This window comes from Anabrus simplex, chromosome 2 (assembly GCF_040414725.1).
Source record: "Anabrus simplex isolate iqAnaSimp1 chromosome 2, ASM4041472v1, whole genome shotgun sequence".
NCBI lineage: Eukaryota > Metazoa > Arthropoda > Insecta > Orthoptera > Tettigoniidae > Anabrus > Anabrus simplex.
The window spans coordinates 106547178-106835535 of NC_090266.1; positions in this window are offsets into that span (position 1 = coordinate 106547178).

A 288358-nucleotide genomic window follows, 5' to 3' on the forward strand; every position below is an offset into this window, starting at 1 on the left:
TGATTTTCCGTTGTTTTCTATTTTCACTCCAAATGCTGTAACTTAATAAAGGCTATGACCGCTACCTTCCTGATCCTAGCCCTTCCCCACCTTTCCGTCGCTGAAAACCTTTGATGAGTTAGTGCGAGGTTAAAGAAGTAAAAATAATCTTTTTAATTCCCTTCACATCCATAGAGATGGTATTTTAAGTGGGCAGTTAACAAAGACCATAAATTCACATGCGAAACGGGCGGAAGAGGTACGAAAGATACTGAAGTAGTATCATTATCCTGACGTTGAAACTTGATGTCATTAGCATCTCTTTTAAGGTTTCCGGAAACTTGTGATAAAATTATGAAGTATTTTCAAGATATGCAACTAACATGTAAAGTAGCAAGTTTTCAATGCTGACAAACAATACAGCCATACCGATGATAAGATGTAAAAGTAAATGATAACGTTATCAATAAATACATTTATTGTTAATATTTATCGCGCTGTCAGATATTTCGTAGCAGCCTTATATACACAATTACATAATAAATAGAACTTACTGGAACGTAGATATGAAACGCATTCTTAAAATGCAACTATTGTACACGTATTATAATCGTGATGCTTTTTGTTGTACAGGATGAGTCTCTCCTGCATGGCAAAATACAGAGAGGTGACTGGGGCGCTGATAAGGAAGATAGTAAGCCAACAATTATGATCCAGTATACTATTATTGTTTGTTATTTACAGTTTATCAAAGTTGCTGAAGAACGCGCAACGTGTTGCAAAACCCCTAGCAAACAAAACGGGTCTACTGAACGCGCCGACGGAAGTCTCTTCGAGCAACTGCTCTGGCGATTTTCTAGCCCTGACCTGCTTAGACTCTGTTTCACGACGTGCACGCGTCTACAGTCTACCCGCAGATTGCAGTACGAAAAAGTCTCGTACACACACACACACACACACACATACTTACGCTCAAACTGTGTTTGTTATCGCTGCTACTAAGGACCGGCAGTTGCTCTAATTTAATCAGATGCATGCCTGGTTGCAGCATATAGTAATATTAAAAGCACGATAGTGTATTGGAATATCCATCTTAGCTATGTAATGTTCCTTGTCACCTCCCAAAAGACCTCCTTGCCTTTTTTACCATACAGATAAGATTTACGAAGAAGACTACTTCCTGACTTACCAAAAAAGTAACAGATTTGTACCGTTGTCATTCAGAGAAACAAATCCGTAGCAACATTTGATAATATCGAGTTGTTCCTCTGGTAATTCATTCGCTGGCGAGTAGAACGACGTCTTTCAATTGAATAAAGGTTCTTCGATGATTGGAGATCTTCTGCAGTTTGAAAATACCAGAGTTCCTTGTTTTTAAAGGCACTTGTACCTAATCATTTCCGCTCTGACTTTCTCGTCATTTTCTTCGATCTCATTTATCGGACTCGTGCTTTCATCACTGTTCTTCAAAATGTTGTGGGTCTTCAAAGACCACATCGACCGAACATCCTCCCAGATGTCGATGTCACTTTAGCACTTCTCCGCAATAGACTTGAAAACGTACTCGTACTGTCCTTGATGTCCTCCTTGATTATGTTTTCCATTCTTCAATTGAGAATAAATCACTAGCTTTGGAAGGCATACTTTAGGCATGTGGTCGACGAGGCCTGCCTATCAGAGTTGACCCTTGGTAATCATGGGCTATATGATTGTTGGTCTAAATCACTACTAATTTAGGCACGCCTGAACTAGTAAATCAGAGTCACGTAAAATATCAAACAGATTCTAAAGATAACATTCACACTCATTGGAGGAGATTTATAGACTCCACCAATTGCTTCGAAATTCCCCACGGTGTGTGACTCGGAGTCAGGGACACAATTCCACCTCCATACCTGTCCCTCTTCGCTTTTCATTACTTTGCGCGGCGAGGATGTTTCCTAGCCAATCACAACTTTATAGGACAGGTGTCATTAATTTTTTGGTACAAATTACGAAAAAACGTTTGAATCTCAGTCTCTACCGTTTATGTATGGTCAACGTAAGTGTGACATTACTAGCCATCACACGGTGGAGGAGTGGACCAAATGACACCTAATAGAATATCGAACCTATTCAGATAACGGCTGTTGACAATAGTGGGGAAGGCTTCCCGCCCATCACAAATTTAAAGGACTGATGTCTATAATTTTTTGCTACAAATGACAAGGAAACCTATTGTATTGCTCATGAAATATTGAGCTTGTCAGTCAAATTGCATGTTACGTGAAGGGAGGAGCTAGAAAGAAGAACAAGTAATACGACGTCAAAATTACGGTTGTTGTAATTTTGAACCATTTGACACAATAAATGCATAAAGGGCAAGTTGATTAATAAACTAAAGATGAAGGATATTCATATATTTCTGCATCTTCTTTTACACAATATTAAAACTAGCACATGTTTGCCAATATACAAACTTGAATTGTTCTTTTCCTTTAAATTGTTCATGTTTTCGTGAGTCAACAATCGTCTTAAAATCAGGTGTAAGTGAAAGTGTTAAATATAGGCAAACACACCTTACCAAATTTCCATCATAGTGCGCACTCATCTTCATCTCTGTTGCCAGCAAAGGCTGTCTCGCTTGCACCAACTCCTTACCCAGCAATCCTTTCCCCACGCCTTGTCGACTCGACTCTATTTCACAATGCGTCCGCACATGAGTAAACTTGTGCTGATTTACACACTGTGAAGCGATTTGGACGCGAAGCAGGCCATTTATCCTCCCTTTATTCCTCACCTAAGTAAGAGATATAACGCAGTTGATCATACAAGAGAAGTAAGGGATATGCTCTTTGGTGTAGGTGGGACATCTCTTCCGTGGACATGGAAGAAGTTGCAAAGGCCGGCCTTTTGTGACCTGCAGAACAAAGAAAATCAGGGAAAAGTTAAGAGATTCTGTTCATATTGTGCATAACAATTTATATGGGCGTCAGTGCATCTTTCGTAAAGTGTACTTTTCATGATCCAAAAATCGCGGGTTCGATCCTGGCTGACTTAATCAATACTTGAAGAACGGTCATGAATTCTGGAACTCCATGCCGTTGTCGTTGGCATGTTAAAGATCTCCGGTGGCGCATTCAGTGTCACCCGACAAAATTATCTCAACCGTAGTATCCGTTCGGTAGTATTCTACTTTTATTTCTAGATAGCAGCTCCATCAGAATGTCAAAATTGGTTGGCAGGTCACCTGGACGGCACTTCTTCCAAAAATCTGCAAAAGAGTTGCTGAAAAAAAAGGATGAATTTGTAAGTCCGACTCCTTGGCTAAAAGGTCAGCGTAGCGGCGTTCGTTTCGGAGGTTTCGAGCTTCAATTCCTCATCGAGCTGTGGATTTAAGCCACGTCTCATTAATTCGTCGGGCTCTGTATATAAGTGCTTCTGTTCTTAACTGGAGATATGTCGGGGACAGCACAAACATCTAGTTCCCGAAACAAGGTTTACGATTAATATCTTCTGACCTGCTGGGGAATACAACTCGGGGCGCTGGGAACCGAAGGCCAAGACCCCGACCACGCAGCCATGGAGCTGGACACCATTCGTATTCATACAACACCTGAGAGTACTTACCACTAGAGAGGCATGCAATAGTGAGTACTTCCTTCCACATATGCCAAGAAGGAAGCCATTTTTTCTATGTCGACTAACTTAAGTTAACTTTTTTACGTTTTTCAATCTGTTGAAACACGACTTATAGCACTTAGCAAACTGTAACATGCCTGGAAGAACACGCTTATTAATAAGTGTCAAGGAAAAAGTTATATTCTCTCCCCATAGCTTTGGCGTCATGAAGGGCATCCGGAAGTAAAAATTGACCTAATTCACGTGCAGCGCTGACTCTAAATAATTGGAAATAAGCCAGGAATAATAGAGGAAGGTATCAATTTGTTAGTTTTGTCATGTATTTGATTATAGATTATGTTCCTCTTATGCTTCTATGTATCTTTTGCAGTCATTCTGGACATTCATGGTTGCATTTTATGTAAGACAGACATCATTCTCTTTCGGATAAACAGAATAAATTTAGTAATTTGCAAAGATCCAAAACTCTTCTCCAGAGGATTTTTACTAATTCTCCTATTATCAGCGTTGAGACTGCCGGTAGCCTTGGAATACTTCCCATAACCAGATAATACAAACCTGAAACAGTCAATAAAGAGCTCATGGCCCAAGTATTAACCACGTCCAGGGTTTCTAAATCAATATATCAACCACAAGTTTTGTTCAACATATTGTATTTACTTATTAATATTGCTGGAAACATCGGTAATTTTAATTAGGGATATTCAGTGTTTAGAAGTAATTACTTTATTGTTTGATGCACTGCAGATTGTTACCGTATCTTTTTAATGTAATTAGTGAACTAATTAGATTTCCATATCCAGTTGATTTCAATATTAATATCGTACCGCAAGCATCCAGTTATTATATTAAATCGGTCGGATACATAAACATGTGCAGTAGCCAAACTAGCCTTGCGTAGAAATTACAGCACAGTTACACACTTACGAATAGTATTTAATTCTGATCGGTTTCAGCAGAGGAAAGTTATTTCAAGGTGATTTTATTTGTACCGCTCAAGCCTCCTGCCTTCTGCACGTTTATGTTTCCCGAAGAATGACCAGTAACTGGATAATCAATCGTGTTGTCCAGCTCAGCCCAATAAATCACTCACTGGGGCGATATAAACAACGGATTCAATTATTGTGCCATTTGATCAGTGTTATATTCACGAGCGTTTAAACTCGTGTGATCTAAACGCGATTTACTGAAATATCACCTATCTCACGCACATTTATCGGACATGTGATCAGAATATTTCGGTTAATTGCTATTTGAAACCACATAAATGCAAGCAAATGAATTACGTGGCAGAACAAACTGAACTAGCTTCTCATAGTAGGTTTCACTAGTCAGGTTCAAGGCGTGGCATTTAATGTTTGATGGTTAAATTGGCTTTGCAGAGCTATAAATACTCGGGTTACGAACGCCTGCACTAGGGGTCATATATTTAAGAATGATCCCTTCCTTGCAGACGCCGGGGCGCCGGAATTTTGTCCAGTAAGAGTTCCTCTATATGCCCTATATATTGGGATTAGCACTTGTTATGAACTGTAACCAGTTTTACGGATAGATACCCTCCCCAACTTTAACCCTATCTGGAGGAATGTACTCACTATTTCAAGTTTCCGTGATTATTAGTGGTGTGCTGCTTTGTATGTAGATGAAGACAAGTGTATGAGAACGAACACAAATACCCAGCCCCTGAGCCAAACGAATTAATAATATGAGTTAAAATCCCTGGCCCGACCAGGAATCGAACCCGAGGCCCTCTGAACCGAAGACCAGTACGCTGACCATACAATCAAGTAGTCGAACAAAGATAAGAAGATAATAATAATAATAATAATAATAATAATAATAATAATAATAATAATAATAATAAAACGAAGGGCGTGATATCGGAATGGTACTGTCACTGGTTTCGTACCTAAGTGGTCACGGTTCGATTTCTGGCCAAGGCATGTGGGATTTTTGGTTCAGTTTCAACGTAGAACAGGAGACTCTGTTGCTAAGATGACGATACCAACAGTCACATCAAAAATAGGTAAGAGAATCATCAGAAATGAGTCGGTAAAGTGAATGTAAAATGAATGTAAATTGACGATGGATGTACTCTGTGGCAAACATATAGAGGATGTCAAAATTCTAGTCGCAAATACTGTACATGACTACGTAGATGAACACTTCATTCACTTAGGATTGTTGACTGAATGCTGAACGGCATATTACTCTATAACGAAAATGAATATCGTCGTTGTTACAGCAAAATATCGTATCTCCCAATGCTCTTCTTATCCATTATTTTCTGTAAGACTGGTCACGCCTCCCAGCCACATATGGATATATAGTCCATCAGAACTAGTTTCGTTGTGTTCATTTTCCTATGGTTGCCCGCAAAGGAAACTGAACCTTACCGTACCGCGCTGTAGGAATGTTTGATTGCATGTCGTATTTACACATTCCTGCAGTATAGTGTATTTAAGGTTCATTTTCCTTTACGTCTTAGCGTAGGAAAAGGAACACAACGAAAACTGTTCTGATGGACTGCATATCATATGTGTCTGGGAGGCGTGACCAGTCCTAAGGAGAATAATGGATAGGAAGTGTTCGCGGAACGACGATTGGGAGATACGAGGTTATGGTATAATAGAGACGATATTCAAGATGTAGAAAGTACAGAAGGCTTATCCCTGGAGCCATTTATTTTCTATTTCCAGGCATTGGCTGGGCTGAGTAGCTCGGATGATAGAGCTCTGGCCTTCTGAGCCCAATTTGGCAAGTTCAATCCTGGCTCAGGCCGGTGGTATTAGAAGGTGCTCAAATACGTCAGCCTAGTGTTGGTATATTTACGGAAACGTCAAAGAACTCCTGCGGGACAAAATTCCGGCAAACCAGCATATGTAAATATGAGGAACTGTGAACGTTGCCGGTTAGTCTTGATGGTTCATAATGAGTCGGTGATTCCTATCTGCCTTTGACGGTATATTAACGAAGTCTAATTGGCACCGTCCCCTTCCCCGTGTTGTTGCCTTTTCTTTCAACTAGCACTGCTCACAAAGTTACATTTTTTTGCTAGTGGCTTTACGTCGCACCGACACAGATTGGTCTTATGGCGACGATGGGGTAGGAAAGGCTTCGGAGTGGGAAGAAAGCGGCCGTGGCCTTAATTTTGGTACAGCCTCCAGCATTTGCCTGGTGTGAAAATGGGAAACCACGGAAGATCATCTTCAGGGGATTCGAACTCACTATCTCCCGGTGCAAACTCACAACCGCGCGCCCCTAATCGCACGGCCAACTCGCCCGGTCACAGAGTTACAGAAAATGTTATTTTTCAGTTTAGTTTCTGTGACAGAATCAAAGGTAAAATAATAAAATTAAAAAAGAGATATTAATATCATATAATCTTTTAAAATTTATGAGTCCGATTATTAATATTATAATTAGGCTATTGTTTCTAATTTTTTAATAGCTTGTGGCCTCCGGAGAGGCTTGATGCAGGTCTTTCGAGTTGACGTCTTACAGGCGACCTGAGCGTCCTGTGATGATGGGGCCCTATGTATGTTGAATTCTATTGCTGAAGAAGACACACATCCAGCCCCCGAGCCATCGCAATGAATCAATCAGCGTTAAAATCCCGGACCCGACCGGGAATTGAACCCGGGAGCCATAGGACAAGAGGCCAGCCCACTATCCATTTAGCCATGGAGCCAGCCATTATTGCTGTTATTATTGCCTTTCTTTGTTTATTTGAAATGTATTGGATTAAATAATAAAACAAAAATGCAGTAAAATAACAGTATCGTTAAAATACAGCACTAATACATTTCTAACCAGTAAAAGTCTTTTATCTTCAATGTCTTCTTATGAAAAACGGTTTATTTCAACCTTTTAACATGATTTTTATTTTTAATGTTACATTTCTTAATGTTCTTATAAATCACCAATGAATAGTCTACCCTCTTGTGTATCCTATCTTAATATGGACATGATATGGGCTTTTGAGCTTATGCCGTGTCAAGAAAATAAGATGAAATTCTTTACGTTTCGCAGAGAACTTTGCTCTGCGTCATCAGAAGAAAATCTCGACTGTCCACGAGAAAGGCTTCTCAAACAATGAGGTATTTGAATTTAGACGTTGTAATAGAAGTAGAAACGGTACGTTCATTCGTCACCAGACGGCTTCCCGGACGCCGTACAGCGCTAGCGTTCGAAGCGGAAGCTGACGGAACCATCAGAATCAGTCTAAAATGGTCACGTAACGTAACATATGTACGCACATATGAGGGTATGATATTGACAAAAGCCTGGGATGAAACATCTGGCGATGAGGAACGTACGCGTTTGGAAAACACCGATAGTGAAGAGATACGGAAGGGAACTACCTAAGTAAATCCTTAATGGCTGGCAACCAGGTATTACTTAATTGATAGCCAGTGTCCCTGTTGAAACAGCTTCCCATATAATCCTGGACGTGTAGTGTCTAGTGTGGGTAAGAGCTCGAGCATCTTGGAACGTGACACCATGACCGGACAATATAGCGTGCTCAGCTATTGCTGATTTGTCTGGCTGGTTGAGACGAATATAACATTCATGTTCCTTGATAAGAATACTAACGGACCGGCACGTTTCGCCAATGTATACCATACCGCAAGTACAGGGAATTTCGTATACACCAGAATGTAAAATTGGGGACAATTTGTATGTCCTCGGTTTTACCCAGACTGTGAGTAATTTTAGTGACGGTGCCAAACACGGTTTTTATATTGTCCAAGGTCCTCCACAAACACAGGTATTACTTAATTGATAGCCAGTGTCTCTGTTGAAACTTTTAGGATTTCTACGTATTTCCACAGCTTCCCGTAGGCTATAATCGAACAATAGAATCATGATTTTCACACGAACCTGTTTCAGTAAGTTTCTCTATATCGACGATCTGCATGGCATCTACCATTTAAGTCGGTATTGTTTAGAAGATTATCCTTCCTCATTATCTGGACTTCCTCAAAGTTCTGTAAAATCTTATCCTAACCGTCGTTATCAAGAAACCAGCTCCTATCACTGCTTACATCATTCATATCATTCACCTTCCCATTATCAATTTGCTTTACGTTACACCGAGATAGCTCTTATAGCAACGGTACGATAGGAAACGGATAGGACTGGGAAGGAAGCGACCATGGCGTTATTTTAGGTACAGCCCCGGCATTTGCGTAGTGAGAAAATGGAAAACCACCGAAAACCATCTTCTGGGCTGCTGAGAGTGGGGATCGAACCCACTATTTCCTGAATGCAAACTGACAGCTATATGACCCAGACCGCGCAGCCACTCGCTTGATAGTAGTACACTTTCTTTAGCTTGGCTGAGTGGCTCAGACTGTTGAGGCTTCTGAGCCCAACTTGTTAGGTTCGATCCTCGTTCAGTCCGGTGGTATTTGAAGGTGTTTAAATACGTCAGCCTCGTGTCGGTATATTTACTGGCACGTAAATGAATTCCTGCCAGACAAAATTCTATCACCTCAACGTCTCCTATAACCGTCAAATCTAGTTGGTGGAGCGTAAAAAACCAAACATTATTATTAACATTTTCTTTACATGTTAGCATCTAAGAAATTACATAAGACTTCAATAATGTACCGGCAGGAGTGATAATATAATCTGCTTAATACTGGATGTATTCCCTCAAGTGTGATAAAATATGCTAATGTTATGAGCCATCAAACGTACTGGATACGAATGTAGAACAGAGCAGAACTTCCTGTGCAGGCGCGACGGAGTTTCCCGAAGATCTATTACGGAACACATTAATGCTTCATTTTACGACGTAGGATGCGGATTATAGCTTAGCATAAAGCTGATGTCTCCTCCGCTCTGAAGGGTGGACGGAAACCCTCAACGACGTAGCAGGAGGCGTCGTTACTGAACTAAGTGACCAAGTGAGGTAAATGTTACGACGTGGCCGCTTCAAGGATAGGAAATGATGGATTACGAAATATAATAAATAGACGACTCCCTAAGATTACGACAGAGTAAAAGATATCATAACTTCTACGCAACTAGAATATTAATAACCGAGCTCGATAGCTGCAGTCGCCTAAGTGTGGCCAGTATCCAGTATTCGGGAGACAGTAGGTTCGAACCCCACTGTCGAGAGCCCCGAAAATGGTTTTCCGTGGTTTCCCATTTTCACACCAGGCAAATGCTGGGGCTGTACCTTAATTAAGGCCACGGCCGCTCCCTTCCCACTCCTAGGCCCTTCCCGTCCCATCGTCGCCATAAGACCTATCTGTGTCGGTGCGACGTAAAGCAAATAGAACAAAAAATTAAAAAAAGAATATTAATACTTGACGAAAATGAAAATCCACAGCCAGTTTCCAGTCATTCGATCGGGTCAGGAATGGAATGAATCAAGACCCCATCTAGCAGCGACGACAGGATATGTGCCGGCTGCCGAAGCCTGTCGCACTCCTCTGGGGCAATGATTAATGACTGACAGTTTAAATGAAATGATATTATAGAGTGTTGCTGGAATGAAAGTTGATAGGGAAACGCGGAGTATCCGGAGAAAAAACTGTCCCACATTCGCATTGCCCAGGGCAAATCTCACACGGATTTGAACCACGGAACCTGGCGGTGACAAGCCGGCGCGCTGCCTCCTGAACCACGGAGGCTCATTACTTGTCGATATCTTAAGTAAAACATTCGTTAAGTTAAGCCGATTTACTGAAGAAAACATACCTTTTCAGTTGTTCACTTGCGTATAGAGTACCGTACAGCATTTTAAAAAATGCACGCAAAGTCACCGTCATGCAGTCTATGGACGCACTTCGAGGAATGGCTTCCACTATCTATATCCGCAGCACTATGCTGGATGGAGTAGTCGGCGTTTATTCTGGTACCTCATTTCTAGTGTAGGCCAGCGCCTCAACCGTCTGTGACACTCAGCCCGGCACAGACTGAACCCTGCAAGTATCCGTGAATGAAGCACAATAATAATGTTATTGGCTTTCTTCCCCCACTACTAATGTTACTGTTTAGGGAAACCCCGCGGTGCCGTAATTTCATCCGGTGGGAGTTCTTTCGTTGCTGGTAAATCTACCCAGGTACTGACAACTGGCTTGCGTATTATTTCAGCACTAATAATAATTAATAAAAATTTCGTGTGGCAATTTCTAGCCGGGTACAGCCCTTGTAAGGCAGACCCTCCGGTGAGGGTGGGCGGCATCTGCCATGTGTAGGTAACTGCGTGTTATAGTGGTGGAGAATAGTGTTATGTGCGGTGTGTGAGTTGCAGGGATGTTGGAGACAGCACAAACACCCAGCCTCTGGGCCATTGGAATTAACCAATGAAGGTTAAAATCCCCGACCCGGCCGGGAATCGAAACGGGGACCCTCGGAACCGAAGGCCAGTACGCTGACCATTCACCCAAGGAGTCGCACATTTCAGCACTTAAAAATCACAACGGGTTGAGGCAAGAGCGAACCCGCCAACTTCTGTTCAAATGGCCAGTACTCTACCGTGTCGGCCACGCAGCCCGACCCGTGAATTACGTAAGCTCCTCTGTTATTATTATACGTTAGCAACTAGTAATCTGATTGAAGTTATGAATTTCGAATCTAAACATTGTCTCAATGAGGTATTCTCTTTTTCTATAACCTGCAATAGCTGAGTCCATCACTCGATCTATCTGTCCTATCTTGGAACTCAGTATCAAGCTTGTTCATGCACACCGCCTAATGTCCTCATTGCGAACACAGTACTATCTTGTCATTGCTCGCTGTTGTTCGTAGCAATCATCTTTCTTGCTTCTTTCATCTACACTAATTTCGTCTTATGCATACCATATCTTAAGTCCAGCAATTCTTAACTTCTGTACATTAAAGTCGGGATGAAGTCAGGGTGAAGTAAGGATTAATTTGTCTGCGAATTCACTACAGTAGTTTTGTTTCTCGTTCATTAGATTCGTTTTGGAGAAAACAAATCCTGCTTTCTTGTTACGGTACACCACTTTCAAATGAGAATTTTCTACTTAGTATTCAATTATATTAGTTTTCTTTCTAACTGACATCAAATCGTTCCAGAAGGTATTGATTTTCGTATTCCTTTCGAAGTAAGTCGTATTAGATTACAAAATTTCAGCTTCACGACTTCGGTTTAAGCAGTGCTGGTCCAACAATTTCTTAGAACACAGTTTGCTTGTGCATATGATGTTTGGCCATTGTTATGTTGAAAAGGTACGGGTGGTATTATCGGCATATAATACTATATCTCTAAGTATGAGACTTGCCATAGGACCATGCTCGCAGTAAAAAAATGAGTCACAGGATTGGCAAATTCTCTGGTATCAGTAACATCCAACAAGGATGGATCTGCTAGTTACATATATCCCTTGGGATCAGACGAGACAATTAGAATATTGTTCTACATTAAGCTTAACATTTGAGGATATTCCATCAATAATGATAAATTGTTGTTTTAGTCATTTCATGCGAAATGTGGTTTGTGAACAAAAAATGTAAATAATGGATAAACAGCAGTATACTGAAGTTGTTTCCACTTCTCTGATTTTACTTAATCTATTTATGCTCAGTGTTACATACCTGCATTATTCACAGTTCAGAAATATTCTTCTAGTGTATGAGTGCTGGTTATGACAGCTGTTTAGGATAGTACTTAATTCGTTGCCATCGTATTAAATGATAGCTCTAAAATCACAATCATTTTATGTCCTTTTATGTATGAACATCCCTAGGAAAGCTGCTACACTTTTCACTAGACTAAAAGAAATCTATGCTTTCGCCACAATGATGTCACTAGGTTTATCACCGAACTGTACCTACATTTTCCTTGTTAGCCGATTATATAATTCCCTACTGGACGAATGAAGAGTATTTTATTCTTCGTAGATGACAATGAATCTTAAATTTTTGAAGAAGTTATGTAAGGAAAGTACTGCACGGTTTTTTCTCGAACGAAGGGGATGGCAATATCGTCGGTGAAGAAACAATACCACGTATGTCACAATGCTTTCTCCATCCATTATTTTCCTTAAGACTGGTCCCGCCTCCCAACCATATATGCATTCTATCAGAACAAATAAGCATGATGGAGGCATCAAGAAATTTCGTGCGTTCAAAGAAATTATATTTGCCGTAAGATAACCACAAGGACAGAGGATGAAAATGAAAATGAAAACCTACAACCTGTTTTCCAGTCAATGACCGGGTCAGGGATGGGATGAATGAAGCCCCTAACTTGCGGTAAGGATATGAATTATGCCGGCTGCTCGCACTTCTCTGGGGCAATGATTAATGAATGACAGATAAAATGAAATGATAGTGGAGAGTGTTGCTGGAATGAAAGACGACAGGGAAAACCGGAGTACCAGAAGAAAATCCAGTCCCGCCTCTGCTTTGTCCAGCACAAATCTCACATGGAGTGACCGGGAATTGAACCACGGCATCCAGCGGTGAGAGGCCGGCGCGCTGCCGCCTGAGCCACGGAGGCTCATAGGACACAGGATAAGGTCGGTATATTTTAACAGAGGATATCATCGCAAAAGAGTCACAATGATCATGTTCATTTGCTTATGCGAAGTTTTAATGGAAAATTATCCTTAAATACTGTAAACCGTATGAATGCGTAAATGCGTCACGCAAACACACATTCCTGTACGGTAAGGTTCATTTTCCTTTACACATTTCACATGAAAATGAACACAACGAAAATTATTCTGATGTACTGCATATTCATACGTTGCTGAGAGGCATGGCCGATCGTAAGGAAAATAATGGGTAACAAGAGCATTGTGACATACGAGGTTTTGTTTCTTCAACGACGGCATCATCTTAGTTAAAATATACCGACTTTATCCTGTGTCCTCGTGGTTACCTTACGGCAAATATAATTTCACTGAACGCACGAAATTGCTTGCAGCCTCCATCATGTTTATTTTGTCATTTGAAATATCGCCAGCACAAGTCGACACATTTCCGCCGAATGATAAAACCGTGTATTTGTGTGCAGGAATGTTTAAATATTTATAAAGTGAGGTAACTGTATTTAATTGGCCGGCGTCCTGCGGGCACAGTTTACCTGCGGCGTGAGTAAACATGTAACATTTATGTATGTGTGGACCTCAATTCCAGGTATTGATGGACGGGATGTGAGATAGCGCAGTTGCTTGGAGTGGGATCTCACGGTGTTACTTTATGGAAAGCTTTTATTTGAATACGGTGTCCGGCTCCATGGCTAAATGGTTAGCGTGCTGGCCTTTGGCCACAGGGGCCCCGGGTTCGATTCCCGGCAGGGTCGGAAATTTTAACCATCATTGGTTAATTTCGCTGGCAAGGGGGCTGGGTGTATGTGTTGTCTTCATCATCATTTCATCCACATCACGACGCGCAGGTTGCCTACGGGAGTCAATTCAAAAGACCTGCACCTGGCGAGCCGAACATGTCCTCGGACACTCCCGGCACTAAAAGCCATACGCCATTTCAATTTCATTTGAATACGGTATCTTCAAAATATCCTCGTCATTACAGGTCATTCAGAATAAACACAATGACATATTTTCTGCGCTTTAGTATTTATTAAGGTACGGAATTTTTAAACTAGACAACGTTTTAATATTAGAGATTGCAGGAAGGGCAGGGACTCGATTCCCGTCAGAAAGTCGGGCAGTTTAGGAACGAGATATCTACTTCAAGAGTGCTGTATGATCCTAGGGTTCACATGAGTTAATAAAAATGAATACCAGATTAACTCCTGGGGCAAAAGTTGGCCAGCCAAAGAGCTCTTACTGCCGAGGTTACCAGTACCTAGTGGAAGACTTTATTCTTCACTCATCAAAGGATCTTCATAGCCTGTACGGAGGAGGCTTTTTCACTTCGTGAAGAAATGCATCACTTCTATTCTTGTTGAAGAGTTCATCGTTGGATTTCCTCATTAAAATGTTAAGAACGTTGACACCTGCCGGCGCCGTGGTGTAGGGGTAGCGTGCCTGCCTCTCGCCCGGAGGCCCCGGGTTTGATTCCCGGTCTGGTCAGGGACTTTTCTCTCGACCTGAGGGCTGGTTCGAGGCCCACTCAGCCTACGTGATTAGAATTGAGGAGCTATCTGACGGTGAGATGGCGGCCCAGTCCTCGAAAGCCCGGAATAACGACCGAGAGGATGCGTCGTGCTGACCACACGACCCCTCGTAATCCGCAGGCCTTCGGGCTGAGCAGCGGTCGCTGAGCAGGCCAAATCCCTTTCAAGGGGCGTAAGTGCCGTGGGTTTTTGGGAGTTGACACCTAAGCAGTGTAGGGACAGTAGATTGACAATAGTGGAAGAAATTATTAGAAGTTATCAGCCCATAAACTAGTTTGATGCAGCCCTCAATGACACCCTATACTGCGCCAAACTTTTCATCTCAGCGTAACAACTTCTACCCTTATTTGTTTGTCATATTCATACCATGGCCTACCTATATCATTTTTACCGACTACACTTCCCAAAAAAGCTAACTGTTCCGATGACCTTCGATGTTAGGCCCCTTAAAACAACAAGCATCATCAAAAAACTAACTGAACAAGACCAGTGTGTCTTAAGTTCTGCCCTAACATCTTGTATATTCTTCTGGTCAAATTTCACGAAATCCTTCTCCTCTCACCAATTCGATTCAGTATCTCTTCATTTGTGATTAGTTCTACCCATCTCACCGTTAGCATTGTTCAGTAACACTACATTTCAAAAGCTCCTATTTTCTTCCTTTCTGAGCTAGTTATCGTCCATATTTCCCTTCCATTACATTTCCATTTCCAGACGAAAGTCTTCAGAAACGTCTTTTTCATTCCTATATCAATGTTCGTAGTGAGCAAATTTTTTTTCTTAAGAAAACCCTTCCTTGCTTTTGCTAGTGTCCATTTTATGACCTCGTTGCTTCTGCCATGATTAGTTATCGTAGTACCCAAGTAACTATATTCATCTACATCCTTTAAGACTTCATTTTTCCTAATCTGGTATTTTTTTCATCACCATACTACATTCGACTACACTCCATTGCCTCTGTTTTGGATTTTGTTTATTTTCATCTTGTATTCCTTCTCCAAGAGTGTGTCCATACAATTCAGCAATTTCTCCAGATCTTCTGCAGCTTGTTTGGGATTTTAGGCTAGGGAATTACAAACCAGACTGCATTATAGACTGCATTCTCATTAATAATGTATTCGTGTCTTAAGAAAGTTTACAAAAGACATACAGAAGGAAATTTGAACCATAACGTAGGGGCGGGTAGTGTTTGAATTTCAATAATAAACATGGCCTCCATCGACATCCGGCAGGGCTGGTACTCGCCGTGACATACCACAGATCAACTTGTCCAGGTCATCTTGGGGAAGTGATCCCACTCTTCGACGGCGGCCTCGAAGACATATTGGTGGGTTATGGGAGGGTGCGGACGCTGAGCAATAGTGCGCTGTGGCATGTCCCACGCATTTGAGATATAATTCAGTTCCGGCGACATCGCAGGCCATTGCATTCGGGCAATGTCGTGCTCCTACATTAACGTTCGTTCTTCCCCCGCTCGATGTGATTTTGCGTTGTCAAAAAGAATGAATTCATCGCCGATTTCATAACTGAATTGACGCACAGTTGATCGCAGCACCGCACGGATATAATGCTCGCCCGTCATTGAGCCGTCAAAAGTCACAAGCAGTGTTCGCCGTCCCAGCATTATCCCACTCGAAAATATGACTGACCCTCCTTTGAATGAGTGTACATCTTGAACATGCTGTAGCCTGGCATCATATCCCCTAAAACTCCAAGTACTTGGGCGATGCCTGTCGGAGTGAAAGGGGATCCTGATTTCGTCCATGAATAAAACAAAACGCCACTCTGCACGTTCTCATTCACGGTGTGCTTGGGTCCAACTCTGACAAGCATCGATGTGGCAGTGAAGGAGGAGAACACCACGGAGGGGCTTCCTTGTGTGCAAGGTCCTCACATGCAAACAATTTCTGATGGTTTGGGTGGACACTTGCTCAACTGAAGCCCGTCGCAGGTCAGCCCGGAGCATAGTGGTGCTAGCCTTCACGCGATTTGTAATGCTTATGACAACAAAGCGGTCTTGAGCTGCTTCTCAGGAGTGATGACGAACTGTCCTCGGACGACGCGATATTTAATGTGTCTCATGATACCTCTTCCATACTCGGGGCACTTCATTTTGGTTGGCTCCAAGTCTGTTTGTAACTGCTCTCTGAATTAGGCCGTCCTCGTTCAGTGCGACAATGCGTGCCCGGTTAAACAGTGAAATTAATCACCTATAGAGCATCCAGAGTTAAGAAAAGACTACAGGCCTTATGGGCCTGCTGCCTTCCACTGTTGCCATACTCGCTCACTCACCGCGGCTCGGACACTGCTTGTGAAATACAGTGATGACATAAAATTATACATCGCTTGGTAAAGCTGTTGCAAGACTAATAATAATATAAATGCCAGATTATCTCCAGTCATTAATGAAATTACAGTCATGAAATTTCGTTTTGCCATAACGTTTCTAAGGATAATAGCCCACTGACTGTAACATTCGAAATAGAGTAAGAGTTTGAACATGCAGGGATGCGGACAACATGCATGTCCAGAAACCGAAATGATTGTCTTGTTTCTTATATCTGAGAAAGTTTCATGATCGTTGTTGCTTTACGGGAGCCCCCAGAAACATTTTATTATTAAGGCAAATACTGTGGGGTTACAACACAGGAAGCTGACGGCGAGATATCTCTATCTCGGTGATGTATCCTTCAGGTCATTTCAGATAAATTTACTCGTAAGTGACAACAGATGCAAGGGCTTCATGTTTATCACAAAATACGATAACTTAAATATTCCTCTGCAACATAAAATACAGAATGCTGAATGACCTATTCGTATGATTTCTTTAAATCAGGTAGTTCGGGGTTGCTGTTTACGGAAGTGATGATTGTGTTCAGAGTTGGCGGTTCATCTCAAAAACAGAATTCATGAACAGTGCGCTGTATTCCACTTCTGACAAAATCATCGTATTTAATGAGTCTGGAATTACTGCGAATTGACTTTTTCCTTTCCCGCTTCTTGCTGGGACTCTGGAGTGGCCCTTCGCTGGCTTCCTTCCTTATTTTGAAGACGGAAGACCTCGAAATTCCTAAAACCTTCACGGCTTTATCTACTACCCAGTCAATACTTCGTCCTGGATGCTTTGTTTTCAAATATGAAAATGAATTAAGCACCATTTGCCGTTCCTTTCTCCTGACAAATTCACTACTTCTCCTTTTCACATGTTCAGCTATAATTTAAATGTATTACTCGCTGATCGATTATATAAAATACTAAACAGACAAAAACAATACACGATACACACAACCAAAAGCAATGCAATACACGGAAAATGAAACACAATATACTGTATTTATAACAAAACACTATGCGCCCCAGGAAGACGATCACTTCACTCTGCCTAATATCTCCCTTACATAAGCAATCACTGTAATGAGTGACACACACAAAAAGGGAAACATGCCGCGCTGACTTCACCAATGATGATTCGCAGTGGTTAAGCTGAGTTATTACACGTGTTGACTACTGTACACACTTCCGCACTACACGCTGAAATGTGGCGCGCAATGCGACAAGCATGGCCGGCTGTTCCGTGTACTGAACCGCATATACGATATTTAAAAGGATAAACTCAAATATATCAAAATGATTTTACGTCTTCTTCAGTATTGTATGGCACAACCAATGCTTGTTTCATAAGAAAAATTATACATTTTGATAGGAATTAATTATAATTTTTATGTACATGTAGAACTAAAGTGGGTAACACCAATAGAAGTAAAAGCCCATAAGGCCTGTAGTCTTTTCTTAACGCTGGACGCTCTATAGGCATGTTGACGTGAGTTACAACATGCATCAAATGAGACCAGGCCGGAACAAGGGTAGCCTGGTATCATATCCCTCAAAACTCCAAGTGCTCGGGCGATGACTGTCGGAGTGGAAGGGGATCCTTCCTCCGTAGACAGCCGAAAAAGGGGAAGACGATTGGTTGCTGGAAAGTACACAAGCACGCGGATGTTTCAAAACGATACACTACGAAACGTCATGAATGGCAGTGTAGGAGCCTCAAAACAAGGCTATTATCTATGGCTTTCTTTTAAAACCTCGTATGTGCCAATATTTTCCTACCCATTATATTCCTTAAGACTGGTCACGCCTCCCAACCATATATTTATAAGCACTCCATCAAAATAATTTTCGTTGTGTTCATTTTCCTATGCAAGTATGCAAAGGGAATTCGACCTTATCTTACCATTTGTAGGGATGTTGTTTGCATGGAGAATTTACGCTCTCCTTCAGTTTAATGTACTTAAGGTTCATTTTTCTTTACTTAGTGGCATAGGAAAATGAACACAACGAAAGTTGTTCTGATGGACTGCATATAAATATGTGGCTTGGAGGCGTGTCCGGTCTTAAGGAATATAATGGGTAGAAAAAGCATTGGGACATACCAGGTTTTAAAAGAAAACCGTCGATATGTTTATTATCCATACTAATGTACTCGACATTAAACAAAACATTTTCTTCAAGTGTCAATTAAATAAGAGTAAACTATGTTTTAAGCATTACGTAATTCTGTTTCAATCATAATACCGAACGTTTAGTGTTATTCCGTTGACGGTCCAAAACTCGAAATATCTCCTTCACCATTTGCTCCTAAATCACGACAGGAAAATATACAGATTTTCAGTAAGAATGTTTAATGCTCCGCAATATAATATGCGTTTGTAAGGAAATATAATCTGGCCAAACGACGTGAGTGATCATATCATTCGACATAGTAACATAATGTGAAATATTGTTTTCTTGAGGAGAAGAGTTTGTTTTTCCATGTGGATGAAGATGGAATAATTTTAGACATGCTGAGCCAAAATAAAATGGTCGGCTGGCTGCTATACTGTAGCTCATGGCTCATGCCATCATATCTGCAACGACCCCCAGTCCACCATCTTATTGATTTCAATGACACTCATTTGGAAGTTAACTGCCATAAGGAGAAGTAATCCAGTTAATTCATTATCGACACGTGTGACCTTGGCACGTGCGGCCACAACCATAGTGGAGCGCCAGATGTCCCAAAAGTACATCCAATTGCAGTTACGCCCTACGGCATAGTTAAGCCTCATATTTGGACATTAGAGTAAAATGAATTCTTATAGATATTTGGCAAACAAAGTTTGAAATTATAAAGTGAGAATTTCGAAATACAGATTTACACGTGTCGGAGAAATGAGAGACCCTGGACGCGTAAACTCACCAAAGTAAAAAGTGCAGCAGAAGTGTCATTTTTAGGACAGTAATTGGGCCGAGATCAGGAAAGAGAGTCCATATTTGGAATCGCTACGGTCTTATCAATGACTGGATATCTTGTAGAGTCATAGGATGGAATTTTGGAATAGTCATTTTCATGGATTCTTGCGTCAATGTTTTAGCGGGAAGTTGAGTCTCTAGTCACCAAGCACGAACGTATCTATCGTACACATATTTGCTAGGGGCGGTACGGAGTGGACGTGTCACAAATGCTCCGATTTCCAGAACATGAAAGCCTCATTCTGTTGACCGACATGGAATACCCATTAACAAAGCCTACATCATATTTTACTTGACAACTGCCGCCAAAATTCATCGAGGGGAACAACACTATTTCAGTATCACTTACCCTCAATCGGGTCACCAGATGAGAAACTAGGGAAACAAACCACGTGTAACAATCCCAACAATACAAATTCCTCAGGTCCCTACCATTATATTCAATATTACCCTTTAGGACAACGGTAACATCAACATCATAACCCTAAAACAAATTCTTCACAATATCACACCATCGTGACAAGACAAAGCACACTATTTCTGGCTCTCTCCCTCGATGACTGCTCACACTTCACTCGATTGATCTTCTGCATGACCGGTGCGGCTACTCTTGTATCGTCGATCTCGGCTTTAAAAATTATTATTATTATAGTCATCATTAAAAATTTAAAATTATAAAATTTTAAAACTTAAAATTTTCGTTAAGTCGCACAACTTCCATCCAACGACGAAACATTTTTCCATTCCCAATTAATATTTAATGAACGAAAGGTCTCCCAACTACACTGGCGGAAAAAATCCAAAAACCAAGAAGGGGATGTGCTAGATTAACGAACGTTGGTAGCCGTGTTTATACATGTGAAAGAACACGTTGATTCAAATTTCCCGCAAATCGCATTAGCGTGGCGCTAGTAGCGGCTACATGACGTTGCACATTAGGTTTGTCTTAAATACGGGAAGAACTGTGCGAGAGCGTTAGTTACCCGTGAGATCGGTCGGAGTGTTTGACAGTGGGTCAGGAATTCCTTTACAACAACGAAGAGGCCAGTATCAACAGCTCACTGCGGTTGAACGAGGCGGTGTAATGGGGACACTTGAAGGTGGATTTTCCTTCCGCGCTATTGCAGAACGACTTTGCAGGAATGTATCCACTGTGCATGCGTGCTGACAGCAGTGGTCACGAGAAAGTACGCACGCTAGAAGACCAGGCTCCGGACGTCCCCGTGGCATCACCGAGAGGGAGGACCGCCGTATCCGGCGTATGGCTGTGGAGCAGCGGACTGCATCTGCAGCAGCAATTCCAGCGGCAGTTGGCACCACAGTGACGCAACGAACTGTTCGAAATAGGTTATTTGAAGGACAGCTCCGAGCCAGACACCCTGCGGCGTGCATTCCAAATACCCCAAACCACCGCCGCCTGCGACATCAGTGGTGTCAAGCGAGAGCTCATTGGAGGATGGAGTGGAGAACCGTTGTGTTTTCCACTGAAAGCCGGTTCTGCCTTGGTGCCAGTGATGGTAGTATGTTGGTTAGAAGGAGGCCAGGTGAGAGCTCCTGCATTTCACCTGTCTCCGGCGTCAACACGCTGGACCTACACTGGGAATTCTGGTCTGGTGAGCAATTTTCTATGACAGCAGGAGCACTATCGTGATTATCCCACACACCCTGACTGCAGATGTGTACGTCCGTCTGGTGATTCTACCTGTTGTGCTGCCATTTACGAACAGCATTCCCCGGGGTGTTTTCCAACAGAATTATGCACGCCCCCAATCCGCTGTTGTAACCCAACGTGCTGTAGAGGGTGTCGACATGTTACCTTGGCCTGCTCGATCCCCCGATCTGTCCCCAGTCGAACATGTATGGGACATTATTGAAAGACAACTCCAGCGTCATCCACAATTGGCATTAACCATCCTGTATTGACCGACCAAGTGCAATAGGCATGGAACTCCATCCCACAAACTGACCTCCCGCACCTGTACGACACAATGCATGCACGTGTGCATGCCTGCATTCAACAGTCAGGCGATTACACCGGTTATTAATGGACCAGCAAGGTACATTTGCGATGGATTTTCTCGCCCGGATATTAATCTGTTGTCTTGTACCTTTAAACAATTAAATATGTTATTTCGACGAATATATTGCCAACATTTCCGTATTCTGCATTCCTTATTTCATAGTGTTCGGATATTTTTCCCCGCCAGTGTAATATCCAATGAAAGAAAGAGTTTCCCCCTTCGCAGGTTAGAGCTTACAAACGGTTACAATAAAATCTACAAAGAGAGCATCGGAAATACAGTGGCATAACCCGCTAAAATATGATAATCAACGCAAAATAAAATTTATCCCCACGCTTTTCGCAAGCTATCTGATTTACTATTTACACCCACAGAAGCGGCGGTTAGGAGGGGGGGGGGTGCGTTTGCCCCCATACTTTGTCGAGAAGAAAGTACACTTTTATTCCATTTTAGCCAGCTGAAACTAGGAATGATTTTAAAAAATTGTACAAGCCATGTTGTCTTATCAGCTAAATTTTTCCTTTATTTTCTTTAATTATTAAAAAATTACTAGCAGAAATATGCTCAAAATGTCGTTTGTCACGTCTAACGTCTATACGTTTTTTGCGCAGGGCTGAGTGGCTCAGATTGAGGGCTGCCCTTTTGACCCCAACTAGGCAGGTTCAGTCCTAGCTCAGTCCGGTGGTATTTGTAGGTGCTCAAATACGTCAGCTTCGTGTCGGCAGATTTACTGGCACGTAAAAGAACTCCTATGGGACAATATTCCGGCACCACGGCGTCTCCGAAAACCGTCACGAAGTAGTTAATGGGAAGTAAAACCAATAATATTATTTATTATTATTTTACCAAGATTATGGACACTGATGTATGATTCACCCTCTTGTCACGCGCATTCGTCAGTCTGGCATCTCTTTATTGTCTTTTAGTTTCTTAGTCAAATACAAAATGGTTTGTTAAATGTATAATCACTCCGTACTTCTATTTAATTGTAATACATGTATAATATGGTTCCTTTGGTGAAAGTTTTATTGCACAGTATTCAATCAAAATATCAAAAACATTAATTTTACGCACTTAAGTTCATAAACTGTCAACATTTATCTCTCTGTCGAAATTTCCTCAGAGAGCATCACAAAACTTACCATTTTGTATTTTTCGTCCATTTTTTATACCACTGCCCCCCCCCCCGACCACTATGTCCCACAAACGCGGGCACTTTTTGTTTTCTGTACATTTCATGGGCCCCCTCACTTCTAATTCCCAGTCCCCGCTACTGTACACCCATACATCTATTTTACATTGTAAAAGAAAAACAAGGGTTCCGTCAGTCTCAGAAACCCTTAAAATGGTAAGCATCACATGTCTAAGTAAATTTTTAATTAAGTTAATTTCGTATGGCTATTTCTAGCCGGGTGCAGCCGTTGCAAGTCATACCCTCCGAAGAGAGTTGGCGGTATCTCCCATGTGTAGTTAACTGCATGTTATTGTCGTGGATGATAGTGTTAAGTGTGGTGTGTGAGTTGGAGGGATGTTGGGGACAGCACAAGCACCGAGCCCCCGAGCCATTGGAATTAACCAATGAAGGTTAAATTCCCAGAACCGGCCGGGAATCGAACCCGGGACCCTCTGAACCGAAGACCAGTACTCTGACCATTCAGCCAACGACTTGGACTCGATGTAAAATGAAACATAGATTTACAAACCTTCATCTCTAGACCCTAGCCATGGCCCATCTACCCGGCTGGTACATGTCCAGCCGGTCACGCCTCCCAGTCACGTACGGATATGCTGTCAATCAGAACAACTACGTTGTGCTCATTTTCCTATGCTCAAGAGTAAGGAAAAATAAACCTTATCGTACCATACTGCAGTGATGTTTGCATTGCGTAATTAAGCATTCCTATGGTAATATTCATATAGGTTCATTTCCATTTATGCACCAGCATTGTTACATACGGGGTGATGCATCTTCACCGACGATATATTATCGTGCTCTTTTGTACATATAAATAGGGTTTTTTGAAATGGAACCATCTTGCCACGCCCCCTTTGCAATGTGTCAAATTGTGGACTGCACATTTCTCCTTTGTAAGCGAGGAATTCCTCTTTTCTATTATTCCATGACGCACGCTGGGCACATGAACACTTTGACCCAGTCTCGGATGTTGATTTTCAATTATTTCCCGCGCTCTGCGATGTTTATTTACTTTTTGTGTACACGTGGTTCGCTGAGTTACAATATTCACTCCTATAGTACCTCGTATTGTTTGTTTAAAATGCCACGTGTAGAGAAATTCAACTCAAAGCGAAAGAAAATGTAAATCCACAGCCTGTTTCCTGTCATTCGACCGGGTCAGCAACTGAATGAATGGAGTCCCCCATCTAGCGGCGTGGATAGGAATTGTGCCGGCTGCCGAAGCCTGTCGCACTCCTCTGGGGCAATGATTAATGAATGACAGATGAAATTAAATGATATTGGAGAGTGTTGCTGGAATGAAAAAGACAGTGAAAACCCGAGTACCCGGAGGAAAAACTGTCCTACCTCCGCTTCGTCCAGCACAAATCTCACACCGAGTGACCGGGATTTGAACCACGGAACCCAGCGGTGAAAGGTCGGCGCGCTGCCGTCTGAGCCGCGTAGGCTTTCAAAGCGGAAGATCCATGGTAATCAACATAGAGTATCGTTGCAAGAACGTGTAATTGAAAATAACATTGATGAAGTGCTTGATTTGGATAAGATTAACCTCCCCTTCCCCACCTCAAGTGCATCTAAACGCAAGCCCGCGAGAGTTCAGCTATTAATGTAAATAGGCTTAGTAGTTTAAATAGTGAGAACAGTGGTAGTGGCAGTAGTAATTATACTACCGAGCTCGATAGCTGCAGTCGCTTAAGTGCGGCCAGTATCCAGTATTCGGGAGATAGTAGGTTCGAACCCCACTGTCGGCAGCCCTGAAGATGGTTTTCCGTGGTTTCCCATTTTCACACCAGGCAAATGCTGGGGCTTTACTTTAATTAAGGTCACGGACGCTTCGTTCCCACTCCTAGACCTTTCATGTCCCATTGCCGCCATAAGACCTATCTGTGTCGGTGCGACGTAAAGCAACTACCAAAAAAAAGAAAAGAAAAAACAAACGAAAGGTAATTATACTATTGCAGATTTTAATTCTCTGACAAGCACAATCAACAGTATTGCTAGGTCGTCTCTCTGATAAGTGGTGAGTGAATTCCCTCATCAATTTGTAAAGTATTTTCGTGTATAATTGATATTTCGTCAGCTTAGGTATATTTATCTCCCGACGTATCTGTAATTTTCCAGGAAGGTACACACCAACATACTCTCTGTAATATGCCTAAAATTAAATCAATTTATCAGCAAATATCTCAATATATCGTCACTGCCGGGACAAAACCTCAAATGTGAAATATTTTAGCTTAGAACTTTGGCCGGTAAGGTTCTGTCATCTAAGGTGCAATATTGTGTGAACGTTGTCAAGGCATTCTCGCTCTTCATAATGTATGTGCTGCGGGTCAGTATATCTCCAAAAATATTATCACATAGGAGGTTTTGTCCCGGCAACGACGATATAATGTGTTTTAACAAAAAAGATTCATCAATATTTAGTATGAAAAATGTAAAAGTAATTTTCAATTATTTATGAGTGTAGGTAACCAAAACTAATCCAGACGAAATGATGAACATATGATAATGTAAATATAAACAAATAATGGCAGCCTCTAAAGAAACCTGGTGCAGGTCTACCGAGTTGACACCGTACAGGTGACCTGTGCGTCTATGAGGGTGGGCCCTAGCTATGATGAGTTCTAATGATGAAGACGGCACGCACATCCAACCCCCGGGCGATAGGAATTAACTAATCAAGGTTAAGATCCCAACCCTGCCTGGAATCAAACCCAGGATCCACTGGGCCAAAGGCTAGCACGCTAAACATTTTGCCATGGAGCCGGACATGAAGTTTTCTTCACACACGAGCATACGAAAATTAACATAACGAAACTTGTTCTGACTGACCTCGTATACGTATCCATATGTGGCTGGGAGGCGTGATCAGTCTTGAGGAAAATAATGGATACGCGTTGTTGTTCCCGCAGCGGCGATGTGTTCTAGAAGAACAAAACAGCGGTATGTAGTAGGTTATAGTTTCATGATGTTGAATTTGCAAGAAATAACGATGGTCTAGTTCTAATACCACGCATCTGACAATGCTTCCCCTATCCATTATTATTATTATTATTATTATTATTATTATTATTATTATTATTATTATTATTATTATTATTATTATTTTGCTTAATGTCGCACCGTCAAAGATAGGCCTTATGGCGACGGTGGGATAGGGAAGACCTAGGAGTGGGAAGGAAGCAGCCGTGGCCTTAATTAAGGTACAGCCCCTGCATTTGCCTGGTGTGAAAATGGGAAACCACGGAAAACCATCTTCAGGGCTACCGACAGTGGGATTCGAATCCACTATCTCCCGGATGCAAGCTCACAGCTGTGCGACTCTAACCCCACGGCCAACTCGCCCGGTCCATTATTTTCTTGAAGACTGGTCACACTTCCCGGCCTCATATAGATAAGCAGTCTCTTAGAACAATTTTGTTGTGTTTATTTTTCTATGCCAGTGTGTAAAGGTGAATGAAAATAACTGTTAACTCCAGGCTTCTCTCAGCACTTTGACATTTTATACAATTTTATGAGAGATTGTTTTAGTTTAACGGTACAGTTTGTGCTGTAGTTTATTACGTAAACTGGTATTTGACGGGATAAACACTTTGGAATTTGATATATTACCACAAACATGGCAGAACGTTATTTATTTTGAAACATGCCGGGCTCGTCAATAAATTGTCGTTATTGTTGCCACTCTGTGCCATGATTCATGCAGAGCTTACACACATAATAGGTATAGGCACCATACGGGCGCTGAGGGCTGAACAGCACAGTCGTACGCTCCAGGCGAGAAAATAATGTTCTAATAACTGGGTGATGTCTCGTTAAGACATATCTGATTATTTAGCTGTAGGAAAGAGATAGGTTTGCCCTGCTCCATTGATTTTGATTCCACTATGGACTTCTTAATTTGTTGATTAACTCAGTCGTTAATTATAGTTGATTGATGATCTGATCAATGAGCCAGGGTAGCTGACTGCACTGGATTTCATTATCGTTCTAAACGGTAACGAACCATCGACTTTGTTACCGATTGGAAAATTTCGTTTGGTGAAAAATTGTGTGCAGCTGAATGAAGCCGACTCTGGAAAAAGTACGCTATAAATACTGACCCACGTATATTTTTAAAAGTACCGGTATCACTGAACTTTCAGTGGTTGGGAAGTAATTCGGTAGACCTACGAGGGTCTGTTACAACATGTTATCTTTATTTCCTTCATCATTTTGGTGTTAGTGTTTCGGGTTTACATGGCATCTGACGAAATATTTTAATAACGTTTTTAATAACTGTCCGCCTCTGTAGTGCAGTGGTCACCGTGGTTAGCTTCCACCCCCAGAGGTCCGGGTTCGATTCCCGGCTCAGCTACGACATTTTTGAAAAATGGTATGAGGGCTGGAACTGGGTCCACTCAGCCTCGGGAGGTCAACTGAGTAGAGGGGGCTTCGATTCCCCCCTCATCCATCCTCGAGGTGGTTTTCCGTGGTTTCCGACTTATCCTCAAGGCAAATGCCGCGGTGGTACCTAACTTAAGGCAACGACCGCTTCCTTCCCTCTCCCTTGTCTATCCCCTCCAATCTTCCCATTCCCTCAAGGGCCCTGTTAAGCATAGTAGGTCAGGCCACCTGGGTGAGATACTGGTCCTCATCCCCAGTTGTATCCACGACCCAAAGTCTTAGGCTTCAAGACACTGCGCAGGAGGTGGCATAGGTAGGCTCCCTCGCTGAGTGCAAGGGAAAAACCAACCCTGGAGGGTAAGCAGGTTAAGAAGGAGGAAAGAAAAAAAGTAATTAATAACTAATAACACCATCTTAAGGAAAATTTACTTTCAAGCAAACATACAGTATACTCATTTTTAGAAAAGGAAAAACATTGGGTAAAACTGTTTTTATATCTCAGAGCATATAAAAAGAATGTTGGCTGAAAGTATGGTACCCTTGTAGTATATGAAAAACTAGCGAATGTACCCGTGCTTCGCTACGGTATTCTACATTGTATTCGAATATCGAAGTAAATAGTGTACATGCAGTAAATAAGACTGTTTCAAAATTGCATGTCTCTTAGCGTTATCCGAGAAAGAGCACGGGGAGGTCCCCGTACGTTGTTTCCAATGTAAAGTGTTTGTTATGGATTTGTGATATAACGGCAGGCTCACTTGCCTACTGCCATTCACAATCGAGTTGGGAAATTTACATTATAATTGCAGGCCCCATTGCCTACTACGCGGACAGAATCGATTTGGGGAGTTTTCGTTAAAATGGCAGCCCCCCTTTCCTACTTCCAGACAGATTACAGTTGAGGAGTTTCTATTATAATGGTAGGCAATTACCCTACTATCACTCGAAATTGAGTTGTGCAGTTATCATTATAATGCCAGGCCCATTTTCCTACTGCCAGCCAGCTTACTGCCAGTCACACCAAGTTGGTGAGTTTCCATCAAAATAGCAGGCCACTATGCCTAATGCCAGTCACATTTTAGATGAGGACATTTCTTTATAATGGCGAGCACCCTTGTCTACTGCCAAACAGAATCGGGTAGGGGAGTTTTAAACAAAACTGCATGCTCACTTGCCTTCTGCAAGTCAAATCGAGAAGGGAACTATTCATTACAATTGTAGGCCTTCCTTACTAATGACAGTTACACAGGAGTTGGAGAAGGAACCCTTTCATACTGCTAGTCAAAGTCGGTGTGGGGAGTACTGATTACAATAGCAGACCCACCCTTTCTCGATCGCTAAAAATCGACATCAGTGAATATACACAAATCGACATACGAAAGCATATGCGTGTTTACAATATTGAAGACCTTCATTTACAGATTAACTGCTACTAAACGTACGTCATATCGACAAAGGATTATACCATAAGACACGCCGGATTTAGTGGCCTAAATGGCTGGTCCTATGATATGTCATCTATTCTTGGGTCAGATTGAGTTAGAAACGTGGAACAGGGTAAAGAATTTGTAAGATTATCTCACATTACATTACTTTTCGGATAATTATGTGACAGCTACATACATATTTGGCTCACATATGGCTACTGGGTGGGCCAATTTTCGTGAAGAGTTTGATGATTCTGTATTTCATCTAAGTAATTGAAAGTATGAATTATGCATGTGAAAATTCCAAATTGACTTAACATCGATTAATAGCGAAAAATCAAACGTAAAAGGGATACAGATACGGCAAAAAGTCATAAGACCAAGGTTGTAGATCATTCCAAATAGAACGGAGATTGTGCAATCCGTTATGTGATAGGAATTTCCGAAGGTCTGCACCATCATTAAAACTGCCTGCATATTTCGATATTCTTCGGGGATAACAAGTGAAAAATTTAATGATCTAGGATGTTTTCCGTTCGTTACAGGCTAAAACGTATAATTTTGTCAAATTTCAATTATCTTCTTTTTCTTCTGGCAGATTATGCCGCAATGTGGATTTTGGGCGAGGCGGGTAAAAATTTGGACTTTCAGGAAACTAAACCCAAAATTATGGAGATGGTCATTATTAACCCTTAAACAGAAAGCTGTACGAAAATTTCGCCAAAATAGTCAGTGTAGAGGCACACAGTCCTTACGATTTGATTTATATAGATAAGGAATCTGCTCCATGTAAAACACCTTTTGGGCTATGTCCGCTGGATTTAACCTGCAAAAGTGACCATTCATGATATCTCCCTTATTAATCCTCCTGACGAAAAAATGCACATGAAAAAAAAGGTTTAGAGGCGAAATTCCATCACGTATGGTCGATTTCCAGTCAGGTTGGTCTTGTTCTGTATATATTATAAAGAGTAAAATCACCTTTTGTGTTCCCTATAAACCGCCAGTCCATTCCGGAACATGAAATGTTATTTACGTTTAAAACCTACCTTTGGACAGGTGGATGCTAAATATAAATTTTGGTTCGAATGTCTTCAGTAGTTTTCAAGTTGTAAGGAATACGCTTTACACGCACCCGCTCGTGAGTTAAGTCCGATGGGACTTGTACAGAAAAACGGTCCGTGAATGATATCTCCCTTATTAACCCTCGTATCGAAATAATGCACATGAGAAAAAAGGTTTAGAAATTAATTTCTACCAAGGTAGGTAGATTTCCATTAAGTTTGGTTGTGTATATTTTGTGGAGTGCAAAATCACTGCTTCAGTTTCGTATAAACCCCCAGTCAGTTCAGGGATTTAGAAACAATATTTGCCCTAAAACCTATCAAGGACAGGTGTATTCTAAATATGAGTCTTGGTGGAAATACATCCAGTAGTTTGTAGCACTCGCGTACATTCGGCGTAATTAAGGAAGAAATATACCGGGCGAGTTGGCCGTGCGCGTAGAGGCGCGCGGCTGTGAGCTTGCATCCGGGAGATCCCACTATCGGCAGCCCTGAAATGGTTTTCCGTGGTTTCCCATTTTCACACCAGCAAATGCTGGGGCTGTACCTTAATTAAGGCCACGGCCGCTTCCTTCAAACTCCTAGGCCTTTCCTATCCCATCGTCGCCATAAGACCTATCTGTGTCGGTGCGACGTAAAGCCCATAGCAAAGAAAAGGAAGAAATAATACAGTTAAGAATGTTGAAAGTAATAGAAAATGCATTATAACTGTGGACAGCCGGATAACGACAAATATGTAAATGCCAAGTGAATGCTAGTGTGAGTTATGGATATAATAAAGCGGTAACAGAGGAGAAATTTAGGTCCAGTGATTCTTAGGTAAACAAATAATAAGAAGATGACTAATGGTGTTATTACTTAATCTATTCGAGGGCGGTTATAACATCCAACGATATTCCGCCAATATCCCGCAGATAGGCCGATTGACGCCTCTCTTGCCTTCTACCCAAGGAACAACCACGAATTTAAAAGCATGATGAGGAAAATGGCAATACGTTACTTCCCTGCTGGCATGCAGTCAGAGACGTTGCCATGGTAACCTGTAGGTTCGTTGTCGGTCTGTCGGTCACTCAATGCAGAGCATGATACCAGCGGAAAATTGTACATTTCTCCGTCATGTGATGAGTAAGGTAAATTATGAGCATAACGAAAGTTGTTTATAATGAAGAGACGTTTAACGAAGTTTACAGAAAATCAATAGTATAAGAGAAAATGGAGGAAAACCATTCTGGTTTTCGTATAAACCCCCGGTCTATTCAAAGGTTTTAAAATAATATGCGTATCGAAACCTTCCCCGGGATGAGTATACTCTAAATATGAAGTTTGGTTGAGATCTATCCAGCCGTTTCGACGTGATGGTGGAACAGACAAACAGACAGACAAACAGACAAACAAACAGACACGAAACGTAAAAACCACCGATTCGGTCTTGAGTTGGCCTAAAACGGATAAATATCTGAAAAATTGGCAAAACAAAAGAAATTACAGACAGCGGATCCCCTACAATTTTATTTATATAGATAGGCCTCAAAAAACTTGTAACTGGCGAAGTTAGGGTGCATATGTTTCCCAAGTTTACCACCTACGTATATGTTTGTAAGTCGAAATATATTTTACTTACAATAGCATATTGTCGGTGCGACGTAAAGCCACTAGCAAAAAAAACGCATCTTCTTCTTTTGCTACTTCTTCTTCTACCGTTCTTCGCACACTTGTGGGGTCGCGGGTACGATCTGCGTCGCACATGTGGATGTGGCCATGTTTTACGGCCGGGTGCCCTTCCTGACGCCAACCCTATATGGAGGGATGTAATCACTAAAGTGTGTTGTCTGAATATGAAGAGGAAAATTTTGAGGCAAACACAATCACCCAGTCTTCAAGCCAGAAGAAATAATCAAACGTGAATAAAATACCCGACCCGGCCAGGAATTGAACGCGGACCCTCTGAACTGAAGGCCTCAACGCTGATCATTAAGCCAATGTGTACTAACAATAGAATAATTATGAAACATATGTTTACTCTATAAGAAGGGCATCGTCGTCGTCGCCATAAGACATCTGTGTCGGTGCGACGTAAAGCAAAGAGCAAAAAAAGGCATCGTACAGTCCGACTTCTTGGCTGAATGGTCAGCATTGAGGCCTTTGGTTCAGAGGGTTCCGGGTTTGATTCCCGCCGGGTCGGGGCTTTAAATCACGTCTGATTAATTCTTCCGACTCGGGGACTGGATGTTTGTGTTTGTCACAACACTTCCCTCTTCATATTCAGACAACACACTACACTACTAACCATCACAGGATCACGCTATAGTGATTACATCATTCCATAAGGTTGGCGTCAGGAAGGGCATGCGGCCCTAAAACATGGCCAAATCCATATGTGCGCCACAGTTTTCACCCGCGACTCTACAAATATGGGAAAAGTGGTAGTAGAAGAAGAAGAAGAAAGGCAACCTACAAACAGTAGACACAAAAGGCATTGACACAATTAACACTTGAATGGCACAGGGAAAAATGTGTAGATGTATTTTTTATTTCGCATACGATTAATTTAAAGTTTGAAATCCATCTGTAATCGAAGTTATTGACGGCTACAAACATCCATTTTGTAGTAGAAGGTGTAACTTTCTTACCACACACAGACATCATTAATAATAACTACATGAATTGAATTGAGTTGCAATAGCAAACTGCAAAGGTGAAAAAGAAAATTATGTTGTGAATGTTGAAAAACACAATAAAAACGTTGTGTCAATAACAATTTTTTTTTCGTATTCACAGTGCAGTTCAGTCATGATTAACATTATTGCTGTAAAACTTTGTTTGGAAACCAATAATGCACTGCATTTCCGGCTGTCTGTTACTTATTCACTGTGTGGTAAGGTTTTAAAATAATATTTAGCACCACCACCACCACCAGATAAGTTTTCCAACACCATGCAGAATGAATTTCAGCTTCATGTTCATCCTTTCTAAAAAGCCGATTGGCTACAGGGCACAGTATAATCAATCTTGCTAAGTGTATGATATGTTCATTATATGATTTTAACCAGTTAAAGTAGTAAATCATTCTAATCCTGCCATAATCAGATTTTCACGGCAATTTAGTCTCTAGTTGTTGCAATTGTCAACAGTCTCATGAGTGTGAAGCCCTAGCCATTTAGTTGCTTCACTAACTTTGCCAGGAGAAGGGGTTTTCTTTGAGGTTACCTGAATAGGTTGTGCATTCCCTCATGTGGCTCATTTGTAGTTTGTAGGAAAACTCACAGCTTACACCAAAACAAACAAAAATGGAAAACTCCTATCAAATCAATTAGCTGTAGGAAAACATGGACAAATTATTAATAACAAACAGTAGGAAAATGACTATCACTTGTCGCATTACACTGCAAGCCAACAAACAAAGCGAATTATTATCACACAGTACTACCAAGTAATGAATACGTAATTGATCAATGAACAAACAAATATATGGCTTTAAGAAACAATACCGCTTATCTGACAATATTCTTTCTATTAAAGAAAACATTTGATAGAAATTTTTAAAGAAAACATTTGATAGAAATTTTTACAATTTTTTTCTACGTCGCACGGACACAGATAGGTCTTATGGCGACAATGGGATAGGAAAGGCCTAGGAGTGGGAAGGGAGCGGCCGTGGCCTTAATTAAGATAGCCCTAGCATTTTCCTGGTGCGAAAATGGGAAAACACGGAAAAACATATTCAGGACTGCCGACAGTGGTTTTCGAACCCACTATCTCCCGGATGTAAGCTCACAGCTGCGCGCCCCTAACCACATGGTCAAAAGTTGACAGTGGGTTCAAAACCCACTGTTGGCCGCACTGAAGACGCTTTTCCGTTTTTTCCCCATTTTCGCACCAGGCAAATGCTGTGACTGTACCTTAATTAAGGCCACGGCCGCTTCCTTCCCATTCCTAGGTCTTTCCTATCCAATTGTCGCTATAAAACCTATCTGCGTCGGTGCGGCGTAGAACAAATTGCGAAGAAAACTTTCTGTCATATGTTTTCTTTAAATCTGGTTACGTCTCCGAGCCTCATATGGATAAGCAGGCCATTGGAACAATTTTCGTTGTGTTAATTTTCCTCTGCTGGTGTGTAAAGGAACCTTACGCTACCGAACTGTAGGAACGAATGACCGCATGACGTACTTGCGCACTCCTACAGTATAATGTATTTAAGGTTCATTGTCCTTTTTAATGACCACTATGCAGTAATGTTTTAATTTGGCTTAAGTGGAGTTTGACGTGGACTTTTAAGTGTCATGATGTACCGTACCCAGGGGTAATAACCCTATAGGACGATGCCTCCATTCCTGTATAAACATCCGACTAACTCAGGTTTGGACAGAGAAGTTGGTTGGTTGTCGAAGGGCAAGTCTAAATGTCGATGTTTATCACTTAATTGTAAGTATATGACAGGAATAATGGAGGTTTAACTCGAATGAGAAACAATAATACGGGGTAGGATGAGTTTATTTCATAAAATAACCCCGAATCATATTAACACAAATGGAATTCCAATGAGAAAGACATGAGTACAAAATTGTCAAAGAAATAAAATTGACAAAATTAAATGAACAATAAAACGTGAATTACGCAATCAATTAAATACAAAAAAGAAAATTCAAACACAACATTAAATATTTGTGAACTTTAAAATGACTTCACATCATTGTCCAATGTTCACGTTCATACTCGTATTCGAATGCGTATACGTATTTGATTTGTATGGAGTAAAAATATTTTAATCATCACCACTATACGGATTGAAATTCGAGAGAGTTGCCGCAGAAATTAACATAAAATAAAATTAAGACGCAATGGGAGATATGAACTATGAAAAATACTAGTGGCATTTACCTACGCGATATATTTACAATGATCACAACATAATTAAAGTATCTCAAATATTTACATCGGATTAGGAAAGGGAAAACTTATATACTACCGTACGCTGACTCGACGTGAATCGCGGTTCACGAAAAGGATCTAGTAAGAACTAGATTGACTACAAACATTCACTCAGCACTCGGGCTGTTCCTCGTTAAACAACAAGACAACATATCAAAACAACATGAAATTGCACAAAACCATCCTGTAAGAGAAAACAAATAATATCCTTTAATAAACACGTAGAAAGCAACGGGAAACATTTAGTTCCTCTGCTGCATTTGCGCACCCGAAAGTGCGTTCAACTGTCACCTATTTCTTGCTGTGCTGTGGGCTAAAAAGCAATGTTAAAAACCCAATACTGCACTGAGGACTGGTCACTGTTCGGCAAGATGTATTACCGAAACGACATCTCATTTCACAATGTGTATATAAACACGGCTGATAAGTAAACCTGTAAGGCGAGCTCGTATTTCCTCAACTGCTCGGAAATTCACATACAATCGTACGTCTTGCTAGCATGCTATTATAATTCAACACACACATCATATTCACTGGCCTGACATTTATTTCCCGTCAATTCTGATTCTCAATAATCTCTCAGAATACAATCGCAGGCCTATTCTCGCTGCACACAATTCTTATAACGTCATCAGGCATGCAATCGGCCTGCATAACCAAATTCACATTTCAGCATGCATTAAATTCTCTTGTATGTCTCATAATCTCCTCAGCCTCTCTCATTATAAATCCGGGTTTGATTCCCACTCAAATCATTGTACGAAACAGTTTCCAACCCACATTGGAAGAATCCTTTTCTAGTCAACGTCGCGATGCAGCTCCACACGGGTCACAGCTCCTCAAATAAGAATGCGTCATGCAATCGACTGTTACTAACCTTTCTAAATGGAAAAATGGAATTTACGCTCAACGCCGCAAGTGTTTAACTCGGAAAGTGGATGATCTTGTCAATCTACTCCTCCTATCTCTAACATACAAGAATATTGGAATAATCCTAAGCTAAGTAAGATGCATAATGACACAAAAACAAAATAAATCCTAACAACTCAATCAATATCCCATCTAAATAATCGTAAAGTAAAGGAAAAATAGAGAAAACATGCATTCCCCTCCTATCCATATTTACAGCATTACAAATGTAAAATAAACACATGCTGTCCGGCAAAAATTACATTGAAGAAAATCCCTACACTGATCTTCTCTAGTATTAAACATAATTCATATAACATGCCATTTAACTTTAGAAAGATCTTTGACAACTCCCTGGACATCGGCAGCGGCTCACATCCCCGCACCGGAATTAGGTCACTCGATTTTCATCACGGATTTAACACATGGAAACAATCTTCTTTCTTCTATGGGCGGTGCCATCTTCTTAATGAAAGTTCTTGTACACTGCAACACAGAATACTTCAAGTAAATACCTCTTCACCGCTCTATGTGCACGTGCCGAATAAACCCTTGTTAGCTGTGAATTAAGCCAACATTAATCTGACAGAACAAACACACGTAAAATTAAGAACACACATGTTTAGGGTTAACACAGTTAGTTAGAACGGCTCGCGGTTCGCTGCGAAGGTCCTCGCGATACGCGACCGACCCGAAAAAACAATGCAGCTGAGCGTCTCTCCTTAACTCACAAGTCTGCGGCTGATATTACCGTCTATTACTTTAGAGTAAAACTTTGCGTCATAATGTAATCGGCAATTTATCCCTGCACCAGTTTACTTAGCAAAATTCACAACTAAATGTACTGTTTTCCGGTAGAAAATACCATACACTGTTATATGTCAACCCACGTGGCAACATTTGCGCACAAATATAAGAGCAGTATAGAACGACGTTCACTCCCGGCGACTCACGCAATCAGAATGACGCTCCCAATGATTGGGACGTTTAAGAAGCTTAGCTAACGCCGTTGTCGCTAGGAGATTCCCGTATATTCAAAGAATCAACCAAACAGCGTGCTTGTTATTCACAATGACTTTTGTATAAATTAAAATTAATATAAAACACCCTCCTGATGACTTAAAAATGACTCAGATATTTTCTCTAGCGTATTCCTAATTATTTTTTACTTTCCGACCTGTGGAAATCCATCAACTAACAGAACTGACTCCACTATATCGGTGTATTCTTCACGCACATATCCATGTTGGTCAATCTGGCATTTTAATTCCGCGCGGTCCAGACTTCATATTGGCCACACTCTCACTTCCTAATTGACTGAATGCTCCTCTTGGCCAACGTCTTCTACACGTGCTGAAATGTGTTAACTTCTGGTAACGCTGAACCTTTCCCATGGTCACAGGCCAGCATCGCGCAATATACAGCTACTTTATGTCTCCAAGGACTTCCGGTCTCAACTGCCCTGCAATCTACTACTTTTACAATGCCTGACTGAAATTCATTTCAATATACTTATTTAATATGGAAAATATATATCTGATTGTCTCTTATGGGTCTTCAGGATAGGGCTCAACCATCTCCTACTCTGAGAGAAAATGAATACAGCGTATTTTTCTCATCATTTACTGTCATCTGGAAATGTGGAGTCTCTTTCATTTAATGCTATTTGCCATCTCGCAGGCTCACATTCTCCTCCAATAGCCGTTTATTATCTTGACGGTGTCCCCGTTTCTACCATCAAGGTAATTTGCCCCACACTAGTCAGCCGATCCCAGGCGTGCTCAGTCCGAACAATGAAAAATAATGCCCAAAAATACATACCCCCTGGATCTTGATGGGGAACATATCATTTAATACGGACACGGTGAGGTCAATTAAAACTACAAATAAAGCAAGGCGAAGCATGGCGTCAGTTTTGGAGGAAAATCTGTTTATTAAAATAAACAAGATAAATATTTAAAAAATAGCTAAAGTACAAAGCAATCCAGATTTACATGACCCAGATTGTTGTTTTTTTCAGCTGGATAAAGTCCCTCTTGAGAATAAAAATATATTACAAATTTTCAGTGTATGCCGACACACATACTTAACATATCCAATCAAATCTTGAACTTTCATTGATTTTAACACATGGGCTTGCGTGCTCGCACCACGCTCCTGGCTTTACTTTTTGTTAACACTTTTAACTGTAGATGAGTACGTTCCCCATTTCTGCACACTTGACATTGTAGTGTGGTCCGTAACCTTAAGAAAAGACGTGATCTAATGCGCAAAAGGGAGGACAAAACTAACCTAACTGTACAATATATAACACGCTGAGTGGTAAAACATCCTACGCACAAATCATAAACATCTCGAGCCGTGAGCAACCTCATGAGCACTACAAACAATGTGGATCGGAACCACACATATCAAAAACATGTAAATGGCAATATATATATTCAAAGAAACAAAAACATGATATATTTTCCAGGGTTCACCAAGGAAAGCATGCGGCATTCACGCAACTCGCATCCACTCAAAGCCTTAACGAAAATAAAAGGAAACATAATTACACGTTAAACAACACTTCCTATTCAACACAGGTTCCTGAAAAATAATTACATGATACAAAATCAAGAAAAAATGACAGAGTAGGCTTTACATTTCAACACCTATTTCAACGTTGTATCCTGGAAGAGATTACAGGACACAAGTATTCCTCAGCGCGGTTATATCGTAAAAGAAAATCCGGAACAAACGTCGCGATATAAAACTGTCGTCAACTGCAACAACCGTAGTGACGTGGACAGAAACAATAAACTCACGAAGTATAGGCCGCTCAAATTAAACTCTCCTAGGTAGAGAAACATATCCCCCTCGCCAACACACGGTGGAATGACTCAGGGCCTGTACTACGACAGCCGGATAAAAGTGCGGTATAAATTTATTTGACAGTTTGGACATTTATCTGGAAGTTCGGTTGAAACCGCGTACTACGACTTTCGTTTATGTGCAATCTGGGAAAATATTCTCGAGTATAGCTATGCCGAAGTTGGAGAGGCTGTTAACGCTCTTATCTGGGACTTAGCTCTTATCGGGGACGCTACTGTAAAGAATCAAGATGGCTATTCATGAAGATGAATCTACATCTGCATGATGCTGTGCGAAATTAAGTTGTTACAATGTAATTTATGTATATATTTATAAAATATGTCATGCTTCTTGTCTAGCTATCACAGAATTCTCAAAAATTTCCCAAGCTAGTAAGTTGTTGCTACTGAGTATATCAGTAGTACACAAGCAGTCAAGCGAAAGCTTCATCTGTAGCCGTGGTCGTTAGGGCATCAAAGTTTGTTGTTAAACAGTTGTTCGTGGGTTCGAGTCCCAATAGTCTTAACGTCTTTTTACCTTGTAAGTGGTAGTCGGTAGGGTACTAGAGGTGACAGTACACATTTCCTAATCATTAAAATGCGTGTCAAAAGCGTGGGTTCTATTCCTAATCTATCCGCGAAGCACATATGGAGTAAAGGTATACGACGTTGTTCATGGCGATTCGTCCGTCGAATGAGAATGTTCATCATCATCATCATCTGTTTACCCTCCAGGTTCGGTTTTTCCCTCGGACTTGGCGAGGGATCCCACCTCTACCGCCTCAAGGGCAGTGTCCGGGAGCTTCAGACTCTTGGTCGGGGGATACAACTGGGGAGTATGACCAGTACCTCGCCCAGGCGGCCTCACCTGCTATGCTGAACAGGGGCCTTGTGGAGGGATGGGAAGATTGGAAGGGATAGGCAAGGAAGAGGGAAGGAAGCGGCCGTGGCCTTAAGTTAGGTACCATCCCGGCATTCGCCTGGAGGAGAAGTGGGAAACCACGGAAAACCACTTCGAGGATGGCTGAGGTGGGAATCGAACCCCCCTCTACTCAGTTGACCTCCCGAGGCTGAGTGGACCCCGTTCCAGCCCTCGTACCACTTTTCAAATTTCGTGGCAGAGCCGGGAATCGAACCCGGGCCTCCGGGGGTGGCAGCTAATCACGCTAACCACTACACCACAGAGGCGGACCGAATGAGAATGTTAAGGAGGTTATATTTCTTTTACTTCATAACAACTTGCTACAAAAGTATTTACGCTAAAGTGAGATAAATGCTTGCCAGTTACTATTCTCACATTGTATTGAAAAGAAAGAAACTAACTACTTATTCAATGAGCAAATAATAAATTGAATTAATAATAAAATTAATGATCCCACGCTGCATCAGTGGCATTACTTACGAATATAAACTTTACTTTCGTCGTAACGCGCAACCTCATAAATAGTACTAGACAAAACAGATACATAACCTGAATCTTAACTTTTGCGTCCAGGTTACATTTTCAGTCTTTTTATTTTCTATAACAGTTCAGTTTCGTTATACAGTTAATTAATTTTAACATTTCTTCGTATGTGTATATTTCAGTCCTAATTCTGTTTTTGACCTGGACGTCCACATTATAGCTTAATAAGAGTCTGATATTGGATTCTAGTAATACAATTTCAAAAGGAATTGAGCTAAACAAACGAAAACACCTGGGAACACGTATGCCTCCGCGCTAAATTTCACTATATTTTCAGTAACCTTATTACCAACCCAATAAAAATGTTACTACATCTTCCGCATTACAATACCGTCGTTAAAATCCGTTGGTAGTACGCAAGAAAATATTTAACTTCTAGTTTGCAAAACTGCAGCCTACGTATCTGGCTGTTTATCTGACAGTCGTAGTACAGGCCCTCAAAGTGGAGATCCACGTCTCCCAAAATAAAGCAGCAATACCAAAACCACAGGGTCCAACCCTTTACACACGCTGCTCAACAGTCTACCCGAGGCAAGTCACACAATCAAGAAAATGCAGTCCTTTCAAATGAGGAACGCGTCCTCTTACTCAAAATCACACAAAATAATATCTCATGTCCTAAAGTTGCGTAAAACTGAAGAAAATGAAGGACGTCGTCTAACATTCGTTCGCATGAAAGAAACACGAACGCGCTGGTCACAAATCAAAGCACTCGTGCACATGAATAATAAAGTGGCCAACTCTGTAATAAATATGATAAACTGAAACTAAGAAATTGCCACATTGACAATCGATCATGTCTGAACATCGGAAAGTTACTGAAATACCTCAATCCTACATCGCGTGAAACTCATATAGATAATAATAATAAAAAATTAATAATAACATTTTTTACAGGAATGTTATTCTAATAGCTGGAACTCGAAATACGAAACAACGTTCCTGGAACTCGTGAATCAATAACAAATTTACAACCTAGATATATAAAATAGTCGTGAAGACGACGCTAACAACTTCGTGGATCCACACTCCACCGTCTTACACACTCTCATTCACACATCATGCAATAAATCCCAGAAAATCTGACGGCATGTTTCCGTACAATTTGAGCTCCCATTAATAATACTTTAATCTAGTCCTTCCTGGTTTTAATTTGAATCCTTATTTACACTTACAACTAAGCCCTGAGACGTACCCTGCGTCTCAAATATCGAAACAAAACAAATCAATATATATATATCCGGCTAAAATATGAAACTGACTCGTAAAGAAATGACGCTAACCACTCAGCTAAATAAATCAGAATATAATGTAAGAAAGCAAGCTGCGACCTCATGCAAACGGTCCACATTTGTTACAATTATATTTACATTATCAAGCTTCCTATCATTTACTTTAAATAGGACGTAGTCCTTCCAAACAAAGCTACATCTACTGGAATTAAATATCAAGTTAACCTATCCCCTTTTGCAATATTAAACACGTTCACACTCACATAATTACATTAAAACTCTGCACTCATCTGTTTTGTTGACTTATGGCCTCTCGTCCTCAGGAGACAGCCGAACCCATCCTGTTTTTAGCCAGTCATATCGATGATGATGCTGCCTTCAGGAAAGACTTGGATCAGTCCTCTTGTCTCCATCGAGGGGTAGAAAGGTGATGTATTTTCTGTTGCTGCTTCTGCTCCCGGATGTCGTCTAAAACATTCCCTCGTTCACGATGTAGAAAGTAGGTCAATATCAACCTGCCGGTTACTAGAAACTACAGCCGGGGTGTAAATTCCACTGACAGTGAAACCAGCGGAACCGCTCCTCTTATCTACTCCCGTAACTAGGTCAAATATCTCCCCTTTTATAAACGGCTGGACTGGGAATTTTAAAGTTTATGCCCTCCGAAAACTATTTACACAGGCAGGCTACTCTGCATTTTGAAATGATTAAATGGAACAGTTCTCTCCCTTTGGTAATTGCCAGTTAAATGCCATTCTCCCAGTATTAGAAAACTTGAGTATATCAAATACAGACTGAGCGTCTTCCAACAAAATCTTACGAGTCCCCACGCGATCACTCGCGTAAATAACAACTTCTTCTTATGATGTTACCTGCACAAAATCTCGCAGAATAATATGGGTAAGTAATTGATGCGGTCATCGTTTCTATTAACTCGTCCTCGAAGTCGCCGTCGAATCCTCGATTGGGGTCACCTTCTCCCTAGACCAATGCCTAGCCATATCGACGGTGGCTCTATCGTTTCATTGGCTCGACGCATCGCGTACCTAACACTTACTTCAAACATCTCTTATAAGCGACCCTAGCCTCTCGCCCGGGCATCCGAAATGTTCTCCGTTGGAATTCTATTGTTCCCTTGTTCGGCTTTGTGTGCGTCATGTCGAAATTCCACCTTCCAAACTTAGCTGGTGAGCAAACAAACCAGAGTTCCATTTGATCTTCGTGGTATCTCATTTTCAACTGGGCATGGTTCCTGTCTCCTCCAGTGCGGCCTTCTGCTTCCGCTTGAATTTCTCAGCTAATAATAGAATCCGGCGTCCTTCCTTGAGACGTGCATTTTCTTCCAGTGCCTGCTTGCACCATAGTTGTAGTTGCCTTCGTAACTTCTCGTTGTCCTCACATGCTTCACACTTAGGATTTGTCTCATGCACTTCCTGGTCGAGACGTGCACGTTTACTTGGCTCTGGTCCACAAGCGTTGACCTCTCTGATTTCTTCGTCCGCTTCTTCTTCTGCTTCTGCTGCTTCTTCTCCTTCGAGCTTAGCATTGGTAGCTTCACAGGCCAAGGTCCTTCGGGGCTGTTGTACCATGTGTCCTGGTATTATTAGTACAGTAGTAGTATTGTCGTTGTTAGGTTTCATAACTGAGTGGTCACGTCGTAGACTTCGATTCGGAGTGTTCCGGGTTGATTTTCCGGTTGGGTAAGGGATTTTAGTCGAATTTGTTTTATTTTCTCCCACTCGGAGACTGGCCATTTGTTTCTGCTTTCAAATACGCACAACACACCACAATGCTAATAATCACAGAAATACGCAATAGTGAATATATGACTCCACACAGAGTTGGTAGGGGCTGCTTGGCCGAGGCGGTAAAGGCGTGCTCGGTTCGTCCGGAAGGACGTGGGTTCGAATCCCCGTCAGGAAGTCGTAAAATTTAAGAAACGAGATTTCCACTTCCGGAGGTGCATATGGCCCTGAGGTTCACTAAGCCTACTCCAAAAATGAGTACCAGGTTAATTCCTGGGGGCAAAGGCGGCCGGGCGTAGAGCTAACCACTCTACCCCATCACGTGCCGAGGTTAACAATGGTGGAAGCCTTTACCTTCCAGGGCCTTCATGGCCTGTACGGAGGTGACTTTGCTTTTTTTTTACATTGAGTTGGTATCATGATGGGCATCCGCCTGTCCTCATGTGTAAGACAGTGACCTTTAACCCCACCAAGGTGTAGAAGATGTAGATTATTATTATTATTATTATTATTATTATTATTATTATTATTATTATTATTATTATTATTCCTTCTTTCTTTCTTAACTGTTTACCTCCAGGGTTGGTTTTTCCCTCGGACTCAGCCACCTCTACCGCCTCAAAGGCACTGTCCTGGAGCACGAGACTTTGGGTTTGGGATAAAACCGGGGAGGAGGACCAGTGCCTCCCCTAGGCAGCCCCACCTGCTATGCTGAACAGTGTGTCGTGTGGGGGATGGGGAGATTGGGAGATTGTAGGGGTTGCACAAGACAGACAGGAACATTCAATGATATTTACACCAGAGGAGCGTGGAAGGTCCGAAAATTTACAATATTTGGGGAGAAGAACTCCCATCTCGAAAGAGTTAGTCAACGACTTCTGACACGCAGGTCTCCTAAAATGTAATTTAGAAAGAGTATCCTAGTCTTTACATTATCTGAGGAAAGTACACATCAGGGAAAGAAGCCATGGCCTCTAGAACACATACATTGATGGGTCTCGAACCCTGGAGACTTCATTAATTACAGTTCTCTGAATCACAGACACTTGAAGCAGCAAAAGCATTCAACTTTAATAAGCTCCTAAGTTAATACCTCCGCTAACCTCGAAAAAGCATCGAAAGATCCCTAAGAATAGAGAGGCATAAGCCCCACACTACAGGGCCACGAAAAGAAGAGGGAAAAAAAGAAAGGTTTCACCCGAAAGGCCGAGAACAAAATGGGGATGGAGGCTGAAACACCAAGTGACCCAAAGTTTAAGTTCAACAGTAAACACCGAAGTGGGCATAAGACCCGATGTCATAGAGGCTAAGGGATACTATAAGCTGATTACTGAAAGAAAATGTTAACGGCCGAAAACAGGTCGATCAATTTAGAAAGACTGAAAACTTATTCACTCAAAAAGATTCATTTAGAATAAGGAAAACAAGGGTAAACACTCGTGCCGCCTTACATCTTACATCTTACAGAATCCCCGTTAGGGGAGAAAATTTGAAGTCCGAGGACTGCCTAGATAAACCTACATTATGTTCAAGTCGAAATAGAAAACCCCACATTAAAGGTAAAAGAATCGCCGTACGATCTGACATTTACCCGCTAAAGGAGAACGCTGGAATATTCCCTGTCTTCGTACGCAGCAAGTTTCACATAGTACACACGGTTAGAAGTCTGCCATACCTTCATTTATTGCCGATTAGTCACACTAGACCCCGCTCCATCAATCTCCCGAAGGTGATCTTTTCGCACAAGTAGAACACTCAGTAATACACTGCTGTAAGACACGTGTTCAAAAATCTGACACCTTTTATAGGGGGCTGACAGGTGGTTCTAGATGAAATTAAGTAATGTCAAACTTGATAGACTGATGTGATTTTGATATCTTTGGAGGATCACTTCAATCACAGTAGTGAAATAATAAATAAACAGTTGAAAATTGATTTACCGAGTGTGTTAGGGGCGAGCAGGTTTGAGCTTTCATTTGGGAGACAGTTGGTTCGAACCCTACTGTCAGCAGCCCTGCAAATTATTTTCTGTGGTTTCCTATTTTCACACCAAGCAAATTTATTAATTAATTGATTCATTAACTTATTAAGGCCACGGCCGCTACCGTCTCAGTCCTACCCCTTTCCTACCGCATCGTTGCTATAAGACCTATCTGCGTCGGTGCGACGTAAAGAAATTTGTAAAAAAGTAAAAAGTTGTTTAAGTTGCCCAGCTTTAAAATACAAACATTCTCGATAATGTTCAAGTTTCTGAACACGTGTAGCACTTGCATTTTGGTGCCAGGGACATCTGGTCCCAAAAGATAAAACTTCTGCAATATATGATATTTCAATGAGTCGAGAATAAATAACACTAGTGTTGGAGATCGGCCGTAGTTTAAATAGAAAGGGGGCTTAACTAATTGTTCAATTCTTATTCTTATTCTTATTCTTATTCTTATTCTTATTCTTATTCTTATTCTTATTCTTATTCTTATTCTTATTCTTATTCTTAATATCAACTGAAGGAATAATTTGACACAAGTAATGATCTAACACCCTATTTCAGCGTAATTGAAAAAATAAATACTTTGGAAGTGTGGATGTTTGCGATAAATTTATTATGGCTCTGTCGTCACTCGAAGCTTTAATGTTTTCTCTGATCGATTAAATAGTGCGCCATAAGTTCGTAAAACTGTCATAGCTCTCATATAAAAGATTTCTCATATCAGCGTCCTCATAAAACCTTCTCTTACAGCCCACGTCACTCGATGGATTTCAGGGAATAGCTGCAAGCAAGCTTAGAGATTGCCACAGTAGCACTTTCTGGCGAAAAATTTGAAATTGTTATGAATATCAATGTTAAAAGTACAGTAGAATGTCGTTAAACTCAATCAATCAATCAATCAATCAATCAATCAATCAATCAATCAATCAATCAATCAATCAATCAATCAATCAATCAATCAATCAATCAATCAATCAATCAATCAATCAATCAATCAATCAATCAATCAATCAATCAATCAATCAATCAATCAATCAATCAATCAATCACTACTGATCTGAGGGCAGTCGCCCAGGTGACAGATTGCCTATCTGTTGTTTTCCTAGCCTTTTCTTAAATGATTTAAAAGAAATTGGAAATTGGTTGAACATCTCCATTGGTAAGTTATTCCAATACCAAACTCTCCTTCTTCTAAACGAATATCTGCCCCAGTTTGTCCTCTTGAATTCCAACTTTATCTTCATATTGTGATTTTTCCTACTTTTAAAGTTGGATTAATTAGGACCAGAAGAGTTCCGGGATATCGAAAATAAGGGTTAATCGCAGAATGTGGAAAAATCAATGAAGAACAGCGTACTTACAACATATTTCATTTATATTGAACACAATACGTTTGAAAAAGTACCAACACTTTATCGCATATAAGAAACACGTGCACAGTATGGTCTACTCCTTGGAAAATTAACTCATAACCTTCTGCTGCGAAATTTCGATCAACCACTTGCGGGCAGCACGAGAATGCATACTTTCCAGCAGTTCCAGAAGTTTGACGGGTATTATGTCCCCTTGCCGCTCCAAAGGAAACATTAGTTCACTTAAATGGGACACTGTTTCCTTGTGACCGATAACTGCCGTATGTTCATCGTTATCCTCATCTCTTCTTCACTACTTACTGCCTCCTTACTTTAAGAGGATGCTATGATTTCCTCGTCAACCAGCTGCAGTATGTACCCATGACTCAGTCCTGCAGTAAAACATATATAAGGTACATTTTCCTGTACACAAAGGCATATGAAAAACACAATGACAGTTGTTCTGATGGACAGCATATCCGTACGTGGGGCCGAGAGGAGTGACCAGTCTTAAGGAAAATAAAATATGTATAGTTTTACAAACATTTCTTTTTAGTTTATGACATAATCTTTATGGTTGTTATTATTAAAATAAATATAAAGGCATTTTTCTTTCGGTTCTTATAATGTCGCTGCGCAGGCAAAACCGCGAATGTGACAGTCCTCTTCGTATCCATTATTTCCCTTAAGAATGGTCACGGCTCCCAGCCACATACTGATATCGTCGGTGCGCGAGCAATACCGCGTATCTCACAATGCTCTTCCTATACATAATTTTCCTAAACTTCTGTCACATCTCCCAGCCACTTATCGATGACTTAGTTCTGAAACCTCGTTCTGTAGGTCCCAATGCCCTGCCTGTCAATTATATTTCTTAAGACTGGTGACCCCTTCTAGCCACATGTTGATATGCAGCCCATCAGAACAATTGTCGTTGTGTAAAATTTCCTATGATTATGTGTAAAGGAAAATTGACCATAAATATGTTAGGGCCTATACTGTAGGAATGCGTATATTCGCTTGCAAACAACATCCCTACAATACAGTATGGTAAGGTCTATTTTCCTTTACACACCAGCACAGGAAAATGAACACAACGAAAATTATTCCGATGGTCTGCATATAAATATGTGGCTCAAAGGCATGACCAGTCTTAAGGAATATAATGGGTAGGAAGAGCACTGGGACATACGAGATTTTAGAAATAATGGTGTATTGCCTCCGGAGAGGCCTGGTGCGGGTCTTCTTCTCGTAGACGGCCTATTAGGAGACCTGCATATCTGTGAAGATGACGGCCCTACTTAGGTTGATTTCTAATGCTGAACACACCACATACACCCAGCCTCCGAGCCATTGAATTAATTAATTATGGTTAAAATCCCCGACCTGGCCGGGAATTGAACCCGGGACCCTCTGAACCGAAGGCCAGTACGCTGACCATTCAGCCAAAGAGTCGAACGTTTCAGAAGTAAGCCACCGGTATGGATTTGCGGTCCATCAGAACAATTTTCGTTGTGCCCATTTTCCTCTGGCCATGCGTAAAGGAAAATGAACCTTACCGTACCACACTTTAGGAATGTATGTTTGCAAGACTTATTTACGCATTCCTACAGTATAATACACTTAAGGTTAATTTTTATTCACACGTTAACATAGGAATGAAATTACGTATGGCGTTTAGTGCCGGGAGTGTCCGAGGACAAGTTCGGCTCGCCAGATGCAGGTCTTTCGATTTGACTCCCGTAGGCGACCTGCGAGTCGTGATGAGAAGTGCATTTTCAAATACGTGGTATTGCTCGCGCAACGACGCTATACAGTCCGTCACAACAATTTTCATTGTATTCATTTTCTTATGATGAAGTGTAAAGGAAAATAAACCATAAATGCATCATCCTCTAAGAGTGCGTTAATACGTCATGCAAACATACATTCCTATAGTACGGTACGGTAAGATTCATTTCCCTTCTCACACGCGCATAGGAAAATGTACTCAACGAAAGTTGTTCTGATGGAAAGGATATCAATATGTAGTTGGAAGTTGTGACTAGTCTTAAGGAAATAATGGATATAAAGGATAAGAAGAGCATTGTCACATTCGAGGTTTTGGCTCCGCTGCGATATCTGGACTTGCTGTTCATACTACAGGCTAAATTGTGTGCGGTAGGTCGAAAACCTCGTTTTTCAAATTTCCACTTTTATTTCACCACCCCCTTTACGTATTTCTTGACATATTTATTATCTTTATGTATTTTTATTGACAAAAGCCTGATCCAAATGTAGCTTCCACTAAAATCTCGGTCTCATTTATGACTGTGACACTATGGAAGCTGTTGAATGCAGTATGGGTGTGCATACAATGCACACCTAGTGCGTCTGGGTGCTGTGAAAAGTGTTACTCATAGTGCCGTACGTGCTGCGACACCACTTTCTGACTTGGTGAGGAAAGGAATTGCAAACTACATCACTCCTTACCATGCCTAGTGTGCCTCAGTTTGGCATTTTCGTATTTTACGATTTCCTTATAATTGCATAACCTTCGATGGTGCTATGTGACATCCCAACCAAACTCCAGGCTTTTATTCTACGTTGTAGATGTAAGTGTTAATAGTGTCTGTGTCGGTGTGTACACATTTTAAATTCAGATTGGGATGTGCAATAGTGCCTCTGAATTTGGAAAACTGTGTTATTTTAGTCTCTATCTAAGGGAATACAGTACCAAAAAATTGCAGAATTCTTCTAGTCCATATTAAACAAGGAAATTTTACATCCCTGTCTTCTCGTTGATTGTTTCTTGGTCCACAACACGGCTCCATGGATTTGGAATTCCTCATAAATACATCGAGCACTTCTATCTGTGGGATAAACAAGGAAAACCTTCCAGTAGGAATTTTTTCTTCAGCCATATCAAAATTAGATGCGCAGTCGTATATTTAGCATCTGTTTTGGGGTGACGAAATTTGCTTATTTGCACAGATGAACTGGGTGGCTGCGCCTCCACTACGTGCTTCCCGCCACTCACTCCTGTCTATGCGGTGCGCAAATTAGCAAACTTTGACACCCCAAAACAGATGCTAAATATACAACTGGGCATTCTAATTTTGATATGGCCGAAGAAAACATTCCTACTGAAGTCGTTGAACCAAATCGCAATCAGGTCGGAGACTTGCAGATGGAAGGGTTTCCGTGTAAGTTTCATGGATTTGGTCTCACATCGTACGCAGTAAATCATAGGACATATCTTGTAATCATACTGTAATGAATGGGATAATATTGTCCAGCCTGTGTCCCTCCTCACTGTCAACTAAAAATGTACTTAAACGATCTCATATGTGTAACTGTGACAGACTACTTCTTATATTTCAGGTACGGCGCTATAGAAACATTGCATAGCCCACGGTTGTATTCGAACGTGGTGCCCACAGCGCCTCGCACCCTGAGGTTATGAATTGCCTTGGGCGCTGCGTCATGTGCACTGCTTACTCAGGCTGCATTTAACTGTGCACCGTAACGAACGAGTTTTAAAACTATTAATATATCGCCCCTTAATAAACAATACCACGTATCTGACAATGCTGTTCCTGTCCAATATTTTCCACAAGTCAGGTCACGCCTCGGACTACATATTGACACGCAGTCCATCAGAACCCTTTTCGTTGAGTTAATTTTCCTATGCACTTGTGTTAAGAAAATGAGCCTTAAATACATCATACTCTAAGAGCGGGTAAATATGTTATGCAAACATACATTCCTACATTACGGTATAGTAAGGTTCATTTTCCTTTACACACGCACATAGGAAAGTGAACCCAACGAAAATTGTTCTGATGACCTGCATATCCAAATGTGACTGAGAGGCGTGACCAGTCCTCATAGACATATGGACAGGAAAAGCATTGCGAGATATGCGGTGTTGATTGTTAAGGGACGATATCGTCTTGTGGAGTGAGTCTTGGACATCACTGTTGTGAATACGCGTAATATTTCGTGAAAGAACTATATTTATAGATGTTATATTTAACGAGCGTGTCGGGTATATTTGGTTAGTGTTTCAACTACTCTGTCTCTAACACTAGTATTGTAGACATCCTCACCAAATAAGCTACATAATAAGGTCAACCTCTCAGACGTGCTTCACATCGACTTGACGTCATTTCTAGGGCAAAACAACGAGCACACGACATGTGGAATGTAGAGCGGAATATATATCAAAAAACATCGTGAATGCCATTTTGCTTAGATACAGCCTCATCCACCACCAAAGCCCTCGTACGCTAAATGGAATTCGAACAGGCGATAGATTACAACGAATCAGAATCAGATTCAACCATGGCAGCTTTCGTAAACATCTATTCCTGCCGGGTTGAGTAGCTCAGAGAGTTGGGCGCTGGCCTTTTGAGCACAACTAGGCAGGTTCGATCCTGGCTCAGTATGGTGGTATTTGAAGGTACTCATATAGGTCAGCTCGTGTCGGTATATTTAGTGGCACCTGAAGTAACTCCTGAGGGACAAAATTTCGGCATCTTGGCCTCACTGAAAACCGTAAAAGTAGTTAGTGGGACGTAAAATCAATAACATTGTTCTGATGGACTGCATAATCATATGTGACTTGGAGGCGTGGTAAGTTTTAAGGAAAATAATGGATAAGAAAAGCATTCTGACATACGAAGTATTGTTTCTTCACCGACGATATGCACGCCTGGGACCACAAGCATGCCATTAAGAATAAATGCCGTTTGTGTATATTATATCGTCGCTCCTATGCCTAAACCGCAAATGTGACAATGTTTTTCATATCCATTATTTCCCTTAAGACTGGTCACGCCTCCCAGCCACATATTGATATGCAGTCCATCAGAACAATTTTCGTTGAGTTTTTTTTTCCTATGTGCGTGCGTAAAGGAAAATGAACCTTAAATACATCATACTCTAGGAGCGGGTAAATACAGTATATCATCCAGACGCACATTTCTACAGAACGGTACAATAAGGTTTAAGTTTGTAAACAATCGAGGAAACATAATAATGAGTAGAGCCGGCATTTCTAAGCAAAATGCATACAGGATTAGGTAAATTCGTTGCGTTTAGCAGATAACTTTGCTTCACGTCTTCAAAAGAAAATTTCGTCTGTTCATGAACAAGACTTCTCTAATAATAATGGCGGGATGAGTGGCTCAGACGGTTGAGGCGCTGGCCTTCTGACTCCAACTTGGCAGGTTCGGGCCTGGTTCAGTCAGGTGGTATTTGAAGGTGCACAAATACGTCAGCATCGTTTCGGTAGATTTACTGGCACGTAAAAGAACTTCTGGGGGAAAAAATTCAGCTACCTCGGCGTCTCCAAAAACCGTCAGAAATGTAGTTAGTGGGACGTAAAAAAAAATTATTATTATTATTCCCTAATAATTAAGTGTTGAATTTGATAATGTGTTACCGTTGGTCTGTAGTAAGCGGTACATCCGTTCGTCATTAGGTATCTCACCTTGTGCTAACTTTCCGAGCTCCAATTAAGATGTTTCTGTTCCATCGTATGTGCGTGCGAAGTCAGAAGGTGGTCAGAAGGCCAGCGTCTCAAACGTCTGAGCCACTCAGCCTGACAATTACAAAAACTCTCCATGCAACGGTTATACTCCATGCCATGTAAGCAGGGACCTCTCAGAGTGCATTCACCGGTGCATTGCTGGGTGAATGGTACATAAGACTACATCGCTAAGCTGACCAGAGTGCAGATGCCTCACTCCTCGATTTTGAGCAAAGCGCTGTCTCTCTCATTTCCTCGCTCGGTCCACCTGTTCCCCCTTCCTGACTCTGCAGGGCTCTGCCATCCGAGCCGAGTTGAGCCGAGTTTAGCCGAGTCACCGCGAGACAAAACGCTGGTCCGAACCTAATCGAGAGGGATGATGCACGTTGCACAGAACCTCTGCACCTCGTTTTGCACGCGAGATGTTTTAGACGTTTGAGAGGCCCTGTTATACACTAAGATTACAACCTTACTCCTTTTCCCCCGTTAATACTGAAGGTAGTGATTTATAGTTATTTTGTAACTATTGAGTTCGATTCATCTTTAACCATACAATTTAAGGACCCTACTTGCCTATGCGACGTCTTACAGTTATTGTTAATCTTGCACATTCACACTATATGGCCATGGCTTATTTCGTGACTTGCGAGATGTATGTATTGCAACTGCCGTATTCAGAAAATCACTAGTGTTACACTTGCGGGTATAAGTAAAGCATATTTTCTTTCTTTGTTGGATAACAAATCTGTTTCTATAATACCATTGTAAGTAGTACTGTGGCATGTTGGAATAACGAATTTAATAACGTAGTTGGTGTTAAATGACGAACGCAGCATTTTAACCTTTAATTAGTCGCTCACGGAGATATCCTCCGGGCCAATTACAATTCTAACAAAACGGCACTGGCAATACGTAATTCTCGCAAATCACAAAATAAACCATGACTTTATAGTGCCAAAATGCAAGATTAACAGGAAGTGTAAGACGTCGTATCGGCAAGTAGGATACCTAAAATATATCGTTAGCGACACTGAATCGAACCCAACCCAACCAAACCAAACCAAACCCCATGGCACTACAGCCCTTGAAGGGCCTCGGCCTGCCAAGCGACCGCTGCTCAGCCCGAAGGCCTGCAGATTGCGAGGTGTCGTGTGGTCAGCACGACGAATCCTCTCTGTCATTATTCTTGGCCTACTAGACCGGGGCCCCAGTTAGAGAAAATAGCTAAAAATTACTACCTTTAGTATTAATAGGGGATAAATTACAAGGTTGTGCCCTCAGTGTATAGCCTTACTCGCCACGGAGTATAGCTTATGGGGCTGCTCAGGAAAACGGAGCAGTGGCACGAAAAACTTACAGTGAAAAATTTCCTGTCCACCTCTGTGATGTAGTGGTTAGTCTGATTAACTTCCCCCCCCCGGAAGCCCGGGTTCGATTCCCGACTCTGTCACGAAATTTGAAAACTAGTGCGAGGGCTGGAACGGGGTCCACCCAGCCTCGGGAGGTCAACTGAGTAGAGGTGGGTTCTGTTCCCACCTCAGCCATCCTGGAAGTGGTTTTCCGCGGTTTCCCATCTCTCCTCCAGGCAAATGCCCGGATTGTACCTAACTTAAAGGCCACGGTCGCTTCTTTCCCTCTTTCTTGTCTATCCCTTCCAATCTTCCCATCCCTCCGCAAGGCCCCTGTTCAGCATAGCAGGTGAGGCCACCTGGGCGAGGTACTGGTCATCCTTCCCAGTTTCATCCCCCGACCCAGAGTCTGAAGCTCCAGGACACTGCCCTTGAGGCGGTAGAGGTGGGATCAGTAGCTGAGTCCGAGGGAAAAACCGACCGTAGAGGATAAACAAATAAAGAGGAAGAAGAAGAAAGGTTTCCTCACCGCGTCATTAAGTGTAGCAACACATTTCGATCCACTGCACGGCGATGTCGACATTGACGAAGCTTGCGTTGCAGTACTAGTCCAAGTCGACTGTACGCATGACAGATTTCCATAAATAACACATCGCCTAGCAGCTACCGATGCCGACAAATCAGCATCAAACACAGACACACTGCGGGTTTTTCAGATTATTTCACCGTGGCGTAATTCCTATGGTGTGATCCTATGAAATTGTCGGTCGATATTCAAATCTCCCACCTGGCGATTTTTCTTCTATTGGTGTTCTCAAGACGGTCTTATACCACGTGCAGATTTAGCAACACCATCTCGTAAAGCCCATTTGAATTCGCCCGCGAAGAGATCTGATTGGCTAACTTCATCAGCTGATAAAATGAAATTGAAAATGAAAACCCACAGCCTGTTTCCAGTCATTTGACCGGGTCAGGAATGGAATGAATGAAGCCCCCTTCTAATGGCGAGGATCGGAATCGTGCCGGCTGCCGAAGCCTCTCGCACTCCTCTGGGGCAATGATTAATGAAATGAATTGATATTGGAGAGTGTTGCTGGAATGAAAGATGACAGGGAAAACCGGAGTACGGTACCCGGAGAAAAACCTGACCCGCCTCCGCTTTGTCCAGCACAAATCACACATGGAGTGACCGGGATTTGAACCACGGAACCCAGCGGTGAGTGATGAGAGCCACGGAGGCTCAGATATGAAATTATTTTCTTCAAATAATTTATCAGCATGACCAGCCCTCTAACGCTCATGTTGTTTCCGACCACTCTGTATATTCAATACCCCCGAATGTCACCGACGTCAGCTGGAATCGAACCCGTCATCTTCAGAACATAAGGACAGAGATCAACCGACTACGCCACAGAGGTTAGATACGTAATAAAATATAGAGAAATGTGTTCTAGTTTTTTTGTTTGACACAACCTTGCTACTCTGCTGGCCAGCCTGTGTAAAGCACAGGCGGAGTGGAACAAATTGCCTTTGACATTATCTGTTCGTGAGGCACATTTCTTTCAAAAGAAAGTTAAAAGATTTTTTCCCCTACGGCGTTGCTCTCTTACGTACAATATTCCATCTGAATATCACTGACTTGTCAAGGAAGATATTTCTAGAGTTCTATATTGTGATGAAAGAATTTTGTCAATGAAGGAAAAATGTTAATATCGAGAGAGTCTTCTCTGGAATAATGTAACAAGGCAGGAGCAATACAGATAGAACTTGAACAAAGAATCTTTCTGTTTACATCGATTTTAATTTAATAGGAGATGATGCTCCAATTTCAAGTAAAGTTTTAACTATCAAACAGTGAATAGAACCTGCCCTGCATATTGCGATATCAACCTATCCGTAGCCTAATCGAGAATTAGCATCCATCAACATGTGACCTTGCCGCGGTGAGGAGGCTTGCGCGACCTAGTGTAGCAGATAGCCGAGCCGCAGGTGAACGATATCGGATAGGTATCTGTTGAGAGACCGGACTAACGAATGGCTCATCGAAAGGGGGGTATCAGCCATTCGGAAGTTTTAAGGGCGACAGTCTAGATGATTGACATATATATTGCCTTGTAATAATACTGAACATGACTTAGCTGTGTTGATACTGCTGCATGGCTGAAAGCAACGGAAAGCTACAGCCGTAACTAACTCCCGAGGACATGCAGCTCTTTGAATGAATGGTGTATTGATGATGGATTCCTCCCGGGTAAAATATTCCGGAGGTAAACTAATCCCCCATTCGGATCTCCGGGTGGGCACTACACGAGAGGGGCCGATCATCAGGAAGATGGATACTGACTTTCTGCGAGTCGGAGCGTGGAATGTTAGAAGTTGTAATCGTATTGGTAGGTTAGGGAATCCGAAAAGGGAGATGGATAGACTAAAGTTAGATGTAGTTGGTATAAGGGAAGTACGTTCCAAGCAAGAACATGATTTTTGGTCAGGCGACTACAGAATTATCAACACAAAATCAAACAGGGGAAATGAAGGAGCTGGTTTAATAATGAATAAGAAAATACAGCAGTGGGTAAGCTACTACGACCAGCATAGTGAAAGAATTCTTGTCGCCAATGCCCACCACAATAGTGCAGGTCTATATGCCCACTACTTCAGCGGATGATGAGGAAATCGAAAGAATATAGGAGGAGATAGGGTATTTAATACCCTGTGTAAAAGGGTGACGAAAATCTAATTGTGGTGCGAGACTGGAATGCAGTGGTAGGCCAAGGAAGAGAAGGTAATCCAGTAGGAGAATTCGGAGTGAGACAGAGGAAAGAAAGAGGATGTCGGTTGGTTGAATTCTGCACTGATCATAATTTAGTCCTTGCTAATACTTGGTTCAAACACCACAAAAAACGGCTGTATACGTGGACGAGACCTCGAGACACTAGAAGGTATCAACTAGAATTCATTATGATTACGCAGAGATTCAGAAACCAGGTGTTGCATTGCAAAACTTTCCCAGTAGCAGACGTGGACTCTGACCCCAACTTGTTGGTCATGAAATGCCTTTTGAAGTTGAAGAAATTGAAGAAAGGAAGGAATGCAAGGAGATGGGATCTAGACAATTTGAAAGAAAAGAGTGTGAAGGGTTGTTTCAAACAACATGCTGCTCAAAGACTAAATTAAAAGGCTGAAGGAAACACAATAGAGGAAGAGTGGACAGTTATGAAAAATGAAGTCAGTAGGGTTGCTTTAGAAATGGTAGGAAGGAAGAAAATATCAACCAAGAATCAGTGGATAACTCGGGAGATACTAGACCTGCTTGATGAACGAGGAAAATACAAGAATGCTAGAAATGAAGAGGGCAGAAAGGAATACAGGCAATTAAAAAATGAAGTGTATATAATGTGCAAGGTTGTTAAGGAAGAATGGCTGAAGGAGAAGTGCAAGGATGTCGAAGGTTGTATGGTCCTAGGAAAGGTAGATGCTTCTTACAGGAAAGCCACTTCTAGGGAAAGATGACAAAGCAGAAAAATAGCAGGAACATATCCAACAGTTGTATCAAGGTAAAGATGTACATGGCTTGGTTCTGGGGCAAGAAGGGGCTGTTATTACCGATGAAATGGGAGATCCAATTTTGAGGTCAGAGTTTGACAGAGCTGTGGGAGCCCTAAATAGGAACAAGGCACCTGGAATTGATGACATTACCTCTGAATTACTTACTGCCTTAGGAGAAACCAGCATGGGAAGGTTATTCCATTTAGTGTGTAAGATGTATGAAACAGGAGAAGCGCCATCCCATTTTTGGCAGAATGTTGTTATACCTATTCCCGAGAAAGCCGGTGCTGATAGGGATGAAAACTACCGCACCATTAGTTTAGTATCACATGCCTGCAAAATTTAAACGCGTATTATTTACAGAAGAATGGAAAAACAAGTTGAAGCTGAGTTGGGAGAAGATCAATTTATCTTCAGAAGAAATGTAGGAACACGCGAAGCAATCCTGACTTTACGTCTGATCTTAGAATTCGAATCAAGAAGGACAAGCCCACGCACATGGCGTTCGTAGATCTGGAAAAGGCATTCTATAGTATTGATTGGACTAAGGTACTTAAGATTCTAAAGGTGATTGGGATCAGATACTGAGCACGGAGTATTATCTACAATCTATAATAAAATCCGTCTGCAGTGATAAGAATCAAGGGCTTTGAAAAAGAAGCAGCAATCCAGAAACGAGTGAGGCAAGGCTGCAGTTTGTCCCCCCTCCTTTTCATTGTTTACATAGAACAGGCAATAAATGAAATCAAAGAGGAATTTGGAAAGGCAATCACAATCCAAGGGGAGGAAATCAAAACCTTCAGATTTGCCGATGGTATTGTTATTTTATCTGAGATTGCACAAAATCTCGAGAAGTTGCTGAACGGTATGGACGAAGTCTTGGGTAAGGAGTACAAGATGAAATTAAATAAGTCCAAAACAAAAGTAATGGAGTGCTGTCGAACGAAGGCAGGTGATGCAGGTAATATTAGATTAGGAAATGTCTTAAAGGAAGTAGATGAATATTGTTACTTGAGTAGTAAAATAAGTAATGATGGCAGAAGTAAGGAGGACATAAAATTCAGACTAGCACAAGCAAGGAAGAGCTTTCTTAAGAAAATAAATTTGCTTACTTCAAACATTAATATAGGAATTAGAAAGATGTTTCATTAGACTTTCATCTGGAGGGTGGCATTGTATGGAAGTGAATCATGGACGATAACCAGCTCAGAAAAAAGAGAATATAAGTTTTGAAATGTGGTGTTACAGAAGGATGTTGAAAGTGAGTTGGATAGATCGAATCACGAATGAAGAGATACTGAATCGAACTGATGAGAGGAGATCGATTTGTCTATACTTGACGAGAAGAAGAGATAGAATGATAGGACACATTTAAGACACCCAGAACTTGTTCAGTTGGTTTATGAAGGAAGTGTAGGCGGTAAGAATGGTAAGGGTAGACCAAGGTATGAATATGACAAGCGGATTAGAGCAGATGTAGGTTGCAATAGTTATTTAGAAATCAAATTTTAGCACAGGATAACGTGGCATGGAGAGCTGCATCAAACCAGTCTATAGACCAGGCCTTTCTAACTCGAGCACTTAGTGCTGGGGCGCACTAGAGCTGCACTCAACAGCACCGTTCCCCTCCTTCCCCACGCAGTGGTCAGTGCATGCGTACGTAAGAGACAGTACATTCTGTGTGTGTGTGTGTGTGTGTGTGTGTGTGTGTGTGTGTGTGTGTGTCAATCTCAGTAGAATCCAGTCGATAGAACAGATAGCGGAGCAGTTGGTTTCACCTTCGTTGAAAATGTCGTTTAATCCTTCATGGGTGGATTCATATTTTGTTCTCAAAACCGAAGGGAAAGCTCAGTGTTTAATTTGTCATGCCATTTTAAGCGTAAGGTCTTCAACCGTGTGACGACACCACCACAAGAAACATGTTTCCACCAGTGATGACATTGTTGGCGCAGCAAGAACCGAACAAATTGCTAAGTTAAAATCGGAATTGGTAAGTTCTTCAGAGATACGTAATAACTTACTCATTAGGAATTTATTGTTTTACATGCAATTTAGCAGATTTGTTTTTCGTTTTTGGTTTTGTATTATTAAGAACTGTTTAGAATTAGACTTAGATGTGCTGTGAAGAAAATACACCGGGCGAGTTGGCGACGCGGTTAGTGGCGCTCAGCTGTGAGCTTGCATCTGGGAGATAGTGGGTTCTAACCCCAATTTCGGCAACGCTGAAGATGGTTTTCCGAGGTTTCCCATTTTCAAACCAACAAGATCCTAGGGTTGTTCCTTAATTAAGGCCTATCCCATCATCGCCATAAGACCTATTGCAGAAAAGAACCCACAAAGATAACTATTTTCATTATTTTATCTCCCTGCCCCACAGATACTTGAACCCAACACTTTAGAAGGCGCAGTTCGAGCACGTTATGGGCTATTGTTGCTCTGAAAATTGCAAAAAAACCAACCAGATATTCTCAATTCTGATTTTAATAAATGGAGAACTAGGACTTCTCTGTCTGATGCGGACTTAGAGGCTGTACTTAGAATTTCTACTGCCAAATCGATTGTACTGAGCCGTATCCTGCCGGCCCATAATAATAACTGGAATATTATTTGACCAAATATGTGAAATTTATTCATGAAAGTTACAGTCTAACATGTTAAAGCATCATATCCCAAGATAGTTGATACCGGATGTTGAGCAAGACAGTAAGTCGCTGGATGTTGCTTCATATTTCCGTATGACCGTGAGAAAGGATAGCGTACCCAAGCGCTGGCAAGGATCGACACTTGTATTAGATGCTGACCAAGCAAGATATTTCAGCCAATGGGAACTTAAGGATTTGGCAAACCTGGAGGCTACACCGCGCCAAATCTTAATTCCAGGATGACCAACGTGCTCTGTGGATAAAGTCAGTTTCTGTAGATAATCGGTTTTCCACAGTTTCTGAAGTCAGATATATTTGGAAATGTATTATAAAAATTGGTGGAAGAGATTTGCTAGTGTTTGAGCTGTGTTTTGTAAATATATCACAATAAGTATTGTGTCATCATATATGACGAACTCTCTGATTGGTGGTTGGTTCAGACACCCGGGAACCCCAGCATTATTGGTGTCACCGGAGCCTCCTCAGTAACCCTTAGCTCTGGAGAGCGTCAGTCTGTAGTAAAAGTTTGGACAGTGCGGATGCACCAACTTTGTGATCCGTGATAAAGATTTGAACAGTGCGGATGCACTAATTCTGTATCTCTGTGGTAAAGATTTGAACAGTGCGGATGCATTAACTCTGTGACTGGAGATTGTGATTAACGTGGTGTTATTCCAGTAATAGTAACTGGTTCTCATTGATACTTCAAATTGTGCAGTCGAAATATTTACTGTACTTGAGTAAATGAAATAGAATAATTTTGGCAGAGTTTACTTTCAATTGATAAAGACGGTGTAGTGACCGCTGAGTAACAAGTGTAGTGGAAACGTGCTATTGTTTCACTATTTCGCGACGGGCGCGTATTCGCGTGGAACTTCCGTACCGAACCGTGGGCTGCTTTTAAAACTGTATTTTTACCCTTTAAGTGAAGTGTGTAATATATATGTGAATCAGTGTGTTTAGCTGATCTGGTAAAGAGAAGGGTATTTCGGCTCGCAGCATTAAGCAGCGAAGAGATTATCAACTATAGTCTTCTGTGTTCCAGTGGATGATTTTCCAGCAAGATGATGGATACACCTGCAGAGGAAGGAAGTGCATTCACACATGTTAATGATGTGATTAACATGGAGTAGATCCCAAAAGCAGTGGGGATGTAAGCTGCTATCCTGGTTTCCCGAGAGTCATGTAAAGTAAGACGCATGTATTATTTATGGCATGATATGTAAGTTATGTTAAGGTACTAGGGCAGTGTAGATAGAATTTTTATTTTCATTTAAAGTAAGCCTGATGGCATGTGTTTGTTTAATTTTGTCACTATGATAGATTCGGATAAGAGAATAATGCATGTTTATTTTATTTTCATTTTACTTTATGAGTAGATGTTTGGGAAAATGAGGGATTGATAGGATTAGTTGTTGTTTATTTGTGTATGTTACTTAGCGTAGGATATTCCGAGTTTTCCTTATATACATGCTAGAAGGGCTAGATCGACAGTTTCATTTTATATTACGTCAAACACGTATCAATTCATTTTATTTCGGTTATTCAGAGAGACAGGTATAGCTATTTTGCATGATGCATGGTTTTACAGAAGCTGCCAGAAGGAGCTGCAGAACGTCGTTGTTAAAATAAGATCTTTGAAGTTAAGTTGGACTCTGTTTGCCTGATGGTCTGCCAAGGACTCGAACTGCGTTTCATTATGTGGAAAGGCCAGTGGGATTCATGAGGAATATTGAGATAATAATTGCATGCTGAATTATAATGTATTGGTGCAGGCTGAGTGTATGCCTGACAAGATAAAGAGTATTGTGCAGATGTGTGTGCCTGCCTAGTGTCTTCTGAGTGTATTGTGATCAGAATGGACAGTGATAATTCCAGACTATTGAGTCTGATGTTGTTAAATGGCCCAAGCATGCTAAGAAGGAATGAATATACGTGAGTTTCCGTGTAGTTGATGAAAGGCGTTATCTCATGGTAAGCTGATTCCTGGCCTATGTTTATCTGTATGTGTGAAAGAGACAGTATTTCCTTGTGGAGGCCTCGGGAGACAAAATCCAATCTTTAGCATAGTGGAGTTCAATATTTCTTTACAGCTCGTAATCTACCCGGAAGTACATGACGGATGACCGCGCTGTTGAGCGCTCAAACGCAGCAGATGGAGGCAATGTTGCCCATTGCTTTCTTCATGATATCAAGGGTTATTATTATGTTTTTCCTTTACAGGAGAATGTTTTACATTATTATTTTGTGATTGTATACCTTGTCCCGTTGTTTTTTAAGGGAACAGCCCGAGTGCTGAAGTATTGTTGGTTTATCTAGTTCTGTCTAGATCTTTTGCTGTGAACCGGGATTCACGTTAGAAGCAGTGTAGCATTTAAGACTTTACTCGATATCCGATGTATATATATGTTTAGTTTGATTATTTTGAATTGTTGTAAATATAGTGTAGGATTTGCCCCTAGTATTTTGCATAAATTACATAGCGTCCATTGCGTCTTAATTATTTTTCTTTTCCTCGTAACTTTTCTGTATAATGTAACTTTTATTTAATTGTAATTTCGACGACTCTCGGGATTAATTTAACTTTGAAACCGTATCGTTGGGATGCGATAGTGTGAAACTCCATACGGAAATACCACATCAATCAATCAATCAATCAATACTGATCTGCATTTAGGGCAGTCGCCCAGGTGGCAGATTCCCTATTTGTTGTTTTCCTAGCCTTTTCCTAAATGATTTCAAAGAAATTGGAAATTTATTGAACATCTCTCTTGGTAAGTTATTCCAATCCCTAACTCCCCTTCCTATAAATGAATATTTGCCCCAGTTTGTCCTCTTGAATTCCAACTTTATCTTCATATTGTGATCTTTCCTACTTTTATAAACGCCATTCAAACTTATTCGTCTACTAATGTCATTCCACGCCATCTCTCCGCTGACAGCCCGGAACATACCACTTAGTCGAGCAGCTCTTCTTCTTTCTCTCAATTCACGTTAGAAGCGTTGGCAGTTTTTGCGTACACTTGTTGCCATACAACATAAACATTGGACTAAAAGAAGAAATTCAGTCTTGATTTATATATATGTTCTTTGATGAACTTGTTTTTTTAATGCCAAATTTGTATAATCATTCAATTAACGTTTTTAATTTCGACTTATTTAAATACTTTGAGTTCATTTTTTTACAAATTATTATTTTTCTTGATTCAATTATTTTCGTGTGATTTGATCGGGGATATTTATTAATAAATCCATCTTACCCCCTATGATTGTTTCTCATTCGTGTTATACCTCCATTTCCTGTCATTGATTGCTATTTTAGTGTAGAACTTCGACTTTTATCCTGACCCAATCGACAACCAACCCACACTCTGCCCAACCCTGAGTTAGTCGGATGTTCATACAGGAATGGAGGCATCGTCCTAGCGGGTATTTACCCCTGGGTACGGTACAGTACCCATTATTGGTAAATTAGTTGCAGCAAAACGATGTCAGCAATCGACTTAAAAGCTAAATGTACATTAAGGCTAGTGCAAAGTATGTACAGAATAAATTGTGTGTTTATGTGTTCACAGAACTGTCATAAATAACATTGTTTTCATAAGCTGCGCGCTGACTTGGCGACCTGTGGTTCTGCCTCTGCCACTTCCACTTCTTCCCCCTCCACCTCAACGGTGCTATAGCACAGCACCGGTGCTGCTGCCGGGGCCGTGGGAGCACCTCAGTTGGAATCGCTTGCTATAGACGGATGACTCAAACAAAAATAACAGAGAAGAATGCCCGGCTCCTTGGCTAAATGGTTAGCGTGCTGGCCTTTGGTCACAGGGGTCTCGAGTTCGTTTCCCAGTAGGGTCGGGAATTTTAACTATAATTGGTTAATTTCGCTGGCACAGGGGCTGGGTGTACGTGTCGTCCTCGTCAGCATTTCATCCGCACCATGACGCGGAGGTGGCCTACGGACGTCAAATCAAAAGACCCGCTAATGGCAAGCCGAACTTGTCCTCGGACTCCCTCGGCACTAAGAGCTATAAGCTATTTCATTTCATTTCAACACAGAAGAGTGTACTTTCATGTCATTACTAAAAGGCATGAACTTTACCTTTCTGCACGACTTATTATACACGCAGATCCAACTGTAGATCATTCCACTTTAAGGAAACAGTACTCTGCTTACGCAACTACAAGAAGCGAATACACCCCATCTTAGACACCCACAATTCTTTGAGATTATGGAATACTATAATGTAATTTATATTCTATTAGGAAAGAAAGAAAGAAAGAAAGAAAGAAATATGAGACATGTTTTACCTTGCTTTATTAAAATAACGACTAAAGCTTTTCTGTTTCATAAATACATTCACAGGCAGGATGCACTATGTTTGGAACAGCCATCGTATAGTTGCCTTCCTTAATTTTCCTTCTGTGTCATTCTGGTACATGTAAGGAGTAATCCGTTACTCTGTGAATCCCGGCAGCTTATTACTATTGTAGAGAAGTCGTCTATCTATGTGTTGTGTATTTTTAGTCTTTATGTCAGTGTGTACTTCTTTTGAACTATGTGAGTTTATGTGATTAAGCGTACATATGCTATTTATTTCTTTAAAATTAATACAGTGATTTATTTACTTTGCGGATGATGCTGAGGAGGAAACTAAAGTAAACTGTGCTGATTTGCAGCTTATTCTCTTCCCCCTCTAAACACCCAGTACTCTCGAACTAATAAAACTAATTTTCAGATTAGTTGCTTAAGCCTTTTATCTTGAAATTAAATATTGAGTTTCACATATTTACGTGCCACCGTTTTCCTGTGAGTCAGTTTAGCAGAGCTTTTTGATGTAGCAATCCTGTCCTCGTAAGTGTAATACCGATGGTACGCGAGCAAAACCTCGTATCGCACAACGCTCTTCCGATCTACAATCCTCCTTAAGGCTGGTCACGCCTCCCAGCCACACATGGATACGCAGTCCATCAGAACAATGTTCGTTGTGTTCATTTTCCTGTGTTGATGTGTAAAGGAAAATTAACTTTGAATGCATAATACTGTAGGAGTGCGTACATATGTACTTCATGAAAATATTGTCGCTGTTCGGGCAAAAGGTTATATCCCACAATGCTCTTCCCGTCCACTATTTTCCTTATATCTGGTCACGTCTCCCAGCCACATATTGAACACTTAACTCTAGCTTGCTAAAAATTTTAACTACAATATGGAGTGCAAACATATTTTTTATTGCAAGCTCATCTCGCGTACTGTGGTGGGTGTGAGAACTCACAGTGCGGAGCGAGCTACCAAACATTGGAACGAGGTCGGAACACTTCCAAAGACTTCGGGTAATTAACAATGAAATTCTGGATAATAACCCTCATTGCAAGAGATTTCGGCACTGGCATTAACAAAGAAATCAGTAATTAATTATTTTGGAAATGTATTTAATTACGCCTGGAGAAAAGTTGGCATCCATACTGCCAGAGTAGTGACGCGTGTCAAGGATATACTGTAAAAATACGCGGGAATTCTCCTGCAGGAAATTAATTAAATACGCCCGTTAAAATAACAGGAAAAATCAGTAAACAACACCATCATGACTGGAAAAATAGGTGGAATCTATGGAGTGAGTCTCGAAGAAATCGGTCAAGTGGTCTTTAATTGGAATGATTGCACCACAGTAGATAACGCCAAGCAGAGCGTCCCTAGAAAAGGCTTAAATTCCCCCTCCTAAACCAAGAGCGTCAGTCGTCATTCTATGTTCCGAGAATGTGAACCTACGTCAGGCAACATTAAGAAGAAGATTTAAGTGGGCGAAATAGACTTGTAAAATCTCTAAAGCCAGTTGGCTTGGGGGATGAATATAACAAGTGGTAAATAGTGAACGAAGACAAAATTAGCTATTGAAACATTGTAGTTACATCTATCACGGTCAGGGAAGAAAATCGTAAGTTTAATAATTATAGGATTCCTGAACTTCTCATAGGGAGACAGCAGATTCATAGAGAGCTTTTGGGAATTACTGCGGACAATGTTATTTTTTGTAATCTGTAAAGGAGGACAATAGTCTGACGGAGATAAGCAAACTGCATTAGTTGAGTTCTAGACACGAAGAGGGTGGTTTAAATGTTTTATGAATGTATATAATAAAATGTATAGCTAAGTATATTTATAAGGTAATGTCTAAGAGAAGAATGTGTCCTGCAATTATGAAGGGCTAAATTGGAGGTGGCTGGCACAAGATAAAGCCGATATAATTCCATGCCAAACGACTACAATTACAGGTCCCTCTAATTTAAATATTATATTTTGTAGTTAGAGATGAAAATACTTGTCCCTTAAAATTAATTAATAAGTCATAACAACGCGTTATATATGCGGCGTGTGTAATGAAGTATATGGCGATAATGAAGAAGTGACTTGTCGTTATTCCATTGTAGATGCGAACTGTCCGGTATTTATGTCAGAGCGCGAGACTTTAAACCATGTTTAAATTTCTTTTAAAAAATAAAAGTGAAGTTAAATATTGCAACGAAAGTCAATGAAATAATGTTCGGGTCGGTAAAAGTCACAATTAATAACGATAAAATAACCGTTATGAGTGTGATGAAGTAACATTTCAAATAATCCGATAATAATTGTGCCGGGAGGTACACCTCAACCCCGTGCATTGAAATGAAGAGCCTTCAAGGACCCTATCTAACATAAAAATCTTGAAACACCTAGTGCAAGAAGTTGGGACGTTGATCAACAGATGTCACTACTAAAGTGATAGAGTAATGTGTTATTTTATGGTTTCCTAAACTGACTGGATTTCTTTTGGTTTCTTTGATGTATCACAAGTTGCAACAACTATTTCAAGAAGTTTGGACTTATCTCCATAGATGCCTCTATTAAACAACTGATGTCATGCACTCTGGTGCAAAGTGGAATAACTTAGAAATTTAAGGAAATTTTGTATTTATAAGTTTTCTCAACTAAACCTATTATTCCTTGTTTTGATATTTCTAAGGTTGCAACACTTCTAGCTCTTCCCGCCGACTTGAGATTTCAACTAATAGGAAAATTCATGTATTTATTTTTCTGCCTATCATAGGCTTCTTGTAACTTTTCGACTGCCCAATAAAAATGAGAGGGTGTGTCTGGTTTTAGTCCAGAGCCTTCTCTAACCTTCCTATCGGGTATAAAAGCTGACACCTTTTCGAGCTATCTTGTCTTACTGATCGTCGCGTTATTGAGTGTGTGCTAAGAGAGGAGGCGGGGGCCTCATTCATAGGCAGGCAGAACAGCAGCAAAAGTAATGGCCACCATCTTTCTAACTCAGTAGTTACCTCCCCAAGCCGACCCGAAGGGAAGGTTCCCTATCTTTAGTAGTGTAACCGTATATTTTCTAACATATAAACTTTTCTTTCTGCTCAAGTAAAAGTTCAAGTTAGTCAAAAGTACTAAACTAAAAAGCGGGGATAGAGAGTGTTACCCTCTCGAATTCCCCTTCCATTAATCTTGAGGTGACTACGATTTTGTAACTGTTTTTCCTTGAAAATTGTAAATTAACTTGTCCATCTAGTCACCTCAGTAGTTTGGGATTAGCCTCTGCATCATCGGGCAGCAAGCCCAAGTAGGGTTATAACTTCTTGCTTTCAAGGAGCGCATGTGTTAGCCTCCATTCATTTAGTTTTTGGGGCCAGTAATTGAACCTGTTAATTTCCATAAAGGCCCAATAGAATGGGTACTAGATACCCCGTGTAAACTTAAAAAGCTATTGATATGGTTTTGAAATTGTAGGTTGTGCCTAGAGGGGACTGAAAGTGTACATTTGTTTTAGCAAATACGCTCTAATTACCTATGTAAAATTTAAAGGTTGCCTTGAGAAGGCTATAAGGGTTTGGGAGCGTAGTCTCCCGGGTAGAATGGTAGAGCATTGAGGCTCTTTTCTTCAAATGTCAAATATATTTGTGTAATTTTGAGTGGTACCTTTGGAAGGCCGTAATTTGTAACCGTTGGAGCAAAATGCTCTTCAAAATTGTGATTTAGAATTTCCTGTGAAACAAATTCGGATATTCGTCTCCTTGCCTATCTACTTAACGCAACATTAGCGATGTTGGGACCTTTTCTAAATTATGAGCTTGAAGCTCAAATTGTAAATTACTAATTCTTGGTTTTCCTGTTTGTCGATTTTGTACCAAGCTACCTCTGTAACTGAAATCTTGTTCTTTCACCAAGTGAATAGTGTTGTTAAAATTTAATATCTGAAAAGAAGTATAACATTTATTTTTTAAAGTTTTAAATCAGTCTTTGACTATCGTAGATAGATCCATTCCAACCCGCACCTTTTTCACCTCTGCGTTCCTCAGAATACCCCGGAACAATAATAATAACAATAATAGTAATATTCACGTCAGGATAAAACTGAGATGATAAATTATGTGTCGAGCGAGATTTGCGGTTTATATTGAAACCCAGTGAAGAAAATCATAAGTCGGCAGTTTTGGAAAACTGAAATTTTGTGACACCGTGTATTTGTGATACAGAAAATCACGGTATGCTATTTTGCTCCTTAGATCAGGAAAATAAAGTTGTTTGATCATGGGATCGCTTGTGTTTAAAAAAGTTTCAAGTGTAAAGGAAATGGATTGTAATGGAAATGAAATATTATGAGAATAGTTAGAAAGATGTTAAAAGCAGAGTAAGCTTGTATTTTATCAGTGATGTAGAATAAGCGGGGTGCTGAGGATAAGAGGCCCTGTATTTAGACGGAGAGGAATTTTTGCGACATGGTGTATAGGTTGAGATGCAATATTTCTGAGACAGGCTGAATAAGAGGAACGATGTCCTGTAGCAATCCAGAATAATTGATGAATATAAAGGTTGTCAAATCCAAGTGAGCGCGTTGTAACGCCTATTTTAAGTACAAGTTGACATTCTCCCATGATTATTATTTTATGTAAGACCGTAGCTAACGGCAATTTAGTCTAAGTGACGGTTCTCTTTGATACCAGCGAAGTGCATTTTTGTGATAGCTGACCTTACGAACAAAATACATTCTGATACACGGTCACGATAATCCTTAATTATTGTAAATTGAATTCTATTCTGTATTTGTACGAGATGAAAATAGCGCAGACTGGAAACATTGTGGGTGTGAAAAATGAGTTTATTAGAATGAGAGTTTAGCTTGCGTAGATCGATGGGAATTTACTTCACTGGGCAGTTCATGGTGATACCTTGTTGGAATGTTGACATGGTAGGTCAGTTGCAGCCTCACATTTGACTTAAACAGCGAATATCGTGATGGTAGTGATTGTTGTTTTCAGTAACGAAATGAAGTGGCGTATGGCTTTTTAGTGCCGGGAGTGTCCGAAGACATGTTCGGCTCGCCAGGTGCAGATCCTTCGATCTGACCCCTGTAGGCGACCTGCGCGTCGTGGTGGTGATGAAGATGATGAAGAGGAGGACAACACATACACCCAGTCCCATTGCCAGCGAAATTAACCAATGATGGTTGAAATTCACGACCCTGCCGGGAATCGAACCCGGGACCCCTGTGGCCAAAGGCCAGCACGTTAACCATTTAGCCATGGAGCCGGGCGTTGTTTTCAGTGATTTTACGTAATACTGGACGAGAGTTGATTTTATTTTTATTTAGCGAACTTCGCTGCATGTGTTGAGATTGTATTGAGGAATAGATTAAACTATTCGGACGTTGTTTAATTTCGATTTCAAGCTTTATTGAAGGAAATAGACGCACTAATATTTCTAGGTTCGAGTTCATTTTGTAACGAATTTCACTTCATGTGCTACAGTTTGAACGAGGACCAGATCTAAATATTCGGATATTGTGTTAAAGTTTCAATTTCGCCTGGCAGTATAAATGATGTGTAGATACCATAACGTTGGCTCAACGATAGATTTAGGATGCCGCGTGCATTATATAACTTTAGGGTGAGTAGACATAGTAACGCTGACTCAACGACAGGAATAGGGCGTCGTCTGTACATAGTCAAGTCATAAGTTAGCATGTTTGCGAATAGACTTGAACAATGTTAGTGTTTGCAGTAGTGGATACGAACGTGGAAGATATTAGCAGGTACTATTCTGGCCATGTTTCGGAATAATTCGTACTAGCCAAAAGCTGCTCCCATAATAGCGTTGTTTCAGTAGTGCCATGAATGTAAGAGTTGTCCCACGTGGAAACTAGCTCATGGAGACTGATCCTTACTGCCTAGCCGCGCGTGTTCAAGTTCGATGAACTTTTGTTCATATTTACCGGTATTTACTTTTCTTTACTTTAAGATTTATTGTTCGGATGTCCGGTATATTATGATAGTGCCGTGTGTTAACACTTAGTGGATTTATGCAGGATTTTCACTACCAATGCGGTTTCGATTCGTCAGCTGTTAATATATATTTTATTTTCATTTTTAGTTATTCACTTTATTATGTGAGAAGTTGATCTACCGATCACTTGTAGTTTAGTTTAATGGGACAAGTGTAGGTAGACAGATTTATAATTGTAGTCGTAGTTATCGAAAATTGGAATGATTTTTTTATTTATTTGTATTATACTCTGGACTTGTATTTAAAAAAAATTAACGACGTAACTGTTTCCTAACCTGAAAGTTGGTTTAGTAAGAACATTTTCAAATGACATCACCTTTCGTTAATTTTAGTGTTTGGCATTTCTTCTAAATTCATAATGAATTAATGTATTCCTGCATTTCGCAGTTTTGTTCCTTCAGGGCGACGTAACGTAAAATCCCCTCGGATCAAGTGTCGTTGATTCCTTCCAAACATCTGTTTGGGGTGATACGCGTTTCAGCATCGGGATTCCTAAGTAACTTATGGGTTTCACGAGATGACGATACATGGTGGAATTTTATATTTGATTGTGACAATTGCTGTTAAATTGTAATGAACACCATGCTTTCAAGTAACATTTCACCAACTATCCAAAGTAACTGATAGTCGATTTGGTTCGATGAAGTGTCCATTTTGGGGATGTTCCAATATCCGATAGAATAATAGACTGGTGGTTAACCTTAATTAAATATAAATCTGGAATTCTACTTGTTGAAGGTCAGATTTTCCACGGATTGTGTGGATTAACTCTTATCACTGGTGTCCGATTTTCAGTTTTTAATTGTCGATATCTGGTTTTTGCTGTCCAGGAATTTTACACTGGGTTTTCATTCCTTGAAAGACAGTAATAAACCATGTCAATAAAACTTTACACTCACGTTATGTATTGTGACAGCGTTAAAATATAATTTGAAAATTTATAGTGACTTTTCTTGCCAATTTAATAAATAAATAATCGTGATTTAATTTGAATAAATATTTGAGTAAGCACATTTTGCTCCTCGTTTGAACTAGTTATGCTCTCATCTAAAATCTATCGTTTGGTCGATGAAGAGACAGAAAGAAACCCTCAATGACTCCAAGATCCAAGAGTACGATATTGCTCTACTGAAGCAGCCGAGGCTGAACGATTGAACGGTAAGTTCAAGGGCTCACTATGGATATTTAGTCCATCAAAACAATATTCGTTGTGTTCATTTTCCTTTGCTTAACGTATAAATTATAATGAATCTTACCGTACCGCACTCTGGGAATGTACGTTTGCATGACTTATTTACGCACCCCTACAGTATAATGTACTTAAAGTTCATTTCCATTTACACGTTAGCATACCAAAATGAACGCAACGAATATTGTTGTGATGGACTGCATATCCATGTGTGGCTGGGAGGCGTGACCAGTCTTACGGGAAACAATGGACAGGAAGAGCACTATAGAACTCGATGTGTTGCTCCCGCACAGTCGATACTGTTTTCTTAACATGGAATGATCTATAGCTGCTGTACTTCTCGTGAGCAAAATGACACTTCTTTCTAACTTCTCATTCCACAGCCGTAGGGACCAGTATTGACCAAAAGGAGCAGGCTAGTAAACACCCCGGATCAATGTAATGAATGCGTACTATAGGACTGCGTAAATACGTCATGCAAACATAAGTTTCATGCCTGCTGTACGATACGATCAGTTTTATTTTCCTTTGCAGACAAGCATAGGTAAATGATCACAATGAAATATTGTTCTGATGGACTGCATATCCATAGCGGTCGTTGTTGTTATTGTTGTTGTGTAGTTATGATTTTACTTTACTATCACTTGTAATGTTAAGTTAGTAGTAAGTTCGACCTATAGTGTTATAAGCCATGGAGTTAAGCCCTGGAGATACTTCAGTTGTGTGTGTGAATTTGTATATGATGATCTGGTTTTAATAATAATAATAATAATAATAATAATAATAATAATAATAATAATAATAATAATAATAATAATGAAATGAAATGTCGTATGGCTTTTAGTGCCGGGATATCCCAGGAAGGGTTCGGCTCGCCAGGTGCAGGTCTTTCTATTTGACACCCGTAGGTGACCTGCGCGTCGTGATGAGGATGAAATGATGATGAAGGCAACACATACACCCAGCCCCCGTGCCATTGGAATTAACCAATTAAGGTTAAAATCCCCGACCCGGCCGGGAATCGAACCCGGGACCCTCTGAACCGAAGGCCAGTACGCTGACCGTTCAGCCAACGAGTCGGACATAATAATAATAATAATAATAATAATAATAATAATAATAATAATAATAATAATAATAATAATAATAATAATAATTTGTTCTTAATCCGTTTACCCTCCAGGATTGGATTTTCGATCGGACTCAGCGAGGCTTCCCACCTCCACCGTCACGAGCGCAGTGTCCTGGAACACGAGATTTTGGGCCGGGGATACAACTCGGGAGGAGGACCAGTACCTCGCTCAGTTGGTCTCACATGATATGCTAAACAGTGACCATGTGACGGGATGGGAAGATTAAAAGGGACAGACAAGGTACAGGGAAGGAAGCGGGCGTGGCCATAAGTTAGATACCATCCCGGCATTGCCTGAAGAAGTGAAAACCACGGAAAACCACTTTGAGGATGGCTGAGGTGGGAACTGAACCCCTGTTGACCTCCCCGGGCTGATTAAACCCTGATCCAGCCCACGTACCGCTTTTTACATTCCGTGGCAGAGCCGGGAATCGAACCCGGGCCTCTGGATGTGGAAGCTAATCACATTAACCACTACACCACAGAGGCGGACACTAATAATCATAATAATAATAATAATATGTGTGATTTGTTAGAACCTGATGATGTCCTTTCAAGTACGAAACATGACATTCGTTTATTAATTTCATATTATTTTTTCAGGTACCGGTACCTGTATATTATGTTAATACTTGCAAGTTTTCTTTTTCATATATCTTCTAGTTTTATTAATCTTACATTAGTTTCGACAAAGTGAGAAACTTAGAAGTTATTATTATATCACAGTCGACTGTCAAAAATGTCCTAGATAATCTACTGTCATTTCGGTAATTTCGGTGTAGTAACATTCTAAATTTTTACAGACAGTTTCAGAGGACCAATACGCCATGAAATTGCCAAAGTTATGAGTACCTCTCCTGTGCAGGGTGTAGAATAAAAGCCCTACAAAATTCAAAGACCATGAAAAGGCGTTCAGGACAATTCAAATGAGGACAGGAAAAATCCCTCGACCCCTGCTAAGTTTGGTACGATTTGAGGGCGTCTCCGACTCGGAAATGTACGCTTCTGGCACATCAAAAGAATCCTGTGGGACAATGTTATATCTTGGCTTCTTCGCAAATTAGTAGTCACTGAAGGAAAGCTAAAAAATCTATCTTGTATACTATTGCATGCGTGAATGATATCAGTACGTATATGATTAATATTGGCTATTATATTTATGAACATGTAAGGGATACGAATAATAATAATAATAATAATAATAATAATAATAATAATAATAATAATACCATCCGCGCGGTTTAGGGGTGGCTCCGTGTTTGATTCTCGTTCATCAGTTTTAATGCTGGTCCTAGGACTGGTGCGTGGGAGAGTTTTCCCTTGGCCTCGTGAAATCAACTGAGGAGGTATCTGATACCTATAAGAGGCAGCGGATACGTTCAAGAAAGCCAAGCAATATCGCTGTAGGTTATAACAATCACGCTCGCCACATTTATTTACGACTTTATGGCTGGGCAGAAATCATCGTGAGTGAAGATCCTTAGTAGCATGTACGTGCTATGGAGTCAAAGGTGATAATAATGGTGATATAAAGAATAATAATAATGATGATTAACTTGGTGGCTTAACTGCTCGTTTTTCACCCGGAAAACCAAGGTTCGATTCCCGGTCGATACTCGGTTGAGATTTTCATCTCGAAAATTACGTGGCTTCAGGAAGGGCATTAGGCTTTAAACCACCGGCCACAGCAAAGAATGATTCTGAGTTACTCCAGCGACAACAGAAATAACTGTTATAAACCGAAGTGAGTAGATAAATAATAATAATAATAATAATAATAATAATAATAATAATAATAATAATAATAATAATAATAATAATAATTTACAAGAAAACGCCTTACGTGTTTTCACGATTTTCCCTTTACTGTGGAACACTGAATTATCTCAGCGAGAAACTATGTAAATTTATTGAATATTCCAATACTATTTTGTAAATAAATATTGTCCCATAACTTAGAAAGAAAATTCCATCTTGAATGAATATGTCAACAAAGCAATTAATATTGCAAATACTTCATCTTCTGAAAGGTTGAATGCAGTAGGTATAAAAGTTCCTCGCTCGATGGAACATCACCTTTAAAACTTCGAGCAGGTGACCTTTTCACAGAGGAATGTTTTCTGGAGAATTCCAATTGCGTGATAAAATATTCATCTTATGATTTCCTTTGAAGCAATTTGCTCCCTCTCCAAAGTACACTATGCATAGGTGATAGAGTTATAGTTTAGAATATGAACAGTCTTATTTCATGTGGCGTACCACTTCACATATATGAAATATATCAATGAATTGTAAATAATAAGTTTATAACGCACGTATTCCATATATCTGAATTCTTGTTGAAACTAGCTCTATTTTCTTGTCTGTGTTCATTTTTATAATTGTCATAAATTGCATGCACACATAGAGTACATATCTTCATTATACAGGGTGGTCAGAAAAAACGTGAACCGGATATATGAGCGTTAGAATCTTGGACATAGTGATAAATAATTTTACAAAGATAATTCGATATCTCGCATCGTTGCCATTTTATCAGCTGCTGAAATTAGCTAAGCAGATCGCTTCGCCGGGGAATTCAAATAAGCTACGCGAGACGGTGTTGGGAAATTTGCGCATGGCGTGCTCGGAGGTAAGTGTTCAGATTCCTCCCCTGGTGAGGTTTTTCCTTCGATGTATGCTTTTAAGTCAGTCTTAAGCCACGTTCAGATTTAGCAACGCCATCTCACAAAGCCCATTTGAATTCGCAAGCCTCCAATACTGCAACCAGCACTCGGGCTTCCTGTGCAGTTGTTTTACACTGAAATGATTAAATACCGAGTCTAATCAATGTTACCCTAGTCAATGTATAAAATGAATGTCATTGCAAAGCCCATATTGACGATATTATACTTTTTTAATGGTACAATCGAAGGTTCCACCTTAACAATACTAAAAAGGTATGTTTAATTAGGGTGGCATTAACAAGTGACGGGTCTTGTTTCGTCCTTCTTTTTAGACATCATCAGCCGAAAATTCTTATAAGATAGTATAGATAAGTAATGTGTATTTGTAACCTTGTCTATTTTACTTATCTTGTAATACTTTTAGGCTGGTGATGTCCGAAGAGAAGGATGAAAGTATCCCGTGACTTGTTAATGTCACTGTAATTAAACAAAAAACTTTAGTATTGTAAAGGTGGAACCTTTGATTGTACCATTAAAAAGTCACCCTAGTCTCCCTCAGCTACCCTTGACCTCCACGGCCGAGTCCATTATTATCCTGGGTAACATATCGTCGCTTAAGAAGCTATACCACGTATCTGACAACGTTATTCCTTAAATACATTCTGCTGTTGGAGTGCGTAAATGCGTCATGCAAAGATACATCCCACGCAAGCACGGGAAAATTAACAGAGCGAAAATTGTTCTGACAGACTGCATATCCCTATGTGGCTGGGAAGTGCGACGAGTCTTCAGGAAAATAATGGATAGGAAGGTCATTGTCAGATATGTGATATTAGAACTAGGCCATCGATTTTTAACTTACCTGGTGTTGTAAAACTAACATTCGGAGAAGGGCACACTGGGCGAAATTTTAAAACGTTATTATTATTACGGAAATACTAATATGTTATAATGTAATAACATCGTCGTTGTTCGGGCAAAAGGTCATATCTCACAATGCTTTTCTTGAAGAATGGTCACGCCTCCCAGCCACATATGGATGGATATTTAGTTCATCAGAACAATATTCGTTGTGTTCGTTTTCCTTTGCTTGCGTGTAAAGAAAAATGAACCTTATCGTACCACACTGTTGAAATGTATATTTACGTGACTTATTTACGCATTCCTACAGTATTATGTCCGTAAGATTCATTTTCCGTTACACATTTGCATACGAATATGAACACTACGAAAATTGTTCTGATGGACTGCATGCCCATATATGGCTTGGAGGCGTTCCCGTCTTAAGGAAAATAATGAATAGGAAGGACATTATGAGATTACCGTTGCATTGCTATAATTTTTATTCAGTTACTGTGAGTAAATTCAATAAAACATAATCTCTGCAAATAATGTTATGGCAGTAAATACATTGCAAAAACTACTTTGAACATAAATACATTAAGATTTTCCCCGCGTAAATTACAGTATATTGCGCATTTCTCTTTGTTTTCAGAATGTATCTAACAACCACTACCGCTGTTTGCCTTACTTCCGCGTTGAAACAAAATGTAATCAAACCTCGCCAAATCTTTTCAAACATTGTCAAACCTTCAGCAATGTTGAACAATCTTTGACGAGATTTGGCAGCTTTTCCTGTGAAGTATTGAGTTGGTGTACAACAGCCATAAGATCCTAGAATCAAAGTGATCCTCCATCGGATAACTTAAAAGTGTCCTCCCATTCTTTTACAGTTAATTCATGGTAAAATTCCACACTCACGAAAAAGTACCTACCATGCTTGAATTGTAATCTAATAGCCGTTATGCAAGACTCTTTTTAGCATGTTAGGAGCAATAATTATTTCCTGAGTGAGGAAACCGCTTAAAAGTATTCAGATTCAATAGAAATATGCCGTTGTAATAGATTTGTACGTAAAAGCCGCCAAATACCACTGAGCTGAGCACAGGACCAGGACTTCCAATTGCGAAACAGCCACGGATTTTGATAACGCCATGACCGTGGCTCCGGAGGCATGTAATTGATCTATTGCCAGCACAGAGCCAGACACCAAATCACAGGGGAACAATATTGGTGACATGGTATAAGTAATTAGTACAGCATATATAGGCGAATTGCTATAGAGCTCAATGGAGGCATTACTGGTCGGTTCTAGCCGAATGGTAGGTCATGGCCTTCTTATATGCGTTGTGCAATTCACAGTGGTTTAAGAAGGACCTCATGGATTAAAGGAACAGCGAAATACAATGCAATTAATCATTTGTTTACCTTTTTTGCTGGTGGTTTAAGGTCGCACTAATGAACCTTAAATACATTATACTGCAGGTGTGTCCAAATATGTGATGCAAACATACATTCCTATAGTACGGTTCGGTGAGGTTGATTTTCCTTTACACTTCAACATAGGAAAATGAACACAGCGAAATTTGTTCTGATGGACTCGATATCCGTATGTGGATGGGAGGCGTGACCAGTCTTAAGGAGAATAATAAATAGGAAGGGCACTGTGGGATACGAGCTTCTGCCGGTGCAGTGCAGTGCATGATGAACATTTAAAAATATCCAATCCAATATACCCATATTATTCTCGAAAACAGTACAGTAGGCCTAATATGGTCTCTGATTTCCCAACAGTTACGTTATATGTTACGGTGCTGTAATTAAGCGATGTAGCAAAGTTTAGACAGTAGACAATATTCTGAAGAGTTTTTCAAAATTTCACTAGGAAATTAAAACCTCCAAAAGTACAATTATGTAGCTAAACCTACAACTGTCCTACGCCTTCCAACAAGAAACATTCTTCGAAGGAAAGATGACCTGAAGAAGAATCGGGTTAGGTTATATAAAGATTTATTTTCATTTTTACCATCTAAAGGTAATTTATAACAATGGGAGCGATGATTGTTTATGCGAGGGGCAAAACTGCAGGTTTATCAGAGATGTTAAAGAAACGCTAAAGGCAATTTTTTGTCAATTCAAATTTTCCGTGAGCCTTTTATTAATAAAGTCGAGATTTATTGTACTTGTGTTTTATTATTACATGTCCTTTCCCTAGGAACACAATGTTATGTCAATGTTTATTGTTTCGCATAAGTTTTAGCATCACATAGTTCTCATATGCAATTTAACCATTGGACCCACGAACTGTCCAACCTTCTGGATCTCTCGTGACTCCCATTTTCTAGTTAGGGCACATTTTATATAATGCACGGGTACACTAACTGTGCTACAATCATCAAATTTTGAATTTCACTTCTTATATTTGAAATAGGACATTTGTCGTCATATGTATTTAGGGCTCTACCAATAACCAGAAGATATAATATTTGCACTTATCTCCCAAGCTGGCCCCGCGGTCTAGGGGTACTGCGTCTGCCTCTTCCCGGAGAACCCGGGTTTGATTTCAGAACAGGTCAGGGAATTTTACTTGAACCAGAGGGTTGGATCAAGCTTCGCTCAGCCTACGTTATTACAACTGAGCAGTTATTTGACGGGGATATGGCGACTCCTGTCTAGAAAACCAAGAATAACGACCGAAAAGATTCAATCAATCAATCAATCAATCAATCAATCAATCAATCAATCAATCAATCAATCAATCAATCAATCAATCAATCAATCAATCAATCAATCAATCAATCAATCAATCAATCAATCAATCAATCAATCAATAAATCAATCAATCAATCAATCAATCAATCAATCAATCAATCAATCAATCAATCAATCAAACAATCAATCAATCAATCAATCAATCAATCAATCAATCAATCAATCAATCAATCAATCAAGGAAAGATCTTCATGAGGGTAATCTCATAAACGTGATTGTAAATAAAGGGTACAGATCTCTGCACATGGTTATGAGGATGTTTAGGGGTTGTAGAAAGGATGTAAAGGAGAGGGCATGTAAGTCTCTGGTAAGACCCCAACTAGAGTATGGTTCCAGTGTATGGGACCCTCACCAGGATTACTTGATTCAAGAACTGGAAAAATCGAAAGAAAAGCAGCTCGATTTGTTCTGGGTGATTTCTGACAAAAGAGTAGCGTCAGTTAAAAAAAGTATTACTAAAATTTGTTAGGATCAACCTATTCAATACAGTTCAATTCAGTACGGACCAGACATGAAATTGGTAACATGTAAAAGAGTAGCATTACAAAAAGTTGCATAGTTTGGGATGGGAAGACTTGGGAGAAAGAAGACGAGCTGCTCGACTAAGTGATATGTTACATGTTATAAATCTCATTCTTGGTCCGTATTGAAAATTTGTAGTTCAAAAACAATAAAGGCGATCTTTTATCCACCTATTCAGTACATTGATTTCCACTTATAGTGGTTACATAAACATACTGTTATATCAGTTATAACACGAGACTCAGAGCCAACAGAAGGGCGGCTACCAATGCAACAGTAGATAGCAAATAACAGCTTTCTACAAACTTAGAACATTTTCCAATATCTACTGACAATTCCTGACATGGTCTCAGTCAATTTTATTGCCTACTGGTGCAAAAGGCCCCTTCTGCAATAATTCAACTGATGTTTCAGTTTCACATTATGCTCATGATTTCATCAGCGGCCTTGAAGATGTTATTTTTATGACATTCATTTTAGTGCTTGTTTTTCACGCCCTCATGTCGTTGGCATTATATCATTGTCACACTGTTTTTCCACTAAATGTTTTTTAATGAACCGTTTTAATTAGAAATTTTGTAACAGAATAAGTTTTAGTCTCTGACAAAATATTTTTATGGTTTAATCATTGTCAGTGTTTCCATCAACATGTTTGTATAATGTATCATTTCTCACATTTTTATATACTGAATTGTAGTAACTGGCTAAATTTTTAGCTTCGATATTAATATAAGGTGTACTCTTGAAGATTGTTTTTAGGCTGAAGATGGCCTGAACAGAGGGCGAAACATGTCCCATTTAACTGATAGTATGTTTATGTAACCACTATAAGTGGAGGTTGATGTGTTGAATGGGTGGATTAAAGATCGCCTTTATTGTTTTTGAACTAAGTGGTATGTTCCAAGTGATAAATATCATTGTAGTTCCGTATTGAAGATTACTATACTTATAAAGAATTGTTAATTAATTTATTATTTAGCCACCTATTCAATACATTTGTATACTTCCTCAAATAATGAAAATGAGGAAAATAATTCCTATAAATGAGATTGTTGATCCTAGTCTTAGCAATATTTCAAGAAGTATAACTATCTGGATAATCAGAGTAACGTCGTGGCATACCAGCTAATCCTAAAAAGTGTTCAGGGAAGAATGTTACGTTTACACCTACAAATATGGTTGAAAATGGGATTTTAATCATTTAGGGTTTAATGTTAACCGTGTAAATAAAGGATATAATTGGATAAATCCGGCTATAGTTAAAACATACTGTAAGTGACCAACGACATAATATGTGTCATGTAAGATAATATCAGTTGAGGAACTGGCTAATACAACTCCTGTTAATCCATTCAAAGTTAAAGGGTAGGATTCTCCACCCGTTCAATACTACTTGAAATAATTAAAATGTCACATTTTTATTGTCAATTTTTAGGTACCGGTTTCGGCATATTTTATGCCATTATCAGCCTAGGGTTAAGCAAACAAGGACATTGAATAAATTACATATGTATGTACACAGATAAACCTTCTCAAATACCTAGCAATTGATAATTGAGTCACGACATAAAACATTTGACTGCACAAATGTGTCTTATATATATCATAATAAAGTTCTAGAAAAGAGGTAAAATTATTCTATATACAGCTCTATGCATTTCTATCACCTGGTAATGTTAAATACTGCAATTGTGTATAGAATGACAGTAGCCAACAAGTTTGTGAAAAATCTTCTTGACTATCTAAACAGCTGATTAAAATTAGACTATTGACCTTGGAGCAATATATAACATCTTTTTTGAACGTTCTGTCATGAGAGATTTTAGCATATATACATTATTAGCTAATTTTTCAGCGTATTACTATACAGTATAAAAGGGAAGACCATTTATTCTCCAATGTTTGTAAAAAATAGTTCCTCATGGATTATAATCAGAGCCATCATAAATTGGTCGGATTTTTAGAATCAAATAAAAACATTCATGCCATGTATCTTGTTTGAATCTTACTGAAATAGCTTGACTTAGTAGGGTATAAAATAGTTTTTGAAACTATATTTCAGTAGTATATTCAAAAATGTGAGTGGACTGAGGCCGTAGGTTGACAGGTGAGATTTCATGAAAAACGATGTTTTCAGATGGTAAGACGTAACTCTGGAAAGATCTCGATTCAAACGGACCTCAAGCACCATGTTACCGGCGAGAAGTTAATCCACCAATGGTAAAGAGGAATACAAACCCTAATACTGAATGTAAAGCTGGACTATATGTTAACTGGGTCCCATGAAGGGAAGCGAGTCAACTAAAAATCTTAATTCCTGTAGGAACAGCAATGATTATAGTGGCAGAAGTGAAGTAGGCTCGGGTGTGTACGTCTATACCTACAGTAAATATATGATGAGCTCATACAACAATTCCTAGAAGACCAATTGCTATTATTGCATAAATTATACCTGAAGTACTGAAGGCCTTCTTTTTCCTCTTTCTTGATTAATAATATGTGAAACTATCCCGAACCCCAGGAGAATTAAAATTGTATACTTCTGGATGTCCAAAAAATCAAAAAAGGTGTTGATAAAGAATTGGATCTCCCCCACCAGCGGGATGAAAGAATGAAGTGTTTAAGTTTTGGTCAGTAAGTAGTATAGTAATAGCACCAACTAATACAGGTAAAGAGTGAAGGAGAAAGAGCTGTGATGGCTACAGCTCATGCAAATAAAGGGGTTTGATCCAATGATATTCCTGGAGCTCGTATATTAATAGTTGTGGTAATAAAGTTAACAGCTCCCAGACTAGAAGAAACTCCTGCTAAATGGAATGAGAAAATTGTTAAATCAACAGAGGCTCCAGCGTGAGCAATTCCTGAGGAGAGCGGAGGGTTACGGTTCAACCAGTACCAATACCACTTTCCACTAAACTACTTCTAAGTAGTAATGTTAGTGAAGGAGGTAATAGTCAAAAATTTCTATTGTTTATCCGAGGGAAATCCATATCAGGGGATCCAAGTTTAAGTGGGACAAATCAGCTTCCAAATCCCCTAATTATGATGGGCATTACCATGAAGAAAATTATTACAGATGCATGGGCTGTAACAATTACATTTTAGATTTGGTCGTCACCAATTAGATAACCTGGTTGTCCTAGTTCTGCTCGAATTAACAAGCTGAGGGATGTAACTACTATACCTGCTCAAGCACCAAAAATGAAATATAATGTTCCAATATCCTTATATTAGTTGAAAAAGTCATTGTTGCGGTAGAGTGGCTGAGGTTGTAGGCGGTAAACTGTAAATTTACTTAGGATAATTTTCTCCCCTACCAAGCTTTATAGTCAATAATAATGTTAGACTGCAGTTATAAAGGAGTAGAAATTAACTACTAGGGCTTAAAAATTTTCTGTCTTTATTTATAGATTTGAAGGCTATTAGTTTAGTTAACTTAAAGCCTAGCATGATGTAGTCTACAGAGCTGAAAGGTAATCCCAATGTTGAAATTCCTGTTAATGCAAGTACAACAGAGAAAAAAGTAGAGTTAAGAGAATTGAATAAAGTTAACTTTAGTTCGGTATAAAATAATAGCAATGTGAGGAATGTTAATCGGAGGTTGGTTATTGTTATGAAGTTTTGATTGATGTGGTAAATGTGATGCATGTTGAATACTAGAACTGATAAAAAATGAGGAATGTGTAAATAATAAAATACAGTTCTCATAAGCTTTCTCCAGCCACTATAGCTGCAATTATTCAACCAACGTGATTAATAGAAGAGGAAGCTGTTAATTTTCGTAAAGAGCTTTGATTGAGACCACCTAGTGACCCAATTAAAACTGAGGTGATAATAATTGTACTAATGAAGGTATTTATTTCAATAATATAGGCTAAAAGTATTTAAGGGGCGATTTTTTGTCACGTTATTAGAATAAAACAGTTCTTTCATCCTAATCCTTATAATGTTCCCGGAAACAAAAAAAAATAAGGGGGCGGCTCCCATTTTTAGTAATAACACTGAATATAGTAGAGTTGGGAAGATTCTAGAACTTATAATAAAAATGTTATGTGAAAATGTAAGCATAAAAATGATAGAGAAGGGCAACATAGCTGAAACTACTGCTTGGACAAGGAAGTATTGCAGAGAAGCTTCAGTCGATATAATATTTTTGGTGTTGGTTATTAAAGGGATGAAGGATAATAAATTAATTTCCATCCTTATTCATACCCCAAACCACGAAGTACGAGGGCCATCCGGAAAGTAGTACCCGTTAGCGCCGCATGAAGCGCTGACGACTCGGGTAGCCGCTGGGCAAGGTCAGACCGCGTCAGTGGCTTATCTGCCTGCTCTGTGCGAGGTTGCGTGACGCTATAATTGCCTGTATTGTCTCTGTGATCGTTTAGAATGTTTAAACAAATTGAGAACCCCGCCAGTTGTGAAGTGAGGGCCGTGATTAAATTTCTTAATGCACGAAACGTTCGACCTTGTGATATTCATCGCCATTTAACGGAGGTGTATGGAGACAATATGATGGACGAGTCGTCTGTTCGGCGCTGGTGTCGCAACTTCAACCTGGGGAGGGGGAATACACATGACGAGGAGCGTTCAGAGAGACCATCTGTCATTACAGACCAACTGCTGAGCGCAGTAGATGAATGCGTGAGGAACGATCGGCGCGTCACAATTGATGAACTTTGTGAACATTTTCCTAATGTGTCTCGAACAATTATTGTTCATTAAATTGTCAATGACCATCTGCATTATTCAAAAATCTGTGCAAGGTGGGTCCCTCGCATGCTTACAGAGGAGCATAAAACCAAGCGTATGGCTGCAGCACTGACGTTTCTGGGACGTTATTCCGATGAAGGTGACTCTTTCCTGACTCGCATCATTACTGGGGACGGAACATGGGTTTGTTGTGCATCACCTGAGAGTAAACGACAGTCAATGGGGTGGCAACATGCTCATTCACCAACCAAACCAAAAAAATTCAAGACAGTTCTGTCCACCAGGAAACTCATGGCAACCGTTTTCTGGGATCGCCGAGGTGTACTGCTCATTGATTTTATGGAACGTGGAGAAACAATTAATGCTAATGCGTATTGTGAAACATTAAAGAAATTACGGCGGGCAATACAAAATCGACGGCGAGGTCTATTGTCTACAGGTGTCATTCTCCTTCATGACAATGCTAGGCTTCATGCAGCTGCGATAACACAACAACTTTTGCAGCAATTCAAGTGGGAAACTCTTCGACCATCCCCCGTATACCCCGGACTTGTCCCCTTCGGATTTTCATCTCTTTACGAAGCTTAAAGACTTTCTGGCGGGAAAAGGAATTGGCAGCGATGAAGAACTTAAACGAGCCGTGACTACGTATCTGAATACGCTGGCGGCGGAGGGCTATGACGCTGGAATACAAAAACTCGTCCCACGTTACGACAAATGCCTAAATTTGCTTGGGGATTATGTGGAGAGGTAGTGTAAAGTATGCTCATTCCAATAAAAATGTGTATATTTGTTAATATTTACTCCTGTGTCCTTATTGCGCAAACGGGTACCACTTTTCGGATGGCCTTCGTAGATGTAGTGGCAATAAGTGTGCGAAGAATTAAAGTAACAGTAAATAAGAACTTTGCACGAGTATTGAAGATTTGAAAGGAGGACAATCCTATTTACAGGGTATGAACCATTTAGCTTACCTTTTTCTATAAGGTTATTGGCATCTAGGTGTATGAAGCATGAACATTTTTGATACTCTAGGGAGTAGTTTGTCTATTAGATATAATGAAGTTAAATAATTACATGATTTACTCTATCACAGTAATCCTTTTAAATCAGGCACTTCATTACTAAATAATAATAATTATTTGTATAAGAATTGCTCATTAAAAAGGAGGACAATCCTATTTGGGCCTAAAATTACGACAAGATGCACATTTCTGCAATTTTGTGTGTCGTCAAATTTTGAAAAATGTAAGGTTTTTTGAAATCTGATTAGAATAAATATACCTGATTAAAATTAGTAACAGTTTTGAAATTTTCTGAAATTTCAGAACTTTGGATGGAGGCCAAATTTAAGATTTATTTTAATTTAGTTGATATTCTTAGTAACAATTTTTGGTCAGTTACAAATATATTTATATATATATACATGTATATAATATTAATTATGTTTAGAAAAGGTACAATAATTAATAACTTATTGATATACAAACCCCCGATAAGGTTAACAACATATATACTTGAGAGAGAAAAAGAAGATCTTAAATATATTTCTAGCATTGTAGGGTAATATATCTACATATATATTAAATATGAATTTGTATATTAATAAATGTTTATATAATATATATGGAACATTGGGATTTAAATATAATAACCTATATTCATTATCTAGTTAGTTATTAACATTAAATTAAAGTATTTATTATTATATATACATTTATAGTAAATACACCAATTTAAGTACATATTTCAAGAATTATACATTTTAAAAAATAATAATGATTCTATGGTTATATTTCTCTTAAATATTTATTACGGCTGTCCCAAAAGGCAGCGGGACATGTTAATAAGTTATTTAAGGTGAAATTATCGGCGAGTAGCAGATGTGTTCCATATGTTATTGTGTGTTTAGATAAATAATTTTGATATGTAGGGGCGAAAAACACGATGAAATTTCAACACCAGGAAATACTCAAAACAGGTACATTATATTACATTTGAATATTGTAGGATGTTATTATAAAATAGATTATAATTAGTTGATCTACCATTTAATTATAAGGTTTTAAAGTTTTATTCATCGTGTAGGGGCGAAAAACACAATGAAAATTCGACGCCAGGAAATATTCAAAACGGGTACATTATATTACATTTCATTATTTATAGGATGTTACTATAAAAGTGATTATAATTAGTTGATCCACCATTTAATTATAAGGTTTTAAAGTTTTATTCTTGCTTAGTTGTTTACTTTTTGTCTATTTTACATGTGAATTTTTGTTAATATAAATATATAATATTTGTATTGATTAGGCGGTTAAATAATAAATTAATTAACAATTCTTATAAGTAAGTGGTATGTTCCGAGCTGCCAGCAGAGAGATGGCGTGGAATGACATTAGTAGACGAATAAGTTTGAGTGGTGTCTTTAAACGTACGAAAGATCACAATATGAAGATAAAGTTGGAATTCAAGAGGACAGATTTGGACAAATATTTATTTATAGGAAGGGGAGTTAGGGATTGGAATAACTTGCCAAAGGAGATGTTCAATAAATTGCCAATTTCTTTGCAATCATTTAAGAAAAGGCTAGGAAAACAAAAGATAGGGAATCTGCCACCTGGGTGTCTGACCTAAATGCAGATCAGTATTGATTGACTATAACAATCAATCAATCAATCAATCAATAAATCAATCAATCAATCAATCAATCAATCAATCAATCACTACTGATTTTCATTTAGGTCAGTCGCCCAGGTAGTAGATTCCCTATCTGTTGTTTTCCAAGCCTTTTCTTAAATGATTGCAAAGAATTTGGAAATTTATTGAACATCCCCCGTGGTAAGTTATTCCAATCCCTAACTCCCGTTCTTATAAACGGATATTTGCCGCAATTTGTCCTCTTGAATTACAACTTAAACTTCATATTGTGATATTTCCTACTTTTAAAGACACCACTCAAACTCATTCGTCTACTAATGTCATTCCACGCCATCTCTCCACCGACAGCTGGAAGATACCACTTAGTGGAGCAGCTCGTCACCTTTCTTCCAAGTCTTCCCAGACCAAACTTTGAAATATTTTTGTAACACTACTCTTTTGTCGGAAATCACCCAGAACAAATCGAACCGCTTTTATTTGATTTTTTTTTCCAGTTCTTGAATCAAGTAATCCTGGACAGGGACCCATACATTGGAAGCATACACTAGTTGTGGTCTTACCAGATACTTATATGCCCTCTCCTTTACATCCTTACCAAAACCCCTAAATACCATCATAACCATGTACGGAGGTCTGTGCCCTTTCTCGACGCACTGACCATGTGAAATCTCATAATCTGCAGGCCTTTTAGGCCCAGGCCCATCGTGGCTGTAGTGCCATGGAGATTGTTTGTTTTATCTTCCAAACATCCTGTAGAATCTGTATACTTGTGACCTCTGACGATCACGTTTTCTTGATGAATACCAAAGTATTCAAGCAATCAACGTCAAGGACACTGACGCGCTATCAGATGTGGATATCTCCTTTCTATCTTCGTTATCTTCCATATATAAAACAAGTTTAGGAACGTCTAAATAGCCGTAAGGTACGCATTGACCACACGTAAATTGCGTTTCATACGACAAATTTGAAAGGCCTTCCATTCGTTTATTCATAACATACCTTGTCCTCTGTAATACGTTGCATTCAAAGTTTCTCACATTACACAATGTTCCATCCTTTTCAACCGCGAGTTCTCGGTATTCCCTACTGACTTCTTAGAAAGCGTAAATATAAGTAGTCTGCACAAGCGAATTTTCACGTTTCCATTTCGAATAACGTTTGTTATGCTGCAATACAAATAGAGTGTTATGCACGACGAGAGGGTAGAGAAACATGTCAATAAGGGACTGTAGACCGACCAGAAATGCAGTCACAAAACATCGTAAATCTCAAGAATTATTTACCATTTTTGTTAACACATCGACCGAGCAAGTGGCCGCCCGGCTTTGGGTCACGTAGCTATCAGGTTGCATTTGGGAGATAGTGGGTTCGAACCCCACTGTTGGCAGCCTTGCAGATGTTTTCTGTAGTTTCCCATTTTCATACCAGGTAAATGTACTTTTTTAAATACTATTTGTTCGGGGCGTCGAAGTAGAAAGGTCTTTTGGCCCTACTTGCACCATATGTTAGGAACCTGCGTGTATTTGGAAATTGCTTAGGTATAAAGTGTTGAATGTGAGGAAAGGAACGTTAAGGACGATCCAGTCCCCAGGCCGGGGATATCAATCATTTACAATTAAAAACCCCTGAGCCGGCCGGGAATCGAACCCGGGGCCGCCGGGTGACATGAGGACGCGTTGCCCCCTACACCGCGGGCCCGGACAAAATGTACCTTAATAAAGGCAACGCTCCTTTCCTTCCCACGCCTAGGCCTTTCCTATCAAATCATCGCCAAAATACCTATCTGTGACGGTGCGACTTAAGGAAAGTTCTAAAGCAATAATAAAAATTAACACATCCATTTATATGCACGTTGTAGAAACATTTTCTGAAAAAAATGCATTTCTTTTACATATATACCCTCTTCGATGACATACCTTTGTAAGTAGATGAGTAATTTTTCTCTATAAACCTCATGTAGTGATTTTTCATAAGATTGATGGCTTGGAGAGGTGGGCTGGATATAACTTGACAGTGAATCTAGCAATTAACCATTTCATACTTAAGTTTTATTCACCCTTATGCATGTTACATGGATGTTTTAACAATATCTGAGAACGTCTAATAAACTGATTATATTTACAAAGCTATTGAACAGCTGTGGAAAGAAAACATTTAACAATAGTTGTGACTTGGCATTTTTTTTACTCGAACTAAACAACTATGTGATAAATTCCACAGTTTCATGATTACTAACTCATCAACACTATCCCCGTGAAAATCACACTCCTCATCATTCCCAAAGACGTCTAAGATATTGTCGCTGTTCGGGTAAAATGTCATATCCCCCAATCCTTTTCCAATCCATTAATTACCTTAAAATTGGTCGCGCCTCCCAGCTACACATGGATATTAAGGCCATCAGAACAATATTCGTTGTTTTCATTCTCCTCTGCTTACAAGTAAAGGAAAATGAACCTTACCGTTCTGTAGGACTGTATGTTTGCATGACTTATTTACGCACTCCTACCTTGTAATGTACTTTAAGTTCATTTCCCTTTACATGTTAGCATATGAAAATGAGTACAATGAAAATTGTTCTGATGGACTGCGTATCCATATGTGGCTGGGAGGCGTGACCATTCTTAAGGAAAATAATGGATACGAAGAGCATTGTGAGATATAACCTTTTGCCCGAACAACGACGATATCATCATTCGTCGTGCTTTCTTTACACCTAGTGTAACCGTCCAGGCTTCTCCAGCCATACTTTTACGCGATATCACTCGATATCAAGATTATCCGCCATCGGCAATTATTTATATGACATATTTATTTTAATTTCAATCAATTGTAAATAAGGCTTTTTGGAATCATATTGTATATATTAGAACATCATTTATTATTTAACTTATTATATTACGTAGGATAGGAAGTCATTATGTATTGTAAATATGGTCAGTGTTGAGACAGAGATGTTGTCATTTCATCTCATACTTGTGTACACCGAAAAGTTATTCTTGAAGCGGGGAAGTTGGATGAGTCACTGGGTTAAACTCATGAACAAAGGCACTACACAGCTACCTGCGTGCAAGGCTAGCAAGCCAGGCAGACTACATCATCGCCACGCCTACTGGTTACTTGTGAACAACGAGAAGAGGGAGATGATAATGCGATCTACGAATCAGATGCTTCGGTATATTGTGATTTTGTATTGAGCTGTTATCAAGAGTGGGGAGAGCCCGGTGATATATCATCTAGCGTGGAGCAACCCTCGAGATACCAACACACATCATTACCAGAACCTCAACTACTTTATTGATTTTTGAGACAGTGAGTGGTCTCTTGGAGACAGTTACAGTATTTTCGTACAGTGTGTTGTCCCTTCGACACAGTACTTAGCTACTGTGATGCTGTCGGATCTGCGTGAGACGAAACAAGCTTACGGCTTGTGAGATATTCAGTAATTATTCTGGACGAAGAACTACGTTTAGTTCAAGTACATTGCATTTGGTACAAGTCTGTATAGTATCAGTAGATTAGCTAAGTTGGATTGAGATTTCTGCTAACATGGAAAAATTAATATCTCTGAATTTTCTCCTCCTACGATCAACGCTGATCAATTTTCACAAGTATAGGGCCAATGTCTAATTTAAAGACTAGGCAATTAAGGAGTGCTAGTCCAGATAGCCTAAATCACATCACGGAAGGAAGGAAGGATGTCCATGGAGCCAATTCTACAACTAGAAGAGGGGAACGACTAACCACGGAAAATAGATTACCTCAACGGAAGCTGCAATTGGTGAGCTTCAATTAGATAAAGCAAGCAACAGTTAAATTCAGTAACGTAAATTCTAAAATCCCTCCAAGCTTAAAGGAACTTTTCCGATTCATCTCATTTTTTTGTATAATAAATTCATTTGTATTTTATATTGCGTTAATTTTCTGTCTTAAGCGATACTTCCTCCTCTGCGAACCACGTGACCTTGCCGCGGTGGGGAGGCTTGCGTGTCCCAATGATGCAGATAGCCGAGCCGCAGGTGCAACCATATCGGATGGGTATCTGTTGAGAGACCAGACTAACGAATGGTTCATCGAAAGGGGGGTAGCAGCCTTTCGGTAGTTGCAAGGGCGGCAGTCTAGATGATTGACTGATACGGCCTTGTAATAATACTCAACATAGCTTAGCTGTGTTGATACTGCTACACGGCTGAAAGCAACGGGAAACTACAGCCGTAACTACGTCCCGAGGACATGCAGCTCTCTCTGTATGAATGATGTACTGATGATGGCTTCCACCCGGGTAAAATATTCCGGAGGTAAACTAGTCCCCCATTCGGATCTCCGGGTGGGGACTACACGAGAGGGGGCGATCATCAGGAAGATGGATACTGACATTCTGCGAGTCGGAGCGTGGAATGTTAGAAGTTTGAATCGTTGTGGTAGGTTAGAGAATCTGAAAAGGGAGATGGATAGGCTAAAGTTAGATGTAGTTGGTATAAGTGAAGTACATTGGCAGGAAGAACAGGATTTTTGGTCAGGCGACTACCGAATTATCAACACGAAATCAAACAGGGGAAATGCAGGAGTTGGTTTAATAATGAATAAGAAAATAGGGCAGCGGGTAAGCTACTACGACCAGCATAGTGAAAGAATTATTGTCGTCAAGATAGACACCAAACCAATGCCCACCACAATAGTGCAGGTCTATATGCCTACTAGTTCAGCGGATGATGAAGAAATTGAAAGAATATATGAGGAGATAGAAGATTTAATACAATACGTAAAAGGTGATGAGAATCTAATTGTGATGGGAGACTGGAATACAGTGGTAGGCCAAGGAAGAGAAGGTAGTACAGTAGGAGAATTTGGATTGGGACAAAGGAACGAAAGAGAAAGTCGGCTGGTTGAATTCTGCACTGATCATAATTTAGTCCTTGCCAATACTTGGTTCAAACACCACAAACGACGGCTGTATACGTGGACGAGACCTGGAGACACTGGAAGGTATCAACTAGACTTCATTATGATTAGGCAGAGATTCAGAAACCAGGTGTTGGATTGCAAAACTTTCCCAGGAGCAGACGTGGACTCTGACCACAAGTTGTTGGTCATTAAATGCCATCTGAAGTTGAAGAAATTGAAGAAAGGAAAGAATGCAAAGAGATGGGATCTAGACAAGTTGAAAGAAAAGAGTGTGAGGGATTGTTTCAAGGAACATGTTGCACAAGGACTAAATGAAAAGGCTGAAGGAAACACTATAGAGGAAGAGTGGAGAGTCGTGAAAAATGAAGTCAGTAGGGCTGCTGAAGAAATGTTAGGAAGGAAGAAAAGATCAACTAAGAATCAGTGGATGACTCAGGAGTAACTAGACCTGATTGATGAACGACGAAAATACAAGAATGCTAGAAATTAAGAGGGCAGAAAAGAACACAGGCAATTAAAGAATCAAGTGGATAGAAAGTGCAAGGTAGCTAAGGAAGAATGGCTGAAGGAGAAGTGCAAGGATGTCGAAGGTTGTATGGTCCTAGGAAAGGTAGATGCTGTATACATGAAAATCAAGGATACCTTTGGAGAAAGGAAATCTAGGTGCATGAATATTAAGAGCTCAGATGGAAAGCCACTTCTAGGGAAAGAAGACAAAGCAGAAAGATGGCAGGAGCATATCCAACAGTTGTATCAAGGTAAAGATGTAGATAATTTGGTTCTGGAACATGAAGAGGCTGTTGATGCTGATGAAATGGGAGACCCAATTTTGAGGTCAGAGTTTGACAGAGCTGTGAGTGACCTAAATAGGAACAAGGCACCTGGAATTGATGATATTCCCTCTGAATTACTGACTGCCTTAGGAGAAACCAGCATGGCAAGGTTATTTCATTTAGTGTGCAAGATGTATGAGACAGGAGAAGTCCCATCCGATTTTCGGCAGAATGTTGTTATACCTATTCCCAAGAAAGCCGGTGCTGACAGGTGTGAAAACTACCTCACCATTAGTTTAGTATCTCATGCCTGAAAAATTTTAACACGTACTATTTACAGAAGAATGAAAAACCAAGTTGAAGCTGAGTTGGGAGAAGATCAGTTTGGCTTCAGAAGAAATGTAGGAACACGTGAAGCAATCCTGACTTTACGTCTGATCTTAGAGGATCGAATCAAGAAGGACAAGCCCACGTACATGGCATTTGTAGATCTAGAAAAGGCATTCGATAATGTTGATTGGACCAAGCTATTTATGATTCTGAAGATGATAGGGATCAGATACCGAGAACGAAGAATTATCTACAATCTGTATAAAAATCAGTCTGCAGTGATATGAATCGAGGGCTTTGAAAAAGAAGCAGCAATCCAGAAAGGAGTGAGGCAAGGCTGCAGTTTGTCCCCTCTCCTTTTCAATGTTTACATAGAACAGGCAGTAAAGGAAATCAAAGAGAAATTTGGAAAGGGGATCACAGTCCAAGGAGAGGAAATCAAAACCTTGAGATTTGCCGATGATATTGTTATTTTATCTGAGACTGCAGAAGATCTCGAGAAGTTGCTGAATGGCATGGATGAAGTCTTGGGTAAGGAGTACAAGATGAAAATAAATAAGTCCAAAACAAAAGTAATGAAGTGCAGTCGAACGAAGGCAGGTGATGTAGGAAATATTAGATTAGGAAAGGAAGTCTTAAAGGAAGTAGATGAATATTGTTACTTGGGTAGTAAAATAACTAACGATGGCAGAAGTAAGGAGGACATAAAATGCAGACTAGCACAAGCAAGGAAGAGCTTTCTTAAGAAAAGAAATTTGCTCACTTCAAACATTGATATCGGAATTAGAAAGATGTTTTTGAAGACTTTCGTGTGGAGCGTGGCATTGTATGGAAGTGAAACATGGACGATAACTAGCTCAGAAAGAAAGAGAATAGAAGCTTTTGAAATGTGGTGTTACAGAAGAATGCTGAAGGTGAGATGGATAGATCGAATAACGAATGAAGAGATACTGAATCGAATTGGTGAGAGGAGATCGATTTGGCTAAATTTGACGAGAAGAAGGGATAGAATGATAGGACACATCTTTAGACACCCAGGACTTGTTCAGTTGGTTTTGGAAGGAAGTGTAGGTGGTAAGAACGGTGGGAGTAGATCAAGGTATGAATATGACAGGCAGATTAGAGCAGATGTAGGATGCAATAGTTACGTAGAAATGAAAAGATTAGCGCAGGATAGGGTGGCATGGAGGGCTGCATCAAACCAGTCTATGGCCTGATGACTCAAACAACAACAAGCGGTACTTAATGGTTAATTATTTAAAATCCTACCCCTGTGATTTAAGTATACGTCTCTATGCTAGTAAATATAAATTTTGCTTTACAGTTTTGTTTAAAACTGTAACGCTGGCGCCCAAGCATTACATAGAGAAATGGGAAACCATGGAATGATAATTAATTCTATTTGCGTGGCATTTGCGGGCAAGCCACATATAGTTTATATTTATATTCATGTGTCTCCAGGTATTAACTTTCGTCTCCTCTAATGAGAAGCTTGGGAGAGCGAACAGTTACACTAGGTATAGATATATTGGAAGACACGAGGCAGCTCCCGAATGAAACATAAAGGCAGAATGTTATCTTAAAAATACGACGAGCGGATATTCAAACCCGTTGTCGTGTTCACATGACACATGACCACCTTGAGTTTAACTGCAGCGTCAGACAAAACGGTATCGTGCCATATGCCACCATGACGCATGCGACCAGTGCTGACAATCCAATTTTAATTTCATAAGCTCTGTCATCAATCAAGATAAGATCAGCTAAATCAGATCAGAACAAAAAAAGTTAGAAAATAGGCCAAAGATTTATAGCACTGCTTACCGGTTTCGGAATGAAATTGTTCTTTGTTCTGCTCTAATAGCGATCTACTATAACCACAAAACGTGCACACCATCCAATTACGTCCACTGAATTAGTCATCGGTAAAAATAAAATAAAAAAATGAAATGGCATGTGGCTTTTAGTGCCGGAAGTGTCCGAGGACATGTTCGGCTGGTGCAGGTCTTTTGATTTGACGTCCGCAGGCGACCTGCGCGTCGTGATTATGATGAAATGATTATAAAGACGACACATACCATCAGCTCCTGTGCCAGCGGAATTAACCAATGATGGTTAAAGTTCCCGACCCTATCGGAAATTGAATCCGGAACCCCTGTGACCAAAGACCAGCACGGTAATCATTTAGCCACGAAGCCGGAGTGATTGTTGAATACAGCCGATATAAATCTTTACGGAGAACAATCCCAACGACTGCGTGAAAGGTTTATAAATAATAATTAATGAGTACATTTCTATGACGAAAGTTCAAATAAAACATGCATACATTACATCACATAAAAAGGTAATATATAAAACCAACTCAAGAACTCGTCGTTAAAAACTAATTCAGTGTAATATATAATTTGAAATGCCATAAACGGAGATATATCCCTCTCCCAGAGAAAACATACATGGGTCATAAATAATGCAAAATATATTTTTAGTTCAAAACCCTAAAAATGTGGGAGGAAGTGTACAATCAGGTAATTCTATACTGAACACTAGAATAACACAAGTTCAGTTATATTTTAACGACGATCATATATGTGTAAATAATGAAAATCCACAGCCTGTTTCCAGTCATTCGACCGGGTCAGGAATGGAATGAATGAAGCCCACATCTAGCGGCGAGGATAGGAACTGTGCCGGCTGCCGAAGCCTGTCGCACTCATCTAGGGCAATGATTGATGAATGGGAGATGAAATGAAATGATAGTGGAGAGTGTTGCTGGAATGAAAGATGACAGCGAAAACAGGAGTACCCGGAGAAAAACCTGTCCTGCCTCCGCTTCGTCCAGCATAAATCTCACATGGATTGACTGGGATTTGAACCACGGAACCCAGCGGTGAGAGTCACGCGCACTGCCGCCTGAGCCACAGAGGCTCTTGCAAATAAGAATGATAATAATAGTAATATTTTCTTTACGTCCCACTAACCGCATTTATGATTTTCGGAGACGCCGAGACGCAGGAATTTAGCCTCTCAGGAGTTCATTTACGTGCCAGTGAATCTACCGACACGAAGATAACGTATTTGGGCACCGTCAAGTAACATTGGACTGAGCCAGAATCGAACCTGCAGAGTTGGGGACATAACGCCAGCGCTACAACCATCTGAGCCACTCAGCCCGGTGATTATATTTGTTTTACAGTTATCTTATCTATAAACAGAGTTCTTGGGGATCATGAGGTTCAGTCACTGGATTTCGGGAAAGATAAACGACAGAGCAGCATATTACTAAGTTGCCTTTGAAGAGTTTATTGCGGGAAACTGTTAGTAAACATATTTTACAACACGAAATACGGTGATGCGTTTACAACATGCCCTTAAATGGAGAGGACTTTCCACGCCAGAGAGAAGCTACAAAACAGGTTATCTCAGTGCATTACGGCACTGCCTGTCACGGCTATATCGGGAGACCGCTGGGTTCGAATCCTCCCGTCAGCCATCCTCGAAAATGTTTTTTTGTGGATTCCCATTTTAATTTCCAGCCAATCGCCCGGATGGTACCTTTCTTATGGCCATGACCACTTCCTTCCCATTGCTAGCCCGTATAAATACACTTACACCCACAAACAACACCCTCACACAGTGGTACATGTAGTTCACTCCCATGGGGTGTACCGGGAATTGAAGCTACAGATCTGGCGAGACGAACATGTCCTCGGATACTCCCGGCACTAAAAGTCATGCGCCAAGAAGTTAAATTAGAAAACGGTCAAGGTAATCATAAAAAGTGGTAGGAATTTTTCAGATACTTTGAAGTTTCGTGAGATCGTGTTACGTATAGTACGCGAAACTTTTCTTGATACCTGAGCTCCTCAAGTGCTGAATCAGTAGACCTCGGTTATCTTCGAGATTCGTATTGGCAACCTTTGAAATACAAACTATGAATCGCTTATGCATCGCCGTGAGACATCTGGCGTACATTTCACGTACTAGTACTGTTGTAGTTTACACATTAAATCCAAACTATAGAATTCATGCTAGGAACAAGATTCGCATCGAGAAATGTTATATAATGTTATATAATGCGTGAGTGACACAGTTGTTGGCTTAAGATAATAAAAGTTTAGAAAACTTATATCGATCGATCATATTATCGATTCAATTCAGATTTCATTTCCATTCAGGTGGCATTATTACCGGAACCGGGAGAGCTCCCTCCTTACACCTCAACCCCGTAAAACCTGGTCTCAAGAAAAGGTTCGCGTACTGTAATCAAACCACATTCCAGTATATACAAATTTGAAGGTAACTGTTACACCAAATAAACACAGTAGATCCTGGAGATAGGATCACAATGCCGCAATTTTCAGGTCTGTAGCTTGCACCGTTAGGCTAAGACTTGGAAGAAAGGAGACAAGCTGCTCGACTAAGAGGTATGTTTCGAGCTGTCAGTGGCAAGTTGGCGTAGGATGACACTAGTAGACGAGTAAGTCTGAGTGGCGCTTTTAAAGGTAGAAAAGATCACATTATAAAAATGGAATTCAACAGGACAAATTAGGCCTAGTATTCGTTTGAAAGAGTTAGAGATTGGAATGAAATGAAATGTCGTATGGCTTTTAGTGCCGGGGTATCCCAGGAAGGGTTCGGCTCGCCAGGTGCAGGTCTTTCTATTTGACTCCCGTAGGCGAGCTGCGCGTCGTTATGAGGATGAAATGATGATGAAGACAACACAAAGACCCAGCCCCCGAGCCATTGGAATTAACCAATTAAGGTTAAGATCCCCGACCCGGCCGGGAATCGAACCCGGGACCCTCTGAACCGAAGGCCAGTACGCTGACCGTTCAGCCAACGAGTCGGGCAGAGATTGGAATAATTTACCGAGGGAAATGTTCGATACATTTCCCAAATCTATGAAACTATTTAAGAAAAGACTAAGTAAACAACCGATAGGCAATCTGTCACTTCGGCAATTCCCTGAATACAGTTCATTGGTGACTGACTGACTGACTGATTGGTCGCATGCGGGACGATGCTGTATCCACTCGGCCGCTAGCGGCACGATTTTGGCGTGACCGCATCCAGCACGATCGCTTCTGGACCGTAACCAGACAAAATTTGGGCTTGGGAGCAAGCACGACACTTGAAATCCTAGTTACCTCGTGACTAGGACAGCGGAGGATGTCTGTTGACTCTCGAGTTAACACGTTTGGAGGATGGGAGGGCTTAATTTAACATACAAATAACTACATAATTAACACATTATTCATATTTGTATTGTAATTTCGTCTTTTTTATAACAGAGACCACTTGTTTTGGGGCTTTGTTGTTCAAGTGTCGACAAAAACACTTGACTTTTACCTTCTTGTAAATTTAAGTTGCCTGTGAATTAGTATTGTAGTGTTATATTCACAATGGAGAATTGGAGAAATCGGAAGGAATTTTTGGCCCAGTTAATTAAACATGAATATCAACTTGCTCGTCTTTATCCGACTTAAAGAATAATCAACATTCTCTTTAGGTATAGTAGAAATAATTTCCAATGTATACCTTAACCGGAACCTGTGAAGTGTGCTTCGAACTCTTAAATACACAACTGAAAGTTACCAGGTCGTTTATGAAAGGGAGGTAGTCTATTTTTTACAAACTTCACATACCTCTACGTACGAAATAGCGCCTCAGTGTTTCACAACTTAAATTCATCTTCATCTCATCGCTGTGCGAGCAATACCGCATAATTTTGCAGTACGCTTCCTTAACATTATTTTCATTAAGACTGGTCACACCTCCTAACCTCATATGGATACGCTGCCCATTAGAACAATAAGAGGTGTGTCTGTTCAAAAGATACTATTTCTACTTCCAGAAAATATATTATTTCGTCTACATGCGTTACAGTTGAGGAGCATCGTTTCAAAACGTATTAAATGCAGTCGAGGTCAGAATATATTTTCATGCGGTTTCCCGCCAATTAATATATGCTCTTTAACGCAGTTGAGTTAGATTTGGTCATTTTGTATTCTTTCCCATAGGAATTCAGTGTTGAAAAACATGATTCGGAACAAATCGTATTATGTGCACCACGGCGAACGGTTTAAAACGTATTATGTTCACGATAATGTTTCCCAGCCTGTATTTATCCCGCTCTTTTGTTGGCTGTTCCCGCTATTTTTATATCGTACTTGACATTGTGGTATTGCTTGCATGCCCGTTCACTTTCTATCACCATGGAGGGCTATTTACCCGTAGGAGAGTGTTTCCGCGGACCTGAAAATGAAAAAAGTGATTCTTGCAGAATATTTTCCGTACACAGTTCAACATTGGGTTTGGGGCACCATCCACGGATGCTCGTAGTTACTCTGCCTGAATCTTCTTTCAGATTAAATATGAAAAAGATAGTGATAAAAAGAACCGTTTACTAGCTGATATGGGAGCAGATAAAATTCGCTCACAGGGTTTTCACAAACTTATGAGGGAACGACCTGCTAACACAATGTTCTTCTGCTTTGATTTGCAACAAGTACAACCGCTTCCTAAATTATCAATTGGCGAAGCGTTCTATTCGCTTCAAATATCATTTTACGCACTGTGTGTTAGCGATGTCAGTATTCAGAATCCGAAATTTTATGTATGGAATGAGACTGAAGCTGAAAGAGGGCCAAACGAAATGTCATCAGCTGTTACTTCGGTTTTAGATGAGGTACATGTCGATAAATCGATCACCTGGATCAGGCTGTTCGCAGACGGATGTGGAGGCCAAAACAAGAACATACATATTATCTATGCTCTAGTTTATGGCTACAAACCAAAGCACCCAGTAACATTTCTATGATTGTTGTCATTTTTCCTGTCATAGAACATTTCTTTTTACACGCAGGCAAGGTTTTTTGTGTTGTAGAAAAGTTTCTTAAGTGCTCTGACATCGTTACTCTCGAAGAATATCCAGAGATCTATCAGTCTTTCGGGACTGTAAAACATCTAGGAAAAGAATGGGTTATAAGGGACTACAAGATCCTCGCCAAGCATTTTAACAAATTGGACGGGATTAAAGAAACAATGACGGTGATTCTGAAGAAAAGCGAAAAAAGTGGTCAGTACCACGTTACGTAAAGACGGAACCGACCTACAGGTTTGATGACCCCTCGAAGCGATTCGTAACCCTTCTGTAACGAGGCATAAGGCTGGGCCAGGTACGTGAATCGTCCGTAATCGATAAACCTGGAGCATTACCTGACGCTAAAAACTGGACGTCGAGAACCTGCTGAAAACCAGATTTGGAGACAACAGGAAGGAGTTCGACAGTTTACAATTTTATGTTTCAGCACTAAACATCGGTTCAACGTCAGATACTGATAGGCCGACTCAAAATGATGACTGTGACTGTTTGCATGAGGAAGAAGGATTACTTGCAAGACTGTGAACGTCCATATAGCATTAACAATGTGTTAATGATAACTTAATTTACTGCACATGATGCGCTGTAGCTAACAATAAAGTCAATAACAATCTTTGGAATTAAAATGAACGTTTCAAATCGTATTATGTGAATAAAAGGTTGTATCAAAACGTATTTTGTTCAGCGAATTGGTTCAAAACGTATTAACTGAAATTTTATAATAAGAATGACGCCTTCATGTATTGAGAAATGATTTGAATCATGACTGATTTGGGAACATAACCTCAATACCTAGATTTTGCCGTTTAGAATTTTGACATGTCTTATTTGGTTAGGAAGTAAAACGTTTCTTTAACTTCCTGTAAAATTATAATCCGTGCACTTAATACAATTGGAAACGACGCTCCTCAGCTATCGATTATCGATTGCCAGACCAGACCAGAAAGATGTACTTCCTTGAAAGTTGTACCAAGCCTTATCATGTGTGTGTTCCATGTTCCTTTCATTTTACGCTTGTTACGCTTTTCCCACAATTTTCTTAAGGTGGAAATAGCGCCTTTTGAACAGACAATCCTCTATTTTCGTTGTGTTTATTTTGCTATACTAATGTGTAAAGGAAAATGAACCTTAAATATATTATACTGTAAGAGTGCGTAAATACGTCATGCAAACATAGGCTACATTCCTATTGTGTGGTATCCGCCTCCGTAGAGTAACGGTTAGATCTATTAGCTGCTGTCCTTGGAGGCCTGGGTTCGATTCCCGGTACTACCAAAAAAGTAAGAAATGGCAGGAAGGCACCCGCATTAGTTGTGTGCCTCACTAGAGCTGCATCACCTCCGGATTGAGGACACGTGGTAACTTTTCTTTATTGTGCCGTACGCCATGTTTCATTTTCCTTTACTCATACGTGTAGGAGAATTAACACAACGAAAATTAATTGTTCTGATGGATTAGATACTCCTACGTGGCTGGGAGGCGTGGTCACTCTTAAGGAAAATAATGGATAGGAAGAGCATTGTCAGATACGCGTTATTGTTCGCGCAGCAGCGATTGAATACGTTCATTGAGATATCTCGCCGCGGGGACAAAACCTCCTACGTGAAATATTTTATCTTAGAACTTTGGCCGGTAAGTTTCTGTCATCTAAGGTGCAATATTGCGTGCATATCGTCAAGGCATTCTCGCTGTTTATAATGTATGTGCTGCGGGCCAGTATATCTCCAAAAATATTATCACATAGGAGGTTTTGTCCCGGCAACGACGATATGCACTTTTTTATAAGTCTAGACAACTCATTTATTAAAATTTATTAATTCCACAGGTGTAAAGTTTCACTTTTTGTACTTCTGAATAAACCCCATACAAGCTAAACTGAACTCGCTTTATCGATGGCCTCGATTGAATACCTCGGATCTCCCAAAGTTCTTCCTATCTTATATTTCCCTTAAGACTGATTAATCCACCCAGCCACACATGGATATGCAGTCCATCAGAACAATGTTCGTTGTGTTCTTTTTTCCTAAGACGGTGTGTGAAGGAAAATGAACCTTACCGTACCTTACTGTAGAAAAGTATGTGTGCGTGACGTATTTATTAACTCCTAGAGTATAATTTTTATAAGGTTCATTTTCCTTTATTCGTCAGCATAGGAAAATAAACCAAACGGATATTTTTTCTGATGGACTGCATACCTAAATGTGGCTGGTAGGCGTGACCAATCTTAAGGGAAATAATGGGTAGGTAGAACTTTGTGAGATACGAGATATTCAATCTAGGCCACCGTTATGTCACTTCGTGCTTCACGAATATTTCACAAGATCACTCAATCGTGTAAAGCGAGGGTCACCTGTAATACTCTCAAAATGACATGTCTGGCCATCGTAGATTAACAGGAGCGAACATCTTTAACGGAGATCTCCTGCTCTTGTCGAAAGAGACTTCTTGTAAGAGCCTTCGAGATGCATTGTGAAGAAACAAGACCCACTCCACTCTCTTATCTTCCCGTCACACTTCAGTGTTGTCAGCGCAATGTTTCCCCTCCGAGTGCAGTCAATAAACGGACATGCTCGACCTCTGATAACGAAATGGAATCGTCGGTCTCCCCTCAGCAGGCAGCGAGGCGTGAATGAAACACTGTGCTCTAGATAAACTTAACTTATCTTGTTAATGGTTAACATGAAATTCACGTGTCAATATAGAGTTAATAACTGTTAATATACTGTAGAAGACTCGAAATGAAATAACAGATTATACGTACTGTTAGAATCTTAGCTCGTGACCTCTGTGAGATGAAGAAGTGAGGGAAGAGGGTAATGGAATGACACTCGTGACCAGTGCCGGATTAAGGTGTTTGGGGGCCCTGGGCTATTTAAAAATGTGGGGCCCCATCTTCGTAACCAAGGCACCCACCTCCCGAGGCAGCGCCGGGGAAGGTACCTGGGTCTTCGGGAGTGGCACTCATTATTGCTACCACTACACCAACGAGATCGGCAATTTACTATTTACGACTCCGAGTATTCCATACAATGTGACTGAAGTTTAAAATACACATTAGGATTCCCTTTCATTATTCCTAAAACCATTTTCCTAATTCTTATGCTTTCCAATTCCGTAAAGACAGCAGACTTAGATATTGCACTATTCGATTACCTGTAGAAGATTCCAATTCACCAGTAACAGTCTCTTCAGTCGTCGATGCACTTGTAGACTTCCTATCAAAAAATGTTGATATTTTCGGCAACTTTTCAATTTCTTTCAAATGTTGTTCTTTTAATTTTTGGCAGCAATAGAATATTTTCTATCCATTTTACAAGAACATTACAGTTGTAACTTACGAATGGTTCAACAATCAGAGGTGAACTGGAAGTTCTCTTCCTGATGCAAAGATATAGTATAGCATGCGCATTCCACCGTGCTTCCCCTGTCCCCTCCCGCTCACTTCCTAAACCTCTTCCCCACTTCCCACTCTGCCCGTACTTGCAAGCTGCCAGATTTAAATTTTCATCAACAATAACCTTTACAATAATTACAGAGCGTAAGTAGCGAGGATTCGTGTCTCTGGACGGTAATTGATTATAGCATTGATGAAATACTAACGCGGACAGCTGATAAGAAGGAAGTAAGAGTGCGTGTTCGATATTTTCCGAGCGTAAATATTCATATACATGCACGGAAGTGGAGTAGCAGGCCTTTCTATACAATTTTAGGTTCGGCCAAGGGCCAGGGCCCCTTTGCACGCCGGGCCCGGGGCTGCAGCCCCATTAGCACCCCCTTAATCCGGCCCTGCGCGTGACGCAAGCGTGTGTTATGTGACAATATTCTGGTTTACGTTTTCATAAATGTATCATAAATATGTTTTCCTCTCCTTCCGTCTTCAATTTAAGTATGATGCTGGAATTTGGGAGAAAATTATGAAATGAAATTGTAGAGACAAAAGATTACTCCCCGAGTTGAGGTGAAAGTAGTCTTTTAATCAACTTCTGGGAAGAAAAGTACACAACACAACTGAACATCCAGCGGTGAATAGTGATGACTTCGATAAGTCGCGTAATACACAAATATTACATGGATGAAACACAAGAGTTTCAACCATCCGTAATTTGTTGCCCATTGGGGAAGATTAAATTGATTTTTTATGGGAAGAACATTGGTTTTGGAAGAGTATGGCGTTTCTAATGGAAAAATGAAATGAAATGAAATGAAATGAAATGAAATGTCGTATGGCTTTTAGTGCCGGGATATCCCAGGACGGGTTCGGCTCGCCCAGGTGCATCTCTTTTTATTTGAGGCCCGTAGGCGACCTGCGCGTCGTGATGAGGATGAAATGATGATGAAGACAACACATACACCCAGCCTCCGTGCCACTGGAATTAACCAATGAAGGTTAAAATCCTCGACCCGGCCGGGAATCGAACCCGGGACCCTCTGAACAGAATGCCAGTACGCTGATCGTTCAGCCAACGAGTCGGACTTTCTAATGGAAACGTACCTGAATAAACAGGAAGTTCCCAATCAAAGTCCTCGCGTTTTATAGTATCTTAGGTATTGCGGTCTAAGCATTCATTGTCATGATGAGACATGGAGAGTTATAACTTTCATTTCGTTAAGTGTTGGCACGGGGACGATGAAATGGGAATGCAAACTAGTGTAAACGCTGGCAACGGGCAAACAATAGTGCATACAATAGTGCATACTGACGTGTTTGAACAGTTTCGTAGAAAACGTTCGTCTCGCGAACAAAGCCGAAATGTAAAGGTGATTATCATGGGCATATGAACGTGGTGAATTTAGAGAAGAAGCTACAAAAGAAACGTTCACCGCATCTCCCTCCCTTGTCTTCTACAATGTTAGGCATTGTCCCTCAACACTCGGTAGATTTCGTTGCTGTTCGAGCAAAACATTACTTTCCTTAAGACTGGTCACGCCTCCCGGCCACATATGGATATGAAATTCACCAGAATAATTCCATGGCTAAATGGTTAGCGTGTTGGCCTTTGGTCACAGGGGTCCCGGATTCGAATCCCAGCAGGATCGGAAATTTTAACCATCATTGGTTAATTTCGCTGGCACCGGGGCTGGGTGTATGTGTTGTCTTCATCATCATTTCATCCTGATCATGACGCGCAGTTCGTCTACGGGCATCACATAAAAAGACCTGCACCTGGCGAGCCCAACATGTCCTCGGAAACTCCCGGCACTAAAAGTCATACCCCATTTCATTTCATCAGAATAATTCCTCGCTGCTCGGGCGAAAGGTCATACCTCCCAATGCTTTTCCTATCTATCACTTTCCTTAACCATCTTGCAATCAGCGCGCCGGTCTATCGGCGCGAGAGGTTATGGCGAGAACGCTCACGGCGCCGTTACATCGGCTTTGTCCTATTTAGTGATTTTTATCACTTCAGTAACTGTTAAATGGTAACAGATGATGATGACGGTAACTTAAGGCATTGAGTTTGAATTTAACTCAATAGATATATCCACCATCCCTACCGAATATTTTTAGTTTCGACAAATGAAATCTGTTGACCGTGAATGTTTATACTCTGGTTGTTTGAAGTTGTTATTGCGTGGATCTGTTTATGGTTGGCTTCTGAATAGAACAATTTGATCTTGCTATCATTTTATTTTCGAGTTTATTTCGTTTGTTTGGTATGTCGTGCCTTCGCTGTACTTTCAGAACAATAATTATACATCTTCTCATTACTCCGTTGTTGCACGTGCTTGCGTCATCTTTTTTTTCTCGTAATGGCTGGGCCATATTCAAGGCCAAATGACGCCCATGCCCTTGAATTTTCAGATGATTTAGACAGTAATAGCGACATTTGTTGCCGAAAATGTTTCCTCTTTTACGGGAAGTGACAATTTTACCCCTGAAGATTTTCGCACAGTGACAGCCGCCCACCGTGGATCGGACCGTGAAGAACCGGGCATTGATGACAGTTACGTGTACAGTAAAGAATTGTGCCGTACTTCATGAGTGGATTGCAGCGCACACATCTTATTGATATCAAATTATTCAGAATTAAATGTTCTTTCTTTCAGGTTTAAAAGTAAAGAAGAAGGACGCAGTAATGTCTGATCTTTCTGTCATTGAACGCCATTATTTATTTTTCAAAAATTACTTCGAAGTTAAATAATTATTTTCGGCTTTACCAATAATAATACGTCCATGGTATATTAATTTCTGAAATGCTCATAGGTTCCTATATTAGTGTGATTTATTTTACTTCAATGTGTGTTAAACTGCTTACGTGTTGATTTTTGTAATTTGGTTGCAAAATCACAAACATTAGTTTGAGCTGTTTCGAGCAAACCCCTGCATATACGGTTAGTGCAAGAGGTTTAAGACTGGTCACGTCCCCAGCCACATATGGATACTCAGTCCATCAGAATAATTTTCGTTGTGTTCGTTTTTCTATGCGAACGGGTAAACAAAAATGAACCTTAAATGCATTTTTTTCGTGCATGTAAAGGAAAATAAACCTTACCGTACCACACTCTAGGAATGTATGTTTGCATGACTTATTTACGCACTCATAAGTTTCACGAAAATCATTACAATGGAGTGTATATGAATATGTGGCTTGGAAGCGTTGACCAGGCTTAAGGCAAATAATGGATAGGAAGAGCATTGTGAGATATGACCTTCTGCCCGAACAACGACGAATTACTTTTTGTTCATTTTCTTATGCTTGTATTTAAATAAAAATGAAACTTTAATCATTATACTGCTGGAGGGCGTACATATGTCATGTGATCATATAATCCTACAGTACGGTACTGTACGGTGAGCAGAGAAAAGTGAACACAACGAATACTGAGGAGGTGTCTGATATGAAAGAAGCAGCGGATCTGTTCATGAAAGCCAAGCATTACCGCTGTAGATAACATCACGTTGCCCATGTGACACTCATTTATTTACAGACCTTATGGTTGGGCAGAAGTCATAATCTTAAGAGAAGGTCCTCAGTAGCCTGTACATGCTATGTCGTTAAACGTGATAATGATGGTGATAGACATAATAGTAATAATAAAACGGTTAATGGCTTAACTGCTGACTTTCCACCAGGAAAACGGAGGTTCGATTCCCGGTCGATACCTAGATACCTACTGGTGCATTTTATTCATTCTCCTGTCCAGGAAACAGATTTGAAGTATAGGTGAAGCAGTGGCAGTTCGTTGGGTTGGATAGCAATATGGACAATATTTTAGGTATTTTATGTCGGTCTGAGTCTCTTCCCCACTCAACAAAATATACGGAAAGCAAAATAGTGAGTTAGGTAATTGACAAATACACATCCATTCCCATTTTAGGTATACAGTTTTGTTGAAATTCCTCTTATATATTCTGTATATATTCTTAACATAAATACACAGCATTGAATATGTGCAAAGCCATTTGCTGATTAAATTGCTTTTTGTAATGGTATCTGGTCTACATCGTCCATTAAATGAATATTTGCTTCAATCAGTGTGAGAAATCCATGAGGAAACAAGCACTTCACAAACTAACTGAAGCTGCCGCACCATGAACAAAATGTCAGACATCATTCCATGTTACTTTACCGGTTTCTTTTCGTCGCCCCACCCACACGCACACTTTGCGGAGAAAGCATTACATTTTTATTCCATTGTAGTCGGCAGAAACTAGTAATTATAGGAATTATTAAGATAAGCAATTTGTTCAAGCTAATTATTTCCTTCACTTTATTTTATTTTAAGCAAAATTATTAACGGATATACGCAGAAAATGTCGTCCGTCCCGGCTAACCGATTTGTTTAGCGCCACAGCAAATAGTGGAGACTTTGCATGTGCTGTGTGGAAGGGCTGCAAGGGTATATATATTTGCCAAGGTTTTGGACCCTGAGGTATGATTCACCCGTTTACCTGTTAGTTTTTTATAATGTAGTCAAATACTAAATTACTTTTAATTGTGTAATCACGCCGTACTTATCCTTAATTGTAATGCATGTCTAATATTTTTCTTTGGTGATTGTTTTATTGTATAGTATTGAATCAAAATCTCAAAAAAACTATTATTAATACACTTAAGTTGGTAGACTCTCAACCTTTACCTCTCTGTCGAAACTTGCTCAGAGAGCATAAACATTTTTGTAGCCTTTCTTTCTTTCTTTCTTTCTTTCTTTCTTTCTTTCTTTCTTTCCTTCTTTCAGTGTTTATGTATATACACCGTAACCAACCCCCCCCCCCCCATCGGCGCTGTACTCCCACAAGCCCGGATACTTTTTGTATTCTGTACATGTTTTTGCCCCCTCCCCACTTGTAATTCCCAATCGACGCTACTAATTAGGAACCTTCTTTCCTTTTACAACCTCACTGACAGAACTTGACAAAAGACAAAACTAAGTAGGGTATGTTTACACACGGTAGGTCAATAAGGAGTTGACAAATGATGTGCTATTCCTTCAGTAGTATTCAAAGGCTGCTAAGTACTACCGAGGAAATGTGGACAACAGAAAACTTTGTCAACTATGTACCTTGAAATGTTAGTATGAGGCTTTCAAACTAAATAACCGCTCGAAGATTTTTTTTTCAGTTGAACAACACCTAATGTGTATACCTTTTCGAACTTGAAAAGGCGTAGAGAAGAAGTGAGCGCACTTTGGCGGTAAAAGCAAAAATATGAAAGAAAATGTCACTTGTTACCGTTTTCAAAATAAGTTACTCAATGTCAACAGGGTACTGAGGGAAAAGATGTTCGCCATACTGGAGGACTATGGGATTAAAGGTGGATTATTAAATTCAATCAAAGGCATTTGTGTTGACAATTGGGCTTCAGTGAGAATTGATGGTAAAATGAGTTCTTGGTTCAGGGTACTTACAGGGGTTAGACAAGGCTGTTATCTTTCACCTTTGCTGTTCGTAGTTTACATGGATCATCTGCTGAAAGGTATAAAATGGCAGGGAGGGATTCAGTTAGGTGGAAATGTAGTAAGCAGTTTGGCCTATGCTGATGACTTGGTCTTAATGGCAGACTGTGCCGAAAGCCTGCAGTCTAATATCTTGGAATTTGAAAATAGGTGCAATGAGTATGGTATGAAAATTAGCCTTTCGAAGACTAATTTCATATAAATAAGTAAGAAATTCAACAAAATTTAATGTCAGATAGGTGATACAAAGCTAGAACAGTATTTAGGTTGTGTGTTCTCCCAGGATGATAATATAGTAAGTGAGATTGAATCAAAGAGTAGTAAAGCTAATGCAGTGAGCTCGCAGCTGCGATCAACAGTATTCTGTAAAAACGAAGTTATATTTACATCGGTATGTTTTCAGACCAACTTTGCTTTACGGGAGCGAAAGCTGGGAGGACTCATGATATCTTATTCATAAGTTAGAAGTAACAGACATGAAAGTAGCGAGAATGATCGCCAGTACAAACAGGTGGGAACAATGGCAGGAGGGTACTCGGAATGATGAGGAGATAAAGGCTAATTTAGGAATGAACTCGATGGATGAAGCTGCGCGCATAAACCGGCTTCGGTGGTGGAGTCATATGAGGCGAATGGAGGAGGATAGGTTACCTAGGAAAATAATGGACTCTGTTATGGAGGGTAAGAGACGTAGACGGACATCAAGACGACGATGGTTAGACTCAGCTTCTAACTATTTAAAGATAAGAGGTATAGAACTAAATGAGGCCACAGCACTAGTTGTAAATAGAGGATTGTGGCGACGTTTAGTAAATTCACAGAGGCTTGCAGACTGAAAGGCATAACAGTCTTTAATGATAATGTATTTATGTATTGATGTCAACGCCAGTGTAAATCGCAATATTTACCTGGATGTTATTAATGATACATCTAAGATAGTAAAATAAAATGTGTCAAATCTGAAGAAATAGAACATCATCGATACAGCCTCAGGTAGATCTAGGTTATACCAATCACAATGCTCATCGACTGACACTTTATCAGTGAGAATAACAGTGCTACTGTATTAGCTGGGATACTACCAATACCAGTGTTAGGAACTGAGCACAATCATTGTGTCTGGCTGAGTGGCTCAGACGGTTAAGGCGCTGGCCTTCTAACCCCAACTTGGCAGGTTCGATCCTGGCTCAGTCCGGTGGTATTTGAAGGTGCTCAAATACGACAGCCTCGTGTCGGTAGATTTACTGGCACGTAAAAGATCTCCTGCGGGACTAAATTCCGGCACCTCAGCGTCTCCGAAGACCGTAAAAGTAGTTAGTTGGACGTAAAGCAAATAACATTATTATTATTATTATTATTATTATTATTATTATTATTATTACAATCATTGTGGCTGGGCAATATATTTTGTAGAGAAATGACGAAGAAACTGTGAAGAACTGACCTCAGTAGCGCAGTCGGTGACTCGTTGGCCTTCTGTTCCGAAGAAAGTGGGTTTGATAGTAAGTAAGATCAGTGGTATTTGAAGGGGTAGCTCTGCACCGCTAGCTTTCGACACATTAAATATCTCCTTCGGGAAAACCTGCATCTATTAAGTGAAAACGTACATCGAACAATCAAGATTATTGTTAAATACAGTATAGAAAAACTGCATGTGTTTAGAGGCCAAAAATTTCAACTGCTTCAGCTAAAACTGGAAGGCAATACAGAGGGCAGACAAGGAAATGGTTGAAGATAAACCATCATTCTTATGCCAAGGCCGCCAATGTGACAATGTTCTTCCTATCCATTAATTCTCTAAAGACTAGTCACGCCTTCCAGCAACATATTGATATACAATCCATCAGACCAATTTTCGTTGAGTTCATTTTCCTATGAGCGAGTGTAGAGGAAAATTAACCTTAAATACGTCATACTCTAGGAGTGGGTAAATATTTCATACAAACATACATTCCTACAGTACGCTAGAGTAAGGATCAGTTTCCTTTACACTCGCTCATAGGGTAATGAACTCAATGAAATTTGTTCTGATGGACTGCGTACCAATATGTGACTAGGAGGCGTGACCAGTCTTAAGGGCATTAATGGATAGGAAGAGCATTGTCACATTCGTGGTTTTGGCATAGGAGCGAAGAAATGTCCTGGCTATAGAATACAACAAAAAGTGGTCGGGGATTCTCTCTAATGGATATTTGTTGGATTAGTTGAAGAGAGAGACCTCTTCGCCATACTCATACCTAGCTAATGTCCTTAGGAGCAAGCATGACACTTGAAGACTAATAATAATTATAAGAAGAAGAATGCATTGTGAAAAAATAAGATTAATACCGAAGACAATTTGCAGGCTTATGGGCCGTGATCGAATGGGGTTTGTAGCTCCCAAAGATTCTCCGGGAACTGCGCCCAGCGCCCCCTTTTTGAAGGCCTACTACCCAATTCGACCACTCCTAAAAAGCCCGGATTTTTTTTTGTTCTCGTATTAATCAAGTCACTGGCTGTGAAAGTCTAATCTTGTCAAGCGATGTTATGTCGAGTTTAAGCAGGTGGAGAAAAAATTGAGAAAATTCTGGAAGAATCTGTGGACGTTGGGATATGGAGGAAAGTTTATCAGTCTGTGTACTCATAAATATGGTCATCTGAATTGAAGTACTGTCATAGGGCTTCTTATAAACAGTTTACTTTGTATATTGCTGGCACTTAGGAAGTGAATGAAGTCATTCGAAAGGCAAAGGGGTGGCGTCAAGGTTAATTCCTCCCTGTGGACAATACAGGGGAAACTGATTTGGGTAATTTATGGAAGGATCATAATTCATCGTGAGATAATCTTCATCAGACGACGATGTGGAGACTTCTTTTCGTTCAATTCAAGTTACTCTCGTCATTCCATCTCGTGACATATCTGGTTCTGTCAACAGTTAGACAGTAGTTTTACTCAAAGGGGGACATTTTGTTTCTCTGAGAGTTAGATATCCTCTGTTCTACAAAGAGATGAATTTTTGTACTCAGCAGACGAATCTCCCTTATGGCCATTCGCTGTTGTAACCGTCCAGGCTTCTCCAGCCCTACTAATTTAATATAATATCATTTTACGCGATATCATTTGATATCAAGTTTATCCGCCATCGGCAATTATTTGTAATAACATATTTATTCAACGTCAATCATTTGTAATCAAGGCTTTTTGGAAACATATTGTATATATGATAACATCGTTTTATTATTTAAATTATTATATTATGTAGGATAGGAATTCATTATGTTGTAAATACGGTCAATATGTTGTGACATAGTTGTTTTCATTTAATCTCATATTTGTGTATACGGAGGGTTATTCTTGAAGCTGGGGATTTTGCGTGACTCATGGGTTTGGGGAAGGCAGTAAACAGCGACCCGCGCGCGAGGCTTGCAAGCTGGTCAGAGTACATCATCACCACGCCTACTGGACTCGGCAAGGAAGAAGAGAAGGGGAGATGATAATGCGATCTACGAATCAGATGTTTCGTTATATAGAGATCTGTGATTAAGCTGTTACCAAGAGTGGGGGAGCCCGGTGATATTATCAAGTGCGGAGCGAGATACTTACGGATACTCCATCACTACTACTTCTACTGTGAACATCTACTTTGAACGACGTTATTTGATTTTTGAAACAGTGTTGTTCTTGTACAATGTGTTGTCGCTTCAATACAGTACTTAGGTGCGGTAATGTTATCGGATCTGCGTGAGACGAAACAAGCTTACAGCTTGTGTTATTTTCAGTAAATATTCTGGACGAAGAACTATGTTTTGTTCAAGTCTACGGAATTTGGTACAAGTCTGTACCGTATAAATTGTATAGCTCAGTTGGAATGAGATTTCTACTAATATGAAAAAATTCATATCTCTGAATTTTCTCCTCTTACGATCAACGCTGATCAGTTTTTACAAGTATAGGGCCAATGTCTAATTTAAAGACTAGGCAGTTAGGGAGTGTTAGTCCAGATACCCCATACTACATCAGAGAAGGAAGGATGCCATGCAGCAAATTCTACATCGAGAAGAAGAGAACGAGTAACCACGGAAACCAGATGACTTCAACGGAAGCTGCAATTGGTGAGCTTCAATTAGATAAAGCAAGCAATTAGTAAATTCAGTAAAGTAAATTCTAAATTCCTCCACGCTTTAAGGAAACTTTTCCGATTCATCTCACTTTTTTGTATAATAAATTCATTTGTATTTTATATTGCGTTAATTTTCTTTCTTAACCGATATTTAATGGTTAATTATTTAAAATCCTACCCCTGTGATTTAATTATAAGTCTCTATGCTAGTAAATATAGATTTTGGATTACAGTTTTGTTTAAAACTGTAACCCTGGCGCCAAAACATCACATAGAGAAATGGGAAACCATGGATTGTTAATTGTTTCTATTTGCGTGGCAATTTGCGGGCAAGCCACAAATAGATTATTTGATATTCATGTGTCCCAAGATAATAACTTTCATCTCCCCAAGTGTTTGTGAGGGGTCGAACAGTTACATTTGTCGCACCAACGTGGAGCTCGAAAACCATTAAGTATTCGTGGAAAGAAGGCAGTAAAGTAGAGTCTGTGTTTGTGGGGGTTAAGTGAGTGTGTGATTTTGGGGGAATCATGGCTGCACAAGGTGAAAAGGACATGAAATTACGTAGCGGAAACTTAGTAAAGGGAGGCGAGACGCTGAATCCTACGAATGTTGTAGATGAAAGCATTGAAGTAGATAAAACGGTAGAGAGTGGTGGGAGCATGGAAAATAGCACAGAATCTGATGTAGCTAGGATGGAGGGCGAGACGGAAGGTAATACGAATAGTGAAATGAATATTCAACAACTGTTTTTGATGATGCAAGGGATATTACAGCAAACAGATGAAATTAGGAAGGAAACGAAAGGGATAGATGAAATTAGGAAGGAGACGTATGAAATTAGGAAGGAAACAGATGAAATTAAGAAGGAAACTAATGAAATCAGGAAGGAAGTAGAGAGAACGAAAACCGAAATTAGCAAGGAAGTAGAGAAAACGCAGACAGAGATTAAAGAAAATAGAAAGGAGATAGAACAGGCGAAAACAGAAATTAGCAGAGAAGTGAATGCTAGGATGGATGCTGTAGATCATAGATTAGATGAAGCACTAGAGCAGCAGAAACTTTTTGAGAATCAGTTAGCGGAACAGGAGATGAGACGTAGCCAGCATGAGAAAGTGGTAGAAAGTAAGTTAACTGAACATAGGAGCGAAGTAGACCAGCAGATCACAGCAATTCATTGTAAAATTCAGGAACAAGTAGGAGAAGTTAGTTAAGTTAGAGAACAAGTACAACAACAATACGATGATCTGTGTGGTAAGGTAGAGATTAATGCTAAAATATGTAACGAAAAGTTTAAGAAAGCAGAGGAATATGCTGTTGAAATTAAAGCCACCAAGGAAAGACAGGAACACATTGCGAATGATGTAGAAACTAGAGAGAAAAGAATTAATGAACGTATTGATAGGTCGGAGGCACAAATACGTAAAGAAATTAGAGAAAAGCAAGGTAATATAGGAAGTCAGTGCCATGGTACAAATTTCATATATGAAACTGAACTACCTAAATTCAATGGGAGGCAGACAAACCCTTTAGATTTTTTAAACACTGTTAAGAAACGGTTTGAAAAGCGAATAGAAGAAGGAATCATTGAAGAAGCGTTAGAAATAATTGGTAAAGCTTTTATTGGGGAAACGAAATCATGGTTTGCGGTGTATAAGAGCAGCATGACCAGTATGTTGGAATTCCAGAAATATTTCACGGAAAAATTTTGGAGTGAACCTATACAAAGCAGGGAAAGAGAACGCATTGTCTTTGGGAAATTTAGGCCACACGAGGGAGTTTCTATGACCGAATATTTTTTGGCCCACGTTATGATTTGTAAAAACGTAGATGGGATGTCAGCGGAGAGAGATATTGTGAAGTTATTACTCAGACATTTTCCCAACAAAATCCGTGAAGCTAGCTGTATGCAACAGATAGAGTCTATTCAGGGAATGGAAAGATTGCTAGCAAGTTTCGATGCGTTAGGAAATAGTAGTAGTACACGAGAGCACACAAACTATCAGACACCACCCAGAAGACAAGAACACAATCACCGTGGTCAGTTTCAACCTCTAGGTACTCAGTCACACCAGCAAAATAGGAATGTTCAGAGGGAACGCAATGTAGAGGAAGGTATAAGCCGAAATCAGGATACAAGGAGACAAAGTAATTTAAACTGATAGTAGACGGTAATGAGAGATCAGATTATCAGTCTTCAGTACATGTTGCGAGAAATTGTGTAATGACGCACTTGAATTATGATCTGGATGTTAGAGATGAGTTATTACGGGAGGTGGAAGTGAATCAAGTTGTAGCTGGTAGTAAAAGTGAGAACCCCGTTGTTACGATCGTTATATGGAGGGCGCAGTATCAGGCTTTATTGGATTCAGGCAGTCAAAGATCATGTGTACGTGTGAAGTGGTATGAGGACAGAAAGAAGGAGAATATGGAGATTGAGGAAATGCCTGTGAAGTCCACATATATCGTCACTGCTGTACGTAAACGATCCAAGTAAATATGTAAACAAGTTGCTATACCTATTTGTATTAACGGGAAGTCGAAAATTCAGATCTGTCTTGTTATTCCGAATCTTATATTTGATGTTATCTTGGGATCTGACTGGCTAAGTTAAATTACAATGAGGCGATAGTATATTTAAGGTGGGATAATGAGGATATTTAAGTCACGTGGGATGCCGAAGTTCAGACGAAAGTGGAGGTTTGTAACAGGTGGTGTGTTAATGAGGTTTTAAAAGATGAAGAAGAGAGAGATGATTTTAAGTTATGTGAAGTGTGGTTAGAGGAGAACCACGATGATGCTTTGAGAGAAGCGGTAGATAGTAGCAATTTGAAAGAAGGTCAGAGGGACCGATTGTTGTATCTGTTAAGAGGACACAAGGAAGTATTTTCATCGAAACCTGGCAAAACACATGTGTGTGAACACTCATTTTCAGTGCTGGATAAAAGTATATTCGCTGGACCGAGATATCCGATACCACATAAGTATGCTAAAGCAGTAGACAATCACATTGAAGCTATGTTAGAGGATGATATTATGGAAGTTTCGAGTAGTGAGTGTGTCAATCTTTTATTGAGAAAAGCGACAGGTATTAGTTGTAGTAAGATTATTAGTGTCAAGTATGTTCAGGAATTAGGTACGCCTAGGAGGTTATTATCTGATAGCGGATCTCAATTTACCTCGAAGAAGTGGAAGGCTGTGATGACAGAGTTAGGTATCACACATGTTTTTTCCTCAATTAGGAACCCACAAGGGAATATGTGTGAACGCAGGATGAAGGAATTAGGTAGGATGTTTAGATCTTTAGTTCATGACAAGCACACTGCGTGGGTTGGTTCTTTAGCGTTGATTGAGAAAGGGATTAACATGGTTCTGCATGATAGTACGAAATTCACCCCATTAGAGGTTCATTTTGGCAGCAATCCAAGGAATGAGCTGACAAAAGTACTAGGTATTACACAGGAACCTCAGCGGGACTCTCAAATATATGTCAGATTAGCGAGAGAGAATTTGATTAAAGCGGCTGAGAAGCGTAGCAGACAGCAGAAACGTCAGGTGTTAGACAAATTTCAGGTAGGAGATTCTGTTCTGTTACGTGTTCCCAGGCTCTCGTCCAGTGAAGAGAAAGTGACGAAGAAATTCTTTTTGTTGTATCAGGGTCCATTCCAGATTCATTGTCGGGTTGGTCCTTTTGCATACAGATTGAAAGATGGTAATCGTGTCATGTTGGGCACTTATAATATTCGCTCTCTGAGACGATATATTTCTGCGAATTAAGTGTAATGTCTCCCCGATGTTGTTTTGACAACATTAAATGTACTTGAGTTGGAAAACGTGAATTCATGTATAGGTTGTGAACCTAGACCTGACACCATTGTAGAAGCCATGAGTAACTTGGGATTTTTTTTTAAAACTGCAGAAGGAAATTAATGCAATAATTTTCTAAGTAGTAATATTTTTTGCAATGAAAACAAGAAATTGCTTGCGGCCATCTAAGAGAAGTAAGCCACGTGTGATTACGTGTGTGTATGGTGTATATATTATGATAACCTGGAACTGCCGAACACTTTGATGGTGAAGTGCAAATATAGATATATTTACCTGTTGTTTTGTTGTATATATTATGAGTGTTGCTGACAAACTTTCGCAAGAAAATCGGCAGGAATTATTACTAATGTTATCTGGTATCGTTGAAACACTCTACAGTGAGATACAAGATTTGATTATGTATGTTTTTTATTAAGTGTTTGTAAGATGTAATGATGTGTATATCAGCCGTTTTGGTGTAGTGTGTTATTTTCATATTTGTTATATCTGTAAATAACAGGAGGGCGTATGTAACCGTCCAGGCTTCTCCAGCCCTACTAATTTAATATAATATCATTTTAAGCGATATCATTTGATATCAAGTTTATACGCCATCGGCAATTATTTGTAATAACATATTTATTCAACGTCAATTGTTTGGAATCATATTGTATATATGATAACATCGTTTTATTATTTACATTATTATATTATGTAGGATAGGAATTCATTATGTTGTAAATACGGTCAATATGTTGTGACATAGTTGTTTTCATTTCATCTCATATTTGTGTATACGGAGGGTTATTCTTGAAGCTGGGGATTTTGCGTGACTCATGGGTTTGGGGAAGGCAGTAAACAGCGACCAGCGCGCCAGGCTTGCAAGCTGGTCAGAGTACATCATCACCACGCCTACTGGACTCGGCAAGGAAGAAGAGAAGGGGAGATGATAATGCGATCTACGAATCAGATGTTTCGTTATATAGAGATCTGTGATTAAGCTGTTACCAAGAGTGGGGGAGCCCGGTGATATTATCAAGTGCGGAGCGAGATACTTACGGATACTCCATCACTCTACTTCTACTGTGAACATCTTCTTTGAACGACGTTATTTGATTTTTGAAACAGTGTTGTTCTTGTACAATGTGTTGTCGCTTCAATACAGTACTTAGGTGCGGTAATGTTATCGGATCTGCGTGAGACGAAACAAGCTTACAGCTTGTGTTATTTTCAGTAAATATTCTGGACGAAGAAGTATGTTTAGTTCAAGTCTACGGAATTTGGTACAAGTCTGTACCGTATAAATTGTATAGCTCAGTTGGAATGAGATTTCTACTAATATGGAAAAAATCATATCTCTGAATTTTCTCCTCTTACGATCAACGCTGATCAGTGTTTACAAGTGTAGGGCCAATGTCTAATTTAAAGACTAGACAATTAGAGAGTGTTAGTCCAGATACCCCATACTACATCAGAGAAGGAAGGAAGGATGCCATGCAGCAAATTCTACATCGAGAAGAATAGAACGAGTAACCACGGAAACCAGATGACTTCAACGGAAACTGCAATTGGTGAGCTTCAATTAGATAAAGCAAGCAATTAGTAAATTCAGTAAAGTAAATTCTAAATTCCTCCACGCTTTAAGGAAACTTTTCGATTCATCTCATTTTTTCGTATAATAAATTAATTTGTATTTTATATTGCGTTAATTTTCTTTCTTAACCGATATTTAATGGTTAATTATTTAAAATCCTACCCCTGTGATTTAATTATAAATCTCTATGCTAGTAAATATAAATTTTGGATTACAGTTTTGTTTAAAACTGTAACTCTGGCGCCCAAACATCACATAGAGAAATGGGAAACCATGGATTGTTAATTGTTTCTATTTGCGTGGCAATTTGCGGGCAAGCCACACATAGTTTATTTGATATTCATGTGTCCCAAGATAATAACTTTCATCTCCCCAAGTGTTTGTGAGGGGTCGAACAGTTACACTGTCAAGAAAAGGAATTGTTACATTATACAGTTGAATGAATTTCTCCTTTTGAAACCATATTTGTCTATAAATTTACAATCGATATTCTCTTTATTAAACTATTTTTTAATTATTACGAAATGTTATTTGGGTCACCAGACCATAGACATGTTTGATGCAGCACACCATGTCACCCCATACTGTACTAACATTTCCATTTCTACATAACTACCCCATCCTACATCTGCTATAATGTGTTTCTCATGTTCATACCTTGTTCTACCCCTACTGTCAAAACCCAACTGAACAAGTAGTGGGTGTCTTAACATGTGTCCTACTATTTTATCACTTCATCTGGTCAGAATTTCTCCAAATCGTTCTCCTCTCACCAATTCAATTCAGTAACGCTTCATTTGTGATTCGATCTCACCTTCAACAATATTCTGTGCCACCACAGTTTGAAAGCTTCTATTCTCTTTCTTTCTGAGCTAGTTCTCGTCCATGTTTCACTTCCATGCTCCAGATGAAAGTCTTCAAAAGCAACCTTCTATCACTCTCATTTTCTTAAGAAAGGCCTTCGTTGCATGTACTAGTTCGTATTTTCTGCTAACATTAGTTATTCTGTTACCCAAGTAACAATATTCATCTGTTTTCTTAAAGATTTTATTTCCTAAACTAATATTTCCTGCATCATCCGAGTACACTCCATTACTCGTGTTTGGGATTTGTTTCCACGTTGTACTCTTTCTCAACGACTGTGTCCATACCATTTACAGTACAAATTCAGTCAGTTCTTCTTGAAACACAGGTAAACAGCAGTAACATCAGTAAACCTCAGAGTTTTGATTTCTTCTCCTTGGATTGTGATTTCCGTTCCAAATTCCTCTTTGATTTCCTTTACCACCTGTTCTCTAAAACATGGGGAAAAAGAGAGGGGAAAACTGCCTCTCTTCAGACTGATATTCGTGCAGATTATAGGTAATTCTTCGCTGTTCGGGCAAAAGATTACATCTCAGAATGCTCTCCTCATCAATTATTTTCCTTAAGGCTGGTCACGCCTCCAAGCCATATGCGGATATGTAGTCCATCAGAACAATTTTCGTTGTGTTCAATTTCGTACCCAAAAGCGTACAGGAAAATTAACATTAAGTACATTATACTGTAGGGGTGCGTAAGTAAGTCATGCAAATATACGTTCCTAGAGTGCGGTATGGTAAGGTTTATTTTCCTTAATAGGTAAGCAATGGAAAATGAGCACAACGAATATTTTTCTGACGGATTAGATATCCGTATGTGGCTGGGAGGCGTGTCCAGTCTTAAGGAAGATAATGAATGGGAAGAGCATTGTGAGATATAAACTTTTGCCCGAACTGCGACGAAGTCTTCCTTCTTAGTATTTGAACCCGATCACATTCAGAATCTCAAATAGCTTAGTCCACTAAAATTATCGAATGCCTTTTCTAGATCTACGAATCCCATTGTACGTGGCTTGTCCTTCTCAATTCGACCCTCGAAAATCAGACATACAGACAGGATAGCTTCACGAGTTCCTACATTTATTCTGAAGCCAAACTGATATTAAATTGATGCGGTAGTTTTCACACTCCTTAGCACTTGATTTTTTGGGAATGGGTATAATAACATTCTGTCTAAAATCGAGTGGCACTTCTCCTGTATCGCATGTCTAACGCACTAAATGGTATAACCACGCCATATTGGTCTCTACTAATGCAGCCAGTAATTCTGAGGATATGTCATCAATTCCAGGGGCCTTGTTCGTATTTATGTCTCTTAAAGTTTTGTAGAACGAAATTATGGTGTAATTCAAGTTTGATGAACTACGACCAATGTTTGTTTTCTGTACATGCATAAAGGTAAAATAATATTTAAATTTCAATAAAAAATCTCGTCAAATAGAGGAATTTTACACAACAAGAAGTACATTTGTAGGAAATGAGAAGCTACCGAATTATATACATTCAGAGTACAGTATGTGGTTGTGCGAGTGCCTAGTCCTTCCAATACAACACTTTCAAAATGCATGTGCATACACAGATGCGATGATCTCTATCTATTTATCAAGCAATCTTTTGTGCGATATATAAATATACGATATTGTGTAGTTTCTGGATATCCTTACATGCTCAAAAATTCTTCTCCATGTAATTGTGATGTACTGTAGTTTATCGACGGTTGTCTGAATGGTGTAACTCAGAAAGAAGTTCGCATGGTTGTTAGTACGTAGACTTGGTTAGTTAAAATCACGATTAATCGGATCCCATTCGTGATTGCAAGGCTGATTCGTACACTTATACCTTCCTCGATAACTATACAATTGAGAGATCCACATCAAAATCCACCCAGCGTCGAACGAACAGGCTGAATGGCAACCAGGAAGTCCAGGCCATCTTATCCCGTGATTCACTCGTCATTTCTAAGAAAAATCCTGCATTACACATCTACTAAAGTCCGTTTGTAATGTGTTTGTCTTGGCCTCTTCCTATCTTTCTACCACCTAAATGTATCTCAGACACCAATGGAACGAGTTGTCTCGTGATGTGTTTTATCAATCTCTCCCATCCTCTGGCCATATTTCGTGAAACTATTCTTCTTTTACAATTTCGATTCGATATTTTGTGTGTTGTGAAACTACACCACATATCTGACAATGCTATTCCTATCCAATATTTTCCTTAAGACTGGCCACACCTCACAACTATATACTGTATGTATACGGATATGCAGACCATCAGAAGAATATTCTTATAATAATAATAATAATGCTATTTGCTTTACGTCCCACTAACTACTTTTACGGTCTTCGGAGACGCCGAGGTGCCGGAATTTAGTCCCGCTGGAGTTCTTTTACGTGCCAGTAAATCTACCGACACGGGGCTGTCGTATTTGAGCACCTTCAAATACCACCGGACAGAGCCAGGATCGAACCTGCAAAGTTGGGGTTAGAAGGCCAGCGCCTTAACCGTCTGAGCCACTCAGCCCGGCAAGAATCTTCTTTGCATTCACTTTCCTACGCTGCATGGTTGCATGACGGATTTTCCTTTAGGAGCTGCCCGGCCGAAGCGGTAAAGACGTACTCGGTTCGCCCGGAAGGACGTGGGTTCGAATCCCTGCCAGGAAGTCGTAAAATTTAAGAAATGAGATTTCCACTTCCAGAGGTGCATATGGCCCTGAGGTTCACTCAGCCTACACCAAAAATGAGTACCAGGTTAATTCCTGGGGGCAAAGGCGGTCGGGCGTAGAGCTAACCACTCTACCCCATCAAGTGCCGAGGTTACGATTGTGGAAGCCTTTGCCTTTCACCACTCCCAGGGCCTTCGTGGCCTGTACGGATATGACTTTGCTTTGCTAATTTTCCTTTACCGAACAATACAGGAAAATGAACAAAACGAAAATTGAGGAGCGTTTTTATTCTTTTTCCACTTCAGAATGAAAATTAGTATTTCTTTAATATGAATACTATCGAATGCCATGAGCAGTGTACTTACTTAAAATTTGTACCATACCCGATCATGGGTAAATTCCATGTGTATTTTATTATACGTTTATTGCGTTTTTCCCTACGACTTTACCATGATGGAAACAACGCCTTTTGAACAGACATTCTTCTATTGTTCTGGGGGACTGCATACACATATGTGGGTAGGAAGCATCACAGGACTTAAGAAAAGTAATAAACAGGAAGAGCATTGTCAGATACGAGGTACTGTTTCTTAACCCGCGAATTTTTCATTCATGAATCGATCTACCTATCTCAACTTTAGCGTGCTGGCTCAGACAGTTGAGGCGCTGGCCTTCTGAATCCGACTTGGTAAGTTCGATTCTGCCTCAGCCCGTTGATATTTGAAGGTGTTCAAATACGTCAGCCTCGAATCGGTAGATTTAATGGCACGTAAAAGAACTCCTGTGGGAAAAATTTCCGGCACCCCATCTTCTCCGAAAACGGTAAACCGTATTTATTCGTGAGTATGCTTACCTTCTAATTTTCTGTATTTGTAACGTCCCTTAAAAAATTGGACGTACCGGCATATTTACAGGGTTTGTTATATAAATGCAATTCGTTACACTTTACGCTGCAGAACATAGTATTATAATGTACATTATATTCGTTAAATTGTAATTTGATTGAAATCTCTAAGGTAAAACCATTTTCGTTTCAAATTATCAACAACCTGGGTTTTCATTTGCATTAATTAACTTCTCTCTTTATTAGTGGGAATACTAAGAGTTTCTCTAGCAGTTACCTGAAGATAACTTGGTTCGTCTGCAGCTCCAGATCCTTGTTTGAAGTTCAGAACGTGAATGTCCTAGTCGTAAATCCATCCCCCTCACAGGCCATATATTGGTGTGGACGCTGGCGTCAAAGGAAGAGAGCAAATGTATGGCGGTCCTCTATCTCCCCTCCTTTCTCTGACAGTCCACAACTTATCATGCAGTCATCTAGAGAGCACTTTTATATTTTTCTCTTACAATTCTCCACACCAGAATTTCTTAGCCTTCTTTGCCAAAGGAAGTTATTAAAGCAATCTTTGAGGTAGGTATTCCTTCATCTACGGCGTGTGAGGTTAATGTGAAGTATATTATTATTATTATTATTATTATTATTATTATTATTATTATTATTATTATTATTATTATTACTATTATTTAACTCCGTATAAAAAAATTTTCATAACAGAATTCGTTGTTGTTGATTTGATTTGATTTGATTTGATTTGATTTGATTTGATTTGATTTGATTTGATTTGATTTGATTTGATTTGATTTGATTTGATTTGATTTGATTTGATTTGATTTGATTTGATTTGATTTGATTTGATTTGATTATTTATCATCAACAGAGTCATTACTTCTGCAATTACAGACGATATAATGAATTCAAATAATAATACTAACAACAACAACAACAACTAGTAATAATAATAATAATAATAATAATAATAATAATAATAATAATAATAATAATAATAACTAAGCAATATGCTGTACATATTTACAAACCACATACGAAAAAATAGAACATGAAAACAAAAAAAAGTGTTTACACATTTCAAATGACCAATAGATAAAATAAGTTGCCAAATACGAAGAACAAGCAACTCTCTGCCTATAATACGTCCATAAGGTGTCTATGAATTTCACTAGCTGACATGTGGAGTACATCTACCACCCCCCTAATTTAATTCAGGGATCTTAAGGCCTGCATAAACAAGGAAATTAAATGGTGTATGGCTTTTAGTGCCGGGAGTGTCCGAGGATATGTTCGACTGGCCAGATGCAGGTCTTTCGATTTGACGCACGTAGGCGACCTGCGCGTCGTGATGAAGATGAAATGATGATGAAGACGTTACATACACCCATCCCCCGTGCCAGCGAAATGAACGAATGATGGTTAAAATTCCCGACCCTGCTGAGAATCGAACCCGGGACCCCTGTATCCAAAGGCCAGCATACTAACCATGCTCCATGCCATGGAGCCGGACATAAACCAAGAGTTCCTGTGTGACTCAGTTTTGCACCTAAGTAAGTGAAAAGTTGTTGTTGTTGTTGTTCTTGTTGTTGCCAATGATCCATTTTACTAGTAACAAATATTAGGCTGGATTTGAGTAGGTGAAACCTCAGTGATACACTGTGCTATTGTAATGTTTGTAGCTGTTTCCGGGAACTACTAACTTGTACGATCCTTCCATTGCAATAGTACTTATGTCACTTCCCCAGCACAAAATGAAGCCAATAGATGTTCAGAAGTAAAGGAAATAATCGTAGGAAGAAGTGCGGCCATGCACCATCTGAACACAAATTTTCTCCTCATTCGTATCGTGGTGATTCCATGGGGGGAAATTCCCAGTGGTTTAACTCAGTGACGGAGCAGTTAAACTTCTGCAGGTCTTATTCACAGCGAAATAGAAAAAATTCTACGTTTACACTACTGGTACTTTTCTGTACCATTTTTTGGTCGGTGTTTTGTTGATTGAAATACGTAAATTACTTGGGGCATCTACGTCACCAGCTAGGGTTATGCACAGACGAAGACGTCAGTTTTGTTTTACTTTCTTCTGGAGGACAGAGAAAAGTATCAAGTAAAAGTTTCCTAGTTAGATGTTAAATTCACATCAAATGAGCACAAAAGTAATCTATTCTGAAGATCCGTGCATAAGTGATGGGAACATTTGCCTATAGAACATCCCGCTGAGGCCCATAAAGCCAATTTAATACAGGATCTGAAGCGTTGTTATATCCCCCGTGGGATCCACAAGCATTGATCGATACAACGCCCTTGTATGTCCATGATAGATGCCGATATGCTTTGAAACGAACATAGATACAGCGCAGTACCAATAAAATCAGACTTAAATCGGAATATGGAGCATTTCAATCATACCATGATACAGACTATTTACTACATATTACTTTTGGAAAGTATTGAAATGCCAGCTCCTTGGATGAATGATCAGTTTAGAGGGCTAGGGGGTTCGATTCCCGGTCTGGTTGGGGATTTGATGATGTAGCCTATGGTTTATCACCTGGGTCAGGAACTGGGTATACGTGGTGCACATTTCTTCATCTACACCCACCACACCCCAATTAAAACGACACCGGGCGAGTTGGCCGTGCGCGTAGAGGCGCGCGGCTGTGAGCTTGCATCCGGGAGATAGGGGGTTCGAATCCCACTGTCGGCAGCCCTGAAGATGTTTTTCCGTGGTTTCCCATTTTCACACCAGGCAAATGCTGGGGCTGTACCTTAATTAAGGCCACGGCCGCTTCCTTCCAACTCCTAGGCCATTCCTATCCCATCGTCGCCTTAAGACCTATCTGTGTCGGTGCGACGTAAAGCCCCTAGCAAAAAAAAAAAAAAAATTAAAACGACTACTGAAGCACGCAATAATGTATATCTTTAGCCCACATAGGGTTTGCGTCAGTTGGGGCATCCGGCAGCAAATCTAGGCCAAATCCACATCAGATTCCTACGCCAATAAATTGGGAAAAAGAAAAACTACCGAGCGATTTGGTTAACGGTGCACAGCGGTGAGCTTGCAAACGGGAGATAGTGGGTTCGAATGAGACTGTCGGCGGCCGTGAAGACGGTTTTCCGTGGTAACCCCATTTTCACACCAGGCAAATTCTGGGGCTGTACCGTAATTAAGTCCACGGCCGCTTACTTCCCACTCTTAGCCCTTTCCTATCCCATCGTCGCCATAAGTCCTTTCTGTGTCGATGCGACGTAAAGCAAGTTTTAAACAAAATGATAAGAAAATATTTTTAGACAATACAGACCCCCCACGAAATTGCCCCCTTTTGATAAAACACCACCTTCCTCTTGCATTGTCCCTTAAATATCTTCGACTTTAGCAGGAGTTTTGTATCATGAAACAGTTGTGGAAGTACAAGCTTCACAAGGCTCTCATTACCATATTGTCTGTGTTATGACATACATACTGAATGGATTCTGGCGACTTTAAAAACAATTCCATTTTAATCGTATTTAGCCAACCATATTCGTACAGGCCACGAGAACGCCTGGACAAAGAACGGTAAAATCTTCCACTATTCGAAATATTGCTTACACTTTTCCCAGCCTTCCATGTCTCATTTCAGGACCGTGTGCCTCTCGAGAAGTAAAAATGCTCCTTTCGAAAATACTGAACTTACTGACCGAGAACTGAACACAGGTCCCTCCAAGTGAATCGAGCAGTTCTTGCTTCATCGCTGTTTACTTTTAATTTCCATTACAGCATTTTACCATTTACGATAACCATTGGGCTATAATACCATCTGAAGATGGGAGAGAAAGGATTATCTTTCAGTAATAAAAATAAATTAGAAATTTATAGGTATTCAAAATTTATCAGCCAAATCTTGCACATAGGGGAGATAATTGTCCGATTGCACGTATCCACACTGTACTATCTTATGAAAGATTAATTGGGAGTTAATTGATTGTGGGATACCAATTACTATTCTCATCGCAACGAAATGTAGCATTATGAAATACAACGGAGGGGATTAGGTCTAATCACGTAGGTTTAAGCTGTTTTAAACAAAACAAGTGAAACCCACTCTTGGCTGGATATTATGGAAAACCATGGAAAACCATGTTCAAAGTTTCCGACTCTCACGACGGTGGGATTTGAACCGACCATCTTCTGAATGTACACTTACAGCTACACGAACCGCAGAGTCAACTAGTTCAGTTACCTAAATTATTATTATTATTATTATTATTATTATTATTATTATTATTATTATTATTATTATTATTATTATTATTATTATTATGTCCGACTCGTTGGCTGAACGGTCAGCGTACTGGCCTTCGGTTCAGAGGGTAACGGGTTCGATTCCCGGCCGGGTCGGGGATTTTAACCTTAATTGGTTAATTCCAATGGCACGGGGGCTGGGTATATGTGTTGTCTTCATCATCATTTCATCCTCATCACGACGCGCAGGTCGCCTACGGGAGTCAAATAGAAAGACCTGCACATGGCGAGCCGAACCCGTCTTGGGATATCCCGGCACTAAAAGCCATACGACATTTCATTTCATTATTATTATTATTATTATTATTATTATTATTATTATTATTATTATTATTATTATTATTATTATTATTATTATTATTCCTACACGCTTTTAGTTTTAAGTGACTGGTTTCTTTTGGTTTCCTTTTACAATATGCTTTATGTCGCATCGACGCAGATAGGTCTTATAGCGACTACTGGATAGGAATGTGCTAACAGCAGGAAGGAAGTGTCTGTGGCCTTGACTAAGGTACACCCCAAGCATTTGCCTGGTGTGAACATGGGAAGCCACGGACAGCTATATTCAGGGCTGCCGACAGTGAGGTTCGAACCCAAGATCCTCCGAATGCAAGCTGACAGCTGCGTGTAGCAGACCACCCAGCCGTTCGCTCGGTAAGTGACTGTTGATATGATGATGATGATAGCCATTGGACTTACAGTTTATATAGAATCCACACAGAGGGAGGTGAATTTTCATTTCAAATGTTGCACGTGTACTGGCCAGGATTGGAATCACGAGCACATCTGCGAGATGACATAGATTATTATTATTATTATTATTATTATTATTATTATTATTATTATTATTATTATTATTATTATTATTATTATTATTAGGTATTGCCTGGCCGAGGCGGTAAAGGCTAGTGCTCGGTTCGCCCGGATAACATGGGTTTGAATCCCAGTCAGGAAGTCCAAAAATTTAAGAAACGAGATTTCCACTTCCGGAGGTGCATATGGTCCTGAGGTTCACTCAGCCTACACCAAAAATGAGTTCCAGGTTAATTCCTGGGGGCAAAGGCGGCCGGGCATAGAGCCAACCACTTTACCCTATCACGTGCCGATGTTAACAATGGTAGCAGCCTTTACCTTCCACTCCTCCAAGGGCCTCCATGGCCTGTACGGAGGTGACATTGCTTTGCTATTATTATTATTATTATTATTATTAAAATTGTTGCTGGGCTGAATAGCTCAGACGATTGAGGCGCTAACCTTCTGACTCCAACTTGGCACGTTCGATCTTAGCTCAGTCTGGTGGTATTTGAAGGTGCTCAAATAAGTCAGCCTCGTGTCGGTAGATTTATTGGCACGTAAAATAACTCTTGTGGGAGTAATTTGCGGCACCTCGGCGTCTCCGAAAATCGTAAAAGTAGTTAGTGTAACGTAATGCCATTAACATTATTGTTTTATTTTTATTATTATTACTTAGATAAGCTTTTTTCATTTTAACCCAATTATTTCTAGGGTTGCTGGAGTCCAAACCCATTTTGATTTCGGCCTGGGGCTTAAGGCCGGATGCCATTCCTGACGCCTCGTGAATATTGAGATGAAAATTTCAACCCAGGATTGACGGGGATTCAAACCTCAGTATTCCGGGTTGCAAGCCAGCAGCTAAGCCGCTTAGTTAATCACATCACCATTATTATTATTATTATTATTATTATTATTATTATTATTATTATTAATATTATTATTATTGTCCGGCTCTGTGGCTAAATGTTTAGTGTGCTGGTCTTTGGTCACAGGGTTCCCGGGTTCGATTCCCTGTAGGGTCTTCATCATCATTTCATCCTCATCACGACGCGCAAGTCGCCTACGGACGTCAAATCAAAAGACCTGCACCTGCCGAGCCGAACATGTCCTCGGACACTCCTGGCATTAAAAGCCATACACCATTTTATTCCATTTTATTATTATTATTATTATTATTATTATTATTATTATTAACAACATATTTTTTTGCTAGGGGCTTTACGTCGCACCGACACAGATAGGTCTTATGGCGACGATGGGATAGGAAAGGCCTAGGAGTTGGAATGAAGCGGCCGTGGCCTTAATTAAGGTACAGCCCCAGCATTTGCCTGGTGTGAAAATGGGAAACCACGGAAAACCATCTTCAGGGCTGCCGATAGTGGGATTCGAACCTACTATCTCCCGGATGCAAGCTCACAGCCGCGCGCCTCTACGCGCACGGCCAACTCGCCCGATTAACAACATTTACTTAAGGAACAAGGAACAAGTCAAGTTCTTTGAGTATGGAAAAGCAATACCAAATTGGCGCTGAACAGGACAACTTGACTCCGGATGCCACCACACAATAGCGTCTGGTAAAGTTCAGTCGGCGGTGTCACGTGACAGAAGCCATGCGGTGCGCAGCTAGTTGGCAGGAAGGAAGTCCCTAGTACTCTGTGAATACAGAGCGGGATGACCAAACGGAGCTTAATTGGAAACACTTGTGTCCTTGTATGAGAAGCAGCAGCCTTAATAAGCCTCTTTCAACATGAATTTGACCACATCCCAAGACTCCCTGGGCTCTGCAGACCTCCCGCCAGTTCTCTTGATTAAACAATTGATCGAATCCGCGGCGTAAACAGAGCCAAGAGCTGTTTTGGTTCTCTCCCTCCCTTGCGACCGGACTTCCCCTCCAAGTCCTCGAGCTAAAATGAGATAACATGGTCCCGTGTATTGACTAAGGCTGGCTGCTAATACACAATGTTTGTCTGGGCCCGTGCTTAAAATCCTTCAGAAATAACAAAGGAGCCCTCGCGGGGTATGGTCACGTTGATGAAAATATTGAACAATACCTTCGAGAGGTCTAGAGTTCACTTGGCAAAATGTAGTTTCCAACCTGTATGCCACCCAGAGATCCCGGGCAATCTTCAGAATATAGGGGAAAAGTCAAGTGGGGGAAGCCTGTAAGATAATTCAGAATGGCCTAGTGACTTAGGCGGTAACTCATATCGGGGGTTAAGAGGGAAAAAACCCGGATCTCACATTGTTTTCCTTAAGACTGGTCACGCCTCAAAGCTTCATATTTATATGCTGTCCATGGGAATAATTTTCGCTGTGTTCATTTTCCTTTGCAAATGTGTAAAGGAAAATGAAAATGAACCATAAATACATTATACTGTAAGAGTGCGTAAATTCGTCAGGCGAACAACATCCGGTGGACGGCATATAAATATATGGCCGGGAGGCGTGACCAGTCTTAAGGAAAGTAATGGATAGGAAGAGCATTGGGACATACGGGGTTTTAGAAGAAAGTCGTCGATATTTAAAAGAACAGTATTGATAATTACACTCTAAATTGGTCTCTGTTAGGGCAAAAGTCATATCTCACAACTCCATTATTTGTATTAAGACTGGTCACGTCCCCCAGCCATATATAGATATGCAGTCCATTAGAACAATTTCCGTTGAGTTCTTTTTCCTATGCGCTTGTGTAAAGGAAACTGAACCTTACGGTACCGTACTGTAGGAATGAATGTTTGCATGACATAACCCTCTTCTAGATTATGGTGTATTTAAGGTTCATTTTTCTTTACAATGCCTTTGCTGGCAAGATGTAGTGTTTACAGTGCGCTATGTCTTCTGGTATGGGATAGAATAAAATTGTTACTTTCATTGACCTGTCTCTGTCTCTTCCTTGGCTTTGACAATATGAAAGTGGCTGAGGTATGAGTGATGCTAGTATGCCATTCCTTATGCAGCCAGTCCCTGCTATGAATGGTGTGAAAATGTCGCTCATAGGGTCGGCTGGTGCCGGCATTTCAGTGGGCTTGGCAGACCGATGTGCAATAGCAACTTCTGGCTCGGTGAGGAAAGCAACGGGAAACTACCTCACTCCTCATTTTCCTAGTACGCCTCTTCAGTGACACCTAGGCCATCTATGACAGCTAATGGTGAACCTGTTGAGGATCCAACCAGCCTTCGGGCTGAATACCCAACATACACATCAATTTTCTTTACAGAAGCGCATAGGAAAATGAACTTAACGAAAATTCTTCTGATGGACTGCATAACCATGTTTGGACCGGAGGCGTGGCCAGAGATAAGGGAAATATCGGACAGGAACAGCACTGTCAGATAAGCTGTATTGTTTCTTAAAGGACGATATGACCTTTTGCCCGAACAGCGACAAATTATTCGTAAGTTCTTCAGCAAAATGAGAGGTCATGGAAGCTGCGTTGTTATTATTGTTGTTTCCTTTAAAAGGGTGCATTTTGAATGAGGGGCATGGGAAAGGAACGTACTTACTGCATATATACGTGTACCAAATACCAGTTCAGTATTTGCCTGGTCATACACCGACGACAACAAGGAAAACGACTTCTTCGATACACAAAAGAGGGATTTTAAACCATTTCTCAACCCGATTCTCTCAATTAAGCGGTTACCGCTTCAGTTTCGCAGACCAGTCGTAAAATATTGGCCGAGTCGAGACTGGAGCCTCCTGAACCTGCAAAGATGCGTCGCTCGGCGAGTGACGGGGATAATCATATAGCTCCAGTTTAAACCTATGTGTTAGAAATCCGGCCATGTGACTCACAGCTTAGCCTTCTTGATCCAAGTTGGAGGATTCGACACCCTGCTCAGTTCGGTATTATTTAAATGTACTCGCATACGCCATTCTTTTGTCGTGGGACTAAATCTACGTGCTGGACTTAGAATATCGAAAAACAGTTCCTCACTGTACTGTAGAAAATAGTTACTCATTTTGAGCTACATGATAAAGTCACTACTTTCGCAGTCGAAAATACACATCGATCGAGTGAGGAAAAATCCCCGCTAAAATAATCAACTGTCTCTGACTTGAACCTTAGTTAGTAAACATAAATTCATTGGTTTGGTCCGCGGCCACGTTGACTTTCAGAGAACAATCTGTGTGAAGATTTTCCAGTGTTTTCCACCTCGACTTTAGTAAAATGTTCTTACAGCACGTCCGCCTTTGTTCAATACTTTCAGTGATCTTTCTTTCTTTCTTTCTTTCTTTCTTTCTTTCTTTCTTTCTGTCTTTCTTTATTTTTTCAGTAACCCGTTTTCGTTTCAGGGTTGGTTTTTCCCTCGTACTCAGCAAGAAACTACACCTTTACAGCCTGAAGGGCAGTATCCTGGAGCGTGAGAACTTGGTTCGGGGAATACAACGGGGCAGGAGGATCACTTTCTCGCCCAGGCGGCCTCACTTGCTATGCTGAACAGGAGCCTCGTAGGGGGACTGGAAAATTGGAAGGGATAGACAAGGAAGAGGAAGGAAGCGGCCGTGGCCTTATGTTAGGTATCATCCGGGCATTTGCCTGGAGGAGAAGTGGGAACCATGCGAAACCATTTAGATGATGATTGAGGTGCGAATCCAAGCCCCTCTACCCAGTTGATCCCCCGAGGCTGAGTTGAACCCGTTTCAGCCCTCGTACAGTTTTCAAATTTCGTGGCAGAACCGTGAATCAAACCCGCGCCTCCGGGGGTGGCAGCTAATCACACTAACCACTACACCACAGAGGCGGACTTCAGTGATATTACTCCTCAATAACACCAGATGTACTACAAAATAAACAGACAGGTTTTGCACACCAAGGAAACACATGTGGCCAACAACCACATTCCTTGATAGTGAAACGGTACCCGCAACATCTTGGAACACGTCCAGTTAATATTTCGGATTTAGATGTTCTGAATATAGAATTAATATTAATGGTAAACAAACTAACCTGATTCTTACAGCCACGCATACACAAGAACTGGCGTAGTTCAGTAAAAAGGAGTGAATTTGGTCGCTGCGCGAGCAGTACCGCGTATCAGGCAATAATCTTCTTGTCGATCATTCCCCTTAAGACTGATTACGTCTCCCAGCCACATACGGATATGTAGTCCATGAGAACAATATCCGTTGTGTTAATTCTTCTGTGCGCGTGTGTAAAAGAAAACGAACCTAAAATACATTACACTATAGGAGTGCGTAAATACGTCATGCAACATATTGTCGCTGTTCGGGAAAAAGTTCGTATCTCCCAGTGCTCTTCCTATCCATTATTTTCCGTAAGACTGGTCACGCCTCCCAGCCACATATGGATACTCAGTCCATCGGAACAATATTCGTTGCGTTCAGTTCCCTACTTCACCGCATAAAGGAAAATGAACCTTATTGTACCGTACTGTAGGGCTTTATATGCTCATTAAGTATGTAATCATTCCTACAGTTTAATGCATTTGAAGTTCATTTTACTTTACACATCAGGACAGGAAAATGGAATCAATTAACGTTGTTCTGATGGAATGCATATCTATGTGTGGCTGGGAGGCGTGACCAGTCTTTAGCAGGATAATAGATAGGAAGGGCATTGTGTGATACGAGGTATTGCTCGCGCACCATCGATATTCCTATAGTGCGATACGGTAACGTAAGTGAAAGGGATGGTAACTAAACTCTATTGTCATAAAGCAGCAGGATTAGATGAAATTAGACCTGAAATGGTGAAGTATAGTGGGATGACAGAAAAAAAAATGGCTTCGTAAGTTAATGAAGTTAGCATGGAGCATTAGCATGGTACCTTCTGATTGGACCAAAACAGCAATTACACCTGTCTTTAAGCAAGGGAACAGGAAGGATTGCAACTACCATCGAAGTATCACATTGATCAATATACCAGGCAAGGTGCTCACTGGCATCTTGGAAGGGAGGGTGCGATCACTGGTTGAGAGGAAGCTGGGTGAAAACCAGTATGGTTTTAGACCACAGAGGGGCTGTCAGGATCAGACTTTCAGTATGCGCCAGGTAATTGGAAAATGCTACGAGAGGAATAGACAGTTATCTTTATGTTCCGTAGATCTAGAAAAGGCATATGGCCGGGTACCGAGGGAAAAGCTGTTCGCCGTATTAGGTGACTATGATATTAATGGTAGATCATTAAAAAAAAAATTTAAAAAAAAAAAAAAAAAAATAATAATAATAATAATAATAATAATAATAATAATAATAATAATCTTACTTGCTTTACGTCCAACTAACTACTTTTACGGTTTTCGGAGACGCCTAGGTACCGGAATTCTGTCCCGCAGGAGTTCTTTTACGTGCCAGTAACTCTACCGACACGAGGTTGATGTATTTCAGTACCTAAATATACCACCGGACTGAGGCAGGATCGAACCTTCCAAGTTAGGGTCAGAAGGCCAGCGCCTCAACCGTCTGAGCCACCCATCCCAGCGATTATTAAAATCAATTAATGTTATGTTGATAATTGGGCTGCAGTGAGAATTGTTGGTAGAATTATTTCGTGGTTCAAAGTACTTACATGGGTTAGACAAGCAATATTAGGGAAGCCGCAAGAACCAATGGCGGCGTCAAAATTAGGCGTACTAGGCACGATGAGGATTAAGGTAGTTTGCTGTTGCTTTCCTCCCTGGGCCAGAAACTGTTATATTAGAACGACTGGCCCTATGAGCATCACCATTCAGATGCACTACTCGTGCTCCAAGTGTCATTAGTAATAATTACTCATCACCGTCCATACCCCAGCAGCTTCCACATTATCACAGCGATGGGTTAGACTAGGACATCGGTGGAAGCTACATTGTTCTCTGGCTGTGCCAAAAGACAGATGAACATGAGACCTCGTAATCAACTGGAGTAAAGAAGCATCTAAATAAATACAACGTGCTGCAACTTCTGAACGTACAGCAAGGACATTTACATCATGGAGCTCTAAAACATTTCCCCATCCGGTTTCGTGTGTTCATCAGCGAAGTCATGTACGGCTAGATGCGAACAGGGCCGGCCTATCCCTGCGTGTCGTGATGAGGATGAAATGATGGTGAAGACGATACAAACACCCAGCCCCCGTGCCAGGGAAATTAAACAATGATGGTTAAAATTTCCGACCCTGTCGGGAATCGAACCCGGGACCCCTGTGACCAAAGTCCAGCACGCTAACCATTTAGCCATGGAGCCGGACTGTATTAGTCATACTTATTTAAAAAGTAGTGTTATTCTTCGAAGATGATTGTCATTTTGTTTAAGTAGTTCCTTCACTCTACCAATTTATTGTACGGTAATTTTGTGATCCTACTTTATACATCCTGCATGATTAATAAGCTATAATTCGGGAGATAGTAGGTTGAACCCCACTGTCGGCAGCCCTGAAGATGGTTTTCCGTGGTTTCCCATTTTCACACCAGGCAAATGCTGGGGCTGTACCTTAATTAAGGCCACGGCCGCTTCCTTCCCACTCCTAGCCCATCCCTGTCCCATCGTCGCCATAAGACCTATCTGTGCGACGTAAAGCAAATAGCAAAAAATATCTATAATTACACTTAATACAATGCGAAGACTGCATATCTTGATTCCTCTACACCGGTACTTAATTGCTCGGTCATTGCATTAGATCAGTTGAATTGTAGCATATGTGTTAGAACCTTTTACTATATTATTTTATTATAATAATGTCATTATCACATGGCTAAATAAGTGCTAATGACTTTACCATATCGTCGCTGCTGTGCCAAAACCATGCATAGGGCAGTGCTCTTCCTATCCACTATTTCCCTTATGATTGGTGACGCCTCCTAGCCACATGCGGATATGCAGTCCATCAGAACAATTTCCGTTGTGTTCAATTTCATATGCAAACGCGAAATGGAAAATGGACCTTAAGTACTTTATACTGTAGGGATGCATAAGTAAGCCATGCAAACATACATTCCTAGAGTGCGGTACGATAAGGTTTATTTTCCTTAATACGCAAGCAATGGAAAATGAACACAACGAATATTGTTCTGATGGACTAAATGTCAATATGTGCCTGGGAGATGTGACCACTCTTAAGGGAATTAACAGATAGGAAGAACATTGTCACATTTGCGGTTTTGGCACTGAATTTAATTATAAATGATCTTATTGTTTGTAAGTCCCACTAACTACTTTGACGGTTTTCGGAGTTACCGAGGTGCCGGAATTTACTCCCACAGGAGTTCATTTATGTGCCAGTAAATCTACAGACAAGAGGCTGACGTATATGAACACCTTCAAATACCACCGGACCGAACCAGGATCGAACCTGCTATGTTGAGGTCCAAGAGCCAGCGCGTCAACCCTCTAAGCCACTCAGCCCGACCATCTCAGACATTTTCTCAGTGAGAAGAATATCTCCATTTTTACAGTTTTACCAAGATGTGTTACTGTACTAATGTACAACCCATGGTGAAACGTGCCCGAAAATATGTAAAAGAGAATAGCAATGAATGCTGTGTACGATACTAAATTTACTTGCGTTCACTTTCATGACAAATATTCCCTGTACAATGTGAGATTAGTGACCATAAATTTCCGTTTATATATGACTGTATGTAGGTCATGCTGTCACACTGAATTAACGAAACAGGCTCTTTCTCCATCATGGATCAATAAATATGCATAATTACATACGCCAAGAGGAGGTATAAGAGATATTCAATGTTAAAAGGAAATGCGTTGTAATCTGAGGTATGTAGACTACTATTTTAAGGATTAGAGGTTTGTTTAGAAGCTATTATGTACAGTGCTACCTAGTTAATGCTGGTACAAAAACTCTGGGCTTTTAGCCGGTGAAAATGAAATTAATTTCCTAATAAGTTTCAATGACTGATCAATTCACGCACAAACATCCGTAGACAAAAAGTAAAAATTAATTCACAAAAAGTGCCTGTTTAATTGACTGATAACAAATATAAAAGGTGCTCATTATCTCTCTTTAATACATCTTAAAACAATAATCACTCTTTCCACCACCTTTGTCATGTTGTTTTTGTTTGGTCGTGAGTCCATAAACTGGTATGATGCAGCTTTCCATGCCACTTTATCCTGTGTTAAACGTAACTACTGCAGTTACATCTAGTCTAATCTCTTTGTCATCTTAATGCCTTGGTCTACTCCTACGGTTCATAACGCCTACACTTCCTTCAAAAACCAAATGATCTATTCCCGGGTGTCTTAAGGTGTAGATGTGTCCTATCATTCTATCTCTTATTCTCGTCAACATTAGCCTAATCGATCTCCTTTTATCAATTCGATTCAGAATCTCTTCATTTGTGATTCGATATACCCATCTCATTTTCAGCATTCTTCTATAACACTACGTTTCAAAAGATTCTATCCTCTTTCTTTCTGAGCTAGTTATCGTCCATGTTTCACTTCCATACAATACCTCGCTCCACACGAAAGTCTGCAAAAGCATCTTTCTAATTCCTATATCAATGTTCGAAGTTCGCAAATGTACTTTTTGAGAAAGGCCTTCCTTGCTTGTGCTAGTCTGCATTTATGTGCTCCTTACTTCTACCAATGGTAATTATTTTACTACTCAAGTAACAATATTCATCTACATCCTTATAGACTTAATTTCCTAATCTATTGTTTCCTGCATTACCGAATTTGTTCGACTACACTCAATTACTTTTGTTTTTTATTTATTTATTTTCACCTTGTACTCCTTCCCCAGGACACTTTCCATACCATTCAGCAATGTCATCAGATGTTTGGAGAATAAGACAAATCTCAGATAAATCGGCAAATCTTAGAGTTTTGATTTCCCCTCCTTGGATTGTGATTCCCTCTCAGAATTCCTCTTTGATTTGATTTACCGCCTATGCATATAAACATTGAAAGGAAGGAGGGAAACTGCAGCACTCTTCCTGGATTGCTGCTTCCTTTTGAAAGACTTCGATTCTTGTCACAGCAGACATACTTTTGTACAGATTATAGATAATTCTTCTTTCTCGTTGTCTGATCCTGATCACCACATACACTCTTAGATAAGTAATTATTAATGGAAAGGGCATAACTTCTCGATATTGTGCCTTATAATGCCTTCATCAACGTCAAGCCAATGCTGAAATCTGACCAAGTACATTATAGTTACCAATACACTCACCGCCAAGTAAAACACTTTGGCACATAGCTTACCTGCTCGATAATCCTCTTCATCAGCTCCGGCGTAACAGCAATCTTCAGGGGGTATCGGGTAAAAAAGGGGCAACATGATAAAATAATTAAGTGAAGAGGAAAAAATGAGCAGGTCATGAACAAATCTAACCAAAATAACAACGATTGAGCTGCATCTTCGGTTTTAACCAACTGGTTTATTACAATAAACTAAAAATTCTGATAATGAACAAATATCCAATGAAATTTTACATAACTGACATAATTGTCATTAACAAATATAACTGATTTCTTGACATCAACGGGTACCTCAATAGTCGTTATAATCTGTGTGGAGGAGATGTACTGCATCATGGAAACATCTGACACTGCAACAAGCAGCATAATGGTTACGTCAAATAATGAAGTGAGTCATAAATCTGCTCGTAGGCAACTCATATCTACAAAGAACATAATCTATTTCTAACGTGAATCTATGCCTCAGTGCAATTACCCTACAAGTTCTAAACAAGCATCCCATATACACGCTAATGACTGGGAATCGATCGCGAGACTTTCCCAAATACAACAACCATAGGACATCAAATAAAATGAGAATAACCTATAGTACAACACGTAGATACATATGAATAGTAATGGGCCTCTATGAATGACACCAACAATCGTGTATAAAATCTCGTCTACCGAACCCTAATACAAAAATGTCACTGCCCTCCCGTCTACTTGACAGACAAACACACAGTTTCCACCTTCAGACTTTCGTGTCATGACATCAGAAACGACCCGCATTGGCCCTTCAACACCTCGGTTTTTTGTATAAACTGAGCAGCCATTCCTCTCTGCCATAAATATCTCCCTCAGCTGACAGCCAGTAAACAGAGACAAGGGGGCGACTATCCCATCTTTCCGGCGGAATGTGTCTACCATACGTATTCCCTCATTACAATACAATTACTACAGGCCATTTTATTCCTTAGAGTTCAAATTCAACACTCTAGTGCAGATAAACTCTAGTAGAAGAGGCCCGTTCATTATTTATCCTGGTGCTCTCTGCGGCACATTCGTATACGTACACTGGCCTTCTTATCGGCACTCACATTCACAAATTATTACATAACCATAATTTCTCCTGCTATTTAGGGCCTCAACTCAATACTCTGGGCATAATAACATTATTCCTCTTTCCTTATGGGCTTCCTACGACATGACTGCTCAGCTTAATACGCCAATCCGAGTGTATTCAAGAGATACAGAAGATCGTAGGCTTTCTTCATTTGACAAATAACATTACAGGCTACGCTGATCGTCCACTATGCTAGTCCCTAAACTGTTTGTCTTTATTGCACTCATATAAGAACACATAGGTCCAGGTAAAATGAAAATACACGAGCTAAATTTCCCTACCTTGTACATAACATCTCTGCAATAATGACACTAACACTAACGAATCAAATGAGAATAACAACATGCAAATATAAACTATCTAGCTAAGCTTGAATCCTGGGCATAAATTCTATTTACACGGGCATTCATATCCCCACCTATTTACATATTAGCGGATGGTCAAATCTATCTACAATTGACCTAACGGTTATCATACTGCTGCATGCTTAAACGATGAAATTATCTGACCTGTGTTTGATGATATAACTGAACAGTCCCCCTGTGGACATTGCGAATTTACGCCATCATGTTGACGTTAGAGGATGGTGACAGCACTCGTGGTTCGACGACTGGTGTCATCCTGGTTGGCTGTGATGTTCTCCGCAACTCGTTCAGGTGGCTTGATTATCGCCTCCTCGATGTCGTGATGATTGGACGTCGCTGATGGTCCACGTTCGCACCTCGATGTCGTGAAGAATGCTCTGCAGCTTCGGTCCCAGTTACCGCTTTAACGTGCTGGATGATCAGTGTCCAGTCCCCTCGTGATGTCGGAGAAAACTTCCCAAGTATAAGGTGAACTCTGACTGCGTTGCTTGTAGATAAAGGCGGTCTTCTCTTCGCTGAATAGCGGCGTGACATACACCTACGTGACAGCGATACACACAGTGAATGACTCTCGCGCGCTCGGCAGTCGTATATATTAGTGGTCTCGCATCCACGCTACCTAGCTCTACGTGTGAGGGCTTCATGCGCGCGCCCGCGGAGTGGAAAATTTCTTCCGCGATATGCATATTAATTAGTCATACCTTTATTATGATAACAACTAGAGCCATGCAGCATATCAAAATTTTCAGAAAAATATCCTGATTGCAGTTCTTGTATCCAATCCACTGCATTCATCTTGTAGTCGAAGATATTTCCCTCCAACGTAAACTTCCCCGCGATAACTCACGGAGCCGCGTGCGTCCCAAGCTGCAAGTGAAGTGGTTCACTGGGGTAATACATTTTAATGAGCATCTAGAAGCTTCAGCTCGCTTCTGACGCTAAGTTCTCCTCGAAAAGCGCGCAATCTCAAATACTATTACACAATAAGATGCCACCCAAAGCGCTTTCTTTGTGGTCTCATCCAATTCCCAAAATTATTATTAAATCCACATTCTTTGACCATGAACAGAATGGTTCATAGGCCTCCGTGAACGACAAAAAAATTTTTGTCAAAAAGTTTATTTTCTCAAACTATGAGACCACAGTTCTCTCCTTATTAATTGACTACTTCTGTGTTAAGTCTCGTGGAATGTGATTTTCTTCGATGACCGATAACCATGCTTCCCTTTCTTTCCCAGCTTTGTAATATACATCCAACAGGTCTAAAAATTTTCGCTGATTACTCTCGCATCCTCTGTCAGTCTATCTCTTCGTGATGTTCAACTACCTTTGGTTGGCTATCATTCGGAATAAGCATATTTATCTCCTCTTCTTCTTGCTCGCAGTCTCTGTTTCTGGAAGTCCCTCATATCGCCAGGCACGTCTTCTTCAGGTATAATGAGATCGTCTTCTTTGTTGCCAGCAGCCCCTTCTTCGGCTTCTTCTTCTTCTTCTTCCTCTGGATCATTTTCCAGCTGATATTGACCTGGGCTGTAGTAAGGTTTAAGATTCGAGGAGTTTAAAACATTTGTAATTGTTCCATCCAAGCTTTGAACCTTATATGTGTTATTGTTATAGCTCTGAATTACACGATATGGGCCAGTATATAATTCTGCGAATTTATGATAGTATCGCTCAGTGGAATTCGATACAGCGGGTGTCTTGGTTAAGACCAATTCATTGACTTGTAGTGGCCGATGAAATCTCTTGTGCCGTGTACTTCGTAGTCGCTTTTCCGCTTGTTCCTTCAGGTGTTCCGCTACGTTCCTTATGCAGATTTAACGTGAGGGTCGCGGATCATGAGGGCACAGAATGACAATTTCCCATGGACGATTTGGAGGTTAATTATTGTGTATCCATGATGGTACCATACATGTGGACTCGTGCTTCGTAGAATTTATGCACTCTGTTATAATGGGTGCTAGACTAACCCACTTATAGTGTTCGCTAGGACAATTTATTCTACAGTACTTCGAGATTTCCCTCATGATATGCTCATTCGGATTTGCCTCCGGGTGCCTTATGCTGGATAGAACATGCCTAATCCCCAAGCGTTCCAGCTCACGCTTAAATCCGGCTGCCGTAAATTGACTTCCATGGTCACTCAGCAAACTTTCAGGCTTCCCCATGGTGGGTATTATTTTATTCTTAATTCTATTAAGCGCAGAACGAGTGTTCGCCTTTTGAACAGGACAAAGTGTTAAAAATTTACTAAATACGTCCATGCATACCAATATAAACCTTAGGCCTCTTGTGGCAGGTAATTTCTCTAAGCATACGTGAAATTTTCAAATTTGGTCCTCTATTGAAAATCCTGGTTACTAATTTAATTATGTATAGCTATAGTCGTCCATCCGTTCTTAACTACACGCCACTCTTGAAGAAGGGTAACGGTAACGGTGCAGTTTAACAACTTCTCCTACACCCAGTTCCATTCATCATGTGTTGTAGTGCGCGAATGTTTAAAACATTCCACCCTAGCCTGGTTCTGTCTTCTGTGAGTTCTCCTTTTGTATTTGTTTTAAAGTTGGCTTCGTCTGGTGCGACAGCTGCATCTTCCTCAGTCTCATGGCTTCCATTCCTTTGCATTATCTTTTTCATGGCTACATGCCACTTCTTCGGCCTTATTCGGTTACGTCTCAATTGCTCAACGTAGCTTCTAGGATTTAATACTGTCCCTCTTTCATGTCTTCTCTCTGCTTCACCAACTGTAGTCTGGAACCTTCAATCATCAGTTTCCTCCATCTTCCACGCACTCTTCTTTGATTAGTGAACCATCCGTACATGTATCGATATTTCTTGTTTCGTTGACGTCTCTGTTTACGATTTTCCTTTCTTGCTTTCTTCGAACCCCGTTGTGGACTAACCTCTCGGCTATCAGTGCATTTCCCATTTACTATCTCATATGATTCATCACAATTTCCTTCGATGAGTTCGTCTCTGTTCCTGCATAAATTATTGCTTGAGCCTTCGTCTTTCTTCACGCACAACGTTCCTTTCACTTCAGTTTGAGACTCAGTTGCTGCCTTCTCACCATTTACAGTTTAGGGTGCGCCTAAAGTATTTCGATCCTTTTCAGTCGCCTGAAAATTTATGAGTTCACTGCTCTCAACTGTTATCGCGCTGCACTTCAACTCGCCCTCATCTGCCAAATCTCGTGCAGTGTTGCCTCTTTTCTGACTACTGCCTTTCCCTACAATATCCACGTCTTCCTTACTCTGACCAACTTCTTCCTCTGTTTCAAAACCGTCCTTGCTGTTGTCAATCCTGTCTTCATTTCTCTTCATATCACCAGCGACATTTTCTAACGCTGCGGCAGCTTTCACGTTCCCATGTATATCAGCCGTTTCTACTCGTACTCTCCTTACAACCTGATTCTCTGAGACTAATTGCTCTAAACGAACGCTAGTGTGTTCCCTGAGCTCATTGATTTGATGTAATATGCGTGTTTCAGTGTGGGTTAACTGTTCGGTCAGTTGATTAGATAGTTTATATTCCATGTTAGCCAATCTTTCTTTCATGCGTTCCTCTCTTTCCGCAATTATTTCTGTGAGTTTATCCACCAAACGTTCACTACTCTTGGCCAATTTTTCTGCCAGACTCTGTTCACTTCCGACGTTTGCTACCAGTCCTTTAATGACATCAAATTCCTCTCTAAATCGTTCATTGTACTTATCAAATAGTTCTTGCAATTGTTCGCTCCAGCGCCGTAGCACCTCCGCAGTATCGACCGACATATTACAATTACTTGTCATAAGACCTAACTCTTAAATTTCCTAATTTTTCATTCAACTATGACATAGCAGTATATGCTCCCAACAACCAAAATATATGTTTCCATACAACAGGCAAGAATAACATAAATGTGCAACATCACACCTCTCCACATATGCACAATATAGCCATAACAAAAATTTGAAATTCAGACAACAATAGCCCTGAACTTACAGCAACAATAGGGACAACCGTATCTATAATGGGCTCTTAGAGAACATAAAATGGACTGCAAAGTAACAAACAGCACTCAGTCCCAGTCAACTGTCAACCCTACAAATCATGATTCATGTCACCGATCTAATCATCAAACATATCATTACATATATGACCAACAAGCACTTTATGCAATATCCTCGTTCCAATATTAACTACCTCTGCGTATAGGAAATCATTTAGCTGTTCCTGACATCCAACGGATGTACATAATATTTCGCGAGGCTAAACTCACAACCGTACAGATCACATACCGATTCTGGTTCTTCTGTACTACCTATTATCGAATGCAGCTCATCAGTTTAGATACCGCTCTGCTAAGGCTTGCTCCACTCTGCGCTATCGCCTCAACAGATATCCAACAAATATGCCTACATGCGTTCATCGGCATAAAACTATGGTCGTGTGACCCCTATTTACGAAGATATCGAGCTCCACGAATATTGGCGTTCTAAAGTATGCACGTATGACCCTTATTTATGGAAATATCGAGCCCCACGTTGGGCGCCAAGAAACTATGTGCCCTATAATGCCTTCGTCAACGTCAAGCCAATGCTGAAATCTGACTGTTACCGAGGTAACGTTTTTAGCCTTCCCCATTTATGTTTCGGAGTGGCTATCGCTGTAGAAATTGTGTCACATTATGCTCATCTTTCAAACTTGCTCTCTACGACTACGTCTAAGTTACTGGAGACCATACTCCTAACTTATTATTTGACTTGCCTAATACTCTCTGTTCCATTTTATTTCAAGAACTGTCTGTTTGTGTTTGGCGTATTCTGTACCAAACAGCGGTAAACTAGTGTCTGCCTTCTGCGCAAGCAAGCCCGGCTCTAGCCGTGCCTATGTCGCTGGCCAATCGGGGCTAGCGAGGATAGTTACGTAATGAACTTCTCTCTCTGGCTTGGTAGCGGCCCGTTGTCTGTTGGAAGCTATCATGGCGATCAGAAGCCAACTTCATTGTGGCTCTACGCTAGCAATCTGTGTAACCATGGATTTCGGATAAAACCGTTGATGTGCAGGATGTTATTCATCCTCAAGAACTTTATTTATATTTAGAATTGGTTTGGCCTTCCTACTAGTGGGTTAAGTACGACTACGGCGAATAAATTTGTGAGTATGTAAACAACGCGTCTACAGAACATGGAAGCTACATTGGAACTGTAAGTTAGATCTTCATGCATCTAATCTTCATCATCAATGGGTCTGTGACTTCATATAAATCTTCCTCTCCGGATGTTTCCCGAATTTTAAGCGGCGCTTTGGAAATCGTCTATTTGTTGAAATTAATGCAATCATTTAAAGAAAAGAAAAGGAAAGAACATTTCGGTATTGGTAATTCTCCTTCTGAAACATGGGTTCCTCATTTATAATTTTCTAAAAGCTTGCTCCCAAAATTTTGACTATTGTTATGTAATGCTTAAAGGTAATGTTCTGGGGAGTTACGGGGTGGTTTTGTTTCGCCCTAAACAAATGTATAATTCATTTGTGTAATGCCTGAAAGAGTTCCCACAAGCGTCCCTGTCTAGTTTTCTGTCCCTTGTTGAATCCATTTATTTTGGGTGTCATGCCTTCTCCATATTTTATCTTATTTCTGTTAATTCTGAATCCTTAAGTCTCTTTTGTTCTTTCTAGTGCTCCATTATTGTGGGATCCTTGGGATTGGTGCCTCATAATTTTTGCCTGCACCGTTTCCATGGTGACGTTTACTAATTTTTGAAATGATTGTTTATGATGGTTGGACTAAAAGTTGAGGGTGGACTTTTCCTTTGGTGCATGTCTTCGGCATTCTGCGCTATTTTTGGGGTGTACTTGGTTTCTTGTTTGATGTTTTAATTACCCTCTCCGGGAATCTCTGTTTATTTTCGTTCGATTTTTTGTTGTTTTTTTCGGGGCTATTTCGGGTTCATTACTGAGACGTTTTAAATCTTGACGCTTGTGAAAACTCATGGCAATAAAATTGAATTTGGTCAAGTGTTTTCTGACACTTTAAAAGTAATTCCAAATTTTGCTGGAAATTCATAAAGATTGCAGATGGGTAACTTAACTCCTGCCGTAGGCCTACTTAAAAACAGATTGTTTTCTTTTAGTTTATTTAATTGAAGGCCGTCGTTGAATTAGTGAATTTACCGTTATTTCTCTTCTTTTAATTTCCTAGTTATCTAAGTTTTAATTAATTAATTTATTGTCTTCGTTACATTGCAGCTCATTGAGCCTAATTTAATTACATTATTTTTCTCCCTGTTGTTAAACACTCGTTTATATTTTAAGATTAAATTCTTTTATACTCCATATCTGCTTGGTCTTTCTTTCAATTCGTTGTACCAGTTAATACTGTACCAGTTTAATTCTAGTATCGACGGGAACCTTTTGTTATCTAAAGGTAAGTTGTCTTTACTTGGTAATTATTTTGGTGTGGGGTATGTGCCCAGTGTTTAATTTCATCTTTATGTATTTACTTATCTTGTACTCGTACCAGCTCAAAGGACGGTACCGGCTGGTGCACTCACCAAGTACATTATAGTTACCAATACACTTACCGCCAGGTGAAACACTTTGGCACATAGCTTACCTGCTTGATAATCCTTTTCATCAGCTCCGGCGTAACAGCAATCTTCAGGGGGTATCGGGTAAAGAAAGAGTCAACGTGATAAAATAAATTAAGTGAAGAGGAAAAAAATGAGCAGGTCATGAACAAATCTAACCAAAATAACAACGATTGAGCTGCATCTTTGGTTTTAACCAACTGGTTTATTACAAAAAACTAAAAATTCTGGCAATGAACAAATATCCAATGAAATTTTACATAACTGACATAATTGTCATAAATAAATCTAACTAATTTCTTGACATCAACGGGTACCTCAATTGACGTTATAAACTGTGTGGAGGAAATATACTGCATCATGGAAACATCTGGCACTGCAACAAGCAGCATAATGGTTACGTCAAAAAATGAAGTGAATCATAAATCTGCTCGTAGGCCACTCATATCTACAAAGAACATAATCTACTTCTAACGTTAATCTATGCCTCAGGGCTCATAATTACCCAATATACACGCTACCGTCTGGGAATCGATCGCGAAACTTTCCCAAGTACAACAACAATATGACATCAAATAAAATGAGAATAACCTATATTACATCATGTAGATACGTATGAATAGTAATGTGCATCTATGAATGACACCAACAATCGTGTATAGACTCTCGTCTACCGGACCTTAATAAAAAAGGTCACTGCTCTCCCGTCTACTTGACAGACAAACACACACTTTCCACCTTCACACTTTCGTGTCATGACATCAGAAACGACCCACATTGGCCCTTCAACACCTTGGTTTTTTGTATAAACTGAGCAGCCATTCCTCTCTGCCATAAATATCTCCCTCAGCTGACAGCCAGTAAACAGAGACAAGGGGCGACTCTCTCCTCTTTCCGGCGGAATGTGTCTACCATACGTATTGCCCTCATTATAATATAATTACTACATGCCATTTTATTCCATAGAGTTCAAATTCAACACTCTAGTGCAGATAAACTCTAGTAGAAGAGGCCCGTTCATTATTTATCACTGGTGCTCTCTGCAGCACATTCTTATACGTACCCTGGCCTTCTTATCGGCACTCACATTCACAAATTATTACATAACCATAATTTCTCCTGCTATTTAGGGCCTCGACTCAATACAATGGGCATAATAACATTAATCCTCAATCATTATGGGCTTCCTACGGCATGATTCTTCAGCTTAATACGCCAATCCGAGTGTATTCAAGAGATATAGAAGATTTTAGGCTTTCTTCATTTGACAAATAACATTACAGGATACCCTGCTCATTCACTATGCTAGTCCCTAAACTGTCTGTTTTTATTGCACTCATATAAGACCGCAATGGTCCCAGTAAAATTAAAATACACGAGCTAAAATGCCCTACATTGAACATAATATCTCTGCAATAATGACTCTAACGAAAGAAATGAGAATAACAACATGCAAATGTAAACTATCTAGCTACGCTTGAGTCCTGGGCATAAATTCTATTTACACGGGCATTCATATCCCCACCTATTTACATATTGGCGAAAGGTCAAATCTATCTACAGTTGACCTAACGATTATCATACTGCTGCATGCTTAAACGATGGAATTATCTGACCTGTGTTTGATGATATAACTGAACAGTCCCCCTGTGGACATTGCGAATTTACGCCATCATGTTGACGTTAGAAGATGGTGAAAGCACTCGTGGTTCGACGACTGGTGTCATCCTGGTTGGCTGTGATGTTCTCCGCAACTCGTTCAGGTGGCTTGATTATCGCCTCCTCGATGTCGTGATGATTGGACGTCGCTGATGGTCCACGTTCGCACCTCGATGTCGTGAAGAATGCTCTGCAGCTTCGGTCCCAGTTACCGCTTTAACGTGCTGGATGATCAGTGTCCAGTCCCCTCGTGATGTCGGAGAAAACTTCCCAAGTATAAGGTGAACTCTGCGTTGCTTGTAAATAAAGGCGGTCTTCGCTGAGTAGCGGCGTGACGGACACCTACGTGACAGCGATACACACAGTGAATGACTCGCGCGCTTGGCAGTCGTATATATTAGCGGTCTCGCATCCACGCTACCAAGCTCTACGTGTGAGGGCTTCATGCGCGCGCCCGCGGAGTGGAAAATTTCTTCCGCGATATGCATATTAATTAGTCATATCTTTATTATGATAACAACTAGAGCCATGCAGCATATCAAAATTTTCAGAAAAATATCCTGATTGCAGTTCTTGTATCCAATCCTCTGCATTCATCTTGTAGTCGAAGATATTGAATAACTTATTTTCCCTCCAACGTAAACTTCCCCGCGATAACTCACGGAGCTGCGTGCGTCCCAAGCTGCAAGTGAAGAGGTTCGCTGGGGTAATAAATTTTCATGAGCATCTAGAAGCTTCAGCTCGCTTCTGAAGATAAGTTATCCTGGAAAAGCGCGCAATCTCAAATACTATTACATAATAAGATGCTACCGAAGGCGCTTTCTTTGTGGTCTCATACGATTCCCAAAATTATTATTAAACCCACATTCTTTGACCATGAACAAAATGTTTCAATATATTAATCCGCCTAAAAGCTATATGGCTACATAATATCTCTCCCATATATTGACCACCTGCTGAACCCGTCGCTGATTGGTTAGGTTTTGCGCAATTGTCGAAACGAATGCCATCTACCGGAGGTGATTGGCACCAGGTGGGACAGAACACGTCACTTAACAGTAGTCAGTCACTGGAATGATAGGCCGCCATCTTGACCATTAATTCTACAACGTATTCGAAACTTCGGCATAATGTTCGATACGGTCCAATCCTAATTTATGTTCACGTACAGTAATGTTAGAAACAAATGACTGAAGGAGGGAAAGAAAAACGTACAACACGCTCTACAGATGGACTCGGAGAGGATGAAACCGTACTGGAGACCTCGACTGATTGTGAGGAGGCAATGCAGTCATTGGTTGCTTATCGGTACTCTGTGTATGAATGTTGCATTGAATATAACTGTGTTGTGGAATCCGTACTAGTCTGGGCAAGTTTGATCACTGGAGGCTAGGATCCGTGAAGTTTCCCAGGGGCTTGAAGTGAAACACCATCCATTATACCGTATGCCAGGAATTAAAATGAAAAATGAATGGAACTAAAACAATCAAAGTAATGGATATCAGAGGAATTATTTTCCAGACTTGTAGACCGTAGTCAATTTGGATTTGTGCCTTTCAAGGTTTCATCGGAAACTGCACCCGGCATTTTCAAGGGGGTCGCTCTTACTGAAGGTCAGTAGTGAAACGTTGAGAGCTTCACAAGCAAGTCGAGACCTGCCTTCATACTCGGTTAATTTCTCCGATATTCAATGAGACATTGGCCGTAAAAACCTAAATTGTTATGTTGATCAAGGTAATCAATAAAAGTCGTAATGCTACAGATTCAAACTGATGTTTTATCAGTATTATTTTCACCACCAAACACTATGCAACCATAACGTAGTATTAGTGTGGTCAGTAGATATTAATATTTTTCGTAATGTTTCTCCTTCTTATATACATCTTCCAGAAAATTCAGAATATTAATAGAAAAATGGCGTATCCAGCGTATTATATAATTCAATTTCCGCCTTTTAAATTCCAAAGCACAATTAGTATTTACAACTAAGAACTTGCAAAGAATGCGCGACCGTAGAGTGGAGTCAAATCTCCCCTATGGTACATAATACGAGGTGTAGGAATTTTGTTTGTAATAACTCTACTCAGAGTTGGAGGATGATTCAGTTTCAGAAGAGCACAAGGCTTCACTTGGCTCAAAGGAGACGAGTAGCAGCGGCAAGCCCACAGGGCCCGCATCCATCTAGCTAGCTGGTCCCAGTTGTTGTGATTGAAAACAGGGGATCACTGCTGGACGTGTCGCTCTCCGACTGATATGGAAATCGCTGGCCCGACGCACTGCGAGGAGCAATGCATAATGCAGAGCCATTACAGTTGACTGCAGGCCTGTCCGGCTCATGCCTACAGATGCACAACTTCATGAAATTTATATTTATGAAATGGATATCAAATCCTGTATTAATATGATTTCTCAACGATTTCAATACTCAGATGAGCCTTGTTTATGCATCCTGTCCTCGGCTACCACCGGAGAGTTCACCTTGTAAAAAGTAGAGAGGGGAAATTACATTTACTTGCTTGACAGAGACACTGTTGTTGTTGTTGCTTACTAAACGTACTTAGGTCATCGTGATCAATAGTTTCATGTACTCACTGCATAGAAACGAGCCTTCCTTGACTGTGTCACACCGACTCATTATTACAGTATTTTCACCACTGAACATTCTGTGACCAAAATATAGCATTAGTGTGACTAGTACATAGTTTTCGCAATGTTTCTTCTTTATATATATATATCTTCCAGAAAATTCAAAACATTAACAGAAAAATGACTATCCAGCGTGTTGTATAAAACAATGTATGGATTGAACTTAGAAGGAACCGACCGTGGCCATAATTAAGTTACATCCCCAGAAAATGTCTGTTGTGGAAATAGAAAACCACGGAAAGCCATCTTCAGGGTTGCCGACAATGAGGTTCGAATCCACTATCTCCGAAATGCAAGCTAACACCGACACGGCTCGAACTGCGCAGCTAACTCGCTCGGTATACTTCAAGAGTGTCTGATAGTCGGGCAGAGTAGCTTAGGCGGTTCGTTCGACCCCGACTCAGTCTAATAGCATTTAAAGAATCTCAAATACGACAGGCTCGTGTCACTGGCTTTAAAAAGCTACCAACAGTGACAACATTCTTCCACATCTGATAGGAGTCAGAAAAGGCGTTAGGCAGTAAAATTTGGAAAATTCCATCTCAACACTGGACCCCATTAAGCTGACAATTATTATTATTATTATTATTATTATTATTATTATTATTATTATTATTATTATTATTATTATTATTATTATTATTATTATTATTATTATTACTATTATTATTATTATTATTATTATTATTATTACGAGGGTTGGGGCAAAAGCCATGGCAACTAATTTTTTTCTTCAAGATACAAGTCCGGTTGGAAAATGTGGCATATACAGACGAAAGGACAAGGTGTTAACTACATGTGTGGACAATAAATAGTACTGAAATATCGTAACACACTAATTTATTACGGTAGTATATATGGCAATATGGCCTTCCCGGTGAAAAAGAATGACAACACAGTACACATAAAGTTGACATGAAAAACCTGGGCTTAAAGACCCTCAAAGTAGTCCCCTACTACTGACACCACACGCTGCCAACGATGTGAGAGGCGCTGAATACCATCTGCCTTAGCATTTGCCGCACCATGTGCGAATCGGGTCACCTGTTGGCGCACAGCATTAGCAATGTCCTCTCGTGTTGCAAACCGCCTACCACATAGTGGTTCCTTAATGTTTCGAATGAGATCAAAGTCACAGGGCGAAATGTCGGGAGAGTACGGTGCGTGCTCCAATTCTTCCCATCCCCAACGTCGCAGTAGCTGCCCTACACACTCTGCGTTATGTGGTTTTGCACTGTCCACAAGATCCGGACGTTCCTCCCGAATGCCACGTCTTACCTTTCGCACCAGGAAGTCCCTGTAGTACTGTGCGGACACTGTTCTGCCATGTGGAACAAAGTAGCAAACAATGACACCCCTGACGTCATACACGACGATCACCATCAATTTGACTGGGGAAGGATTCTGACGGACCTTCTGCCTCCTTGGTGATCCAGCATGTCGCCACTCCGCGGACTGACGTTTCAGTTCTGGTTCCTATGCCCTGGCCCAAAATTCATCGATGGCGATTATTCGTGACAAGAATTGATCGCCGTCCTGTTGCCAGCGTGCACGGTGGTCGGAGCATATTGCATAGCGCACCCACCTTTGAAGTTCCGTCAGTGCATGCGGTACCCACCGCGATGCGATTTTGCGCAGTTGCAGCTCATTACACAATATACTGTGGACGGTGTGTTTCTCGATTCCACTTGCCCTCTCTAACTCCAGTGGCGTCCATCGTCTGTCTTCATCCAGGAGCTGCTCGATGACGGCACGTGCCACGTCGGTTCGCACACTGACAGGTCGTCCCGAACGTTGCTCATCACTGGTTGACACGCGTTCTTGCTGAAACGTTCCTATCCATCGTGCTACTGTACGGTATGGTAGGGCATTATTCCCAAGGGCTATCACTAATTCACTGTGACATTACATCGCAAATCTCCCTCGGAGAAAGGCTATTTTTTTGTAAGCGCACTGCTCAACACGGGTTAATTCCATCTCGCACGACACTCATCAACTGACTGATTTCACAGCCCTCGCTGCGCTATTACCAGCTATCACAGAGCCATCTGTTGTTCTGCATACACGCTATGCCTGCAGAACTCCACACGACTCATGCACGTTTGTGATCCGTTCACACATCTACAAAAAAGTTGCCATGACTTTTGCCCCAATCCTCGTATTATTATTATTATTATTTTTTTTTTTTTTTTTGCTAGGGGCTTTACGTCGCACCGACACAGATAGGTCTTATGGCGACGATGGGATAGGAAAGGCCTAGGAGTTGGAAGGAAGCGGCCGTGGCCTTAATTAAGGTACAGCCCCAGCATTTGCCTGGTGTGAAAATGGGAAACCACGGAAAACCATCTTCAGGGCTGCCGATAGTGGGATTCGAACCTACTATCTCCCGGATGCAAGCTCACAGCCGCGCGCCTCTACGCGCACGGCCAACTCGCCCGGTATTATTATTATTATTATTATTATTATTATTATTATTATTATTATTATTACTATTATTTGTCCAACCCTTGTCCCGTTTCTCTACGGGCTCGATTATGAGGTGAGATGAATCCATCCTGGCGGATTTTTTACGACCGGATGCCCTTCCTGACATCAAGCTCATCAGAGCAGTTAATGAGATGAAAAGAATGACGTGATATATGATAGTAGGGAGAGGGTGAAACCCGGTGCCTGCACATAGCCTACTCTTGTCGAATAGCACCAAGGGGTCAGCTCAAGGCTTAACGTCTCCAACCGACAGACGAATCACCATCAACAGCGTCATATGCCCTCACTCCATATGAACACTGTGGAGAGGTTTGGAATTTAATCCAGGCTTTTGGCACGCAGTGAAGTGATTATAAATTTTATATCGCCAGCTACTCTACCCTGCCGCCCAACATTCTGACGGTGAAAACTTTTTCGACCAACGGGACTCGAACCAGCTAACCTCGGTGTCATACCGCTTAGGTTTCAGCGCCTTAACGAACACGGCCACCAGGCACGATTATTATTATTATTATTATTATTATTATTATTATTATTATTATTATTATTATTATTATTAGTATTAGTATTATTATTATTGCCCAACTTATTGGTTCAATGATTACCATTGAGTCCTTCGGATCAGAGCGTCCCTGGCGATTCCCGGCCGACTCGAATATCTAACCGCGTCTATTAATTCCTCTGGCTCGGGGACAGCATGTTTGTCCCAACACTCTCCTCTTCACATTTATGCAATGCACCACTCTTCCAGCCACCATAGGAACACGCAAATGTGATTATACCCTTCCACCTGGGGTTACCGTCAGGAAAGGCATCCAGCCGTAAAACTGGGCCCAAACCACTTGTACTATACAGTCACGCCCACGACCTCGCCGGTGGAATGATCAGATTATTATTATTATTATTATTATTATTATTATTATTATTATTATTATTATTATTATTATTATTATTATTATTATTATTATTATTATTGTAGTTTGACAATTTGCTTTACAGCGCACAGATTGTACTGATACCGGTGCAGAAGAAACGAGTTGCTGTATAATTTCAATCACGACCGAGATCTGGCAAGGAAGAAATGGTAGGGTACTCTATTAGAGTCATGAGAAAACAACCTGATTTTTCAAGTAGGGAGCCTGAATGACTTCCATTGCTCGAGCGCGAGAAACGAGTGTAGAGAGTCTTCGAATTTCTGGAAATCCTATGTGACGGATGCAACTTAGATCTCATCAGAATATCCAACGTGTTGGAAGTGAGTTCCCTATGGTACAGAAAGGCACACCAAATACTTCGTCGCTGTTCGGGTAAAGGGTCATATCTCACAATGCTCTTCCTATCATTTATTTTCCTCAAGACTGGTCACACCTGCCAGCCACATATGGATATGCAGTCCATCAGAACAATTTTCGTTTGTTGAACCAAAGATATTTTCCCAACAATATATTTTTCTAACCTTAGATTAATTAAAATTTGTAATTTTATAGAGCATCAGGTTAGCTTGGAGTCGCGAGGCTTCATGCGAACCGGCTCCGGTTTTCGGAGTCGATGGAGTCGATACCTTCGATTCCAGGGTTCAGTCGCGTGCATCCCTGCACTTCAGCGTAACATTGACTTTGATGGCTTCAATATATTCAATCAATCAATCAATCAATCAATCAATCAATCAATGATCTGCATTTAGGGTTGTTGCCCACGTGACAGATTCCCTGTCTGTTGTTTACCAATCTTTTCCTAAATTCCCTGCTTGACAAAAAATTTAAGCACCCAGAAAGGAAGGACAAAACGAACTTAAACTTCACGTTTTGAGAGGGTACGTGATGTTATTTAAGTGATTGCAAAATCGAGTCAAAATTTACGAAGAACTTGGCAGTATGAGACCATTTATCAGTATGACGTTGCACCCTCTCTGGCCTGAATGCGTGCAGTGATTCGGTTGGGAACGGCATCATAAAGTCGTTGTATCCCTCCTGAGTCAAGCTGGGCTACAACTTTTGTGATTGGTCCTTCATATCACGGATACTGGCACTGGGACGGAATTGACGTCCGAGCTGATCCCACACATCTTCTATCGGGGTTAGATCTGAGGATCTTGTTGGCCACGAGAGTACCTCAGCATCACGCCCGCAATTCATAGAGACATGAGCAGTACGTGGACGAGCATTGCCCAGTTGGAAAATGGCACCACGATATTGTCACGTGAGAGGTAACACATGAGGACGCAAAATATCCGTGATGTACCGTTGTATCATCAGAGTTCCCTCAGTCACGACGAGCCGTGACCTCAAGTCATTCCCGATGGCTCCCCACACCAAGACGCCAAGAGTAACAGCGCTGTGCCTCTCCAAATCATTGGAAGAATTGGACCTCTCCCCAGGTCTCCGCCACACTCGCAGACTAGTGCAGGACACGATTCATCGCTGAGGGGCGACGCCATACATCAGCAATCCATGCTTCCCGATCACGGCACCACTCCATACCCAGATGTTTGTTTTGAGACGTTGACGGCAGCCTATGTATGGGAAGGTAATTCCCTAGTCCGGCTGCTGTTAGTCTCCGACCACGGTGCGAGATGTTTCAGAATGTTGCAGGGAGTCTGTTTTGGGGATGGGTATGATAAGGTTCATCAGGGATTTTCACTACCCGAATTTGATTTTTTGTTATCACAATACTGGTAAATTCAGGTCTCTTTCGACAATTCTGATAATATTTCCCACTTTTTCTGAATGTTTATAGAAAAGGTAAAAAAAGTTCCTCAACCTCTATTCGGCTAATATATTTGACAAACACATTATTCATTTAATCTGTACCAGTGAACAAAACTAATTTCTTTCTGTTGCTATTCAAAATGCGATAACTTACAGCATAACGTTGGGAATCCAAGGTTTTGGGGAAAAAGGCTTTGGGAGTGAAAACTGACCTACAGTCATGTTTTGCTTTCGAAGTAACTCTGAAACTCATCATCGGAATGTAACAAAATCAGTGACGAAGAATGGTAATATTTAGGCGGGTAAAATGAAGAGTTTAATGCCATCTTTGAACGGAAGTTCTTATGTAGATATTTGTTACTCTGAATCATATTCATTCCATGTCCACACAGACTACCACATATATTGTCCTCACAATCACTGGTTTAGATTACAGCTTCAATTTAAATTATGGGAACAGACAGCGTTTGGTTAGAAAACTAGTATGTGATGACATATTATCATAGTTGCTGGGTCTGTGTAGATGCTAACTCAGTAAGCCATATTACAGAATTGGATTAAATGTTATTCATGTAGTTTCAAAGGATTACATTTTATTTTTTTTATTTTTTGCTAGGGGCTTTACGTCGCACCGACAGAGATAGGTCTTATGGCGACGATGGGATAGGAAAGGCCTAGGAGTTGGAAGGAAGCGGCCGTGGCCTTAATTAAGGTACAGCCCCAGCATTTGCCTGGTGTGAAAATGGGAAACCACGGAAAACCATCTTCAGGGCTGCCGATAGTGGGATTCGAACCTACTATCTCCCGGATGCAAGTTCACAGCCGCGCGCCTCTACGCGCACGGCCAACTCGCCCGGTTACATTTTATTAATATGCTGTCAAAGGGTGGAATAGAATCTCCCGTATGGTATAAATACTTAGTGAAAAGCTAACGAATTTGAAACGCAAATCATGTAGCAGTGCATATGTATCCGATTACGTGAATTACTACACTAGCTGTATATGTATTTCATCCATCGGAAATATAATTCTTAGTATTGGAATATTAATAGCTTTAATCACACCAGTTTTCATTGTATACATTCATTAGTGATTTTGATATTGTATCATGTTAGTTCATATCGTTACGTACCAGCCTCGTGGTATGTTCTGCCCCTAGCCCCTCGAGAAAATTATGGCTCAGATCACTGGGATGCTAGCCGCAGACAGTCTGTCGGAGTTAGCTTCCGTGGTGCAGCTATAGTCAGTGTTGGGCTCCGAGTTGGAGTCAGAGTTGGTGCCAGATTTGGGGTCAGTGTTGGACTCCGTGGTGAAGTCAGTGTGTGACCCAGTGTATTGGGGTTCGGTGACTGGACTGAGATCGACAGAGATGTTGGCTGTCGCTGGTGTACTACCGAGGTCTGAACGAGGAACTGTTGTTGCGGTGTCGGAGAGACCAGTGAATGGATGGGCTGGAGACGACGGAATGGATGACTGTACTGTGTGTTCGTGTATTTCTGCGGACTGGCGGTCGGTGTGAGTCAGCGAGGGAAGCCGCTGTCGTGAGTGTAAGTGTAAATGGACCTGTTGTGAGTATCGTCCTGCTGTTGAATACTGCTGAGCTGTTTAGTTGTTCACTGCATGTGACTGTGTGAATTACTGGACTGTCTGTGGGTTCGAACCAACGAACAATCATCGTGAATTGAGTGGCCCGTACCAACATGTTCAGATCCAGCGGTCTACACACAGCTGCTGCATGAGGTGACTGGACTTGGGGAAGTGAAAGTAAGGATTAACCATCCTCAGGTATAGCAAAGAGGTCTACCGCCTGCTGTGCCGTAAGGAAGAGGGACTTGTAAATAGACAGCAATTAGTAAGTGTGGCCATTCATAGAGGATTAGAATTGTGTGTGTGTGTGTGCTTTCATTAGGTCATCCTAAAATAAATTAGGGTGATGAAAGAAATGAGTTTTATTCGTAACAATGTTGTAAATTTCCTGTGCTTGTACTTCAACAGTAACACACGAACCATTCAAATGCGAACATTCCATTGAAATCTAAACCAGCTAATATAAGCATGAATATTTCTGCCCTCTATATTGTGAGGTATTCTTCATTTCAACATCCAGATCCCTTCCATAATCTCACCCCGTCACCTCCAATAAACTGATATTATTTGGAAGTATATTGCACACTGTACAGTTTGTATATTTCTAAATAAACGAAAATTGTCAGTTAATCAACACGTTATTTGACGCGCTTAGAAGGCAAGGGGTACAAGTGACAAAAAACCGATTTGGAGAAAAATTTTAACAAGTAATATTTGTCACGGAATATTTTATCAATCAATCAATCAATCAATCAATCAATCAATCAATCAATCAATCAATCAATCAATCAATCAATCAATCAATCAATCAATCAATCAATCAATCAATCAATCAATCAATAGCAAACACTTGAAAACGAGTAGATTGTTCTTCCATTGAAAACTCCACTTCATTTGTGAGTCCGTAGGTGACTGAACAGCCCAATACGAGAGGCACAGGATTTTCCGCAGAGATGGCAGATAGTTCCAGGTGGAGCAGCCATTGTTCTCCTATTTCGTTCATTTTCCTTCCTTCGTTGCCTCTTATTGTTCGCTATTAGCCTACGGTTTTCTTCACAAAGTAGTGTGCCCCGATGAACTAACGATCTCCAGGATGAACGGTTGGAGACTAAGGTCTCCCGGTTGTTAAAATCGCTGTGGCACATCTTCATGTTATCCTTAAGTACATCCTTAAATCGTTTCCTCTGACCTCCGAAACAAAGTTTACCCACTGTTAACTCAGAGTAAACACTTGCTTGGGAATGCGATTGTCGGGCATGCGTATTACATGCCCTAGTCCGGCTCCATGGCTAAATGGTTAGCGTGCTGGCCTTTGGCCACAGCGGTCACGGGTTCGATTCCCGGCAGGGTCGGGAATTTTAACCTTAATTGGTTAATTTCCCTGGCACGGGGACTGGGTGTATGTGTCGTCTTCATCATCATTTCATCCTCATCACGACGCGCAGGTCACCTAAGGGTGTCAAATCAAAAGACCTGCATCTGGCGAGCCGAACTTGTCCTCGGACACTCCCGGCACTAAAAGCCATACGCCATTTCATTTCATTACATGCCCTGTCCATCGTAGCTGACGTCTTAAAACCATGGCTTCTATACCGGTGGTATGTGTCTCTTCAAGTACGCTGGCACTTGTGCATCTATCTTGACAGATTATACGCAAAATTCTCCTTAAACATCGCTGGTGATATTGTTCCAACTTTTTTAATATTCCGCCTTAAGCATGTCCAGGATATAGTAAGTTTAGAACTACAACTGAATTGTATACGAGGATCTTTGTTGCAACATTGACATCATAATTGTCAAATACTCGGGATCGTAGTTTGGCAAAGGATGATCCAGCACGGTTGATTCTAAATTGGATTTCCGAAAATATATTTGCACTTGATGAGAGGATGCTGCCAAGGTAAGGAAAGGATATTACTACTTGAAGGCTCACTCCTTCGACGGAGACACTGATCTGTCTATGTCTTTCTCCAGGGGTTGGTTGATGGAGAATCTGTGTCTTACTGGTATTCAGTTTGAGACCAATCTTTCTGTATGCAGTTGAAAAAGCATTCAGGATTAACACCGGTTCTTTTTCAGACTGAGTCTATAATTTATCTGCATTCCTGGAAGAAGAACGTCTTTGACTAGCTGCATAACAGCGGCTATATATAATGAGAACAAATTGGGGGAAATCACACAGCCCTGCTTAACACCGGTATTGATAGGAAATGGCTCTCCAAAAGAGCTGGTACCGATAAAATCTGCCGTCATATCAGTGTAGAACAGTTTCAAGGTGGAAATAAATTTCTGTGGAAAACCATACAGTGCATTACAGTTTATAGAAACAAATGCCTTAGTGAGATCAATGAAGGCAATATAAAGAGGTCTATTTTATTCTCTGCGTTCTTCCTGCATTTTCCCAAGGAAGACAGTAGTGATACTTCCCGATAGTTATTACAGTCTGTTCGATCACCTTTCTTAAATATTGGAATTATAAGACTATCTCTGAAATCAAGAGGCATTTTTTCAGCGTTCCACATTCTAACAATCAGTTCATGTAAGTGTCTTATGAGTTACTCACCACCTTCTATGAGAGCTTCCGCAGGTATACCATCAAGACCGGTGGCCTTGTGTCGCTTTGCTTCATTAACAACACGCTTCACTTTATCCATCCAGTGTTGGTAGTGGTAGGTGGCCAAGTTCTTCAATGATGGGTGCTTGTTCTATTGAGTCATACACCTGTTCATCAACAGCTGATTCTTGATTCAGGAGACATTCAAAATGCTCTTTCCATTTATTTAGGATGGAGAAATGATCTTGCAGAAGTGTACTCCTATCAATGGATCAGAGTGGATTTCTACCAATGGTGGTAGGACCATAAACTGCTTTCGTGGCTTGGAAGAATTGTCGCACTAGTTAGTATGAATCACATTCATACAAACGGGCTGGTTCACTGTCTGCAGGAGTTTCAACACCATGAACTGCATTTAGGTTTACATTTCCGGAAACAGCAAGGTGAGGAAGGCCTGTGTATATTTTATGATGAGCAGGAGGGACAAAAGAAGGAACATTTTGTTACTTGCCATCAAGTTTGAAGTAAAGTTTGTGTTGATTTTCGTCTGACTATGACGTATTAAGATAATAACTCGGTGCAATTAGTAAACCACACAATATAACTGTAACTGTATTTAAAATTGAACACAAAAATAATATTTGCATAAAACTTCGGAACACGATCCTAACAAAACAAAACAATGTCATAAACTTGGTTGCACATTGAATTTGAAACCAAGTGCAGATGTACCTCTTGTCCTCCAAGCAGAAGAGTTACTTTTCTGAGTCCTTTTAACACACTTAACTTGAAGTCAGCACTTGTCAAGTTCAAATATTTATCATTTTAACTAACTATTCCTGAAATTGAATTAGTTATTTAAAAAAGTCACTTGTACCACTTGTTCCATCCGTCTCATTTCATATATCGTCGCAGTAGTGCCAAAACCGTGAAAGCGACAATACTCTTCCCACCCATTATTTCCCTTAAGGCTGGCATGCATCCCAGCCACATATTGATATGCAGTCCATCAGACCAATTTTAGTTGAGTTCAGTTTGCTATGAGGGTGTGAAGGGAAATCAATCTTGAATACATAATTCTCCAGAAGTGGATAGATATAAGGCGTTATCAAGAAGATCAAAAAGTTTCGGTTTGAAGGCGTTGCTGCAGCGGACATGTAGGCAATGAGATTAGTGTGACTGTCGTGTCGTGCCGAGATGCGCGCGATAAATGCGGCCTCGTGAACTAATGCGACGTTATTACCAAATGCGTCCAAGCGGGACCAAAGTGCTGTTATTCTGTTCTTGGCTGCCGAAGGATAAACACTGGTGGACATCCATCGGAGAATAAAATCTGTATATGGGGCAGTACGTCTGTCGACAACCATTGTTGTGGAGTGGTACACAAAGTTCCGTGCGGGTTACGTTTCGACACAAGAAGTCGGTCGCTGTGGGAGGCCATCCTCATCCATTACGGGCAACAACAAGCGGGAGGTGGATGAGGCGATTAGGGCTGACCGGCGCTTAACCTGATCTCTCCCAGTGCGCTTATCTCGTCTTCGGTCCCCTCAAAGAGGCCTAGAAAGGTCGACGCTTCCTGTCGGATGACGATGTGCACCGGGCACGGTGTTTTTCCACAGGGGGATCTTCAACCTGCTGTTTCGGTGGGATGAGTGCCTCAAAGCTCACGGCGATTTTGCCAGATTGATTTCCTGATTTAGGACTGTACGGCCAGCGTACGGAAACTTTTTGATCGCCCCTTATACGTCGTGCAGACACACATTCCTACAGTACGGTGAAGTAAGGTTCATTTTCCTTTACATCCCCGCATAGGAAAATTATTCTGATGAGCTCCATATCCATATATGGCTGGGAGGCTTGACAAGTCTTCAGAGAAGGAATGGATAGGAAGGACTTTGTCACATTCGCGTTTTTGGCACAGCAGCGACGATATCTGATCATGCATCTGCTGAAGATACAATAAACACAACATTTCATTGACTACTTTTCTAGTATGCATGGCATGTGTAGATAATTTTATCGTAACAGTTCCTTCGCGGTGTATAATCGATCATCATTCTTCTTTGTATAATGTCCCTTACCTTTCTAAAACAAATATTTACAAACGATCTACCTAACATTTATCTCGAGTTTCTTTTCAGCTTGTATGAAATTAATTTAATTATTCTTCGCTTCAGTTTCATAGTATATATTAGGGCCTCTCAAACGCCCAAAATCTCACGCGTGCAGAGCGAGGCGCAAGAGCTCCGTGCACTGTGCATCGGTGCCGCTCGGTGCCGCTCGGTATGGCTCGGATCAACGCTTCGTCTCTGGGCTATTCGGCTATGCTCGGCTCTACTCGGCTATACTCGGCTCAACTCAGCCCGGATTTGGAGCGCTACGGCGCAAGTGGGGGAGAGGGAGACAGGCGGAGCGAGCGAGAGAGGCGTAAGGAAAGAGAGAGTTAGCGCTATTGCTCCAAATCGTGGAGTGGGGGGTCTGCACTCTGGTCAACCAAGCCAAGTCGTCTTTTGCACCGTGCACAGTGCATGCACCACGCGCATGCACCCTGAGAGGCCCTGGTATATATCATTCCCTAATTTGAAGCTTTGCTACGTGGTGCTAAGTTGAGCTGAGCGAAGCCACGCTGCATACGTGACATTCATATCTCAATACAATGCGGTTCTACGCTCTTCTGACTGGACAGAGAGAAAGTTAAATTTGATAAGAGGAATGAAACAATTGAATGCAAGTCTTGAGTTGCAATTTGAAAATAGGGCACTCAAGTTTTTACTTGCCGATGATGAAAGTAGTTCAACACAACTCAACAAAATTTGTTCTGATGGACTGGATATCAATATGTCGCTGGAAGGCATGACTAGTCTTAAGGGAAATAATGGATAGAAGAGCCTTGTCACATTCGCGGTTTCGGCACATGTTGAGGGAATTTCATCATCTCTATCAGGAATTACGCAAAGATGATAAGAAATTATTTCAGTATTGCAGAATGCATAAACCAACGTTTGATTACATGGCAGGTGGAATACGACATATGAGCAGTAACATTACCACTCATTTCAAAAGGCCAATATATGTTGAAGAAAGACTTTTAATAACGATAAGGTGAGTAAAAACAGTTAGTGGAACATTTATACCAAGAATTTTTTACTTTTACTTAATAGAACGCTGATATATTGTGCAATATTAACACATAAAAAGAATATAGCCTACATAAAATATTATACAACTAATTTTAAGTTACTTTTTCCCTAATAAACACGCTACATACAGCAGCAGTTATTAAGAAAAGCACTTCATGATTAGTTAAAGGCTAAACTATGTTGTGAGTCTTCAGGTGATGCAGCACACAAAGGTGAATGAGAAGGCGTTGAGTTGTAACATACCAATCGTGCATGCCCATATCCGGATGTCGAGGGAATGTGAAGTGGCAATTGACAAGAACCTATAGTCGCGGTTGGAGTTGATAATTCACGGCCAAAATATTTTGAATCTCGCTAAGAATAGATACTTTCCTAACTGCAGACAACTGCTTCAAAAATTGGAGAAGGGATTTGAAGAAAAACAAATCAGGGTTATGTTCATCTAGGGTTGACAATATTCGCATTTTCTCCCGCTCGCTATCAATTATTAGGTTCTTCCAAGAGTCAGGCAACTTCCCCTTCTTTGTATTTCTTGGTATTGAGCATTGTCTCGGTGGTTCTTGCTTGGCCACACTAGACATTGACACTCCATTGTCTGAGTAGCAGAAAACTCTGCTGCTTCTTCGTACGAATAATAAGAATGAGCACAATTATCTGGCATATCTTGTGAAGTTAGATTTCCTCTTGCATCCTACGCTCCATGATGTCACATAGGAAGCCTATCGCCTCTAAGTTAAGAAACTGGGACTGTACTACAGGCGATGCTCCAAATTTTGGTTTTTAAGATTTCTTAATTGAATTCTGTACGAATCCGTCAATGTTTTTTCACTTATTATTCACGCAATCACCCGGAATATATAATATAATTGGTATGTTGGTTTATACCCTTTAGTTGTCGCGCTGAGTAGCTGAGACGGTTCAGGAGCTAGCCTTCTGACCCCAACGTGGCAGGTTAGATCCTGGCTCAGTCTTTTGGTATTTGAAGGTGCTCAAATACGTTAGTCTCGTGTCGGTAGAATTACTGGCACGTAAAAGAACTCCTGCAGGAGAAAATTCCGGCACCATTGCATCTCCAGAAACCGGAGAAGTAGTTAGTGGGACATAAAGCGAAGAGCATTATATTATTATTATTATTATTATTATTATTATTATTATTATTATTATTATTATACGCCTTAGCTACTTATGACATAATGTTTAGTGTACATACATCGTCGTTGACGATATCAAACCTCGTATGTCACAACGCTCTTCCTATCCATTATCTTCCTTGAGACAGGTCACGCCTTCCAGTCACATATGGTTATGCAGTTCATCAGAACAAGGTTCGTTGTCTTCATTTCCCTATACTTTTGTGTAAAGGAAAAAGAACTTCGCCGTATCGCGCTGTGGGAATGTATGTCTGCGCGACCCCTACGGTATAATGTACTTAAGGTTCATTTTTCTTTAGAGTGACGCATAGGAAAATGAACGCAACGAACTTTGTTTTGATAGACTGAGTATCCATGTGCGGCTGGGAGGCGTGACCAGTCTTATGGGGAATAACAGATAGGAGGAGCATTGCGGGATACGAGGTTTTGTTTCTTCACAGACGAAATACGCTTCTTAGTCCAGCTATTGGCACAAATTGTCACATAATGTTAAGGTCTACTTAATCGTAACAGCTTTTGTTGAATTGTATATTGTGACGTGTCCTAACAGTATATATCAATGGCGTTTTTTTAACCTCGTATATCCCATTGCTCTTCCTATCCACTGTATTCCTTAACCCTGGTCACGTCTCTCAATTTCCTACGCCGATGTGTAGAGGAAAATGGGCGTTACGGGGGCTGGGTGTATGTGTCGTCTTCATCATCATTTCATTCTCATCACGACGTGCAGGTCGCCTACGGATGTCAGGTCAAAAGACCTGCATTTGGCGAGTCGAACATATCCTCGGACACTCCCGGCTTTTACGGCCGGATGCCCTTCCTGAAGCCGACCTCAGTTGAGGAGCTAATGAAGATGAAATGAATGACCCTGAATGAAATTGAGTAAGGAGGTAGAAGAAGTCGACTCTTACCTATGAATATTAGCTGTCCCGGATTTTCCTAGAAGTGAAAATTAGGAAATCACAGAAAACCATTCTCAGGACAGACGACGAAGTGTTTCGAATCCACTTGCCTCGTAGCACGCGCGTGGCCACTCCGGTTGGTATCATTATGTTCAATCAATTCTGGAAATACTTTCCAAAATCAGTGTGAAACCTATTCCCGAAATTGTTCCTTCCTTCCTCAGTCCATAGACTAGTTTGGTGTAGTTCTACAGTGCATAGATTTGTTTGACGATTTGTTGTAGCTTTCAATGCTACACGGAGATCTACACGTCCTCTAGACTCTAGAGCAGGGGTGGCACCTAACCTTACTTCTGGGAGCCGCAAATTTTGGAGACAAAAAATTGGGAGCATGTTTAGAAAATGGTTTATAAAATGAAGACACGTTTTTCATTTTATAACAAACGAAGGAACATTTCTTTTCTACACTACACAGAACATTATTTTTCAGGTACACATCAAGGAACGAGATTTTACTTTTGAGAAGTGATTTGTGAGTGTTCATTTTTGCTGTAAGTTTTTTTTAAAATCTGGCTGATAATTGGTAAGCGCAGTTCGCACGATTTCACTTAAATGTTCATCAGTTCGTTCAGATTGATATGTAGATTTAATGAATTTAATCGTTGAGTACAGTGATTCACACACGTAAGTAGTCCGAAAGATTGAGATTAGTCTTTTGGCACACTGTTTTGTTAGAATGTATTTTTCTTCTGGAACATTCTTCCAAAATTCTATGGTAGAAGTGTCACTTCGTTTGAGTCCTTTTAATCCTTTGTCCTCTTGCAGTTCTTGTAACTCCAACTCTACAGCTGCTGTATCCTTTGATATTGGACATGAAACAGGACAGCCATAGCTCACAACATCAACAGAACAAGGATTTTCCAGGAATGATCTCAAATCATTAAATCTGCCATTGATTTCTTCAGCAAGGCCAGACATTTTACTCATGTAATCTTCAGTTTCCACCTGAACGTCAGGAAGGCTTTCAGTAATTTTCCTCAAACATTTGAAGTGAGAAATTGCTTTTGAGCGGAAGAGTGTCAGTGAGCCAGTGTCGTGAGGTGAAGCCAGTCGCGTTCACGTATAGGCAGTAGCGAGTGTCGATTCTGTACTGAAACAGCACACAACAGCACACAGAAAAGTATTGACACTCGCTACTGCCTATACGTGAACGCGACTGGCTTCACCTCACGACACTGGCTCACTGACACACTCTCCCGCTCAAAGCACTATCAAATGGAAGGCGCCGGAACTATCTTCACCTCCCATGTCTTACCACTGACCTACAACGCTAATAACGTTAAGCCGCACATCACTGCTACTGACTGACGCCAGCCGCGAAATGTCGTTAGATTCCATTAATTATATCATTTAATTTAGCTCTAAGGTTGGTGTCAAGAGCCGCACAAGACTGACTCAAGAGCCGCATGCGGCTCGCGAGCCTCGTTGTGGCCAGCCCTGCTCTAGAGTTAAAGTTGTAGTCGCCCGTTGCTTTCAGCTGCGCATTGATATTAACATAGCGTAGACTTGTTGGGTAATATTACAAGACCATTTCAGTCAATCATCCAGCCTGTCGACCTTACAGCTTATACAACTGCCACAGATATTCAAAGAACCATTCATTAGTCTCATCGTCGACATTCACACATATGATAGCGTTGCAGCACGGCTCAGTCGTTAGGAGCTGAAGTACACAGCGACGAAGTCACACATTTCATAAGGGAGACTTCTGCAACATAACATTCAATTGCACAATGAAAACTGTTAGGCTGAATTCATGTACAGTTTGTTATTTTTCATTCTTTTTGTATCGAAGTTTGAAAAGTTTGAAATGAAAGTGAAAGTTATTTTCACTTTTTTTAAATGTTATTAGTTGATTGAGGCATTCGAGGCTTGTAGAAGGGTGATCGTCAAATTTCTTCGTAGATTATATACCGTTTGGTATATTGGAACTTGCAAAGATGAAATAACAAAAATATATGCCGGGCTGGGTAGTTCAGGCATTTAAGGCCCTGGCCGTCTGAGCCCCAGTCGGCAGGTTCGATCCCGTGTCGTAGGTACGACATCGTAATTGGTGTAAAACCTTCAATTAGTATGTTTAATATATTTTAATTGTAGGTTATTTAATGCTAAATTATCTTTTATTAAATGTTAAATATGATTAGGATATAGTTTGTCTGTAAATATGTAGTATAAAATTGTATAACCTCAAATACGTATTGTTTAACCTCAAAATCTAGATAGTCGATAGCGGTAGAAAATTCCATAATGTTTGTATGTTAGACTTATTGTCCTATCATTTGGTGTATATGAAGGGTTCTGGAAACTTACTGTAAGGTTTTGTTATCCAGATACATGTAGAGACATTACGAATGTTGTAGATATTTCCATGTACATTTTTAAATATTGAAAGAACATTAGAGTCCCCTTTCGACTAGCTGGTCGATCGATGTTTCGAATGTGTTCCATTAGAGTGTTGTAAGAACTCTTCCAGAAGTCGATCATTCTAGATGGTTGATCGAATGGTATAAATATCGAGCTGTCAGTCAGTGAAGGCAGTTCTTAGTTCTAACATCGCAGATCTTGGTTCTTGGGACTCAAGGCAAGTGATGGCCTGGGAGTGACTGTTGGGCTCCGAGGTGGAGTCAGATCATTGGACTCGAGTGAGTGAGTGAGGCGGGGAATTCAAGAGAGAGAGTATTAGGGCCTATAGCGCGCGCGTCAGTGTTGTTGATATTTGTACTTGTCAGAATCGACTTCAGGATACTCCGCTATTGAGTGTTGTATATAGCATCATTTGCTACTGTGTTTAGTTGTGTGTTGTGACGTACAGTGTAAATAAAGTAATTTATACAAGGAAGTGAACGTGTTCTCGTGTGATATTTATTTACGTCAAATAAAATCGCATCGTAGAACGATACCCGGCTCAGTCCGGCGGTATTTGAAGATGCTGAAATACGTCAGCCCCGCGTTGGTAGATTAACTGGCACGTAAATAACTCCCGCGGGACAAAATTTCGACGTTTCCACGTGTCCGAAAACCGAAAAAGTATTAAGTGGGACGTAAGATGTAAACATTTTAATTAAATCAGAAATGTTTTCAAGAATTTTATAAAGTCTAAATGAGGGCCCAAATAATTATTATTTGACTTCTATTCAGTTTATAGAGTTTCCAACACGTACGTGTTTATGTAAGCAGTCGATACATGGCCTCAAGTGTTCTTGTTAACTCACAGGCACCAAACCTTCATGCTCCCTCGGCCCTACAGAACTTATCGCTCATGGATGTCAGGTGCCATACTCGATATCTGCATGTGGCAAGCTTGGAAATTGAGCCGAAGTAGTTACCTTCCGCCTCCAACACTCCACGTCTCACGGGTGAATTTCCCCTCCTAGACGGGAATCTCCGGCGAGAGAAATTTTAGACTGAAGTACGCATATGATAGAGGTGACTCGCTATTGCCGTTATATTGGACTGAATGACCTGGCAGTAAATCTGGCAGAGAATCAGATAAGCTTTTGGTATTCTTACTTTATATTATTATTGCATGGCCTGAAATAGGTCCTAAATTAACTCTCAATCACTTGGGGAGTCTATTATCGTTCGCAAATTGAAGAACTCCCCGGAGTAAGGATGTAACCAACATTTAAAAAAATGAAATTTCAGTGGTCATCATTCTTATGACTTAGGTTTGAACTTCAAGGTGGTTTACAAGCAGCAGAACTTTGTCCTCCGTGGTGTGAGTTTGTAAAGTCAGTCCAGTGCTCGTGTTGGTTCATCATCAGATTAGGGCCGATTATCTTAGATGTTAGTCCCCTTTAAACAACAATCATCATCATAAAGCAAATAAAATTCATAGACGAAATCACATCGATATTTTAAGATTATTAGCACAAGCAAGGAAGAGCTTTCTTAAGAAAAGAAATTTGCTCACTTCAAACATTGATATAGGAATTAGAAAGATGTTTTTGAAGACTTTCGTGTGGAGCGTGGCATTGTATGGAAGTGAAACATGGACGATAACTAGCTCAGAAAGAAAGAGAATAGAAGCTTTTGAAATGTGGTGTTACAGAAGAATGCTGAAGGTGAGATGGATAGATCGAATCACGAATGAAGAGATACTGAATCGAATTGGTGAGAGGAGATCGATTTGGCTAAATTTGACGAGAAGAAGAGATAGAATGATAGGGCACATCTTAAGACACCCAGGACTTGTTCAGTTGGTTTTGGAAGGAAGTGTAGGTGGTAAGAACGGTAGGGGTAGACCAAGGTATGAATATGACAACCAGATTAGAGCAGATGTAGGATGCAATAGTTACGTAGAAATGAAAAGGTTAGCACAAGATAGGGTGGCATGGAGAGCTGCATCAAACCAGTCTATGGACTGATGACTCAAACAACAACTGTTAAAGAAAGAGAAGAAATTCGATATCATGGTGTCACTTGTAACGAAATACTCACCCTTGATGTGAACTCCTTTTTAGAAATCTTGCACAAGAAGTTAGATGCGCTTACAGCCTCCCCTTTTTTTAAAGGTAAATCAATAGTTCATTGTTTTGAATAAAGCAGTCAGCCATACTCTCGTGTATGCTTTCCAGACCGCTGAAATTAGATACGTACCACTTAGCTTCCTGAAAACCGCTGACAAAATGGTAAAAGAGCAGCTTAATGAAAATTTTGCAGTTACCCACGGAAACAGCCGATAGTGCTCTGTATTCTGATTTAAGATTCAAAGGCCTGGGCTATTCAAAGCAACCTGGGAAGTACATTTGTAACATATAAGCACATGCAACGCTCTTCACCGAGCTAGCAATAGCTACGTTTTAAAGATGCGTGATCTGACATCCGAAACGACCCATTGTTTACAGGCCCTCAACATCACAGATATCAACCGATTCTCCGATAAAGGCAGTACCTTCCAAATCAAAGAAAAATCCGCCAAGAACAAAAAAGTCGTTAAATGGCAATTTGGTGCCCTTTGCCTCAGAAGAGGATCGGTGTAGAGTTGTATATAGAGTACACTTCGGCCAATAATTGGATTAGGAATCACCAGGGATTTTCTTGTAGCGAATGGCGAGAGGCAATCAAGATGCCATCACATGTTTCTGCAGTACGAACTATTCTGGAAAGAACTCACGACGGAAACCTCTGTCGCAGACGCGTCAGCGAGAAAGAAACACTGGGTCACTTTCTGGGTTCTTGCCCGTACGGCGAAGTACTGAGAAACTCACGTCACCACAAGATAAATTCACTGAACGCAGAAGAACTGCGGAGTAAAAACTTTCGTGTACATGAAGAAGTCCATGGTTTGTCTACAACAGGGAGTACAAGACGAATTGACAAAATTGCCTTTAAAGATACCGGTAACGACAAGAAAGGCTTCATTATCGATCTGACCATCCGATTCGAGCACCATGTCGGCCAGTCTACTGAAGTTCACCTCGAAAAGCAGAACATTTAAGCACTCACCATCCCGTTCTACAAAAAAAAATTACCAGCTGAATGAAGAGTCTAATGGTTGGTGCTCGTGGCACAATACCTTCCTTGTTCATAGAATTCGACCTATCTATGAACAGCATCGAAGAATAGTTACCACCACCATACGTGGATGTATACACATACTGAAATCTCATTTGTTCGAACTTCCATAATTTTAAAAATCCATATTACCACTATATCTCTGTATGATAAAACATTCTGTATCCTGATTTGCTTTACTTTGTCCATTGTGGCACCCAGTAATTGCGAGAAGACTTTGATTCGTTGAATAAATATATATATTGAAATATTTTCTTGACAATTTTTTAAGTTATTGTAGTTATTTTTATTCATACACTAACAGTGTTTGCTATCATTTTTGTTTCAAGTGCACGTACAGGATTTCTCTTCTGTGATACACAAACGTAAGACATATTGCAGAATACTTTTCATTATATCATTTCCAATTCATACATTATTTTTAAAACTGTATGTTATAACAATAACATATTGTTTATAATAGATTAAATCATTTGTAGACTTGCATATGCAATGGCTTCAAGTAGCGTGTACCATAAGATAAACCACCAGAGTAATTTTTCTCTCTTTCGAAAAATTACTGATTTGTCTTCAATTATACACCCAAAAATAATGATCCAAGCATTCAAAGTGTACATAGGGATAATACAAGAATGAACTGCACTGCATTGATTGCTTATTCGCTAGATATGATGGTGACCGAACTTTTAGCTGTCTAACAGTTCTTTTTCTAAAGCCTCTGTTTCCCTTTTTTTCTACCAGTGGTTCGACGTCGCACTTATACGTAGAGTTTTCTGGAGACTCTGGGAAAAGAAAAGGTAAGGTATTGGTCGTGGTCTTAATACAGGTTCAACCTTGACATGAAAATTGAAAACAATCTTCGATGCAACCAATGGTGGAATTCAAATCCAATATCTCGCCAATGCAAGCTCATGTCTCGTACGATGCAGCCAATTCACATGGTACGAATGGAATGCGTGGCACATTATTACCTGGTCACATTAAGAAGTATTCAAGGAAATACTGCTGAAATTATTGAAAATTTAACTTCATAAATCGACGTTATAGTACGCAATACTCCAATTCGTATGTCTTCTTCAACGCTGATGAACGTGGAATGATTTCTAATTTTGTGCCATTTGTTTTATTAGAAATATTAACATCGTAACAATACCGATCTCCATTGATGTAAGCAAGTATACTGGGCACAGGTAGTCACGTATATTGTAAAATGTAATCCTATGGCAGTCTCATCGTGAAGGGATAGGGTGCCTGCCTCTTACCCGAAGGCCCCCGGTTTGACTCTCGGTATTTTCAAGTTATTAATTCTGGTCTGAGAGCTGGAACGAAGTCCTGACAAGCCTCATGGGACCAATTGATAAAAGTGGCTAATAGGCGAGTTAGCAAACCCGGTCACAAAATCCGATCAATTCGATTGTGGATAGGCTATCGTTATACTGACCAGTGGGCACTCCAATATCAGCAGGCGATCCTGCTGGACAGCTGCAAAAGTCATCCTGGAAAGCCGAGGCCCAATATGGACAGTCTGTTGTATGTATCTAAACAAAACTGATATTAATATTTTATGAGATAGAAAATCCATTACACCTGTAAAGATCGGGGTCAAAATATCCCCCGATATATTTTAGTAATGTTGAATGAATTCCTAACAAATTGGATCTGAAATAATGAATAGTTATGGGGTTCTTTATTGGGTAACTACATAACATAGGGTGTTTTGCAAGATAACAGTCGTGTGTACTTGACAGCAGAACCGATTCTTTTGCACGCCTTCTCCCCTCGTTAGGGGTTTTAGGTTAACATTCTAAAAATATTTGCTTGGAATGTGTTGTAAGTTCATGCAGTCACACTCTACTTCTACTGGCAATGGGATTGTTTCCTTGCCTAATACGGGGTCTTCGCAGTTAAAATAAGGGTTATTACGGAACAGGAAAATGGCTCTAAGAGACCTGGACCTACAGTACTTCGGCTTCAACAGCAGTAACATCAAACAACAAAGACATTTAATGGAAACTCAACCATAATGTGGGTTTCTCCGTCATCTGGTAGAAAAGGTGGAACGTCGAAATTGACACGCAAGCAACCTAAATGGAAGCGCCTGCAACATGGAAGCTGTGATCAGACGATAATAATAATAATAATAATAATAATAATAATAATAATAATAATAATAATAATAATAATAATAATAATAATAATAATAATAATAATAGGGGTTTTAGGTTAACACTGTAAAAATATTTGCTTGGAATTATTATTATTATTATTATTATTATTATTATTATTATTATTATTATTATTATTATTATTATTATTATACTTGCTTGCTAGCAATGTTTCTAGCATGATTAAGAGCTATGAATATTATTATGTGTGAAAGGGACGGAGTATACCTGCCGTATCACCTGTCTGCCGTAAGAGGTGACTAACAGGACCTTCAGGAAATGTCCGTTTGGGAGCGTAGGCTGATAAGCAGGGCACCCCGGTTTACTCTGACATTGCTTCCATTAACTTGCGCAAGCTTCTATGTTTCATCGTGAAGATACTGCTTCCCTTGATAAATTATTTTTCTCTTCCGACTGACAGCGTTAGACTTACGAAACATAGATCATAGTTTCACGTTCTTTGTAACCTTTCCCTTGTTTTGGCTGATACCTTAAACTTCTAGTGGTCTTAACTCTGCTGTAGGAAAGTATGTTTGCATGACGTTTATACGCACTCCTGCAGTATAATGCAATAATTATGGTTCATTCACCTTTACACTTTCGGATAGGAAAATGAACACAACGAAACGTGCCCTGATGAACTGCATATCAGTATGTGCCTGGAAGACGTGACGTGTCTTTAGGAAAATAATGGGTAGGAAGAGCTTTATGATATAGGAAGTTTCATAACAAAGCCATCGAAATGCGCTCTGCACTCACTGTGGTCAAATTTGAATGTGACTGTCAAACGACAGATTAATCTGTATCCATCTCTCGCAACATATTATAAGCTCAGCCCCTAGTAAAGGAATACGCTCCATGGAGCCATTCCAGCTATTCAAAAGAAGATACTTGACGTCAGAGAATACTTTCATCGTTCAACATTGAACGTTCCTCGAGTCAAATAAAGCATCTTAAATATTTCCCATTAAGGACAGAATGCAGTTCCCTTATGTCGCCCACTCTGGCAATGACAAGTGCACGGTATGGAATGAATACGTAATTGTTCTACGCAGCTTCGTGCCAGTGCATAGATATCGTAGTAAACAAACCGAGGAAATCACTGACAATAACTGCAACATTTCTCTCTGACTTTCGACGACACTTTTCAGAATACTTCCAACTGAGAATCATATGTTAAGGCTGATTAGTGTTTTAACTACCGAGCTCGATAGCTACAGTCGCTTAAGTGCGGCCAGTATCCAGTATTCGGGAGATAGTAGGTTCGAACCCCACTGTCGGCAGCACTGAAAATGGTTTTCCGTGGTTTCCCATTTTCACACCAGGCAAATGATGGGGCTGTACCTTAATTAAGGCCACGGCCGCTTCCTTCCCACTCCTAGCCCTTCCCTGTCCCATCGTCGCCATAAGACCTATCTGTGTCGGTGCGACGTAAAGCAACTAGCAAAGAAAAGTGTTTTAACTTAGCATATTTTGCCTTGATTAAGATAGAAACTCTCGATATTGAAGACTAAACTTCTTAAAGTACGAAATGGTATGGGCAAAATCTTTGGAAATGAGTATAAAACGAAAGGAATTCAGTCAAATAATATGAGGTTGTGGGAAAGAATAGATTAGGAAATGAAGTTTTGTAACTTGTGTAGTAAACTATCTAACGACACAAGAAGCAGGGAGGATATAAAATGCAGACTGGCACGAGCAAGGAATGCCCTTCAGAAGACATTAAACTAGTTCAATTTAATCGTATAGGTGCAATATGCATATTAGATGTAAATTTTGGAGACTTTTGTGTGGAATGCTGCGTTGTACGGAGGTGAAATAAGGACAATATCTAGCGTAGAAGGAAAGAGAATAGAAGCTAATGAAATGTGGTGTTACAGGAGAATACTGAAGATGGCTTTGGTAGATCGAATTGAAAATATGAGGTACTGAGACTAAATGGTGAGATAAGGATGATTTGGTGACATTTTTTGACCAGAAAAATTAATAGATTGATTGGAGGCATCTTAAAACACCCGTGACCTGCAGTAGTTTTTCAGGGAACTGTAAGAGGCAAGAGCTATAGGGGTAGAGTATGGCATGAATATGACAAACGGATTAGACCAAATGTAGGAAGCAGTAGGCACGTAGAGATGAAAAACATTTCGCACATGGTAGTGCGGAATGGAGGCCTTTAACAAACCAGTCTATGGACTGATGACCCAAATAACCACCACAATAACTGATTTCCCTTTTAACTGATTATCTGGTACACTCATTCACATTTAAAATAAGAGTCAAATGTTAAAACATCATAAAGGATCATTTTATCATGTATTTTTGATTAAATCCCTTTTCTCGGGGATAGTAGAATAGTATATTCATGGTCATCTACTGACATTTCGGTTACATTAAAAACAACAAACTATGTTTGACAAAACTGTCACTTAACTCCTTCAGAAACTTAAGTATTCAATTAACCTTCATTATTTCATTCAGTCTGGGAGTAACATCACTTGTGTCAGGGGTTACGACAGTGACCCAGAATTAAATAATGTACCCCCTAGCCGGGTCCTGGAGTGAATTTTGCACGAATACGACGTTCGGCCACATTAGGTATATCTGTGGTCGGTGTCAGGATTTTAATCTCTAAACAGTGAGACTTAAGAATTATTCCGTGGAACGCAATTTTTCACCCTGGCGCAAAAGCCCCGAAGCACCATGGCCTACCAAGCGACCGCTGCTCAGCCCGAAGGCCATCAGATTATGAGGTGTCGTGTGGTCATTACGACGAACCCTATCGGCCGATATTCTTGGCTTCCTAGACCGGGGCTGCCTTCTGACCATCAGACAGCTCCTCGTCCGCCTCTGTGGTGTAGTGGTTAGTGTGAATAGCTGCCACCCCCTGGGGTCCGGGTTCGATTCCTGGCTCAGTCACGAAATTTGAAAAGTGAAACGAGAGGTGGAACGGGGTCCACTTAGCCTCGGGAGGTCAACTGAGTAGAGGGGGGGGGGGGGGTCGATTCCCACCTCAGCCAACCTCGAAGTGGTTTTCCGTAGTTTTCCACTTCTCCTCCAGGCAAAGGCCAGGAAGGTACCTAACTTAAGGCCAAGGCCGCTTCCTTCCCTCTTCCTTGTCTATCCATTCAAATTTTCCGTCCCCTCACAAGGCCCCTCCTCCATATAGCAGGTGAGACCGCCTGTCCAGTCCAGTTGTATCCCCTACCGAAAATCTCACGCTCCATGGCACTGCCGTTGAGACTGCAGAGGTGGGATCCCTCGCTGATTCAGAGGGGAAAACCAACCCTGGAGGGTAAACAGATAAAGAAAGAAAGAAAGAAAGACAGCTGCTCATTTGCAATCACATAGGCTGAGTGGACCTCGAACCAGCCCTTAGATACAGGCAAAAATCCCTGACATGGACGGCTACCACTACACCGCGCGGAAAGCGGAGCACAATTTACTCATGGGATATATGGTGTTGCATATTTATGGTGTTCAAATAAAAGGGTTTAACCCCAACTTATTTCAAATTTTACTTTTTGCAGTTTCATCATTCCCTGTACTAAAGGAAGCTTTCAAAAGGAGTAGCTTAAGCCTCACACTCTTCATTCAGCGGATACTTAAAATTTATTCTTCACATAAACCTCTAAAGGGGCTGCCTGGCGTGCTCGGTTCACTCGGAACGACGTGGGTTCGATTCACCGTCAAGAAGTCGAAAATTTTAAAAATCGAGATTTCCACTTCCTGAGGTCTATATGGTACTGATGTTCACTCAGCCTACACGAAAAATGAGTACCAGGTTAACTGCTGTGTCAAATGTGGCCGGGGATATAGATAACCACTTTACCTTGTTAAGAGCCGAGGTTACGGATAGTGGAAGACTTCCCCTTCCACCACTCCAAGGGCTTTCATGGCCTGTACGGAGATGACCTTGCATTACTTTGCTTATAAACCTCAAAGCAGAATTATTGCATCAAGGTGCAATGACTTAACATTCATTAGAATTACTCTTATCCCTCATTACTATCGATAGTTGATCAGGCGAATTGGATTCAGCATCAAACCACAGTGCTATTAGGTCAATATAATAAATGCTGTACGTCATCCTACCAATTTCAGTGCAATCTATGCGATCCAAACGAATCAGTGCCATTGTCACTAAGAAAAGATGTTATTTTCATTCCGTACTGAAAAATCTTAAATTTTATTTCTGTGGACTAGGAGGATTACCCGTTATTTGCACGAGGGTCTCTTATTAATATTGTTACGAATAAAACTCCATCTGTTTCATTACTCTAATTTATTTCAGGATTACCCAATAAATGCGCACACACACAATTCTAAATAACCAATAATAACCACACTAACTAATTACAAGTCTATTCACACGTCCTTCTTCCTTACGGCACAGCAGGCGGTCTAGCCCGTTGCTATACCTGCGGACGCTTAATCCTTAATTTCACTTCCCCAAGTCCAGTCACCTCATAAAACAGCTGTGTGTAGACCGCTGGATCTGAACACAAGGCTATGGGCCACTCGACACACGATGACTGTTCATTAGTCCGACTCGAAAGGCAGTCCAGTAATTCACATATTCACTTGCAGCGAACAACTGAACAGCTCAATAAATTTCAACAGCAGGACGATACTCAGACCAGCGAACATTAACACAGGTCCATTTACCCTCACACTCACGATAGCGACTTACCTCGCTGACTCACCCCGAGCCTCAGTCCACAGAAATACACACAGTACAGTCTTCCGTTCTTCCGTTCCGTCGTCTCAAGCCCACTCACTCACTGGACTCTCAGACACCACAACAACAGTCCTCGTTCAGTTAACGGTGGGACACCTGCGACAGTCAACACCTCTGTCGCCCTCAGCCCAGCCACCGAACCCCAACACACTGAGTCTCCCACTGACTCTACCACGGAGCCCAACACTGTGACTGACTGTCCACCAAGGACCAAGGGGGATGTTTTCATTCCCCTCCCCGAAGGGGAGGGGCGGGCCACCTAGAAGGTAACGCCTTCTCTCTGGCCAGGAGATTTGGCGGGGTTCGGGGATTTGGAGTGGTTTGAAGTTAGAGAGGGGCGGTGTTAGGTTTTTGTGAGGTGGGGGTGTTTGGCCTCCTGGCTAAGGGTGCAGTACCTGCTCTTGTGCTTTTTATTGAGTTTTTACTAAAGATACATTTTGTTACAATACATGTTTGGTTTACAATACAAATAAGATTACAAATACATATAGAGATTACAATGAGGTTTTACATAAAGTGGTGGTAAGGTTGCGGGTTGGACGTGGTGTTAAGGTAGGTTTGGGATGTTAGGAAGTGGAGGGTTGTTGTGATGTTTGTGATGGAGGTGGCTAATAGTCGGAGAAGGTCTAGTATTGGGAGGGGTGGTATAAAGTAGTTGGTTTGAGGAATGGGTGGATGGATGACTGGTGGAGGGGTTGGGGGTGGCGGTGGGCGTGGGCGGCGGTGGGCGTGGGCGGCGGTGGGCGTGGGCGGCGGTGGGAGTTGTTAGAAGGTATACGGGTGGGTGGGGGTGGGGAGCGGGACTGCTCTACTCGGTGGTACTGAGAGTTGACTCGGACGCCGGTGGTGACGAGGTGGTGTACATCTTCTTCAGCAGGGAGATGGATGCGGACCATGTATGTCGGGCCGTTCCTGTTGAATATTCTGAATGCTCTGAGGGCTGGGATGCCTGCTGTTTTGAGTTGCTCGAGGATGTCGCTTGTGGTTATTGTAGGGTCAATGCCCCGGATGACACAACTCGGTGCTGGCTGCTGGGGTGCTGGTGGAGTGGCAGTTGCTTCTTCTTGTTGTTTGGCTGGCTGAGCTGTGCTGGTTGGTTCTACTTGGTTGGGCGTTGCTTCTTCTTGAGGTGTGATGGTTGCGTCTACTCTGTTGACAGGGGATTGCTCCGGCTAACCTCCCCGTTTATAGCTCGGGTGATTTCAGCCAGAGTTTTTGCGAGGTGGCTAGAGGCAGAACATTGCTGTCGAATCTCCAAGAAACTCACAGGTAAGCCGGCCGACGAGAACAATACACGGAGAGGCCGGCCCCATCCCACAAGCCGGCTGGGAGATCCCTGATCGTCTGAGTCACTACCCCCTTCATAGAAATACCGAAATGGCATACCACGGGCCTGGCACGTAAGAATATGTAAGATGTTTTCTTCTGTACGTACGCAAATATTAAGGATTTTTCTTTTGTTTCTTAGGATGCGCGAAGAAAAACCTCTTCGAGGTGTCTAAGTTTTCCTCTCTCCTATAGTCTGCATGTTACTCAGAAATATAAACGCTACTGAGCGACGTACAATGTGAGATATTTTAGTAGCCTGCGGTCTATCAACGCCACCAAGTGACTTAACAAATAACTACCACAACAGCCTGCAACGTATCAATCGTGATCATTTATCCCTTTATTTGTGCTCCTTGAGATTTTTTAAAACAAGATTTCGTATCCGTTACGTAAGTCCTGAAAGGAATCCCCATACCAAATTTCACACTATTCGGTTTGATGAGTCCAGAGATATCGTGACGAATATGCGAATCTGACAATGTTCTTCCTATCCATTGTTTTCCTTGAGATTGGTAACGCCTCCCAGCCACATACGAATGCATCCATCAGAACAATTTTCGTCCTGTTCACTTTCCCATGTGGATGTGTACATGAAAATGAACCTTATCGTACTTTAGAGTATGAATGCGTGTTTGCATGATATATTGACGCCCTCTTACATTACACTTTCTTTAAGATTCTCCCATTACACGCCCGCATTACAAAATGACCACAACGAATATTGCTCTGATGGACAGTAATCAATATGTAGCTGGGAGGTGTGACCAATCTGAAGGAAAATACTGGCTAGGAATAGCTTTGTCAGATACGTGGTAATGTTTCTTAAGTGACTAGATATACTAATATCAGAGAAACAGCTGAATTGTGAATCATTGTTTCATGCAGACTGTAAATTCATGACAAGCCGAGCAATATACACAAAGCTATAATAAAATCTACGCTAAGGCCTGACGTACAATGAAGACTCTATCAGCAGCCACTCCCTCAACTTAAAATCATAAAAATCCCAAGCCTTATTATAAGAACTAACAAAGCATATGTCTAAATAGGAATTATTTAGAGGGCGCTGCAACCAAGTTGCGTAGTGAGTTTGTCACTGGTTTTCGTGAAAGTGGTCGAGGTGGAATTACGATCAATACATAAATGATTTTTGGAATTAAATATCACATCCCAGTGGTTTTGAATTCCACTCATAAATGGGGATTACATCGATATCGTCACGATATCAACAGAAACTAGAAAACTTGAATCTTATCTGTTAGGACCTATGTATGTAATGTATCATTCAATACCGAAAAACATCAACATAAATTTTCTCTGAAGCTCCTTTTGGATAAACATTTCAATTGATCGGATCCCGTCATTCGATTACCAACGAGTTGTATGATTCATTTCTCTCTGTAGGCAAAATAAAGGACGTTTTATATGAAAATATCAGATGGCAGGTTCGATCCTGGCTCAGTTCGGCGTGCATTTGAAGGTGCTCAAACACATTTGCCTCGTGTCGGTAGATTTGCTGGGACGTTAAATGAACTCCTGCGGGACGAAATTGTGGCACCTTTTCATCTCTGAACACCAAAAACTTGTTACTGATACCTACAATTCTTCTTCTTCTTCTTCTTCTTCTTCTTCTTATTATTATTATTATTATTATTATTATTATTGAAAATCATCAGTCTGTTTCCAGTCATTCGATCGGGTCGAGAATGGAATGAATGAAGCCCCATCTAGCCGCGAGGACAGGAGTCATGCCGGCTGCGGAAGCCTGTCGCACTCCTCTGGGGCAATGATTAATGACTGAGGGATGAACTGAAATGATAATAGATAGTGTTGCTGGAATGAAGGATGACAGGGAAAATCTAAGTACCCGGAAAAACCTGTCCCGCCTCCGCTTTTTCTAGCACAAATCTCATATATAGTGACCGGAATTTGAATCACGGAATCCATTTTTGAGAGGCCAGTGCGCTGCAGGCGTTATTATTATTATTATTATTATTATTATTATTATTATTATTATTATTATTATTATTATTATTATTATTATTATTATTACAGTTTCCATTTTCTCAGCATGGCAAGGTAAAAATTGTAAACTCGTGGTGCAACTCTTTTTGGCACACCCCCAATGGGAGCTGCATGGATAATTTCGACCACGTACCAACCCTCCTGCCATTTTCAAATTTCTAACAGTAACGGGAATCGAAGCCGGCTACCGAGGACGGCAGCTAATGATACTAATCGTTACGCTACACAGGCGGAAAGCAGAACAAGGTAGGCCTACTGTTCATGACATATTACCATTAGCTCTTGTTCACCGAGCTTGTTGGTTTCACGGTATGAAACACATTGTAGTAGGTGGGTTCGATTTCCATCAAAGCGAGTCCAGAAGATAGCTTCTCATGGTTTTCCCATCTTCACTCTAGACAAGTTCTGGGACAATGCCATAAACCCGTCACAAAGTCCTTTACAGCATATTACAGAATTGATATTGCACCTGTCTCCGGGTCGGCAGAGCGCTGAATACAAAACTTAATTTTCACAAATAAATATTTGGATGGAAATATTCTCGATGAGGAACTTCGGAAATCAGACCCGGGCATCGAAGTCCCATCTTCCTTACTTTCAACTGGCACAACGGATACGCTCAGTAGCATATGGGTCAATGGTGCTGTTCGTAAGTAAATCGGGCACTTAACCCAAATATACTGAAAGTAGGGTGCTCTACTAAGAGGAATACGCTATATTACTAAATAAGAATGGATAGTTCCCAAATCTAAATATAAATTTTAATAACTGATAGAGTCTCACGAAAATATCTATAACCCTAGAAATGACATATTATTACCTATTATGGCAATTTTAAACACAAAGGTTAATTATATGGGAAATGACGTTAATGTTTCTCATCAGTCTTTATCACTTCTGAATCTCATTCCGGCATTCCCAAATCAGATTACTAACACTGTATACATTACACTTCTTAATCAATAGGGATCTGTCCCTTTATCTAACTTGCGGTACCCGCAGGTATCCGCCATATTATTACCTAACATAAATTATATGAAAAGGATGGTATTCTCGTGAGAAAAGCAATATTATCTTACAATGTCGTAGCATTAGGACATTTTATGGAATACAGTGAAAATGTCGTCGCTTGTCGCTAATAAAATGTACTCTTTCAGATTAATTATACATCACACTGTCGCATATACGTATTTCTCCGGGGCAACACCTTATTTTATAATTTTATAAAGCGGACACATGACGTTGATATCCATTAAATCAACATAAATCACCATACGCTGATATAACACAAAAATATAAACACATGTAAGAATGAAGCAATCATCTGTAAATACATCAACACAAGATATAATAGACACACTTCAATATCTCCTGAAACTGTGACCCCTTTCAGGTCTCCTGGTGTCGATCCAAGAACGTCGATATCAATCGGGTATCGAACCACCTTCTCATCAAGGTGCTACCTGAAATCCCTACTACGATCTAATTTGAATATAGAATTTGGAGGATTACTTCACCTATCGGCTCAAGAAACATACAACGTTGATGGTAACAAATCATTGGCACGTGAATATTTAATACAGCGTGAAAATGAGGGAAATATTCCTATGTGACTCTTGCGAGCATTTGACAGATATAACGGGACCAGCCACGAGGGCCTGGCGCTTTACCTCCTGTCTTTCGTTCTGAAGGCCTGAAATCTCTCTCTAAGAAAAGCCTTTGTCAGCTGGGAGAATACTTTCACTCGCACCCAGACAAATGCGTAATTCTCAGTTCAATTCTCTCGTATTCTCCAGGAAAATAATCATTTATGGATATCTTCAAATATAATTTTATCTCAATGATTCAACCATATTCAGTATTGGTTCACTTCATTATTATTATTATTATTATTATTATTATTATTATTATTATTAATATTATTATTATTATTATTATTATTATTATTATTATTATATTCTTAATCTGCCATCTTAAACATTTTCACATATACCGTATCGCCCTCCATTTCAAACACGTGTACCTCAAATCCACGCTATTTACACATTGAGAAAATCGTAATTCGACAGGTATTTTACTTAACATAACACTCACTCGCGTAACTATCTAGATCACTGTTCGCACCTTGAAATCATATCTCCTCTTTCCAGTTGTCAGCATCCTTAAGATTAAAAGGGAGGTAGCTGTGACATATGCATTAAAGTCGTGAAGCATTTGAATAATATATATATGAAGAATTGAGAAGTCCCATCTCAGCTAATTGAACTTGGAATGGATTATGAAGTCCGCTGAATGTCAAACTCCACCCTTCCGAATGTGTCGCTCGAACATAACAAACTAGACATGGGTTACATCTAAATGGTAATGGAAAAGCAACTCTCTGTAGACAAATTGCTAGAATTATCAACAGAGATTTGCAAACTAATCTCTACTTAAGAAAACCCATACCACTAAACTGGCACATACAGGGAAACTTGCCAGAAAACCCAGACCCTTAAATCAAGATCTATGTACAAGGATCTGGGTTCCAGGGAAGTTCTCAACTCATGAGTCAAACGTTACCCAATTGCAACAGTCAAGTTTTAGGGAGGAAGGAGGTCTGAGATTGCTCTTGGTAAACTGTCAGAGTGTAGTAAATAAACAATTAAAATTCGGTACATTGATGGAATTTTATGAGACGGATGTGGTGATAGGAGTGGAATCGTGGTTGAGAGAAGGGGTGGGTAATACAGAAGTATTTCCAGAAGGGTATACAGTCTATCGTAGAGACCGAGGAGATAAAAAGGGAGGAGGGGTATTTATTCTGGTGAAGGAAACTTATTGTTCGCATGAATGGTTTACTGATGAAAGGGATGAAATATTAGGGATAAAATTAGTTTGTGATAATATGAAGGAGGTGGGAATTATAGGAACATATAGGCCTGGAAGAGAGGAAAGAGACATGGAAATATTTGAGAAAATAATAGATTATACTCATAAAAACAATAATGATACGGTAATAATTGGGGGAGATCTAAACTTGCCTGAAGTTGAATGGAATGGAGCTGCAAGTGAAGCCCATGAACAGAAACTGGCAAATAAGTTAATTTGGGAGGGAGGATTTACACAAGTAGTACAAGAACCAACACGTCTCAATAACTTGCTAGATGTATTCTTGGTTAAACCATGGGAAGTTGTTGATAAAACTGAGGTCATTGAAGGAATAGGTGACCATAAGGCTGTAATAATGGATGTAGGACTCGTACCAAAATGCTTAATAAGAGGGTCACAAAAGACAAGAAATTATACAGAAAACAAAAGTTGATGAATTTGGGACTTACCTTAAATCACAATTCAGTTGTTGGATAAGTGAAGGGAATAATGTGGATACACTTTGGGCTAAATTTAAAGGAATCCTTTGGGAAGGAGAGAAGAGATTTGTACCTGTTAAGAAGGGTAAAATGACCTCAGACCCTGTTTATTACACAAGGGAAATAAGAAAATTAAAAAGAAAATGTAGAATAGTAAACAGGAAAATCAAAGAAGGTAGGGAGAATAGAGAAACTAGAAAACTGCTAATGAGGGAACTGAATAGAGTGAAAAAGGAAGCAAAAGAGAATTATATGAATGGCATTCTTCAAGAGGGTAATGACCACAAAGGGAAATGGAAAAAGCTGTATTCATATATTAGGAATCAAAAAGGAAAAGGAATCCAGATTCCTACAATGGTGGGAGAAGGGGGTGAACACTATTTAACAGATACTGAGAAAGCAAACCTCTTTAGTAGGGAATTCCGAGATTCAGTAGAAGATTGTCAGGACTTGGAAACCGTAACAGAAGATAGAGAGGGAGAGACACAGAGGGAAACAAGAAGCTTCTCATTCACAAATGAAGATATTTTCAGAGAAATCCAACTGCTTCAGCAAGGAAAAGCAGCAGGAAGTGATCAAATTACTGGGGAGGTATTAAAGACAATGGGGTGGTATATAGTGCCTTATTTAAAATTTCTCTTCGACTATGTCATAAATAATAGTGTGATACCAAAGGAATGGGAGGAATCTATAATAATACCAATTTATAAAGGAAAGGGTGAGAAAAGGAAACCAGAGAACTACAGACCAATCAGCCTGACCAGTATAGTTTGTAAAATACTGGAGAGTTTAATAGCACAGTACATCAGAGGGATATGTGATGATAAGAATTGGTTCATGAGGAGCCAGTATGGATTTAGAAAGAAATTTTCTTGCGAGGCACAACTGGTGGGATTTCAGCAGGACATATCAGATCAGTTGGATTCAGGAGGCAGTTAGATTGCATAGCCATAGATCTTTCCAAAGCCTTTGATAGAGTGGAACATGGAATATTATTAAAGAAATTGGAGGGAGTAGGGTTGGACGTAAGGGTTATACGTTGGATAAGAACATTCTAAATTCAAGGGTTCAGAAAGTCAAAGTAGGAAATAATATATCACAGGAAGAGAAAGTCTGGAAGGGAATTGCACAGGGTAGTATAATCGGTCCGTTACTTTTCTTAATATACGTAAATGATTTAGGGAACAATATAACATCGAAAATAAGATTGTATGCAGATGGCATAATTGTTTATAGGGAAATAAATAACATTGAGGATTGTTCAGAATTACAAAGGGACCTTGACAGTATCCAAGAATGGGTTGAAGAAAATAATATGAAGATAAATGGAGGCAAATCAACTGTTACAACATTTACAAACAGGAGCTTTAAAACTGAATTTGAATATACTTTGGATGAGGTAGTTATCCCAAAAGATGGCAAGTGCAAATACTTAGGTGTGAGATTTGAAAGTAATTTGCACTGGAAGGGTCATGTTGATGACATTGTTGGGAAAGCATACAGATCGTTACATGTCATAATAAAGCTACTTAAAGGATGCAACAAAGAATTAAAAGAAAAAAGTTACTTAAGTATGGTTCGTCCATTATTGGAATATGCAAACAGTGTTTGGGATCCTCACCAAAAATACCTAATAAAAGAACTAGATGGTGTGCAGAGGAAAGCAGCAAGGTTTGTAACAGGGGATTTCAGGAGAAAGAGTAGTGTATCAGAAATGTTAAAGGAACCTGAGTGGGAAACTTTAAGTAAGAGAAGGGAGAAAACTAGACTTATAGGATTATATAGAGCCTATACAGGAGAAGCAGCATGGGGAGATATCCATGAGAGGCTTCAGTTGGAAAATAATTATATTGGTAGAACTGACCACAAGTACAAAAGTAGAAGGAATTTTAGCAGAAGCGATTGGGGTAAATTTTCTTTCATTGGGAAGGGCGTGAAGGAGTGGAACAGTTTACCAGGGGTAGTGTTTGATCCTTTTCCAAAATCTGTACAGATATTCAAGAAGAGAATAAACAACAACAGAGATAATAAGTTAAATGTTAGAGGGCATTCGACCAGTGCAGGATATTGTAAATAATAAATGTGTGTGATTAAATTAATTCCATCCCCTGGTCTAAGGAGTTTGGACAGCCCAAGTAGGGGACTGCCTGTAGGGGTGAAGTACAGTGGGGACTTCGAGGGCCCTGGGACCGCTACGGTAGCTGTGAAGGCCCTTCAGGAACTCTGAAAAGTGGTGGCAAAAGGGGCTCTGGTTAAGACGCAGCAGGTCGTTATGCTACTTAGGTTCCAAAATGGGTAAAATATAAATATGTAAATAAATTCAATGTTAATTTTAATCTTATACCAGTTGTATAGTATTATTAGAAGTAATTTCACATACCGTACTGTATATGAGTTGACTATGTTTGTAAGATATTATAAGTAGAATTTTGTAAACAATATAAAATTATTAAGGATGATGTGTGTGTTTAATAGAAATAATTATTAGCGTAAATTGTATAATATTGTATTCTAGGAAAATTTTCTTCGTCTCCTGTTAATCTAAAATTTAGTGCTTGACAATAATGTATTTTAGTGTACCATTTGCCACCGAGGTAGACACCTCATTTGCAAATAAAGAGATTTTGATTTGATTTGATTTGATTTGAACTATGGGGCCTTATACACTAATTCATGCAAAAATCCACGGAATAACTTTGTGATTAACCCATAATCCCAGAAGAAAAGAAGAAACTAATAAAGAAACTTTACCCCATTGAAACACGCATATTACTTCACGTATACGTTATTACAGATATCAAAATGCATGCTGAAAATCCTATTTTACAAAGTTTTACATATTAATGCGACACTTCTGATTTTCATGCTTAGGAATATCGTGGAATGTGCTTATCATTGATGTGTGCATCCATGCTGTCATCTGAGGATACCCAAATGGATTTAGATCTCCATCGCTGACGATTCGTTAGCAAAGAGTCATAGTTTCATCTTCTTCGGGGTTAAATCCATGATGTCCTGATCGGCTGTCTCGTAATGTTGAAAGGTCTGTGTGGTCCTTGACTGGAATAACCCATGCACACCGGCGCCTTCTGGTAGAGTGGAATTCTGGGTTCAATGAGCGCTTACACACATGTGAACAAAGGCGAGTTGGTTATTTGAAGCACTGTCTATATGTCTTCTAAGAACATGATATTGATAGACACACTCATAGACTCGAATGGACTACCCGAGTAGCAGTTGCTTTCCCCAAAGATCACTACTCGATTCTCTTTCGTTATAAAGCAACACAGTTATTGGCCTCATTTGCTCCTACGTGAGCGTCACTTGTTCATTTATGGAGCACTTCCTGGCTACTATAACCGCATTTACTTGTTAGGATGGTGTTCTCCTACACTGCATATGCCTTAATCACTTTACAATAATTACTGGTACTCTATGGTCAATAACTCACTACGTCTTGGGGATTATTTGAATATCACCCGTTCTTTTAAAAATATTCATGTGAGCCGACACTGATATTGCTTGTCTGCATTCCGTTAATATTTATTGGGATTAGAATCGCATATATCCACACACCATAATTATTATTCACACAAGGAAAATGTGATTGTACAGTAATATGAATGTGGAATAGACCTCTGTTTAACACAATATTTAGAACACTGAATAACACTGAGTATTACTGAGTAGCACTGGTTAGCAATGAACGAATGAGTAACTAAGGGCTATCCCGGTCTCCTTATATAGGAAATACGGGTCTCCGACTATGAAGAGGGTAAACTCCGCCCACTGGGAACAAATCGCTCTGCTAATCATCATCCCTAAGGGTCGCATAAATATTCAGTTTGTAGATCTTGATTTCCTCTTTTCAATGAACTACTTTCGTGTAAATCGCTCAGCTGGTTCTCTGGTAATCTCACAAGATTCCTGTTGGATTTCAACGCGCGAAGTAGTAGGAGGTGGGGACTTTCGTATCTCTGTCAACATAAGCGCTAGGACAGATGTTTCCCATCACCGAACATCTAGCTAATGTGCGTCATTAATAATGTGCTCGTTAAGTAATACACCTTCTCACATTATTAAATATTGTACATTATGCTGATTTCAGGGAGTTCTTACTTGTAATTTTCTAAGACTTGTACCAAAATCTTATTATGATTATTATCACTCGACGTGCGCAATTTGTGAGTTGGTATCCATGAATATACGGGGAAATCGTTGAGAATATCCAGTTCTCAAGTAAGAACCCTGTAAAGTTAACTCCGCATCCTGACATAGGCACTATCTGAGTGTGGCATCCTCTTTCCTTCTCGCTTGCTTCGTTAGACAGCTCCACAATTATTCTCACACATACTAAGTCGACTTCGAGTAACAACTCAGATGCAGGTAAGAATACCTGACCTCGCTGGGAAACCTGTCGGTAAGAGGCAGTCTCGCAACCACGAGACCGGGGGTCTGCCTTGTAATTCAACAGGCACACTTATATCTACTTTCTTCATACCTTCCTACTATCAAATGTACAACAATGTACAGGAAACCACAGTTTTAATATGTATTTTCCGCGATTTTGGTATTCCTGTTTCGGTTCAAAATTTAATTCACTGTTTGCATAGAAAGTGTAAAGAAAATTTTAAGTAAACCTCATGCAGGATAGCTTCGCAGTACGAGGGAAGGGAAGGGGGCAGCCAATAGGAAACGAAATTCATAGTTGAAACATATGTAAACAGGCCGATGACCTAGATCTTAGGCCCCTTTAAACGACAAGCAAGCATCATATGTAGATATGTATATACGTTCAGTCCTCAGCCCGAAGGCTGGTTGAATCCTCGACAGCTCCACCATTAGCTGTCATCGATGGCCTAGGCATAACTGAAGAGGCACACTAGGGAATTTAGGAGTGAGACAGTTTCCCGTTGCTTTCTTCACCGAGCCAGAAGTTGCGGTTACATATCAGTCTGCCAAGCTCACTAATATTCTTGCCCCAGTCGACCCTATGAGCAATATTTTCATACCATTCATGGCAGGTACTAGCTGCATAAGGAATTGCATTACTAGCATCGCCCATACTTCAGTCACTTTCATATTGTCAAAGCCAATAATAAGACTGAGACAGATCAGTGAAAGTAGCAAAATTGCTTTAGCCTATACCAAAAGGTATAGTGCACTGTAAACATGACGTCTAGCTAGCAGAGGCATAGTATAAACATGGACAGCGTTAATTCAATATTTATATCTTATTTATTTATATATTAACCGGTGTGTTAATTAATTAATTTATTTATTTATTTATATTAAACATTTACGTATACTACATCATCATGACGACCTACCTGGTCAAGAGCGGCATACGGTGAGCGTTAACAAAATCTGTGTAGTGCATGTGTGAATTCACTAACATTCTTAATTACCCTAAACCATTCTTAGTAATACTTCGCAGGGTTAAAAGTAATCCTACAGTATTTATATATTACATGTTCCGCTAATCAGTTTGACTATTAAACACGAATGATGTCCGTAGATTGTTGTCCTTGTCGGATCATCAGTCCATATACTGGATTGATGCAGCTTTCCATACAGTGCTAACCTTTTGAATTTCTTCCTAACTACCGTATCCAACATCTACTCTAATCAGTTTGTCATAGGCATGCCTTGGTGTACCCCATACGTTTCTTACCGCCAGAACTTCCCTCAAAAACTAATTGAGCAAGTTCTCTATTCAGTATCTCTGCACTCGTGATTCGATCTATCCTTCTCACCTTCAGCATTCTTCTGTAACGTCACATTTCGAAAGCTTCAATTCTCTTTCATTCTGTGCTAGTTATTGTCCATGTTTCATTTCCTTACGATTCCACTCTCCATACGAAAATTTTCAAAAATATTCAATTCAATACAATTTGCTTTACGTCGCACCGGCGCAGAGAGCGATGGGATAGGAAAGTCCTGGGAATGTGAAGGAAGTGGGCGTGGCGTTAATTAAAGTATAGCTCCAGCATCTTCAAAACTCCTTTCTAATTCCTACATCAATGCTCGAATTGAGCAAATTTCTTCCCTCAAGAAAGACTTTTATTTCTAGTGCTTCATTTTATGTCCTTCTCACTTATGTCATCGTTAATTATTCTACTACCAAAGTAACAATATTCATCCACTGCCTTTAAGACTTAATTCCCTAATAGAATATTTCCTGCATCACTTGGCTTCTATCAACTGCACTCTTTAGCTTTGTTGTGGACTGATTCATTTTCGTCCTGTACTCCTTCTCGAAGACTGTGTTCATACCATTCAGCAATTTCTCTGGATCTTCTGCAGACTCAGTTAAAATAACAATATCATGGGTAAATTTCAGAGTTTTGATTTCTTCTTGGATTGTGTTTTCCTTTCCAAATTCCTCTTTGATTTTCTTTACGGCCTGTTCTATTGATATACGAATTATTATTATAATTATTAATTATTATTATTATTATTATTATTATTATTATTATTATTATTATTATTATTATTATTATTATTATTATTATTATTATTATTATTATTATAGAAACTTATTGGAAAAGTCTACTTTGTACGAAACAGAGGAATGCCTCCCGCAATATTATTTTGCCTTAATTATTTTCTCAAAGATTTTGACACTGAAGAAGAGAAAGTGACGGTACTCGTAGCTTTGGCCTTCTGAGCTCAAGTTGGCGTGTTTGTTCCTGGCTGAATCTAGTAGTATTTGAAGGTTTTCAAATACGAGAGCCTCGTGACAGTATATTTACCTGCACGAAAAAGAATGCCTGTGGGTCGAAATTCCGGCATCTCGATGTCTCCGGAAACCGTTAAAGTGGTTTTGTGAGACATAGCTATTGGTTTTACGTCGCATCGACAGAGATAGGTCTTATGGCGACGATGGGACAGGAAATCCCTAGGAATGGGAAGGAAGGGGCCGTGGCCTTAATTAATGTACAGCCCCAGCATCTGCCTGTTGTGAAAATGGGGAAACCACGGAACACCATTTTCAGGGCTGCTGACAGTGGGGTTCGAACCCACTATCTCCCGGATGCGAGCTCACAGCTGCGCACTCCTAACCGCACGGCTAACTCGCCCGGTTTGTGAGACATAAAATCCAATACTATCATTACTAGCCTCTCCTTGGAGTAATGTTGGAGTTATTAGAGTAACACTGACATCATCTGAACTTGAAGTTCCGTGGCTTTATTCCCTGACCTGGTGGCGCTAAAAACATTCATTGACTTTATTTCTGTACGTTTGTTGACTGCATCGGGCCGTTATCAGGGACACACTCCATTGAAGCCAAGAGCAGTTGTTTATCTCGCCCCATTTCCCACCCTATCACCTGACCAACTTCTAGAGGCAGTGAAATAAGGGGTAGTTTTTAACATTTCGGGAAATATGAAAAGTGGAGGATGGGTATAACAAAATGAACGTTATCTGTTTCCAAGCATAAATTGCACGTTTTCAGCATTTTAAAACCTTTGTTTATTGTACGTCTGTCAATTGAACTTCCACGCTTTTCTTCATTCCTAACGTCCTAGGATTGGGGCATGCTTCTTCACATTTAACTCATCACATCTCGATCAAAACTTAGTTTTAAAACACCGAATACGTAATTTTGAGCAACAAATTCCAGCAATAATTTTGTTTACGTTTTGTGTATAAGAGATGAAGTAATTTATGGAATTAATTTATGCCATTTTACAGTGGAAGGATACCATGCACATCAATATCTGAAAAAAATGTTTGACAATGTTGATTGGTCCCAGCTCTTCAATTTTCTGGAAGTGATTGGAAAGAGAGAGAGCAAGATTATCTACAATCTGCACTAATGTCGAACTAAGATGGGAGGAAAATACGTGCTGTATGGAAAAGAAACCACAATCCACAAAGGAGTAAAACAAGGATTAGGTTTGGTACCTGCTTTAAAATATTTATTTAGAACAGACGGTAAAAGGAAGGCAGGAATAGAGTAAGAAAATTGGGGAAGGGATCAGGTTCAGGAGAGGAAATGAAAATATTTTGCTATTACACGGAGCTTCCATACAATGGTCATATGTCGTGGAAAGCATGACAATCATAATACATGGTCATAGCACGAGACAGCGGTACGTTGGACAGGAGCCACGCACAGGACTCCGTGCAGAATGGATGTAACGAGAAAAGAACAGCTGCATACATAAAACTGGCCGCTCGCCGGGTTCGCAATGTCATAGAATGTCATAGAGGAAGCTGGGGAATAATGCACATCCGTACTAAACCGTTGCGAGATGGGCAGCAGTGTTTCAGAACGGTTAGGAAACAAGCAGCAACGTGCAACGGCCGGAAGACATGTCAGTGTTCGGCCTGATGTGTCACATGCAGTCACGTGCAATAATTACGCAGTTCATGGATATGGACAGAAGTTTGACACTGCTTCTCCATTACAACGCCAGACCACATGCAGCAGAGGCTGGGGTTGGGAAGTACGGGATTACTCGCAATAATCACCGAAAGTGCCCGACTCGATGGCTGAATTGTCAGCGCACTTGCTTTCGGTTCAGAGGGTCCCGGGTTCGATTCCCGGCCGGGTCGGGGATTATAACCTTCATTGGTTAATTCCAGTAGCCAGGGAGCTGGGTGTTTGTGCTGTCCCCAACATCCTTGCAACTCACACACCACAAATAACACTATCCTCCATCACAATAACACGCAGATACCTACACATGGCGGATGCCGCCCACTCTCATCGGAGGGTCTGCCTTACAAGAGCTGCACTCGGCTAGAAATAGCCACACGATTTTTTTTGCTAGTTGCTTTACGTCGCACCGACACAGATAGGTCTTATGGCGACGATGGGACAGGAAAGCGCTAGGAGTGGGAAGGAAGCGGCCGTGGCCTTAATTAAGGTACAGCCCCAGCATTTGCCTGATGTGAAAATGGGAAACCACGGAAAACCATTTCAGGGCTGCCGACAGTGAGGTTCGAACCTACTATCTCCCGAATACTGGATACTGGCCGCACTTATGCGACTGCAGCTATCGAGTACGGTACGAAATTATTATCACCGAAAGTGAAGGAACCAATGTTCCGGTGACTGTTAGGGACACGATATAACATGCTCAACGCTGTGAAATATGAGGTTTCAAAATTCACACATGGTAAGGCGACTGTTATTCAAGGTCTCCCACATTGTTGACAACGTGTTGTGGACAATCTAGGTTACTACTTTGAGGGTTTAATGTAAAGGTTACTCTACTCTCTGAGAATAAACATTATGTAGCACAACGATCTCATGGCTGACAGTTCCCTCGCTGTATATCCTACACTTGGAAAACCTACTCGGCGTTAATCACATATTACACAGCCCCTTACGCTAACCACTCCCATCTGTATATGTCCATTTGTATGGTAGATTCCGCTTTCGTGTGAATAACAATCTTTGCCATGACTTATGCCACAACCCTCGTATTTTTAAATCTCACAGTGGTTCAAAATCATTCATTGGATCTGATTAATCCTTCTGGCTCGTGGAAAGGGCATTCGTTTGTGTTTGCACTCAGACAGGACGCAACACTACCAACCACCACACAATAGTGATCACATCGTTCCACATAAAGTTGGCGTCAGGAAAGATTTCGGGCAGTAAAGTAAGGGCCAAATCCACATGAAAGACACAATTCCCACCCGTGACCCTGTAGATGCTGGAAGGAGCGGGAGAATAAGAGGAATAAATGGTTCAAAATCCTTCATATACCTGACCAAAATGAAAAGAAAAACGGGTGCGCGTTCCGAGTTAAGTTACATGAAAATTTATCTGAATGGCATTACTGCACACTACTCTAATACGAAGCGGAGATTCCAGCCACTTGTCTGTGCTGTGCGCGAAAATTGTCCGTTTCCGAAGTCTCCAATTATCTGTTTTTTAAAAAGGTTTACGCGATATCCCGCCCCAATTCTTGACAATTATTAATGGATAACATGCCAAAGGTAAGTCGTACACATTTTGAAAATATTATGTCGAATATATCCACTTCAAATAAATGTTGATTCTAACCTCTTCCGCGTAACCACGATATTCTCACAAATTGTTACAACAAAACTTTCTCCGCGTGGTAACGCCTTGAGAAAATAAATCCTAATGTGTGTGAATGTATTTAAACGGAAGCAAAAAGAATTAGCCACCTATATTTGCTCGAATTTGTTTTACCGACATTTTAGTGCGGCAGAACGTAACGGGCATGCCATGCGACGTAGGTATTGTTAGCGTACTGCACGTTCTTTGTTGATTATTACTGGTTATTGTGAAATAATCAATTTTTAACATATTATTATTATTTGTATGAGAATCGTCTTTCACCTTGATTTTGCATTTTCCGTTTTCACGAAAATCCGTTCATTCTTTCAGTTTCAAGTCCGTCATTTTAAGTATTGCAATTTTGATAACAAATTCAAAGTCAGCGACCTTGAAAACACTTATATACTGTACCCGACCCCCTGATCTAAAGTGCGCTTGCGATGCTCATCGATTCTGGGCGTGGAGCGTCCGGAATGTCTCTCCCAAAACTAGATAGATAGATAGATAGATAGATAGATAGATAGATAGATAGATAGATAGATAGATAGATAGATAGATAGATAGACAGATAGATAGATATATTTATTAACCATCAACAGGCTATTCCCAATTACAGACAATGTCTTGAAACCGTACAGTGTCCTGTACAGCTCATTGGAATCATAGGTGCCTTTCTACTTCATTAAAATCACTTCTAAAGGTCGCGTCATTGGTAAAATTATGGGCGATGGTGATCGAGCAGCGTCCGGTCAGAACGGACCCCGCGAAAGAGCGCCTGGAAAACAAAGGGAAGGCTGAACAGGAGCCAAGCCCCCGCGAAAAAGCCCTCTCAACTTGCAGAGAGAGTTGGAGATATGACGCGACGCTGGAGTACTCAAACACGCCCCGAGGTGTGGCTTATTTTTCCAGGGATCCAAACTAACAGAAGGAACTTCCGGTTTTTATGCACGTTTCACGGGTGCCAACGTCGAATTTTGGCGCGTAAAAATTATAAGATATTTTGATCCAGACATGGAAAAATTATGAGTGGCACACTAATGAATAGAGCTGAATTTTCTGCCTATTCCAGACTAAAAATATGGAATACTTCATTCAGGGGACGAAAGGAGATCACCAGATGTCCAGCCGTGACATATCGGAAACACATGTGAACGAGAAAGCGTCCCCCAAGCTAAGAGTCGCGCTCAAAATTGACTCCACCCCCCAGATGACGCTCATGGAATAATTAAAAGCGGGAAGCAAATTACATAAAAACTGCCGATCGTCGGGAGAGCACACTTGGTTCAAATAAGAGAGTGAAGAGTGGGTTACAATATGCACCATTTAAATGTTTTGAATTCCTGGGATGAAAGGAGCTGCTGTCCTTAATGAACCGTGAATAGTTTACGCCCATGGTCTTCCTGTGCGGAGACCATAAAAGCTGAGCTGGCCCTCGCTGGAGACAGTTCATAGCGGGTCGTTGAGAGAGGACACTGTGTCCCATTGTGCTCCCGTTTTACAGTCCGAACCCTATTGACCGCATACTAAGACAGTGTTATTGTGTCCGTCGCGGTCGTGAAATACGAAGCCTTTGTGAAGCGTGGACGGGAAGCCAAGCGAGCCTAGGCGAATGTCTCTGTGCCGCATGTCATTAAATAAGCTGCGAGCATAATTTATAAACGAGTAGCGGGTTTCGGCTATATACAATGCCGGCCTAAATGACTCCGTGATATTAGTAAAATTGGTATCACCCAAATTGCTACTCTAAGTCAGGGTGCTCAAGTGTCGTGAGCCACCCGATTCCTGCTGTGAACGCGCCCGCTGTGATTAGAATGACCTGCTTGGTCGTGGTGTAAACTCTGTGTGCGTGTCGCGGTAAATAGAGGACCGTGTGACGAGTGGTGAAGTGTTACCCATTTGGATTACTCTGAGATTTCAGCTGTGAACGAGATATCCAGGATGTCAGACTTGTATGGACCAGGGCTGAAGGACAGCACGCCCGTCTCCAGCGCCGAGGCCATGCAGCAGTAAGCACCGCCATGGGTCTCCCGTGGAAGGAAAAACCACGGCCACCAAACAGATGAGTGATGTCAATATAAATTTCTTAGCACGTTAATGTAAAACCGGTAGTAGAATGGGCTTTACTCTGTAATAGCTAAATGTTGTAAAATAATGCATGTCCTAATATGGAAATTTTATTGTTCTTGATCATGTTAACGTAAAATTTAAGGGAAGCTAACTCCCCGGACAACCCATTTGTTTTCTTCTTAATGATTAGTTTATCGTGAGGGGTTACCCTTAGTAATATGTAGAATATCTTAGCAAGAAAGAGAGACAAGGATAGGAGGATATTTGAGTTCCCCTAGGGGTGGCTGGGACAATAGTGGATGAACAGGGAAATCCATGTCCAAAGGTTGCTAGTTAATGTCCAAGATGGCTAGAGTATATGCTGGGGAAACTCATGGGTCAATCAGACGATGCATGCGTAACATACACATATAATAATTGCATGTAGCAAGAGAGAAGAAATCCTGACCGAGAGAGGTACATACATATGTTATTTAGGTATAATATTGAGGGACAGTTCGCGAGTTTCCCTTGATTCTTGATGTATGGAGATTTTTTTGTCTGCAACCGGCAGAGATCCAGGGAAGCCAGAGTCGTATGTATGGTAGAAATATAAATATTTGCATAACTTTAGGCGGTGAGCAAAGAAGGTGAGGAGCGTGGAATTGAGGAATCATGAGAGTCCTATGCCCAAGGAAATAAGATACAAGATATGGGACGTAATGAGAGGGCCGAATGCCCAGATAGTTTTATGATGAGATGATTCGGAAGTAATGGTGTCCATAGTCGGCGCTCTACGAGGAAAATGAGAATGTATGGAATAAATGAGTATTTCTTGGGAATTTTGCGGTAAGATGAATAAACAAATGAAGTGTGCCATAGATATGTGTCTTCGAGAAAGGAGGACTGGACGTTGTGAGGGAGAGAAGAATCCGGCGTGGCCAATGAATGAGAAATGGTAGTATTAAGCGAATGACCGTCCCTTCCCTTTTTTGTGAGTGTTCGCTTCTCGCTCTCGCGACAGAGCGGTCCCGCTGTGCCATTATAGTTAAGTCTTGAGGCTCTGGATCTCCCCCGTAACTGCTTGTTGTTTTAAATGGTTCAGCTAAGACACTTCTGTCAATGATAATATCACGGTGATTTAGAAGGTAATTAATAAATGAATATGGATCTCCCCCAATATCCGGTGATATGAGACCGTAGCTAGTTAGGGATTTTCCAGGAATGTACCTTTCAGTCGGGATTCATCCAGTTCGAGCCCCGGATCAGGAGGGGCCTTTTTGAGCAAGCTTCCATTAAGCTTGCGCCGGGGGCAGAAGATACTGAGAACCATGTTTTCCTTACAGGAATAGCCTCCGTTTTGCATGATGTGTATATCTGCGTGTGCTTACTATTTAATGTGCATTTATTTTGAGTTCAAACAGAACCGATGTTCAACATTGTTCTGTATTGGTGACATATAGGGGAAGTCTGGGGGGGATTTTAGCTAATGGTATGTGTGTTTTGTCTATGTATTATGTAAATATATCTTTTAATATGGTAATCATGTAGTGCAGGAACCGGTTAGTTACGTGCTAAGAACAGGAAATGTTATGTGTAAGGACATCAGCTCATCTCACGGTGTGATCGACAGAATATAAAAATGTCATTAAAGGTACGAACTAATGAGGGAAAGATAGACGGTAGTGGTCGCAAAACCTGTCATACCTTTGCGCAGACGACGCCCATAGGTGAATCGAAATTTAAAGTGTTAATTATTTTCTTTTCTTCCCGTATGCGGAGAAATTCATTGTATGGGGTTGTATTTTTTTATTATGTCATATTTGAATAAATTAGTCTTTGTAACTCCCCTTCTATGATTCTTGTCATTTGTAGCAGTGCTAAGCAGTATCCAGGAGACAGTTGAACCCAGAGAATCGAATCCTACTTTCAGATTACATAAGGCTCCATCTTAAGTATTAGTGTTTTTTTCTTTCGAACATACCACCCCCCAAGTGCTCGAGCTGCCGAGGCAAGCACAGAAAGTAGAAAGGGGAGCGGCTCGAAGCTCGTAAGGCAATTCGAGCCGCTCTTCACTCTAGTCTCATCCGTGGGTGTTTACCCCGTTATGTGGAGGCATTCTTATGCGCGGGTCATCCATTCGAGGCACGAAAGGGCGTAGTATTGTATCTAATTCTTACTCTAAATGGACAGGGATCTAAGAACATAAATATGAATAAGAACTGCTCGATGTACGTGGTATGAACAAATTTATTAAACTAAAACATAGATACGCTGGACCGAAATCCATGATTATCAACACTTTACAGAGTATGCTACGTCATGGAGATGGCGATGGGGTCTCGTACGCTCATGTACTTAAGTACAACGCACTGGAAACTGAGAAAAACACTATAGCACGGAGATGCGACAACAAATAAGCGACATCACTACTTGGTCAAAGGCCCTGTAACTAGGTATCAATCAACATGGAAGAAATGAGCATAACATTTCACCATCATCAATTAAGTAAGTCCGAACAAACATAGGGTACATGAACACATAAAAATATATCACTTGGTATGAAACTAGATCGTACAACCCCCAAAATAACACTGATTGTGAACCCCAGGTCGAGGACTATGTAGCATAGATGAAGGTAGACCCTCACAACCTTTAATTAGCTCTCGGCACCGGTTATTCTTAAGCGACAGACACAGTCAAAATAAACACTAATAACAAGCAGAAGTTACAACAGACAACCAAATATCAACACACAACAAGGAGAGCATGTTAATGAAAGGAAAAACAACACCAACATAGAAAGGAAGTTGTCATGTATCGAGCACGGGGTTCGAACTCGTAAGTCCTCGGGTCCTTGGGTATTAGGCGGTATAGTCAGGTTCACCCGGTAATGTCTGGATAAACATCGGCATTCCTCCAGGCATGAAGGTCACCCCAAGTGGATTGTTACAACTCAATCTATATATATAAAATAATTTGTCCTGACTGACTGACTGACTGACTGACTGACTGACTGACTGACTCATCATAACCGAGCCAAAACTACTGAAATAAAGGAATGAAATTTTGGGAATACATTAATATACAATGTAGGTGCTCGCTAAGGGCGGATTTCTGGATATTCCGTTGATAAGGGGGTGAAAACAGGGGTGAATTTTAAAAATCAGTGTATCTATATCTCGAAAACTGAACAGTTAAAAGACATGAAATTTGGTATTTGGAATGTCCTTTAAAAATAAAGAAATACGTATTTTTTGTTTTAGGAAAATCCAATTAATGGGGGTTAAACAGGAGTGACAAATGGGGTGAACTTTTAGAAATTTTTAAAATTAGAATATCTATATCTCAAAACTTTAAAAGTTTACAGTTGTAAACATTGGTATTTAGAAACTCCTTTAAAAATAAAGAGACACGTATTTTTTGTAGCTAAGGGGGTGAAAGGGTGGGTGAAATTTTAAATGAGGATATCCATATTTCAAAATCTTAAAAGAGTACATACTTAAAACTTGGTCCTTGGAATCTCCTTTAAAAACAAGGAAACAATTATTTTTGTTTTCGCAAAATCCTATTAAGGTGGGTGAAAAAGGGGGGAAATTGGTTGAATACCTTTTATACGGATACTAATATCTCAAACACTGAAGATGTTACAGACATGAAAATTGGTATTTAGAATCTCCTTTAAAAATAAAGGAACATGAATATTTTTGTTTTTGGAAAATCCAATTAATAGGGGTTAAACAGGAGTGACAAATGGGGTGAACTGTTAGAAATTTTTTAAATTAAAATATCTACTTCTCAAAACTTAAAAAGTTTGCAGATGTAAAAATTGGTAATTAGAAACTCTTTAAAAAATAAAGAAACATGCATTTTTCGTTGCTAAGGGGGTGAAAATTTTAAATGAGGATATCTATATCTCAAAATCTTAAAAGTTTATAGATTTAAAACTTGGTACTTGGAATGTCCTTTAAAAATAAGGAAACACTTTTTTTTGTCTTCGCAAAATCCCATTAAGGTGGGTGAAAAAGGTGGGAAATTGGCTGAATACTTTTTATAAGGATACTAATATCTCAAACACTGATGATGTAACAGACATGAAAACTGGTATTTGGAATCTCCTTTAAAAGTAAAGTAACTCGTATTTTTTGTTTTTGAAAAATCCAATAAATAGGGGATGTACGGGAATGAAAACAGAGTGGAATTTTAAAAATATATATCTAGGCCTACAATATGTCTCGGACCCTTAACATGTTGCAGACTTGAAAACTGGTACTTGAAATCTCCTGTAAATATAAAGAGACATAGACATTTTTTCGGAAAATCCACTTAAAGGGAACAAAAAGGGGGTGAATTCTTAGAACGAGCATATCTACAGTATATCTCAAAAACTTAAAATGTTACAGAAGTGAAAAATGGTAATTTTATTCCCTTTCAAATATAAGAAACAAATAATTTTATTTTCGGAAACACCACTTGGGGATGGGCGGGTAGAAAGGACTGAAAAGCGGGTTCAATTCTTTGTATTAGGATACTGATATCTCAAAAACTGAAGACGTTACAGACGAAAAAATTGGTGATTGGAATATCATAAAGAAATATATATTTTTTGTTTTCGGAAAATCCACATAGTAGGGGGTGAAAAAATTGAAAAATTAGATAAATTATTTGTGTGATAGATGTTGCAGACATGAAAATTGGTGTTTGGAATGCCATTTGAAAGTACAGTAACACATATTACTTTGATTCCTGAACATCCAATTAAGGGCGGTGAAAGAATTGAAAAATATATTGAATTATTTGTATGAGGATACTTATATCTTGAAAACTAAAGTTGATACAGACGTGAAAATTGGTATTTGGAATCTCCTTTAAAATAAAGAAACACGCACTTTAGGGGGAAAATTAACTTGGTGGTGAGGGGGTGAAAAGGAATTCAATTCCTTTTATGAGGACACATACCTCAAAAACTGAAGATATAACAGTCGTGATAATTGGTATTTAGAAGCTCCTTTATAAGTAAGCACGTATTTTTGTTTTCGGAAAATTCACTGAAGGAGGAAGGGTGAAAGGAATTAAAAACAATTAATTCTTTTTGTGTGGATACTTATATCTCAAAAACGTATGGTTTCAGGCGTGAAAATTGGTGTTTGGAATCTCCTTTAAAAATAAAGAAATACGCATTTTGGGGCGAAATTAACTTAACAGGGTGGGGTGAAAAAGGAGTTGAATGTTTTTGTGGGGATACTTATATCTCAAAAAAGAAGAAGATGTTACAGACATGAAAATTGGTATTTGGAATCTTCTTTAAAAGTAAAGAAACATGTCTTCTTTGGGGGGGATGAAAATAAGTAAAGAAGGAGTTGAAATCTTGCTATTTGCTTTACGTCGCACCGACACAGATAGGTCTTATGGCGGAGATGGGATCGGAAAGGCCTAGGAATGGGAAGGAAGCGGCCGTGGCCTTAATTAAAGTACAGCCCCAGCATTTGCCTGGTGTGAAAATGGGAAACCACGGAAAACCATCTTCAGGGCTGCCGACAGTTATGTTCGAACCCACTATCTCCCGGATGCGAGCTCACAGCTGCGCGCTCCTAACCGCACGGCCAACTCGCCCGGTGAGTTGAATTATGTTTAAGATGATACTTATACCTCAGGAACTGAAGATGTTACAGACATGAAAGTTTGTATTTTGAATCTCCTTTAAAAATAAAGAATCACATATTTTTTGTTTTCGGAAAATCCACTTAAGGGAAGAGGGGGTGGAAGAAAGGGAAAAAGCGGTTGAATTCATTTTATGAGGGTACTTATATCTCAAAAACTGAAGATGTTAAAGACATGAAATTTGGTTCTGTATTTTGAATCCCCTTTAAAAATAAACACGTACAATTTTCGGAAAATCCACTTAAGGGGTTGAAAATAATTGAAAAAGTAGTTGTATTTTGAAAATGAGTACCGGTATATCTACATTACATGTCAAAAACTTAACATGTTACAGACATGAAATTTGGTATTTGGAAAGCCCTTAAAAAATACAGGAACAGGCTCTTTTTGTTTTCGGATGAAGAGAAGTGAAAAAAGAAGTGAATATTTTTTAATGAGGATGCTTATATCTCACAAACTGATGTTGTTACAGACGCGAAAATTAGTATTTGGAATCTCCATTAAAAGAAAAGGAACAAGTATTTCACTCTGTTTTCGGAAAAAGGGAAGGACTGATAAAGGGGTTAAATTCGTTTTATGGGGATTCTTATAGCCTATCTCAAAAACTGATAATGTTACGACGTGGAGGTAGATATTTGGAATCTACCTTAATTTTTTTTCGATTTGAGAGAAGACTGTTTCTCATATGTACAGTTCTATCTTGCATGGTCATCTTAGCCCCAAAAGGCAATAACACTAACGGGTTTACAAAGAGTTTCCGGGGTAAATGAAACTCATTTTGTCGGTGAATGTTTATACTTTAGGGATTTTCAGATAATGTCTTAGTACAGTACCGAGGAACGATTAGTTTTATTATTTTACGAAATCCACGGGATCGAATTCGCGGGTAACTGCTAGTCACTCAATATGTCTGACTGGTTCACAAGTTAAATCTTATCATCATGAATGGGCAACGGGACTGTTTCAATACAGGTCTCCTTTACCTGCTTTACAGCTGAAATTTCCTTTTTCTCTTTCCTTTGTTCCTCGAGTCTAGCCTCGGAGAAGTTTTCATTTAACTAGCTCAAGACCTCTCGGTCCAGAAATATCTTATGCTTTCACATGCAGTCATAAATATTTACTCAATATGTACGTCCTTGATTCACTCAGTCAGACGTTATTATTCACATACTGAGTCTTTCATAATTTTTTCAATCAGGCCAGTTACATATCCTGCTCAATCCACGCTAGATTCTCGAGTATATCAATTAGCCACCGATTTTTTCAAAGACCTTACTATACATTGCTTCAGAATATACTCCCTCATCATCGCCTTGCTCCAGATGAAATACCAAGCACTACGTAAGATAACACTTGCGTACACACTCCTAATTTAACATAAAATACATGCCTCCTGAAATCTAACTCCCGGTCTAAATCTCTACGAAGGTGCTTCCACCCCCCTCAAGACAGGTGATTAAGTTACATCCTTTCAAATAACTATTTCCAAAATTTAGACAACTAAACAGAGTTATCTGTCACATAAAATCAAGCCTAACTATTTCCCCGCAAGGCATTCTACAAATAAAATAAAAAGCTATACACAAGCAACATGCACCTTAGTCACAACCATATTTACTTACACTAGAAATGACTCACCTTACGCGGCGTTACTGCATTTTAGCTTTACGTTACTTAAAACAACAACAACAACAACAACAACAACAACTGAATGCGAAACTGCTACTTAATCATATTGTAATTGATCCACATATCTGTCTAACACCTCGTGCGTCAATTCAGCCCTTCTGGACTGCCTATAAGGATTTAGCCCCCCATCGGGCTTGCGGCAATGGCAGAAGAGGCCTTGGGTTTCATGTGGGTAGCGGTGATGCCGTCTTCTTCAGGTCAGCGATGTTGTGATGTCGTCCTCGGCTACTCTGCATGCAAAGGGATTATTTATTGTTCATCGATGCTTGATTTGCACATTCGCGGCGTGGGACATCGCAATATGAGACTCACACCTAGTTTATTTCCAATGGGAATTTTAGTGCGTTTCCCTACATACTGTAATGGTTTAGGCCTAATACAGTCATTGGTGCCGTTATCACAATTATTTTAATTGAGAGCGCCAACAGAATGAAAAAACTTCTCCAGGGGAGAGAATTAAACAAGGACCTCCCTGGTTCGGTCCATAGCAAGCACACTACGGTGGCACTGACTGAAATACACGGTGTATTAACGTTTGATGCTCATTTCTCGGTATGGCTCTCAAGCGCGACCAAGCCACGTGCAGATTTAGCAACACCGCCTAGCAAAGCCCATCTGAAATCGATCTGCTCGGCTAACTTCAGGAGCTGATAAAATGACAAGTGCGCGAGATATCGACGTAATATTTTCAAATTACTGATATCTTTTTACAACTTGCTTTACGTCGCACCGTCACAGATAGGCCTTATGGCGACGATGGGACAGGAATGGGCTAGGAGTGGGAAGGAAGCGGCCGTGGCCTGAATTAAGGTACGGCCCAAGCATTTGCCTGGTGTGAAAATGGAAAACCACTGAAAACCATTTTCAGGGCTGGAGAGAGTGGGGTTCGAACCCACTATCTTCCGAATACTGGATACTAGCCGCACATAAGCAACTGCAGCTGTCGAGCTCAGATAAAATTACTTATCAGTATAACCAATGCTCTAACGCTCATGTACTCGGTTCACGTTTCCGACCACCCTGTATATAACGTAACCCTGTGTGCTTCTGTGAGTGTGTGTGTGAGCGCGCGCGCGCGCGGGCGTGTGAGTGAGTGATTATACCATTAATTTATAGGCTATGTGTTAATGGTGTCATGCAGACGAGTCAGGTTTATGTGTATGTAGTAATGGTAAGGTGTAAAATTGAATATTACTTATGTAACATACAGTCGTTTACGAAACAAAACCTCGTATCTCACATTGCTCTTCCTATACAATATTTTTCTAAAGAATGGTCGCTCCTCCCAGCCATTTATCGTAGATGAAGAAACAAAACCTCGTATCTGACAATACCCTTCCTATCAATTATTTTCCGTAAGACTGATCACACCTCCCAGCCGAGTATGGATATCCAGTCCATCAGTATAATTGAGGAGTGTCTGTTCAATAGGAGCTGTTTCCACCTTAAGAAAGTTCTGGGAAAAGCGCAAGGAACGTAGCCATGATCGTGTTCGGCACACATTTTTAGCAATTACATCTTCCTGGTCTGGATTACTCATGGCAATCGATGAAATGAAATGGCGTATGGCTTTTAGTGCCGGGAGTGTCCGAGTACAAGTTCGGCTCGCCAAATGCAGGTGATTTGACTCCCGTAGGCGTCCTGCACGTCGTGATGAGAATGAAATGATGATGAAGACGACACATACACCCAGCACCCGTGCCAGCGACATTAACCTATTAAGGTTAAAAATTCCCGACCTTGCCAGGATTCGACCCTGTGACCAAAGGCCAGCACGCTAACCATTTAGCCATGGAGTCGGACTTGGCAATCGATAATATTCAACTAGTGTAATGCATGTGGAGGAAATGCTGATTTATTTTTTTGCAAGTGGAAGTAGCACCTTTTGAACGTACGCTCCTCAGTTACCGTTTGTTCATTTTCCTATGCAGATGCGTAAAGAAAAATGAACCTTATCGTATCGTAGTGTAGGAATGTACGTTTGTGTGCCGTATTTACGCACTCCTACGGTATACTGTATTTAAGGTTCATTTTCCTTTCCATCTTTGCATACGAAAATGAACACAACAAACATTGTTCCGATAGAGATAATATCAATGTGTAGCCGGGAGGCGGGACAAGTCTAAAGAAAATAATGGTTAGGAAGAACATTGTGATATACGAGGTATTGTTTCGTCACCGACAATACGCAGATTTTGTACATACAGTAATCTATTGAACCCTTGAACTTACCATTCCATCGTTGGTCGGCCACGGCTGCTAGAGTAGAACAATTTAGAACTCTTAAATCATGGGTCGTTGCGGGAATAAATTCGGTCACGATCTTAACCAAACGATGGGGTTCAGAAGAGAGCATAACTACTTGAAATGAGGAGCAAATATGTGCTTACTAACTTTTATTAAAATCGAAATGACACGACAACATTGTTATTTTAATATAAATCCTTGAGAGAAAAAAATTATAAATTATTTATTATTGAATGTTTCAAACGCAGTCACATTGCATAGCGTTGATTTATTTCTCACAATATCGAAGAGTTGCTTCGGAGAAATCAGTACATTAGTGGACAGCGAAACTGAAAAACTGAAAAAGGAAACACCTGAAAACCGGGCACCTATTACTCCAAACGAGAACTGAGAATTAATCCACACGATCCGTGGTAAATCTGACTTTCAACAAGTAGAACGCCTGATTTCCTCTCAATTAAAGTTATCCACCAGCCGAATACCCTTTACGGATACGGAACACCCGCCGAATGGACCCTTAATCGAACCAAATTGACTATCAGTTGCTTTGGATAGGTTGCGAAATATTATGGGAAAGCATGGTGTTCACTACAAGTTAACAGCATCATTCACAATTGAAATAAAATTCCACCATGTATTTGTCATTCACGACACCCTTAAGTGATAAGGTAATCCCGATTCTAAATGTGCATCACCCAAACAGCTGTTCGGAAGGAACCAACAACAACATGATCCGCGAGGATCTTACGTTACGTCGTTCTAAAGGAACAAAACTGCGGAATGCAGGAAACACTTATTCATCACGCATTTAGAAGAAATGCCAAACACTGAAGTTAATTAAAAAGTGGTAAATCACTTGAAAAGTATTATTACCAAACCGATTTTCAGGTTAGAAATGGTTATGTTACGCTTAATGAAATTACCAGTCCACTTTGAAAAAATATTACAACTTTAAGGAATTCTCTCCTTAAAAAAAAAGACTACCTTTACAGATCCGTCTACTTATTGTCTGTCCCAACACACTACCTATAAAATGATTACTTAATCGAATTCAACTACGAATAAAATGAAAGTACGACAAAGATTGAAAATAAAATAATATTACTGGCTGACGAATCGAAACCGCATTCGCAACTCAAGTCTCACGCTAATACACTGAGTGTCAATATGCACACTATCAAAACGAAACGGACGTCAGAACGACAAAACAATTAAGTCCGTATAATAAAATAACATATCGAAGTCATTAAAACTCAACACGCATGGAGAATTACAGTAAAAATATTTAATTTCCATCAGGTCGATATCCAATATTTGGGCAACCCTCATTCACCGATAGCGGCCCCGTTATCTCAAGGAAAACCCTTCAACTGTTGGAGCTACGCACTAGTTGGCCTCATTATTGTCGATCTAACCCTCTTCATATTTCATATTTTACTGTAGAGGCTACCTTCGCCCAAGTCACTTCGCGAAAACAAAAGAAACATCTAATCTGAGACTTGAGTATGTACAGCTGACATCCCAGACCTATCGTCGGGCTCACTTAAAATCTGTACATCCTAACACTAATCTCTATGTACATGACACCTTCCAAATTCTATCGTCGGGCGTGAACTAGGATATCTCATCATCAGTAACTCCAAGGATAACATGTGACGTCCTAAATCTATTGTCGGGCGTCAAAATGGATCGTACTACGTATCCCCTAGCATATCAGGCGAACTAACAATTTCAAACCAACTCTGACATTTCAATACACATGGGACCACGTCTCTTACTATTAAACGAATGCAAGTCGAAAAATGCAGTAAGTCTCCATCTCGTTACAATACGTGAACTCGAAAATAAATATACGTGACGAACAATTCTCCAACTCAAACACAATCTCAGCCTGTGCAATGAAGTTTTTAGGGAAGCAATGATAACTCCCATCACACGTCTACCATTTAGTGGATGTATTCAAAATAATAATCATCACTACCGCATTTAGAAACTCTCAAATCGCCTACCGTCAATTCCAAATATTTATATCAATGACATATCCAGTGAAACGAAATTCAATACAACACCAACCATGTATTCGAAATGCTCTTTTATCCTTGAGGTCGCATTATCTTAATATTCATACGGGCTTTACGTAACTAGTCACTTGACTTTTACTACCAAGATTTTTAACCTTTTACTAGAGTCGTTTCACTCGGGATCTTACTAGAAATCTACGATGCCTCACACAGTAGTCGTCTCAAATTTCGGATTGGTAGCGGAATACTCTACAGCCTGACACAATACAGTCTGTTTCACAAATACTTCCTCGGCAAACATAGCCTGTCTCAAATTCATTCTCCTCGCCTTATCCTAGCGGTATCACTTAAAATCCAGGCTTCATTTCATCTTCAATATTCCTATCCCTCTCATCTCCACATATATAAATTCTTCGCTCTCAACCCATTTTTCTTATATTTCCAAGACCCCTTTCATTTTTCAATCCTCTAGTGAAAACAACAACCATTATGAAATACACCTCTTTATTTTACTATTACTACGACTTTCGGACCTCGAGAATCCAAGAACACACCGCGACTTTCCGTATCACTGATATACACGATGCCCCAAAATTTTTACTTCCCATGAATAAATATAACTCTATCGAATTTCACTGAAATATTCTAAGTGCCTGTGATCCTTGTAAAATATACAGGTTAAATGCACTTTTAACATAGACAAATTTCTTTATCCCGCGGTAGATTATTTTTATTATTATTATTATTATTATTATTATTATTATTATTATTATTATTATTATTATTATTATTATCGACAAACATTTCTGAATTCAACTGATATTTGAAATTAAGACACTCTTCACGACTATTTTACACTTATAGCTTTCCTAAATTTTCTCGCTTTGGACAATATCTCATAGAACATTAACACCAGATTTAAACGTCGCATTTTTACAGTTTCTTGACGTGAAATTTTCAAACTAAAATTTTCACACGCTGACCAAAATTATAACACTTTTCGCCTGATAATTACAAATATCAACCCGGCAATCATCTTGAAAAGTATGTTGGGACAGAACAAAAAATCTAACTACAACATAATACAAATATAGACAGACCTGCAAAATGGCGCCATTCTCAGTATTCTGGCTACATTGTCGCCAGATGACCTCGTGCCTTAGGCGTACATTTGCACAAATAACATCATCATTTCCAATATATCACTCTTACAAACACTGCCTTTTTCACACGATATAAAATTACAACACAAATCACGCACTTTCCTCGTTATAATGTGTACCACGAACCTCTCCTCGTTCTGCAGTCAACTGCTACTGTCTGCTTTCGTCCCAGAGTTGTCTCTCTCTGTCACCCACAAACACACCAGGTGTTCAACAGATAACGAAATCAAAACTACTCTGACTAGCTTCCCAATTCTCTTACCACTTTCAAACACACATAAGGTGATACAGTAAAATTTGCTGTGTACTTTGACAGACGCCTATACTTTCACAATTTGTCGGCAATAGTTCAGAAATTTTCTGTCACCTTCCCTTTCTAACCGACTGGGTGGACCTCAGCCACGAACATGTACTAAGTCGTTTGTAGATCAATCTGGTACAATTTTCTGCTGACGACGGGCGTAAGCTACCGCCGCTTCAAAAACCAGATCGACACTGAAAAATATGCAATGGGGGGTTCCTCTTATAGTCTTAGGAGGGACGCTACACACACTACTAAACTTGATTGCGTAATCTGCTAATTTCGCGTCCAATAGACCGATTTTTATGAGACTTGTCCCAGAATTCCGGACAGACTTGTAATTATTTTTGATGTTAATCTCATAATTTTACCACACTCGCAACAGGTGAAATAAATTATTTCTGCCCGGACGTTTCGCGCGTTTTTTTCATCCATTGACCTTGGCACGTGGAGCTAGTCCACTGATCTGACGCTGACTTGTACTTAGGCTTAACTGCATTTATAATTTACCCTGGGGGCTCTGTCTTCACGTAGGATTACAGAGTAATTTAGATTATTTATTTCTTTATTTACTGTATTGCCAAAATCCCTCGTTACGCAGAATTCCGTGAATTTAAAGAATTATCGGGCACTCGAAGTCCACCGAGGTGTCACGGTATTTCACGAGCCTGCCGCGGGTGAGATCCTTCCCACGCGACATCGAGTCTCTTAGGAGCGCAACATGGCTGCCCTCAAAAATAAAAGTAGCTTGTTGATTTGAAATAAATATTGAGAAAATTAAAAAATATTTTTCTCATCGTAGAATTATGGGTTCACTATGTTTAATCAAGGGAAATGGGGACACTTCTATATATGTTGGGTTTGCTCTTTCTCCTCCTGCCGTTCACAAATTGCAGTACCAATTTGTGTAAAATAAATAAATAAATAAATAAATAAATAAATAAATAAATAAATAAATAAATAAATAAATAAATAAATTAGTTAACTTTTTGGAAGTTGAAGTAACTCCTTTTGAACATACGCTTCTCAATTATCATTTGTTAATTTCCCTATGCATATGCGTAAAGGAAAATGAACCGTATCGTACCGTACTGTAGGAATGTACGTTTATGTGCCTAATTAATGCTAATTGATTAAATATAATGGAAGTATGGTCATGAGAACCATGATTCAGTTGTGAATATCCATCATGTGTATGCACCCGACTAATCAACTAGGAGACGAGAGAATGGGAAGGAAGCATGGTGTCTTACTGGAAGTAAAATACAACGACCTCATCTAGTTCGAGACTGAATAGGACCTAAAGCCTTCCATTCCATTATTCGTAACGTGAGCGCTAACTCGTAAGTAGAATAGAGTGGTTAACTCCGAGGCGGGTCACCTATGTTCTCAGAATTTAGTCTGGTACTTATTTCTGTCGTCCGCCTCTGTGGTGTAGTGGTTAGCGTGATTAGCTGCCACCCCCGGAGGTCCGGGTTCGATTCCCGGCTCTGCCACGAAATTTGAAAAGTGGTACAAGGGCTGGAACGGGGTCCACTCAGCCTCGGGAGGTCAACTGAGTAGAGGTGGGTTCGATTCCCACCTCAGCCATCCTCGAAGTGGTTTTCCGTGGTTTCCCAATTCACCTCCAGGCGAATGCTGGGATGGTACCTCACTTAAGGCCATGGCCGCTTCCTTCCCTCATCCTTGCCTATCCCTTCCAATCTTCCCATCCCCCTACAAGGCCCCTGTTCACCATAGCAGGTGAGGCCGCCTGGGCGAGGTACTGGTCATACTCCCCAGTTGTATCCCCCGACCAAGAGTCTGAAGCTCCGGGACACTGCCCTTGTGGCGGTAGAGGTGGTATCCCTCGCTGAGTCCGAGGGAAAAGCCGAACCTGGAGGGTAAACAGATGATGATGATGATGACTTATTTCTGTCACGGGTTGAGTGAAGCCCTGGGGAATGCGTTTCTCCATAGGCGGAGGTCTCGTTGCTAAATTTTTCGAATTCCTGACTGGGAATCGACCTCTCTTTTACCGTCCCGGTTATATATAATCTGAAGGGTCATGTACAAAATATACTATATCAGCGATAGTACGATTCAGAGAGACAAGTGAAATTAATTGTGACATAGGTCAGAAAATGGATTTCAGATAAGCGATTGGAGACCTCGCTTACGCTTCAACTAAAGGGATGTATGAAGTGATGTGTTACAACAAAGCGCAGTTCCTTAAATTTGAGGGTATGGATTCCCACCAGCCCCTTAATAACATACGCCGTCGCTGTTCTCAAATACGGTACGGACCAAATTGTTGTTTTGGGGACAAGCAGGTAACGCTCAACTGACTGTGAAGAATGTATACTAAGCGATTCGTTCCCCGTCCCGCGGCATTGCAGCTCTTTTCAGGTACACCTCCAAAGGAGGTGAGCTGCATGTTGCATTTTTATCACATAGCAGTCCGACTCGTTGGCTGAACGGTCAGCGTACTGGCCTTCGGTGCAGAGGGTCCCGGGTTCGATTACCGGCCGGGTCGGAAATTTTAACCTTAAATGGCACTGGGGCTGGGTGTATGTGTTGTCTTCATCATCATTTCATCCTCATCACGACGCGCAGGTCGCCTACAGGCATCAAATAGAAAGACCTGCACCTGGCGAGCCGAACCCGTTCTGGGATATCCCGGCACTAAAAGCCATACGACATTTCATTTTTCATCATATAGCAGCCCTCCTTCCCTTTTCAAGACTCTAACATGCAGCAAGTGGCTGCGCGGTTGCGTCACGTACCTATCAGCCTGTATTCGGGAGAAGGTGAGTTTGAACCCCACTGTCGGCAGTCCTGAATATGGATTACTGTGGTTTCGCATTTTCACACCTGGCAAATGCTGGGGCTGCATCTTAATTAAGGCCACAGTCGCTCCCCCCCCCCCCCCACTCCCAGCCCATTCCTGTCCAATTGTCTGTGTCGGAGCGACGTAGAGCAAACTGTTAAGAGAAACTCTTTCGGTGCCGAGAATTGAACCCAGCCATCGCGGACGGCAGTTATTAGTGAGAACCATTACGCTATGGAGGTGGACGCATGGATAATGACACTATTATCCTAAATGATAAGTACATACCTTTAATTTATAATAAATTCTCCTTGTGAGTGACGAATAGCGGTCTTGTGTGATTTTCCAGCACGGAATTGATTTGAAATATCATTGGTGTGTGTCGAAGAATGTAATACAGTTTATATCAACGAGATCCAATTCTGTCCAGCCTTCGATAGAGGCATGTCACAATTTCAATATCTGTCAGTAATGTGATCGACGTGGTGGCATCCCATGAACGACAATTGTCATCGTTTTGCTTATTTTGAAAATGCATATGACTCATAACCAGATAAAACGATGAATAAAAATATGTAGCCTATCAAAATAATGAATTTCCTGTACTTTTTAGTACGGCCAACTATGGATGCTTCCTAGCTGACATTTTTAAGAATTGCTCAGTTACCATCATGGCACTTAAAACAGGTTTCCAGCTATTACATCGTCATCATCATCATCATCATCATCATCTGTTTACCCTCCAGGTTCGGTTTTTCCCTCGGACTTAGCGAGGGATCCCACCTCTACCGCCTCAAGGGCAGTGTCCTGGAGCTTCAGACTCTTGGTCGGGGGATACAACTGGGGAGTATGACCAGTACCTCGCCCAGGCGGCCTCACCTGCTATGCTGAACAGGGGCCTTGTGGAGGGATGGGAAGATTCGAAGGGATAGGCAAGGAAGAGGGAAGGAAGCGGCCGTGGCCTTAAGTTAGGTACCATCCCGGCATTCGCCTGGAGGAGAAGTGGGAAACCACGGAAAACCACTTCCAGGATGGCTGAGGTGGGAATCGAACCCACCTCTACTCAGTTGACCTCCCGAGGCTGAGTGGACCCCGTTCCAGCCCTCGTACCACTTTTCAAATTTCGTGGCAGAGCCGGGAATCGAACCCGGGCCTCCGGGGGTGGCAGCTAATCACGCTAACCACTACACCACAGAGGCGGACTATTACATCGTTTTGAGTAATTTTCGTACATGCCAGTGAGATGTCAAAAATGCAAAGCAAAAAAGGTTAACTGGGCACGAGTGAGATCCCAAACCAATGTCGTTACATTTCAGGTCCGATGCTCTACCGATTGAGCGACGGAGGCTTCTCCATTCCCCTTCTGTTGGTAAGATTCTGAGGGACAGCTCTGTTTTTATTATAACTTGACACTGAGTTAGTCACCCAATAAAAGCTTGTTTGAAGTAGAATGCCGCAATGAATGCTAGGAATCCATTCTATCCTCTTTAGCGTTAAGGAAACCTTTCCCTTCCACTCATCCAGCAACTTTCGCGGCTTGCATACGGATGGATTTATTTACTTTGTATCCTTAACTTATTTATTTATTTATTTATTTATTTATTTATTTATTTATTTATTTCACTCTTAATCCATTTACCGTCCAGGGTTGCTTTTCCCCTTGCTGAGTCCGAGAGAAAACGGATTAAGAAAGTAGGAGAAGGGTGATAGACGGGTTTAAAAGTCAGGATGTGACTTTTACAATAGGAAAATTCCTCTCAGTTTTAATTACTGCGCTGATGGGTTGAAAGTTCCTTTTGGGGATCATTGTAAGTATCTAGGTGTTAATATAAGGAAAGATCCTCATTGGGGTGATCACATAAATATGATTGTAAATAAAGGGTACAGATCTCTGCACACTGTTATGAGAGTATTTAGGGGTTGTAGTAAGGATGTAAAGGAGAGAGCATATAAGTATCAGGTAAGACCCCAACTAGAGTATGGTTCCAGTATACGGGACACTCACCAGGATTACTTGATTCAAGAACTGGAAAAAAATCAAAGAAAAGCGGCTCGATTTGTTCTGGGTGATTTCCGACAAAAGATTAGCGTTACAAAAATGTTGCAAAGTTTGTGCTGGGAAGACTTGGGTAAAGGAGACGAGCTGCTCGACTAACTGGTATGTTGCGAGCTGTCAGTGGAGAGATGGCGTGGAAGGACATCAGTAGGTGAATATATTTGAGCGATGTCCTTAAAAGTAGGAACGATCACAATATGAAGATAAAGCTGGAATTCAAGAGAACAAATTGGGGCAAATATTCGTTTATAGGAAGGGGAGTTAGGGATTGGAATAACTTACCAAGGGAGATGTTCAATAAATTTCCAATTTCTTTGCGATAATTTAAGAAAAGGCTATAAAAACAACAGATAGGGAATCTGGCACCTGCTCGACTGCCCTAAATGCAGATCAGTAGTGATTGATTGATTGATTGATTGATTGATTGATTGATTGATTGATTGATTGATTGATTGATTGATTGATTGATTGATTGATTGATTGATTGATTGATTGAGAAGAAGAAGAAGAAGACCGGGAGAGTTGGCCGTGCGCGTAGAGGCGCGCGGCTGTGAGCTTGCATCCGGGAGATAGTAGGTTCGAATCCCACTATCGGCAGCCCTGAAGATGGTTTTCCGTGGTTTCCCATTTTCACACCAGGCAAATGCTGGGGCTGTACCTTAATTAAGGCCACGGCCGCTTCCTTCCAACTCCTAGGCCTTTCCTATCCCATCGTCGCCATAAGACCTATCTGTGTCGGTGCGACGTAAAGCCCCTAGCAAAAAAAAAAAAGATGAAGAAGAAGAAGAAATACAAGTAAATTTACATTTTAAAAGTAACGATTAAAAATAGTCATTAGTTATTTCCCGATTCTCATGGTAACGTACTAACTGGGTGTTGTGATTTTTCTTATAAGCTGAAAAACCATATGGTTATTAACCCGTAAAGAAGACAAGTTTGAAGGTAGGATTTCTCATATATTGAGGGAGAAATAAATCATAAAGAGGGGTTTGAAGGCGTGGGTCTCGATTGAACTTATATCAGCGACTCGGAAAAGATTAAATGTGAAGGTTTATAATGCCCTATGTCAATAAAACCTGCAAATAACAACATTAAACTGACTGACTATTTCTGTCTCTTCCGCTGTCGGCATCCCTTCTAGATGCAATTAATGCTGTAGTTACGAAACTAACCCGTCAACGGTGGGTATAAAACAGATAATCATAAGTAGATTTCAAGCTAGTCCGCTTCTGTGGAGTAGTGGTTAGCGTGATTAGCTGCCACCCCCGGAGGACCGGGTTCGATTCCCGGCTCTGCCATGAAATTTGAAAAGTGGTACGAGGGCTGGAACGGGGTACACTCAGCCTCGGGAGGTCAACTGAGTAGAGGCGGGTTCGATTCCCACCTCAGCCATCCTCGAAGTGGTGTTCCGTAGCTTTCCCCACTTTTTCTCCAGGCAAATGCTGGGATGGTACCTAACTTAAGGCCACGGCCGCTTCCTTCCCTCTTCTTTGCCTATCCCTTCCAATCTTCCCATCCCTCCACAAGGCTCCTGTTTAGCATGGCAGGTGAGGCCGCCTGGGCGAGGTACTGGTCATTCTCCCCAGTTGTATCCCCGAACAAGAGTCTGAAGCTCCAGGACACTGCCCTTGAGGCGGTAGAGGTGGGATCCCTCGCTGAGTCCGAGGGAAAAACCGGCCCTGGAATGTAAACAGATTAAGAAAGAAGAAAGATTTCAAGCTACATGAATGGAACTAGAAACACTGTGCAAGTTCTTATCATTTGCTTCGTATTATTATCATATCGATGGCCTAGTTCTAATACCATGTATCTGACAATGCTTTTACTATCCATTATTTCCATTCAGACTGGTCAAACCTTCCAGCCACATACGGATATGGAGTCTTTTATAACAATTTTCGTTATGTTCATTTTCGTATGTTGATGTGTAAAGGAAAATGAATCGTAAATACATTATAATGTGGGAGTGCGTGAACATTTCATGCGAATATACATTCTTACAGTACGATACGGTAAGTTTCATTTTCCTTTGCACTTTAGGATAGGAAAGTGAACACAGTGAAAATTGTTCTGATGGACTACATATCCATATGCAGCTGGGAAGCGTGACCAGTCTTAAGGAAAATAATGGACAGGAAGAGCATTGTCAGATACACGGTATTAGAACTAAGCCATCGATGATATTAACTTCCTTCGAAAATCCACATTAAGGCTCATATTTTCTTGAAAATCCGTGGAGTAGTAGATCGCAATACCTTTAGTTCTGGATTCTGTTCCTGAGTGAGAAAATAGCGAATGCTGTATGTGTGGTATACAAGCACAGTTTTAACTGCCATTAGGATTTCTTCCAAATTTCTGAGTGTGCCAACAATCAACTGAAGACATTCGATACGACAGGCAAACAAGGGAATGCGTTAGTTTTTTTTTGTTACTGGCTTTACGTCGCGCTGACACACATAGGTCTGATGGCGATGATGGGATAGGAAAGGCCTAGGAGTTGGAAAGAAGTGGCGTGGCGTTAATTAAGGTAAAGCCCCAGCATTTGCCTGGTATGAAAATGGGAAACCACGGAAAACCATCTTTAGGGATTCGAACCCACTATCAACCAGATGCAAGCTCACAGCCGCGGGTCCCTACTCGCACGAGCAACTCGCTCGGTCATTAGTTTAAGAAGTTGAGGTTTGGCTGTGCACTCATATCCAGTTTTAACTCTGGGCTTCTTTAAAATGCATTGAGTGCAGTGGTAGCTGATCTCCGCCATTCTCTTACACTAATGCGCTGAGCTACTAGGGCTTCTAAATTGCTTTACTGGAGGAAGCCGAATGTTCTGATTGTGACGGGGCGTGGGTCTCATAAAGCAAGAGCATCAGATGATCGCCAGATTAGTTCAGCATAGCAGGTGAGGCCGCCTGGGCGAGGTACTGGTCATCCTCTCCAGTTCATACCCCGATCCAATTTCTCACGCTCCAGGACACTGCCCGTGAGGCGGTAGATGTTGGATCCCTCGCTGAAACCGAGGGAAAAACCAACCCTGGAGGGTAAACAGATTAACAAAGAAATAAATAAATAAATAAAAACACACCGCGTAATTTCAGGACTGGGTCTGGTGTAAGCAGATCGTTGATTATGAATTAAATGTACCCTGTCAAGACTACTGATGTTAATTAATCTGACTTACAAGTACACACATTTAATGGTTTGCACCGATAGAAATTTTCTTGAATATGTCCGCCTGCGTAGCGTACCGGTTAGTGTTATTATCTGTCGTCCTCGGGGGCCCCGGCTCGATTTCCGGTACTGCCAGAAATTTAAGAATGGCAGACGGGCTGGCATGTGGTTGGAATGGTACATGCAGCTCACCTCCACTGATGGTGTGCCTGTAAAAAGCTGCACCACCTCGGGGTGAGGGCACGAGTTTACTCTATCTTAATATTTTGCGAAGAACCGAAAATAAATATTTCTTATCCCAATTTGTTTTCAATTTTCATCAACAGAAGAAATTCAAGTGCATTCATTTCACTTGTAGTGGAAGAGTGAAGCCACGTAAGCACGTGTACCAGCGTCGAAAAGTAACGTCATGTCAGCAGAAGCCTTGATGAGGGCCACTAGTCAGATTCTGTGTTTCCAACTCAGCGGAATTTTTCGCTCAATTTGACGGATTTTTACATGGAAGAGCGGATAAATTTTCCATTTATTGGACGGTGGAATTTTTGACGGATTTTCAAACTTCTGCGAAAGATTTTCAGCGGATTGGTTCTGTAACAATATCACCTTTTATCACAAGTGGGAAAAATAGTATAGGACCTTTTTTTTTTTGCTAGGGGCTTTACGTCGCACCGACACAGATAGGTATTATGGCGACGATGGGATAGGAAAGGCCTAGGAGTTGGAAGGAAGCGGCCGTGGCCTTAATTAAGGTACAGCCCCAGCATTTGCCTGGTGTGAAAATGGGAAACCACGGAAAACCATCTTCAGGGCTGCCGTTAGTGGGATTCGAACCTACTATTTCCCGGATGCAAGCTCACAGCCGCGCCCCTCTACGCGCACGGCCAACTCGCCCGGTAGTATAGGACCTATTAATCCCTTTGTTAGTTGAAGATACGCTGCATACGCTACCTAACAAAAATGTGATGACCAACAAATCTGTCTTTTCTCCATTATTGTTCATCACGTGAGGCCTAAGATGCCCCTCATTTTCTACACCAGCTCTGGTGTGCCGCCTCATTCTCGGACAGCATAATTTGGTGTTGCAATCATTAGTGTAAACTTAATGAGTGTCGTGTGCCATATCGCGTTTCCTTTGAAATTAGTTTCTTTTTAGTACATTATTATGCCGAAAGAGAATGTTGAAAAGTACAGTGAGATATTTCGGAAATAGTGGCTAAATACTGGCGGTCCCGCGGTGTAGGGGTAGCGCGCCTGCCCCTTGCCCGTAGGCCGCGGATTCGATTCCCTGCCAGGTCAAAGATTTTTACCTGCATCTGAGGGCTTGTTCGAGGTCCACTCAGCCTACGTGATTACAATTGAGGACCTATCTGACGGTGAGATGGCCGCCCCGGTCTCGAAAGCCAAGAATAATGACCGAGAGGATTCGTCGTGCTGACCACACGACACCTCATAATCTGCAGGCCTTGGGGCTGAGCAGCGGTCGCCTGGTGGGCCATGGCCCTTCGGGGCTGTTGCGCCATTGGGGGCTGGTTTTGGTTTGGCTAAATAATGAAGCGGGACTAGTTGGTTGAGCTTCTCAGCGATCCCAGACACGAACGATGCAGATATTTTGTTGTCAATGCTGTATAAATGGGAAAATGTCAGACACATTCGCTATCATGGAAAATATAATAAACATTTCAAAGCTGCTTTGCTGTTTACATTGCAACGAAAGTCAAAAATAGAATTATCAATAAAGAATGTGCTTCTACAGAAGCAACAATAACATTTTTTGCTTCAGTTAAGGTTGGCATAAACAATAGAGTGCACAAACAATCAAAGCATGAAATTTGTTACCTTATTTTAATTCTCCGTGTGTGTCTGTCTGTTGTATTGAGGTATCAATATCTTCTGCCCCAGCTGATTCGCTGCCCAGAAATGTCAAATGTTTGCTTTCGGTGACTCATTCCGCGTCCTCAAAGAAGAACTTGCGTCAAATATTATATAAGCAGTTATTCCGGGCAATTAATAATGGTGCTGATCCCTCGAAAATTGTGCATCAATGTAACACAAGATGGCTCTCTATTCAAGTCCCAATAGACCGTCCCCTTTAACAGTTTTCCTTTTCTGCCGCTTTTCCCATACCTGTGGGGTCGCAGGTGCGAACTGTGTCGCACATGTGGAGATGGCCCTGTTTTACGGCCGAATGCCCTGCCTGACGCCAACCCAATATGGAGGGATGTAATCACTATTGAGTGTTCCTGGTGGTGGTTGGTAGTGTAGTGAGCTGTCTGAATATGAAGAGGAAAGTGTTGGGACAAACGCAAACACCCAGTCCCCAGGCCAGAATAATTAATCAGAGGTGATTAAAATCCCCAACTCGGCCGGGAGTCGAACCCGGGACCCTCTGAACCGAAGGCCTCAACACTGACCATTCAGCCAATGAGTACGACGTGTCCTTTAACAATGGCTTGAGTTAATGAACCCTTTTCAATAACAAGGTCGAGTGACAAGTGTTTCATTGCTGAAATTCAGTACAGCATATCAGTATCAAGCTTTGCATCATTTTTCTCAAACACTATTTGGATGAAAGTCAGAAAATAAATAAATCATTCCAGTCGAACTCTGCAGACCCGTCTCAAATTTTAAAAGTCACCTCGTACTTATTGGTGGTACCACTAGAGGAAAAGATGTTCCAGGATACAAAGGTGATCTGTTGACAGTGAATGTTAGTAAACATTAATCCCCAAAATATATCCTGGCTACGAAGTTTAAGTCTTTCTCCGAACCGATTAAAACAATGAAATTAGTAATGAAAGTAGGTGACGAGCTGCAACGTTGGCAGGTCCTTTTGATTGCTTCGCAAAAGTGTCTTCGTGTACTAAAGGGTTTTTTTTTTGCTAGGGGCTTTACGTCGCACCGACACAGATAGGTCTTATGGCGACGATGGGATAGGAAAGGCCTAGGAGTTGGAAGGAAGCGGCCGTGGCCTTAATTAAGGTACAGCCCCAGCATTTGCCTGGTGTGAAAATGGGAAACCACGGAAAACCATCTTCAGGGCTGCCGATAGTGGGATTCGAACCTACTATCTCCCGGATGCAAGCTCACAGCCGCGCGCCTCTACGCGCACGGCCAACTCGCCCGGTGTGTACTAAACGAGCCAATAACACACTGCGTAAGGAGTTACGATATTCTGATAGTAGTCTTCTTCTTCTTTTCCTGCCGCTTTTTCCCACACCTGTGGGGTCGCGGGTGCGAACTGCGTCGCACATGTGGATTTGGCCCTGTTTTACGGCCGGATGCCCTTCCTGACGCCAACCCACTATGGAGGGATGTCTATATTCTGATAGTAGTATAACAAAAATATCGATTTTCGATGGTCCAAATAATCGTTGGGTGTAAGAACTATAAAAATATCGTAGATTTCTTAAGTTTAATGCGGATGTATAAAGATGCAAGTGGTTTAAATCCTTCAAAAGTATTTTCTAAATTAGCCCTTGCACTTTTAGAGATACCTTGTTTCAATGTTGATGTTAAAAGAGCTTTCAGCCAATTAAATATTGTAAAGACATCCCTGCTTTAATAGAATGTCTATCACTGTAGTAAATGCTTTGCTTACCAGACGAGCAGGATTGAAGTGAATGAACAGTGATTATAAATTGTCGCCAGATTTTAAAAAGAATGGACCATGGCTTCATACGAAACCATGGAACCTCAACGCAGTACATCATCTTCAGATGATACGGTGCTGGACGGAGAAGATGATAAACTCCTGTTCTAAAACTGATGAGTGTTGAGTTAATTTCTTTTATAGGAAGGCTCTTATATGTTATTTTGCTGCAATTCAGAATTAAGCGTAATGTACAGTGTGTTCAAATAAAGTTTAGTGGAGAAAATATTTCATTATTGGCAGCACTGGTCATGTTGTGATAGAGCAGTTGGAAGGATAAAAAACAGGGAAGTCCTGAACATTTTGACCAACTGAATACAATTTTCATCATGGTTTTATATAGTAAAGCTGCATAGAGTCCGCCTCCGTGGTGTAGTGGTTAGCGTGATTAGCTGCCACCCCCAGAGGTCCGGGTTCGATTCCCGGCTCTGCCACGAAATTTGAAAAGTGGTACGAGGGCTGGAACGGGGTCCACTCAGCCTCGGGAGGTCAACTGAGTAGAGGTGGGTTCGATTCCCACCTCAGCCATCCTGGAAGTGGTTTTCCGTGGTTTCCCACTTCTCCTCCAGGCAAATGCTGGGATGGTACCTAACTTAAGGCCACGGCCGCTTCCTTCCCTCTTCCTTGCCTGTCCCATCCAATCTTCCCATACCTCCACAAGGCCCCTGTTCAGCATAGCAGTTGAGGCCGCCTGGGCAAGGTACTGGTCATTCTCCCCAGTTGTATCCCCGACTCAAAGTCTGAATCTCCAGGACACTGCCCTTGAGGCGGTAGAGGTGGGATCCCTCGCTGAGTCCGAGGGAAAAACCGACCCTGGAGGGTAAACAGATTACGAACGAAAGCTGCATAGATATTATAATTGTATGGATGTAGAACTTTTAGTTAATAATTACTCATATACACCTTGTCACCCTTGTTTAAAGTTTAAAGATTGTTTGAAAGGTGCAAGGATTTTAATAATCTCCCAAGGCTTCCCACTTGAGTCAATGGTATCATTGTAAACCCTTTACCTTCTTCTATGAAATGAGGCGAACATCTCCGATCACCTCAATGTCACGAGGCCGATTTCATCATTTACTGTCATGATGCCAAGAGTGTGTTCTAGATTTTGATCATCATAGTGGTTTCAGGGCTTCACCTCATCACGTACTACGATTTCATAGGTGGCTTCACCATGCCCTTGGTACAAGCAGTAGTACTGGGAATGACACAGGATGCAGTGTGCAAAGGTGCGTTTATGAAATCTTCCTTTGATACTGGAGGTATACTTCAGCCCAATACCAAATGTCACGTAATTGCGGAATTCTGTTGCAATGGACTGTGCATATGGTTAATTATACGCATTGCAGCATATTAACGGGTACATGCCATGCACTCTACCAAATATCATAAAGAACAATATATAACAACTAGCAGTCACCCTCGGCTCCGCTTGCGCGTGGACTTCTTAATTTGTTAAAAGTAATCGTTCCTGGGTACTGCACTAAGACATTATCTAAAAATCCCTAAAGTATGAAATCTCACCGGAAAATTGATTTTCATTTACCCTTGAAATTCTGTGTAAACACGTTTGTGGGATTGCCTTCTGAGGCTAAGAAGACCCATGAGACATAGATCTATCTGTACATATGAGTCACAGTCTTCTCCCAAGTCGAAAAAAAAAGATTCTTTATTTTTAAAAGCGATTCTAAATACGCATCTCCACGTCTGTTACATCTTCACTGTTTGAGGTATAAGTATCCCCATAAAATGAATACAACCCCTTTATCAATCATTCCCCCACCCCCATCCCCACCTAAGTGGATATTCCGGAAACAAAAAATATATGTATGTTAATTTTTAAAGGAGATTTCAAATACAAATAATATCTTCAGTTTTGAGATATCACCATCCTAATAAAAATAATTCAACCCCCTTTCAGTCCCTCTTTAACCCCCCTCTAAAGTGTTTTCTACAAAAATATACGTGTTTGTTTTTAAACAATATGAAAATAACAACTTTCGCGTCTGTAACATGTTAGGTTTGTGAGATGTTTTGTAGATATTCTCATTTTAAAAATTCACCTCGTTTTTTAGTTCACCTTAAGATAATTTTCCTTAAATAAATTGTCAGTGTTTCTCTACTTTTACAGGAGATTCCATATAACATTTTTGACGTCTGTAACACTGAGATATACTTTAGATATAGCCTTTTAAAAATTCACCCCGTTTGTCACTCCTGTTCACCCCCAATTGGTTAGATTTTCGAAAAACAGAAACATACGTGTTTCTTAATTTTTAAACGACATTCCAAACACCAATTTTCATGTCTGTAACATCTTCCGTTTTTGAGATATAAGTATCCTCATGAAAGGTATTCAACACTTTTATAACCATTTTTCACCCCACCTTATGAGGATTATCCGAAAACAAAAAATACCCGTTTCTTTATTTTTATAGGGATTTCGAAATACACATTTTTTACGTCTGTAAACTTTTGAGTTTTAGAGATATAGGTAAGCTCATTTAAACAAGCCCCCCTCCCCCCACCTTTCACCCTCTTAATGAAGGAATATCCAAAAATCCTTCCTTAGCGAGCACCTACACTGTAATATAAACGTATCCCCAAAATTGCATTTCAGTATGTCCAGTAGTTTTGGCTCGGCGATAATGAATCAGTCATTCAGTCCGTCAATCATTTAGGACCTGTTATTTTATACACAGTTCAAAAAATTACGGGAAAATGTTTTTGAACGTATGCCGTGCTCCACATAACAATGCCTCACTCCCAGGTATATTACCAACTAAACTTTTATTCTTTACCGTTGAAGTATGCAAAAGGACATCAATGGATTCGCGTTTATTTTCAGAACACAAAGGGATAAGTCCAAATAAGGGTAAAAACAAAGTGATAACAGTCCTCCAGGGTGGATTTTTATCACAGTTGGAAAGCTTCAGCATCGTGTATGTCCTCCACAAGCATTTGTCACAGCTTGTCGCCTACGTGGCATGCTCCTTACAAGTCAACGGAGGTCACGTTGCGGTATCAGGACCCATTCTTCAATGAGAGCCTGTTTGAGGTGCTGGAGAGTCTGTGGTAGAACTGGACGCCCACGAACACTTCTGCCAAGCCTATCCCAAACATGCTCGATGGGATTAAGGTCAGTATTCCATCTCTTGAATGTCCAGTTTTCGCAAGACAGCTCTGGTGATGCGCGCTACATGAGCCCTGGCATTGTCGTGCATGAGTACGAATTCCTTGCCAACGCCGTATGCAGCAACCAACACATGCTGAAACAGTTTCTGCTCGATGTACCCCGAAGCGGTAAGATTACTACGGACGACGACAAGATCCGTACGGCATTGATACTGATGCCACCCCACAGCATCACAGAACCTTATCCGAATCGGTCGCCTTCCTGGACAACATTTGACATGTACTGCACACCACGGCGTTGACGTCCATCACGCTGTGTCAGGGGAAATCTGGGCTCGTCTGTGAACAACACAGGTCCCCACTGGCGAAGTTGCCAGTTGGCGTGGGTACGGGAAACAGAAGGCGAGCTGCGCGATGTTGCTGCGTTAAACGGGGCTCTCGAACAGGATATTTTGGTCATAAAGACACTTCTCTTAACCTGTTTTTACTGTCTGGTCAGATACCGTGACTCCAGTGACCCTCCTGAGGTCTTATTGTTGTTCTCTGACTGTTGCTGAACGACGCCGCAACGCACAGATGGTCAGATACAGGTCATCCTGTGGAGTTGTTGTGCGTCCACAACCTTGTTCAATCCTCGATGTGAACTGCCCTGTCTCACTGTAGCGATTCCACAAGCTTTCAATAACTGACGGAGGGACATTGAGATCCATAGCAACACGACGAAAAGTCAATCCTTCCTGGATCAAAGTGAAGACTCTTGTGACTTGAACCTCGTTAAGATGTCTCATGGTATGTGCTGGTTTACGTACAATGTGCTCAAATGACCGCGGTGGTCTGTGTATCTCACAACGATACACGGATGAACTGCTATTCACTTTGTTTTGAGGGTCATCTGACGGTTTAATGCATGGCTGCGCCTACAGAAGGAGTATAACTTCGATTTGACATACCCTGAGCAGCTAAGGTCTCAAGGTATGCTGTATGACTATTGCAACCCATTCTACCAAATTAACGTTCACATACCAGACGTTACAAAACATGTTCCCTTAATTTTTTGAACTGCGTATAAATATAGATGTATACGAGCAAGGACCACGGTGGAGATATGACACCACACTGGATTGCTGTACTGTTCAAACATTGTGAGCTGTCAGACTTTTGCGTCCTTTATGGGAAGGTTAAGGAGAGAGTATGGTCGAAATGATAATTGATGGAGGAAATTTGACGACATTGAGAGACAAGTTAGAGAAGGAATTTGTACTCCTGACGATAAACGATATAAGTGGCTGTGTTTCACCTAAGTTGGGGAAATACTGGCTACCAATCTAATGTTCTACTCATAAACAGGTGTTGTGATATAAAAGTACTCATGAAGCTGATAGTCACATGGCATAGTCCCTGGCTTCTCGCCATGTTGTCCTTTCATAATTTGGATTAACTTCGAAGGATGAAAGTACTAACACCCTAAGAACTACAGACTTGGCTTTGGTTTATTCCATAGCCGAATATTGTTCAGGTGTATGATTTAACAGTTTCAGCACACACGCCTGGTACAACTGAGAGAGTGCTTTCTATTTAGAACATTTCATTTACTCCTGACCAGGTTTCTGACAGATATAAATATTACTGAATTCGATATCACAAGAGAGCATTCTTTCGTCAAACTGAGGTTAATGGCACAGATGACTTTTCCCATGCACTCGGTTATGGTACTTTTAAGGAGTAGGAGGTATATAGTTCCTAAGATGATGGTTATCGTTCCCCACACACATCATACGGTAGTTAATGGTAACTCCACTATATTGAAACATTAATTATGGTATATAAATACGTGCATACGTTCATAGAAGAAGGCAAATGGTTTACAATGATACACAATGTAGACAATGTACGAGTATAATCATTGCCATGTTTTGGTACTCTTTCAATCATCTCTTCATATTCTCACGTTGAGAACAGAATTTCTTACGTGTATTAACATTGTAAATGGGTGTATTTATGGGTGCATCCTTGTCTGGACAGCATTATATTTATTACATTTTAATCGTTATCACTCCATCTGTTACCATAAAAATTAAGATATCGCAAGTGCCTATTTAAAAAGATAAACTGACAAAAACGACAACGAAGTATACTTACGTCACTTTCTTCTATCATCCTTTCATGTTCCCCTATTCGGTTTCCTTCTGAATGCGGTAGGCAGTTTGGTGAAGGATTAACTAGGAAAAAACAAGAAATTGTACCGATTTTATACTCATAACGGTTTCTTCCGTAGTCACGTGCTGTCTATCTCAGCAGCACGCTGCTATTAGACTTAGACCATGCCTCCTTCATGTTTTGTGTGTCTATGACGTTAATATTTCTCTAAAGTATACGCTAAGAGAGGATATTTCAAAGAGCTATTTGGGTTTCCATATAATCTGGTCTGGACGCAAAGCAAAGTGCTTTGATAAGAAACCTCTAGGTCCGTTGATGAATACGGGGATTACATCATGAAGAAAAGCAAGATAACATTTTAATTTACTTCTGTGCTGCATGAGTGAGGAAATGATTGCGTGTTCGTAGAGTAGCATGAACATTGTGCATCTATTGAAGCGCACGCTATTCATGAGAGCTATCTGAGCCAAGGGAGCAGCATTCAGGCTTTGTCCATTATAGGGGATATTATGTGGCGACAGAGGGAGGGACACGTTCCAGGTGTATGATCAACGTTCATCCCTATATTATCTGCTCCAAAGTACCTTCATCCATAAAGACAACCTCACAGTTCTCTTGAAATGATCTTAGCGTCTCAGAAGTCCAGTAACCTCATGTCCGTCAACCGGAGTGATAAAATGAACTATATGATAAATTATTCTCCAAAAATAGCAGTTCAGTCGTCAGTCCATAAGCAGGTACCGTTATCCTTTAAATTATAAACTTTCCATTTCCACGTTTGTATTGATTAATCCTAAGTCATCTACTTGTCTACGTTAACCCGTTAATCATATTCTCTAATTGCCTTCATTCTGTTATTCCTACTCAGCACATTTCTTCTCAAAATCGAGTATATAAAATCCCGGATACCATTAGATGTGAATTATCATCCCACTTCCTACAGACGTATTTAACTAATTATTAACCACCCGTTTAGTAGATTTAATATTTCGACACGGATAATCCGAATTTTCACATCGTCATATCTAGAGCCCGGAATGTTATGCATTAATAGGTTAGAATGCAAACTTACTGAAGCGAGAAGCACGTTTAGTCTGCCTTCACAAAGATTGTGCTATGGGGTTTGCATAAGCATTAGGGGTTCGACCCATCAGAACGCCTATAATTTATGTTACTCTGTCTACATTATGGAAGAGCGGGTGGCCGACATTTCCTACTAACCAAATTAGTTTGCAATCTAATCTATTACTGCATGAAAATGCGGACTTTAGTCATCAGAATTCCTTTTTGACATTCTATTTCAAAGCTTTATGCTATCTCTGTGCGCATCATTTATTACAATGTAAACGTTAATACAGTGATACAGATTCATACATGTCATATTACTGAATACGTCGATTTTTCAAAAAAGTAAACTTTCCCTTCTTCAGGAACGTAGCACACATTTGAAGAGCTTATTGAATGAAGCTGTTACGTTAGAACTGAGTGAAACGAAGAAGATCAGCTCCAAACATTTTCGTAACTGTAGATTGTCATATGAAGGAGAAAGTCTGTTAAACATGTGGTGTAAAAGTTTCAGGAATGTTGGGGATAGCAGAAACATCCAGACCCCGAGCCAAGAGAATTAAACTTTTAAGGTTAAAATCACCGACCAGGCCAAGAAGAAACCAAAGGGCAATCTGAACCGAAGGCTATTACACTGATCATTCTTCCAAGAAGGTGGACAATTAAGAATGAACAGGTGATTTTAAATTTAAGAGTTTAGATTTACAATTACATTCTGTCTACAACCTATAAATACCCACAACACCATATGAAAAGGCCACTAACCTTTACACAGAATATCATTAATGTGATTACCACAAATGAGGTACGTCCTACATATTAACACCAAGGTTCACCGAGCTCGATAGCTGCAGTCGCTTAAGTGCGGCCAGTGTCCAGTATTCGGAAGATAGTAGGTTCGAACCCAACTGTCGGCAGCCCTGAAAATGGTTTTCCGTGGTTTCCCATTTTCACACCAGGCAAATGCTGGGGCTGTACCTTAATTAAGGCCACGGCCGCTTCCTTCCCACTCCTAGCCCTTCCCTGTCCCATCGTCGCCATAAGACCTATCTGTGTCGGTGCGACGTAAAACAACTAGCAAAAAAAACACCAAGGTTCTTACGGTGATCCCCATGAGGAACGTTCACCCAACAACGCAGTAATAAAAAATGAGAGAAATTCTTCTATTGGAGAAACTTGCAGCCTTACTTTTCATCCCGTCTGCCGTCCATTTCACAACACTGTCAAGGTCATTTTGTAGTTGCTCACAATCCTGTAGCATCACCTACAAAAAGCCTTATCTGTGATTATTCCATTTCTTTACTCATAACATTCAAATACATAAGAAAACATGAAGGTCCAATTATACCGCCTTAGGGAACCCACTCTTTATCATTACAGGGATAATTCTCCAATAATCGTTTAATCTGTTTTCTAGAAATGTTGCCTAACGTCGAGTAACTATAGTCAAATAGACCTCATTTTTGTCAGTAGTCTACCATGATCTACTCAATATAAGGCCCTGCATACGACAATAGCGATGCAGCCCATTTGACCTCCTGAATCTAAATTATCTGCTGTATCTTGCTGGAATCCTACATGTTGAGCTTCACTGAAATCATCTTTCCTATATCCGAACCGCCTTCTCTCAACCCGGTTAGTAATTTCGGAACCATGTCTAACATATCACTTAGTCAGAATGAATGCTCTCCCGGAGGACACATGCAATGCATGTCAAGCCGGCTGGCCGGTAATTATCCTGTTTATCTTTATCACCACACATTCGTTTGCACAGTGGGACTACTGTGGCAGCTCGCCATTTATTCGGCATAACTGTTTCATGCAAATAGTAATCTGATTAGTAGTTCAGATCTGGTAAAATATAACCCATTGCCTTTAAATCCCCAGAATTCTTGCCAATTCCAGCCGATTTTCTAATTTTGAACTTTTGTATCTTCTTGCAGATATCAATGTTATCATATGAATCATCAGATGAAGGAAGTGCACATCTGAAACACATTGAAGAAATAAGGCTTGTTTGCCTTAATCAGTAGCTGAATGGTAGATATACAGAACGTTTGCTTACGCGTGGGGTCAGGAGAAAACTCGCCAGACTCAAGCGGGCATGAGAAGCGGCAGTCAAGGTCAAGTTGTAAGCCAGCCAACTGTACAGCGCGTGTTTAACGCAGTGATTAGAAACACAACAGGCTAAATAACCACTTGAACAGTAAGTTTTTATGTACGATACATATGTACAAACAGAGTCATGTAGAGAGGTCGCAGACAATTTGCGGTGAAATACCCGTGTGCTCCAATTCCGGGTAGAGAAACTGTTAGACGACTTGTTAACAAACTAAGGACAAGAGGATCGCTAATTCCTTCAATTCCTAAGCGAAAACGAAGAGTATTGACGGAGGACAAAATTGGTGAAATCGGTGTGTCATTAACACGCTAGATCTCAAAAACGTGTTTCACAGGAAGTTGGATGCTTCAAAAACATCCGTTTTTACTGCCACTAGACTTCTAAAATTAAAACCATATAGAGTGCTTATCGTGAATAAATTACGACCTATAGATGATGAAAAACGAGTTCAGTTTTGTAATTGGATGTTACAAAGTATTGTGGACTGTAATGTGGATCCTCATTTAATATTTTTTTCTGATGAGGCGTGGCCTCATCTACGAGAAGATTTTGCCTACCAGAACAATCGGTATTGGAGTACACATAATTCCAATTTCATTCATGAGGCTCCGTGGCATGACGAAAACATTGGTGTTTGGTGCGCCGTTACAGCGAAGCGAATTATTGGGCCCAATGTATTTTTTTCCAGAATTCAATAAATGTACAAAGGTATCGCATTCTAATACTCGCACCATTTTTTCAAACGGTATCAGATGACGATAAATTTTATGGGTACTTCCAATAACATTCAACAACAGCCCACACAGCTCATGAATCCATTAACGAATTAACTGACGTGTTTGGAGAAAGGATCATTTCTCAGAGTTTGAGGCCGCCACGTTCCTCCGACCTCACAGTGTGTGATTTTTATTTGTGGGGAGCACTAACAAATAATGTTTATAGGAATAATCCGCATAACATAAACGAAATGAAGGAGAATATAACAAAAGAAATTGCGAAAATTACCAAAAAAAGAACTTACCCTTGTGAACCGTAATTTTATTAAACGTCAGGACTGTGTGGCAGCAGACGGAAATTACTTCCAACATCGCCTATAACAAGGTAAGTACTGTGTAGACCAATTAATTAATTACTTAATGTGCCTTGGTAGCATATAATGTAGACAGTGGAGGCATAGAGATAGCTGATTTCCGCCCGACAGCGCAGCTAGTGCCCGGCAAGCGGTGCTTCGACCTTGACTGGGCACGTCTGAAGCCCGTAAGTGGCTAGTGCTAGGCAAGCGAGGTTTCTCCCGGCCCCATTCGTAAGCGAAGGCACTATATAAAATGCGCGAAAAGGACACACATATTGCCACTTTAATATGGCCATTTTGCCTGCTGAATTTCTTGAAGGATGCAGAAAGGACATATCTTACCCAGTTGCTCCCTTCCTGCGAAGTAGGGAATGGTCATTATGGGAGAGGTAAATGATTGCATAAGATGATATTATGAGATACTTACCCGCTTTTCTTTCATTAACACAATTTCAGGAAGTGAAGAAGAGGAAATTTGTGGTAGAATTACAGAAGAATTGTTATCACGAATTCAAGTATTACAGGCGAAGAATTTGTTAATTGGAGAGGAAATAAAGTAGCAGCAAGGAAGACAGGAGAAGGTTGTGGTACCGTTGAAGACATAACCTCGAAATTCAAACTCATTATTTTGGATTACATACTAAAATAAAAATATTTCATGACTGGATAATGATTGCCTATTATTTATTGAGAGGGATTACAAACTTAGGATGAGCCCGGAAATTCAGCGTAACTTGAAATTGACTTACTTCGCTGTTTCCCTTAACACAATGCTGTCCGCTCACGTATCAATACGTGTTTCCAAGCACGGTGCTCGGCAGCCGATCACGTATAAATACGTGTTTGTACAAGTCTGTCTTCTGATGCCATCTAACGGTTATTGAGGAACTATTTGGAGATTATCGTTGATGTGCCAAAATGGTACAAAAACTACGCTTCTTTTAGTACTGGTTTTGCCCGTTTTAGTGCGTCAGTTGCATTTGTTTTTGCCTTCGAATATCTTCCGTGTATCCATCAATGCTAGTAAACAAAAATGGCAGCCCCGGTAAACAAATACAGTGGACTGGCTCCTGGTGATATTATACATATATTATACGCTGATAATTTGTCATATGTTTCCCGTGATTATGAGGAGAGTGAAGATAACTTGTCTAATGATAATTCTAGTGCTAGTGTCATGCATTTATGTGGAAGTGATGCTTTGAATGACACGTTTATTGCACCATGTGAGCAATGACCTAATGCTTCAGATAGCAAAGATGGTCTAGATGTAAGTACTGGTGATAATATTCTCCCTATTTCTGACTGTGAGTGGCCTAACAGGATATTATACTGTTTTGGAGTCATTCTCGTGGACGCCTGGCGTTAAAATTTCGCCGAGTGAACCTGAAAATATAGGTTGTGATGTCAAGTTGTTCATTTGTAATTATTTGTTGGCGTATATGGTGGAGGAATCAAACAGATATCAATACCAGAATGAACCGAAATATAAAATCTCACCAAAAACTTTAAAGTGGACAGATATAACTGTGAATGGACCTAAAATTATTAAATTATGCTACCCTGCAATAACTCCATGTCTCTGCCAAAACCTTCCGACCACAGGGGCCAGTTATACGTCAGATGGGCCGGACAGCAATGTGTTAAAGTGAACTGTTATCGATGATGTCCCACTGATGAAGGCAAGGAAGTTGCCTGAACTCACTTGAAAAGGAATTGTAATTTTCTCATTCACTCACTCCTGTAGGATATGTTTAAAGGTATGTTCATTCAACTATTAGTGCTGTGGAAAATGAGTAATATTAAAAATTGTTCAAGACCACATATGCCCGAAACTCTTAAATAAATTCTGTGAGGTCACACTTACTTTCCGGAATGATATTATTAAATACTATTGTTATATTCTGACGGAGGGCCCACAATATATGTTTCAATTTAATTAACATTGTACCGCAGGTTACGTATTGGGTTATGGTAGGTGATCGTATTCACAATCAATGCAGGCTCAGATTGCAGTGGACAGGGTGTGCTAACAAGGTGCGCATTATATCGATGTCCTCCTGCACCCACTGTGGGCTTGTATGGGCTCCTTCCTACCTGAAACACGTCTCCCATACCTGACCTGATCATACAGAAATAGTTGGGTAAATTTCGATCATGCCCAATACATTCTCAATGGGGAAAGGGTACCTGGAAATGACTGAATATTTCGATAAACATTATGAAAATAAAATTGCATGCTGACGATCTTTATCCCTCTGTATGAACCCATTGACTTTCCACTAATGACCTACCGGTAGCTGAAACGTTAGTTGGATGTTTGAACATTATTTCGCAGCTATTTGACACTGATAACTAGTTACAAAATCCTGTTGCTCTTTTTCAATGGATACAATATTTTTTGTCTATACCCCGCCTCAGGACAGAGCAAAATGTAGCTTCAACTGAAGTCCCAGTGACGGTGTGGAAGCTGCTGAGGTACAGGTGGTGCTGACTAGTGATTAGTGTGTCCGAGTGTTATGAAAGGTGCTACTCATAGGGTCCATAATGCTGAAGCCGTACTTATTGGTCCGGTGAGTAAAGCAATGGTAAACTACCTCGCTCCTGATCGTACTTAGTAGGCCTCATTTAAGCACCATGATTTTTTTGAGGTTTCCCTATAACCGCATAAATAATCGGGGGTGCTATTTGAGTACCTAACAAGCCTTCGGGCTGATTACCTACCAGACAACATTTTGCAGAGGCCAACTTTCCCCATATCCAATGCAGCTTGCTGCTTGATGGAGAAGGTTTGACTTGGGAATAGTTACTGGAAGGTGTCACTGGGAGATGTTGGATGCATGTCTATTATTCAAAAATAAGTAAACATTTAGCGATGGTCTTTGGTCCTCCGAGAGCCAAATTCCCATCTGATACACGATGTTTATTGTTAAAACTCTGACCAGTGGACGGAATGTGTTTATTCAACAGTAATTAAACTATTTGCGAAGATCTTTCATTCTTCGAGAGCCACATCAACTCTGATCTATAATGCATACACCGTATGCTTTCATTTGCACGTTCTAACATGTGTCATGGTTATCCCGAATGTAGTCCTTGGAATTGAATTGCTTATCCTTGCAAGAATAAATGTGGTGTTCCGAATCAAATCATTAAAACTTCGTGGTACACGGTGCATGATATATTCCAGTCCGGCACGATAGTCTTCAAGGATCACATCTTGGTACATGTAAAGGAGCCTCTTGTCGTCAATTTAGTCACAAGCACTCTTAAATGCTATTACTTATATCATAAGGAAGAAGTTAAGGTGCAAAACTATTGCGGTCTTGCAACTGTTACCAGAGACATACACCAATGAATGGTGAGCTTCGGGCTGATTACCTAACAGACGCAAGACGGTGCAAAGGCCAACAACATTCTTCATATCCATGTCAACTTGCTACTTGATGGAGAAGATTTGACTTGGGGATAGTCACTGAAAGATATCATATCAACCATACATATAGGGTGGCTGTTGATTTATGAGGCATTATCGGACGTCATTTAGTTCTGAATTTTTGCTATTGCGCACACGTTGCTAATTTTACTATCTACCAATTCACTAGGAACAAAAAAACTTTCAGTGTCTTCATACTTACGGTGTGGCATGCATTTTACAAACTTTTTCGAGCTCTGTGTAAGACGAATTCTATTTATGTGGGCTCTTTCGTTATTAGTGGCAACACATTTTGATCCACACCAGAAGACGGAATCAGTGTTCCTCACGTTCCCACACGTTAACGCGGTACCCAACCTACATCACAGTACATAGAATCGTCGATCCGCTCCGCGCATGCACTGTACGCCGGAGAGTAGCGTCGTCTGTGGAAGACCGGTCGAAATTTTAATATCCAAGATGTTGTCGAAATACGAATAGCACAGTTTGGTTGCCTACAGGATACAGGTCTTCGAGAGGTGTGCGTGAATTTGGCGTTGCTTCATAGAACAGTGGCACACTGGGTCAAAGTTTTCAATGACTTGCGACCAGTTCCTAAACTGAAAAGTGATTCGTTGAGTTTGCCCGAGAGAAAATCATAGCGGTGAAGACTGTATTCCATATCTCGATAGATCTCCTCGGCATTAGGAAAATTGCATCGGGATGGCTTCCGCACCATTTGACAAGCCCACTTGGAAGGCTGTGAGTGGAAAAGATAGGCTTCCCTACGCCGTATCGTAACGATGTATGAGACATGGTCCTAATCATATGAAAAGCCAATCCAACGTATGGAGTCATTAAGGGTCCCACCAAAAGTCAAAAATTCTTCAGAATCCCAGCAGTATGATGGTCACTATTGTGTATGACTACATACTAATGACGCTATCTTGACGCTTACCGTATCACAAAAACAGATTGTGAATTCGCAGTATTACTGTTCACTTTTAGAATACCACTTGTGACCAGCTTTACGCAGGAAGCGATGGCACTTTCCGCAGATATCGCCCTTTATTTTTCACGACAACACTCAGGCGCATGCCGCTCAATCGGTGACTTATTTACATTCTCGTTGGGGCTGTGAGTGCTCTATAATCCCGAATAATATGCGGGATTAGGGCCCTGTTATTTTGATTTCATACCGAAGAAGAAGGAACCAATTCGTGGCTTCCAAATCTGTACTGTTCCCGAAGTTCTGCAGGTGAATGTCTGTTCCATTCACACCGTCCAGAGAACAGATGGTGCTATAGAGAACCTGGCAACAGATTCTACACAATACTTGGAACTACACTGGGGGACTGTAGACGATTTATAGCGCTACCTCCTTTGTATCGACTCTAATTGGTAGTTACTACTAATAATGAAAGAACCAGCGTAGTTTATCGCACGCAGTGTCTCCAGCATGCACATTGTGAATAGTGACTTTGAATATGATGGAGATGGAAGGTGTGTTCATCCAGCTGCAGGTATTGTTTTGCATACTTGCGTTCGTTACCCTATCGAAGAGCCCATACTTTGACAGTTCGAAACCGTGGTTAGTCGACATGTGATGTTGGAACTGAAATGTTGCGGAGTTTATCGTGTGGTGTAATTAATTTTGAACGCATATACAATGAAAAGAGCGATTTTCATTAGAGTAATTTTAATTTTCATCAACTACTTTTGTCATTAATTGATTTTTCCTTCGTTCCTCTTTCATTAATATTTTGTAAGTTTGAATTGTGCTACTCCATTCTGAATATATATTTCACTGAAAACACGGTTTAATTCGGCATGTCACTCTTTGGTTTCCCCAATAAATAAATAAATAGATAAATAAATAAATAAATAAATAAATAAATAAATAAATCTATATATATAACTAGCAAGATACCCGTGCTTCGCTACGGTATTATACTGAAATTTATAGTTGAATGCTTATCGTTTTATATATAACCCACCGATATTCGCGATCTGACTCGTTTTCTGAGAGATTCCGCCAAAATTTGCGATCTGACTCGTTTTCTGAGAGATTACGGCAACGTTCCTCCCATTTTTCAATCTTTTCTCCAGCAATCGATTTCGTGCTTCCCGGGATAGGTCCAGGTATTCCACCCGGTCAGTTGGGTCCCTAAATCTTTGCCATCTTTTCCTATAGCCTAAGCATTTTTAATGTGGATCAAATCCTTGAGGAGATCCGGCGTGGTGTCGTCTTGGGTGCCTTGGCGGTACTGAACCTCTACTTGGCGGTAAATTACATCTGCTGTCGTTGTCATTGAATGACAGTATGACCAGCACCATTGTCGCCCGCAGGCAAGTGCGCAGGACTTCTCGCGATACGAATGACATACTTCCGTGCATTATTGACCTTATTACAGAGGTGAACAATTCCACGGTCAATCATATATCTATCGTTTATTTCAAATATGTTTAAATTTTTGTTTATATGCCAGAAGAATCTACTGTAATCTAAGAAGGTTCTCCAAAGGAAAAGATGGCTCTTGAAAACGAACCCAGGAGAGATTAAAAAATGATCGGTCTGTGATCAGAATAAGTACATTGAAAATCCACAGCCTGTTTCCAGTCATTCAACCGGGTCAAGAATGGAATGAATTAGCCCTGCCGAAGTCTGTCGCACTCCACTGGGGCAATGATTAAATGAATGACAAATGAAATGAAATGATGTTGGAGAGTGTTGCTGGAATGTATGATGACGGGGAAAACCGGAGTACCCGGAGAAAAACCTGTCCTGCCTCCGCTTTGTCCAGCACAAATCTCACATGGAGTGACCGGGATTTGAACCACGAAACCCAGCAGTGGGAAGCAAGCGCGCTGCCGCCTGAGCCACGGAGGCTCCTTATAAGTACATTAGGAACAGTAAAATCAATTGGCCTCACCTCCGTTTTCACCCCACCACGGTTAAGTTGATTTACCCCCCCCCCCCAAAAAAAAAGAAAACGTGTTCCTTTATGTTTAAAGGAAAGTTCAAATACCAATGTTCACGTGTGTTACCTTCAGTTTTGAGATATAAGTATTCCCCAAAAAATAATTAACTTTTTTCACTTACTTTCACACTCCCCGCCCCGCTTAAGTGAATTTTCCGGCAAAAAGTACTTGTTTCTTTAATATTAAAGGATCTTCTAAATGCCGATTATCTTCAGTTTTTGAGATATGTGTCCCCATGAAACGAATTCAACTCCTTTTCACACTCGCCCCCAAAAATGATTCTCAGCCCCCCGCCCCGCAAAAAGCGTCGTTTTATTTTTAAAGAAGATCTAAATAACAATTTTAGTTTTTATTAGATGTAAGTATCCTCATACAATTAATTCAATAAATTTTTCAATTTTTCACCCCTCCCCCCCAACCTTCATTGGATTTTCCTAGAATACCTGTTTCTTTACTTTAACAGGAGATTCCAAATATCAATTTCAGTTTTTACGTCTGCAACATTTTACGTTTCTGAGATATACTGTAGATATAGTATTTCTAAAAATTCACCCCAATTTGTCACTCCTGTTTAACCCCCATTAATTAGATTTTCCAAAAACAAAAAATAAGTGTTTCTGTATTTTTAAAGGAGATTCCATATACTAACTTTCACCTCCCCCCCTATTTGGATTTTCTGAAAACAAAAAATACATGTTTCTTTATTTATAAAGGAGGTCCCAAATACCGATTTTCAGATCTGAAACATCTTCAGTTTCTGAGAAATAAGGATCCTTAATAAAGGCATTAAACTATTTTTCACCCCTTTTCACCCCTCCTATTGGGTTTTTACGAAAACAAAAAACATACGTCTTTCTTTATTTTGAAAGTAGATTCTAAGTACCAATTTTTACATCTGTAAACTTTGAAAGTTTTGAGATATAGATACACTCATTTTAAAAATTCACCCCCTTTCAACCCTACACTATTTGGATTTTCCAAAAACAAAAACTACATGTTTCTTTATACTTAAAAGAGATCCCAAATACCTTTTCTCAGGTCTGTAATATCTTCAGTTTCTGAGATATAAGTATCCTCATTAAAGGCATTCAACCCCTTTTCACCCCCTCCTATTAGAATTTTCCGAAAACAAAAAAATACATGTTTATTTATTTCATAGGAGATTCTAAATACCAATTCTTACATCTGTAAATCTTTAAAGTTTTAAGATGTAGACACACTCATTTTAAAATTCACCCCCCTTTTCACCCCCCATTATTTGGATTTTCCCAAAACGAAAAAATACCTCTTTCTTTATTTTTAAAGTTGATCCCAAATACCAATTTTTAGGTCTGTAATATCTTCAGGTTCTGAAATATAAGTAGCCTCATTAAAGGCATTCAACCGCTTTTTCACCCTTTTCCACCCTTCCTATTGGGATTTTAGGAAAACAAAACAATACGTGTTTCTTTATTTTTAAAGGAGATTCTAAATACTAATTTTTACATGTATAAACTTTAAAAGTTTTGAGATATAGATACACTCATTTTCAAAATTCACCCTCTTTTCACACACCCCATTAATTGGATTTTCCAAAAACAAAAGAATACGTGTTTCTTTATTTTTAAAGGAGATCCCAAACACCAATTTTCAGGTCTGTAATATTTTCAGTTTCTGAGATATAAGTATCGCCATTAAAGGCATTCAACCCATTTTTCACCCCTTTTCACCCCTCCTATTGGGATTTTCCGAAAACAAAAAAATAGGTGTTCCTTTATTTTTAATGAAGATTCTAAATACCAATTTTTACATCTCTAAACTTTAAAACTTTTGAGATATAGATGCACTCATTTTAAAAATTCACCCCCCCCTTTCTCCCTCGCATTAATTGGATTTTCCAAAAACAAAAAAATTTATGTTTCTTTATTTTTGACAGCGATCAAAATTACCAATTTTGAGATCTGTAATATCTTCAGTTTCTGAGATATAAGTAGCGGTATCCTGATTAAAGGCATTCAACCCCTTTTTCACCCTTTTTCACCCCTCATATTGGGATTGTCTGAAAACAAAAAAATACGTGTTTCCTCATTTTTAAAGAAGATTCTAAATACCAATTTTCACATCTGTAAACTTTTAAAGTTTTGAGATATAGACAAACTCATTTTAAAATTTCACCCCCCTTTTCACCCCCTTAGCGACGGAATATCCAAAAATCCTCTCTTAGCGAGCACCTACATCTTAATATGAATATATCCCCAAAATTTCATTTCTTTGTTTCCAGTAGTTTTGGCTCGGCGATGATGAATCAGTCAGTCAGTCAGTCAGTCAGTCAGGACAAGCTACTTTATATATATAGAAGTAACTTGTCCTGACTGACTGACTGACTGACTGATTCATCATCGCTGAGCCAAAACTACTTGACATAAAGAAATGAAATTTTGAGGATACATTGATAATAAGATGTAGGTGCTCGCTAAGAGAGGATTTTTGGATATTCCGTCTCTAAAAGGGTGAAAAGGGGGGTGAAATTTTGAAATGAGTGTATCTATATCTCAAAACTTTAAAGGTTTACAGATGTAAAAATTGGTATTTAAAATCTTCTTTAAAAATAAGGAAACACGTATTTTTTTGTTTTCGGAAAATTCCAATGGAAGGGGTGAAAAAGGGTGAAATAGTGGTTGAATGCCTTTAATGAGGATACCGGTACTTATATCTCAGAAACTGAACATATTACAGACCTGAAAATTGGTACTCTTGATCTCTTTTAAAAATAAAGAAACACGTATTTTTTGTTTTTGGAAAATCCAATTAATGGGAGGGTGAAAAGGGGGGTGAATTTTTAAAATTAGTGTATCTATATCTCAAAACTTTGAAAGTTTACAGATGTAAAAATTGGTATTTAGAATCTTCATTGAAAATAAAGAAACACATATTTTTTTGTTTTCCGAAAATCCCAATAGGAAGGGTGAAAAGGGGTGCAAAATTGTTTGAGTGCCTTTAATGAGGATACTTATATCTCAGAAAATGAAGATATTACAGACCTAAAAATTGGTGTTTGGGAGCTCCTTTAAAAGTAAAGAAACATGTATCTTTTTGTTTTCGGAAAATCCAATTAATGGGGAGTGAAAAGGGGGTGAATTTTTAAAATGAGTGTATGTATATCTCAAAACTTTTAAAGTTTATAGATGTAAAAATTGGTCTTTAGAATCTCCTTTAAAAATAAGGAAACACGTATTATTTTGTTTTTGGATAATCCCAATAGGAAGGGTGGAAAAGGGTGAAAAACGGGTTGAATGCCTTAAATGAGGCTACTTATATTTCAGAACATGAAGATATTACAGACCTGAAAATTGGTGTTTGAGATCTTCTTTAAAAATAAAGAATCACGTTTGTTTTTGTTTTTGGAAAATCCAATTAATGGGGGGTGAAAAGTGGGTGAATTTTTAAAATGAGTATGTCTATATCTCAAAACTTCTAAAGTTTATAGATGTAAAAATTGGTATTTAGAATCTTCATTGAAAATAAAGAAACACATATTTTTGTTTTCCGAAAATCCCAATAGGAAGGGTGAAAAGGGGTGCAAAATTGTTTGAGTGCTTTTAATGAGGATACTTATATCTCAGAAAATGAAGATATTACAGACCTAAAAATTGGTGTTCGGGAGCTCCTTTAAAAATAAAGAAACATGTATCTTTTTGTTTTCGGAAAATCCAATTAATGGGGGGTGAAAGGGGGTGAATTTTTTAAATGAGTGTATCTATATCTCAAAACTTTTAAAGTTTATAGATGCAAAAATTGGTCTTTAGAATCTCCTTTGAAAATAAGGAAATACGTATTATTTTGCTTTTGGATAATCCCAATAGGAAGGGTGGAAAAGGGTGAAAAAGTGGTCGAATGCCTTAAATGAGGCTACTTATATTTCAGAACATGAAGATATTACAGACCTGAAAATTGGTGTTTGAGATCTCCTTTAAAAATAAAGACACGTATTTTTGGTTTTTTGGAAAATCCAATTAATGGGGGGTGAAAATGGGGTGAATTTTTAAAATGAGTATATCTATATCTCAAAACTTCTAAAGTTTATAGATGTAATAATTTGTATTTAGAATCTCCTTTAAAAATAAAGAAACATGTATTTTTTGTTTATGGAAATACCACATGTGTGGAGGGGGTAGTTAATAATGACTGAAAATGGTGTTGAATTCTTAAAATTAGGCTACTGGTATCTCAAAAATGAAGATGTTACAGACGTGAAATGTGATATTTGGAATCTGCTTTAAAAGTAAAGAAACACGTATTCTCGGAAAATCTAATGAAGAGGGGGGGGGGTTAAGAATAGAAAAATTAATTGACTTATTTTTATGAGAATACATAAGCTAATAAAAACTAAACTTGTTACAGACGTGAAAATTGGTATTTGGATCTCCTTTAAAAACGAAGGAAAACGCGTTTTTGGGGGGAAACCATCTTGGGGGTGTGGGGGGGGGGGGGAGTGAAAAGGAGTTGAATTCCTTTCGTGAGGACACATAAATCTAAAACTGAAGAAGTTAGAGTCGTGATATTAGGTATTTAGAAAACCCTTTACTGTTAAAGAAACAAGTATTTTTTGCCGGAAAATTCACTTAGGGGGAGGGGGAGGATCTTGAAAGGAAGTGAAAAACGTGAATTATTTTTATGGGTATACTTATATCTCAAAACTGAAGGCAATAGACTTGACCACATTGGTGTTTGGAATCTCCTTTAAACATAAAGAAGCACGCCATCTTTTCATTCTTTTTTGGGGGTAAATAAACTTAACGGCGGTGGGGTGTAAAAGGAGGGGAGACCAATTGATTTTACTGTTCGCAATGTACTTACAAGGAGCCTCCGTTGCTCAGGCGGCAGCGCGTCGACCTCTCACTGTGGGTTCCGTGGTTTAAATCCCGGTCACTCCATGTGACATTCGTGCTGGACAAAAAGGAGGCGGGACAGGTTTTTCTCCGGATACTCCGGTTTTCCCTGTCATAATTCATTGCAGCAACACTGTCCAATATCAATTCATTTCATTTGTCATTTATTAATCATTGCCCCAGAGAAGTGAGACAGGCTTCGGCAGCCGGAACAATTCCTATTGTCGCCGCTAGACGGGGGCTTTATTCATTCCATTCCTGACCCTGTCGAATGACTGGAAACAGGCTGTAGATTTTCGATGTACTTATTCTGATCATAAACCGATCATTTCTAATCTTTCCTGGGTTCGTTTTCAAGAACCATATTTTCCTTCGGAGAACGTTCTTAGATTACAGTAGATTCTCCTGGCATATAAATAAAAATTTAAACTGATTTGAAATAAACGATGGGAAAGAGATTGACCGTCCGTTCACCTCTATAATAAGGTCAATAATGCACGGAAGTATGTCATTCGTATCGCCAGAAATCCCGCACATTTGCCTACGCGCGACAATGGTGCTGGTCACATTGTCAACAATGACAGTGGCAGCAGCTGTAAGTTACCGCCAAGTAACGGTCTTGCATCTTGATGTGGGGTACATAACATCTATAATAATAATAATAATAATAATAATAATAATAATAATAATAATAATAATAATAATAATAATAATAATTTTCTGGATCGTCGTCAAATGTGCGGATCCCGCTGGAAACGGGTCCTGGACGGGTAATGACTAAGAATGCAGGCCGGCCGCAGGTTCAGTAAAGCCAAGGCACCCAAGAAGACACCACGCCGGATCTCCTGAAGGATTTGATCCGTATTAAAAATGCTTATAGGAAAAGATGGCAAAGATTTAGGGACCCAACTGAACGGGTGGAATATCTGGACCTAGCCCGGGAAGTACGAAATCGATTGCTGGAAAGAAAGATTGAAAAATAGGAGGAAACTTGCCGTAATGTATTAGAAAACGAGTCAGATCGCGAATTTTGGCGGATTCTCGCAGTAAACGAGTTAGATCGCGAATTTCGGCGGATTATATATATATACAACAATAAGCATTCAATTATAAATTTCAGTATAATACCGTAGCGAAGCACGGGTATCTTGCTAGTAAATAAATAAATAAATAAATAAATAAATAAATAAATAAATAAATAAATAAATAAATAAATAAATAAATGAATAAATAAATAAATAAATAAATAAATAAATAAATAAATAAATAAATGAATAAATAAATGGCCATTGGGGGATTAAAATGAGGCAATAATGTTTTCAAGATAAATACAAATATCCAAAATACCAGTGTACCGTGAGTAATGTATTACAGTCTAATTCGTCATGCTCATATACATGGAAGGGATTTTTTATTATCCAGTCGTTTTTAACCTTACGAAAATTGTAGGTATTAATGTTCGAAGTTTTGTATTGTTTAAGATTAGGCTGTTTATAAGACACGGTATATGGGAGTATAGTTATTTGTGTTCGACTTTCTGGTGTCACAATATTATTTCTGGTGGTTATATTTGCGATTTAGTGCCTTGAGTTGCCCTTAGCATATTTTATATTCAGTACTTACTTTTGAAATATTACTATTTAAGTGTGACTTCATGAAAATGAATGAGATGAACATGGCTAACTACCCGTTTCCTTAGCTACACTTTGAAGATTATGTTAAATTAATTATTCCGTACAATTGTGTAAACTGCTATTTTTCGCATTTAAGTTTGTTTTATGTAAATGTTAAATTTCGCCTAAAATTTTAAAAATATCGGGCACCCTTTTGAGACAGATCAACTTCTTTACCGAAACCGATGTCACTTCACCGTTTTCCTAGTACTTCAGTGGACCGTCAACAGGACCTCCACCTGAACCTGTTCCATCTATTATACAAGGAAATTAATTCCACCCACATTCGCGTAGCATTTTATCCGACAAGCTAACAAGCTTTTCTGCAAATATTCACATACTGTGCTTAACGTCTACTACTACAGTCAATAAGTTTGTGGACTGGCGCCTGCAGTGTAGTCAGTACGTCATACACTCGTGTATTACAGTAAATAACTTCTTGGACTGACACTTACAATGTAGGCAACACAGTGTACTCCTATGTACGTACTTCAGTCAGTATGTTCGAGGACTGGCGATAACAGTTCAAGGATCACATAGTCTTTTGACGAGCTTTTTCGCGTCTCTCTCCTGTCATGGAGATTTCTACTGATCATCTCAAACGTTTCGCTAGCGAATTTGACTGATTTTTGGTAGAACTTGAAATTTGCCCGTCACTCAAACTGCGACATTCGTAAGTTCCGCCTGGCATTCAACTACCCTTCAAAGGAGAGCCCGTAGATCTGTTTATACTGTATGCACGCAACTGCCTCTTGCTGGTACTAGCGAAGAGCTGTCTCGGCAACATCCTGTGGTGCAAACTCTCTTGTAGTGCAACCACAGCTACATCAGACGGCCAGTCTACAAACTTAATGATTCTACAATGTATTCCAACAATTATTTCTTGTTTGGTGTATGCTATGCATAACTGAAGTTCCATTTGTGACCTTTGACTTCGGAGTGCTTTATGTCTGCTTTCAAACAGTGACTTACCGAGTGAGTTGGTTACGCGGTTTGGGTCACTAGCCTCAAACTTGCAATCGGAAGATAGTGGGTTCGAATCTCTCTATCGGGGGTTTTCCGTGGTTTTCCCATTTTCGCACCAGGCAAATGCTGGGGCTGTACTTCAGTTAATGCCATGGTCACAACAAAACACGTCTGTGTCGGTGCGACATAAAACAAGTAGCAAGGAAATTAAGAGAATAACTTTTGTCACTTTCTAAAACCAAGTCAAATCCCGTGGCGCAACAGCCCCGGAGTGTCATGTCCTACCGCGTGGCCGCTGCTCACCCCAAAGGCCTGCATATTATGAGGCGTCATGTGGTCGGCACCACGAATACTTGGCTTCCTAGACCGGAATCCCTAACATTCCTATTATTGAAAGAAGTGTAAGATTTCTTCTTTCTGCATGCTGCATATAGCAATATGTTGCTGGATATGGTTTGGTCGAACGTCACGCACGAGCAGTGGAATTAAAAGCACCCCAACCGGGCGAGTTGGCCATGAGGTTAGGGTTGCGCAGCTTTGAGCTTGCATCCGGGAGATAGTGGGTTCTAACCCGACTGTCGCCAGTCCTGAAGATGGTTCTCGGTGGTTTACCATTTTCACATCAAGCAAATGCTGGGGCTGTACCTCAATTAAGGCCACGGCCGCTTCCTTCCCAATCCTAGGCCTATCCCATCGTCGCCGTAAGACCTATCTGTGTCGGTGCGACGTGAAGTAAATAGCCAAAAAAAAGAAGCACCCCTCCCTTCCGGGGTGTCACAGGTCGTTATAACATTCATCATTTAAATCTTCATCTCGTGAGTGTGAGCGATTTCGACCTAATCCCTCGACAGCTGCCCGACCACGAACATTTCCGCAGCTTTTACGAACTTGCCCCGAGTAAATAACGTGATGACACCTCATTTCAAATCGCGAATTAACCTCAGTCTCATATCTTGTAAATTAGACCAACTCGGCTATAAAGACTTATTGTCAGTCACACACTCTCATAAGTGCACTAGCACACCATGTTATTAAGTAATATTTCTCCAGTCCCTTTGGACTCAAATAATGCACTATCTTACGCAGCCAGTTATTTCGTATTTAGTGCTTACACAGTATTTTTTAAGATGTGACACAGTTTCTTCTGCCCTAAATACTCTGCGTAGAGATATAAATACAGGATGAGATCGTGGCCTGCAATAGTTTCGCAGATCACACACTTGAGGTCATTTCGCATTTGCTATACTTGAAATCCTATTTGTTTCCGGCTGATAATTGGATCTCTTCGTTCTCTGTGTGTGTGTGTGTGCGTGTGTGTAAACATTCGATATCTTTGTCTATCTGACGGCTTATATTGAAGTGAAATAGATATTGAAATATGCGCAATATATATTCAAATGGGATAAATGGCTTGAATTTATTACTCGTTAATTGCTCCACTTTAGACTAATTTCCTTCATTTATATTGATTAAACGTTACGGTGTAATTACAAAATTTATTTCAATTCAATTAGATAGCAGAATATTTCATTTACGCGTGGAATCCAGCACAGACGAGCAGTAGACCTGAAATAAAACAGCTCGTGTGAAGTTCTCTTCACGTTGGAACACTCAACCACCGCCAGAAAGGAGAAATGAGGTTCAAACGTAATTACTACATATAAATGCATGAATACCTATCCTATTCTTAAACACATTAAATGTCAGGAAGGTAGTCAAACACATGATATTCTAAAAACGTTGCGTGCAAGTATATGTAACACCAAAATACGTCAAAATCAACGTAAGAAACTATTTCAGCGCAGCGCAGGGAACATAGGAAGGAAGTGAGTCAGAACTCTATAAATTATATCAGAGAAACAATACAACTATTACACGAGAAAAAGGCACACAGTTAACACTCGAAAACAATACGAAATATACGCACAAACAATAAAATATCAGATATTCTCAATGAACAGACAACTTATATCAGCATATTGGGTAAACCGCCATATTATGTATACTTATACATGTTTGTGGGTGTTCATATAGAAATCTGTTAAGCATAATTTTAAATGACGATAAGAAAATTCGAAGATGGAGAATGAAGCATTTGTGGATTTGGCAACTCGTACCTTGATTGTACCAGGAGCAATTCAACTGGAAATGTAGTTTTCTTTCAGGCACGATTGATCATGTTATTTAATGAGAGGACATAGAACTGATTATGGATGAGCATATGAAGATTAGTGAAAGCCTTAGGGATCTCGAAGATAATATTAATGTTGTCGAGTGAAAATCGCTCGCGAAAATGTTCGGCGAACGTTTCTGTTGGACGAAAAATGAATACATCCTTATTTTGAACAATGGAAGTTGCTCCCTGTGGAATGATTCTTACCTGTATGTGTTTATCTGGAATTAAGTACAGATCTTGTTGGTGGAATTAAATCTAGAAGCAGATAACGTGTTCTTCCAACGTGGGGGAGAGACAGTTAATCCGGCATTGTTCAGGAATTCTCTTGTAAACTTCGCCCGATCTTGAACAAGATATATAAATTTTAGTAGGTCGGATTATATTATGTTGCACAACGGGACCAAATGTGCCTCTTGGTTCACGTAAGACAATAAAAAGTTGAGAGATAAGTTTAGCTTCCATGGATACAGGGTGCTGTATTCTATGATATTCTAGACGCTGATTTCATTCCGACAATCGAGTTTCTTTCACTGATGCTAGGTAGTGTGCGGTCTTTGTGAATTTCATAATAAAATCTAGATGAAACGGATTAGAAACGGAAATATTTATGATGTCCTCACAGAAATAGCGAACCCTCGGTATTCATAAATCCAGGACAATTACAATGATCTTGTCTGTCAGTTCAGTACCAAGTGCAGTGGCAGAATTCTTAATCTCTTCTTACGAAAGTAGTGCGTAACTGTGCGATGAGTCCGTATAGACTCCTAAGACTTGTGTTGCTGTTACGTAATGGATCACTTAGGCTTATCTATACCTGCCATGCACTTCGTGAATATTGCTGTAAAGCAGAAAATGTTACTAAAATGTTGCAAACTTTGGGCTGGGAAGACGTGATAGTAAGGAGACGAGATGCTCGACTGTGTGGTATGTTTCGAGCTGTCAGTGTTGAGTTGGTATGGAATGACGTAAGTAGAAGAATAAGCTTGAGTGGAGCTTTTTAAAGTAGGATAGTTCATAATATGAAGATAAATCTGGAATTCAAGAGGACAGATTGGGGCAAATATTCATTTATAGGACGAAGAGTAAGGGACTGGAATAAAGTAGCAAGGGAAACGTTCAATACATTTCTAAGTTCGTTGAAAATATTTCAGAGAAAGCTAGGTAAACAATTATAAATATGACGCAAACAACTGATAGGTAATCTGCCAGCTGGCCGACAGCCCTAAATGCAGATGATTGATTGATTGATTGATTGATTGATTGATTGATTGATTGATTGATTGATTGATTGATTGATTGATTGATTGATTGATTGATTGATTGATTGATTGATTGATTGATTGATTGATTGATTGATTGATTGATTGATTGATTGATTGATTGATTGATTGATTGATTGATTGAAGTGCTCTTGCAGCACGATTGACTGAATGAGTAACAAACACCTTTCACAGCATCTAGACACACACTATATGCTCGGCAACTCTTTTATTTCAGCAACTTCCTTAGTGCCACACCTATAAATGAGATTGAGAATTCAGTGAAAAAATAGTATATCTCACCGGTCCACTCAACAGTATTCACTCTTTCTCATAGGACATAATACATCTTTCCGTTTCTAACCGTTGTTTTAAGAAAGAAAATTTACTTAAAGTGAAAGATTTTAGCAGTGACAGAATTTGTGAAGCCACCAATAAACCACTGTTTACATGGAAACATATCCCCTAAATACAATACTTCGTAATTCCAGTTGTAAAAATTTCCTTTCTTAAAGTAATATTCAGACTCACGGAATTAGAATTGTATTAAACCGGGTGTTTTAGTTTTCTATCAGTAACCTCTCCACCTCCCACCTACCTCTCTCTCAGCAGTGCCACTTCCCGATGAAAATGAACAAAGCGTGTTCTTTGTGGGGAAACGCACTTTCTGTTTTTACTGAATGAATGCGTATTCATAGGTATGGAGATAGGAAACATCCTTTGGCTAGTTGAATAACGTACCATCCGGGTAGCTGGAGTGAATGAGATGAAAACCTCGGGAAGGAACCATCGTTCATTACCACGGTAAGGTATGATGACCAAGTATAAATCATCATGGACATACTTGAAAGTGAAGAGAAGAACGAAAGCACCCACTAAAAATAAGATGCGCTGATTAGAAGAAAGTGCCCCTAACAGCTAAACTCAAGTACACGGTATTCTGAAAATCTGAAAAGGTGGCCACTTGTTTATTCAGTCCAAGAATGAGTAAGCTACGGTTGTCAAGTTGTATTACTGCTACCAACAAAATATTTTCATTAAATGGTTACCACCCTATTATTATTATTATTATTATTATTATTATTATTATTATTATTATTATTATTATTATTATTATTATTATTATTTCTGATAGGTTAAATGGTCAGCGTCTTGGCTTTTGTTTCAGAAGCCCCGAGTTCGATTCCCGATTAAGCCGAGGATTTTAATCTTAAATAGTTAATTCCCTTGGCTTGGAGACTGGATTGGTGTGTCCCTAACATTCCTGGAACTCATGAACCACGCAGAATACTATACCTTACCACAATGACACGGAGTTTTCTATACATGGCACCGAACCCGAGGGTGTGCGGTGGTATTGCCACATTATTTTGTTATGCGGAAATTTTTTCACCCATTACATTTTCGTCACCCATCGATTTGGTCACACTTACTTTTTTTAAATTTTTTTTTGCTAGTTGTTTTACGTCGCACCGACACAGATAGGTCTTACGGCGACGATGGGGCAGGAAAGGGCTAGGAGTGGGAAGGAAGCGGCCGTGGCCTTAATTAAGGTACAGCCTGGTGTAAAAATGGGAAACCACGGAAAACCATTTTCAGGGCTGCCGACAGTGGGGTTCGAACCTACTATCTCCCGAATACTGGATACTGGCCGCACTTAAGCGACTGCAGCTATCGAGCTCGGTACTTATTTTTGTCACCCACCGATTTCGTCAGTCATATTTCATACCAATAAATCCCGTTTCTACGCTTAAAACTTCTGTCACAACTTCGGTAATTTAATCTTCAAACTGTGAGTTGATAATTGTTGTACACTGCAACTGGGGATATTTATTTTATATTAACACTAGCTGATGTACCCGTGCTTCGCTACAGGATTCTCAGAAAGACTGAATTTCTGGTTTTCCTAACTGAAGTAAACAAAGGTCATTACAAAAACATCAATAGGTACTGTAAGTAGCGATTAAAAGCAATGTTATCATATAAAATACTCGATCAAATGAAAACCCGCACATTTTCTCACTTTTAACGAACAGTACTACGGTTAAAAGGAGAACAATAAAACTTTGATTTCTACCTATTCAATACGGAAAAAATGAGGATAGTCGGTTGCAGTACTATGGTGCCGATCTAACAGTCCACAGTTCCAGAGGTGGAATGACCAGACCGCAGACAGCCGTGAACACTCCTATGCCATAATTCACTTAAATATGCACACTGATCATTCCAATCAGTGCCTCAGAGTAGGGATTGAATAGCTCGAATGCTATGATAAACCAGTGTGTTACGTGCCAATAATATCAGAAAATTTATGAACCAGAGGAATGGCATGCAAAAGAAGAAAGTTATCTAACTCCCCAGTTACTTCCCGCCAATTTTCAAGCAGGCTGTTACACTCGGCACAACCGGGCGAGTTGGCCGTGTGGTTAGGGGCACGCAGCTGTGAGCTTGCATCCGGTGGATTGGAACCCCAATGTCGGCAGACCAGAAAATACTATTCCGTGGTTTCCCATTTTCACATCGGGAAAATTCTGGGACTGTAATTAAGGCCAAGCCCTTTCCTATCCCTTCGTCGCCATAAAACCTATTTGTGTCGATGCGTCGTAAGGAAAATTAAAAAAATACTCGGTACACAGCAGTAATCCTGTATATCGTAGATGAGTGGCGACAGAAGACACAAAGTCCACCACAACAAACACTGGTCAATGTAATGTTATTGTTGATTAGTTTTATGAGCTATATTGTAGGCCTTAACCTTTAGTTATGTTTCAACTCTGTGATATTGGGGCGTCTTATAAAATTATTTATAGCTTAGACTCTAGTTCCTTATTCTCCGACTTCACATACTGATTTTCATTAAATTATGTTTACCCATGTTCTCTTGACTTGGCGCTGATATGAACTTAGTAACAAAAATCCAAATTCATGAATATCTCTATGATCATAGCCGGTAAGCTAACAATGCATAAGATATAAATTATCGGATATTTAAAACTGTATAACTTTAGTTATGTAGGCCTAGTATTTATCGATACGACCACCAATAGCATAAATATTTGAGAATTACATTTTAGGCCTTCCCCTAAACTACCATTTCACTCAGCGTGAATAAAATTAATTATGGCCTAGATTATCGCGACGTATTTCCCGACTTTTCAAACCGATTTTCATTAAGATAGGACCACTAATAACAAATAGTTGAGAATTTAATTTTAGGCCTTCCCCTAAACTACCATTTCACTCAGCGTGAGTATAATTATTTATGGCCTAAATTATATCGACTTATTCCCCAACTTTGTATACCGATTTTCATTAAGATATGGCCACTGATAACTTAAATATTTGAGAATTAAATTTTAGGCCTTCCCCTAAGCTACCATTTCAGTCAGCGTGAGTAAAATTATTTATGGCCTAGATTGTAGCGACATATTACCCGACTTTGTATACCGATTTTCATTAAATTCTCTTCAGCCGTTTTCTCGTGATGCGTGTACATACAGACAGACAGACAGACAGACAGACAGACAGACAGACAGACAGACAGACAGACAGACAGACAGACAGACAGACAGACAGACAGACAGACAGACAGACAGACAGACAGACAGACAGACAGACAGAAATTACGGAAAAGTAAAAAGTGCATTTCCTTGTTACTGTGGGCACGACTGATACAGAAATACCATCCTTTTTAAATTCTGAGCAATGTACAGACAAAACTCTCATTTTATATATATAGATTCTTTCAGCAATTTACTGTTAACATTATGAGTGAAGAATTCCGTTTCACTACCTCTATGCGAAATGGAGAAAAATAATATACAGAGAGGACACATATTAACGAGGCACCGAGTTCAGATGAATGATATAATTTGGAGACGAAATAAGAGAATAGTGTGCAATAACATGATCAGCATTTCTCATGATCAGAAACATGTAAAATATAGTGAAAGAACCATCCTTTCAAATAAACCACGCTCCAGACTGGGATTATGTAGGAGCAAAAGAACGTGTCGAGGTGTAGGGGAAAATGATCCTTAAATGCATTATACTGTAGGAGTGCATGAATACGTCTTGCAATCGTATATTCCTACTCTTAAGTATAGGAAAATTATCACAACGAAAATAGTTCTGATGGACTGCATATCCATATGTGGCTGGGAGGCGTGACCAGTCTTGTGGAAAATAATGGCTAGGAAGGGCATTATCAGATACGCGGTATTGTTCGCGCAGCAGCGATATATTTCATGTCAATATTTTACCTGCAAATGTGTGAAAACGAATTTAAAGTGTTGAGGTGCGCATGTCTAGGGGGTGAGACTGCAAGCGCCTCTTGCTTGTAGCTAAATATTTCAAAGTCCTGATTCATATTCAAATTCAAACCTGTTTTCGGCATTCTTCAGGCAGTGATATCCGCGATGTTCATTTTAAATAATGATCTTTTATTATTTTCTTAAAATTTTAGAAAAATTCCTGCATTCCTTCTTTTACAGGTATCTGTAGTAACAAACTTCATAGTATTTTATGCACTGAATTTGAAAATTGAATAATAGGTAGTAAATCTAGAGTAGTTTGAAAATTAACTTTTTTAATTTTTGAAATGTTGGAGAGCAAGATATTGAGAACAAAGTTTTTAATAGAGCATTGTGCTAGTTGACTTTCACATGTAATATGGTAAGGTTTTAGATTTTAGATTTTCTTCCAAAACGCTAGTACCTATAAGTTTTCAGAAATGGATTCTGGTGTGAGGTCCCTGCTTGTTGCCGCAGACGATACTACATGGTTTGGGGATAATACTGCGACACCACTGCAGACAGTGTGCAGTCAGCCAGTGGATTAAACGAAGAGGAACCCCTGGCACAGTAGACCATCACAGCAGGAACAGCAGAAAGCTCTACAGTCTAAGAGCGACGAAAAACAACACACACGGCGGTCGGAGGAATTCCAGCTGAGGTTAAAAATTTTAAGGTGGGGCAAGCTTTGAAGAGGATTATAAATACAATGCATTGTGACATGTTAACATTATGACAACATCCATATGCTCACTATATTAAACAGAAATTATCCTTGGTTGAGGGTGCATGTAACTCTATTAGGAGGATATAAACGCAATGGCCATCATCCCCGTATACATTTGTTTGTTAGATAACTCTGGCAAACTGCGCCTTGTGGTGTTTGTAAGGAGTGTGTGTGAATATAGTCACTGAAGTCTTAGGGTTGAGATGGTTTTCAAAGCACAGAGTGTACTAGCTACTCAGTACAGGCTGGGTTACTGTGAGGCTGAGTTCAGTGGATGGTGGGTTCGAAATTCACAGCCAATTGTCGTGAGAACGGTTTTGCTTGGTCCCACATTTTCACGCCAGACAAATGCTGAGATTGTAAGTACCTTGATTAAGACATCGATCGCTTCCTTCCAGACTTAGCTCTTTCTTGCCCCACTGCCACCGAAAATATGTATGTGTTAGTGAGACATTAAATCAATGTATTCCTAATTAGGAAACTACACACTCATTTTGCTGGAGGAGAAACCTTTGTCACATGTGTCACTCAGGTTGGCTTGGTACTAGATTCGAAACCCCTTGATGATAAAAATCTACCACTCCTTCTATATGTCAAAGTAAAGAAACTTGCCTCATCTATTTCATTTTTAAATTATATTTTATGTAGTTATAGGCTGGAGATGACCCGCTCTGTGTACTATTCTTGCTTAGGTTGAATATAGAAATAGAAATATATTTATTTAAAGTTAATTACAAATAGGACCAGAGGTCCCTTTGGCTGTAAATAACTGCCTCTTTAACTTAAATGTATCAGATAATATATATGGTCGTGTGTGTACATTACTGTGTTTGTGTTGTTCTCTAGAACCATATTTAACTTTTTGAGTGAGATGTGCGCTAAGCCAACATGGACAGTACCATCATTTGTTAGGGATTGTAGGGGCTTTTGACTTAAATAGCAATCAAACCCTCTGAGGTGTAGAGTGGAGGATCCACTAAAAGTAGGGAAAGGTAGATTATCAGAAAAATGAAGTAGACAGGATGTCAGAACCACAGATTTACGATTATCACATAGTTTGAAAAAAATGTTTAATCATTGAATTAATTAACATTGATATCTTCTGACACAAATAATTGAATAGCGAATAAGGTAAAAGCCTTTTATTGTAAATGACAGCACCATTTGAGAAGATTAGATACTCTCAAGTCGGCGTATATGCCTTACAAAACAAAGAGGGTATTATTTTAAACTGAGAAGGGCAACTGACGTTGCGAGGTTAAATTTAAGTTAATGCCGTATGCCGTAGAAATTGGCAAAAAGGAAAGCAACCTGAGTTGCACAAACTTTACGTTTGATAATTATGCTTGGAGACACGGCTTTCATAACACCAAAGGAGAAAAGGTTGCGAAATGCCAATAGTAGTTAATTAAAGAAAAAGTTTAACCTTGATAGTTACTCAAAAAGTTTAACACTAATAAATACTCCAAAGGTACAACTTTTAAAATTGAAGGAGTGAAACTACAAAGGTTGTTAAATTGCCATAATAGTTGATTCGCTGATTGAATAATATTAACATTAAGTAAAACTCTGAGGGGCACCGCCTTCATCAAAATGACATAGTAAGACTCTAAAATTGGCAAGGTGCCATAGAAGTTACCTCACTGACTGCTTAAGCAATATTTTAATCATTGACACGTTTAGAATTCTGCGCCCTAGAAATTAATCTCTCTTCAATAATGGAATTAAAAACAAGTCATCAAACCATATTTGGAGTTTTCTGAAGGCAATCTACCAGAGTTGCGCAGTGGAAGAAAGTTCATTGCGGAGTGTCCAGAATGGAATAATTAAGGAGAGCTGGCTCCAATCCATGCCGACTATGCCTACAAATATAATTTGAGCGAAACATGATATTTTGTTGTTTGTCCAAAGTTTTGTTAACTCAGTATAATCCTTGATAGAGTCGTGGCCTGGAATGAACGGCGTAAGTCCTGAAGTTCGAGCAGCCCATAGGCAGAGTGGCCAGCCAAGACAGGCAGCAGTGAAGAGGGTGAGTGAGTCAGGCGTGAGTCTTACTTGAGTCTGCTGTCTTGATGTTTTTTCGGGGTCCCCCGAAACAGCTTCCTCGCGTGGGTTGCGGCTGGGCGGCCCTCACCTGGTGGGGCGGCGTCTTATTCCAGGGGGTGGGAGTCTATCTTCTCGGCAGGTGAAGAGGCCTTGTCCTGGTGGCAGTCCTACCAAACTGGTGACCCTTGGGTTGCTGATGGTCCCGCTGTACAGACGGCGTCTCCCTCCTCCTGGCTGACGGCGGTGGCCTTGGTCTGTGCTGACACCGGACTGCGTTCCCTGTCCAGTGTTGCGCACATCGATGTTTGCACCTAAAATGACTCACTGGCAGACCAGGCCTGGATAGCAGCTTCCGAACGCCAGGGGGCGTTTTTTACCATTGCAGTGCTGCCGTCCGCCGTCCGGGGCGCTTTCCTAGATTGCGCTCGGGTGATAGGCCCTTCCTGGTAGGCCATAGTCTGCCTCCACTTCACCGCTGGTGGGCTCGATACCTCGGTCTGCGTCCACCAGGCAGTGCCGAATCACTCGGCCTTGGTCGCACAGTAGCGGCTCCGCGGGCGGCGCACACCACCTGGGGGATGGCGTCGTTTGTCTCCGGCTGGTTGGCTTGCATTAAGTCCATTTTAACCGCCCTATGCCTTAGCCTCCTCGGCGTCTGCGTGATGTCCTTCCTGGCCTCCGCCTCCATCTCGACCTTCCTCCTGAGGGCACCGGCGTTCATCCCTGGCACGCGGTCCCTCCCTGGTAGTCGGATGGCCTGAAACAGAGTAGTGAGTTCCTTCTCCACGTCGCGCATCCGCTCCTGGTCGTGATGCCTGATGATGAGGCCTCCTGGTTGAAGCTCTCCACGGACATGGCCGTCAAGATGATCTTGCCTCCATGGCGAGGGCGCCGTATTCTGTCCAGGACTAGGCCCCGTTCAGAAGGCACCTCGCCTTGTAGTTGACGAGCAGCGCCTCGCACTCCAGCTCGGTGTAGCCCTCGGAGAAGAAGAGGCCGTTAGGAGAATCGCACCCGTTCCTATATGGCTCCGTCTCCACCTCGATCTCCGGCGCCTCCAGCTCCGGCTCCGGCATTGATTGCGGGGTCTCCGGTTCTGAGCCGTCTTACGGCGCTGGTGCCACTCGGCTGAAGAGGTCTCAGACTAAGCGCCCGAAGACTCTCTCGTCCGCCGTCCACTTGTACTGGCTGCCCTTGCTGCTGTACGCCGTAGTCATTCTGGTCCTCCTGAAATAAAATTCCTGAAAGAGAATGCGAGCACCGGGAAGTGCTCCAGCTCAGACGAAAGCTCTTTCAAAAATGTGAACAAGTACAGCTGCCTGACTAGTACTTGGAAAGTACAGATCGCCTGGCGAGGACAGATGAGTCAGCGGGAAGCACGTACGTCCTCTCGCTGTAACTGCCAAGCTCGTCCTTCTGTTGTCTTGAAGGTAGAAGGGGTTCCTTTTATACACAGCATGGCAAGGTAGAGAAAGTTAATGCTGAAAGATTCAGTCAGAATTATTTTGCTAGGGGCTTTGCGTCGCACCGACACAGATAGGTCTTATGACGACGATGGGATAGGAAAGGCCTAGGAGTTGGAAGGAAGCGGCCGTGGCCTTAATTAAGGTACAGCGCCAGCATTTACCTGGTGTGAAAATGGTAAACCACGGAAAACCATCTTCAGGGCTGCCGATAGTGGGATTCGAACCTACTATCTCCCGGCAGTCAGAATTAGCCAACAGAAATAAGCTTAAATAATGCACAAATTTTAGCCTTAAAAGAATATTGATATAAATCTTTTAATAAATATTTGACAAAATATCGTAAAATAAAATTAAGCAAAACAGGCAATCGGTAGGCAGAAGCAAGAAGACGAGGAGGGATACCTTACGTCATCACGATCCAATCCAATACAAAGTTGCAGTTGACGCAGCAGTATGACGTTGAGGAAGTATTCCAATAAGTAAATTAGAGAATAAAAATGGAAGGAAGACTGCTTGCAGGCAGTAAATGGGGGAGTAAAACGTGAATCGACCATGAAGCAGTGCTGTCAAGGGCAACTTGAACATTTGGTTATAGAGAGTTAAATCAAAAAATTCAACTAAGACTGACGCTATATGCGTAGATGACGTGAGGTAGATAATAAACCAGTAATGAAGGTTATAACGATTTCGTGTGGCTATTTCTAGCCGGGTGCAGCCCTTGCAAGGCAGACCCTCGGATGAGGGTGGGCGGCATCTGCCATGTGTAGGTAACTGCGCGTTAGTGTGGTGGAGGATATTGTAATGTGTGGTGTGTCAGTTGCATCGATATTTGGGGCAGCACAAATACCCTGTCCCCGAGCCAAGGGAATTAACTATTTAAGGTGAATATTTCCGACCCCGCTGGGAATCAAACACGGGACCCTATGGAACAAAGGCCACCACGCTAACCATTTAACCATGGAGCCGGACGTAATAAAGGTAAAGGGTGGTTAATAGAAGTATTGAATTACTCGGATCTTCGTGAAAACACGAACAGGGATCATTATGGAGGAAGAAACCATGGTATAAAACACACTCGTCTGTCGAATGTTACTACGGAGAGAGCAAGATTTTCTCCTGGTACCATTTTAGTGTGAACAGACATGGAGGCAGATACTAAAAGGGCATAAAAATCTTCTGGTTTGCCTGGCTGGGTGGCTCAGATGGTAGAACGCTGCCTTTCTGAGCCCAAGTTTTGGACCCGGCGATGGCTCAGTCCTGTGGTATTTGAAGGAAGTCTCCTGTCGGTAGCTATACCAGCACATAGGATAAATTCTGTGGGACAAAATGTCGACGACGGGGCATCTCTCAGAATCGTGAACATTACTAGTGTTGTTTAGAACCAATTACATTTCGAATTTATGGAGACAAACTGCAAGAAACTTAACGTTTCGGGAAGACTTGGTTCCACTTCCTCTGAACTAAACCACGTTTGTGTTAATGATATAGTAAGATTCGAAATCAATTTTAACGTTACTTCTTTGATAGCACCTTACCCTCGTACACCTGTTACCTACCAGATGGACCATTCTTTGGTACTATATGGAGAACTAATTCGTGTTGCAAATTTCACCTCGACAATGAGGCAAACAAATAAAAATCATTATAGTTAAATAGCAGATTCGTCAAGCTGATGAAACAGAGGAATAGTTATAGATAACAGAGTCAGTGGAAGGCAGGTGAAGAAATCCAGAGAAGAAATTAAATATTGATAGGAATTAAGTGAACATGGGACAGAAAATATGGAATGAATAGCAAGAAAGCTCAGGGGCCTAAGGAAAATGACAACGAGCACCCTTGCAAATAGAAATGTATCTAATTGTACTGTTTTCGCGCAGCATAGTATCAGACGCTGCTTTACATATCACTGTAGTCTATACATTGAACCAAAACGGTTCATATCATTGGCATAGAATATTGAAATGATAGAAAGTCACGTGAAGAATGGAGTGAAGTTACATTAGACGGCGGATATGTGTTGCAATTCCGCTTGTTTAAGCCTGTAGCCAGAGTCCCAGTTTCAGGGTCATATGATGGCGCAATATGGAAGCAATGGAATATTCCACGCTATAGAGAGAGAAGGGAGTGTGACCGAGTTACTCAGATTTTAAGTTGGTAGTACTTCTGAGTAGCGAATCAGAGCACAGCACGCTGAGGCTGTGTGGGAAACGATATATGGACGCCAGCATGAAAGCCCTCCAATATTGGCAAACATTCGCTGGGAGATAATGTATAAGAAATTTCAGGCTCTTACATAGATGGAAATTTAAGACGATATTTCCTAATAAATTATCGCAACTTATACACTGACTGACAGAGCAAATGCAACACCAAGGAGGAGTGGTTCGAAAGGAATGAAAGTTGGGGAAAAAACAGAGACGGCACGGACGAATAATTGATGTTTATTTCAAACCGATATGCAGGTTACACAATGCGCACGGCATCGACTCAGTAGGATGTAGGACCACCGCGAGCGGCGATGCACGCAGAAACACGTCGAGGTACAGAGTCAATAAGAGTGCGGATGGTGTCCTGAGGGATGGTTCTCCATTCTCTGTCAACCATTTGCCACAGTTGGTCGTCCGTACGAGGCTGGGGCAGAGTTTGCAAACGGCGTCCAATGAGATCCCACACGTGTTCGATTGGTGAGAGATCCGGAGAGTACGCTGGCCACGGAAGCATCTGTACACCTCGTAGAGCCTGTTGGGAGATGCGAGCAGTGTGTGAGCGGGCATTATCCTTCTGAAACAGAGCATTGGGCAGCCCCTGAAGGTACGGGAGTGCCACCGGCCGCAGCACATGCTGCAAGTAGCGGTGGGCATTTAACGTGCCTTGAATACGCACTAGAGGTGACGTGGAATCATACGCAATAGCGCCCCAAACCATGATGCCGCGTTGTCTAGCGGTAGGGCGCTCCACATTTACTGCCGGATTTGACCTTTCTCCACGCCGACGCCACACTCGTGTGCGGTGACTATCACTGACAGAACAGAAGCGTGACTCATCGGAGAACACGACGTTCCGCCATTCCCTCATCCAAGTCGCTCTAGCCCGGCACCATGCCAGGCGTGCACGTCTATGCTGTGGAGTCAATGGTAGTCTTCTGAGCGGACGCCGGGAGTGCAGGCCTCCTTCAACCAATCGACGGGAAATTGTTCTGGTCGATATTGGAACAGCCAGGGTGTCTTGCACGTGCTGAAGAATGGCGGTTGACGTGGCGTGCGGGGCTGCCACCGCTTGGCGGCGGATGCGCCGATCCTCGCGTGCTGACGTCACTCGGGCTGCGCCTGGACCCCTCGCACGTGCCACCTGTCCCTGCGCCAACCATCTTCGCCACAGGCGCTGCACCGTGGACACATCCCTATGGGTATCGGCTGCGATTTGACGAAGCGACCAACCTGCCCTTCTCAGCCCGATCATCATACCCCTCGTAAAGTCGTCTGTCTGCTGGAAATGCCTCCGTTGACGGCGGCCTGGCATTCTTAGCTATACACGTGTCCTGTGGCACACGACAACACGTTCTACAATGACTGTCGGCTGAGAAATCACGGTACGAAGTGGGCCATTCGCCAACGCCGTGTCCCATTTATCGTTCGCTACGTGCGCAGCACAGCGGCGCATTTCACATCATGAGCATACCTCAGTGACGTCAGTCTACCCTGCAATTGGCATAAAGTTCTGACCACTCCTTCTTGGTGTTGCATTTGCTCTGTGAGTCAGTGTAAATGTAGATATATACGACAGGATATTACACAAGTGATGAGGGGATTCCCTGAACTCCGCGGCAGGAGGCAAGCGTACAGGAAGAAGCCACGCGCTGTCCGGGACAGTGTTTCCAACTTGGGGGTTTTCCCCCTAAATTTAGGGGGATTTAATCGTCCTAGAGGGCAAGTTGGGGGGATAAAAGAGTGGGCGGGGATTTTAGGGGGAGAATTATTTTTTGAGGAATTTTGAGGGGCTGTGCGAATAACATATTTATTTTTTATTTATTTCTGTAATTATTTATTTAATTTATTTCATTGCTGTAGTATGCTTGGGTCCGCTAGTGTGTCAAATTTATCTTGAGGTTTAATTTTTCACTGTTGGCCAGCCTGTCTCAAACACTGCAGTTAATTACGCAACGTCATTATTTTCTCTTCTAGCAGCTCTTAACGTACGATCCCTTCACGTGCCTCGGGATTCCCTCTTCTTGTCTCTTTTATGAACCAATCAGTCGCCTTATTCTTTACATTTCTGTTGACTACCAGCGGATGGGTGTATTTATATTAAATCTACTGATTTTTTCAATTAATAAGAACTACAAACTACCGATACGGTACATCAAAACATTACAAATATGCATATCTCTCACTTTCTCTCTGTATCTCCTTCTCCTCGATAACCGCAGCAGCATTTATTCCTATTAGTACATGTTGAGGGGAATCAGAGACTTCGGCTCTCGCATATAGTTCATTGGTCTGTTTTGTCGAAAAAATGTCATGTAGGAGGAAAATCCCCGCAGTACGTGAATGTAACAGTCTGATAGCGTAACTCGAAGCAGTTTTCACTGTGACTGTGCTCTTCATGCGTTTGTAATGTTATTTGCTTGATGTGTTAATAATTCTGTGGAGTGATGTATTCTTTTTTGTAAATCTGTACCGGTGTAATATATAATGGCATCCAAATAGAAGAAGAAATACGTACAGAACTATACAAAGACGTGGGAAATATTTCCCGTATTGTAAGGTAAGTTATACATGAAATTTAATCAGTTTGAGTATACTTAAAAGATGTTAAATACCACATTACAAAATGCTCTCATGAGATATTTATTTTGTCATCATCTCAAACAGAAAAGTGTACATTTAAAAATACGGTACAATATTGCTAGCTAGACATAAGGTGTCATTGGTAACCCACAACTGATTTTCCTACCGTCCTAAGAAATTAAGTCATTATAAACAGCTGTCTTGAGATGTTTGTAAATCGCTCATCAGTACACGGATACAGTGGATCAGTTTTGCTGTTATGGTTAGGTTATAAACATGTTCTTTTTCATCTTTGATGGTTAGTGAGTAACAAATCTCTTCATCACTTTTCAGAATGGTTAACACCCGACGCATCTGGCCAAAGCATTCTGCAGATATTTCCACGCTACACTCACAGCTCATAAAAAGGATTTGTTAGATCATGCAAAAACGAAAAAGCATTGCGATGAAGTTCAGATGGAGAGGGTTACAAAATCGTGCCAAGAGATCAAACCTGTAGAAATTGGCAGGAACTTAAAATTGCTGGTTATGTAGCTCAACGTTCTTCCATTAAGATTGTTGATCATCTGAGGGAACTTATTTCTCTGTTAGAGTGTTCTACTTCTACTACTTTACAAAGTGTAAAGATCCACAGAACAAAATATACCATGCTTATTAAGAACGTTATATGCCATTCTCTGCAAGAAAATTTGGTTCTCGAAATTGAAAATTCCCCTTGCTCTATTATTATTGATGAAAGTGCCGATCTTACAACTCAAAAGATGCTTAGCTTTATGTTACGGTACATTTATGTTGTTGAAAAGACATTGTTTCTACATTTTATTGTATTTTGTAACTGACTACCGGTACTTGTGATGCAGAAACCATTTACTATTCACTGAAAGGATAGCTTGAAAGTGATGGCATTACACTTGAAAACTTAGTAGGCATTGGAGTGAATGGTGCAAGTGTAATGGTAGAGATTGATAATTCTGTAACAGCTCTTCTGAAATGCACTGTCCCTGACCTTATCGTCATGAAGTATGTCATTCTCTTCATGTTTGTGCCGAGAAAGCTACTAAAACTTTTCCTTGTCAGTTGGAGTTTCTAATCAGGGAGACCCGCAAGTGGTTTTCCTAGAGTCCTAAGAGACTAGGCCATTACAAACAACTGTTTAAAACAATGAATAACAATCGCAACCTCAAAAGGATTCAAGGGCTTTGTGGCACTCGGTGACTCGCGAGATATGCTACCATTGAAACAACTCTGGAACAATGGCAAGATCTGAAATTGCTATTTTCCTTAGCAAGAATTAAGGACAAATATTTCATGTCTGAACAACTTTATAATATAATGGACTGCTCTACGTAACCTATAAAGCCCTTCTGGTGTTCCTCAAAACTGAGTTAAAAGCTATATGCAGAATTAATATGATATTTCAAACTGAGCGAGTTGACGCAGAGAAAGCACTGAAGGATGTCTTTCTACTCTTTAAATCAGTACTGAAAAAATTGTTGTACCCACTCAGCTGGAAAAGCAGAAAGATGTAGATCTCCCATACTTTGACTTTGAGAAGTACGTGATGCATACTTCAGGTATGTATTTAAGATATGATTTTGAATGTTCGGTGCAAATTCCGAAACCTGATGAACGCAACGACATTCATGAAAGATGCAAGAAGTTCTTAATTGACTTGTGCAAGGAACTGCAGAAAAGATTACCAGAAAATATAGCAATTTTACAGACGATGGCAGTGCTACATCCTTCCACAGCAACATCACAGAAGAAACATGAAACACTTCAACTAGTCTCCAATTTCAGTGGTCCTAAGTGGCTGGGAATATAGATGACATTGTCTCACAGTGGAACAATCTCCCAAGATAAACAATGGCACAACACATCAAGTACTGCGCCTTTGTGGGATGAGGTTCATCAGGATAAAGATGCAGCTGGAAATGATCGTTTCTCTAATATTGGTAACTTTACAATTAGGCTGCTAACGTTACCAGTATCAAATGCCACAATGGAGCGCGCATTTTCAGTATTTTCTATTATAACAAACAAATTAAGGAACAGGATATCGTTAGAACTAATAAATTCTTTACTTGAATCTAGTTATTATTTAATAAGGAAAAAATGTGTTGTACTCGTTTTCAACCATCCCCTCGAGTGATTAAAAAGTTCAGTGAGTCCATGTATCATTACAAAAACGTTAAAATGAGTGAAAAAGAGGAGGTGCTAGAGGATCTGAGCAAATTTTGAGGATCACTCAGCAGGAATACAAGAAAGACAAACTTGTGAGTAGTTTTCTCTTCAACAGTAGCATGCACGGTTTCTAATAATTTTCTTGTATGTTTCCAATCATCCTTTTGTGTACCGTAGTATTTCTGTAGATTTTTAAAAATATTGTGTTTAACCCTTTGTTGCCTGACGGTACTTTAAAGTACCATCTCATATTTCATTTCTTTGGAATTATTCAGTAAATCCTACCCTTGTATTTTCCTCATGATACTTTCAAGTAACTAATTCTTGAAACAGAGATATTTCATTTTTGAGGTTGGTATTGATGAAAAACGCAGGAGATCGTTTTGTTCTTAGGAGTGTAGTCATAGTGTTACCACTGTAAACAAATGACATTATGACTGATTATTTCTTAGCTCCTATTGTTACATTCGACCTGCAAGTGGCCTTAGTACATGTAAGTATGCTTCTGTAATGCAATAAAATACCCAAATTAATGAAATTTGCAATTGGTGTGGATATGTAGCTAGTAAATGGCGAGGTACTTAGAACAGAAGCCACAACTGTTTCTAGGAAACAGAAGGATGGAAGTAATGTTACTGTTGATTGCCCGGTTGTTTTGCAAGACTACAATGCACACATTGGTGGAGTGGACCATGCTGACAGACTTCGAGGCGTACTGTATATGGTTAGGCCGTCGATCCAAAAATGGTGGCATAGATTATTTAGGGGAATGATTGAGATAGCATTTGTCAATGCCTACATTATATACTGTAATCTGCATGAAAAAGTCCCTCTAATGGCATTCCGGCGTAATGTGGCCCTAGGACTGATGAACCAGAAAGAAATTCCTCTTCCAGGAAAGCTTTCACGAGATATGAGATCACCAAAGTCACCAGAGCAAACTTGTCTACCAAAAAGGAGGAAAACAGAATATTCTGTGCCCAGTGATGTCAGACTAAGTAATCGTGGAAATCATTTTGTTGTTTTTGTAAAAAACCGTGGTCGATGTGAGGTGTGTTCGGGAAAGAAGGTGCAGTCAAGACCGCATTCAAAGTTTACTACATGTAGTGTTTTTCTTTGCTGCAATGAAAAAAAACTGCTTTGGAGAGTATCATAATGTGTCAGCTGTATAGGATGTCTGCAAGATGTTCTACATATGAACAATAATATTAGGAAACTTCACTCTTATTACACATATTTGCTTTAAATTTTGCTTTTACATTTTTGTAATAGTTTTAGGTATGAAAAGCGTGTTCTACTAATATTTTGAGAAAATAAATGTGATATAATTCCAAAATGTGAACATTCTTATCTACCCAAATATGAAGCCTTCTATATGCCTGACGGTACTTAAAAGTACCAGGCCCCAAAAACATACCAAAAATTAAAATTATGATTTGAAAGTATTAGCATTTACTATCTGAACATATTCCATTAGAATAAGGTGAAAAAATCAAGTATACTTATTATTTTTCACTATTCAGGCAACAAAGGGTTAATCAATATGATGGTGACGAAAATAATAATTATGATTTGGGGGGTTTTTGTCTCATTTAGAGGGATTTTGGAAGTGATCTGGGGGGAATTTGGACTTAGGAGTTGGCAACACTGGTCCGGGAGAAGCACTCTGCTGTGTGGTTCGGGACGATTCGGACGGAAGGTGTATGTTGTTCGCTGTAGAATAAAATCTTGAGCATTTCTCAGCCTGATAACTTTAACAATATTGATAAAGTATAACAGGATCCGATGGATTTCATTTCACTTAGATAATGGGGAGTGTAAATAGTCTAGAATTTGGAGATATAAAGTCCCACGTTATCAACTTTTGGTTGAGCAGTAAAGACGGGAACGATATCAAGTCGCGGGACGCTTTGCAGTGCCACGTGTCGGGAATCGCGAAGTATTGCAGAGATGGAGTACTATTAAATTGTGATAAGAGTGTAATGTGTACTTATATGTAACTCATGTATATGTTTCTGTGTATTTTGAGTGTAATAATGCGTGTGAAGCCGTGTGAAATGTTAAAACCGACAAGAGGGAAGAACATGGATATCGAGGAATGCATTTGTCCACATGTTAATGCCACCATTATGATGGAATAAACCACATCATAGGGCCTACCTGAGGCCAAATATGCTGTGCGGCTGACATGGAACGCTGCCGAACTCGATAAGTACCACCTGATTCATAATATTTTGCTTATGCATGATCCGCTGTATTTTAACTTGCAAATAATTTTCTTGCATGGAAAGTTCACTTTATACTTTTTATTGTAGCAAGGGTTAGCTAGATATAGGGAGTAACTTTCAATACTGATGCCTTTGGGGAGTGATTTGTATAGAAAAAGAAACGTGTGTTGGAATATGATCTTCTATAATAATAAGATATGTGCATTGAAATACGATCTTCCATAGTAATACGAAACGTGTGTTGAAATATGATCTTTATAATGTGTGATCTTCTAATATGATATCCGTGTGTGTAAATATCTTAAGTAGCATAGATGGCAATCAGTATGTGTTTTATAGTCATGGGGATTGGATAGGATAGTTGTGTCTTGCTGCATGATGTTAAGTTAAGATCGTCGAGAGAGAATTCTTTAACATCGTGAAGATACGAACCATTGGCCATCCATGCACATTACAGTGAAATTTTGGAGCCGGTTTCATCAATAAGTAACACGTATTTTTAACCAGTGGATGAAACTGTGCTGTGAGGGAATGGGTATTCTGTCATATAATTCACTTGAGAGTTAGTTGAGATTAGCTTCGAAGTAAGACCTTTAAGATATGAAGGCTAGTAGCAGGAGACAAACCGATTATATTGTGAAGCGTAATATTTGAATATAGTGCCTGCAAAGTGAAGTGTTTTTAATATGTTACGAAACCTGTGAGGAGTGCGCAATTAGATATGTGAAGTATGGAATGAATAATGTGTATTGAAAGCGTTGAATGTTTATAAATAATTGTTATTGTCGCACAGGGAGGGTCAGTTATACGAAAAATGATTTAAGAGAAACATATGGAGTTAATTATAACGGAGAGATATTCATTTTATGTTGACGGAAAGATTGCCGTGTCAGTGGAATAAACAGATATGAGTTGCGCTCAGAGATAAGACGTTCGTTTACTGCTAGGCGTGTATATTAAAGGAGATTCAAACTGGGTTGATTAGGGTCATAAAATGAAAGAATAAATATCATTTTTATATAATTCTGATTGAGTGATTTAGGAAGAGCACATTGAAGTTAAAATACTAAATATACTTCGTGATGGTCCATTGTAAGATAGGAAAGATAGGGCACTGTAATGTCGCGATTCAGGTGGTCGGAGTTCGACGCCCGACCAGGTCAATGAACATGATTTTCCTGGTAATTATTTAGATGACTGATGTTGTGTTTGTTGCATATGTGATGTGTATTTCACTATGAATTTGGCAATGCAAATTCTGGTTTGCAGTTGCAACCTTTGTTTTGATGTGGTGAATTCATTTCATTGTGGTTGATGTGTTTCCGGCAATATGGTTCTGTCCTATTGTCATAGATTGTGTGTAGAATAAGTTTGGTGGAATTTCAGTTTAGTGTAGGTCCTTTGCTACAGAGTTTGTGTTTATTTTATGCATTAGTGAAACAGCTGATTATGCGTATGTGGAATATTTTTCCTTTCAATGATGAATCAGAATAGTAAGTTAAATTTATTCGTGTCAGTGGTAATTATCGATTCGGTCACGTTCCTTGTTAATTGTATATAGATGAGAGGAGGAAGCCGATATAAAAGAACGATTTAAGAAAATTTGAGGACTTGATAATTTAATGATTTAACAAAATTTGGGGACTTGATAAGTTAATGATTTAGCAAATTGGAGGACTGAATAATTTTAATGATTTCAGGTTTAACGATATTTATTATGTAATGACCTCAGACTTAATGATCATTTATGATTTAATGATTTTAAATTTAATAAGTTGTGGATTTCATGAACGATTTAAAAAATGTAAGAATTTAATAATTTCAAACAGGTTTCACGATTCCATGATCGAAATTATTGTAATAATTTAAATATTTTAATAATAGTAATAAGATTTTTATAATTTAATAAGTGAATAATTTTGAAAGTATAATGACTTAGTGATTCAGTATCTAGTTCAAATGTTCACATTTTCTCAGTGATGTATAGATAAAATGGAAAGTGGATACGGAGTAATGAGTTCATGTATAGAATTTCTTTCTTTTTGATTTTCAAAGGGGCCGATGACCTTCGATGTTAGGCCCCTTTAAATAACAAGCAAGCATCAGATTTTCAAAGGTCACTCTGACGAATGTGATGGATGTTATGATGGTCAACTACATTAGTAATGTTATTATATTTTTTGAAATATGGTGTCAATCAAACATAATAAAAACTGAGATGAATTAGGTAAAAGGAATTAGTTGAGTAAAATAATGTTGGTAAATGATGTAATACGAACTCAATTAAGTGAGATGCATTTGGATGAACTTTGAATTCATGGACAAGATTGTTAGTTTTTCATGGCCGTAATTTACATGGAATAAAATTTGACTTGATAACTTAGATTGACAAATTCTTAATAGATAATGATATTAGGGAATGACTTAAAGTAAATAATTGAATAAATTAAACCAATCTTTCATATGACTTGACGGAGGTAATGAATGACGTATCCATGTACAGTCCAAAACTTTTTTAAATTTTGGTGCAGGAATTTTAACCTTTCATTTTAATAAATCTGTGTTTTTACTAAAAGGTTCTCATTCAGATCTTTTCATTTAATTTAACTTCTCTCTTATCCTTCCTGCTTAATAATTTAAGGTTAGTTAGTTATACTATTCGAAGATATCTCTGTGGGTAATACTCATTCAGCGACGCTGGGATTCTTTTTGCTGGTGCCACATTTCAAAGGCTGGAAGGGTAGAGGGTTGAATATAAACACACCGAATCAATCATCTAGTGCGGAGGAGAGCATACGTTCTGATAAAAGAAATCAAGACAATGAATAACAGAGAAATAAAATTACCTACTCGCATCATTAATGATTACTAAGTAGCCATTATTGTTATTATTATTGTTATTATTATTAATAACATTTAAAATAAAAAATTGGCAATATCTACTTACAGTAGTAATAAAACAAAATAAAATTAGATAATCAAGTGCATAAAATCAACGAAAATACATCAAACATTTGCATGAAGACAAAACATTTCAAGAAATTATATAGAAATAAGAAATTTCACGATAAAAAATTCACCCAAAATTTACAAAGTATTATAAAGCAATCACAAAAAATTCACACACAAGTTTAATATTTCCATTTCCTTAACAATACTACTAACAGTAAATTGAGCGTAAAATGACTTAACATTTTACATGCAACACCGCCTCATACAAATCCACACACTACTTATGTATTTCCAATGCTTTAAAAATTGTTTGGATCATAGATACTCTGTTAATGAGAGATTTTTGTATATTTCTCCCGCTACCTGTGTAATCCTATATCAATTATGCTTTATGTAGGTAAGATCTTCAATATATTTGAACAGGTCATCATAACCTGATATTGGGGCAGTTTCAGCTATTGTCGATTTGACTGTGTGGGAAGGATACTTTTCTCAAGTTCTAAGGACCAGCAAATTTGTCGATGGTGCATATTTCTGCAAGTACGGAGAATGTCGTACTGTCCAGGATGTCCTAGTGAAGAGAGTCTAGCTTTGTTTCAACCTAAACGTTGTCCACTGAAACAGTGCCAAAAGCAACTATTATACTGTGCCCTACTGCACTATAAAGTTCCGTCCAGGCGAAGGCCGGTCTCGAACCTAGAGTACAGTAGTGAGCGAACTCTCACAGACGTGAGCTGGTGCACATAGTCTTACCTGAACACTGTCCTCTTCAATCAGCCGGGAGAGTGCTCTTCTCAGGGATAATATGGGTATAATGGGGCAACAAAAAGCTCAAACACTAGGACATGTGCCTACTCAGGTAAGAATTCGACTAAATAAAAAATTAAAATAAAATATCTAACAGAAAACACCGCTGCATTCAAAGTTTAACAAATAGGGATTTATTACATAAAATTGAATTATTTACAAATAAAATATCATTTTAATATGAGATGGAAAAATGACGCTGAGCCGATGACTATCAGTTCACTGCCTTCACGAAAATCCGTAAGCTGCAACAAGCATGTAACCATAGGGTAAGTACCGAAGTTTAGAAAGATGGATATCTGCTTACTGACACAAAAACAATGATTCCCATAAAATTTTACAATGCCTCGCGCCGTCGAACCCCGGTGCAAACAAAATCACTACAAAATTTACAATGACCTGACTTGGTCACGAACCCTAGTCCTATGACAGGTAAGGCGTCCAAGCTACCTATGCAAACAATATAAAAGGATCCAATCAACACCTACAAGGGTGTCAGTCAAAAAACGGGCCAGTGTTAAAAGATTACGTAAAACAAATAGGACATAAAACAAATCTCTCTCTGCTCTCAAACCATGAAGATCGTTTCTTCCCCTTCTGGCATACTTGAAATACTGCAGACGACCAACACACCCGCCTGTGACGTCAAGCTCAATGACCTCCATTCTCACCCCACCACTGGCGGCAGTCCCCTAATTTATGAGCTCTACCGGGGAGCCAGGCTAAAATCTTGCCTTTCAAAAGAACACTTCACATAGTCAGCTGCTAAAGCCCGCATTTAAATATACCTGGGCGATCTGCCCTCGTCTCGATGCCTTCAGCAATCTCGCTCATCTTACTTATGCCTCTCATGGGCTAAATCCAAGTGCTACAAAACACTAATCAGTAAGTGATCGTCACATGGCCATACTTGGCATTTCCAAAATATAATCAATAAACTCTCAATGGTTGGGCTCTCTCATGCCGACTGCAAATCTTACTTCTGCCTCTTATGGGCTCAAATCTCTTAAATACCTGGACTCGCTCGCTCTATCAATGAATCTGGGTGAATTACTGGTCACGACTTGGTCACAACTTGGTCATAATTATACACTTCTACGTCTGCAGAAACAAATGCCTGAATGTGATCTAATAAAAGTACCTATCTGTAGACTAACCTCCTATGACAAAATGAGTTCAATCAGACCCGTACAAAAACACGTACATTAAAATAACGCAATCAAAATGAACTATAAATACGCTAACAAGGACTCTACCCATAACATCTACCTTAAAGTACGGGGTTCGAGTTTGAGGCCTAGCTCTAAATTACAAGGGAAATTCTCCTATTCCCACAAATTTCTGCTGACTGACGGCCCCCATATTCCTATCTAAATTTAAATGACATGCTTGAAACAGAATTGGAAAGCTCTGACCTTAATTTAGCATTCTGAAGAGGACATAGCGGAGCGGCCATCCCTGTGGACCACTGGATCTACCACATTCTGATAGACTGCAGAGCTTGCATCAGATACTGCTGACCATTTGGAGACATTCTTGCTGGTGTGGTGTCTTCGTACAGCTCCCTCTGTAGTCGGAAGGTGTCCTCTTCGATGTTGTGCTGGTCAGGTGCTCCCAACGTTCTTGGATCGATGCCCGTTGTTGTGTTGGCTTCAGCTCCTGGTTGTGGCTTCTTTGGAATGATGCTGTCACACACTCGTTCTGACTTGATGCTGGGGTAACTGAAAATAAATTCATATATTACAGACTGTCCAAACTCGATGCCTGTCTTCACTGTTAGCCTGTCTCACACGTTACACTGACCAAGTCTCGTTCAGAGTTTTAACCTGGTACACAAGAGTTTCTTCACTACTCTCAGTCATTGTTCTATCACCCTATCACACGGACAACATATAGTTTTAGAATTCCTAACCTGAGCCAATATTAATTCTAGCATTTCATCCGAAATCCCTTGACCTCACAGAAATATGAAGCTCCTAGCCCATTAGTCTCTTATAAGCAGTACCTCATCTCCCCATAACATAATCTCACAGGTAAAATCTTCAATTCATCTGAATATTCAAGTTGATTACCTACATCTTCGCAGAAATCGCAGTACAGGTAGTCGTTGTAGCTTGAAGACAAAGCGTTGTTCTCAGTACCAACACGCCGTATGACGATTCGTTCCTGCAGCCTCTCGGTCTACGAATGACTCTGATATGCCCTGGCGGCCTTAATTTATAATTCCGGGTCGCGTCTTCAAGCCACTTGGCTGCGTGCAATCTTAGCGTGCCCGGGAAAATTTTCCCGCATTAATTATCATGAGCGCAACTTAGCGAATGCATTAATTAATGCAGCCCTAATGCCTATCAAAATAAAGCAGATATAATACAGGTTGCAATTCTTGTCTCAAATCCAATGCAACTCTTCTGTAACCAAAGATATTAATTTATTTCATTCTTCCCTCCTAGAATAAGTTTAGCCGGGAACTGGAAAGCGTCCCCAAGCTTCATCAAGAGGCTTCGCTTTGGACATAACTCCTTCTAATGGGTTCTGGAGATTTCTCATAATGACGCTCGCGCTCACTTCACATAAGAACGCTTCTTCTGGACCCCTTTATGACATATACTGTAAGACATCGGCTTCGTGGGTGGCCTAGTATGATTCCAATATCCAATACTCAAATTAATACAATTGCTCCATGAACAGAATGGTTCATAGCCCCCCGTGAACGACAAAATAAAATTTTGTCAAGAATTTTATTTTCCCAAATTCCAAGATCATTTTCTCATTGCAATTATATCTGCTGTCAATATTCAAAACTTCAGGGCATGGGACTATCTTCAGCGACAGACATGATAGCCTCCCTATCCTTCCTAACTTGGTAATTGGCATCCAGCAGAGCTAGAAACCTCCGGTGGTTACTCTCGCAGTCTTGACACTCCGTTTCTATGCGCTGCTCAGATAGCTGTTGCTGGTCGCCTGGAGAAATCATATTCACTTCTTCTTCTTCTTCTTCTTCATCTTCTTCTTCACCATTGGGTACCTCTGGTTGTTCTTCTTCGCTGTCATTTTCATCTTCTTCCGGAATGATAACCTCCTCTCTGGCAATATTTTCGGTCTCTTCGTCCTCAGGTTCTTCTTCCTCTTCTTCGCCTCCTCCTTCTTCTTCTTCTTCTTCTTCTTGATTGTCTAATTGATATTGGCCGGGTTGGAAAAAGGGCTTAAGGTTTGATGAGTTAAAGACCTTAGTCACTGTAGCGTCCAAGCTTTGTACCTTGTATGAGTTATTTTCATAACTATGAATTATTCTATACGGTCCAGTGTATAGCTCAGCGAACTTATGGTAGTATCTCTCCGTAGGGTTAGAGACAGTGGGTGTCTTGACTAACACTAACTCGTGATCTAGTTGCGGATCCCTGTTAAATTCATCTTAAGTTCTCTTCATTCGTCATGATGTTCAATTAATATAATTCATAAAATAAATTTATAACTACTGGTTATCATCAGTTTTCTATTTACAATACTACTTATATACAGTGGTGTTTATCTAAATGGCTCTTCTATTTGCCAAACTTACAGCAGTTCCCTGTCTCACGGCCATTTCGCAACTTTCTTCACACCCTGTCTCATTCATGCGGCCTTCTAGCCTGCAGAGGTTCCTGGCACTACGTGTTTGCTTCCTTCTGTAGTTAGAGAGGTTCCCTCTCTCTGTTCCACTCTTTCCTTTGTGGAGTAAGAGACATTCCTTTCTCTCGGTTTTCCCGTCACTTTTCTTCCGCCTTATTTCACGACATGCGGAAAGCCACCTCTTCGCAACAGCACGTTTTCTCCTCATCTGTTCCACGTAGCTTCTCGGTTCAAGAATTCGTCCCTCTTTCATATCTTCTTTCCGCCGCTTCTTCTTTCTCTTGATGGTTCCAATCTTCCACCTACGACGTATTCTCACTTGTTTCCCGAACCAACCAAACTGGTATCGGTAGTTTTGTTTCTTCTTGCGTCTCTTGTATGACTTAGTTCTCTTTCCTTCATTTCGATTCGAATGCTGGTTATACCATTGATCGTCTCCTTCATTAACGGCTGCTATTTCTTGAAGATATTTTCCAACCGTTTCCCTTTGATTATTTTGTGCGTCCCCGTTCGGGTCTCCAATTTCTATTTGTCCAGAAATCACATTAGCGTTGTTCGCTAATTTCCTTCCTATATCATCGGCCTCGACCTTGGATACTGTCACACATTCCTGACTCTTTTCTTCTACCGCAGAATTTACGAGGTCTTCGCCCTCAGATGTCGTCGCGTAGTACTTGAGCTCGGCCCCTTCTGACAGGACTATGGCTATGTTGCCAGATCTCTGCACAATGTGATTCTTGAACTGCTCTTCTTCTCCTTCCTGTAGCCAAACCAAAGTTGCCGTTTCCCCAGCTTCCTTGCTTGTTGTGTCATTCAATCCTTCTTCTGAGGCTACGGTAATATTCTCGTTTCCTGGTGTACCTTCCCTTTCTGCTTCTGCCTCCTGAACCATTGGACTGTTTGTATCAGATTGCTCCATTCGCATCACTTCATTTTCGGGCGGTTCAACCGGTGCATCAGACCGCTGAACTTCTTCGATACTTTCATCCTCGGACACCTTATCGCTGACTTTACCTTCCTTATTCTCTTCCGTGGTTTGCTCTTTCCTCCCAACTCCTTCTCGAGTCCTCGCCTCCATACTGTCTTCTACTTTCTGCTCTATTTTTTCTAGCCTCTCTTGCGTATGGTCTATGCGATCTATTGCTGCTATCAGTTCTTCTTTAACGGTTTTCAGTTCGGCCTGAGTCTCCTTGTCCTCTTCTTCACTAGGCTGTTTTATTTCTCCGATACTGCCCTTTACCTTACAAATCTGTTCATCTATTGTCCTGTGTGACTCTTCTACCTGTCTATTCACTTCCTCTGTAGGGGTAACACATGGTCTACTATTGATCTCTATCTTCGTTTCTACCTTGGCTATGGTTTCCCTAGTCGCTTCACTTCTAGAGGCCAATGGCTTCAAACGCATGCCAGGATGTTCCTTAAACTCAGTTCTTTGGCTCGTTATCCGTGCCTCTGTGAGTCTTAATCGTTCGGTCAAGCGTTCTTTGAACCCCGCGAATGGATCTGTGAGTTGCTCGGTCGAGTGTTCCTTCAGTCCTTTCACTGGTCCCGAGTTCTTAACTTCCGGTTCTCTAAAATTTGTACTGACTTGGTCGTTCAAATGCTCCCCAAGCGCCACAAACTGTACCTCGCTTTTGGCACACTGTCTAGGGAATGGCTCACTATTCCTAGTCTTTCGTCCTATAATAGCTCGTATATCCTCTCTAAGCGTAGTCTGTTGTCCTTTAATAATTCCTACATCCTCACTAAGCGTAGTCTGTTGTCCTTTAATAATTCCTACATCCTCTCTAAGCGCCACACACTGTTCGCTCAGGTGCCTCAGCATCTCTCCTATGTCTACCGACATTCTACTCACTTGTAATAAAGTCCAGCGGGAAAAACCGCTCCGTATGTCCTCGATTAAATTTCAAATACTATAACTTTCCTACACTTTCTAATTTATCAAAATGTTCCTACTGCTAAACTCTCGAACTTTCAAATCCTAAATTGGCTACCTCAATCTAATATCATGTCATTCAAACAGAGGGTAACCGTCAGTACAACACTATGATATAAAAATATATACACAACACAAACAAAAAAAATTCTCCCACAAAATGTCATAAACCAGCAAACTACCACATGCACAAATCCAAGCTATCCGATTATACACCTGTAAAACACAACACCTTGCAGGTCAAATCCCCGCGCGAATATCATCCATCACTCCCAGAAAACCACAAAATCAGCACATCCTCGCTAAACACCACCAACAGCAATATCCATAAACTAATGGTAAGATCAAAGACAGAACATCACAAAATATCTCTCTGAACTGGCAGTCATTCAACCTCACAAGTTTAACAACATACTCCAAATATATCACCAAGCTAACAGTACAGATCACAGACCAAACTTGGTATACCTGCACAACACGTAATAGAATGCAGCTGTCATAACATATGCCTGAAATCAAGCCTTGCACGACCTTTATTTACCAAAATCTCAGGTCCTGCCTTTATAGACACACATTATGACCTATAGCCCTATTTTATGGGGAAAATCAACAAAATACCACTTGGTTGTGTGAGCTCGTTTACACAAATATCAAGCATCACCTGACGGCATAATCAAATAAGCTGTATGACCCTCCTTACTGCAATATCGGGTCCTCAGTTAGCCACACCAAGTTCACAATGTAGACAAAGGCGCTCTGGTCCCTTTTACTGAAATATCGGGCCATTCGTTACTCGTCGTCATAAACTATGGCGCTATGGCCTAATGAGCCCCTTTTTACTAAGTTATCGAACTCCACGAGTATTGGGCGCCAATTAAACTATGGCGCTCTGTTTACACTGTCTGGGTAGCCCTCATTACAGCAATATCGAGGCCCCACGATGGCTTGCGCCAATTAAACTATGGCGCTATGGCCCCTTTTACAGAAATTTCGGCCACCACGTTGCTCGGCGCCAATTAAACTATGTGCCCTACTGCACTATAAAGTTCCGTCCAGGCGAAGGCCGGTCTCGAACCTAGAGTACAGTAGTGAGCGAACTCTCACAGACGTGAGCTGGTGCACATAGTCTTACCTGAACACTGTCCTCTTCAATCAGCCGGGAGAGCGCTCTTCTCAGGGATAATATGGGTATAATGGGGCAACAAAAAGCTCAAACACTAGGACATGTGCCTACTCAGGTAATAATTCGACTAAATAAAAAATTAAAATAAAATATCTAACAGAAAACACCGCTGCATTCAAAGTTTAACAAATAGGGATTTATTACATAAAATTGAATTATTTACAAATAAAATATCATTTTAATATGAGATGGAAAAATGACGCTGAGCCGATGACTATCAGTTCACTGCCTTCACGAAAATCCGTAAGCTGCAACAAGCATGTAACCATAGGGTAAGTACCGAAGTTTAGAAAGATGGATATCTGCTTACTGACACAAAAACAATGATTCCCATAAAATTTTACAATGCCTCGCGCCGTCGAACCCCGGTGCAAACAAAATCACTACAAAATTTACAATGACCTGACTTGGTCACGAACCCTAGTCCTATGACAGGTAAGGCGTCCAAGCTACCTATGCAAACAATATAAAAGGATCCAATCAACACCTACAAGGGTGTCAGTCAAAAAACGGGCCAGTGTTAAAAGATTACGTAAAACAAATAGGACATAAAACAAATCTCTCTCTGCTCTCAAACCATGAAGATCGTTTCTTCCCCTTCTGGCATACTTGAAATACTGCAGACGACCAACACACCCGCCTGTGACGTCAAGCTCAATGACCTCCATTCTCACCCCACCACTGGCGGCAGTCCCCTAATTTATGAGCTCTACCGGGGAGCCAGGCTAAAATCTTGCCTTTCAAAAGAACACTTCACGTAGTCAGCTGCTAAAGCCCGCATTTAAATATACCTGGGCGATCTGCCCTCGTCTCGATGCCTTCAGCAATCTCGCTCATCTTACTTATGCCTCTCATGGGCTAAATCCAAGTGCTACAAAACACTAATCAGTAAGTGATCGTCACATGGCCATACTTGGCATTTCCAAAATATAATCAATAAACTCTCAATGGTTGGGCTCTCTCATGCCGACTGCAAATCTTACTTCTGCCTCTTATGGGCTCAAATCTCTTAAATACCTGGACTCGCTCGCTCTATCAATGAATCTGGGTGAATTACTGGTCACGACTTGGTCACAACTTGGTCATAATTATACACTTCTACGTCTGCAGAAACAAATGCCTGAATGTGATCTAATAAAAGTACCTATCTGTAGACTAACCTCCTATGACAAAATGAGTTCAATCAGACCCGTACAAAAACACGTACATTAAAATAACGCAATCAAAATGAACTATAAATACGCTAACAAGGACTCTACCCATAACATCTACCTTAAAGTACGGGGTTCGAGTTTGAGGCCTAGCTCTAAATTACAAGGGAAATTCTCCTATTCCCACAAATTTCTGCTGACTGACGGCCCCCATATTCCTATCTAAATTTAAATGACATGCTTGAAACAGAATTGGAAAGCTCTGACCTTAATTTAGCATTCTGAAGAGGACATAGCGGAGCGGCCATCCCTGTGGACCACTGGATCTACCACATTCTGATAGACTGCAGAGCTTGCATCAGATACTGCTGACCATTTGGAGACATTCTTGCTGGTGTGGTGTCTTCGTACAGCTCCCTCTGTAGTCGGAAGGTGTCCTCTTCGATGTTGTGCTGGTCAGGTGCTCCCAACGTTCTTGGATCGATGCCCGTTGTTGTGTTGGCTTCAGCTCCTGGTTGTGGCTTCTTTGGAATGATGCTGTCACACACTCGTTCTGACTTGATGCTGGGGTAACTGAAAATAAATTCATATATTACAGACTGTCCAAATTCGATGCCTGTCTTCACTGTTAGCCTGTCTCACACGTTACACTGACCAAGTCTCGTTCAGAGTTTTAACCTGGTACACAAGAGTTTCTTCACTACTCTCAGTCATTGTTCTATCACCCTATCACACGGACAACATATAGTTTTAGAATTCCTAACCTGAGCCAATATTAATTCTAGCATTTCGTCCGAAATCCCTTGACCTCACAGAAATATGAAGCTCCTAGCCCATTAGTCTCTTATAAGCAGTACCTCATCTCCCCATAACATAATCTCACAGGTAAAATCTTCAATTCATCTGAATATTCAAGTTGATTACCTACATCTTCGCAGAAATCGCAGTACAGGTAGTCGTTGTAGCTTGAAGACAAAGCGTTGTTCTCAGTACCAACACGCCGTATGACGATTCGTTCCTGCAGCCTCTCGGTCTACGAATGACTCTGATATGCCCTGGCGGCCTTAATTTATAATTCCGGGTCGCGTCTTCAAGCCACTTGGCTGCGTGCAATCTTAGCGTGCCCGGGAAAATTTTCCCGCATTAATTATCATGAGCGCAACTTAGCGAATGCATTAATTAATGCAGCCCTAATGCCTATCAAAATAAAGCAGATATAATACAGGTTGCAATTCTTGTCTCAAATCCAATGCAACTCTTCTGTAACCAAAGATATTAATTTATTTCATTCTTCCCTCCTAGAATAAGTTTAGCCGGGAACTGGAAAGCGTCCCCAAGCTTCATCAAGAGGCTTCGCTTTGGACATAACTCCTTCTAATGGGTTCTGGAGATTTCTCATAATGACGCTCGCGCTCACTTCACATAAGAACGCTTCTTCTGGACCCCTTTATGACATATACTGTAAGACATCGGCTTCGTGGGTGGCCTAGTATGATTCCAATATCCAATACTCAAATTAATACAATTGCTCCATGAACAGGATGGTTCAATACTTTGCTTTAGTAGAATATCAACAGTTCGATATGCGGTGTTTTATTATGACAGTGGTAGAGAGTTGCTTGCAATCATTTCCTCATACTGCGATGGTCGATAAACTGTTGCAAATATTATCCCCGAAGAACCTACAAAAGCATAGTGTAAAATTAATACTATATCAACCATTATAATAATGATTGAAAATGTACCGGTATTTATTTGAATATTTAATCTCGGAAAGAACAAGTAAGTCATGGACTGGTGACTACAAACTAACACTGTATGAATTGGACATGATACATTAAATCACAGTAGCAACTTATTAATGAGAGTTCAAAGACAAATATTTTTCTATGTCCTCTATAATGAAGGACGATGTTTGCTGGTCGAACTACTCTTTCACGGCATCACGAACTGCTTGATTGGTGGAGAAACGCTGACTCTAGAGGGTGTTCTTCAGCGGACCAAAGACGCGATAGTTGAGCGGGGAGAGATCTCGGCACTAACAAGAAGACATTACTAACGTGCCTGCACCGATCTGATCCATTTTCGATATTCGTGCAGGCCTTGGAGAGAAATTTCATAGGTTTACATTAAAAGATAGAATTTCTACCCACCAGTTCCAAAAAAAATGGAATTTGAATATGTCGGGACTGCTTCAAAAGAACAGCGTGCAACATGTTCCCCATTTCTAGATACTGGGTTGGGGATCTTAAAATCCATAACCAAGTAAGACATCTTAAATATATGATGACTATTATTATTATTATTATTATTATTATTATTATTATTATTATTATTATTATTATTATTATTATTATTATTATTTATTTCCTTAAATTGTACATGTCCAGTCTAGGGGTGGTAGACGAGGAAAGGGCAAGTCTCAAACACACGGAAGATTATTAAGTGTGATAGATTGGCTATCCAGAGTGGAAATGCATACTCGGTTCCCTATAAAGAACGTGAGTTCAATTACCCATCTGGCTCCCTGACTGAATGGTCAGCATAGTATCTTTCGGTTCGGAGGACCCCGGGTTCGATTCACGGTCAGGACAGGAATCTTAAATGGTTAATTAACTTGGTTAGGGGACAGGGTCTTTGTGCTTTCCTACGCAAGTCATACACCACACACGTTATCCTCCACAGCAATAAGTAATCAAAGTAAATTTTTTTATGGAATACTTTATATCTCTCTCACACACACGCGCGCACACGCACAAGAGTTAATTGAAAATTATTCTTAAGCTGAATATGATAATCAAATTAGAGGACATTCAGCAATCGCTGAAGGGAAATATTTTGAAAGTATCCAGGTGCCGTGACTTCTTTCTGGATCGTAAATTTCTAATATAACATAAGTACCCACACAAACAGAGTCAAACTGCAAAATTCAAATACCACTATTACAGATATCTTCTGGAAAGAGAATGATAACATTAATATTAATAATAATAGTAATGTTATTGGATTTACGTCTCACTAACTACTTTTGACGGTTTTCGGAGACGCCCCGGTGCCGAAATGTTGTCCCGAAGAAGTTCATTTACGTGCCTGCAAATCTACCGACACGAGGCTGAAGTATTTGAGCATCTTCACATACCACCGGATTGAACCAGGATCGAACCTGCAGACTTGGGGTCAGAAGGCCAGCGCCACAACCGTCTGAGCCACTCAGCCCGTTTGGAAAGAGAAGTGTTCGCTTGAGTTCTTAATTTAGAATACATTTACTTATGTGTTGACGTCCTTGATTCATGTTAAGATTTTGCCTCGGTCATAGTCCAGTATTTAATTATTCATCTTATTGTCAGACATGTGGTATTCGGCTCCTTGGTTGATAAGTTAGGGCACTGGCCTTCGGTGCTGAGATTCCGTATTCGATTCCTGTCAGTCTCGGGGTTTTAACAGGTTGTGAATAATTCCTCTACCTCGGGGACTGCGAATTTGTGTTTACACATCTCTTCATATATACGAAACACACCACATATGATTAGGCCAGCATATGAAATCACACGTCTTCATTTACATTCAACACATTACTCTACTAACCACCTCAAAACGACGGAATCTTAAATACATCAACATAACATTAGCGTCGGCAGGGCCACGTAACCGTAAAACATGGCCAAATCCATATCTAGTGTCAAAAACAATTAATTACAAAAATTACAATAATAATAATAATATTCATAATAATAATAATAATAATAATAATAATAATAATATTATTATTATTAATTATTATTATTATTATTATTATTATTATTATTAATAATATTATTATTATTATTATTATTATTATTATTATTATTATTATTATTATTATTATTATTATTATTATTATTATTATTATTATTATTATTTTAAATACATCCACATAACGTTAGTGTCGGAAGGGGTACACAACCGTAAAGTTTGACAAAATCCGTATCCAGTGTCAACCCCAAGAAATTATGAAAGCAGGTAGGAAAAATACGAATAATAAGATGAATGTGATTTTGTTTTATTTGTGGTGTTATCAACCTTTAAATCAATAATTAAACTTTAAAGTGGGTGACCATGTAGATGATTCTAAAGTGCGCATGTGAAGTATAGTGCCTAATGAACCCTACTAACTGTTTAGAACATTTGTTGACAGCATTTTCATAAATATTTACTTGTTAGATAAATTAGTTTCCTAACACCAGCTTGCATAAGAAATAACATCACTTATCGTTTGTGGAAAGGGTATTTAGTGGTATTTTGTTATCTTTTCACTGCAAGAGCATTCCTGAACTCTTTATGTTGCTGAGTAGGAGAGGAAATGGAATCTCGAGCCTTCGTCAACCTCGAATTGGAAAGGAAATTAGGAGGGGGAAAGCAGGAGAGAGCAAATTATGAGTCTCAAAGCTCACAGCGAAAAGAGAGAGAAAATATAAATCAGATGGTTTGACTTAAAATACACGACCAAGAGTTTAGGCTTGAACGCTGTATATGCACACAACCCTGAAATGAAATTGATTTATTTACTATGAAGTCACGGATATACCTTTGAAGGACCAGTGCAGTTGTCTGGTAAGTCATCAGCCCGTAGGATGGTTTAGGACGATTTTACGCAGTTACGAGAAAACAGTGAAAACCGACGGCGATGGCATCAGGGCAATTTCCGTTACTCGAAAATGCTGTCTTCATCTTCATTATACAGTAGACTGTAATGTTGGTCATGCGGTTAGGGGCGCGGAACAGTGAGCTTGAATCAGGGAGATGGTGGGTTCGAACCAAACTGTCGGCAACAATGAAGATGGTTTTCCGTGCTTTCCCATTTTCACACCAGGCAAATGCTGGGGCTGTACCTTAATTAAGTCCACGGCCGCTTCCTTCGCATTCCGAGGCCTTTCCTACCTTTATCGCGCTACGTAAAATCAAATACTAAAAAAAGGAAAAAAGAATGCAATGCATTTCAACATTCAGTCTACAAGTCTCTGCGGATTTATTAACCCCCCACCCCACTACCCTCTCTTTCCAACCAGCTCTGTGGCCTCGTTTGGTTCCATACCAACTATCTTTAATCATTATAAACTGAGTCTAATCATCTTCGTCTTCGTCTCCTTCCACGAGCGAGTCCGTTATTCTCCTAGGTAACATGTCCTCCTTCATCCGCCTCACATGATCCCACCACCGAAGACGGTTAATGCGAATAGCTCCATCAAATGAGTTCATTCCTAAGTTAGCCTTTGTCTCCTCATGCCACTGTTCCCACCTGTTAGTATCAGCGATCAATCTCACTACTTTTCATGTCTGTTACTTCTAACTTCTGTGTACGATATCCTGAGTCCACTCGACATTCAGTCCCGTACAGCAAAGATGGTCTTAAAACCGACCGGTGTAAAAAGAGTTTCGTCCTTCAGCTGACTTCTTTCTCACAACTGTGAGTTCACTGCGTTAGCTTTGCTGCACCTTGATTCAATCTCAATAACTATACTACCATACTGGGTGAATACCAACCTTAAATAATCTGTATTCTCAACCTGTCATCCAGTTCTCTTAGGTTTCTTTCCTGCTATCATCACCTTAGTCTTAGAAAGGTTGATTTCATATCATACTCGCTGCACCTATATTCAAGATCCGAGGAACTTTTCAGCACAGTCTGCCATTAAGACCAAGTCGTAGGCATAGGCCAAACTACTTACTACATTTCCACGCAACTGAATCCCTCCCTGCCACTTTGTACCCTTCAGTAGATGATCCATGAACAACAGAGGTGAAAGATTACGGCCTTGTCTAACGCCTCAGATGATCTTGAACAAATAACTCATTCTATCATCAACTCTCACTGCAGCCCGATATTCAACATAAATATATTTAATTGATTTTGAAAATCTACCCTTAATCCCACAATTCCCCAGTTCCGTCAACACCCTTCCTCTCGGTACAATGTCATGTGCCTTCTATAGATCTACGAAACATAAACATGGCTGTCTATTCCTATAGTAGTATTTTCCAATTACCTGGCGCATGCTAGAAATCTGATCCTGAGAGCACCTCTGTGTTTCCTAACTACCCTGGTTTTTATCTAACTTATTCTCAAGCGCTGATCGCACCCTCCCTCCTTCCTTGGTATACTGATCAATGAAATACGTCGACGGTTGTTTCAGTCCAGGTAGTAATTTATGTAGGAAGCTAAGGATTGGTGAAATTAAAGTCAGCACTTATGAAAAGATTACTACTAGGCTTCGTGGGGAAATAAGAGTTAAGTCATTCAATTACCTACTATTGCCAAGTTGACGGTTTCGATTACGGTTCAGTCTGATGTTATTTTAAGGTGTTGAAGTAGGTCAGTTCACTCTCAGGTAATTTATTTGCATGTAAAAGACTTCTGGTGGGACAAATTTCCGCCACCTTGACGTCTCTGAAAACAATAGAGGTAGACAGTGGATCACAAAAGGAAATTCCGTGACGCAACAGCTCCGAGGGGTCATGGCCTTCCAAGTGACCGCTGTTCAGCCCGAATACCTGCAGATTAAGATATGGCGTGTGGCCAGTACGACAAATCCTCTCGCCCAATATCCTTGCCTTCCTAGAATGGGGCCGCACACTCACCGTCAGATAACTCCTCAGTTGTAATCAAGTAGGCTGAGTGGAGTTCGAACCAGCCCTCGGATGTGGGTAAAAATTCCTGACCTGGCCGGGAATCGAACCCAAGACTCCCGGTAAGAGGCAAGCATGTGGGTCGTAAGACCAATAAAATTATCATTATGATTACACTGCCTCACAATTGTTTTTCTTGTTTCGGTATTTGCTGTACGTCTCATCGACACAGTTAGGTTTTATGGCAACGATGGGATAGGAAAGGGGTGTGAGTGGGAAGGAAGCGGTTGTGGCCTAAATTAAGGTAAAGACCCAGTATTTGCCTGGTGTGAAAATGGGAAAACGAGGAAAACCATATTTAGGACTAGCGCAGTGTGGTTCGAACACACTATCTCAGGAATACTGGATAATGGCCGCACTAAAAGCGAATGTAACTATCGAGCTCGGTAGATAAGGGATTACGTTTTGAAAAGCACAATTTTTGGACAGTTTTTCAAGATCCTTTACTGATAATATTACATACGTTCTGCATTGCGTTTGCAAGAATATTTAGGAATTTTACATTTTTCTCGTTCTATATTAAGTTAACATTAACGCCGTAGGAACCGATCTTGAATGTAAACAAAGATAAAATATTAGTGATGAACGTCGCACTAATAGATGGAAATTTTTCCGATACGCATGGATGGGAGAGGGATAGAATTTTAAAGGTAGCGGCCATGTACTAAATTAATTTATAGCCCCTGCATTTGATTATTGTGAAAATAGTAAACCACAGAAAAATGTCGGTGCGACGTAAAGCAACTTTTAAAATATATATATCTACCTCAGATATAAGGACTGGATATGCAGGATGATCAAAATAATTTGCACTTTACTGAGAAATCATGACAGACGGTAGTGTTTCCAATCATTGCAAAGACACGCTAGAAGATTATTTTCATATGCTGTGTGTGGTTTCGAGAATTGTTGGAGGCATCCTGACTCGATTAGAAATTTAACGGGCGGATATTCTGATACAGTGTGAAGTTCCAGGTAAATGGTCTACCCCAAGTTCCAGCGGCATTCCGGACTCGATCGATCATTTAGGTAGAAAGCCAATGCACTAATCACATGGTACATGGGGGATCACCGTAGGAAGAGAGATTCGTGGAAATTTGTGACAGTTAAGATCAAGTACGCGTCATAGACAATACAGCAGCACATACCGAGTAAGTGGCTAGGCGGTTTGGGTCACGAAGCTATCAGCTTGCATTCGGGTGATAGTGAGTTCGAACCTTACTGTCAGCATGCCTGGAGATGTTTTTCCATGGTTTCCCGTTTTCAAAAGAAGATAAATGCTGGGGAAGTACCTTAATTAAGGCCACGGTCGCTTTCTTTCCACTCACTACCCTTTCCTGGCGCATCGTCACCATAAGACGTAAAACAACTTTTTTTTGTTTAAAAAAGATGGATCATTCCACCTGCACGAAAAACCTGTTGACTAAATTCATGATGAGAAGTTCGATGGGCCAGCCACAGGCCTTCCGAAGTAAGTGAGAATTCTCAATTGAAGTAGGGAAAACGTAAGCAAAAACGACGCAAGGACGTTATAAATACTAACTTGAACAACCGCCAAAAAACTTCGGTTCTAGAAAGACATAGGAGTGAATCTTTTACGTTACAATCCACAACAATTTGAACAACAGATATGAAGGCACTTGTCCGATAAAATAAATGATAGAATAGGACGAGAAAAATAGAGAGGAAAATAATTATCACTAGGCTCTGCAACATCGAGAAACTGTCATAGATTTAATTTTCCAGAGTTGTTACAGAACTTGCGATTCTAAAAATGGTTCCGTCAGCCATCTATGAACTCATAATTGGCTACATTGTTGCACTCGAAAGACGATTGTCATTTCTCTATTTCCAAAGGAATATATCGTAGCATTCTTCGATCTCAACTGACCATCAACATCTTTCGTGATGTAAGGATGTCTCGTGGTCGTTATATTTTCGTCCTACTCCATGGCTAACGATGGTGGATAAAATAACAATGGATAGGAGTTCCGAGTTTAACCCTAAATGATTTCCGATTACACACGCTAGTACAAACATCATTAATAAAAGTGAGGCGTAATCTTAAAGAAACGTAATACGTGGGGTTGAGGACCTAGTTATCTATAATCATTACTTAAGTAAGTATAAAGTATAAAAACACTTATATCAATCAATCAATCAATCAATCAATCAATCAATCAATCAATCAATCAATCAATCAATCAATCAATCAATCAATCAATCAATCAATCAATCAATCAATCAATCAATCACTACTGATCTGCATTTAGGGCAGTCGCCCAGGTGGCAGATTCCCTATCTGTTGTTTTCCTAGCCTTTTCTTCAATGATCGCAAAGAAATTGAAAAATTATTGAACATTTCCCTTGGTAAGTTATTCCAATCCCTAACTCCCCTTCCTTTAAACGAATATTTGCCCCAATTTGTCCTCTTGAATTCCAACTTTATCTTCATATTGTGATCTTTCCTACTTTTAAAGACACCACTCAAACTTATTCGTCTATTGATGTCCTCCCACGCCATGTCTCCACTGACAGCTCGGAACATACCTTTTAATCAAGCAGCTCGTCTCCTTTCTCCCAAGTCTTCCCATCCCAAACTTTGCAACATTTTTGTAACGCTACTCTTTTGTCGGAAATCACAAATCGAGCTGCAGAGTGACAGATATAACACTGTCGATGTTTTCAATTTAACAGTCGATTTGAGATCTAATACGTTCTCTAGTGCTGTAGATTTATAAGAATTTCTAATTGACACATGGTGATAAAATCTATAATATTGCCCCATGGTCTGCCAAATACATACTTTGCACAACTGAAACTTTCCCATTTTTTCCCTCAAAAGTCTAGAAGAAACTAAAATTTACGAAAAGTTTGTTCAAACGTAAGATCGTTGGGAGAATTTAACCCATTTATGCCTAAATTCAATTTTGATTCATTTTTCTCTGAAAATCCTACTGTGCTATGTTCATGCATCGTAGGTGAGGGCTACAAGTTGTTTTGGTCAAACATAGATCAATAAGGTTTTTTTATTCGGTTGCAAAAACGCATCACTAGTTGATTACAGTATTTAATGTTGACGTAAGAATATTAAAACACAAATATACAAAAAAATTCATCAATACTACAAGAAAGTGAACCGCTTTCGAAGTCATTCAAATAAAATTAATTTCAAGTTTCGTTCACTAAATATATAGGCTTACACGTAACCGATGTACTTTATCTTCGATGAAAAGCCTCGAAACACTTGTCGTACAATGCTACGTTGCATTTCTTACATCTTTTTGTGGTCTGCGACTTACATAAGGCACAACGCAATCTTTTGATATTAGTTCCAATTAAATGTTCTTTCTTGTGAAATCGAACATCACATTTAATATTACTAATTCCAAGTCCCCTTGATAAATAATATTAAATACTGCAAATCGGGAACACGGCTGGCAGCAGGAGTTTTGACTCTACCGGCTTTGATTCTCTTGGTCCCATATTTCTGTAGAAATGATAGAGATACCATCCTGTAAAATTCAAGTAAATCTACAGGAGGTTGATCTAAAGAATTGTGTATCCTGCGAGACAGAATCCATGCATTTTGTAGAGGTACAACAATGCCCCACAAAAACAGAGGCCACCGCCACATTTTACTACTACATTTTACTGTACACTTGAAACCTTTAGTATCTCGTGGCCAGAAATATTCGTTTCAGGCAAGAAATCAGTACAGCCCACAGAACCACCCAGTACCTGCTTACACTCTCTCACATTGGTCACATCCATCAGACGCGTTAACACATGCACACATCTGAACAGTGAGGGGAGGTGAACAAACGGAAGTACTGTACGAGGATATCTAGCATGAACGAAACACACGCGGAGGAGAAGGTACCTCTTTCCCTGCCTGCCCACAAGTTCCGTTGGCTTGTCAATGAAGGGAGAGGGGAATGAAGGGAGGAACCACACGCCTCCTTCAAGGCAACAGACGTAATGTGTATGTTAACTCATTGAGGGTCAAATTCCCTACTTTCTTTGTAATTCTTGTGTGCGAGGTCTGGCTGAAATGTCAGCGGTCTCGACTATGACATCATCATCAAAGGCATCGCGCTCAACCAGTGTAGGAAAGAATGAACCTTATTTTCGTCAATATAGGCCCTGTTAAATACTACTACTACTACTACTACGATGACGAATATTACTAATAATGCCACCACTACTACTACTACTACTACTACTAATAATAATAATAATAATAGAAATAATTGTTATCCTCAAAAACCAAAGTAAAAAACCTGGCATGGAATAATTATGATTATCAGAGACACAAGGGCGTTTAGAAAACCGTACCTATGAAGTAATTTTCAGCGCTGATCAAGAAATTAAATGCCATATATTGAGGTAGCAATACATCGTGCACACTTCTTCACAATTGGATTAAAGTTAATTAATTGTTTTCCTTGAATAGGAAAAGCTAGTATAGCCAGAATGTTTAGCCACAGAAATATCTTAATCAGTTTCCGAAAAAGTGGAGATGGGAATGGCCTCTGAGTGCGCAACGTCGCAAGCCACACCTCCTGGAAGGCGAACACATGGGACGTTGCCTTGGTTTACCTCTCCTTCATCCTCAGGGTTGGCCAAAATCTTCGCCCAAACGTTACCTGTTCCCTTTTCCACCCGAACTTCTTGTGTATGTACCCACATTTTGGTCCATGCGGTCAATGCCTCCCATTTGGTGGTTTTATTTGACAATTAATATAGTCTGTGACACTTTCACCCTCTTCTTTTTAACTGCGGTATACCTGGACACCGCTTTCGTTGGCATGACGTCTTCACAGTTCGAAATGCCGGTAACCACAGAACTCAAACGAGACCCTCGTTTCCTTTGCGAGGGAACTCACACTCTTAAGAGGACAATTCTCAATCCTGTCATTTCTTATTGTCCCGGTCAAGCCTACACTACGCTTTGCGTACGCCTCAGCCACCTTTACCGACATGAAATTATTATCGGCAAATATGTGGAAAGTAAGTTTATTACAGCCATCTCGTAGCAATGTATCACAGAATTAAAAAAGAACACTCCCACCAAAACAAAATTTAGATTTCTGCTGATTCTGAGTGCCCTTGGAACCCTGATAGATGTTAAAATATACATGATAGCCATGTCCGAGATTCATACACCAAATTTTGTAGCCGAATCGAACCGGT